The sequence below is a fragment of the Odocoileus virginianus genome, chromosome 3 (genome assembly GCF_023699985.2).
Source record: "Odocoileus virginianus isolate 20LAN1187 ecotype Illinois chromosome 3, Ovbor_1.2, whole genome shotgun sequence".
Lineage (NCBI taxonomy): Eukaryota > Metazoa > Chordata > Mammalia > Artiodactyla > Cervidae > Odocoileus > Odocoileus virginianus.
In genome coordinates this window covers 14,878,983-15,157,242 of record NC_069676.1, presented here as the reverse complement: position 1 = coordinate 15,157,242, position 278,260 = coordinate 14,878,983, and the positions used below count along the sequence as shown (strand labels likewise).

The following is a 278,260-nucleotide window of genomic DNA, read 5'->3' as shown; positions in this document are numbered from 1 at the left end:
AGAATCTGAATGTCAGAAGAGGAATAGCCAGTATTGGCCATGGGATGCTGGTCTCTGAGCCTCTGATTCTTCATCCATAAAATGGGTTCACTTTGCCGACAAAGATCCATCTAATCAAAGCTATGATTTTTCCAGTGGTCACGTACGGATGTGGGAGTTGGACCATAAAGAAAGCTGATCACCAAAGCATTGATTCTTTCAAATTGTGGTGCTGTGCTCACTTCGGCAGCACATATACTAAAATTGGAACGATACAGGGAAGATTAGCATGGCCCCTGCGCAAGGATGACACGCAAATTCGTGAAGCGTTCCATATTTTTAAGACAGCCCTCAGATTGGGAGAAAATAATAGCAAATGAAGCAACAGACAAAGGATTAATCTCAAAAATATACAAGCAACTCCTCCAGCTCAACTCCAGAAAAATAAATGAGCCAATCAAAAAATGGGCCAAAGAACTCAACAGACATTTCTCCAAGGAAGACATACAGATGGCAAAAAAACACATGAAAAGATGCTCAACATCACTCATTATCAGAGAAATGCAAATCAAAACCACAATGAGGTACCATTACACACCAGTCAGGATGGCTGCTATCCAAAAGTCTACAAGCAATAAATGCTGGAGAGGGTGTGGAGAAAAGGGAACCCTCTTACACTGTTGGTGGGAATGCAAATTAGTACAGCCACTATGGAAAATAGTGTGGAGATTTCTTAAAAAGCTGGAAATAGAACTGCCATATGACCCAGCAATACCACTTCTAGGCATACACACCGAGGAAACCAGATCTGAAAGAGACACGTGCACCCCAATGTTCATCGCAGCACTGTTTATAATAGCCAGGACATGGAAGCAACCTAGATGCCCATCAGCAGACAAATGGATGAGGAAACTGTGGTACATATACACCATGGAATATTACTCAGTCATTAAAAAGAATTCATTTGAATCAGTTCTAATAAGATGGATGAAACTGGAGCCCATTATACAGAGTGAAGTAAGCCAGAGAGATAAAGACCATTACAGTATACTAACACATATATATGGAATTTAGAAAGATGGTAATGATAACCCTATATGCAAAACAGAAAAAGAGACTCAGATGTATAGAACAGACTTGTGGACTCTGTGGGAGAAGGCGAGGGTGGGATGTTTCAAGAGAACAGCATCGAAACATGTATATCTAGGGTGAAACAGATCACCAGCCCAGGTTGGATGCATGAGACAAGTGCTCGGGCCTGGTGCACTGGGAAGACCCAGAGGGATGGGGTGGAGAGGGAGGTGGGAGGGGGGACCGGGATGGGGAATACATGTAAATCCATGGCTGATTCATTTCAATGTATGACAAAAACCACTGCAATGTTGTAAAGTAATTAGCCTCCAACTAATAAAAATAAATGGAAAAAAAAAAATTGTGGTACTGAAGAAGACTCTTGAGAGTCCCATGGACTGCAAGGAGATCAAACCAGTCAATCCTAAAGGAAATCAACCCTGAACATTCATTGGAAGGACTGATGCTGAAGCTAAAGCTCCAGTACTTTGGCTACCTGATGTGATGAGCTGACTCATTGGAAAAGACTCTGATGCTGGGAAAAACTGAGCACAGGAGGAGAAGAGGGTGACAGAGGATGAGATGGTTGGATGGTATCATTGACTCGATGGACATGAATTTGAGGAAACTCCAGGAGATGATGTAGGACAGGGAAGGCTGGCATCCTGCAGTCCTTGGGGTCTCAAAGAGTTGAACAGGACTTAGCAACTTAACAACAACAATAAAAATGGGTTCAAGGGACCCTATCACATGCAGATGTTTTGAGAATTGAATAGTAAGTTGTGTGTACAAGACACCTGGCATGTCCAGATGGTCTCACACAGACCACCTTCCTGAAACTGGGCAAACTCCTTCTTTGAGCCCAAAGACACCCCAGGTAAGAACAAACTGCAGTCACTTTGGGTCTCAACCACCAAGACAGAAGAGAGAAAAAAGTTTGAAAGGAAAATGTTAAAGGTGAGAAAAAAAAAAAAAAGATGAATCAAAGAAGAGAGAGTAAGCCCATAAATTCCCCACCCATGTGGCCAAAAGGAGCCCACAAGCTTTTCCCTTGTTCCGTGCTAAGTGGAGAGCTACAAATGACCACAAACTCTCTAGTGGGTATAAGACTTCTTAATACTTAATGGCAAGAGGTGGCATTCATGTGGGTGATGCATCTCCGGAAAAATGGTTTGCCCCCATCCCTTATAAGAGGAATACTCATTTGTTTTCATTTACACAATGAGATACTGTTTTTTTCCAACTGAAATTGGCAAAGATTTTAAAAAACGATAAAACCCAATGCTAGCAAGGATGCGGTGAGATAGGCACTTCTATATCTAGAAGGCGGAGGTGTCAATTGCTTCCTGGCAAAACAGTTAGGCAATATGAAACAGTTAGGCTTAAACCCTGCCTGAGGAGTAAAAGTGCCCCTTTCTTTCCACCTGGACCACTGCTTCAAGCATCTCCTTATTTTGCCCTCAGTAGCCCCAATATCCCTCCTCAAATACACCATTCCAGCCAGTTACAACCCCTTTTATTTACTGAAAAGATGTTCTCTCATCTCTACATGCTGTTCCTTCTGCCTGAAACATTCTTTCTCTTCCCTCACCAATTCCCTGGCCAAATCTTATTCATCCTTCAGAACTGAGCCTAGCTACCTCATACAGGAAGCCCACCAGACTGATCCCTCTATCTAGACCAGGAGCATCTTCTGGCTCCCCGTACCCAGGGGCTGTCACCATCACCTCCAGAGGGATCACTCTTGAGTCTGCCTCCCCATGTCCACAGATCTCCAGAATTTGTCGCCCTTCAGTTGCTAAGTTCTGTCTGACTCTTTTGTGAACCCATGGACTGTAGCCCACCAGGCTCTTCTGTCCATGGGATTTCCCAGACAAGAATACTGGAGTGGGTTGCCATTTCCCTTCTCCAGGGATCTTCCCTACCCAGGGATTGAACCTGTATCTCCTGCATTGGCAGGCGGATTCTTTATCACTGAGCCACCAGGGAAAACCCAATCTCCAGAACAGATGTTCAGTAAACGCAGGAGGAGTGAAATATTTGGAGAAGGGGTGTGCTCCGTGTAGTCCCAGATGGCAGAGAAAGGACCACAGAGAGGGAGAAATTTTTCTAAAAATTCCAGCAGAGGCTAACTCGAATGGTAATGAGCTGCCTGTCACAAGAGCTATGCAATGGGGGAGGGGGGGTGTGAAACTGCATCTCTCAGTCCCTCTCTCTGACTTCTCCACCCTTCCCTTCCCAGATTCAGGGCCCGGGGATGCCTTCCTCCCCAGGCTGTTCATGTGGCTCTCCTCTGACTCAGAAGGTGACCCAGGGAAGAGAGGATTCACAGGGGCTGTTCCCACGGCCCTAGCGCAGCCCAACCCATTCCACCCAAAGGGTCGCAAGAGGCTACATCCTCACAGGGTTCAAGGCGGCGAATGGCGCCTCCGGGCCGCGCACTCTCGCTCTGAGAGAACCCTACTTCACAGAAGCTCCAGCGAAACCTACCTCTAAAACCGAGAACCCTGTGCGGGAACTCAGATTTCAAGGTGAAACAAGCAAGGCACTCTGGTCTGCGGCCAGCCCTCCGCGCTCCCCTCCCGGGGCGCAGGGAGTGGCCGGAAGCCGTTGGTACCTCTGCGCCCAGCCCACAAGCCCAGCTGGAGTCCCGGAGCCAGGACCTGGCAGGAAAGGGGCGGGGAGGATGGGGGAGGGGCGTCAGGAGCCAGGCCACGGGTTCGATCCTTCAGGTGGCAAGGCACATATCCTGACTTGACACAAATTCCTGGTCTTCGCCAAGCCTGTCTTTTCACCTGTCAAATGGGTGCAAGGTTGGTGCCTGGGTTGGTAAATAACCCAGGTACACGCTTAGTCCCAAAAGGTAGTGGGTGTTGTTTGTCAACGCCAAGAGCTTCAAGGAGGCACCCAGGTCCCATGGAGGGGTGTGGGGAGGGCAGGGAGGGTGTCTGATCCAAGGGCAGGTTGGCTGCCTGTGAGTGACGGCCCAATGGAAATTCACCTCCTGTAAGTCACGTGGAAAAAATCCACCTCCGGTACCTAAAGCCTTCCACCCCTGGCCAGACAAATCCCTCAGGCTCTGCCTCCCCATCTGTCCAGCCCAAACCAGAGCAACCCCCAAAACAAGAGGAACCCCAGCTTCCCGGTGCCTGGCAGGCTGGGGTCTGGCTGCCGGGAAGAAGCTCCAGGCGCCCTCCCCAGCCCGGAGGTGGTGTCCCTGGGAGGGGCTGAAGGCACCTGGCCTCAGTCACCACTCACACCATGTCCAGCCAACACCAGGACCCAGCCAGCCCCTGTCCCACTCAGCCTCCTGCCAGGAGGGTCTCTCTTCCAGGCAGCCAAGTCTGCAAATGACTCTGCAGGTGGCCAGACCGCATCCAGGCCCACCGGGGCCGACACACATCTACACTGAGCCTAGTAGCTCTGACTCCCCTGGCTCACCCTGCTCTAGCCGCACAGGCCTCCTCACTTGTTCCCCCAACACACCAGGCCCGGTCCTGCCTCAGGGCCTTTGCACAGGCTGTTCCCTCTGTCTGAAATGCTGTTCCTCCAGATACACACGTGGCCCCTCTCTCACCTCCTAATAGTTCCTCAGTTCCTCAGCAAGATCTGCCCTGACCGCCCCCCCAACGTTAAACTGCCACGCACACCCGCATTCATTTTCTCTCTTGCTTTGCATTTATTGGATGAACTTATCACTCCTTTCGTTGTTGTTCAGTCACTCAGTCGTGTCCGACTCTTTGCGACCCCATGAACTGCAGCACACCAGGCTTCCCTGTCCTTCATCTCCCAGAGCTTGCTCAAACTCACGTCCGCTGAATCGGTGATGCCTTCCAACCATCTCGTCCTCTGTCATCCCCTTCGACTGCCTTCAATCTTTCCCAGCATCAGGGTCTTTTATCACTCCCTTATTATAACTTTTTTTTTTTGGCCATGCCATGCAGCATGTGAGATCTTACTTCCCCAACCAGGGATCAAACCTGTGCCCCCTGCATCTTGCCTTGGAAGCATGGAGTCTCAGCCACTGGATCACCCGGGAAGTATCTCCCTTACTTTTTCATTACTGACTGATTTGCTTAGTGTCTTTCGGTTTCTAGAGGCCAGCCCCTGGGCACACTTCTCTGTCCCCAGGGCCTACAACAGCACCTGGCATGCAGTATGTGCCGAGTAACTATTCATATAGCTATTTATTGAGTGAATGAACCAACGTGAACAATCTTGTTTCATTCTCATAGCTTCCCTGGAAATCAGGTTCTCCTGTTTTTTCCACAGAGGCTCAGAGAGGTACAGCGTCTTGCCCAGAGTCACAGAGCAAGTCATGGGTGATCTGGACCCTGGAGCCCACTCTCTGGAGCCTAAGAGACAGCTGGGGGTGGGGCATGGGAGGTCTCGAGACACCTTGAGGCTGTTACTCGGCTCCTGACTCAGGATTCAGTGTCTCTGGAGCCCCAGGGCCTCGGTCTCCCTACTGAGCCAGGCCCAGGAGCATAATGAGAGCAGCAGCTTTCGGCCCTGGGAGGCCTGCCCTCCAGGTCAGGGGTACCGCTCCTCCGCCATCTCTGCAAGTGCCCTCAAAGCAGAGACACCCCACTCTCCCAGCCCCCACCCAGAGCTGGATACTCTGTGGTTCCCAGGGACAGGCTGGAGCTGTCCCTGGGGACCTTGACACAAGCAGTGACTGGACCCTGTGACTTCTCTGGGTTCCCCAAACCCTCACTGGCATCATCGGGGGCCCTATTTGGGTGCCCAACCCTGCCTGTGCTAAGCATCTTACAGTCACTATCTGTTGGAGCAATCTCTTTCATCACACAAATCAGATTATGCCACTTTCCAGTGAAAAACCCTCAACGGATCAAGACCAAAGCTCCCACGCCCCACCCAGGGGACCCTGTGCAGTCCAGATGGAGCTGGTCCCCTCCAAGCTCCCACCACACTGGCCTTCTGACCTCTCCAACCCACCACGGGGTCTTTGCACATGCGGCCCTTCTGCCCAGACCACTCTTCCTCGGTTCCCCTGCTTGCCCTGTTCTCATCCTAGGATTGCAGCCTCTCTGAGAAGCCCTTGCTGACCTCCCAGGATAGGTCATGCACCCCTGCTCTGCACCTACTAAAACAAGGTGTTTCTGCCGCTTAGTATTTATCACATTCACTTGTATAATTCATTGGCTCACATCTCTCTCTCTCCTTTGAGACCAGGGCCTGGGTTTCTTCTCCCCAGTGTTTTCCCACCCCTGGGCCAGGCACGTAGTAGGCGCTTGATAAACAACTTGTCGAATGAATGAGTGTATGTACTGAATCCTGGCATCTCTCCCAGGCTCCCATTCTACCAAGGCCTGATCACCTGAGGCAGTACTAGGACTCCTGACTTCTCCTCTGCAAAGCCTGCCCCACCCCCACCCCGCAGCATCCTCTCACCTCCCACTCCTGCCTTAGGACAGTGCTTCTAAACCCATGGGATGTTTGTCAATGTCTGGAGACATTTGTGGTTGTCATCACAAGGGGAGGCTGTCTCTGGCATCTAACGGCAGAAGCCGGAGATGCTAAACATACTATAAAACACAGGACAGAAGACTGTCCGGCACCAATGTCAATAGTGTGTGTGGAGAAACCCTACTTTAAGGGAGGTGCCCACATCCAAGCCTGATTTATTAGGACCAGGTAGGTCCGGGACTTCCCCGGTGGTCCAGTGGTTGAGGATCCACCTGCCAACTCAGGGAACACAGGCTCCATTCCTGGTGTGAGAAGATCCCACGTGCATTAGAAGCCACAACTACTGAAGCCATGCATCTGGGGCCCGTGCTCTACACCCAGAGAAGCCAGCACGACGAGAAGTCTGTACACCACCGTGAAGAGCAGCCCCTGCTCGCCACAACTAGAGAAAGCCCGCACACAGCAACGAAGACCCAAGGCAACCAAAAGTTAATTAATTAACTAAAAAAAAACCCACCAGGTCTTGTCCCAGGGGCTACTTTATTGGATCAGAAGTGGCGCTGGTCTGGTTGGAACTCTGTGCTGTGCTAAGTCCCTTCAGTTGTGTCCGACTCTGCAACCCTATGGACTGTAGCCCACCAGGCTCCTCTGTCCATGGGATTCTCCAGGCAGGAATAATGGAGAGGGTTGCCATTTCCTTCTTCAGGGGATCTTCCTGACCCAGGGATCAAAACGCATGGTTCTTACTGTCTCCTGCATTAGCAGGTGGATTCTTTTCCACTAGCGCCACCTGGGAAGCCTAGGTCCCCAAGACAAAGCTCACCTGGACCCAGCATCCTAGGTGGCTCAAGTGATAAAGAATCCACCTGCCGATGCAGGAGACACGGCTTCGATCCCTGGGTCAGGAAGATCCCCTGGCGGAGGAAATGGCAACCCACTCCAGTATTCTCACCTGAAAAATCCCATGAACAGAGGAGCCTTGCAGGCTACAGTCCATGGGGTTGCAAACAGTTGGCTACAACTGAGCACATAACAGTGGTGCTAGTGATAAAAAACCCACCTGCTAATGCAGGTTAGATGTAAAAGACAAAGGTTCGATCCCTGGGTTGGGAAGATCCCCTGGAGGAGGAAATGGCAACCCACTCCAGTATTCTTGCCTGGAGAATCCCATGGACAGAGGAGCCTGACAGGCTGCAGTCCATAGGGTTGCACAGAGTCAGACACGACTAAAGTGACTTAGCATGAGCATACGACAGCAGGCACATGCACCCAGCTTTTGTGTATCAAAAGACACTATCCACAGAGTAAACAGGCGACTCACAAATGGGAAAAAACATTTGCAAATCATGTATCTGATGAAGGATTAATGTCCAGAATATATAGAGAACTATGATTCAGCAACAAAACTCGATTTTAAAAATGAACAAAGAGCTTGAAAAGAGATTTCTCCAAAGAAGATAAATAGTCAATAAACACAGGAAAAGATGGTCAACATCAATCACCATTAGGGAAATGCACAGTAAAACCACAATTAAGTCCTGAAACTAACACAACTTTGGAAATCAAGTATACACCAATAAAATTTAAAACAGAAAAAACCACAATGAGATACCACTTCATACCCATTAGACTTCTATCGAAAGACAGAAAATAATAAGTTGGCTAGGGTGTGGAGAAACTGGAACCTTTGTACCTTGTTGGTGGAAATGCAAAATGGCGCAGCCACTGTGGAAAACAGGCTGGCAGTTCCTCAAAAAATTAAGCATAGAATTACCATATGATCCAGCAATTCCACCTCTGGGTATATATCAAACAGAATAGAAAGCAGTGTCTGGAAGAGGTAGTCATACACCATGCCCTTAGCAGCATTATTCACGATATCTAAAAGGTATGAGCTACCCAGGTGTCTGTTGATAGATGAATGGAAGCGTGACATGGGATCCATACATACAATGGAATATTATTCAGCCTTGAAAAAGGAAGGAGATTCTGACAGTTACAAAACGTGGATAAACCTTGAGGACATGATGCTCAGTGAAAGAAGACAGACACAGAAGGACAAATAGTCTGATTCCAATTACAGGAGGTGCCTAAAAGAGTCAGATTCATAGATGCAGAAAGTAGAGCCCCTGTAGAGACAAGGGCTGGGAGAGGAGACCTTTTATAAGGTGAAAAGAGTTCTGAAGATGGATGAAGTTTATGGGACAAAGCTTGCCCCAGGGTGGGAGAAGTTCTCTGAGACACAAACCTCCAGCCCATTTGCTCCAAATGAACATGCGATTCCACACTCAGTGCCCACCATTAGCACCCGGGCACCTACTGTGGCCAGATGGTAGCCACATCGTCAAGCGTGTGGATCAGTGTGGACTACGGTGGGACAGAGAAAGAGGAGGAGAAAGAGATGGACACACGAGGCAGAGAGGGAAGGAGAGACAGGGGAAGTGAGAGAGCTGATGGCCACCAACCCACAAGCTGCAACCCCACACTCCACAGACCCCAGCAACCAGCCACCCATATCTGCAAGCCGCCCATATCCATCCTCCACGGCTGCTGGACCATCGCCAACACGCCAGAGCCCAGGGACCCTCAAATCCTTACAACAACTGGCTCCCCACAGTTATTACCTAGTCAGACCCCACAGCACACCAACCCTGAGCACAAATACGCACAGGTCTGCACTGCCTCTAGAGCCGCTTCACCACCAGATCCCAGAACACAGCTGGACCCCTGAGAAACAAACCTGACCCTCCCCTACAGCCAGACCCCTTACAAGACCACCCAACAGCAGACCCTCCCTGGTCCTTGAAGTAGCCTCTTCTGAGACCTCAACACCCCACCCAGTCTCCTGCCCGCCCACCCCCATCCCCAGGGGGCTGCAGTCTCCATTAAGGACCCACGTTCTTGGGTCCTTTATGGATATGCATGGAGCCTGTGTTTTTTCATCCCATTAGAGCTGACCAGGCTACAGCTAGCCAGACGTCAGGCATCAGCAGTTGCACCATGTGGGGGACAGAGACTGGGGTTTGGGGGGTCAGCAACACCCACAGAAGGAGCAGAGACACACAACGGGAGGCCAGGAGCCCTGTGATGGGAGAAGCGGCAAGAAGCGAGGAGAAAGGTGGGCTCCGGGAAGAAGATGGCTGCAAAATGGCCCCCAAAACTAATGTCAGCCTCATTCAGGGTCTGAAGCCTGATGGCCCCAGACCCGGCTCCGTGGGGCCTGGTCCTGGACGCCGCCTGCACCAGGCAGCCCTCCCGGCCCTTTCACCAGGACGACACCCTCCACCTTTGCCCTCATGGGCAACAGGGGCAGAGGAGGCAGAAACTAAGAAGGGAGAGGAAGGGGACCCTCGGATGGGGGGAAGCCTGTTCTTCCGCGCCCCCACCGGCCAGAGAATGGGGACTGGAGGGGACAGAAAGGACAGCAGCAGACAGAGACACCAGGGCAGGGTCACTCAGAGAAACCCGAGGAGCCACAGACCCCCAGATCCAGAGACTCAGAGAGAGAGAGGGCGTGCTAAGACAGGGGAAGAGACACATTAAGTGCCGGCTCCAGGTAGGAAAGCTGTCAGAGGGAGAAATCTCAGCCAGAAAGGACCTTGTCGAGAGAGGGGCTGAGATGCCAGGGGGAGGTGGTCCCGGTGTGGGTTCCCGAGCCCCCTCACCAACCCGGTCCCGGGACGTTCACCAGCCTGGCTGGGCCGCTACCTGCCTGCGAGGATCACCTCCGGGTCGCAGCATCCGCGGCGAGTCCCCCGTGAGCCACATCGGCCGCGCGGGGCCTCAGACTCCGCCGCGGAGGAGTCAGCCAGGGCTTCCGTCGAGGCGACACCCGGCCGCTGCCTGCAGTTAGTTCGTGGCTTTCCCTGCAGGGCTGTGCTCCCCCACACACCTGGTGTCTGCCCAGAGAGCAGGTGCTGGCGGCTGGCTCAGGCTGCGGTGGGGGGAGGGCTACCACCGGGGAGCAACAGCCCCACCCGGAGGGCACGCGGGGAGGGGGCACCCGCTGATCTAGCCACTGGGGACCAAGGTTGGAGAGAATATCAGGCTGGGCAAAGTTATGGCCTCTCATTCAGCCCCTGGAGACTCTTCTAAGATCAACGGGCACCCGCTCTACCCGCGAGGACACTCTCCTGCTCAAGCACCTTCTGTGGCTCCCCAGTGCCCTGCAGATCTTCTGACTCCTCCCTTTGGACGTAATTTCTCTATCCAGGCTTCCCATGAGAAGAAACTGGGGCACGGAACACCAGGAGAAAGTGGGTCTAGGGACTTCCCTGGCAGTCCAGTGGGTAACAATTTGCCTTCCAATGAAGGGGATGCAGGTTCGATCGCTGGGTGGGGAGCTAAGATCCCACATGACTCACGGCCAAAAAAGAGAGAGAGAGAGAGAGAGTAATATAAACAACAGAAGCAGTATTGTTCTGCATTGAAAACAGTCCACATTAAAAAAAAAAAAAAATTTTTTTTTTTTTTAAGGGAGTAGGAAGGGGCCTTCCCAGGTGGTAGTCCAGCAGTTAACAATCCACTTTGAAGTGCAGGGGATGTGGGTTCAATCCCTGGTCGGGGAACTACGATCCCACGTGCCACAGAACAGCTGACCTGGGGGCCACAACTAGGACCCGATGTAACCTAATTCATAATTGTGTGCTTAGTCACTCGGTCGTGCCCAACTCTTTGCGACCGCATGGACTGTAGCCCACCAGACTCCTCTCTCTATGGGATTCTCCAGGCAAGAATACTGCAATAGGGTCCCATTCCCTTCTCCAGGGGATCTTCCCGACCCAAGGATGGAACCTGGGTCTCCTGCATTGCAGGCAGATTCTTTACCATCTGAATCACCCTGGAAGCCCCCAATTAATTAATTAATTAATTTTTAAAAAGAGAGAAAGTAGGTCTAAATCTTTCCAGTATGAGTTTTCTGAGTGAGCATCAATAAACAAGAATAAAAAACATTCCAGGAAGGGGAAATAGCTGGGCAAAGGCTCAGAGGTAAGGCTCAGCAACTGTACATTCAGAGAGTTCTGCAAGGTGAAGGGACGTGGGCAGGCCTGCTTGTGGGGAACATCTCGTACGTGGCCTCTGGAGGGGAATGAACAGAGTGCAGAGACAGGATGGGGGCCTGGAGAGGGCGAAGCATCTGAGGCTCCCTCTGCATTCTGTGTGTGTACGTATGTTAGTCGCTCAGTCACGTCCGACTCTGACACCCCAAGGACTGTAGCCCGCCAGGTTTCTCTGTCCTTGGGTTCTCCAGGCAATAATACGGGAGTGGGTTGCCATGCCCTACTCCAGGGCAGCTTCCCTACCCAGGGATCGAACCCGGCTTTCTTATATTGCAGACAGATTATTTACCGGCTGAACTACCAGTGAAGCCCCTCTCCACCCTGTGTAGGAGCCCAAAACCTGGCCTGATTGAGGCAGAATCATTCCGCGGCGGAGTTGAGCAAGCCTTGATTTGGAAACAGCGGCACCTGGTGGGAGAAGTGTGAAACTGCACCCTTATTCATGGGTTCCTTCACAGACGTTTATTGCAAGCCTAGCTGCCTCGGAATGAAAACTGACATTTTCCAGTCCTGTGGCCACTGCTGATTTTCCCAAATTTGCTGGCATATTGAGTGTAGCACTTTAGCAGCAGCATCTTTTAGGATTTGAGAAAGCTCAGCTGAAATTCCACTAGCTTTGTTCAGAGTAATGCTTCCTAAGACCCACTTGGCTTTGCACTCCAGGATGTCTGGCTCTAGGTGAGTGACCACACCTTATCCAAGTCATTAAGATCTTTTTTGTACAGTTCTTCTGTGTATTCTTGCCACCTCTTCTTAATCTCTTCCACTTCTGTTAGGTCCTTTCTGTCCTTTATTGTGCCCATCTTTGCATGAAATGTTCTCTTGGTACCTCCAATTTTATTGAAGAGGTCTCTAGTCTTTCCCATTCTATTGTTTTCCTCTTTTTCTTTGCATTGGTCACTTAAGAAGGCTTTTTTATCTCTCCTTGCTATTCTCTGGAAATCTGCATTCAAATGGGTATATCTTTTCCTTTCTCCTTTGCCTTTCACTTCTCTTCTTTTCTCAGCTATTTTTAAGGCCTCCTCAGACAACCACTTTGCCTTCTTGCATTTCTTTTTCTTGGGGATGGTTTTGGTCACCACCTTCTGTAAATGTTATGAACCTCCATCCATAGTTCTTCAGGCACACTGTCTACCAGATCTAGTCCCTTGAATCTATTAGTCACTTCCACTGTATAAGCATAAGGGGTTTGATCTAGATTATACCTGAATGGCCTAGTAGTTTTCCCTACTTTCTTCAATTTAAGTCTGAACTTTGCAAAAACAAGCTGATGATCTGAGCAACAGTCAGCTTCAGGTCTTGTTTTTGCTGACTGTATAGAGCTTCTCCATCTTTGGCTGCAAAGAATATAATCAATCTTATTTCAGTATTGACCATCTGGTGATGTCCATGTGTAGAGTATTTCTTGTGTTGTTGGAAGAGGGTGTTTGCTATGACCACTATGTTCTCTGTTAGCCTTTGCCCTGTTTCATTTTGTACTCCAAGGCCAAACTTGCCTGTTACCCCAGGTAGCTCTTGACTTCCTACTTTTGAATTCCAGTCCCCTATGATGAAAGAGAAAGAAAGAAAGAAAGGAAGTGAAGTCGCTCAGTCATGTCTGACCCTTTGCAACCCTGTGGACTGTAGTCTACCAGGCTCCTCCATCCATGGGATTCTCCAGGCAAGAATACTGGAGTGGGTTGTCATTTCCTATGATGAAAAGGACATCTTTTATTTGGGTTATTAGTTCTAGGAGGTCTTGTAGGCCTTCACAGAATTGTTTAACTTCAGCTTCTTCAGCATTAGAGGTTGGGGCATAGACTAGGATTACTGTGATGTTGAATGGTTTGCCTTGCAAACGAACAGAGATCATTCTATTGTTTTTTTTTTTTTTCCATTTATTTTTATTAGTTGGAGGCTAATTACTTTACATCATTACAGTTGTTTTTGAGATTGCACCTAAGTACCGCACTTCAGACTCCTTTGTTGACTTTGAGGGCTGTTCCATTTCTTCTAAGGGATTCTTGCCCACAGTAGCAGATATAATGGTTGTCTGTATTAAATCTGCCTACTCCCATCCATTTCAGTTCATTGATTCCTAAAATGTTGATGTTCACTCTTGCCATCTTTTTTTTTACCACATCCAATATACCTTGATTCATGGACCTAACATTCCAGGTTCCTATGCAATATTGTTCTTTACAGCATCGGACTTTACTTTCACCAGACGTATCCATGGCTGGACATCGTCTCCACTTGGCTCAGGCTCTTCAGTCCTTCTGGAGCTGTTTCTTTGCTCTTCCCCAGCAGTGTATTGGACACCTACCAACCTAGTGGGTTTATCTTTCAGTGTCATATCTTCTTGCCTTTTCATACTGAAAAGAGATGGAAACACCAGACCACCTTACCTGTCTCCTGAGAAACCTATATACAGAACAAGAAGCAACACTCAAAACTGGAGATGAAACAAAAGACTGGTTCAAAACTGGGAAAGGAAACAAAACAAAACAAAACTGGGAAAGGAGTATATCAAGGGTGTATATTGTCACCTTGCGTATTTAACTTCTATGCAGAGTACATCATGCGAAATACCAGGCTGGATGAAGCACAAGCTGGAATCAAGATTGCCCGGGAGAAATATCAACAACCTCAGATATGCAGATGAAGTGAGAGTGAAAGTGAAGTCACTCAGTTGCGTCCAACTCTTTTCGACCCTAAGGACTGTAGCCCACCAGGCTCCTCCATCCATGGGATTCTCCAGGCAAGAATACTGGAGTGGATTGCCACTTCCTTCTGCAGGGGATCTTCCCAACTCAGGGATCAAACTCAGGTCTCCTACATTGTGGATAGACTCTTTACCATCTAAGCCACCGGGGAATCCCTCAGATATGCAGGTGATACCACTTTAATGGCAAAAAGTAAAGAACTAAAGAGCCTCCTGATAAGGGTGAAAAAGGAGAGTGGAAAAGCTGGCTTAAAACTCAACATTCAAAAAACGAATATCATGGCACCTGGTCCCATCACTTCATGGCAAATAGATTGGGGGAAACAGTGACAGATTTTATTTTCTCGGGCTCTAAAATTACTGTGGATGGTGACCACAACCATGAAATTAAAAGCTACTTGATCCTTGGAAGAAAACTGTGACAAAAGCAGAGACATCACTTTGCTGACAAAGGTCTGTATAGTCAAGCTATGGTTTTTCCAGTAGTCATGTACAGATGTGAGAATTCAACCATAAAGAAGGCTGAGCATCAAAGAATTGATGCTTTCAAATTGTGGTGCTGGAGAAGACTCTTGAGAGTCCCTTGAACAGCAAGGAGATCAAACCAGTCAATCCCAAAGGAAATCAAACCCGAACATTCATTGGAATGACTGTTGCTGAAGCTGAGGCTTCAATACTTTGGACACCTGATGCAAAGAACTGACTCATTGGAAAAAACCCTGATGCTGGGAAAGACTGAAGGCAGGAGGAGAAGGGGGCAACAGAGGATGAGATGGTTGGATGGCATCATTGGCTCGATGGACATGGGTTTGAGCAAACTCAGGGAGATAGTGAAGGACAGGTAAGTTTGGCATGCTGCAGTCCATGGGGTCGAAAAGAGTCAGACACAACTTAGCAATGAACAACAATAGCCGTCTTCCTTGTGTATGAAATTTTTTTTCAAAGTTATGAATTGTTATAAATATTGTTGTTCAGTAAATGAAGGCTAAATGATATAATGTTGAAACAGACTCTCTTTGGAAGGAGACACACAAGCTCCTGAAAATGCAGCCACTAACTGTCTTATAATAACCACACAAAGACATCAGTGTTGTCAACAGGTTATGTTTCAGTGCCAGATACTCTACTTCTTTCATCATATAACCACTCAGTTCAGTCACTTAGTTGTGTCTGACTCTCTGCAACCCAATGGACTGCAACATGTCAGGCCTCCCTGTCCATCACCAAATCCCGGAGTTTACTCAAACTCATATCCATTGAGTCAGTAATGCCATCCAACCATCTCATCCTCTGTCATCCCCTTCTCCTCCTGCCTTCAATCTTTCCCAGCATCAGGGTCTTTTCAAATGAATCAATTCTTCACATCAAGTGGCCAAAGTATTAGAGTTTCAGCTTCAACATCAGTCCTTTAAATGAATATTCAGGACTGATTTCCTTTAGGACGGATTGGTTGGATCTCCTTGCAGTCCAAGGGACTCTCAAGAGTCTCTCCAATACCACAGTTCAAAAGCATCAATTCTTCAGTGCTCAGCTTTCTTCATAGTCCAACTCTCACATCCATACATGACTAATGGAAAAAACCATAGCCTTGACTAGACAGACCTTTGTTGCCAAAGTAATGTCTCTGCTTTTTAATATGCTGTCTAGGATAGTCATAACTTTTCTTCCAAGGAATAAGTGTCTTTTAATTTCATGGCTGCAGTCACCATCCGCAGTGATTTTGGAGCCCCCAAAAATAAAGTCTGTCACTGTTTCCATTGTTTTCCCATCTATTTGCCATGAAGTGATGGGACCAGATACCATGATCTTAGTTTTCTGCATGATAAGTTTTAAGCCAACTTTTTCACGCTCCTCTTTCACCTTCATCAAGAGGCTCTTTAGTTCTTCACTTTCCGCCATAAGGGTGGTGTCATTTGCGTATCTGAAGTTATTGATATTTCTCCCAGCAATCTTGATCCCAGCTTGTGCTTCATCCAGCCAGGCATTTCACATGATATATTCTGCATATAAGTTAAATAAGCAGGGTGACAGTATACAGCCTTGACATACTCCTTTCCCAGTTTGGAACCAGTCTGTTGTCCCATGTCCAGTTCCTACTGTTGCTTCCTGATCTGCATACAGATTTCTCAGGAGGCAGGTCAAATGGTCTGATATTTCCATTTCTTTAAGAACTTTCCACAGTTTGTGGTGATCCACACAGTCAAAGGCTTTGGCATAGTCAATAAAGCAGAAATAGATGTTTTTCTGGAACTCACTTGCTTTTTTGATAATCCAGCAGATGTTGGCAATTTGATCTCTGGTTCCTCTGCCTTTTCAAAAACCAGCTTGTGTTAGTTCTTTAATGGGCCGGAACCTGGTGGTCCGGAGTTGACGATAAGAAAGTCAAAAAGAAAGAGGCTGACATTCCCTGGTTTAAAGCTCTTTCCAGAGAGCTTGCACTGCTTCATGTAGGCACCAGGCACCCTCTCGAGAGGGTCTTAGAAGCCCGGGCAAGAAAGTGAGCTCAGCAAGCCTCCGCGCTCCAAGGAATTAGCCTGAAAGAGAGAGGAAAGGAAAGAAAGACACGGGACCCAAGCTCTGATGGAGCAAAGGTGTTTTATTCAACATGGTGTGGGTATATATACTGTCTTACAAGGTAGCTATTCTCAGCAAAGATAAAGATTAAAATTCCAGACTTGCAAAACATAAGGCGATCCATATTAAAGAGAGAGAGTTATAAACAATCACTTTTACCGTAAGGTTCATAAAAAGGAAGAGGGTACTTATCACTGTATAGAAAAACTAAGGAAGGAAATGCATGGATTCCTCAGCCCCGGGAGAGGTTGCCTCTCCTCTTAATTCCTGAATATTCAGGAATTAATAAGGAACAGAGGATTCATGACAGATCCAAAACAGCACAGAGGAAGCCTCCTGTTAAATGCTTCCTGACAAGCTTGAACATCTGGAAGTTCACGATTCACGTACTGTTGAAGTCTGGCTTGAAGAATTTTGAGCATTACTTTACTAGCATATGAGATGAGTGCAATTGTGCAATAGTTTGAACATTCTTTGGCATTGCCTTTCTTTGGGATTGGAATGAAAACCGACCTTTTCCAGTCCTGTGGCCACTGCTGAGTTTTCCACATTTGCTGGCATATTGAGTGCAACACCTTCACAGCATCATCTTTTAGGATTTGAAAGAGCTCAACTGGAATTCCATCACATCCACTAGCTTTGTTTGTAATGATGCTTCCTAAGACCCACTTGACTTCGCATTCCAGGATGTCTGGCTCAAGGTGAGTGATCACACCATGTTGATTAGCTGGGTTATGAGTCTTTTTTGTATAGTTCTTCTGTGTATTCTTGCCACCTCTTCTTAATCTTCTGCTTCTGTTAAGTCTATACCATTTCTGTCCTTTATTGTGCCCATCTTTGCACGAAATGTTCCCTTGGTATCTCTAATTTTCTTGAAGGGATCTCTAGACTTTCCCATTCTATTGTTTTCCTCTCTTTCTTTGCACTGATCACTGAGGAAGACTTTCTTATCTCTCCTTGCTATTCTTTGGAACTCTCCATTCAAATGGATATACCTTGCCTTTTCTCCTTTGCCTTTCCCTTCTCTTCTAATCACAGCTATTTGTAAGGCCTCCTCAGACAGCCATTTTGCTTTTTGGCACTTCTTTTTCTTGGGGATGGTCTTCATCCCTGTCTCCTGTACAATGTCACAAACTTCTGTCCATAGTTCATCAGGCACTCTATCAGATCTAATCCCTTGAATCTATTTCTCACTTCCACTGTATAATCATAAGGGATTTGATTTAGGTCATACCTGAATGGTCTAGTGGTTTTCCCTACTTTCTTCAATTTAACCACTAGGTGGCAGGAATTCTTTATCTGCCAAACTTCACTTATGCTAGAAGTACAGGCTAAGGAATCAATTTGTACTTCTACTTAAAAAAAAAGCAAAACACTATTATCTTTATCTTGCAAATCATTATCTCAATTTTGCAGATGAGGAAACCAAGGCATAAGGAGATCACATCTCTTGCTGATAAGGGATGCAACCAGGGCTTGCATCCAGGCAGACTCTGCAATTAATAATTACATTGGACTGACACCCAGCTCCATCAGATTTTCTGGGTAACCCTGAGCAAGGGTGCTATGCTCTTGTGCTTCTGTTTCATTTCATGTAAAATGAGAGAAACAAACTAAAATCAATAGTTCCTAACCTGGAATGAACGATCATGATTACACATAACTGTCCAAGAGACACAGACGTAGACGCCAAGGGGGAGAGAAGAGGGTGGGATGAGTTGGAGACTGGGCTTGACATATATACACTATTGATACTATGTATAAAATAGATAACTAATGAGAAGCTACTGCATAGCTCAGGCAACTCTGTCCAGGGCTCTGCAGTAACCAAAATGGGAAGAGAATCCAAAAGCAAGGGGATATATGTATGCATGTAGCTGATTCACTTTGTTATACAGTGGGAACGAATATGGACTTCCCAGGTGGTGCTGCAGGTAAAGTACCTGCCTGCCAGTGCAGGAGACATAAGAGATGTGGGTTCCATCTCTGGGAGTAGCATGGCGACCCACTCCAATATTCTTGCCTGAAATCCCATGGACAAAGGAGGGCTGCAGTCCATCGAGTCGCAAAGAGTCGGACATGACTAAAGCAACTGAGCATGCACATACAGATGGAAACTAACACAACATTGAAAAGCAACTATATTCCATATACGTGTGGCCAAGTCTCTTCATCATTCACCTGAAATTATCACAGTATTGCTAATCAGTTGTACCCCAATACAAAATGGTTTTGGTGTTTAAAAAAAATATTTTAAAAACTAAAAAAAAGTAAAGCAACTATACTCCAATTAATTTTTTTTTAATTTGGGGGTAAATATATTTGGAGGTGGGGGGAGTTGGGGTCAATGGATTGGAGGTGATCTTTAAATTCAGCTAGATTTCCAAATATGTCTGTGATCCAGAGAGGGTTCAGAAACATTGCATGACATCCTCTTCAATTATTATTCCAGATGTAAGGTTCCTATTCGAATTGATACCAAATGCTACAATTACAACTGTGCGAAACCAAGCAAAACTTACAGAGAACAGTCTCAGTGACAATGTGGTGTGGTCCACGACACAGCAGTGCTGAGCTGTGGTCAAGGCCAAGCATGATCCTGGTCTTAATTTCAGGCTTGAGTAGAATGCTTCTTTCTAATACACCCTCTATTCCTATCTTGGAACTTAACCAGTCCTGGGCTCGTCCTCTGTGTCATGGTGGGGGGGCGGGGGGCGGGGTACAGCGAGGGGGATTGTTCTCGCCCCGCCCCATGCAAGGTTCTGTTGCTGCAGCTTTAACCTCTGAGCCCTACATCCGTACCCACACCCAGAACAAGCAGTTAGTGGCGATCATGTGCAGCATGCTGAGTCGATGTAGCCCACCAGGTTCCTTTGTCCATGGTATTTTCCAGGCAAGAAGACCAGAGTGGGTTGCCATGTCCTCCCCCAGGGGATCTTCCTGACCCAGGGATGGAATCCACGTCTCTTACATCTCCTGCATTGGCAGGCAGGTCCCTCACCACTAGCGCCATCCAGCAAGCCCCAGTGATGATCACAGGAACTACCCAAAAAAAGTCTACAGCAGATTCTGTCTGAAGCAGCCCTTGCCTAATTTTCCAGGAGTCTAAAGTGAAGCGAAGTGAAAGTCAGTCAGTCATGTCCGACTCTTTGCAACCCCATGGACTATACCATCCATGGAATTCTCCAGTCCAGAATACTGGAGTGGGTAGCCTATCCCTTCTCCAGCAGATCTTCCCGACCCAGGAATCGAACCTGCATTGCAGGTGGATTCTTTACCAACTGAGTTAGCAGTCCTGGAGCCTGACTCATCGTGGATGTTTCTGTGGCTTGATATTTCCCCAGAATAAGCTGCTGTCTCTCACAGCTCACCGCCCACCCCCCACCCCCACCAGCCTCCTCTCTGTTCTGTGCCTGCTCCTATCTGCTCCTGCCTTGACTTCAGACAGCCAACTTTGGTCTTCCTACCTGCCTCAGGATCTTCACACCAATCTGACATCAAAAGCACCTATAGCTGTTCACAGCCACTGGCCTTAGGTGTCCCCCTGTGAGATCCCCCTCTGCCGTGACAGCCCAGTTCACTGGAAGTTGCTCATAAACTCTGCCCTGTGGTGCAAGAAGCGTGCAGACTTTTCCTCTGGGCGGTGGAATTTTTGCCAAGCAGCGTCTTACCGGAAACTCAAACCCCGAAAGAAAGTCTTTGGGATGGCAGGATCTCAGGGAGAGCACCCCATCTTGCAGGGTAAGGGGTGGGGCACCCACAGGCAATCAGGTAAGTATGCAGAGATCCCACGTGGGTGGTCTGTGAGAAATCAAGAATACAGAACTGGTTCCCCTAAAGGGGTGGCCCCAGGGAAGGTGGGTTCCGCGGGGCAGAAACTCGGGCCAGAAACTCGGGCCAAAAAGCAAGCAGGAGAACACAGGCCCTGGGAATTTGCAGAAATCTACGGGGCGGGCTTGGGCTCCCCGCAGGTTGTGGAACTGAGGCAGGCACCAAATCTCTGAGGCCTGAGTAACCCTGGCTGACATCTGGGTAACAGCTGTTGTACAAAAGAGCCGGTCCCAGCCAGAGAGCAATAACCCCAGCAGGGCTTTCAAACACCCAGTGCGGTGTGTTTTTTTGGGTTTTTTTTGTTTTTTTGTTTTTAATAGGTTCAGAGAGATTCTTTCACAACAACAAACTCACTAGGAGCCACTCGGCTCAGCTGCAGGGCAGACACACCCCGAGACACAGAAGTCCACCACATATAACGATAACCTAATGTTTCACATGTGGGCAGCGTGCATCAGATTCTGCACTCTCTCTTTACACATAGTAATTTATGCAATTTTTTTTTTTTAAGGAACCATTTTTTAAAATATTTCTTTCTTTACTTGACTGAGCCGGGTCTTCGTTGCAGCACATGGGGTCTTCAGTCTTCACTGGGGCATGCAAAGTCTGAGTTACCGCATGTGGGATCCAGTTCCCTGACCAGCAATCAAATTCAGTGTCCCCTACATTGGGAGCATGGAGTCTTAGCCACCACTAGCTCATCAGGAAGTCCTTCATTCATATAATTCTTTTTTTAATATTTTGGGTTTTTCTTAATTTTATTATTTTGGGCTGTGCTGGATCTTCGTTGCTGGACACGGACTTTCTCTAGCTGGGGTGAGAGGTGGGGGGCTACTCTACATTGCGGTGCGCAGGCTTCACATTGCGGTGGCTTTTCCTGCTGTGGAGCATGTGCTCTGGGCTCCCCAGGTGGCTCAGTGGGTAAAGAATCTGGCTGCAATGCAGAAGACACGGGTTCAGTCCCTGGGTTGGGAAGATCCCCTGGAGAAGGGCACGGCAACCCACTTCAGTATTCTTGCCTGGAGAATCCCATAGACAGAGGAACCTGGTGGGCTACAGTCCATGGGGTCGCAAAAGAGTTGGACACAACTGACCACACACACAGGGCCTCTAGGTGCACGGGCTTTGGGAGTCGCAGCGCACAGGCCCACGGCTTGCTGGCTGAGTTGCTCCATGGCTTGTAGAATCCTCCCAGACCAGGGTTCAAACCCGTGTCCCCTGCAATGGCAGGAGATTCTTAGCCACTGAAACACCAGGGAAGATCCTAATTCATATAATTCTTATAACAACTCCTTGGAGTCAATGCTGTCATCATCCCCATGGCAGGCAGGGGACTTGCTTCAACACCCTCCCAGGGTGAAAGCCCAAGCCCCCCTTCCTTGCCCATAGAGACCTGCATGACCTACCATGTCCCCTCCCTGCCCTCACTTCCTCTCACTTCCCTCCTTGCTCATTCTATTTCACCCACGTGAACTCACAGAGCTAACTCCTGCCTCAGGGCCTTTACACATGCTTCACCCTCTGCCAGAGGGCTTCCCAGCCGGGAAAGAATTTATCTGCCAATGCAGGAGACATGAATTTGATCCCTGGGCTGGAAGATCCCCTGGAGGACAGAGGAGCACCTAGATGCCTCCACGGGTCCCCACACCCCAGTCCCTGGAGCCATTCATTCCTTGAATGAATGCGTGCTGAATGCTTTTTTTATTTTCTCTCTTTTAAAAATATCTTAATCGGTGGGTAATTACTTTATAATATTGTGATGCTTTTTGCATACATCAACATGAATCGACCATGGGCACACAAGTGTCCCCTCGCCTCTGAGCTGCCCTTCTACCCCCATTCCCCGCCCCACCCCTCCGCGTTGCTACAGAGCACCAGCTTTGAATGCCCTGGTCATACATCAAGCTATTGAGTTCTTACTGTGTTTTAGATCTGGTGTCAAGGATAGGGGATGAAGAAGCAATCATCCTGTCTCTGTCCTCTTGAAGATAACACTCCAGGGGAGAGACAGGAGCGCAATGTACATGGAAGAGACAAGAATCGTAATGACAGATTGAGGAAGGTTCCACCAAAGAAACAAACAAGGATCAGCACAAGGGAAGACAGGTGGTTGTAGCCCAGTGTCATCTTCTCTGAGAATGGTAGAGCTCACTGTTAAAAAAGCCAGAGGTGGGGAAAAAAAAAAAGCCAGAGGTGGAGCTTCCCTGGTGGCCCAGTGGTTAAGAATCCGCCTGCCAGTGCAGAGGACACAGGTTCAATCCCTGGTGGGGAAACTAAGATCCCACATGAAGGGGGCAGGAGGTTGCCAGGGGTTGAGGGGGCGTGGGAGGGTGGGGGCAACTAGGACCACACCCCACAACTACTGAGCACACATGCCCTGGAGCTCGCAGTCCACAACAAGAGAAACCACTGCAGTGAGAAGCCAGACCACCTCAACTAGGGAAAGCCAGCATGCAGCAATGAAGACCCAGTGCAACCAAAAGTAAATAATAGAAAAATAAATAAAGGAACTTCCTTTAAAATAAAATAAAAAGGAATGAAATGATGATACGCCAAGACCAGCAGTGAATCTCCAATGCATTCTGCTAAGGAAACAAGGCCAGACTCACAAGCCTATGTATTGTGTGATTCTGTGTGTACAATATTCTGGAAAAGGCAAACTGTATTAGCAGAGCTCAGACCAGCGGTTGCCAGAGGCTGTGTATGGGGCCATATTCTGTATCTTGACTGAGGTGGTGGTTTTACAACTGTTGTTGGTTCTGCTGCTAAGTCATGTCCAACTCTTTGCTACCGCATGGACTTCAGCACGCCAGGCTCCCCTATCCTTCACTATCTCCCAGAGCTTGCTTAAACTCATGTGCATTGAGTCAAGGATGCCATCCAACCATTTCATCCTCTGCCGCTCTCAATCTTTCCCAGCATCAGACTCTTTTTCCAATGAGTCGGCTCTTCGCATCAGGTGGCCAAAGTATTGGAGCTTCAGCTTCAGCAACAGTCCTTCCAGTGAATATACAGGGTTAATTTCTTTTGGGATTGACCAATTTGATTTCCTTGGTGTCCAAGGGACTTTCAAGAGTCTTTTCCAGCACCACAATTTGTTTTTTTGTTTGTTCTTTTTTTTCCCATTTATTTTTATTTGTTGGAGGCTAATTACCTTACAATACTGTAGTGGTTTTTGCCATACACTGACATGAATCAGCCATGGATTTACATGTGTTCCCCATCCCAATCCCCCGTCCCACCTCCCTCTCCATTCCCATCCCTCTGGGTCTTCCCAGTGCACCAGCTCCAAGCACTTGTCTCATGCATCCAACTTGGGCTGGTGATCTGTTTCACCCTTGATAGTATACTTATTTCAATGCTGTTCTCTCTGAACATCCCACCCTCGCCTTCTCCCAGAGTCCACAAGTCTGTTCTGTACATCTGTGTCTCTTTTTCTGTTTTGCATATAGGGTTATCATTACCATCTTTCTAAATTCCATATATATGCGTTAGTATACTGTATTGGTCTTTATCTTTCTGGCTTACTTCTCTCTGTATAATGGGCTCCAGTTTCATCCATCTCATTAGAACTGATTCAATTGAATTCTTTTAGTGGCTGAGTAATATTCCATTGTGTATATGTACCACAGCTTCCTTATCCATTCGTCTGCTGATGGGCATCTAGGTTGCTTCCATGTCCTGGCTATTATAAACAGTGATGCGATGAACATTGGGGTACACATGTCTCTTTCAGATCTGGTTTCCTCGGTGTGTATGCCCAGGAGTGGGATTGCTGGGTCATATGGCAGTTCTATTTCCAGCTTTTTAAGAAATCTCCACACTGTTCTCCATAGCGGCTGTACTAGTTTGCATTCCCACCAACAGTGTAAGAGGGTTCCCTTTTCTCCACACCCTCTCCAGCATTTATTGCTTGTAGACTTTTGGATAGCAGCCATTCTGACTGGTGTGTAATGGTACCTCATTGAGGTTTTGATTTGCATTTCTCTGATAACGAGTGATGTTGAGCATCTTTTCATGTGTTTGTTAGCCATCTGCATGTCTTCTTTGGAGAAATGTCTGTTTAGATCTATGGCCCATTTTTTGATTGGGTCATTTATTTTTCTGGAATTGAGCTGCAGGAGTTGCTTGTATATTTTTGAGATTAATCCTTTGTCTGTTTCTTCATTTGCTATTATTTTCTCCCATTCTGAAGGCTGTTCTTTTCACCTTGCTTATAGCTTCCCTTGTCAGCACCACAATTTGAAAGCATAAATTCTTTGGCGCTCAGCCTTCTTTTATGGTCCAAATCTCACATCCGTACAAGACTACAGGGAAAATCGTAGCTTTGACTATATGAACCTTTGTCAGCAAAGTGATGTCTCTGCTTTTTAATACACTATCTAGTTTTGTCATAGCTTTTCTTCCAAGGAGCAAGTGCCTTTTAATTTCATGGCTGTAGTCACCATCTGCAGTGATTTTGGGGCCCAGGAATATAGAATCTGCCACTATTTCCACTTTTTCCCCATCTATTTGCCATTGTACAACTATATGTATTTGCCAAATATCAGAAATGTATACTAAAATGGATGGATTTTACTGTGTATAAGTTATTCTTAATTTTTTTTTTCATGAAAGGGGGGGAAAGAGCCAGTAGGAAAGACAGTCTCCAGTGAAAATAACGGCTGAACAGGAAAAGAAAGGCTCTGTGTACTCCACAGACCCACTCCCTCTCCCCCATCCCCTGGTCCAGGCTCATAGTCTGTTCAGACCCTGTTACCTTGTCTGGTTGTGCTTATGCTGAGTCGCTCATCATGTCTGACTCTTTGTGACCCCATGGACTGTAACCCACCAAGATCCTCTGTCCATGGGATTTTTCAAGCAGGAATGCAGGAGTGGGTTGCCATTTTCCTCCTCTAGGGGATCTTCCCGACCCAGGGATCGAACCTGCGTTTCCTGTGTCTCCTGCATTGCAAGTGGATTCTTTACCCGCTGAGCCATCGGGAAAGCCCTCCAGCTAAAAGGTAGGGCCATCCTCTTGTCCTGCTCGTTCTCCTTGCCCTTCTTGTTGCTAAGGCCCATGGATGCTGGTGAATACTCTCTCCTGCTTGAGACTCAAAGCTCTCCAGGGTCCTTACGCAACTTCTCCAGCTTGCCTCCTCCATCAGCAACAGCTCCGGTTCTGTCTCCTCCCCCAGCTCCTCACCGCCCACCCCACCCCACCAGCCTGGGCCATCCTGTTTGTGGCTTCACAAATTACCAATATACCAACACCCAGTTCCTCCACACCCCATCCTGGTGTCTCTTGAGTTTAATTTGTACTGACATCACCTCCTTAGTTGTCCATGACATATTTCTATTAATATGACCTGGGATCCAGATTTGACTCACATTGTGCCTTGTGGTTGGCCGAACTCCAAGTCTGTTCCCCACATGATCTGTGCTTTGAAGTTTCAAGATAATGTTTGCCAAGTCTTTCCTGAACTTTCCTTGCTCAAAAACCTCTCATGGGATTAAAGACCTAGAATTAAGAGTTAAAACTATAAAACTCTTAGAAGAAAACATTGGGGGGGATTCTTAGTAACACTGTGAGAAATCATGATATTGAATTCGGCAAATATTTCACCTATCAATGTGCCTGCTCAGTTTCTGGGTCCTGTCCAACTCTTTGTGATCCCCATGTACTGTAGCCCATCAGATTCTTCTGCCTATGGGATTTTCCAGGCAAGAATACTGGAGTGGGTTGCCATGCTCTCCTCCAGAGAATCTTCCCAAGCCAGGGATCGAACCCTGGTCTCCTGCATCTCCTGCATTGACAGGTGAATTCTTCACCACTGAGCCACCTGGGAAACCCAGTGTATCAAAATATAACATTAAAAGCATGGTAACAAAAGGCAAAATTAGAAAACTTGAACTTCACCAAAACTGAGAACTTTTGTGCATCAAGAAACACAAGAAAGCAAAAAGACAACCTATAAAATGTGAGAAAATATTTGCAAATCATATACCTGATAAGGCATTAACATCCAAGATATATAATGAACTCTTACAACTTGACAACAATAACAAGAATTCAAAACTGGTCAAAGAACTTGAACATCGCTTCTCGGCCTTTTGGCTAAGATCAAGTGTAAAGAACTTGAACAAACATTTCTCCAAAGATGGGCAGTAAGCACATGAAGAGATGTGCAACAGCATTAGTCATTAGGGAAATGCAAATCAAAACCACAATAGGATACAACCGCACATCTACTAGGACGGCAGTTTCTAAAAAAGCAAGTATTGATGATAATGTGAAAGAGGAGAGTGAAAAAGCTGGCTTAAAACTCAACTAAGATCATGGCATCCGGTCCCATCACTTCATGGCAAATAGATGGGGAAACAATGGAATCAGTGACAGACTTTATTTTGGGGGTTCCAAAATCACTGAAGATAGTGATCGCAGCTATGAAGTCAAAAGACGCTTGCTCCTTGGAAGAAAAGCTATGACCAACCTAGACAGCATATTAAAAAGCAGAGACATTACTTTGCCGACAAAAGGTCTGTCTAGTCAAAACTATGGTTTTTCCAGTAGTCATGTATGGATGTGAGAGTTGGACCATAAAGAAAGCTGAACGCCAAAGAATTGATGCTTTTGAACTGTGGTGCTGGAGAAGACTCTTGAGAGTCCCTTGGACTGCAAGGAGATCAAACTAGTCAATCTGAAAGGAAATAAGTCCTGAATATTCATTGGAAGGACTGATGCTATAGCTGAAGCGCCAATACTTTGGCCACCTGATGCAAAGAACTGACTCCTTAGAAAAGACCATGATGCTGGGAAAGATTGAAGGCAGGAGAAGGGGATGACAGAGGATGAGATGGTTGGATGGCATCACCAGCTCTATGGACATGAGTTTGAGCAAGCTCTGGGAGTTGGTGATGGACAAGGAAGCCAGAGTCAGACACGACTGAGTGACTGAACTGACTGACTGATGTGAATGTGGAGAAACTAAAACCTTCACACATTGCTGGTGAGAATGGAAAATGGAAAACGATGGAACACAGTTTGGTGGTTCTTCAAAGAATTAAACTGAGAGTTACCCTATGACCCAGTAATTCTACTCTCAAGTATATACCTGAAGGAATAGAAAGCAGGAACTCCAAAAAAAAAAAAAAAAAAATCTGGGGACTTGCCTGGTGTTCCAATGATTAAGATGTTATCACTGCAGGGAGTACAGGTTTGATCCCTGGTCAGGGAACTGAGATCCCTCATGCTGTGCATGACTGTTCATAGCAGCATAACTCACAGTAATCAAAAGGTGGAAACAACCCAAGTGTCCTTCAACAAATGACTGGGTAAATAAAGTGTGGTCCATCCTTACAATGGAATAGTATTCATCTTCCAGAAAGAATGAAATTCTGACACATACTACATCATGGTTAAATGCTGTAAACATGTAAAGTGGAAGAAGCCAGACATAAAGGACAAATACTGTATGATTCCTGGTGCTAGTGGTAAAGAATCTGCCAGTGCAGGAGATGCAAGAGATAAAGATTTGATCCCTGGGTCAGGAAGATCCCTTGGAGTATTCTGGGCTTTCCTAGTGGCTCAGATGGTAAAGTATCTGCTTGCAATGCAGGAGACCTGGGTTCGATCCCTGGGTCGGGAAGATCCCTTGGAGAAGGAAACAGCAACCCACTCCAGTATTCTTGACTGAGAAATCCCATGGACAGAGGAGCCTGGCAGGCTACAGTCCATAGGGTTGCAAAGAGGCAGACACAACTGAGTGGCTAACACACACTCACCACTTACATGAGGTCCCTAGAAGTGTCAGATTCACAAAGATAGAAAGTAGGGTGGGGGGACCAGGGGTGGGGGAGGGGACGAGCCATCAGTGTTTAATGGAGACAGTTGGAGTTTGGGAAGATGAGAAAGCCCTGGAACTGTACAGTGGGGATGGTTGCCTGGCACTGAGAATGTACATAACACCAGTGACTTGCACACTTAAAATAGTTATGATGGTAAATGTTAAGTTAAAATTGTTAAATGCAATTTTACCACAATTTAAAATTTTTCTGATTTCCTGGAGGTTCAGTGATGGAGACTCTGCCTTCTAAGGCAAAGGGCACTGGTTCAACTCCTGGTTGGGGAACTAAGGTCCCACCTACCTCAGTGTGCAACCAAAAATAAAAGTTTTTTAAGAGCCTGCCGTGACTCCCTCTTATCACTCCATTGACTCTTAAACACCTCAACCCTCTGCTCCAGCCAGCTCTTCGCCTTCCCTCTAACACCCGCTCCCCACACCTTTGTCCACGCGGTGCCCTCCCTGCCCTCCTCTCTCTCTTCCCAGATCAACCAGCCCTGCCTTGCAAACCCACAGACCTGCTCCCTCCTGGAGAACGAGGGCAAGGCAGCGAGGTAGGGGCTTGTCCTAGGATCTGAGAGCACGGGGTAGTAGCGACACTGGTGTCGGGGCAGGAAGTTGAAGCAGGAAACCATCTGGAATGTATAGTTAGAGACGCTGCTCCCCAAGACGGCCACAGATGCAACTTGAGAAGCCAGAGGTGCAGAAGGCAGAGACAGGGGCAGGGGCGGACCCCCGAGCCCTGGCAAGGGCCCCCAGGTCAAGGCATCCCGGAAACCATGTATTCTCTCTGCATCCGGAACTGTGTCCCAGCATCTCTGTCTCACTGGCAATAACAGCGACGACAGTAATCATAATAACAGCCCTGGGGCAGCCAGCTCTGCATCTGCCTCCGCTCCCCTGTGCCTTCCTGGACGGCGCTCCTCAGGGCCACCCCGGGGTTCCCGGGGTCCCCACAGCCAGAGATGGTGGGAGAGGCCAAAGTGGGTGGGCAGAAGGAGGTGGAAGGTGAAAGGCCGGGGGTGGGGGGCTGACCTGCTGGAAGGGCCGCAGAAGGGGGCCGGGCCCAGGTCTAGCGGCTGGACCGAGGGGGGAACCAGGCCAGCAGGGCGTGTTTATTTTCTGTGGCCTCCCACTGCGACCCGGGACTGGGGGCCCGCGGGGGACCAGATGTTTCTCTCCTGAGCTAATCTCTGGGCTTCATCCCAGGGGACTCTGCCGGTTTCCCAGAAGACACGCCCACCTGGAGAACCCTCTGACACCCAGAGCCACGAGCCGGTTCGCAATCGTGCCTCTCCGCCCGCCCCGCCAGGAGCCCGATCCGCCCCAAGTCCAGCCCCCAGTCCCGCCTGGGCTGACCCCGTCCAGCCTCGTCCTGAGCTCCTAATTTGGCTGCCCAGAGTTTGCAACCCCGCCGGGCCACCCCAGAGAGAGCCGCGGGATGCCAGCCTTGTTCTCAGGTCCTGGGAAGAAGAGGAAAACTCTGATGCTCGGCCAGAGCCTGTGCCTGAAATTCTGCCATTCAAGTTTCCCCTTTGGGTTAAAGCAGTTGTTTCCTTTACCTATTTCAGGAAAAAACCCTCCAGTCCCCCCCCAAAAAAAAAATGCTTCCGAGGGGAAAAAAAAATGCCAAGGGGGCACATAGGTTGTGGAAAGCTGTGAGCAAATGAAAAGCTCTGAGAAGACCTGTGTGGAATGGCCCCATTTAGCTCTGCTAATCACCACACTTGGCTCCAGTTCTACAAAACATGTTCTGGACGTCCACAGCCCCAATTAAATGCCCACTGTGAGAGCCTAGAGGGGTGGGGAGCCATCAGACTGCAGAGAGGAGGTCAGTCTGACTGGACCTGGAAGAAGGGAATGTGGGGAACAAAAGCCCAGAGTGCCACCCTCAGTGAGAGACCAGAAACGACCCCAGAGCACAGGAGAGAGGGCTCGGCCCTCCTGGGTCCTCGCTCCAGTCCCTGGCTCTCTGATCAAACCCTCAGTCCTGCCCCCGACATCTGAGATTCCCCCAGTGCCTCCTGCTGTCCCTACACCCACGTGGCCATGGCGGGGGCCACGCTGCCTATCCAAGGCATGGCAGGCGTCGTCAGCACCCAAACTCCATGAGGGCACATCATAAAGAACTGTGACAGCAGTTAGACTTTAACAGACACCCTCATCTCATTCCTGACACCAGCACAGACAGGTGTGGATTTGAATTGTGGATGGAACATGATCGATCAGGGAAGAGTTAGCAGCTGTGTGATCCTGGGGCCGCAAGTTAAATCAGTTGTCAGGCCTCATCTGGAAAATGGGGCCAGCAAGTGAGTCCACCACTGGATGAGGACGAGGGCTCTGTGAGATACGGAATCTGCTCTTGTGCTATTTCAGCCTTGTGTGGAGTCTCCTGTCCCTTCTCTACCCATAGCCCTCCAGGGCTCCCCCCTCCCTTGGGGTAAAAGCCCAAGTCTTTTCCCTCCTTCCTCTCCCCACCTCACTCACTCATGCTCTAGACACCTGTGTTCATCGTTCAGTCATGTCCAACTCTTTGTGATCCCATGAACTCTAGCCTGCCAGGTTCCTCTGCCCATGGATTTTGCAGGCAAGAATACTGGAGTGGGTGGCCATTCCCTTTTCCAAGGGATATTCCCGACCCAGAAATAGAACCCCAGTCTCCTGCATTGCAGGCAGATTCTTTACCATCTGAGCCACACATTGGCCTCTTAATGATCCCAGAACAAGTAAGTCACATAGTCCAACCTCAGGGCATTTGCACCAGCTGTTACCTCTGCCTGGAACACTCTTGCCCCAGATCTCCCACACTTCCATCAGGTCCTGTTCAAATGTCACCTCCTCCAGGAAGCCATCCATGATGTCCCACACTGAAATAGCCCCTGGATTAGGTTGGATAGTTATTGTTGTTGTTATTGTTTAATTGCTCAATTGTGTCTGACTCTTTACTACCCCCGTGGACTGCAGCACACCAGGCTTCCCTGTCCTTCACTGTCTCCGGAAGTTTGCTCAAACTCATGTCCATTGAGTCGATGATGCCATCCAACCATCTCATCCTCTGTCGCTCCCTTCTCCTTTTAAATGCGTGGCTTCTAATATAGGCCTGGAGGAGGCCAGACTCCCACTGATGGCCAAGACAGGAGGTTTTGCCAAGAGAAAGAGGTAGTAGATGGCCAGCCTGGCTGGATGAGGGACAGGCAGGCCAGAGGGTGATCAGGCATGTGGTTCTAGGAGTCTAGACAGACTCCTAAATAAGCAGGAAGGCCATCTCAGCCATTCAAGACACTCACACTGTCACACACTAGCCTTTCTGAGCCTCCAGGTCCCTGTCTGATAATGGTTGTTGATGGAAGTGCCAGTGGGGCAGGATTTTAAATGTTCACTAATGGTTGTCTGATGCTAGGGGTTTTCCATTTATCAAGGCTCTTCCTTCATTTCAGTAACAGCTAGGAAGATACCTTGGAGAAGGAAATGGCAACCCACTCCAGTATTCTTTCCTGGGAAATTCCATGGACAGAGAAGCCTGGTGGGCTACATTCTGTAGGGTTGCAGAGTCGGACATGACTGAGTGATTTAATCACCACCACCACTACTGGGTTCTGTTCTAAGTGGTAGAGGATGGCCAGTCACCTGGATAAGCCAGGGGGCAGGATGGAAGTCCAGGACAAGAAAGGAGGCTGCATTTGAAGTTGACATCAAAGTGACAGAGTGCTTGAGTAGGATCGCCCCCCCCCCCACCGGCTCTGAGGGTGGCAGAGGAGGACAGCTGAGACTGCTGTGTCCCAGGAGCAGAGGGGAAACTGAGGCCAGCCCTCAAATCCACACTCTAGGATCAAGAGTGGTGTCCCCCACATGCACGCACACTAAGTTGCTTCAGTCGTGTCCAACTCTTTGCGACCCCATGGACTGTGGCCCACCAGGCTCCTCTGTCCATGAGATTTTCTAAGCAAGAATACTGCAGTGGGTTGTCATTTCCTTCTCCAGGGGATCTTCCCAATCCAGGGATTGAACTGGCGATTCTTACATCTCCTGTATTGGCAGGTGGATTCTTTGCTCCTAGCAGAGGGGCAAGGGACCTGTGTTGGGGGTGACTGGGGAGGAGGGGGCACTGGGGAGGCAGTGGGAGGGAAATCCCCCAGAGCTCATTGGAAACTGAAGGGGAAGGTGGGAGGGGTGTGTCACCTTTACAGGGCAGACTTTGGGGGTTTGGAGTTGTTTTTTTTTCCTGCAGCTTTTTAAAAGTATGACAGTGCTTTTTTAAAAATAATTTTATTTATTTATCTATTTCTTTTTGGCTGTGCTGGGTCTTCACTGCTGTGCAGGCTTCTCTCCAGCTATAGACAGCAGGGGCTACTCCGCATCTGTGCTAGTTGTGGTCCTCAGGCTTCTCTTGTTTCGGAGCGCAGGCCCCAGGGTGCGCGGACTTCAGTAGCGGTGACTCTGGGGATCCAGGACACAGGCTCAATAGTGGTGGTGCTGTGTGGCATGTGGGATCTTCCCACCAGGGATCGAACCTATGTCCCCTGCATTGGCAAGCGGATTCCTTACCACTGAGCCCCCAGGGAATCCCTCCCCCAGCTTTGCTGAGATATAACTGACATGTAACATTATGTGAGTTTAAGGTGTACAACGGCAATAATGTGATACAATTCTATGACATTAGCTAACACTTCCACCACAACACATGATTACCATTTCTTTCTTGCAGTGAGAACACTGATGGTCTACTCTCTTAGCAACTTTCAACTACTCAGTACAGAGTTACCTGCAGTCATCACGCTGTCCATTACATCCCCAGGGCTTATTCATCTTCTAATCAGAAGTTACCCCCTATGACCAACATCTCCCCCTTCCCCCAAGCCCCAGCCCCTGGCAACCACTATTCTAGTTCAAATTCACACAGAACTGAGATTGTACAGTATTTGTCTTTCTCTATCTGACTTTCGGGGAGGAGTTTGAGTAAATATTCGCTCCAGACACAGGAGGGATCCAACATGACCTTCCCTCTCCCACCCGAGGCTCTGCGCTTGCTGTGTCCTCAGCCTGAACTCTCTTCTCTCTTCGATTGCCTAGTCATTCTACAGATCTCTTATTGAATGTGGTCTCCAGAACTTCCCAGTGGTCAAGAATCAGCCTTCCAATGCGGGGGACATAGGGTCAATCCCCAGTAGGGGAACTAAGATCCCACATGCTGTGGAGCAATTAGAAAGAAGCCCGAATGCTGCAGAGAAGATCCTGCATGTCATAATTAACACCTGACACAGCCAAATAGATCCTTTAAAAAAGAAGAAGAAAAAAAATCAACTTTCAATGATAAATATATATGAATATGTATGACTGAGTCCCTTTGCTGTTCAGCTGAAACTGTCATAACGTTGTTTGTTAATTGGCTATACCTCAATACAAAATAAAAAGGTTAAAAAAGTAAATCTGTATTTTTAAAAATTGTGGTTTCCTCTGGAAAGCCTTTCGTGACCCTCCAACTTATGAGCAGATGGTCCTTTTGTCAGTTTCAGCTGACCTTGTGCAGGTTTGATTTGTCTCAACACTTAAGGGGATACCAACCACGTGGCTGGGAAAAATATATGGCAGGCGAGCTACAGATGGGGGCTCCAGCCCCCATGATCCCACTTTTCCACCTGGAAGCTCACCTGCCTTCCCGCTAGATTGTCAGGTGATTTGTTCCTTGGTTCTGTTCTGGTTCTGCCACTCCTCGGCGAGCAACCTTGAGCAAGATACTCATCCTCTCCGTGGCTCAGTTTTCTCCGTTGCGAAATGGCTAAGATAATAGTGCCCACTCCCCTGGGCTGATGTGAAGTTAAAACGATGCTTCAGCATCGCGGGCCTCGTCATTATTTTCCTCTCCCTCATCTTCCCGGTTCCTACAGTCCAACGGCAACAATGAGGATCCACTGCGCCCTCCTGTGGCAGCATTTGAGTACTGCATCCCTCCAGGCCCAACTCATTACATCACTCCGGATTCTAAAGGTTGCAAGTTACCAAAAAAAAAAAAAAAATCTTTCAAATCAGTCCAAGCTGGTTTAAATCAAAAGATGATGTACTGGCCATAACAACCCCTGCACTTGCTGTGCCCTCTTCCAAGAATGCCCTCACTCCCCGCCCCCACTTCCTCCTCTTGAACATTCAAACCACAAAGTCAATGCCACCCCCCACAGGGAGCCTTTTGCCAGCTCCCTGTTTAGTCAGTACTGAGCACCAACTCTGGGCCAGATCCTGTTCCAGGCATGAGGGATACTGCTGTGGGCCACACAGATGAAGATTCCGTCCTCAGAGCTGACATTCTGATGAGAAAGATTGAAAATCAACAAATACAAGTATTCCATAGAGTATGTCAGGCGGTGACTCAACGCTGAGAGTGAAATGTCAGGAAACGGGAGAGGAGGAGTCGGGGGAGGGTGTAATCTTGAAGTGAGAGGGGGCACAGTGCAGGTCTCACTGAGGGGGCTATACTTGAGATTAGACTTGAAGAATAAGATGCAATGGGCCTTCCAAGCACGTGGTGGTTGTCCAGTCAAAGTCCTGTCTGACTCTTTGCAGTTCCGTGAACTGCAGCATGCCAGAGCTTCTCTGTCCTTCACTATCTTCCAGAGTTTGTTCCAGGCATAGAGAACAGTAAGTGCAAAGGCCCTGAGGCAGATCAGTTACCTCTGGGGGATGGAGATTGTCATTGCTCCTGGCTGTGTCCCCAGTACCTGGAACAGCACCTAGCACAAAATAGTACTTAATAAAGATTCCACGAATGGAAGCCCAGCTATGCGTTTCAGGAACAGCTGTTTCAGAGCTGAAATGAGGGCCCTAAGGCTATTACCCCCTCTGCCTGGTGGCTCTAGCCGTGGTTTGTTTGTTTTTTTAGTTGAAGCATAGTTGATTTAGGCTTCCCTGGTGGCTCAGGGGTAAGGAATCTGCCTGCCAGTGCAGGAGATGCGGGTTCAATCCCAGGGTCTGGAAGACCCCCTGGAGAAGGAAATGGCAACCCACTCCAGTATTCTTGCTGGGAAATCCCATAGTCAGAGAAGACTGGTGGGCTGCAGTCCATGGGGTTGCAAAGAGTCAGACATGATTCAGTGACTCAGTAACAACAACATAGTCGATTTACAGTGTTGTGTTAATTTCTGCTATTCAGCAAAGCAATTCAAGTATACATACATACATTCTTTTTCATATTCTTTCCCATTATGGTTTATCACAGGATATTGAGTATAGTTTCCTGTGCCGTACAGTAGGACCTTGTTGTTTATCAGTCCTATACAAAACAGTTTGAATCTACTAATCCCAAACCCCAATCCCTCCCTCCCCCATCCTTCTCCCTTGGCAGCCATAAGTCTGTTGGCTTCAGTCTTTGAAGACGTCTCTCCCATTGTATACGATGGGGTTGTTGTTCAGTCGCCAAGTCATGTCCGATTCTTTGCAACCCCATGGACTGCAATGCCCCAGGCCTCCCCGTCCCTCACAGTCTCTCGGAGTTTGCCCAAGTTCATGTCCACTGAGTTCATGTTCCCTAAGATGGGGACTCAGTCTCAAATGCTACAGAAGTCTGTTTCCCAGGATTCCACACAAAAGCCCTGACATAGCTTATTAAGGGTGGTTTGCAAGCCCATCCTTCCGTCAGTCCAGGAACCCAGGAGATGGGATGTGGGTGTGGCTTACAGCCAAGTTACCTGCTCTGCTCAGACCACACCTAGTGGGCAGAGGGAGCACCCAGAGGACATGTGGGCCTGTGGCATGGATGCAAAGAGCCCGTTTCCCAGATAATTATGAGGTTTTACAGCTAGTAAGTGGCCCAGCCTGGGAGCTCTCCCGGCTGAAAGCAACTCAAGAAATTCTCCATGCTGTCTGATGGCCACCCATCAGCAGACGAAGGGCCTGTGGCTGGACCAGACTGGGCTGAAAGGAGGAGCTTTTAGCATCAGTGAAACAGAGAAAACAAAGGCAGCCGCCCCCCAACTCGGATGGAGAAAGAGGTAAACAGAAGGCGGCGCAGGGCGGGCTCCCAACAGGCCCACGAGGGGAACAGAGGGTCAGGCTGGCAGAGGCAGAGAGGGCTCATTTAGACTTGCTCCTCCCTCCTGGGAGTGGGCAGCAAACAGGAGGATGGGCTGCCCCCCCATCTGGCGGGATGGGCGGTGGGGCAGGGGGGACAGGATGGGATGGAGGTGAAGGGTCAACTTGGTGGGAGCTCCAGGAGGACTGTGGTATTCACAGAGCACCTACAGTATGCAGGAGCCCTGAGAAGTCATTCCAAGTTCAAGGCAAAAACAAGTTTGCTATGGAGAGAACCCCTCCCCCAGCGGCCCTGTAAAGGTTACTACCGGCCCCCTCAGCCACCCAGGGATGAGGAAGCTGAGAAGGCCAAGGGCAAGGCCAGCCCAGCCTCTGCATAGCTCCCTGGGGGCCAGGCCTGGAAAATACCTGGAATGGTGAGGTCTAGGGGTCACCGCCTCATCCTGTCCAGGAGCTCCAGCCTCCTGGACGGGCGCCCAGAGGCCTGAGGGGGTGCCAGTCACATAGGGTTCAAATCCCAACCTTGCTCTGACCTTCCAGGTCACCCCTGTTCATGCATTAGCTCATCTATGGCGCACTGACCCAGGGCTGTCCAAAACCCACAGGACCCCTCCTCTCAGGGAGCGTTCACTCTCCCCCCACCGTCTGGCCTCAGTTTCCTCTTCTGTGAAATGGGCCCGGTCAGGCCACGCCCAGGCTCAGGGCTGCTCAAACTCCCAGAGGGGAGAGCTGAGAGGGCGGGAGCAGGTTGAGATGGATCCAGGCTCCCTGGGCACTGTGCCTGGCACACGGGAGGCGCCCAATAAATGCTTGCTTGAGCGAGGAGGAGCCTTCAATAAATAACAGCTGTTGTGGACGCTGTGGATGCTGGCGAGGGGGTGGGCCCTCCCCTCCCCCTCGCTGTTTCCCCCTTCCCTGCCTCTGATCCCCCCAGCCGGTGTGCCTCCTCCCCCTTGCCCCACCTCTTTCCTTTCCATCTCCCCCTCCCCCGACCACCCCCCCCCCCAGCTCCCATTCCCCCGTTCCCCTTACCCCTACCCAATTCTCCCTCCCTCCCGATACCCCGACCCTAGTCTTCCTCCCCTCCCCCACTCCCCCGCCCACTATCCCCGCCCCCACCGTGTCGCCCCCCGCCCTGCCCCCACCCCCGCCCCCACGGCGGGGCGCCGGTCCGGGCGGGGCCGCCCGAGCTCCCGGGGCCCTGGCTCGGGTCCAGCCCGCGGCCCAGGCCGGGCGGCGGCGGGCGGGGTCCTGGCGGCGCGCGGTTTGGGGGTTTTTTTATAACCCTGGCAGGCGGCTCAGGAAGTGCCGTCCCCGCGCCCCCTCCCCCGGCCACGCCGCCGCGCTCGCTCCCTCCCTTCCTGCGCGCGGGCCGGCGAGACCGCGGCGGGACTGCAGGCGGAGGCCCGGGCGGGCGGCCGGCCGCGGGTAACGGAGCGGGCGGGGCGCGGCGGGCCGGGGGGCTGCGGGCGACCCTGCGTGTCCGCAACGCAGCCCGGGGTTGGCCCCGGGCCGCGGGGCCGGGGACGTCGGGCCGTGGGGGCCGCGGCGGTGTGCGATGCCCCTGAGCTTGTGCGACACGCACCGCGCCCTTGGGGTCCTGGGAGCTCGGGTCTGGGTTTGTTTGCTCTGGGTGTGCGTGTGTGTGGATGTGGATATCCACGTCTGTGTAAATGCCGTGTGTCAGCGCCTGTGTGCCTACGTGAAAATCTGAATGTCTGGCTGTATTTGAACTTGTGTGTGATGTGTGATGTGGGTATTGTGTGTCTGCGGAAGTGTGAGTGTAAGCCAGTGTGTGCACGGGGTTCAGTGTCTCCTGGGTAAGTGTCCGGATGAGTGTGTGTTTGCACGCATCTGCCGGCGTGTCTCCCTGTGTGTGTCAGGGTGTAAGGAGTGTGTAAACGCCTGTGGGTACAGACATCTGGTGGGTCTCAAGGTTTGCAGGACTGTGTGTGTTCTGGTCTGTTCTGAGTGTGTACGTGTCTGTGCACGTAGGCCCGGGTGTGTGTGTCTGTCTGTGGGGTATGTGTGTGAATGAGTGTGTGTGCATGTAGGTCTGGGAAGTGTGTGGTTGTGTCTCGGGTGTTGGGAGGTGTGAGTGTGTACTGAGTGGGGGGGTGTCTTGTGGGTCTGGGGGTGTCTGGTTGTTGGTTCCCCAGCTGCACAGGTATGGTCACCCTCAAGTCTCTGTATGCGTGTGTGTGTGTCTGGGTGTGGGAGGGGCGCCGCCCACTTCCCCTGAGTTGGTCACTGGGGCCTCGGAGGTCTGTCTCCGGCGTCTCCAGCCAGGGGCTCAGGGCCTTTAATTAGCGGCTGGCTGCCTACCCAGCGGGTGCCTGGGTGCCGGCCTCCTCCCGGGCTGGGCCTTTGTCTGCTCTCCTCTCCAGGCTGGGAGTCCTGCCCCGGGGCAGCCTCCATCTCGGCCTTGGCCTCCACAGGGAGACTCTGTGGCCCTGGCCCCCAGCACAGCCCTGGAGTCTGGGTGTAGAGCAGCGGGGGTCCCCCCAGGATCCCCAGGGTGGGATGGAGTCTCTGTAGTAGCGGCGGTTTCCGTCCGGCATTTCCTCCCCCAGCCTCCAGCGAGCTGGCACCCTCCCCCACGCCGGCCACCTCCCTCCTGCCTTCCAGGAGGAGGAGCTGGGGGGAAGGCCAGGCCTGGGTACACACACACACACACACACAAACACACTCCTGCAGCCGCGCGCAGGGTCACATGGGCAGACACACACAGTCACGTGGGCAGACACCACACAAAGTCACACACTCACAGACGTGTGATCGCCCCCCACACGCAGCCTGGGGGAGACCCCCTGCTGACATCCTGTTGCCCCCACCCCTAGAGGTCAGGCCCGGAATCCTCTACCTGTCCCCAAGCCTCCTCTCTTCCCTGCTCCAGAGTCACCAAGCTGTTCATGCCCCCCCACCAACACAGGATGTCCCCCTGTTACAGATGCTGGCCTCCCCCTGGTAGACACCTCGTACCTGACCCCCACTCCAGGCTCCTCCGACCCCACCCCACCCATCACCTGCGCTGGGTCCTCCACCCTCTCCACGACACCCCCTTGAGCTGGAAGCACCAGAGGCGGGTGAGGTTGTTGGGGGAAGGGGCCCAGCTTCAGAGGAAGGAGGTGAGGACTGTACCAGGCCTGGCAGGGGCAGGAGGAGAGAGACCGGACTTGGGGAGGCCCGGGGGCTCCAGCCTCGTTTGCAGGGAGAATGCTGCCTCCTGGACATGGGGAGGTGCTTAAGGCAGGAAGGGACTCAAGGGACCCCACGCAGGGAGGGCTTTAATCCCAGAGCTAGTCAGGGATGGAATGGGAGAGGAGATGGGAGTGGGGTGGGAGAGGGGGACAGAAGTGGGGGAGGAGGGAACTTTGGGGGATTGGAGACTAGGAACCAAGGGAGGATAAAAGCCAAAAGGAGGTTGACCAGGGCAGGGGAGAAGGTGTCCTCAGTGACCCCTGAACTCCAGCCCCAGCTCCGCTCTCCTCACTGCCCCTTCCCACCCTGTCCAGGCTCCCAGAAGAAGCACTGAGGCCCAGAGGGACCCGCACACAAGGGTTCAACACCGCGCCACCAACTGAAGCCCCCAAAAGGTAAACAGGAGGGGGAGAAAGAAACCCCCAGGGTGAACATCAGCCTGTCTGAAAAGAGGAACAGTCAGAGTGAGAGTGAGCTCCCCATCACTGGGGCGGGGGGGTGGGGGACTCCAATCAGAAGAAGGGGAGAGGTCAGCTTCTAAGTCAGCATCTATCTGGCTTCACCCCTCAGAAGCTGAACTGCCCTGTTTGGGGATCAACTCTCAGACTTGGCCAGGCTGCAAAGAAAACAAGACAGTGTGTGATTAAGGGGGAAATTGCACAGAGGAGGAGGAGGAGGGCGGAGACAGGAGGGGGTGGAGGGCTTGGCACGGGGTGGTGGCCCAGAGCGGTGTCTGTGGCAGGCTGGCCCAGGGTAGAGGCTGGAGAAACAGACCTGCCCCGCAGGCCTGAAGCTTCGAGGAAGAATCGGAAATGAGAGGAAGCGGGACTAAGGGCCAGGCTGGAAGGCTAGGGTGAAGAGAGGTCACGGGGACAGAGACCAGGATGCAGGGTGGGGTGAGTGGTTCTACCCATGGCAGAGAATCCCAGGGCGGGACCCCTCACCCAGGGTGGGAGGGGTGCCAAGCACTGGCCTTGGGTTTCATCTGGGTTGAAAATTCTCGCTGGCCGACCTTCACATGTGTCCCAGGCCAGTCTCCCTCTCCCCGTGTGGTCCTCCTGCACTGGCCCTCGGGGTCATGGGTCCACACCAAGCTCCTCCCTGCCCCCGGGACCTTTGCTCCTGCTGGTCCTCCCCCTGGCACACCCTCTCCTGTCTTCATCCTCCCACCTCCACTTTCAAGCCTCTCGGTTACTTCTCATAAAGAACATGTCTTGATCTGAATCATGTGTCTCTTCATTTACTGGTCTGTCCTCTTGCTCCTGGGAGACTTGAGTCCCATGGGTTGAGTGGGGAGTGGGGCAGGGACTATATTCATATTATCCATGGACTGTACCCCGACAGGCTCTTCTGTCCATGAGATCCTCCAGGCAAGAATACTGGAGTGGGTTGCCATGCCCTTCTCCAGGGGATCTCCCCAACCCAGGATGGAACCTGAGTTTCCTGCATTGCAGGCAGATTCTTTACTACCTGAGCTACCAGGGAAGCCTATCTTATGTACAGTCACCACCTGATGAGTGAATCCTAAGGGTTATCGTGGAGATGAAATCAGATGGCATGAATGTGCTTGGCCAGTAGCCGGCACGTAGTAGGTGCTCATGGAGTCAAGATCCTCAGCTGTCCTAAGAGGATAAGGAGGATGCTGGGGGCGTGGGGGGCGGGCAGGAGGAGGGAGTTTACTGAACTAGAGATGGGTTCAGTCTTCAAACCTGGAGTGGGGAGAGGGTTGGCTGCAGGTGCCCTTATCCACCTGGCAAGGGACCTTGGCACTGCTCCAGCCGGCAGTAGGTCCAGGCCCCCCCTGACCCAGCTTCCCACCCTTCCACCTCCCAGGAGCCCGGTGATGCTGCCCAGGCTGTGAACAGGGAAGGCAGCGCTGCGTGGGCTGCCAGCAGCCGGGGCTGGGGAGAGACATGTGGACACGTGGCCTCTATGGCTCCCGCCTGCCAGATCCTCCACTGGGCCCTCGCCCTGGGGCTGGGCCTCGCATTCGAGGTCACACACGCCTTCCGGTCTCAAGGTAGGCCCAACCCAGGATGGGGGGTGGCAGTGGGAACTGAACGGGGATCGTGGCGGGGGGAGGCCTTGGGGTCGGTGAGGCCAGAGTCTTGCGGCCAGTGACCCAGATTCAGGGGCCACTGGAGCCAGCCTCACTCACCCAGCAGCCAAGCAGGCAGCACACAGGGCTCCTTCCCGGGGCCCACCCCAGGCCTCTGACCCTCACCCGCAGATGAGTTCCTGTCCAGTCTAGACAGCTATGAGATCGCCTTCCCCACCCGAGTGGACCACAACGGGGCACTGCTGGCCTTCTCGCCCCCGGCTCCCCGGAGGCAGCGTCGGGGCACGGGACCTCAAGCAGAGTCCCGTCTCTTCTACAAGGTGGCCGCACCCAGCACCCACTTCCTGCTAAACCTGACACACAGCCCTCGCCTCCTGGCGGGGCACGTGTCTGTGGAGTACTGGACTCGAGAAGGCCTGGCCTGGCAGAGGGCCGCCCGGCCCCACTGCCTCTACGCGGGCCACCTGCAGGGCCAGGCCAGCAGCTCCCACGTGGCCATCAGCACCTGCGGGGGCCTGGTGAGTGGAGGGTTCTGGGAGAAAGGGTGGAATGCCTACGAGCTTGGGAGTTAAGAACACTTATATAGGTCACAGAAGAAATCACAACAGCAGGGTTTTTTATCATTCCAATTTTTCCCCCCTCTCTTTCTTCCTTTCTGTCTTTATTCGGCTGCACCGGGTCTTAGTTGCAGCACACGGGATGTTCAGTCTTCCGTCGTGCATGCCGCATCTCTGGTGGCAGCATGCAAACTCTTAGTTGTTCTGTGTGGGATCTAGTTCCCTGAGCAGGGATCGAACCCGGGTCCCCTGCCTTGGAAGTGCAGAGTCTTAGCCACTGGACCACCAGGGAAGTCCCCCTCAGTGGGAGATTTTGAAACATTTTGAGCTCATCAAGAGGATTAGCTATTTTAAGATGCAGCTAAAGCAGTGCTTAGAAGAAAATGTGTAGCCTTAGGTCAGGCTGAAAATTAATGAGCTGAACACCCATCTGAAGAAACTGAAAAGGCAGTAGTAACGTAAACCAAGTGAAACAGAAGGAATGAAATCAGAACGACAGAGATAGGGTCCTGGGGTCCTGGGAACCAGAACCTGACCGAACCTTCTGTCCCACTTCCCAACCCCCAGCATGGCCTGATTGTGGCAGATGAAGAAGAATACTTAATCGAGCCCCTGCAAGGGGGGCCCAAGGGGCACCGGGGACCGGAGGAGAGTGGCCCCCACGTGGTGTATAAGCGTTCCTCTCTGCGTCACCCTCACCTGGACACAGCCTGTGGAGTGAGAGGTACAACTGGCTGTCTGGGGCTGGGCAGAGGGACTGCACAATACCTGTGCCTCGAGATAGAGGTACATGCCGGTGTCCCTCCATCTGGAGGTCAGCTGCATGCAGGGAGCAATGCAGACAGTCAGCAGGGCAGTAGGCAGTGGAACAGCCCACCTGTCACTTCCAGAGTCCAATGGCCCAACAGTGAATGAGACAGGCAGCCAGATAGCCAGCCAGGTGCTGTAAAACCATCCATCTCTGGGATTATCATCTGATCAGACAATTAAGCAGTGGGATAGTGGTAGCAGATACTGGAGCAGTTGCACAATGGAAAATGTCAGGAGAAATTAGCCACCATTCAGAAGATCAGATTTACAACCAGATGTGCAGGGGGACGGTTATAACATCAGATATTTAGGGGATAGGAAAGGAAGTAAAGTGTTAGTTGCTCAGTCGTGTCCAGCTCATTGCAACCCTTTGGACTATTGCCTGCCAAGCTGCTCAATCCATGGAATTCTCCAGGCAAGAATACTGGAGTGGGTAGCTTTTCCCATCTCCAGGGGAATCTTCCCGAACCAGAGATTGAATCCAAGTCTCCCACATTGCAGGCAGATTGTTTACTGTCTTGAGCCACTGGGGGAGCCAGCTGGACAACAGGGATTCACCAGGATAGTCATAGAGCTAAAAAAAATAATCTCTGTCCAGTGAAAATGCAGAACCACTGGAATGTTGTTAGTTGCATATCTGACAGTCTCAAAGTAGCATATCATAGCAGACACACAACCACAGTGAGTTGTCCTAACAGAAAAGTGGTGTCACAGTTGGATGGTCAGTGAGACAGCTGGTCAGAAAAGACTGTCAGGCAGGGGGATTATTCTACAGCCAGACAGTTGGGCTGCAGGGTGAGTAAAAAGTTGCCCAGTCAGAAGGCCAGAGAGTCATACCAACACACAGTTCTGGCAGTGTAGCAGGCTGCTACACACCTCGATTCTGGCAGTAGAATTGTCGGGAAGTTGCATGGTCGTGTTGATTGTCATGGGATGCTGGGAGGCTGTTCGACCAGTGAGTTTGGCAGTGGGGCAGCCTCACCATTGTAGAACCAAGAGCCAGAGCATGAGGTGTTTGACAGCCAGATGAACCATCAGACAGGGACTCGGACAGCTCGAGCAGCAGAATGACCAGAAATTGTCCATCCAGATGAGAAACCGTGGAAGGGGCGGCCGTGGTGGCTGCGCACCCTGAAACCGCCACCTGCCCGGCCCCTCGGCAATGAAACAGAGCGTGGCCAACCAGGCCTGAAGCGCTCCGTCAGCCGAGAGCGCTACGTGGAGACCCTAGTGGTGGCTGACAAGATGATGGTGGCCTACCACGGGCGCCGGGATGTGGAACAGTACGTGCTGGCCATCATGAACATTGTAAGTGCCTCCCCCTCCCTGGGCATGGACCCCCCAAAATGTGGAGCCCACCTCCAGAGTCAGGAAAAGGGCTGTCACCATCCCCCCATCGCTGATCAAATGCCAGTGAAACAGAATGGGAAGGGGACAGGGTGCGTTAGAAACAAAGCCTGTTAGTGACAAGTAGCCTAGCACGGTGGCTAGGAGCATGAACTCAGGAGCTAACCAACCTGGGCTTAAATCTCAGCTTTGCCAATCTTTGACTGTGTGCCCTTGAGCAAGCTACTTTGCCTCTCTGCCTTGGTTTACCCACCTGTAAAATGGGTTTAATAATAGTACCAACTTCATAAGGCTAAGTGGATGCAGTGAATTGCTAAAGTGCTCACAGATGCACCTAACTCACAGTACTTACCCTATAATTGTTTGCTGTATAAAATTAAACAGGCAACTTGCAGGTACTTGTTGAGGTTAGCAGTACACTTATGGGCGTGCATCTGTCTGCATGCAAAGCTTACCCAAGCGCCTTCCTATAAATTTATACAAGATGAGCTGGCTGACTCAGAGTCAGCACCCATCTTGGATCTTGATTAAGACTCTGGACCTCTCTGAGCCTCAGTTCCTGCCTCTGTAAAATGGGATTATAATAGTACCTGTCACAAAACTGTGGTGGGAGGGAAGACAGCTAGACAACTTGGCACGTAGTCAGGGCTTGGTGAGTGATGCTGTTGTTCCACTGAAGCAAAAAGGGAAGAGAGAAAGTTTAGCACAGACAGATGACCTATTATGTAGACATAATATCATGCCTAACCCCACTGTTTTCTGCCCAGGCTCTGCCTCCCTTCCTTGGGCTTCCAAGTTTCCTCTAACCTGCCAGGGTTTCTGGGGAGTTTCCACATGGGATGGTGATGGCTCAGGGCTTCAAGGTCATTGCACAGAGTGGCCTCCGTCATCCACCTCTCCTCTGACCACTTCCTCCTTCTCTCTGACCACTGTCTCCAGAGCTTCCTGCCTCCACACCTCCACTTTCCAGTGGTGATGCTTAAAATAGTGCCTTAAAGACAGTATGGAATGAGGCCAGATGTGCACATCTTTCAGGCTGCCTCTGGGCAGAGGCAGCTGTTGGGTGGGCATCGAGGATGGAGGACAAGTAGACAGGCTGAGCTGGAAAGACAAACGCTAGCAGGCAGGCTTAGCCAGACTCGAGTTCCACTTTCGGCACCTACCAGCTGTGTGTCCTGACCTCTCTGAGCATTGGGTGGCTTATCTGTAAAATGGGAATACTAATACCTATTTCTGTGAAGATCTGGGCAGCAGACATAGCCTGAGCCCCAGCACACAGTAGGCACTTGATTGATACAGTTGTTGTCCTCGTTTCTCTTAAAGTTTCCTATTCTGGGCCCCTCTTAAGACTCGGTCTCTCTTGTTTCTTGGAGGTCAGGTTGCCAAACTTTTCCAGGACTCGAGTCTGGGAAACATCGTTAATATCCTGGTAACACGCCTCATCCTGCTCACGGAGGACCAGGTGCGGGGGAGGGGGGAGGTTCCCCCACCTTCCACCACCACAGAATTCAGCACTGCCTGCATTGCCCCCTGGGTGGCTGGTACCCGTGTACCTCACTCTGTCCATCCTCAGCCCACCCTGGAGATTACCCACCACGCTGGCAAGTCCCTGGACAGCTTTTGTAAGTGGCAGAAGTCCATCGTGAACCGCAGCGGCCATGGCAATGCCATCCCAGAGAATGGCGTGGCCAACCATGACACGGCAGTGCTCATCACGCGGTGAGGGGCAGGGGAAGGCTCCTGGGGGGCCTTCTGTGCGGGAGGGGGCCAGGGGGAGGAGCGAATGGTCCAGGGGATTGCCCAAGTCCCAGCAGAGGTCACTTGTGCTGGGAGGTGGGAGAGACCAGGACTGTCCAGTTGCCCTGTCGGGGAGCCAGGGAGGGGGAGAAGCTGCTGGGAGCCTGAGAATGTGGGGAGGCAGGTGGGGGTCTATTTGGGCACTGACGCATCCTTCACTCTGTCGTTTGTTCAGTTGGCCACTCATGCACCCCAGCATCTCCAAGGCTGGCTGGGGGAAGAGCATGAGGTTTTGGTTCAGGGGTGGGACTCGACCGTGAGAGGGGCGGGGTGGGGGAGGGGTGGCCCTTAGGGGGGCGGCCCAGCCTCCTGACCCCCGCCTCCTCCCACAGCTATGACATCTGCATCTACAAGAACAAACCCTGCGGCACACTAGGTACCCGGGTCCCCTGGGTTTCAGGCACCTCTGAAGGCGGTGGGCTGGGTGACACTGGCCCCAGTGGGGGTGGGGACCTGGCAGAGTGGGCAGAACCGACGGACACAGCCCTGAGCCCCCAGCCCCACCCCACCCCCATGCCCATTCCCCAGGCCTGGCCCCTGTGGGCGGGATGTGCGAGCGAGAGAGAAGCTGTAGCATTAACGAGGATATCGGCCTGGCCACGGCGTTCACCATCGCCCACGAGATCGGACACACGTGAGGCCAGGGACAGGGGAGGCGGCAGGCAGGCAGAGCGGGGAAGTGTCGCCCGACACCTGGTGGAGCTGCTTGCTGCTCCTGTCCCCAGGTTTGGCATGAACCACGACGGCGTGGGCAACAGCTGCGGGGCCCGTGGCCAGGACCCAGCGAAGCTCATGGCGGCTCACATCACCATGAAGACCAACCCATTTGTGTGGTCCTCCTGTAGCCGCGACTACATCACCAGCTTTCTGGAGTGAGGATTTGCCTGCCCAGGGTCTCACACTCATGTTGGGGGAAAAGGGGGTGCCTCCAAGGAGGGTGATCTGCTCAGGGCTGCTCCCCAGGGTCCCGCACCCAACTGGGGCCCCTGTGCTCTTGGCCTGCAGCCCTCCAGTGTGACAGCGCTCTCTTCTCTCCACAGTTCAGGCCTGGGGCTCTGCCTGAACAACCGGCCCCCCAGACAGGACTTCGTGTACCCAACCGTGGCCCCTGGCCAGGCCTACGACGCGGATGAGCAGTGCCGCTTCCAGCATGGAGTCAAATCGCGTCAGTGTAAATACGGGGTAGAGAGAGCCTTCCTGCTTTCCTTCCTGGGAGGGGAGGGGGCCCGCCACCACCAGGGTCAGGGGTGGGGTGGGGACAGGGGGTGGGGATGAGAGAGCTGGGAAGGGATGTGAGCCTCAGTGGCGGGTTCGGGCACAGAGATGGATGGGAGGGTTATACAAATGTCACACGCAATCTCGGTGCTCAAGGACAAGAATGGGATCCCCTTGCTTCTCCAGACCCCTGTTTTTGGGGCTGAGCTGGGGAGAACCTGGGGGTACCCCTTCTGTTACAGCAGGACCAAAGCCCCAAGAGCCCTAACGGGGCCATTTTTAACCAAACATTCCAGACTTGGTGGAAATAGTTTCCCAGGGGATGAACCATCTTCCCCACTTGGCAAAAAAATAGGACGGAGGCTTCCAGGGACACCCTGTCTTCATTCCCTGCAACCCCCGCTGACTGGTTCACAAGATAAGATCTCTTGGCCCCAGTTCTTAGCTGGACAACCTCTGAGCCTCCTGGTCATGCCCCACTCTTTCTTGAGGCTTTAGGCTCAGCTCCCGAAGCCCCATCCACCCAAGGAGGAGTGAGCTGAGGGTGCCCTCCCAGCTCCTCCCAGGAAACTGGTGCCCCACTTGCTTCCCTCTCCAGCCACCAAGGACCCCTGGCTCATCTAGGGCCTGCCCCTCCCCTGCCCACCTTCCCCAGTTCCCTGAACATGCTCCCCAACTCGTTACAGCCTCACCCCAAATAGCCCAGCCGCAGCCCTTCACATCTTCAAGACTCAAAAAGATCAGTTTGAATGTCCAAGCCGAGGCTGTGTTAACTCAAAACAAGGAGCAGGGAGGTGTTAAAAGCCCTCACTTTATTCCAGTGCAAGACAGGGAAAGAAACCCTCAATCCATTAAATCTTTTTAAAGATTTATTTTATTTACTTATTTAGTTATTTTTGGCCATGCCGGATCTTCGTTGCTGCGCACAAGCTTTAGTTGCAGAAAGCGGGGGCTACTCTTCGTTGCAGAGCACAGGCTCTAGGCACATAGGCTTCAGTAGCTGTGGTTCCCAGGCTCTAGAATGGTGGCTCAGTAGTTGTTGCTCACAGGCTTAGCTGCCACATGGCGTGTGGGATCTTTCCGGACCAGAAATCAAATCCATGTCTCCTGCATTGGCAGGCAGATTCTCAACCACTGTACCACCAGGGAAGCCCCTTGATCCATTTATATTTAACCAACTCTTGCCACCCCACTCTACCCAACTTGGCTCCCTCTAGTGAATTCCTAAAGAATTCAGAAGCCACTTGAGCCTCTGCCATGTCCCAGATGTCCTAACTGTGACAGTGATGGCAGACACTTACTGAATGCTCACTACAGGTCCAGCATGCCATACCTATCATCTCAGTTAAACTCCAGACAATCCTAACAGCCACACATTGCAGGGGGAAGGACTGAGGCATAGGACGAATGCCAAAGTCACAGTTAGAGAACATGGTGGAGCTAGGATTTGACTCTAGGTTTTTTTATGAATCCAAATTTTATAATGAGGTAGGGAGGTGGAGGAAGTGCCAGATTATTAAGCACGGACCACTGCTGGTTGTATGTTGAATAGACTTTTCCTTTTATTTTTCCAAGGAACATCTTCTGGGCCCTCCTGGCAAAGGGATAAATAATTGACTACATGTAACTCAGTTAATATGTGTAAAGAGCTGGGTCTGATGCATGGTCTGAAGGTAGTTGTGGCCTTTATTACTCCGTAACAAGGTGTTTGTGCAAGCCCTCTCGTATTGACTCTGTTGTCATACACCTCTCAGCCATATGTAGGCAAGGTCCATCTTACAGACAAGGCCTGGGGAGGGGGAATGTGTTGTAAATCAGTGCTGGAGTTAAAGTCTCCCAGAATTAAATGAGACCCAGGACTCATTTCTTACAGACCGTGGAACCTCCTTGTGGAAAGGAGCATGATCAGGGCTGGACTAGGCAGTTCTCTTTAAGAGGTGTCAGAAGTGGGATCTGTCGTATTTTAACAAATGGCCAGGAGGATATAACCCAAGTGAAGCCAGAGAACCAGGATGAAGTTTTTTGTGTGTTTTTTTTTTAATAATTTTATTTATTTATTTATTTATTTATTTTTGGCTGTGCTGGGTCTTCATTGTTGTGTGGGCTTTTCTGTAGTTGCAGTGAGCGGGAGCTACTCTTTGTTGCAATGCCCAGGATTCTCATTGAAGGCGCTTCTCTTGTTGTAGAGCACAGGCTGTAGGGTGAATGGGCTTCAGTGATTGCTGCACATGGGCTCAGAAGTTGTGGCTCCTGGGAACAATAGTTGTGGCCCACTGGCTTAGTTGTCCCAAGGCATGTGGGATCTTCCCAGACTAGGGATCGAACCCATGACTTCTGCACTGGCAGGCAGACTCTTTGCCACTGAGCCACCAAAGGAGCCACAGGCTGAGCTTTTAGATGAGAAGTGTCCTCTGAGGAAGCAAGTTTTGAGGACCACCTTGTAAGCTTCTCACATGTGTGCAGTTGTCTCTCAGAGGCTGACACGGGAAACGTCCCTTCCTGCAGCCATTGATGGGTCCAATCCCAAATCTTCAAAGCTTGGGAGGATCGGGTTCAAAGAGAAGAGTACATGTTATTGTAAAATGAGGCGAGAAGGATTTCTGCATTTCAGAGGCAAGACTCTGGGAAATGAACAGGATGTAGGCTAGAGGGTCAGATTTGGCCACACCTGAACCCAGGAAGGCTTGTCCAGGGATATTAATTAACCTGGACCTAAAGAGTCAGAATGGCTCCCTGGGACTGATCCAGCTTCCTGCCATGGACAGGACCTGCTGCCAGAGTCTTTGTCTTATGTGTTTAGTTGCTCAGTTGTGTCCAACTCTTTGTGACCCTTTGGACTGTAGCCCACCAGGCTCCTCTGTTGATGGGATTTTTCAGGCAAGAGTGGGTTGCCAGAGTCTGAGCCAGCCCAAGTAAGACTCAGGAAGAAGATGGGCTGATTTTTCACTGGGAGAACTAGAGCAGCTTTCCACACAGACCCAGCCTGACCTTATCCTCTCTCAACCTTTCACAGATTAAAACTTTGGGGAACTTCCCCAGTTTAGGTTGGGGAAACAATAAGAACCACCTGCTGGGGGAATAAATAAAAAGTTAAAGATGGGGCCCTTGACCTGAGCCATCATCAAGCCTGGATTTTTCAGAACCACAGCTCTTGAGATGGCCTGCTTTGCCCACTCTAAAAAGAAATCCAGCATCCTTCCTCCTTATTCCTCAGCCGGTCCCAAGTTTCCTTCTAAAAACTTGGGAGGTGCCAGGGGTTGAACTCCCAGGAAGATCCCCTGGGGAAGGAAATGGCAACCCATTCCAGTATTCTTGCCCTGAAATCCCATGGATAGAAGGGCCTGTGTGCTAAGTCACTTTAGTTGTGTCCAACTATTTGTGAACCCGTGGACTGCAGCCTGCCAGGCTCCTCTGCCCATGGGATTCTCCAGGCAAGAATACTGGAGTGGATTGCCATGTGCTCCTCCAGGGGATCTTACCAACCCAGGGATCGAACCTGTGGCTCTCACATCTAACCTGCATTGGCAGGCAGGTTTTTTACCATTAGCACCACCTGGGAAGCCCAATCCATGGGTTTGGGCTACAATCCATGGGGTCAGACAGACTTAGCTTCTAAAGAAGGGGCTGAACTACAGAGAGATTAGATCGTAGACCCTGCGATCGATTGAAGTTCTGGGATAGAATCCAGATTGCCTCCTTAGTAGCTGTGTGACCTCTAGCAAGTGACCCTACCTCTCTGATCCTTGGTTTTACCACAGGAAAATGGAAAGTATAGTGCCTAAGGGAGTTTGAGGCTCTCCTAGGTGTTTGATAGGACTTCCCTTGTAGCTCAGCTGGTGAAGAATCTGCCTGCAATGTGGGAGACCTGGGTTTGATCCCTGGGTTGAGAAGATCCCGTGGAGAAGGAAAAGGCTACCCGTTCCAATATTCTTGCCTGGAGAATTCCATGGACTGTATGTATAGTCCGTGGGATCGTGGAGAGTTGGACCGAACTGAGCGACTTTCACTTTCACTAGATGTTTGATAAGTGCTGCTTATAGCCCGAGAAGAGGTCCCCTCCTATACCCTGCAAGTGGTTGCAAAAAGAAACCCAGAAAGGAAGGCTGGAGCCCCACTGAGCGGGTCGCCTGGGTTCTCCCAAGGAAGGTGGGAGGGAGGGTCCGAGCCTGAGCGGGCACCTTGGCCCGCAGGAGGTCTGCAGCGAGTTGTGGTGTCTGAGCAAGAGCAACCGGTGCATCACCAACAGCATCCCGGCCGCCGAGGGCACGTTGTGCCAAACACACACCATCGACAAGGGGGTGAGCCTCGACCAGCCTGGGCCACCGCCGGGGCCCTCCATCGGCTTTGGCCACGCCCACTGCCTGCAGGTCCCGCCCCCTGCCCGAGGCCACACCCCTCCCAGGCTACGCCCTGCATGCTTTGCCCAATACTAGCTCCGCCCACTGCTGGGGACTGTGTGCTTAGGCCACGCCCCCACATTACCCTATACTATCCCGGTCTCCGGGCCCCACCTCCATCCTCCCCCCCTTTCGCCCCACCCCCGGAGGGCTTAAAGCTGTGGGGCTGGGGAGGAGGTGGGAATGATCGCCAAGGCCTCGAGACTGCAGAGTCCGACTCACCCCTGCTTCATCCCACCCGCAGTGGTGCTACAAGCGGGTCTGCGTCCCCTTCGGGTCGCGGCCGGAAGGCGTGGACGGCGCCTGGGGCCCGTGGACCCCGTGGGGCGACTGCAGCCGGACGTGCGGCGGCGGCGTGTCCTCCTCCAGCCGACACTGCGACAGCCCCAGGTCAGCCCTCAGGCCCTTCTGCCAGTAGAGGCGGGAGGCCCCTGCCCGCTATTCCCCTTGCCCCATTTCTCTCCTGTCGCCCCCCCGCTTCCAGGCCGACCATCGGGGGCAAGTACTGCCTGGGCGAGAGACGGAGGCACCGCTCCTGCAACACCGAGGTGAGTTCCCCAGGACCTCAAGCCGGGTAACCGAGGTCCCTCTGACACGAGGAAAGAAAGGCATAAGTCAGTTTCCAATGAGCTCTGACCGGGTGGCCACCATCTCCTTTGGAACCTGCAGCGGCCACCCGCTACTTTCCCAGCCCTCCCCACACCTGTCCTGGGTCCCAGCTCCTTCCAGCTCACACATTGGCAGTAGATGCGTCTCCCACCTGGAGATAATTGTTTGGCCCTGACAACCCTCTCTGGCCACAAGGGGCCCCTTCCTCTACTGCCCAATTCTGCTCCCCCACAAAGCCCCACCCCTGCCCCAAAGCTGACCCTGTGCTCCTTGCCAATCCAGTGGCCAAGTTTTCATTGCACTCCTTTCTGACCAGGGACCACCGTCTCCTGTCCAAAACTCCCAGCCACAAGTCCCACACACTCATGAAGAGGGTGCTTGACTCCTTTCTAGGCCCACTCTCTCAAGAAAGGCCCCATGGTCTGAAACCAGAAACCCAGGTGTCATTCTTAGCTTGCCCACAAACTCGAATGAGTCACCTACTCCCATTGCAGAGGCACCTGTCCCTCTGACCTCCTCCCTGGCCTCCTTGCCTCCAGTCTCCAGAGCATAAGTTCTCCAACCCTGGGGCCTCTGCCCTAACTACATCCCCCCCACACTCTGTACCTGGCCTCCTGACTTCTCCCTTCTGGTGCCCGCCCCCCGCCCCCAGGACTGTCCCCCAGGCTCCCAGGACTTCAGGGAAATGCAGTGCTCTGAATTTGACAGCGTCCCCTTTCGTGGAAAGTTCTACACATGGAAGACATACCGGGGAGGTGAGCAGGGGACTGAGATGGTCGTGGGGCTGTGGGGGTGGGGGGGTGGGCAGCCGCAGGTGGAGACAGGATCATGGGTTTTGTCTTGAGCAGCCCCTCTCCCAAGGAACCAGAGTGCCTATGAGTGCCTGGACTAAACAGCGGGGACCCCCACTTCCTCTGCCCAGCCTGCCCATCCTCGCTGGGTCTGGGGTCCGGCCTTTGGTCTGACGGGGCTGTGCCCCCCAGGGGGCGTGAAGGCCTGCTCGCTCACCTGCCTAGCAGAGGGCTTCAACTTCTACACCGAGAGGGCCGCGGCCGTGGTGGACGGGACGCCCTGCCGCCCGGACACGGTGGACATCTGTGTCAGCGGCGAGTGCAAGGTGCAGGGGCCTCCCGGAGATGGCAGGGGAGGCGGGTGGCTGCAGGTGGGAGGCGGCTCCCCGACACCCCCTCCCCCACCACTGCCCTCCCCAGCACGTGGGCTGCGACCGCGTCCTGGGCTCCGACCTGCGGGAGGACAAGTGCCGCGTGTGCGGAGGTGACGGGAGTGCCTGCGAGACCATCGAGGGGGTCTTCCGCCCAGCCTTGCTTGGGACTGGTGAGAGACCCCAGCTTCCCTCCCACACTCCCCCATTTGGCAGCTGGGGGCACAGCTCACCCCAGAACATCCAGGAGTGGTGCCCCGGGTCACAGCCAGGAACTAGCTTGGGCTCTGGTGCCTAAACCTTCGCAGTGAAAGCATCCCAGGGGGGTACCTAAATCTCTCCCATGCCCCACCCTGAGGGTCTCATGCCATCTTGAGGAGCCAGGAGCGTGACTCTCCAAGGGGGCTGAGGTGATCTCTGTGCTAAACCACAAAGCTTACTAGGGGCAAGGGTAGCGGCAGGGTGTGGTGAACTCGAGGACTTCCCAACCTTGGGCTGAAGGAAAGAGACCCCAGGGAGTGTTTGGGGGGCAGTGAGAGCTGGAAACTGTTAAGGGCCCAAACAGGCACTGAAGGCCAAGTGTGGTTTCCAGGGGACAATGTGGGGGTCCAGGCAGATAAACCAGTATGCATGGGGGATGCAGGTGGGCAAGGACAGAGGGTCCACAGGGGCCCAAGATCATCCAGGTCATAAGTGATGGAGCGCATGGCAACCTGACTCTGACTGCTAAAACCATCAAGTCACCATATGTGGCTCAGGAACCCCATGGTACCCCCTTCCCTCTGCCCAAAGCTCAGTCCTGCTGCTTGTCTTAGGGTAGGGTGGGTTGAACCATTTTAGTGGTTGGAGAGGTAAGAAAGTTGGAGTTCAAATCCCAGTTGAACCACTTCCTAGCTATAAAACCTGGGCAAGCTGTTTCATCTCTTTGAGCCTCAGTTTTGTCATCTGTAAAGTGGGTATAATGATGCATCTACTTCACAGAGCCAGAGACACAGCGGGCGTCTCTGTAAGCGCTTGGCACAGTAATGGTTAACTGCTGTCATCAGGGACCAGGCGTGGAGGGTGGGGTGGGCAGGCAGGTACAGGGCCAGACCAAGCCAGTGACACCTGAGCTCCCCCGTCCAGGGTACGAGGAAGTCGTCTGGATCCCCAAAGGCTCCGTCCACATTTTCATCCAGGACTTGAACCTCTCCCTCAGTCACCTGGGTGAGCCAGAGGTGGGGGAATGAGGACTGGGGGTTAGCGGGGGTATCAGCGTGGCTGGGGTTCTGACCTTTCTGCTGTCCCCCAGCCCTGAAGGGAGACCAGGAGTCCCTGCTGCTGGAGGGGCTACCTGGGACCCCCCAGCCCCACCGCCTGCCCCTGGCTGGAACCACCTTTCAGCTCCGACAAGGGCCGATCAGACCCAGAGCCTAGAAGCCCTGGGACCCATTAACGCATCTCTCATCGTCATGGTAACAGCAGGGCTGGGAGCACGGTGCAGGAGGACGTTAGCATCCTTTTGGGACCTCGAACTTGGCTTCTATTTGATCCTCCCCCGCCCCCCACCCCCCGCCGCTGCGACCCCAGGTACTGACCCGAACTGAACTGCCCGCCCTCCGCTACCGCTTCAATGCACCCATCGCCCGTGATGCACTGCCTCCCTACTCCTGGCACTACGCGCCCTGGACCAAGTGTTCAGCCCAGTGTGCAGGCGGTGAGACCCAGGACTGGGATGGGATGGGGCAGGTTCTGGTCACCAGGCTGACCTTCTGGGCCAGGCAGGGCTGAGCGGGCCTGTCACCCGCCCCCAGGCAGCCAGGTGCAGGCCGTAGAGTGCCGAAATCAGCTGGACAGCTCCGCCGTGGCCCCCCACCACTGCAGCGCCCACAGCAAGCTGCCCAAGAGGCAGCGTGCCTGCAACACGGAGCCCTGCCCACCTGAGTGAGTGCCGGCGGAGATGCAGGGTCGGGGTGACAAGCTCCTGGGATCAGAGGAGTCCAGGCTCCCTAAGGTGCAGTCAGGGGCGTCCCAGAGTCAGACTCAGAGCAGTGGTGCTCCCTGGTCAAGTCCAGGTCATTGTCTGCCCTTGGGGTGATGTGCCTCCCTGCCCCCAGTGTGGGTCCAGAGTAAAGATGTTCTGAGTTTGGGCTCTAGGGTGGCGGGAGCAGCAGGCATTCCGGTGCCAGCTTCCATAAGGATTCTGGTTGTCAGGCAGGAGGACCTGCTGGTGCCCCGAGGTCAGGGTGCTGCCCGGCCTACTGTCTCAGACCGCCCCCTCCCCCCGCAGCTGGGTGGTAGGGAACTGGTCTCGCTGCAGCCGCAGTTGTGATGCAGGCGTGCGCAGCCGCTCTGTCGTGTGCCAGCGCCGCGTGTCTGCGGCCGAGGAGAAGGCGCTGGACGACAGCGCTTGCCCGCAGCCGCGCCCCCCAGTACTGGAAGCCTGCCACGGCCCCGCCTGCCCTCCGGAGTGGGCCGCCCTCGACTGGTCGGAGGTCAGCCGCCCCTTCCCGCCCGCTGCCCACCCACCACTCCCTAGGCAGAACAGGGAGGGGCCGGGGTGGCCCCACATCGGGCGCCACTCCCCCTCCAGGCGCCCACCCACTCCCGCTGGCCCTAGTGGGCGCCCCGTGATTGGTCCAAAGTTAGCTATACCGTCCTCCGTTCCCACTGAATCAGCATCTACCCCCGTCCTTGTTCAAGCGGGAAGTGGGGCGCCCACTGAGCATGAAACGCCCCCTCCCAACTGCAGTGCACTCCCAGCTGCGGGCCGGGCCTCCGCCACCGCGTGGTCCTCTGTAAGAGCGCAGATCACCGCGCCACTCTGCCCCCCGCGCATTGCCAGCCCGCGGCCAAGCCACCAGCCACCATGCGCTGCAACCTGCGCCGCTGCCCTCCGGCCCGCTGGGTGGCGGGGGAGTGGGGCGAGGTAGGCGCGCGCCCCCTGCCGAGCGGGGACCCAGGGCAGGGGTGGCGGGGTGGGCGGCGGTGCCAGGCTTCCGCTCATCGGCGACTCCTCACAGTGCTCCGCGCAGTGCGGCTTCGGGCAGCAGCAGCGCCCCGTGCGCTGTTCCAGCCACACCGGGCAGCCGTCGCGCGAGTGCGCCGAGGCCCTGCGGCCACCCGCCACGCAGCAGTGCGAGGCCAAGTGTGACAGCGCGCCCCCGGGGGACGGCTTGGAAGGTTTGTGGGGCTGGGGGGCCGAGCGGGACCGGGAGGGCCCTGTCCAGAGGATGCCATAGATAGGAGAGCTGAGGGTCCTGACCCTTGTCCCGAGAGTGCCTCCAAACACTGACATCCCTTTCTCTGCCACCTCCAGAGATCTTTCATCATCTCCTGCCCGCCAGCATGTATTGGGTACCCCTGTGTGCTAGGCGTTGTAGGAACCCGATTTTTCTGGGGGCCCAAACTCAGGTCATCCCTTCAATCACCTCCTTGACTCTGACCCTCCCTGTTCATCTCCATCTATGACATTAGCTGTCATTCACTCGCTAGGTTGTGTCTGACTCTGCGACCCCATGGAAAACTTGCCCTCCACTCTTCCCCAGTGTGAGCTTCTCTGGTGGTTCAGACTAGTAAAGAATCCACCTGGTTGAGAAGGGAATGGCAACCTACTCCAGTATTCTTGCCCAGAAAACTCCATGGACAGAGGAGCCTGGCAGGCTGCAGTCCACAGGGTCACAAAGAGTTGGACAACACTGAGCGACTAACACTTTCACTTTCACTTCCCCAGTAGCATATTGATCTGGGGGGCTCATTTCCCGTGTTCTCTTTTTGCCTTTTCAAACTGTTCATGGGGTTCTCACGACAAGAATACTGGAGTGGGTTGCCATTTTCTTCTCTAATGGACCACGTTTTGTCAGAACTCTTCACTATGACATGTCCGTCTTGGGTGGCCCTGCAGGCATAGCTCATAACTCCATTGTTATGCAAACCCCTTCACCATGACAAGGCTGTGATCCATGAAAGGGAGCTACTACAGTATCTGCCTGATGTTTTTCTTTGCATCAGTTTCTCAGCCTCAGGCACTATTGATGTTTGGGGCCAGATGGTTCCTTGTCTCGGGGGCTGCCCTGTGCTTTGTCAATGGTTCGGCATCCCTGACCTTGCTAGATGCCAATGGTACCCCTCCTCCCAGTGGTGAAAACCGAAAAATGCCTCCAGACATCTCCAAATATCCCCTGGGAGGCAAAACCACCTCCCTTGGAAACCACTGCTCTAAATATGCCCATCTCTTTCTACCTAAGTAAATGTATATTTCATAGAGAGCTATAGGTTACTTACTCTAGGCACTGGAACCAAACTGCCTGGATTCATCTTCCATCTCTGTGTCTTGGTTTTCTTATCTGTCAAGAGGCGGAGGAGTGGTGGTATGTGTTAATATATTCACTGGAGGTAATACCACCTTAAGCTGCTGCTGCTGCTAAGTCCCATCAGTCGTGTCTGACTCTGTGCGACCCCATAGACGGCAGCCCACCAGGCTCCTCCGTCCCTGGGATTCTCCAGGCAACAGTACCGGAGTAGGTCGCCAGTGCCTTCTCCGTACCACCTTAAGGAGAAAGACTAAATCCACGTGTAGCCCAGGCTCAGTCATACATCAGTGACTACTAAGTGGGAACCCTGGTCCATTATCAGGAACAGACTGTCAGTTACCCTTGAACACAGAATACACATATACCCTGAGAGGAAGGACCACACTGGAGTTCAAAGTCCCTAGTCTGTTACAAAGGGAAACGAGCAAGGGTTATATACGCCAAACGGGTAATTGGGAAAGGAACACTTTTCTCGTGATTTTAACACGGTATCCAAGTCCCAGACCTGCACTCTCTTTCAAAATTCTCCAAAAAGCCTAGTGACATGGTTACTGTTGGAAGCCCCCCTTTGAGAGCTGAGAAGTCAAGGCACAGAGAAGCTAGGAAGCGGTGTGCAGCCATTGGTCGCAAGGCTACGGGTTGGGGGGAAGGGGGGAGGCGCTGAGACCAGATTCCCCTCCCCTTCCTCTTCTCCCGCCCCTTTCAGAGTGCAAGGATGTGAACAAGGTCGCCTACTGCCCCCTGGTGCTGAAATTTCAGTTCTGCAGCAGAGCCTACTTCCGCCAGATGTGCTGCAAAACCTGCCAGGGTCGCTAGAGGGCGCTCGGCCTTCGGAGCGAGTCCTGGATGTGCGCGGGCTGGGGGTGGGGGGAACCAGACCTGCAGCCGACCAGCCTGAAGGAGCCCGAGGGGGCAGGAACTGGGAGTGAATGGTGAGATGGAGCTGGAAGTTATTTATTGGGAACTCCTGCAGGGCTCCTGACTGGGGGCGGGAGGGGGGTGAGGGAATGGAGAGGGGCTGGCCAAGCCCACGGCCCCTCCTCTGCGCACCTCTCAGTTCACAGAGAGACCCCCCCCCCCCCCCAGGGTGAGCTTGAGTTGGGAACAGTTGCTCTCTCTAGAACTCTTGCCACCCACCTTTAGGGAGCCCCCCTACACAACACCCGCCTTTGATAGGAATATGTACTGTGAAGAGTGGGGGTGGGGAGGGGGTCAGCCGGTGCCCTGCCCCCCCAAGCACTGCCCTGCCCCTCCACTCTGAGCTGGGGGGGGGGGGGGGAATCTATGTCCGCTATGGGGGAGGGGATTAGCACCACCTCCCTGACACCCTGCCCCCAACCAGACCAGCTAGAGGGGGGAGGCAGAGCTGGGAAGACCCACCCCATTCTCTGCCTTGCCTGCCCCAGGGGGACCCCGTCATCCAGGCCACCCCCATGATGGTGCTACAGGCCCTGCCCTGGGGCCCACACACCCCCTCACCAGGAAGCCCTACATCAATAAAGTTCTGTCTTGTGTAGATTTCCGTGCCAGGCTGTGTGTGTGCGCTAATGGGTCCCACTCAGCTATCCCCCCGCCCTGGAAGGGGCCACAGCCCCTCACAGGTCGGCCCCAACAGCCCAAAGGGGACTTATACCAACATAGACTAGAACCCGGTAACTAGGTCAAAAACACAGTTGCTTCTTGGACTTCCTTGGTGGTCCAGTGGTTGAGCATCCGCCTGCCAATGCAGGGGACACAGGTTGGACCCCTGGGCCGGGAAGATGCCACATGCCCGTGGGCCAACTAACCCCGAGTACCACGACTCCTAAGCCCGTGCTGGAGTCTGCGTGCTGAAACTACAGAAGCGGAGCAGCCCCTTACTCCGCAAGAGACGCCACCGCAATGAGAGGCCCACACACAGTAAGGAAGGGCAGCCCCCACTCGCGGCAGCTGGAGGAAGCCGGGTGCAGCCAGGAAGACCCAACAGAACCTAAAATAATTTTTTTTTTTTTTTTTAAGAATACAGCTTCTCACAGAGACTCCCAAAACAACGCAATCTGGCACCTGTTACCCCAGCCACCACACTCCCTGTCACTCTGCCGTCTCCAGCCGCACTGGACTCCTGAAATTTCCTCAAAATACCCACCATCTTCCCATCTTAGGGCCTTTGCTAGAGCTGTTTTCCTCTGCCAGGTTTACCCTCCCCTTCCCCCTTCACCTGGTTAACTCCAGCTCACTTCGCAGTCTCAGCAAAAAAAAGTCGCCTCCTCCCAGAAGCCTCCCCTGACGCCCTCAATAAGGCTGGGGGCGGGGGTGTCGTCCTGACTGTTCACGTCTAGTGCCCTGGAGACATTGCTGAGGTTTGCAGGCACCAAGCCCGTCGGTTGAGAAACGGGCTGCTCCCCAGATGTGGCCACTGGGGGCGCCGCGGCACGCCAGTCTCGGCGCCGGATGCGGTGTGCCTCCTGGAGCGCGGGGATACCCGGGTGTGCAGGCCTTCCTGCCAGGCTCTCCCAAGGTCGGTTTCTGCCTCCGCCACTTCCCCACTGTGTGGCAGACGACAGCCTCTCGGAACTGCCATTTCCTCAAACGTCAGGAGGAGACCAGCCTGCTGGTCTCCCAAACATCAGGAGATGGGCCAACATTTGATGAATGCCATGTGCTTCCCTGGGGGCTCAGACGGTCAAGAATCTGACGGCAATGCTGGAGACCCGGGTTCCATCCCTGGGTTGGGAAGATCCCCTGGAGGAGGGCATGGCAACCCACTCCAGTATTCTTGCCTGGGAATCCCATGGACAGAGAGGGCTGGCGGGCTACAGTCCATGGGGTCACAGAGTCAGACACGACTGAGCGACTAATACGGATGTGCGCGCCAGGCGCCCCCGGCAGGATCCCCAGCCCCACCGCCGCCGTTTTGGGATGAGAAAATGAAGAGAGCTGGGACGAGGGGGGGGGGGGGGGGGGGGCAGTCATTAATTCTAGACGTAACATCCAAAGTCTGGGACCTTCCAAATGCCCCTGGCTCTCGGGACCCCCCACTCCCACTGCTCTCTCCCTGGCAGAAACGCACCTGATTCCCAAGGTCCCTCCTGGAAGAAAGACCAGCGGAAGTGGCTTAGGAAGTGGGAGTTTGCCCCGGGATGCCCAGAGCAGATACACATCTCAAGTGGGTCTGGAAGACTCCCGAGCAGCCCAGGACAGAACCATCAGTCTGCAGCCAGCTGACCCTCGTCCCTCTTGCTGTAGCCGGGTCCCCGGGTGACGGGGGGCGGGCGCGAGGGGGCTGGAGACGCGGTTTCCTGGGGTCTGGCAGCTGCTGCCTTCCGTCCTTAACCTCTCCCTTCAGGCTCCGGGCCCCAGACCCGCAGCTCCCTCGGGCCCGTCTGGGCGCTCTCCCCGCCCCCAGGCTCAGCTTCCCTCCCCGGTAGCCGCGGGCCCCTCCCGCCAAAGGAAGTGAGAAGGGGGCTGTTGTAAGAGGAACTGGGGCCTGGAGTCTGCCGGAGGAGCAGGAGCAGGGCCATGCCCGAGCCGCCCCCAGGAGCCTCCTGAGCCTGCGCCCCTCCCGCGACCCCTCCAGGCACCTCCTCGGGGACCCAGACACCAGCCCCCACCATGGTAAGTCATCAGGGTGGGCCCCGAAGTGCCGCAGTCGGGGGCACCAGGCAGATGGAAGTGTCTAGAGGCCGCCACCAGAACGTGGGACCATGGGAATGGGCACAGCAGACCCTCTGGGATTCTGCCGTACAACTCAGGTGCTCCAAGCATCCCACACCGGGCACCAAGCTCCCATTGGGTGGTGGACACGATGCCAGGGTGGGCTTGGGGCACCAAGGATGGAGGAGTAACCGGAGGACAGAAGATGGTTTTGAAGGCTCACACAGCGCCTGCAGGTGCAGGGACAAACCCCTTTCCTGGGGTGTGGGGAACCCAGTTCCCAGCCAAGTTTGGTGCCTCATCTCCCTGTGTGGCTTTGGGCCAGTCACTTCCCCCTCTGCAGGCCTCAGTTCCCACGCATGTCATATTTGGAAGTCTCTCAGGATGTGGAAGGTGTTTGGGGGAACCTTCAGAGGGTCTTGGGATCCAGCCTCTCTGAGCCCACCACAGTTGGGAGAGAAAGCTGGGTCAAGTGGGTGGTGGGTTGTCATGACGGTGGCATGCCGGCGTCCCAGTGTGGGTGACAGGGTGGTCTGGCGTAGTCATCACAGAAGCGAGAGTGGGTGAGATGAAACTTGTCCATACCACCACGCTACCTTCTGCTGGAGGGTGGCAGGGAAAAAAACACTGCACCCAGAAGCATCACCGCCTGGTGAGACTGAGGTCTGATGATGACTGTGGTGATAAGGTTGTAGAGACAGTCATGGTCCTCGGTCTAGATCCAGTAGCATCATGTCACACTCATGAAGAGGAGACTTGGCTGGCTATAAATGTCACACCTCTGTCCCCCGCAGCTAAAGTTCCATGGTTCTGCAAGCCACTTCAGCTTTCATTTTTTGTCAACCTGTCCATTAGGGCGTGTGGCTGGGGACAGTCACAGAGCTAAGGGTGACAACTGCAGGGTTCCTGGCAGTTGCTGCAATGTAGAGGCAGGGATTGCGAGATCACCCTATTTCAGAAAGCCAGTGATAAATGGGGCATCACGGGCCACGGACCCCTCTGGTTAACCCACAAGCAAACCATCAGCTAGAGCTCTGGGCTTGAGATGGAAGCCCTTCCAAGACTGAGCCGGCCGGGAAGACTCCTTGATCAAAGAAACACAGGAAATAACTTGCTACTTGTGAGAAAAGCAACCCCTCCCAAGGAAACCGTGTGAAATGCTGAGTCAATGATTTGCTTGGCCAACCAGGTCTGGGAAGGGAGAAACTCACCCAAGAGGATCACAAATTAAAAAAAAAAAAAAAGAGTGTAATTTATCCATGAAGTTAATACCTCTGTCTAGGGGTGCTGATATCTTCCTGGAGGGGTGCTGGATGCCAGAAAGAGTGTTGAAAGAGTCAGTGAAATGATGTTTGTCAAGTGCTTCACAGAGCACACAATATGCTCCATACACAGCCGCAGCCATCGTGGGTGATGCATATTCATGGTGGGAGTTAGCCATGGTGATGGATGGATGTGGCTTCATTCTTGGTTCCTGTGGAAGAGTTGGGTTGTTGATGTCATTGTTCATGACGGTGGTCATTGCTGTCTGCTGTCCCATGTCGGTGGTGTGGTGGTGGCAGGGATGGCTGCTTTTAGTGCCTGCTAGTGTTGAATATTGGTGGCTGGCGGCTGCTTGCTTTCCTCTGGAGGGTTGATCTCTAGAATAATGGCAGCTGGTCATCGTTTGAAGTTGGGTGGTGACAGTGATGTTCATTTGCTCTTGGTCATTCATTGATGATTTGGGTGACTGTCTTGGGACTGGTGGTGATGTACTGTTGGTCTGGAAAGGGGTATGATTGAATGCTGAACTTCCTAGGTGGCTCAGTGCTAAAGAATCTGTTTGCCAACACAGGACACTGCGTTCGATCCCTGGGTCGGGGAGATCCCCTGGAGAAGGAAATAGCAACCCATTCCAGTATTCTTGCCTGGAAAATCCCGTTTACAGAGAAGCCTGGCAGGCTACAGTCCACAGCGTCGCAGAAGAGTCTGTGACTGCTAGTTACGATTTAGTGACTAGAGAACAACTGACCGCTGCTTCAGTGGTGGTAGGTTACATGTGCTTGTTGACGGCTACTATTGTGATTGTGGTTGTTACTGTCGATGGTGATTGGTTATTATGGGTTGTTGGTGCCGGTGGTAATGAGTGCTGATGGTGGTGAGTGATGGTAAGGAAATGGGTAGTGGAATCCTTCGTTCTTCTGTTTGATGTTAGCTGGCATTAAGGTTATCAGCAGTTTCTGTTCGACTTCGGCTCAGGGGCAGGTAAAGGCAGCAATTGGTTGTCCTCAGTTGATAATGGTGGTGACATGAGAGTAATGGTGGTTGTTTTGAAAGTACAGACGTGAAGCCGGGAGACCAGTAATGTGGCTGCTTGAGCCAGGGGCGGCAGTCACGGGGATGGACAGAAAAGGCTGGAGGCCAAGAGAGGGTGAAGGAAAAAGATTCTAGAAGGACAAGGATCCTCAGATGTTGGAGAATGGCCTCTGGTTAGGGCCAAAGAAGCCTGAGACACCCCTCCCAAGGGAGGGGGAGACCTGAGAGCCGTTGGAGGTGAGAATGTTGGTTGCGTGGGGTAGAGATACAGGGTGTGTCCCCAGAGCCCCACAGAGCAGGACCCAGGCGCCAAGGGCACAGCAGGGGCCAGGGTGGGGCCAGGGGCTGAGGGCGGCTCCTGCAGCCCCTGCCACAGCAGCTTCACCTCACCACCGGCTGGCAACCACAGCACGCAGGACCCCGGCGAGGAAGGAAGTGGCTGCTTCGTTGTTCTCTCCAGTCTGAGGCTCTGCTCATCACCACCCAGGAGCAGGGAGGCCAGAGCAGTTGGTGCAGATTGCAAAAGCTCGCTCCTCCAGCCCTTCTCCTCCTGACTCTGTGTCCTGAGCCTGTGGGATTGGCCAGCTTAAGGTTGCTGCTGCTGCTGCTGCCACTGGCGATGGGGAGAGAGGCTAGTGTTTCCTCTTGACAAGCTTTGCCTTGTTGAATCTGCACAGCTGCCCACGAGGCCCATAGTCCTCAATATTCCCATTTGCCCAATGAGAAAACAGAGGCAGGGAGATTCGGCAAGTGGCCAGAAACCCCAAGATAGTAGAGGATTTCAACCAGTGATCCCCAAGGTCACACTTTGTACGGCCACCTTGATCGACAACCTCTTCCTCCTCCGTCCAGGTGAGAGGCCACCTGAGGGTGTGGGCTGACTCCTATAGTCTAGTTTTTAATTCAAGCAACTAGAATCCTAGTGCGTGTCCCACACGCACCCAAGGCCTTCTGGCCCATTGCTCCTGCTGCCACCACTGACAACATTCTGAAACATTCACATTTCAAGGTCTGTCTCCTACAGGAAGCCTGCTCTGATTGCCTCAGCCTCCTACAGGAAGCCCTCTCTGATTGCCTCAGTTCTTCTTCGTGCAGTCTGATTGGGATCAGTCTCCCCTGGACAACTCGTTTCTGAGCTACTCAAGAGCAGAGTCTAGTCCTGGTCCCCACAGACCTCCATGCATAGTAGGAGTTCAGAAAGTGTTTTTACTACAGGGCTCCAATGCCCCAGCCCTGGGTTCTCCCTTCTTTGGCACCAGGGAAGCTGCAACCCCATGCCTCTGCTGTAAGTTGCGGGGGAGCCTCTCTGAAGAGCTGAAGTTAGAAAATATGTTCTCTTTTCTGTCCCAGTCACCTCACGCCCCTGACTATCTTTCACAAGAACTCCAGCCTGTTGAGTCATATCTGACTTGTGGTCAACTGTGACCACAAGCTCTCTGTTACACCCTCACCCCCAAGGGCGGAACAAACAGCTTCAACTTGACCCTCAGAGACTTGGGGGACACAAAGAGATGGATACCAATGGCACAGGATAGGAGGCAGTCTTATCGCAATGACACTTCATTCATTTATTCATTCAACAAGTCTATGTTGACCAGCTCCTCTATATTATCAAACACTGACCACTTTCACTAAATGCTCTTGGGGACACTGGCTGCCATTTCCTGAGGCAACCCAGTGGATCTTTTCTCAGCACTGGCTTGTTTATTTTCTCCAGCAAGCCCATGGAGGAGATTTATTATGGCACCCGTTCTACAGATGGGGCAACTGAGGCTTGGAGATATGAAGTGGCCTCCCTGGGGTCCCATAGCCAAGTGTCAAGCCAGGCCTCACACCTAGTTCATCCCTTGCCAAAATTCTCAACTCTCCTCCCTCACACTGTACCCCCTTGAGAAAAACCTCTCTCTCCGTCACAAATAACCCATGGGTTTTTTGTGTGATCGTGTAGAACTCAGCTGGACCCGGGGGTTCCAGCTTCCTGGGGCTGAACACAGAAGGAGGGGCTGCTAGAGGCAGAGGTCCACTCCACTGGGTGGGGAAAGGAGGGAGGGACAGGAAGAGGAACCAAGTTCTAGGGGCCAGGAGAGCCAGCCAGACACAGCTGGCCTCGGGGCCTCTGACCTCAGAGAAAGGAAGTGGCCTGTAGTCTCAGCTGAGCCCAAGGGGGTCCCAAGAGTATGGAGATCAGGATGACCCCAAAAAGGAAACCCTGGACAGGACCATACGTGTCTCCTCCCCATCCTCATCTGACCTATATAGCACTAACCCTGGCCAATCCCGACACAGACCCAGCTTCCCTTTCAGCTGTGTGACCTTAGGAAGGACACTTAACCTCTCTCCCAGGCCATAGTTTTCTCTTTCGCAAGATGGACCTAATCAAAGTACTGACCCAGGCGTGTGCCCAGAGGATACGATGAGATAATTCACGGAAAAAGCTTAGACCAGTGTCTGGCACAAAATAAGTGCCAGTGGGGTGTGAACTTTTGTTACGTATTGTTGTTCCTGGTTACCATAGTTACCACCCACGCCCCACCCTTTGAGGTCTTCAGAGAGAGAATCCACTTCCAGTTCACCTACCCAACCTCTCCACTCCGACTCAGGGAAACTGCAGCCCCACCAGGCCCCTGAATAACATCACTTCATCCCCTGTATTTAAAATTTCATTTAAAATTTTGCTCTTCTCACCAACACACCAGCTGGTCTCCTTATTTTAAAAACAGAAAATACACTCCCCTGACCCCTCCTTCCCCACAAAGCCTCTTTCCCTCTTCCCGTTCTTGGCCAGACTGTCCAAAAGCAGTCCTCTCTCCCTGTCTATGCCTCCTGACCTCCCAAGTTGACTCCTGACCCTGAGGTGTCCATGGGGAGACCCTCTGAGCCTCCAGTGAGCATGAAGTTCTTTAGCAGCTGGGGGTCCAGTCGACAGAACCCTGCTTCTCCCAACCGGCCACCCCAGGTCCTGGCTGCCTCCAAACTCAGCCTCTGCCCTGGGATGCTTGCTAACCCCTCCACACTGCTGTTCCCAAAACCTTGTCTTCCCCCACCTACCCTTCCTGCTGTATCCCAGGGCTCTCAGAGCATCACACCCAGTTGTTGCTGTTGCTCAGTCACTGCCTTGTCCATCTCTTTGTGACCCCATGGACTGTAGCCCACTAGGCTCCTCTGTCCATGGGGTTTTCCAGGCAAGAATACTGGAGTGAGTTGCCATCTCCTTCTCCAGGGGATCTTCCCAACCCAGAGAGAGAACCCACATCTCCTGTATCAGCAGGCGGATTCTTTACCACTGAGCCACCTAGGAAGCCCATCACATCCAGCACCTGCTTCTTGTACCAAACATCTCAGCAGGCCCCCTTGAAACACTGAAATGAAATTCACATGCAACAAATCACACTAACTTCCATCTTTCAGAAACATTGAATGTGGTCCCCTGCAAGGCCAGGAGAGAGTCATTTAGAATAAAATGTGCATGGAAAGATGAAAGTGCTCAGGCCAGTGGCCCAAGAACTCTCACTGGAGTGGCTAACACCTCAACACAGGTGTGTCTCAGCCAGCGAGACAGCCCCAACCCCCCACCCCAAGTAGGACACATTAACATCACGAGCAACGTAAGCTTCTAAATACTGGATGCTTCTTTCTTTTTCTTAAATTAATTAATCTACCTATTTATGGCTACGCTGGGTCTTTGTTGCGGCTTGTGGGCTTTCTCCAGTTGCAGTGAGCAGGGGCTAATCTTCGCTGAGGTGCACAGGATTCCCATTGTGGCGGCTTCTCTTGTTGCAGAGCACAGGCTCTAGGGTGTGCAGACTTTACTAGTTGTAGAGCGAGCTTAGTTGCCCCACCGCAAGTGTGATCTTAGTTCCCAGATCAGGAATCAAACCTGTGTCCTCTGGATTGGCAAGCAGATTCTTAACCGCTGAACAACCAAGGAAGTCCTCCCACAATTCTTAAAGCACCCTCAGGAGCAGTATACCCCCAGATAGCACTCACAACGTCCAGATCGGGGATGGGGTTATGGAGAGGGATGCCCAGAGAGTTGGCAGATCTAGAGGGAGCACTTGACCTGGCCTGGAATCAGGGAGGTCTTCTTGGAGGAGGTGTCACCTGAGCCACGTCTAAAGGCAAAGATTGGCTTTTTTTTTTTGGCTGCACTGAGTCTTTGCTGCTGCATGTATGCTTTCTCTAGTTGCCACGAGTGGGGGCTACTCACTAGTTGAGGTGCAAGGCCTTCTCATTGTGGTGGCTTCTCTTGTTGCAGAGCACAGGCTCTAGGCACGCAGGCTTCAGTAGTTGCAGCAAGCAGACTCAGGAGTTGCGGCGCATAGGCTGAGTTGCTCTGCAGCATGTGGGATCTTCCCAGACCAGGGATTGAACCTGTGTCCCCCACATTGGTTGGCGGGTTATTAACCACTGGACCAGTAGGAAAGTCCCTAGATTGGCATTGTTAACCAGGCAGGAAGGATGTTCTGGGCAGAGGGCTCAACATCTGCAAAGGCTTAGAGGCAAGGGAGTGAGGAACTGAAAGAGTTCTTCCTGAAGTCCTAGGTTACTGGCACAGACTAGGTGCTCAAGAAATCTCAGTGGAGTGGCTGCATGGGGACGGCAGTGATGGGAAGCTGCCCACAGAGAGATGGGGTCGTAATTGCTGTTGGAAAATTTCACACTTGGGACTTCCCTGGTGGTCCAGTGGTTAAGACTGCACTTCCAATGCAGGGGGCATGGGTTAAATCCCTAGTCAGGGAACCGAGGTCGCAAATCTGCATGGCACAGCCGATAAATAAACTAAATAACAGTAAGAATAATAAAATAGTGTTCTTTTTTTTCAAAAAAAGAAGAACTCACTCTCAATAATCAGGCTAGAAGCAGTCTCAGGGGCTCCAGCCCTGCCCCTTCCTCCCCCCTACCCTCCCCGAAACACTCCCTCCTCTTGCTTTCTCTTCCTGCTTCAGTCACACCTCTGTACTTGCCCTGGCAGTTCACTCTGTCTGCTGAACTTTTTCTCTCTGTACTTGATCAAAACCCTTCTCAGCTTTCACACACCATCCCCAAAGCCCCCTGGAGCCCAGCCACTCACGAATGTAGATGCAAACACCTGGCCTTTGCTGTCAGATGACCCCAGATTTGAACCCCACGTCCTTGGAACCAGGTTAGCTGCATCCTTAGTCAAGGGTCAAATCCCTCTCAGGCCCCAATCTCCTTCCCAGACTTTACCACACTGAGCTATGACGATTGCCAATAATATGGGTGACACCTTGCATGGCTGAGTCCCTTCACTGCTCACCTGAAACTATCACAACATTGTTTGTTAATCAGCTATACCCCAATGCAAAATAAGTTTTTTAAAAAAAATTGGCAACACCATGTCATAGATGCTTGGTGAATGTTAATTCTGTCAAGTGTCCCTCTTCTGGGAACCCTTCCCCTTCCCCACTTTGTTCCCCCAAAGCAGTTAATCTCTCTTTTCAACCCTGGGAAGTAAGGCTGCTCCCATTTTATAGATGAAGTCACTGAGGCTCAGAGCAATGTTAGGTCACACAGCCAGGATCAGAACCCAGATCTAACCCACACCCAAAACTGGGCTGATTTAATGTCTCTGGATATTCTTCCATGAATCCCTGCCCCACGCCCCCACCTCAGAGACTGTCAGCACGACCAGATTCTGAGCCAGCACCTCCCCTGCTCAGGAACCTTCTATGGCTCCCCAGTGCCCCCTGGGGAGCACTGGGGAGAGACTGGATTCTCATCTGCCTCTGCCCTGGAGTTGCCCACGATGACCCTCCCACTTGATCTCTGCCTGAATCCCCTCCCAGGTGGGCCCAGCACACGATCTCCACTCCCCTGGCAAGTCCTGGTCATCTTTGAAAAACTGACTTTGGTTCCCAGTATCTTTGCTCTTGAGTTTCCCAAGTGGTGCTAGTGGTAAAGAACCTGCCTACCAATACAAGGGACATAAGGACTGCAGGTTCGATCCCTGGGTCAGGGCGATCCCCTGGAGGAGGGCTTGGGAACCCACTCGAATATTCTTGTCTGGAGAATCCCATAGACAGAGGACCTGGTGAGCTACAGTCCATAGAGTTGCAAAGAGTCAGACGTGACTGAAACGTCTTATCACATATGCATCTTTATACTTGGGGGCTTCCTCTGAAGCTGGGTTTCTTTCTTTGCCCTTGTCCTTTGCCAGGTCCTCCCTGCAGGGGCTGAGAAAGGACTTAGTCCAAATCCCTGCCCTCCAGGGGCTCCAGGTCTGGTGGGTGTGGGGATTCCTGCAGGAGGGACACCTTGTCTGAGCATGAGTTACCAGCTAGGAGAGCTCCACCATTCTGTGCCCGATCCCTCTGTGACAGGGTATATTGAACAGAGGCAGAGAGTGCCTGAGAGAGCCAGTGTGCTGAAGTGTTTAAGGAGCTGGATGACCTCAGCTGGTCTCAGAGGAGAGAGCACTCCTGGCAGGCTTCCTGGAGGAGCCTTCCTGGAGGAGGAGTTTAAATGGGGAACTTGTGTCTGAGTCTCCTCCTTGCCTTGAGACCAAAGAAAGGTGTCAGCTGATGAAAAGCTGAGGGAGAAAATTAAAAGGGAAAGTGGGAGCTTGGAATGTGCCGGAACTGACTCTCTAAGGGTGGAGACCACGGCAGGGGTGGTGGGAAGCCTGGGGGAGCTGAGGGTCAAGGTCACAGCAGGGCACTGAGGCAGAGATCACAGACACATGGTGACTGAGAGAATCTCAGGGGGACGGGCTCAGAGGACCCCAAGGTAGGAGGAAGCAAGTGGGGGGAAGAAGGTCACCTTGAGGTGGAAACGTTGCTGTTCAGTCACTCAGTCATGTCCGATTTCTTTGTGACCCCATGGACTGCAGCTTGCCAGGCTTTCCTGTCCTTCACTATCCCCCAGAGTTTGTTCAAACTCATGTCTGTTGAGTCGGTGATGCCATCCAACCATCTCATCCTCTGCCGCCCCCTTCTCCTTTTGCTTTCAATCTTTCTTAGATCAGTCTTTTCCAATGAGTCAGTTCTTCACATCAGGTGGCCAAAGTGTTGAAGCTTCAGTTTCAGCATCAGTCCTTCCAATGAATATTCAGGGTTGATGTCCTTTAGGATTGACTAATTTGATCTCCTTGCTGTCCAAAGGATTCTCAAGAGTCTTCTCCAGCAGCACAGTTCGAAAGCATCAACTCTTCAGGACTCACCCTTCTTTATGGTCCAATTCTCACATCCATACATGACTATTGGAAAAACCATAGCTTTGACTATATGGAAATTTTCCAGCAAAGTGATGTCTCTACTTTTTAATATACTGTTCGTCATAGCTTTTCTTCCAAGGAGCAAGCGTCTTGGGTCAAATGCCAGGGAAAAGTCAGGAACTCAGCCTGGGCCAAGGGAGGGAGAGATGGGCTGGGGATGTGAGAGAGAGGGTGGGTGAGCTCCCCCATCAAGCCTTCCCTGATGCCCTCCTCCCCTCCCACAGTTGCCAGATCCCCAAGCACACTCTGCCCCACTGGGCCAGGCATCACCCTCTGCTCCATGGAAACGGGATACAAAGTGGAGGGATGCTGGTACCAAACGAGAGAGGGCTGAGGGATATATCCAAGCTGTCATTCTGTCTGTCCTCCTCTTTTGGGACTAGACCTTGTCTCCCTCTCCTGTCTTCCCTGAGATGGGGAAGGAGGGAGGGAGGTGGCAGGTGGGCAAGGGGACAGCATCAGAAGCTGATGATGTAGGTGAGCCAGGTGGGAAGGGGAGGAGTGCTGAGGCACCAGCCCCTGCCACGCCCCCTGCAGGGGCTCACCGGCACCCCACCTCCCCCACCCCCAGGGTAGCAAGGAGCGCTTCCACTGGCAGAGCCACAATGTGAAGCAGAGCGGCGTGGACGACATGGTGCTTCTACCCCAGATCACTGAGGACGCCATCGTGGGCAACCTCCGCAAGCGCTTCATGGATGACTACATCTTTGTACCCTGGGCCGGGGGCGGGGTGGGCAGATGCAGGACTGAGGGACAGGAGGATGACTGACCAGTGCTTGGAGGGATGGTGGGTGGATGAGGGCAGGGGAGGATGAAAGAGAGGCTGTAGGCCGGAAGGGACACGCCTACCTGACCACAGGAAGAGTGGGGATGGGCGGCAAGAGTGCGGGGAGTTAGGACCCGGGTATAGCGGAGTGGCAGGGGGGCTCCCGTTGGGAGTGGCCGTGGCTCTCACTGCTCCCTCTGCTCTGGGGCAACTCAGGCACAGCACCCGCTGTTCCCCTCTTTCTGGATCCAGCTCAGGTTTTTCCTAAGACAACTGGAGTATCTCCATCTCTTCCTCCAAGTCACGGGGCTCTAGGAGGCCCCAAGGGAGCAGGAGGAGGGGACAGGGCCCCTTGAGGGACACAGCTTGCCAGGTCACTGCATGGCCCTTAACCACGTCCACCCCAGACCTACATTGGCTCCGTGCTCATCTCCGTAAACCCCTTCAAGCAGATGCCCTACTTCACAGACCGCGAGATCGACCTCTACCAGGGCGCGGTGAGGCGGGGACCGGGAGGGAGCCACAGCCCCAAGGCTTCCCCCTGACCTTAGCCCCAGGCTGAGCCCTGGTCTCTCCCGCCAGGCCCAGTATGAGAACCCCCCGCACATCTACGCCCTCACTGACAACATGTACCGGAACATGCTTATAGACTGTGAGAACCAATGTGTCATCATCAGGTAGACTGGGAACCCCGGACCCTCCTCCCCAAAGCCCCCAAACAGCATCACCACCCCAGGGAGGTTTAATTGGAGCTCCTGATCCAAACAGAGCCTCGCTGTCCCTCTCCACCCCCAGCCCCACTCTACTTAACTTCTCACCGTCTGATCCATGAAGTATTTTAGGCATTCATTCTGATATTGCCCACCTGTTCCATCTAAGTGTCAGGAGGATAGAGTTTTAGATCCATCTTGTTGGCTATGGTATCCCCAATAGCCTGGGCTATTGCTTGGCACCCAATAGGCATCAGTGAATGAACGATCAGAGCCCCAGCTAGAAAGGGCACTTCCTCCACCCCTGGTCATTCATCATCCTTTCTCTCCCCCATCCTCAGTGGAGAGAGTGGAGCTGGGAAGACAGTGGCAGCCAAATATATCATGGGCTACATCTCCAAAGTGTCGGGTGGAGGCGAGAAGGTCCAGGTAAGGCAAAACAGGGAGAGTGGCTGAGTCTCCCCACCTGGAATTTCATCCCCTCACCTCCAAACTCCCACACCCCACCTCAGTCTGACCTCTTCCCACCCCCACCTGCCTCTTTCCCCAGCACGTGAAAGATATCATCCTTCAATCAAACCCACTGCTGGAAGCCTTTGGCAATGCCAAGACAGTGCGCAACAATAACTCCAGTCGCTTTGTGAGTCTTGTGGCCTCTATACTGCTTGTCTCTGTCTCTTTCCTTTACCTGTACATTCAAGAGTACGGGAAATACCTGCTCCTCAATGGGAGACTGGCTTCCTGTTCATGATCCCTCTGAAAAAAAAAGTTCCCCATCAGCAGCTCTGTGGAGGCCAAGACATGTTCGCGTACCATTCTTGAATACTCCTCCCCTGGCTGCAGCTAGGCTGTGTCTGTTCCTATTTGCATTTCAGGTCCCATTTATTCCCTCATTCATTCTTCCTTTCATCAAATGCTTCTTGGAGTCCTTCTTTGTGTCAGGTGCTATGCTGAGCCTAATGAAAGGCAGAATAGGTAAACGGATTTGGGTTTGTCATCATTTTCTCTCACTGTTTGGATGTGTGGCTTGGACAAAAAAAAACCCAATGTAACCTTGTGGGTCTCCTCTGTTGGAATGGGATGGTGTGGTGGCTCAGATGCTAAAGAATCTCCCTGCACTTCAGGAAACCCAAGTTTGATCCCTTAATCGGGAAGATTCCCTGAAGGAGGGAATGGTTACCCACTCCAGTATTTTTGCCTGGAGAATCCCATGGACAGACGAGCCTGGAGGCTACAGTCTATGAGGTTGCAAAGAGTCAGACACGACTGAGTGACTAACACTTTCACTTTCATAGACTTCAATAATTTCAGTAAATGCTTGAACATGGAAATGGCTTAATGAATTCTGACACTAATGAGATTTTTCCCTAGATATCATCTATAATAATAATTATATTTTATTTTCTAATATATTTCAATATAATTATATTTAACGTATTTTCTCCAACATTTTATTTTAAAAATTTTCATATACATGGAAAAGCTAAACACTACAGTGAACACCTGTATGCTCATCTCCCAGATTCTACCATTAATATTTTACTATTCTTGTTGATCATATGTGCCTCGATCATACCTTTCCCTCAAACACTTGCATCTCTCTTTCATTTCTTTTAAAGTTAAATTTGCGAGCCCGCCTCCCACCTCGGAGGTGCCTGGTGAAGTCTTGGCTTGTGCAGCCAGGGTTGCAGGGGGTTAGGGGCCCAGGAAGTCGGGGACACCGAGCTGTGCTGCTGTGTACGCACCCTCATCTGTCAACAGCAAGACTGCTCGAGACAAGGGTGTCCTTTTTCCTTTCCCTTGTCATCTCCCTGTCCCTGGCCCAACATGATACTGACCAAAGCCCAGTATGACGAGATAGCCCAGTGCCTAGTGTCTGTACCACCTACCAGGCAGAGCCTGAGGAAGCTGAAGCAGAAGTTCCCCAGTCAATCACAGGCCACTCTGCTGAGCATCTTCTCCCGGGAGTACCAGAAACATATTAAGAAACATATTGACATGCCAAACATCATACTTCAGAAGCGATTGAAAGTTATTACCAGAGGTATCTGAATGCAGTGGGGGGAAATGGAGCTGCCCCAGTGCTCCTGGAGCTAGCCAATGAGGTGGAATATGCACCCTCATTAATGGCTCGGATCATACTGGAAAGGTTTCTACAGGAGCATGAGGAAGCTCCACCCTCCAAGTCTGTTATAAACAGTATGCTACGGGACCCTTCTCAGATTCCAGATGGAGTTCTAGCAAATCAGGTCTATCAGTGCATCGTGAATGACTGCTGTTATGGACCACTGGTGGACTGCATCAAACAGTCCACCCACATGTTATTTTCCTGCCACAAGTTATGTTCACAGACACAAAAGGTGTGAGAAACCAGCCACCTCAACTTTCCAAAGTGTGACTCCAGGACAGAACTGTTAGACAAAGACCTAAACTGTGGAACAAGGAAAGATAATGATACAGGAAGCTTGAAGTGCTGTGGTTTTCACTCCTGTATCATCAGTTTCATGATTCAACATTTTAGATGTAAATAATTCACAGCAATAAAAGTGAGAGCACAAAAAAATTTAAAAAAATAAAAAAATAAAGTTAAATTTGCATACAGCAAAATATGTAAATCTAAAGGGGACTATTCATTAATTTAGACAACTGCATATACCCATGCAACCAACACTGCTATCAGTATACAGAATATCACCATCTCTGCAGAAAGTCTCCTCTTGTCTCTTTCTAATCAACCTCTACTTCTACCTTACCCAAGAAGAAGTCACTCTAATTTTTTTTTGGCACCATAGATTAGTTTCAGCAGTTTTAGAATTTCATATAAATAGAATCACACAGTCTGTGTTTTCAGACTACCAATATACAGAAAAACATGAATGAACCACAAGAACATTTAATTCTATTTTATTTTATTTTATTCTATCCTATTGCTGTTGCTGTGTTCAGCGGTGTCCAACTCTTTTGTGACCCCATGGACTGTAGCCTGCCAGGCTCCTCTGTCCATGGGATTTCCCAGGCAAGAATACTGGAGTGGGTTGCCACTTCCTTCTCCAGGGGATCTTTCCAATCCAGGGGTCAAACCTGAGGTACTTATGTCTCCTGCATTGGCAGGCAGATTCTTTACCACTGGTGCTACCTGGGAAGCCCCTTATTTTATATAATTTTGGTTCAGACGGTAAAGAATCCACCTGCAGTGCAGGAGACCCACGTTCGACTCTTGGGTTGGGAAGATCCCCTGGAGGAGGGAATGGCAACAGGGCTAGAGGTCCCAGGTTAGGGCTTCAATCATCAGGGAGGGAGGAAAAGGCATTCCTGGCCCAGGACCCAGCTTAAGCAAAGGCTGGAGGGAAAGAGCTGGTGAGAAGAACAGTAAGTGGGAGTTGGGAAGAGAAGAGCTACTTGAGGTCACTTAGGGAAGAAGGTTCATAAGACCCATCCCCAGTCCTTCCTCACCTGTAGCCCTAGGACTCTGGGCAGCGACTGATGTGGCTTTCTCGGGTTCAGGGCAAGTACTTTGAGATCCAGTTCAGCCGAGGTGGGGAGCCGGATGGGGGCAAGATCTCCAACTTCCTGCTGGAGAAATCCCGTGTGGTCATGCAGAATGAAAACGAGAGGAATTTCCACATCTACTACCAGGTGCAAGGAAGGTGGCCATGCGGCTGGGGCAGAGGGAACCCCACTAGAGCCCAGGGGGGGATACCACGGGAGGGTCAGTGTTTGGGAGCCCGTGATGGCGAGGACTGGGGGGTTACAAGGGCTGCCCCCATCCACCACCACGTGAATGAGCTTCACTTGCCCTGCAGCTGCTGGAAGGGGCCTCTCAGGAGCAGCGGCAGAACCTAGGACTCATGACTCCTGACTACTATTACTACCTCAACCAGTCAGACACCTACAAGGTGGACGGCACCGATGACCGGAGCGACTTCAGTGAGACTCTGGTGAGCACCTGTTGCCACTTCAGCCCCCGGAAACCTTCTTGTGTTACAAATCGGGAAACCAAGGCCCGGAGAGGGACAGGGACTTGCCCAAGGTCACACAGCAAAAAAAAAAAAAAAAGCCAGGAGAGGGGTCCAGGTGTCCTGACCGTCCCCCCACCCCTGCCCCCTGCCCCGCACATCTGTGCTGTGGCCGCTGAAGCCTAACCCGCGGGTCGGCTGGAGGTCGGGCTTTGCACCAGAGGCTCTGCGCCCCACGTGCTTACAGAGCGCCATGCAAGTCATCGGGATCCCGGCCAACGTCCAAGAGCTGGTCCTGCAGCTCGTGGCGGGCATCTTGCATTTGGGAAACATCAGCTTCTGCGAAGACGGGAATTACGCCCGGGTGGAGAGTGCAGACCGTGAGTGTGGGTGCTGCGGAGGGTGTGGTGGAGGCGTGTGTGTGTGTGTGTGTGTGTGTGTGTGTTTGTTTGTGTGAACTGCTTCCTCCCAGTTGTGGCCCCTGGCGTCTGAGGACCTAAGCGAACAAGATCGATGTCACGGGGCAAAAATGGAGAGAGATGGGAGCCCCTGTGTGAGGCCCAAGAACCTGACGGGCTGTTCCCTTTCTCCCCACCCCACCGCTTGGCAGTCCTGGCCTTCCCCGCCTACCTCCTGGGCATTGACAGCGGGCGGCTGCAGGAGAAACTGACCAGCCGCAAGATGGACAGCCGTTGGGGCGGACGCAGCGAGTCCATTGACGTGACCCTGAACGTGGAGCAGGCAGCCTACACACGGGATGCTCTGGCCAAGGGGCTCTACTCCCGTCTCTTTGACTTCCTTGTGGAGGCAAGTGGGGCTCTGGGGACAGGGGTGGGGGAAGAGGGGCTCTGGGGCAGCAGGCCCAGGGCTTGGACCAACCAAGAGGGGGAGGGGGAGCATCTTGACTGTCATGACCTCGCTAATGCCCAGCTGTGGGAGGTACCACACCGAGCAGGAGTGATTGATGGGAGATTTAAGGTCTATCTTAAAGACTTCAGGTCTTCCTTAAAAACTAATCTGTGGGCTTCCCTCGAGGCTCAGACAGAAAAGAATCTGCCTGCAAAGGAGTGAGACTCGGGTTCGATCCCTGGGTAGGAAAGATCCCCTGGAGAAAGGAATGGCAACACACTCCAGTATTCTTGCCTAGAGAATCCCATGGACAGAGGAGCGTGGAGGACTACAGTCCAGAGGGTCACAAAGAGTTGGACCCAACTGAGCAACTAATACTTTCACTTTCACTTTGGCTGTTGCATGGAGCCCAAGCAGGAGGGGGCCTATGGGAAATGTCCAGGCCTGAATCAAGATGGGGGCTGCTGGAATGGAGAGGGGTGGGTGCCTTAGAGAGAGCCATGAAGGCGGCTGTCAAAAGGACAAAGTGATGGACCAGGTGATGGTGGACGAGAACAGGATGTGACAAGGTCAAGAACGGTGACTAAACATGCAATGGTTGCAAACAGCAGCCTCCCTTGGCCTGTTGCCTAAGGGATCTTGGAGACAGTCCTTTCCAGGGGACATTCATGATGGACAAGCTGCCCCTCCCCCAGTCTCGGCTCCATACAGGTGAGCAAGGTGCCTTTGGAAAGCCCCAGGGCCCAGTGGCCAGGGTCCACCCTGGCCAAGTCATAATGTCTACCCGCACCAAGGAGCATATGTTTGAGGCCCTCCAGAGGGTCAAGTTCAAGTTCCCTGGCTGCCAGAAGATCCATATCTCCTAGAATCGAGGATTTACTAAGTTTAATGTGGATGGATTTGGAAACATGGTGGCAGAAAAGCAGCTCATTCCAGATGGCTGTGGTGTCAAATACAGCCCTAATCACTGCCCCCTGGACAAATGGTGGGCCCTGTGCTCATGAGAGCCTGGGCACTGTCCCATCCTTACTTGGGTGTGCTAAGTCGCCTCAGTCATGCCTGATTCTTTGCAACCCTATGGACTGTAGCCCACCAGGTTCCTCTGTCCATGGGATTCTCCAGGCAAGAATACTGGAGTGAGTTGCCAGTTCCTCCTCCAGAAGGTCTTCCCAACACAGGGATCAAACCTGTCTCTTGCACTGATAGGCAGATTCTAGCGCCACCTGGGAAGCCCGCTCTTTACTCATGCCCACCAATAAATCCCACTTTCCTGTCATAAAAAAGATAAAAAGGATTGTGACTGTAGTAGCCAACGCTCCATAGCAATTAATACATGCCAGCTATGCTTCTGTCTTCAAGCATTGATTTATTTAATTCTTAAGAAAAAGCCCTCTAAGAGAGATGCTACTGTGAACTCATTTTAAAGATGAGCAAATAGAGGTGCAAAGTGGTTAAAGGGCAGAGCCAGCTCCCAAGGCAGGAACCCTAATATCCTAACACCTGGTTTCTTGTAGGAATGATGGACAGGGGTGAGGGTAGGCACAGCAATGGAGAAGGCAGGAGAGACACTGGTGGGAGGGGACAAGAGCATCTCAAGACAGTGGGAGGCCTGTGTAGTCACTCACCTAGTGTCCCTCTGCATCACAGGCCATCAACCGTGCCATGCAGAAGCCCCAGGAGGAGTACAGTATCGGCGTGCTTGACATCTACGGCTTTGAGATCTTCCAGGTATGACCCTGCGGCCAACCCATGCCCACCCTGGGGGAGGGGGACCTCCAGCATCAGCCCGCTGAGGGAGGCATGCTTTTCCTCCCTTGGCAGAAAAATGGCTTTGAGCAGTTCTGCATCAACTTTGTCAACGAGAAACTGCAGCAGATCTTTATTGAACTCACTCTGAAGGCTGAACAGGTGGGCAGGGGAAGACAACTGGCCAGGGCCAGGGGTCACTGGGGAGGAGGTGTGGGGCCATGAAGGTTGCCAAGCAACCAGGGACACCCCAGCCCCACATGGGCACTTCTCTCTGCTGACATGTCCAAGTTCCTTCTTCACAAGAGGTTTTCTACTTCTAAAGCTCTGATGAGGGCTGGAGCATTGCCTCTTTGTTCAGACCTTCAATGGGCTTCCTGGTGACTCAAGACAGTAAAGAATCTGCCTGCCAATAACAGGCACTGCTTGCGGTGCTGAGAAGACCCCCATGAGTGGGATGGACAAAATCCTGCTGTTTTCATTCTACCCATCCTGCAGAGGCAGAGCCTGAGACTAGGATTCAGGGAAAATACCAGGAGATGACTGAAGAAGTGAGAAAGGGATTTTTTTAAAAATTATTTATTTATTTTTGGCTACACCACACTGCATGTGAGATCTTAGACTCCCACCTGGGATTGAACCCATACCCCCTGCAGTGGAAGAGCAGAATCTTAACCACTGGCCTTTCAGGCTCTGAAAGGGATTTTTAAGAGCCAAATGGGATGTATTCATGAAAAGGTCACACTTCAGGCAACTGGGGCTCAATTCTGGGGCCCCAGGGGGAAGGTCTGACCTCCAGGGAAATGAGATTTGTTATGGGAGACAGTCCTAAGTGATGAGATGGGAGAGACAAGTTATGGGGGGGGGGGGGACATCTGTCACATCTCCTCCACCCATGCTTATGAAGCTAACATTCTAGAAACACTCACATCTTTGCGCCCGGTCTCATCCCTGCCCCCTTTGCCACCCCTAGGAGGAGTACGTACAGGAGGGTATCCGCTGGACCCCCATCCAGTACTTCAACAACAAAATCGTCTGTGACCTCATCGAAAACAAGCTGGTGAGGCCTGAGCCAGATTTAGGGGTTCTCGCTGGGCCCCAGTCAGAACTAGGCTTGGGAAATCACTGTGCTCCTGAGCTGGGCTTGGAAAAGCTGGGAGAACCCTGGAGGTTCTGGGCCCCCATAGACCCTTCTGACCCACGCTCCCCCTTAGGTAGTTGGAGCCCCACAGACATACCCATCAGCCAGCACTTCCATTCACTCTGCTCATCTGTCACTTACTCACTCCACAAACATTGCCCCCAAGGCAGGCTGCGGGAGAGAGAGGGCTCAAAGTTGACAGGTCCCCTACATCTCCATCTGGGGAAAAGGATAGAGGCACGGATCCCTTATGGGCTTCCCCACCCCGTCCTGTACCAGCCAGCTTCCACAGCATCTCCACACATCGGAGCTTCCCATCACGTCCGCTCCCTCCCAGGAGCGGCAAGGGGTTGGGGCCGGGCCGGGCTGAGCCCTTCCCCACCTCCTCACCCCCGCCCCCACAGAGCCCCCCAGGCATCATGAGCGTCCTGGACGACGTGTGCGCCACCATGCACGCCACCGGCGGCGGCGCCGACCAGACGCTGCTGCAGAAGCTGCAGGCGGCCGTGGGCAACCACGAGCACTTCAACAGCTGGAGCGCGGGCTTCGTCATCCACCACTACGCGGGCAAGGTGCGCCCCGCCCCTCGGACCCTCAGACCCCGCCCCTCAGGCCCGACCCCCCCCAGACCCCGCCCATCGGACCCTCAGACCCCGCCCCCCAGGCACGACCCCACCCATCAGACCCCGTCCCTCGGACCCTCAGACCCCGCCCCTCGGACCCGACCCCACCCATCAGACCCCGCCCCTCGAACCCTCAGGCCCGACCCACCCATCAGACCCCGCCCATCGGGCCCTCAGACCCCGCCCCTCAGGCCCGACCCCATCAGACTCCGCCCCTCGGACCCTAAGGCTCCGCCCCTCAGGCCCGACCGCCGCCCCTCGGACCCTCAGACCCCGCCCTCAGGTCCGACCCACCCATCAGACCCCGCCCCTCGGACGCGCCCCCTCAGACCTGACCCGGCCCCTCAGACTCCTCCCCTCGGTCTCCGTCCCCTAAGACCCATCCCCGCCCATCAGATCCCGCCCCACTCTGGCCCCGTCCCCACTCCTCAGACCCTGTGCCTCGAACCCCGCCCGTCAGGCACCGCCCCTCAGACACCCCCGCACACACCTCCAGAGGCTCCCCGCTGCAGCCTCCCAATCTCCCAACAGAAGGAATCTACCCAGACACCAGCCAGTACTAAAGAACACTGATCCTCTTCTCGAGCCCTTCCCCTACTGACCAGAAACACGATCCCCCTCTCCCACTGACCCCCAGGAATTGGCCTAGCCCTCCCCCCCACTATCACGGCCTTTCAGCAGGGCAGGTAAACCTAGTGTCCACTCCCCCATCAAGGCCACAGCACTCCCAACTAATAGGACAGCAACCCCTACCCCTTACAGACTCCTTGGGTGGCTCAGTGGTAAAGAATCTGCCTGCCATTGCGGGAGATGCAGGTTTCATCCCCGCGTCGGGAAGATACCCTGGAGAAGGGGATGGCAACCCACTCTAGTATTGCCTGCAGATTCTCACGGACAAAGGAGCCTGGTGGGCTACAGTCCAAAATGACTGAGCACCCCCCCACACACCTTACAGGACACAAACTCCCTCCCATCAACCCCAAATTAGGCAGCAGAGCCCCCTAAGCCCCAATCTGAGCTATAAGCCCCAGTGTCCCCCTGACCCAGAACATGGCCCCGCTTCTTCTGATCCCAACTTGGAGACGCCTGGATCATGCTGCAACCTACCGCCTCAGACAGACCCCCTACAGACAGACCCCCTACCCAAAGTTTCAGAAACCCACTGTCCTCCCACCCTGGCCAAGGTCCTCCTCCCCAGTTTACAAGACTGCACACTCTCTCTTTGACCTTATCATGGGCAGTAAACAGCCCCAGTGGTTCCCTGACTGTGCTGCAGCCCACCATTCCTAAAGTGGGCTTGGGCTCTGTGCTTCTCATCCTGAGAGTAGCCTGACCAGAACTATAGGGAGCCTGCACCTTGGATAGCAGACCCAGTCTACAAGCCAGGCTGAAACCCACCCACCCACCAAACTCCAGCCAGTGCTATAACCCTCCTGACACATCCCCCAGGCCCCCAGTTGACCAGAACACAGAGGCTCAATGTGACCTTTTGATTCCAAATTAATTAGCAGACACCCAGGAACTGCTCTTCCCTGCCCAGATTACAGCCCCTTACTCCCCAAGCTGGGATATGTCATCTCCTCCTTCCTCTGATCCAGTCTGCAGCTCCTTCCCCCAATCTGGACTGTAACCCTCCATCTTCTCTCCCCTCTGACCCAGACTGCAGTCCTAACCCTCCAATCTAACCTTGAACATTAGACCTCCAGCCCCACCCCCCTCAACCAGGTCCATGCTGCTCCTGACTGCCTAATATGAACCATAGATACTGCCCAGTCTTCTCACCCCAGGGTGGGCCCCCATGGGATCCCCAATCCCTCACTTCAGATTCTCATTCCCCACCCCATGCCACTTTCCTCCAGGTCTCCTATGACGTCAGCGGCTTCTGCGAGAGGAACCGTGATGTCCTCTTCTCTGACCTCATAGAGTTGATGCAGACCAGTGAGCAGTGAGTGGTCTCAGGCGTGGAGGTCTCTGGGCAACTCCCTGTGGGGATGGGGGAGGCCCAGGAACCACCTAACCTTCCCCAGAGCTCCCATCACTCCATAGAGTTTGTGGGGGCAGCTGTTTCTAGTGAATTTTGCTGTTCAGTGGCTCAGTCATTTCTGATTCATGACTCCAGGGACTGCATGCCAGGATCCTGGCAGTCACTGTCTTCCAGAGTTTGTTCTAATTCATGTCCTTTGAGTCGGTGCCATCCAACCGTCTCATCCTCTGCCACCCCCCTCTCCTGCCCTCAATCTTTCCCAGCGTCAGGATATCTTCCAATGAGTCGGCTCTTTGCATCAAGTGGCCGAAGTATTAGAGCTTCAGCTTCAGCTTCAGTCCTAATGAGTGCTTAGGGTTGATTTTCTTTAGGATTGACTGGTTTATCTCCTTGCAGTCCAAGGAACTCTCAGGAGACTTCCCCAGCACCACAATTTGAAAGCAAATGGAACATAGCACAGGGTGAATGTTCTAAGACAGTGGTTCCTAAAGTGCTGATAGTGTGGTTTCTAGAATTGTAACATGAGCATCTTCTGATACAAGAAGAATCTCAGGCTCCACCATAAACTGAATGACTCAGAGTCTGCATTTTAACAAAATCCCAGGAGCCATGTGTACATTCGAGTTTGGGAACCACTGATTTAGAGCAACTCTGCCCAATATTATTCCACATCCAATAAAACTGAATCTACACATATACTTATTTTTAAATGGTCCGATTCAGGTCTAAATTGCATACCATTAAATGCATCCATTTTTAGAAATGATTTTTAATAAATGTACAGAATTGTACAGCCATCACCACAATTCACTTTGAAACATGTGCATTACCCACAAAGATCCCTCATGCAAAACTGCAGTCAAATCCCCATTCCTATCACTTGTGTGGGCTTCCCTGGTGGTTCAGCAGTAAAGGAACCCGCCTGCAATGCAGGAGACACAGGGGTTTGATCCCTGGGTTGGGGGGAGAAGATCCCCTGAAGGCGGAAATGGCAACCCACTCCAGTATTCTTGCCTGGAGAGTCCCATGGAGAGAGGAGCCTGGTCCATAGGGTCGCAAAGAGTTGGACATGTGAGCACACATATGTGCAAACACATCAGTTCAGTTCAGTTCAGTCGTTCAGTTGTGTCCGACTCTTTGCGACTCCATGAATCGCAGCACACCAGGCCTCCCTGTCCATCACCAGCTCCCGAAGTTTACTCAAACTCATGCCCATTGAGTCGGTGATGCCATCCAGCCATCTCATCCTCTGTCATCCCCATCTCCTCCTGCCCCCAATCCCTCCAAGCATCAGGGTCTTTTCCAATGTGTCAACTCTTCACATGAGGTGGCCAAAGTACTGGAGTTTCAGCTTCAACATCAGTCCTTCCAATGAACACCCAGGACTGATCTCCTTCAGGATGGACTGGTTGGATCTCCTTGCAGTCCAAGGGACTCTCAAGAGTCTTCTCCAACACCACAGTTCAAAAGCATCAATTCTTCGGCGCTCAGCTTTCTTTATAGTCCAACTCTCACATCCATACATGACTACTGGAAAAACCATAGCCTTGACCAGACGGACCTTTGCTGGCAAAGTAATGTCTCTGCTTTTTAATATGCTATCTAGGTTGGTCATAACTTTCCTTCCAAGGAGTAAGTGTCTTTTAATTTCATGGCTGCAGTCACCATCTGCAGTGATTTTGGAGCCCAAAATTATGAAGTCTGACACTGTTTCCACTGTCTCCCCATCTATTTCCCATGAGGTGATGGGACCAGATGCGATAATCTTAGTTTTCTGAATGTTGAGCTTTAAGCCAACTTTTTCACTCTCCTCTTTCACTTTCATCAAGAGGCTTTTTAGTTCCTCTTCACTCTCAGCCATAACGGTGGTATCATCTGCATATCTGAGGTTATTGATATTTCTTCCGGCAATCTTGATTCCAGCTTGTGCTTCTTCCAGCCCGGGGTTTCTCATGATGTACTCTGCATATAAGTTAAATAAGCAGGGTGACAATATACAGCCTTGACGTACTCCTTTTCCTATTTGGAACCAGTCTGTTGTTCCATGCCCAGTTCTAACTGTTGCTTCCTGACCTGCATACAGGGTTCTCAAGAGGCAGGTCAGGTGGTCTGGTATATAGTCTGCATCTACTAAGCAGTCCACTCATTCTAGATTATAGCCCTCGGGGAAGATCTCATCAAAGAGGAATGTAACAATGAACATAACAATGTTGCCAAACCAAACTCAAGCCTGCCCACCTGACTCACTGCAAAGTCAACCTCCCAACACTACCAGGCGGTAAAGGAAAGTACAGCATTAATTGCAGGTCCAAGCAAGGAGAACAGGTAGCTCTACTCAAAAGACCCCAAACTCCCCGAGGGCTTTCAGGGAAGGATCTTTACAGACTGTGTGAGAGAAAGGGTCACATGGTGTGATCCTTTCACAATTTTTTGGTCAGTTGATGGTGAAGTAACAGGGTGATGTTTCAAGAATCTTAATCATCAACTTTCTGGTTCCAGCTGGTCTGGGGTCTACATGCTGGTGGTCAGAATTTATTTAACTTCTTCTACCTGGCAGGGGTTTTAGTATCTGCAAAACAGCTTAAGGATTTGGCTCAGGATATTATCTATAGCCCTTTGTTGTTAGTTGCCAAGTCATGTCCAACTCTTTGCAACCCCATGGAACTGTAACCCCCGAGCCTCCTCTGTCCATGGGATTTCCCAGGCAAGAATATTGGAGTGGGTTGTCATTTTTTTCTCTCCAGGGAATCTTCCCAATCCAGAGATTGAACCCTTGAACCTCATCTCCTGCATTGGCAGGAGGATTCTTTACCAGTGAGCCACCAAGGAAGCCCTCTACACCCACTGAGGAAGAATTGAAAGTCTTTAACTTTCTTTTACAGCTAAACTATCATTACTGTGTCCTGCTTGACTGCTTTCCTTTGTTTCTGTATTTTCCCACTTTTCTGATTAAATTTGCCCTTTGGAATTCAGAGAAGGCCTAGGAGGCTAAAGCTTTCCAACAGCAAATGGGGGGTGGGGGTGGACATGGGAAGGAGGAGGAATTGTCTGTCTTTGGGAAGTTCCCCTCAAGGGTCCTGCTCAGTTTCACCAAAGTGAATTTAACCAATGCCCTGTTGATAGACACAGAGATTGTGCCCATCTGTGGCTACCACCCATGGGGCCGCAACAGCAAGGTCTTTGTCTGTATTTCCCTGCACGCGTGTGCAAGCCTCTGCCTCCAAGGGGACCTACCTGTGATGCCAGAGATGCCACATCACTTAGTCGAACTGTTTTATTTTACTTGCTACCCAAGTCATGCACAGTCACAGAGGAAAAAGTAACAATACAAATAAATCAAGGAACCAAAAGGATGAAACCCACCCTCTGGTTCGCATCATCACACCTGCCGACATTCAGGGAGAACCACACATGTACAGCATGATCTCTGGGTCCCAGACACCTCAACAGCTCCACCTCCAGGAAGGCACCCGACGTTCGCCTGCACCTCCAAACTCCTTCTCTTCCCCCACCCAGGGCCTTCCTCCGGATGCTCTTTCCTGAGAAGCTGGATGTGGAAAAGAAGGGCCGCCCCAGCACTGCTGGTTCCAAGATCAAGGTGGGCATGGGGAGGGATGCGTCCAGTTCTTTCATTCCTATGTCCATCTCTCCCCATCACAGAGCCTCTGCCCCTCCCTCTGGCATCTTCTATGCAACAAGGGCTTCTTCCAGCGCTGGGGTTGGGGAGCTTGGACCAGCTTCCTTAATATCCTCCTAATCGCCTAAATAAAGACATGAGCCATCATCCTAATGATTTTTTTTTTTTTCTTTTGGTCTTTTGGTCATTTGTCACTTTCTTCTTCATTATGGTAAAATATACATAAAGTGAAAGTGTTAGTTGCTCAGTTGTGTTCAGTCCTTTGGGATCCCATGGACTGTCATCAGCCAGGTTCCCCTGTCCATGGGATTCTTCTACAGGCAAGAATACTGGAGTGGGTCACCATTCCCTTCTCCAGGCTATCTTCCTGACCCAGGGATTGAACCCACACCTCCTACATTGTCAGGAGGATTCTTTACCATCTGAGCCTTAACCATTTTTAAGTGTACATCTCAGCAGCATGAAGGACATTCACATTGTTGTGCATTGTTGTTGTGCAACCATCCCCACCATTGATCTCCAGAACTGTCTCACCTCCCCAAACTGAAATTTTGTCCCCATTAATCACTAACTCTCCATCCTCTCGCCCAGCCCCTGGCACCTGCCATCCTGCTTTCTGTCTCTATGGGTGTAACTCTTCTGGGGACTTCCTATAAGTGGAATTGGACACTTATGTGGCTGGTTTATTTCACTGAGCATAATATCTTCCAAGTTCATGCATAGGCCAGAATTTCCTCCCTTTTTAAGGCTGAATAATATGCCATGGATATAATGGATATTTTCTTATCCATTCCTCCACTGATGGACACTTGGGCTGTTTTTGCCTTTTGGCTATTGTGAAGAGTGCTTTTATGAACATGGGTGTACCATCATAATAATACTTTAATAACAGTATATTGAGCACTTCTCAGTGCTGGCAGCAAACACGAGACACTTTACAGACAGGAGATTAGTCCCACCTGGCAGATGGGAGGCCAAGGCACAGAGAAGTGCAGTCACTGGCCCAGATCACACAGCAGAACTGTGATCCATGCCAGGGTCTCTCCTTCCACTCCTCTAGTCTTCCCCCTTGGAACGATTTCCTTTCTAGTCTCCCCTGCAGGACTAAATGCACCACCCTGGCCTCTCAGGCACACACGTGTGATTCTCTGCTTTTAAAACACCTGTGCCCCAAAGGACAGGCAGTGTGTGCCCCCACATGCTCAGCTATTCCATCAACAAACCTTCGCTGAGCACTCACTCTGCGCCTGGCTAAGCGGTGAGTGCAGCAGGCATGAGAGCTCCTAGTTTGGAGTTCAAGGGTCAGGTACACACACAGGATATCAACCCCATGTGGTACATGCTAACAGAGCCACATAGGGACCAGGGATACCTGAGTCCATCAGGTGCCACCCCCACGTTCCCGTGCCACGTGTCTCAGTCTTTTGGGGCTGTATTCAGAATGGGAAGAGAGAGGGGCCAGAGGGTCCCATCTGTGCCCCCCTATCCCCATCTTCTCTCCCCCCTTAGAAACAAGCCAATGACCTGGTGTCCACGCTGAAGAGATGCACACCCCACTACATCCGATGCATCAAGCCCAACGAGACCAAGAGGCCCCGTGACTGGGAAGAGAACAGGTAACCACCCCCGCCCCCGCCCCACCTAAGCCAGTCCACACTGTCTGTCCCCGAGACTGACCCTCCCTCGCAAACCTCCGCCACCACCCACCCAGGGTCATGGAATTCATCATAGGTCTCACCCAGGCTAACCCCTAGGACCAGCGCAAAACCTCTCAGGGCCCCGGGGTTACACCTAGCACTGAACGAGGTCCCCAGGGAGAATCCCAGACTGTCTGTGGAACTAACAATACAGTCCCTCTCATTCCCCAGACCCCTGGACCCACCCCTAGAATTGACTCTAGAACTGACCACGCAGCAAACACCGACCCCTCCCCCTAGAACCCAGGCCCCCAGTGCACAGAACTAACTCCCAAGTGGACCCCTGGACCAGCAATGAACCCCCTCCCCAGACCTCAGAACTCACCCCCTAAACTGCTCCCAGCATGAATCCAGAGAGCCCCGGAGCGGGGAGGCCGCCACCAGGGGACTCAGGCTGCCCTCTCCGCAGGGTCAAGCACCAGGTGGAGTACCTGGGCCTGAAGGAGAACATCAGGGTGCGCCGCGCGGGCTTTGCCTACCGCCGCCAGTTCGCCAAGTTCCTGCAGAGGTGAGGCATCCCTGCCACACTCACCCACCGCGCGCCCCGCCCACCACCCGCCCACTCCAGTCGGCCCACCCTCCCCGCAGCCCCACCAGCCGCTCACACCCTCCCCCGCCCCGGCCTCAGGTACGCCATTCTGACCCCCGAGACCTGGCCGTATTGGCGCGGGGACGAGCGTCAGGGGGTCCAGCACTTGCTGCGGGCAGTCAACATGGAGCCTGACCAGTACCAGATGGGGAGCACCAAGGTCTTCGTCAAGAACCCCGAGTCCGTAAGTGTGTGGGAGAGACACAGACACCAGCATCACTTGCACGGTCCCGTTCTTCAGGCGCCTGGGTGACCGTGGGCACGTTTCCTCCCTGCCACCCTCAAGCCTCGGTTTCTCCATTTGGAAACTGGGGAGAGTCCTAGTCACCCTGCAGAATCAACGTGAGAATTAGAAAACATGGGAAGTCCGAGGCACGGTGCCTGGCCTCTAGTAGGTGCTCAGGAAAGGTATGTTAGTGGGACTTCACTGGTGGTTCAGTGGTTAAGATGCTGAGCTTCCAATGCAGGGGTTGCAGGTTTGATCCCTAGTGGAGGAACTAGGATCCTTCATGCCATTGGGCATGGCAAAAAAAAAAAAAAAAAAATTAGCTAGAGGGTCCTTGGTGGCCAGGAGGCAGGTAGAGAAACACATAGCCACCTGCAGTGACAGCCCCTTGGAAGAGACCTTCCTTTCTTTATTTTTCCTCCATCTCCTTCTTCTATCATCCTCATTCCTTCCTTTGCCTTTCTTCCTCTTGTCCTGTTTTCTCTCTCTTTTCTTATTTCATTCCTTCCTTCATGAGTACCTGGACCAGAGATTCAGGTCAAAGTGGCAATTTTCTTAGTTTATTTTTATGTCTTCTTTGGCTACTCCGCACAGCTTGCAGAATCTTAGTGCCCTGATCAGGGATCAAGCCCATGCACCCTGCAATGGAAGTGCAGATTCTTAACCACTGGCCTGCCAGGGAAGTCCTAAAGTGGCAATTTTCTTGTTATCAGACAAACCTCATTTCACATCCTCCAATGTAGAAATAATCCTTCTAGCACACTGTCATCAGCTCCTAGCCTTTTATCAAAAGGCTGGAAGCACCCCAAACTTTATGCTGCCTCTACTTTCAGGAGCAAAAGCAACAATGACAATAAGTTCCAGGGATCTAAGGTACAGGGCGGTGTGGTCATCAAGGCTGGCAGTACTGTATTATATACTGGGGGCTTCCCTGGTGGCTCAGATGGTAAAGAATCCGTTTGCAATGTGAGACCTGGGTTCGATCCCTGGGTTGGGAAGATCCCCTGGAAGAGGTCATGGCAACCCACTCCAGTATTCTTGCCTGGAGAATCCCCAGGGACAGAGGAGCCTGGCAGGCTACAGTCCACGGCATTGCAAAGAGTTGGACATGACTGAGTGACTAAGCACAGCACATTATATACTGGAAATTTGCTTAGGGAGTAGATCTTCAATGTTCTTGCCACAAGAAAAGACATGGTAATTATGTGACAGGACAGAAGGGTTAGCTAACCTATAGTGGTAATCATTTTGCAACATAATACATGTATCAGATCAACATATATGTGTACACTTTAAACTTACACAGTGCTGTATGTCAGTTGTAGCTCAATAAAGCTGGGAGGGGGCAAGTTTTTAAAAAAGCAACAGTGACAAGAATGACAAAAAGAAAGCAAGGCGAAGAAGGCCCTAAAGGCATGTCTGGCCACCTGCTTTGGTGTGAGGACTGGAAAGTACAGAGAGATGACCATCTCAGTGAACTGTGCTGGTTCACCAGACTTCCAAGGGAATCTTAGGTTCCAGAGAAGCTGAAGGATGGGAGCAAGGTGTGCTGGGGGTGTGGGCCAGGCCCAGCTGGGTGCCCGTCACGTGCATAATCATGTCACCTGCTCCATAGCCTCTCAAGGACTTTATGAAGACAACCAGGGGATTGTCTGCATGATTCCCTAGATGTTACTGTAACTCACAAGTAACTGTTCTCTCATCAAAGCAAAAACATAACACAGTGGGGTGGAGGCTCTAAAGAGTCCATAGCTACAAAAACAGTCTCTTTCTTGGGAGGTCCAGATTTTCATCTCCCAGATACATTGGTATCTACCTCCTAGAGCTTTTTGCTATGGATGTACTTTGCTCCAAAGAATAAAAATAGTGTAGAATCACATTCAAAATAGATATTGTTAGTGATAGAAACTTGGGCTGCTCTGGTGCCTCTGATGTTAAAGAATCTGCCTGCAAAGCAGTGAGACCTGACTTTGATCTCTGGTTCGAAGGGAATGGCTACCCACTCCAGTAAACAGTACAAACCAAAACTGTCTGAGGCTAAAACCACACCTGGAAGAATTTAAGTGGTAACATATAAGAAAGAGAAGAGAGAGGGAGGGGTAGAAAAAAAGAGGAAAATGGGAGGGTGAGAGAGAGAAAGAGAATCCATCTTGCTGGTTACTGGCAAATTGGAACATATGACTCTGAAAGGAAAAGACAAAAATTCACACACACACACACACACACACACACACAGAATGCTCAGTTCAGTGCAGCTGCGTCTGACTCTTTGTGACCCCATGAACTGCAGCACGCCAGGCCTCCCTGTCCATCACCAACTCCCAGAGTTTGCTCAAACTCATGTCCATAGAGTCAGTGATGCCATCAGCTATCTCCTCCTCTGTCATCCCCTTCTCCTCCTGCCTTCAATCTTTCCCAGCATCAGGGTCTTTTCCAATGAGTCAGCTTTTCCCATCAGGTGACCAGAATATTGGAGCTTCAGTTTCAGCATCAGTTCTTCCAATGAATATTCAGAGTTGATTTCCTTTAGTATTGACTGGTTTGATCTCCTTGCTGTCCAAGGGACTCTCAAGAGTCTGCTCCAACACCACAGTTCAAAAGCATCAATTCTTCAGCATTCAGCCTTCTTTATGGTCCAACTCTCACATCCGTACGTGACTACTGGAAGAACCATAGCCTTGACTATATGGACCTTTGCGGCAAAGTAATGTCTCTGATTTTTAATATGCTGTCTAGGTTTGTCATATCTTTTCTTCCAAGGAGCAAGTGTCTTTTAACTTAATGGCTGCAGTATGAAAATAATGCTAGCACTGGCTAAGACAATAAAACTTAAAATCAAATTTTGACCAAAATTGCGCTCTGCACATTTTGAGGGGGTAAATGTGAACTAGATGAAATAATGAAGCTCATAAAAGTAAAAGCTTGGTGGGAAAGTTTTTAAAATTTAGTTTATTTAATTTTTGGCCCCACCCTGCAGCATGTTGGATCCTAGTTCCCCAACCAGGGATCAAACCCACACCCCCTGCATTGACAAGTAGAGTCTTAACCACTAGACCACTGGGGAGGTCGCTGGTGGGAAAGTCTCATAAGGAAGAAAAACAGAGACTAAAAATTTGCACAGGAAAAAAAAACAACAACCTAATTTTAGTGAAAACAATTTTAGTAAAATGGAAACAGTTTAACTGTGGTTTCTCAAAAATTGATCAAAGAATTAATTAATGGAGTTGGAGCTTTTCTCAACTACAGATGCACTTATTTAGATTTGGGTCTTGTTTCTTGTAATCATGAATTCGAAATGCCTCAAGTGTTTTATACACCTATTGGCAACCCACCATCCCAAGCTTCCCAGGGCTGCTGTAAGACAGTACCACAAACTGGCTGGCTTAACCTAGTAAAAATTTATTTTCTCACATTTCTGGAGGCTTGTGCTTATACTCAGTCATGTCCAACTCTTTGCAACCCCATGGACTGTAGCCCACCAGGCTCCTCTGTCCAAGGGATTCTCCAGGCAAGAATACCAGAGTGGGTTGCCATTTTCTCCTCCAGAGGATCTTCCCAACCCAGGGATCAAAGCCGAGTCTCCTGCATTGCAGGCAGATTCTTTACCTTTGAGCCACCTGGGAAGCCCATTTCTAGAAGCTAGAAATTCAAAATAAAAAAAAAAAAGAAAGAAAAGAAATTCAAAATCAAGGGCTATGAGCCCTCTGAAAGTGCCAGGGAAGAATCTTTCTTTACTTCTCCCTGAATTCTGGTGGTTATCAGCAATCCTTGCCATTTCTTGTTATACAGATGTATCATACCTATATTGTTGGTGTATAATCTCTGCCTCTGGCATCACATGGCCTTCTTCTCTGTGTATCTGGGTCCAAATTTCCCTCTTTTTTATATTTTGACACACCATGGAGCATGTGGGATCACAGTTCCCTGGCTAGGGATCAAACCCATACCCCTTGCATTGGAAGTGTGGATTCTTAACCACTGGACCACCAGGGAAGTCCCTCCTTCTTCTTATGAGAACACTAGTTACATTGGATTTTAGATTCACCCTACTCCAGTCTAACCTCATGTTAACTTGATTACCTCTGCAAAGACCCTCTTTCCAGATAAAGTCACATTCACAAGTGCCCGCCAAGTGCACATAAGTTTGGGGAGAACACTATTCAGTGCACTACACCAGGTCAAGCTCAGATCTGGGGTGTGTGTGTCATCCACCTTGAGCACATCCACCCCTGCCCTTAGCAGCACGAAAAGAGATGCCTTTAACACTGTGGGAAAAGGAAGATTTATTTCCCAAGCTGAAACCAAACCCTCTTCCCTGGGCAGAAATAACAAGGTTGGAAGACACTTGTCCTGGTTGACTGGTCTGCCCCTAGTTCTGCAGGGCTGGTATCCCTTTACTCAGACCTGCCGTTCCCTCAGCAAACCACAGAATGCATGTACACGCCCTCCAGGCACGCTGGACAGGCATCACTTCACAAGATTTGCACGCGAACTCCAGGATCCACAGAGTACCGGTCTGAGAAACAAAAGAATATGTAAATGCCACTCATTGAAAAAGACCCTGATGCTGGAAAAGATTGAGGGCAGGAGGAAGAGGGGATGACAGAGGATGAGATGCTTCGGTAGGCATGAATTTGAGTACTCTCTGGGAGACAGTGGAGAACAGAGGCGCCTGGTGTGCTGCAGTGCATGGGGTCACAAAGCATCAAACAGGACTTAGCGACTGAACAACAACAAAATACCCTTCAATGCCTGCAACCTGTTGGCCTGAGATGTTGTTTTTTCTCTCTGGTGAGAAAGAAGACCCACTTTTTAAGATCAGTTATAAACACTGTTGACTTAATAGTCACAACCTAAATGTTGAGAGTTATGTTTTATTCGGTGGGAATTTTTAGGACTTAAGCCTGGGAGACAGCATCTCAAGTGACCCTTAGAGAACTGCTCCAAGGAGTTAGGGGGAGGAGTCAGGTTACATAGAAGTGTGTAACAAAGGGCAGGTAGTCTGAACATCAAAAGGATTTTGTGAATTAAAGAAAACCAGACACCCCAAGTGAAGGAATTTAGCGCTTTTCTATGTATGGGAAGATGCCAGAGTCTGGGCTCACTGAAATCACTCCTTTCATATGCATCTCAGCTATCTGGGGCCAATATCCAGTGTTTTCATATCCAGAGTCCCTCAGTGCTCACTGTAGGGAACACTACAGCCTGCTGACTCTCAGGTCACACAGGTATTCTCCTAACTGAGTGCCCTTAGGGCTCAGATATTCACATTTGGACAGCCAGAATCACTGATGACTGTAATCCTTGTTTATTGACAAGGCAGGAAATACTCCAGTTCTCAACACTCACAGATCTACAAGCCCTCCAAGATATTATGTATTTTTAAAGTGAGCTTGAACCAAGTACCTGCAGAATTCTTTTAGTCCTGCCAGGGAAGTCTGGGGTTTCTAGGAGACTTTAGCCATCATTGTCATCAAAATGGCATTCAGGCTTTTAGCAGTGAAGTGATGTTTGTGTATTTGAGAAAACCCTCTGGCTGAAATGCTAATTGTTTTTTTTCTAAATAAAGCCCAACTTTATTTTCAATTATTCTCCCATCATCACTGATTGACCATGCTGTCCTTTTTGTCACTAAATTTCCATTTGAACTACAGTGTTTCCCAGCCATCTGTCGTGGTCCAAGTTTGTTCTATTCTTTGACCAACACAATTGTTTTTATTACTGTTATTGTTGTTCAATGTCTGACTCTTTGTGACCCCATGGACTACAGCATGCCAGGCTCCCGTCCTCCACTATCTCCCAGAGTTTGTTCAAATTCATGTGCATTGAGGCAGTGATGCTATCTAACCATCTCATCCTTTGCCTCCCCCTTCTTCTGCCTTTGTCTTCGATCTTTCCCAGCATCAGGGTCTTTTCCAATGACGCTTTGCAGCTGGTGGCCAGAGTATTGGAGGTTCAGCTTCAGCATCAGTCCTTCCAATGAATGTTCAGGGTTCATTTCCTTTAGGATTGACTGGCTTGATCTCCTTGCTGTCCAAGGGACCCTCAGTCTTCTCCAGCACAATTTGAAGACATCAGTTCTTTAGCGCTTAGCCTTCTTTATGGTCCAACTCTCACATCCATACATGACTATGGGAAAAACCATAGCTGTGACTATATGGGCCTTTGTCGGCAAAGTGATGTCTCTGCTTTTTAATATGCTGTCAAGATTTGTCATAGCTTTCCGTCAAGGAGCAAGCATCTTTTAATTTTATTACTGTAGATTTGTAATAGTTTATCCCATAGGTTCCTTCTCTGATATAGTCACTGGTTATTATTCCAGGTGACTTGCTCTAATAATTTATTCTCTATATCCCATCTGGGTGGAGACTCTTAAAATTCAAATTTTCTCTGCTTTTCTATCAAAGCTTCCTTTCAGGGGCTGCTATGGATGGGTGTGCAGGTTGTATACTGTACAACCACGTGGTCACTAGTCACATCAATAGGCCTGTCTGTCCAATTTTCATATCTAAAGTACTTTTATTGGTTTTCCAAGATGCACATTGGTTCACATTTCTAACATCTCTGAAGCAGATATGGACCTCCCACGGATGGTAGGCCATAGCTTAATAAGGGTGAAAAGTCATCATGTTATAACATTTCTGGCAAGACCACATCGGTGGTAAGTGGCAGAGCAGGGGTTTAAACCCAGCAAGACAAATCTAGAGTTGTAATTTAATGCAGAAGCTATGCTCCAAATTGGGAGGGATTTCTGGGTCTGGTCATCTGGAAGAAGACAAAATTTTGTGTCCATAACGTAAAAGCATGTGTGCAGGTGCCTGTCAGCAAAAGTACATGGGTGGGGTGGAAACTCAGAGGAAACTGGAAACTGTGCTCCCCGGGGAGATGCCAGGACCCACCAGCCCTCCTTCTTGTCCAGCTCTTCCTTCTAGAGGAGATGCGAGAGCGCAAGTTCGATGGCTTTGCCCGCACCATCCAGAAGGCCTGGCGGCGCCATGTGGCAGTCCGGAAGTACGAGGAGATGCGGGAGGAAGGTGAGAGGCTGCAGGTGGGAAGCTGGGGCTGAGGACGGATTGGCTTGGGGGAGCCAAACCATGACCTCTGCCCCTCCCCCGACCCTGTGCCCCCACAGCTTCCAACATCCTGCTGAACAAGAAGGAGCGGAGACGCAACAGCATCAATAGGAACTTCGTTGGGGACTACCTGGGGCTGGAGGAGCGGCCGGAGCTGCGTCAGTTCCTAGGCAAGAGAGAGCGCGTGGACTTTGCTGACTCAGTCAACAAGTATGACCGACGCTTCAAGGTGAGGCACTAGCAGGCAGCCATATCTGGGACCCTGCCCATGCCCCACCAAAGGTACTCTTGCACCTTGCCCAAACACATCTGCCCATGGATATAGGCTCAACTAATGTAGGCACGGCTGTCCACCATATATATCCTTGTATATAGCCCAGACACACTTGTCTATATATCTGATATATATATATCAGATGATATACATATGATATACATATACATACATATATGATATACATATATCTGATGATATATCCTCACCGGATCAAACACATCTGTCCAGATCATCTGTCCAGGGCATCTGGGTTGATGCCCTGAGGCCAGGCTGCCCATGCCCAGGGCTCCTGGCACCAGCCTCTCTGGTCTTGTATCCTCATAGCCCATCAAGAGGGACTTGATCCTGACACCCAAGTGTGTGTATGTGATCGGGCGGGAGAAGGTGAAGAAGGGGCCTGAGAAGGGCCAGGTGCGTGAAGTCCTGAAAAAGAAGCTGGAGATCCAGGCGCTCCGGGGAGTTTCTCTCAGGTGAGTCCCCTCACTAGCACCCTTCATCATCAGCTGCCCTCCTGTCACCCCATCTGTCACCCTGAACATGTTAACCTTCTATACCTGCAACTTTCTCTTGGTCCTGTCACCTTTACTTGCCCTCCGATTCATGGTCACTTGCCAACAGCACCCATCCCCTCTCCTGACTCTTCTCTATTACCACCTTTTCCAGCTCCTTGCCACCTCTCCCATTTGCCCCCACCTGTGTCACCCCTCATTTGCCCCTCCCCTGTTGCATCTCAAATATCAGCCCTTCTGCCAGCCTCACCTGTCACTCTCACATGCTCTTCCTCCCGCCCCTCTCCCAGCACGCGGCAGGATGACTTCTTCATCCTCCAAGAAGACGCGGCCGACAGTTTCCTGGAGAGCATCTTCAAGACTGAGTTCGTCAGTCTCCTGTGCAAGCGCTTTGAGGAGGCGGTGCGGAGGCCCCTGGCCCTCACCTTCAGCGACACGTACGACCCCCCACCTCCCGCACCATCCTTGGGCTGGGCTTGGCACAGAGCCCCCTCCCCTGCCTCACAGACTGACCGAAATTCGCCCTTGCCTTGCCCCCTCCCATCTCAGCCCCGGTCAGCAAGGAGGGGATGAGGAGGTGACCCCTGCTTGGCGGGTGGGGACAACCACAGCTTCCTCCTCTCCTCACAGACTACAGTTCCGGGTGAAGAAGGAGGGCTGGGGCGGAGGTGGCACCCGAAGCGTCACTTTCTCGCGTGGTTCCGGCGACGTGGCGGTGCTCAAGGCTAGCGGCAAGGCCCTGACAGTCAGCGTGGGTGACGGACTGCCCAAAAGCTCCAGTGAGTCTGCGCAGAACCAGGAGATTGGAGCACAAGAGGCTGGCCCCTGTAGGGGGTGGGATCAGAGACAGGGACCAATGAAGACCGTGGGGCGGAGCCAGTGAGGGAGGTCAAGAGTGGGTAATGGACGAGGCCACGAAGAGGGCAGGGCTAGAGAGGTGACCAATAAATGAGCGAGAAATATGGAGGGGCGTGGCCATAGAGTAGACCCGATGGGAAGATCTTTGGAGAAGGCGGGCCCCAAAGTCAATAAGGGGTGGGTCCTGGAGAGGCGGGGCCAATTATTGGGTGGAACCAATCAGTGTTCCAGTAACTAAGAGGCTCTGTCCTGATGAGAGAGCCAGTGAGTTAGGGGGCGTGGCCCAGAGTAAACCGGCCTTGGGGGTGGGGCCAAGAATCTAGTGCGGCCACCACTCAAATCCCTATATCTTTTCCCCTTTCCCTTTCAGAGCCCACACGGAAGGGGATGGCCCATGGAAAATCTAGAAGGCCGGGCCAGACCACTACCCGGGCAGCTCCCGGGCCCCCCAGAGGTGAAGAGACACCTGACACTAAATGTCTTCCTTGCCTCTTGTGGGCTCCAAGGCCTAAGACAGACCTCCTGTCAACGGGATCTTACGAAAAGTGGACCACTCTCTTCTTTTTTGTCCAGAATTCTCTATAGCTCCCCATCTCCCATAGAATAAAAGCTAAGCTTAGTTTGATATTCAAAAACCCTTCAGATTCTGACCCCAGCTAACCAGTGACCTCTCCTCCCATCTTAAACTCCTGTCATGCAAGGTACATCCTATTTTGCCAATTTACCAAATTTTGTCTTCCCTCCAGGCCTTTGCTTGAGCTGTTTGCTCTGCCTGTCTCCCAAACTCCTATTCCATATGAACTCCTATTCATCCTCTAAGACCCACCCACAAAAGCCCTCCAGACCTAGGTCAGGGAAAATCTTACCCCTAGCAGAGTCTCAATCTATGCCTTCATAACCCCAGGGTCTCTTTCTCCAGGCCAGTCCTTATCATACAGGGTTGAGAGTAGCTGCCTCTTCCCTCAGGGAACTTGGAGCTAAGTCCTCCTCAAATCTTGCTGGCATCACCCTGACAAATGCTCCCATCCTTACTCTTGCTGCAGGCCTGGACCGCAATGGGGTACCTCCGTCTGCCAGAAGGGGCCCCCTGCCCATGGAGATCACATCTGGAGGGGGCTCCCAGAGGCCACCACGGGGCCCTCCGTCCTCAGCCTTGGGGGCCAGCAGACGCCCACGGGCACGGCCCCCCTCAGAGCACAACACAGAATTCCTCAATGTGCCTGACCAAGGCGTGGCTGGGTAGGTGGTGTGGGAGGGCAGCCCCAGGAATGGGATGGGGAGTGTCTGGGGCTGTGACAAGCGCCCTCATGTGCCCACAGCATGCAGAGGAAGCGCAGCGTGGGACAGCGACCTGTGCCTGGTGTAGGCCGACCTAAGCCCCAGCCACGGGTGCATGGCCCCAGGTGCCGGGCACTGTACCAGTATGTCGGCCAAGACGTGGATGAGCTGAGCTTCAATGTGAACGAGGTCATCGAGATCCTTATGGAAGGTGTGTGTGCCAGGGCAGAAACAGAAGGACACCTCCAAGGTCTGGAGGTCACCTCCTAAGCAACCCTGGGAGCCTGGCCTCACTGCATCACACCCAATACCCCAGCCTCATTTTTCCCACCTGTCAAGCACTAGGGCCAATAGCAGCCCTACCTTGTGAGTTGGAAATGGGCCTTGTCTGCATGGCCCAGGCCACCTCCCTACTTTGCCCCTGGGTTGCACCTAGAGGAGCTTCAACAGCACCCTCTGCAGGTGGGTGGGGGAACATCTTAGGAGTTATTCCTGGGTCTCCCGTGGGGATCATGGGGAGGGACCTATGTAAGAAGGATGAGGGAATAGCAGGAGTGGATGGTCTAGAAAATGAAAGTGTGAGCCAGGGGCAAGGCAAATGCACATGCAGCTCCATCCCTTCTTTCTGTCTTAGAGAAGACAGTCTCTGCCCTATGCCGGGCCCGTGGAGACAAGACAGACAGATACAGAGCCAGCATGAAGGCTTTCTCTAGGGCGAGCTGGGCATGGGATCATATCTTCTCCTCTCCCACAGATTCGTCAGGCTGGTGGAAAGGCCGGCTGCATGGCCAGGAGGGCCTCTTCCCCGGAAACTATGTGGAGAAGATCTGAGTGGGGCAGGGGTCTGGGACCCTGCTCTCCCACCTGCCTGCCTGGATCCTGCAACATGGGTTTCATTTCCCTCGGCTGCATTGGCCAGAAGGTCCAGTTCTGTGACCTCCAGCCCGGCCTAACTCAGGCCCTGGGTCTAGGGGTCACCACTGGAGCCCCTGTCCCCCGCCCTGGACCCTGGCCTCCCGCAAGTCATACCTGTTTCCTCCTGTGTCAAACAGGGCTAACAGGACCTACCTCACAGCTGCCTTGTGAGTAGGATATGAGCTGTGTCCCAGGGGCAAAGAGCCAAGCACATTTTGGGGGATCTTGACAAGCTTGACTTCCCTCCTCTCATAAACAAGGCAATAAATGTTTGCCGAGTGAAAATATGAATTAACTTACTGAGCACCGACAAGGATTGCCTTCTCATAACCCTGTGAGGTAGGATCAGCAAACAACCCCATTTTACAGATGGAAAAATGGAGGCTCAGGGAGGTTTAGTCACTCACCCAAGATTCCACAGAGCCAAGTTTTGAACTCGGATACACTCCCGTCCCTCACAAAGCTTGAGTTTGTCTCACTTGCTGGCTTCCAGAAGCTACATGCCAGCTCTCCCACAGAAAATGTTCTGGTGGGCCCTGTCAGCTTTTGAATCTACACACCTCCCTAATACCAAACCCAGCTGGGACCCTGAGGAAGGAGGCAGGTCCCACATGTCCCCCCATAATCCACTCAGAGTCATCCCTGGACCCTGCCCCCACCCCATATCTCTTTCCTTAGCTCTCACTCACCTGGAGTATGGACCGGTTCTGACATTTGAGTGCTTTCTGCACTTATGTCATGGTGAAGGAGGGATCAACCTGGCTACCTGTCCACCCCTTCCAGCTGTCCCGAAACCAGTGCTGGAATCTGAGCCTTTCAAACCTCCCCACATGTGCAGGTGAATCCTTGGATCTGAGCCTAAGCATTTTGACTTTCTAAATGAACACCCACTCTGTGCTCAGCCCCCAAAAGAGCAGTCCCTCTGGGAGAGAGAACCAGATAAGTGAGGTCAGGACTGAGCCAGAGAAGGGACTGGGGCTAGAGCAGGGGACAGGGGTGCAGAGAGTGTAGGCGTTGCTGGAGGAGCCAAGAAGGATGAAAGGGTCAGCAGATCTTGATGGCAAATACTACACAGAGTGATCTACGCTGTGATGGAAGGACTCCAGATGGAAGACACCTACCCGGTACCTGGAGGATGGGAGATAGGTATTGAAGAAAAACTGGTCAGAAGAGCCTTCTTCAGGATCCACACCTACCTGGAAAGCTGAGCATGGCTGGAGAAAAAAAAAAAAAATCCCAGTTGTGCAACTGTGCCTCAGCAGCCCTGTCATTAGTCAACCATTACACAAACATTTAACCTGTCTCTTGAATTGGGGGCTTCCCTGGTGCTCAGACAGTAAAGAATCTGCTTGCCATGCAGGAGACCCAGGTTTGATCCCTGGGTCAGGAAGATCCCCTGTAGAAAGGGAATGGCAACCCACTCCAGTATTCTCGCCTGGAGAATCCCATGGACAGAGGAGCCTGATGGGCTATAGTCCACGGGGTCGCAGAGTCTGACACAACTGACTTTCGCTTTCACACTTCACAATCTCTTGAATGTCCCTGGTTCCCTCCATCTATGATTTTTGTCCCTCCATTGCCCGGCTTCCACTGTGCATGTCTCTCAGCAACACTTAGATTGGGGGACAGACTGCAGGAGGACTGTGTGAGCCACAACATCATTAGCTGGGCATTTCCTGGTGTTGAAGGGGAATAAAGGCTTCTGTCTCCTTTCTCTATCTTAGAACTCACCACGCAGGCTGTCCCTCTTCCAAGTAAGGGGTATAGCCCTGAGGCCCCACTGCAATAGCCATCACCACGTTTGCAGGAAGTAGGGCTATTCACTGGGGATGAAGAAGAGAGTAGGTTTGACATCTTCTAGCACACAGCATCTCACATCTAGGTTATAGCATCTTTGGACTGCAAACCTCAGTCATCTTAGTCCCACCCATTCAGCAACATCCTGTTGACTCTGTTACAAAGTTTCTTAAATCGGGCCCCTCCTCTCCCTTTCTTGGTTCTCTGTCCTTTCTGAGACCTCACTCCACCCTTCCCCAGATTACACCAACCTCCCCTGTGTGCACGCACACGCACACACACTCCACCCTTCCTAAAAAGGATTTTTTTAATGAGTTTTTAACCATATTAATAATAATCAAAATAAAATTATTTTTTAAAATTCAGACAGCCCCAAAGTGTGAAAAATCTGTCTTCCCTCTCACTGCAGAATTCTGTCCATTCCCCCTCCACCCCAGTTTGTTGATGTCTCCTCCCAATGATATTCCTGGCATATAAAAGCAGAAAAGTACATATTATCAGAGTAGAAAATGGCTCACGCACATCTTATGCACACAGACGGAAATACATTGTATATAAACCCAACACTTGCCTAGAACTCTCAAATGCTTAAATAATGTATTCCAGAGATCTTAGATCAAAGATCTACTTTACTGCCCCAACAATGATGCATCCTCCAAAGGACACCAAGCAATCAGATGGTGTACCTCCCCCTGCTAAAAATTCATCAGCTAGAATAGAGACCACACACATCTCTTTCCACGGTTCACTAGGTCCCTCAATGACCTTTCTTGAACCCTGTCTATGTTCTGATCTTCACTCCTTGCCTCCACCTGGCTCCAGCAGTGAGCTGATCACCTCATTGTTTCTTGAAAAAGATAAGCTTGTCCCTCCCCAGCTCAGGCCACTTGCACCAGCTATTCTTTCTTCCCACAGGCACATGGCCTCCTGAACTTCTATTGGATAACTCCCTCCTGACAATCAGGCAACAGCTCAGAAGTCAAAACTTCCCTGGCCCGGGACCATCACATCCTTCTGGGCTTTTCCCCCCATTTATTGTGCTCAGCCACTCAGTCACCACTGACTCTTTGCAACCCCATGGACTGTAGCCTGCTAGGCTCCTCTGTCCATGGGATTCTCCCCAGCAAGAATACTGGAGCAGGTTGCCATTTCCTCCTCCAGGGGATCTCCCTGACCCAGGGATCGAACAGGTGTCTGTTACATTTCCAGCATTGACAGTCGGGTTCTTTACCACTAGCGCCACCTGGGAAGCCCTTTTTCCTTTATGGCACTTAATATAACCATAAGGTCATTTCCCGCATTTGTTGATTCATTGTCTGTTTCCCCATTTTAAAACGTGAGTGCCCCCTGAGAGCAGGAATGTTGGCCTGTCCTGTTCATCTCTGTGTCCCCAGAGCCTAGCACAAAGTAGGCACTCAAGGAACGTAAGTTGGATAGGTGACACAATTCACGCCAGGGCTCTCCATCTATCCTCCTGAAAACACACACCACTCCATCTTTAGGCTACACATGTTCCGGGTGTCCTAAGGACGGATAGTGAACTTGTTTCCCGCCCTTGGCTATCTCAACAGATCCATTCCAACTTGTGGACTAAGTGCATTGAAAATGTTAACGTCCGTGGCAATTTCTCTCCAAAGAGGCAGTTCTCTAAACACGACCTTCTCAAAACTGAGAACTGCTGTTTATCCCCCTTCGAGATATGGTGACGGGACAGGAGGAAATGAAGATGCTCATTTTGCACAGGAGGACACAAAGGCCCAGGAAAATTTTAATCCTAGATCTCTGCACACATTTTCTGGGCATAGCTGCTGCTGCTGCTAAGTCGCTTCAGTCGTGTCCGACTCTGTGCGACCCCGGATAGACGGCAGCCCACCAGGCTCTCCTGTCCCTGGGATTCTCCAGGCAAGAACACTGGAGTGGGTTGCCATTTCCTTCTCCAATGCATGAAAGTGAAAAGTGAAACTGAAGTCGCTCAGTCGTGTCCGACTCTTCGAGACCCCATGAACTGCAGCCTACCAAGCTCCTCCGTCCATGGGATTTTCCAGGCAAGGGTACCGGAGTCGGGTGCCATTGCCTTCTCCCTCTGAGCATAGCAGTTCGGGAGAATCCTGGATCTCCGGCCCCGCCTCCTCGCCGAGTACCGTGTGCGCACCCCGCCCCCGTTCTCGCGAGAGCTAGGAGCCGAAAAATGGCGCCGACGTGAGCGAGCCCACGGCCACCGAAGGAGTCGCCGCAGTCTTAGCTGGAGCCGCCGGAGCCGCGGGAACAAGAGGCTGAACCAGGCTGAGGATGGTGAGCGCGGCACCGGGGACGCGGACGCGGCGAACAAGCAGGGACTGGCGGGGAGCGGCATTCTAAGCCTCCGGCCGACCCCGCCCCCACATCCGGGCAGTCTCCCTCCGCTGTCACTCAGGGAGCACCCTACCCCCTACTTCCGGTTCTGGCTTCGAGTGGGCCACGCCTACAGGGCTCAGGCACCGCCCCCTGATCTTTATATGTTGGGGTCCCTCCAGTTCGCCTGCACAGCTCGAACCCCTCTAGTAGGGTATATCTCCGTTCTCAAACACCCACTTGGCCACTTCTAGCCCTCCAGAATCTTCCTAGCCGCGCCCTGTTCAGAGCCCCGCCTTTGCCCCGCCCACTCCCTCTGGGCCACGCCCCTGCCTTGTAGTAGGGGCCCCCAGCTTTCCAAGTTAGGATCAGAGCATGCTTCTTTCATATAGGGCCTTCCTGTAAAGGTACCCCCTTCTACATTTGGCACACCTCCCAACTCTCTTCCGAAGGACGGGGACACTGGAGGCAGACGTTCAACCCCCTCACCCACTGCCTCTCCTTAGGATGGGGGCCGACTGGGTGACGTCTCCGGGGCATTCGCTGTTTCAGAAACACCCAGTGGTTATGGCGGGGTGAAGGGGTTCCCCTAGCTGGCGCAGGCAGACCCTGGGCCCAGGGGGTTCTCCCCACCTCTTCCTTCCACCAGGATGAGGAACCCTCGGGGCCCAGCCCGGACATGCCGGCTACTGCAGAGCCCAGCTCCAGTGAAACCGACAAGGGGATGTCCCCAGTTGTGGCTGCTATAGCCAAGTCCTCTTCCATGGAGGAGGAGCCGGGCCCTGGCCGGGCAACCACACCCCCAGTGTGGGAACGTGGAGGGTCCACCGGAGGGACCCAGCAGGGTGCCTCCCCAGCCCCAGACAGTGGCCATCCTGGACCTGGACACAGCCTTGGCCCAACCAGCACTGTCTCCGGGACCAGTGAGGACCTGCGGCCTCCCAGACGACGCCCACCACCAGGTGACCTGTGATGGGACCTTATGGGGGATCACAGGCCTGGAACAATAGAATTGCAGACTACTGAGTATCTCCAGACTGGGGGCCCACCTAGAGGGAATCACCACTTACTGAGCCCCATTGTGTGCCAGGCTGTGGCTCCGAGGAGCCAGGGAAACTCAGCCGCTACTTTCTGGTGGGGGAGGCAGAGGGTAAAGGCCCCAATAAGAAACCATAGTTAGTAGCAGGGTAGTTGCTGCCCCAATGCCCCTCTGAGGCAGAGCCCTGGACAGCGTGGATGACGAAGGGACGGTGACCCTCTCCCCGCTTCTATGCATCCTTCAGGGAAGCAGATACCATGCTCCAGCCCAGGCTGCTGCCTCAGTTTCCCCAGCGTTCGAGACCTGGCACAGCATCTGCGTACCCACTGCCCACCCACACAGTCCCTGGAAGGTAGGGCCAGGGTAGATGGTGGGGAGGTAGGTTAGGGCGGGAGGTGGGCGGAGCCTTCGGGCCAGTCCAGGCCACCCCACTCCACTCCTCTGTTTTTCATCCCTGCGCCGCCAGGCAAGCTCTTCCGCTGTTCTGCCCTGAGCTGCACCGAGACCTTCCCCAACATGCAGGAACTGGTGGCCCACGGCAAGCTGCACTACAAACCCAACCGCTACTTCAAGTGAGACCTGGTCCACCGTGACCTCTGCTGGTGTGGGGGACCAGGCAGCTCCCCCTCGATTTTGACAGCTACTACCTGGGGTCCTGGCTTTTCTCCCTTCCTTTTCCGAGGGGGTTGGGTCGGGAAGTGGATGTGATCTAGGGCCAGCCTTGCCCTTACCTGCCCGGAAGAGACTGGTCCCTAGAGCCAATTCCAGGGACCCCGAGGGCGGGGCTTGGGAGGGAGTGTGTGTGTAGGGGGGGACATACTTGGCACGACTCCGCCCAGTCCTCTACCTCCCAAGAGGGCACCTGAGACTTCCTTCCTCATCTTCCCAGGGTTCCGACCTGGAGAAGTCCGGAAGGGTCGCGATCACTGTGGGCGGCCGCTTAGGGCAAACTCCTCCCCCGCAGATGGGGGAGTGAGGTTATTTGGGCCCGGGGTCCTTGAGCACCCTGGAGCGGCGGTCTCCAGGTTACCGCGGATAGGCCCCTCCCTGGGTCCCCTGGGAGACCCAGCCCGGCCCTGTGCTGCCCCCCAGGTGTGAGAACTGCCTGCTGCGCTTCCGCACGCACCGCTCGCTCTTCAAGCATCTGCATGTTTGCGCCGAGCATGCGCAGAGCCCAGCCCCGCCGCCGCCACCCCCGGCCCTGGACAGGGAGTCGCCGGCGTCCGAGCGCCCCGCGGAGTCCGACCCTGTGCCGGCGCCTGGCCTGCCGTACCCGCTGCTCGAGCCGTTCACGACCCCTGCCCCTGCCCCCACCGGGCCCTTTCTGCCCTACCTGAACCCCGCGCCTTTTGGCCTAAGTCCCCCACGCCTGCGCCCCTTTCTGGCCGCTGCTCCCGGGCCTCCTGCCTCCAGCGCCGCCGTCTGGAAAAAGAGCCAAGGTGAGTGTGGGCTATCGGGGACGCCTTCAGGGTGGGCTGGGCTCCCTCTGACTTCTGACCTTGACCCGCCCGTTGACCGCAGGTGCAGGCGGCAGCCCGCGAAGACCCCAGGGCGGCTCGGACGCGCCTTCAGGTGCGTGCAGGTGACCGGGGACGGTGGAGGGGATTTCTTTCCTGCGCCGGGCGGAACCTGGGGGATACCCACCCCCTTTCCAGGTGCCCAGAAATGTCTCCCCCGAAATACAGGATTTTGCCTTAAAAATTGCGGCCCCTGCTCCTTCATCTGCGCCGACGTTTCCGTGTAAATCTTGCGCTCAGATCCGGAGCCCTTACCCCCTACATGGGTTCAGAGGATGGGAGGAGGGGACTCGGATAAGTCAAGTTTAGTGCCCCCAGACACTTGGGGAAACGTTCGGGAGAAACGGATCGGCCAGGCCAGCGCCCCCCGCCCCACGCCCCGACTCCCGGGAGCTGATGGGGAGGCTGGGAAAGGTCCGACCCGCCCTCGCCCAGGGCCCGGCCTGACCGGGTCCTGCCTGCCCGCAGGGCACGCGGCTCCCAGCCGCATCGTGTGGGAGCACACACGCGGCCGCTACTCGTGCATGCAGTGCGCCTTCTCCACGGCCTCGCGGCCCGCCATGACCCTACACCTGGAGGACCACCGCCCCGGCGGCCCCGCGGCCCCGGCTCCCGGGCAGCCGCGCCCCGACGCGCCGGCGGGTAAGGCCGGGGGGAGCGCGCGGGTGGGAAGGGCAGGGGGCCCTGAGGCGAGGAGCGGGGCTGAGGCTCAGGCGCCCCCTCCTCTGCCCCACCCAGACCCGGCCCCGCTGGCACCCAAGGTATCGCCGCTGCTGTCTGAGGGGGAGTGTCCGGTTTTCTCGCCGCTCTGAAGGCCGCCGCGTAGGGAGCGGGCTGTGGGTAATGGTGTCCTTTTAGGGAAAGCCTGAGATGGCAGGGGTGGGGGGACAATAAAAGGCAGATGAGCCAGCTGTAGATGAGATGTGCCGTGTGTCTGGGTCCCTTGCTGCTCCACTGCAGTCCTGGGGCACCGCCACCTCAGGAGGAGGCAGGTCCCCCCTCATCGCCCGCCTGTGTCCCACCTCCCCTGTCACCTTAACCCTGGAACAGCTGTTGGTGACTTTCTCTTTTGTCCCACCACTTCCAGAAAGCAGATGAGATGGCACTTGCCAGTTTTATTTGAAACATCCCAGGAACACCCAGCTGGAACCCCCCCAGATCCTGAGGCCTGTGCCAACTCTCAGGGAGGTGACAGAGCAGTCCTGGCAGAAGTAGGGTGGTGCCAGGCCCTCCAGGGCTGGGCTCTGTGTGGCAGGCTGGGGCTTAGGCCTCATAGCCGTTCTCCTCCTCCCTGTCCTCTGGACTCTCACTGTGGGCTGTCCAGCTCCTCTTTTCTCTCCAGCCCTGAGGATGAGGGTGCGTGTCGGCCAGTCCTGCAGAGCCTGGCTGCCTCCCTTGTCCTCTCCCCTGTATAGATTCTCTCCTTCCTTTTCTTCCTGGGAGTCAGGTGGGGGCCAGGGTTCAAAATCTGGTCCCACAGCTGCTGTCGCCAGAACCCTGAAGGTCGAACCTTCCTCTGGGCCTGGCTCTACCTCCTGCATCTTTCTCCCTTCCAGCCCTGTGGCCCCCTCGCCCAGACCTCAACCCTTGCCTCATCCTGGGCACCAGAAGCAATCCCCCACCCCCTGCCCCCGCTTCCATCCAGTCTGAAGACCCCTGGAAACAAGTCTCTTCCAATCGTGCCCCTTCCCCTGCCTAGTACCCCTGTGACTCCTCTCAGCTCTCTGGATGAAGACCCTGCCCTCCTAGTAGCCCACAAGGCCCCGTCTTGCACATCTTCCACTCCTCCTATCAGGGCCACACTCACCATCACCCTCCTCTTTCTCCTGGGGAACCTAGACATCCTGTGAGCAAGAACCCAGCGACTCCAACCCCACCCCCACCCTGTTTCATTCCTTATCTCCTCCATCTTCCAAGTCATCAGGGTAGTCCTCTCTCTGCTACCAACAAGACACTGGTCACCCCCTGGGGGGTAAGTCCCCAGGCCCCACCCCTCACCCAGCAGCCTCCTGTCTTCCCCTTGACCCTTTTCCCATCCTCCCCTGGTCCTCCTCAGAATCTTCATCTCTGTCTCAGAGCCAAGTAAGGTCCCCAGCATGGAAGCCATCCAGGTAAAGCCTAGCTGGGGTATCGGCTCAAACACCTGCTCCCGTTAGTGTGGCCGCTGTGTCTTCTCGAAATTGAACACTTGCAGGTTCAGAAGGCCCTGCTGCTTCTCCTGGGAAGGGCAGTAGGGAGATCTGGTGCCCTTAGGACCCATCCCACCTGGACACCCAGGAGCCAGACTGCCTTCCCCTCCGTCCTTGGCCTCACAAGGGGCTTCAGGCCTCCAGTGTTCTTGATGGGGTTGCAGCTGAGGCCCAGGTAACTCAGGCCACGTGACCACGCTGCCACCATCTCCAGGCCCCCAGGCCCCACTGAGGCAGCCGACATTCAACATGAGCTGTGGGACCATTAGGGAACCCTGGGGGCCCCAGACCCCCACAAGCTCCCCCCACACACACTTCTCAGCCAGAAGCCTTGGACCCACAGCTGGGTGACCCTGGGGAAGATTCAACCTCTCTGTTTTGGGGAGTCTTTTGGGTATGACATACAACATATGGGACCTTAGTTCCCTTACCAGGGATCAAACAAACCCATGCCCCCTGCACTGGGAGCACAGTCCTAACCGCCGGACTGCCAAGGAAGCCCCAAGACTGAACCTCTCAGTATCTCACTTTTCTAGTCCTTAAAATGGGTGTCATGACAGTCAGCCTTTGGAGTTCTTGTGAGAATTCCCAGAGGGGTGGGGAGAGGGGGAAGGGGCTTGAGAAACGTTGGCCAGCAGTTCACATCCCTCCAGCCACCAAGCCTGTGGCCGGCTGCCAGGGGCCCTCTCAAGAACCTGAGGGGGAGGTGGGTCAAGGGCCCACTGTACAGCTAGAGAAGGTGAGGCTAGGTTGGTAAGCTGACGGAGCCCGACTCTAGCCAGGCCCGCTTCCAAAGTCACACTGATCTCTACATGACCCCAGAAGTGGGACAGTTACCACTGATGAGAAAACCTAGGCACTCTCACTTTTTCCTGCACCTCCAAGGCCCTAGGCTCACCCTTTCCTGCATCTTCAGGGCTCGGTGTCACATCGCCAGGGGACCAGAGTCCCCCAGCCCCTAGAAGTTTTCCCCATGAGGCCCTCATTCAGCCACCGCTGAATCCAGGCAGTGCTACTTCCCAGTGTGGCAGGACCTTTCCAGAGAGACTCAGAGCCAACATCATGACCCAGGTACCTGCCTTCCAACCCCATCACCCGTGTAGATGCAACAGCCCCTCCCACGGGTACAGTGGGTCCACGGTTCCCATGCTCCCCGGGCCCCTCACTGACCTCTGGAGCAAGCTGAAAGCGCTCTGAGGCCTGGGGAGCTGGGTCACTGAAAACTGCCGCCTACCCTTGTGCATGTGTATTCAGTTGCTCAGTGGTGTCCGACTCTTTGTAACCAGTACTCCTGCCATTCTCCTCTCTCCATGGAATTCTCCAGGCAAGAATACTGGCATGGGTTACCATTTCCTTCTCCAGGGGATCATCCCAACCCAGGGATCGAACCCACGTCTCCTGTGTCTCCCACGTTGGCAGGCAGATTCTTTACTACTGTGCCACCTGGAAGCCCCGCCTCCTACCCTCATCCCCTCCCAACTCACGTCCAATCTTTGTCTGCTCGCTTGGGAAGTCTTACTCCTCCCCTTGTCCCTTATGGGCCTCTGCAACCCCTGACCTCTCTCTGGCCAACCTCTCTCTGTGACCTCAAAGAGGGTTCCTCCCCGCCCCCACCACCTCAACTCCAAGATGCCCAAAAGCAGAGTCCCTCTGAGGGCTCTGGCTCCGCCCAGCAGAGGGTGCTCAGGAGCGTCTGTCTGAAGGGAGGATGAATGAGGGGCCCGCGGGTCCAGGCAGGCATCCGCCTTGTGCAGCTACCCCATGGGGAACAGGTTGGCCAGAGACTGCAGGTTCCCAGGCTGAGCAGCTCCGGGACACAGACCTCTTCATCCTCACCCTCAGCCTCCTACTCGGAGGGGGACCCACACCCAGGAATGTGACCCAGAGTGCATGTCGGTCTGTGCAAGGACACACAGGGGTCCAAAATCCCCAAGCTCTGCTCTTAGAGCGGACACACAGGCATAGTCACTGCCAACTGCTGTCTATAGCCTTCTGGAAACTTCAAACATCCCTGCTAATCTAGGTGTGATCCTTGGACCACAGTATGGGCATCACCTGAGATGCTTCAGACTCTGACCTGAGGCACAGCCCACACCTTATCAGGGTGCCAGGATGACTAGCAGACCAGTTCTTTCCCAGCTTCACATTAGAATCACCCTGAGGGTGTGTGAGAAATCCCCAGGCTCAGGCCACAACCCGGACCAATTAAGTCAGAATCTCCAGGAGCAGACTTCCCTGATGGCTCAGTGGTAAAGAATCCACCTTCCAGTGTAGGAGACATGGGTTCGATCCCTGGTCCAGGAGGATCGTTGAGGAGCAGCTAAGCCCCGGCACCACAACTATTGAGCCTGTGCTCTAGAGCCTGGGACCTGCAACTACTGAAGCCCCGGCCCGGCTCCCTAGAGCCTGTGCTCTGTAACAAGAGAAGTCACCACAATGAGAAGCCTGCACGTTGCAACTAGAGAGTATCCCTCCTCTCTGCAACTTGAGAAAGCCTGCTCGCAGCAGCAAAGACCCAGTGTAGCCGAAAAGTTTTAAATTAAAAGGATCTCCAGGAGCTTCTGTTCACCTCTGTGAACTCTTGAAGGGACCCCGATGGTGTGGCCAAGCTGAGAATCAGGGCTCTGCTGTCTTCCACTGGGTGTTTTCTCCTTTCTCTATGAGCCCCACGGTCACTGACCTCCTGGGGACGAAGCCAAGCCATCAGGGTTTCCCTCCGGACAGCGCTGGTCTTGTGCCCCACCTTCACCCCCTCTTCGCTGGCCTCCCGGCCACCCCCATTTTCCTCCTTCCCTAGTCCTCTGGGAACCTGGACACTGCCCACCCACCCGCCCATCACCAAACCTGCCACCCCACCTGGGCCGTTGGCCTGTGTGACAGATGTCCCCCGCAACAGGAAGTCCTGAGTCCTGCTCAGAGCTGGAAATCGGGACTGCAGGGAAGTGTTGAAATGAGGAAGGCGTGTTGAGGCAACAAGGGCCAGCAGGAGGGCCTCACCCACCCAGCTCACTACTGAGTAAGCGTGAAGCTTACCATGCCCCTTCCCTACTGAGAACTACGCCTCCCCTCCCATGGAGGCCCTGGCTGGAGGTGGCCTTGCCCCGCCTCTGTTGCCAGGAGGCCCTCCTGGCCTGGCACAAGTCCTCCCTGGAGTCCGAAGGCCAGAACATGGCAGGACTGGGGTGGCGGTGAGGGGGCAGTAGAATCTAGAAGTGAGTGACTGTTGGGAGGGATTCTGCTGACACGATGCCCAAAGCTTGCAGGGCAGGACAGGAATTCAAAGAAGCACTGACAGGATCTGAGACCAGGCTGGGGCTGTCCCCGCCTCTGCCCCTTCCTCCCCTCCCCTCCCCGCCTGGCCAGCAGACCCCACCCCGTGGAGCAGAAGCCACAGTCACTTCCTGAAGGCAGCGGTCCTGACCTGGGTCCCACTCGCCTTGTGGCCCGTCGCCCTCCTGCAGCCATGGTGAGTGAGTCTCCAGGGCCTGGGAGAGCCCCACACTGGCTGGAGGTGAGGGATGTCACGGGTGGAAACCAGAGGGGCATATTCCAAAAGTAGAGCGGCAGAGGGGCAGGAAAGCTGTTGGGGACATGAGATGCCACAAATGCCCAGAGGTAAGAAGTGGCCGGGACCCACTTCTGGGACAGCTCAGGCTCCGAGGGCCAGGGCTGTGACTAGAAGGGGAATGGGTGGGCCTGCCGGGGTGACTCCCCTCCCCCCAGGTCAGCATGAACAGCCACCGGCTAACAGGCAGCCAGGGTGAGTGGCAGGGGCTTCCTGTGGGTGACAAAGTAGGTCAGGTACCTGCTGCCCACCCCAGCAGTCCTCCAGGGCCTGACCTGCTGACCTGACTTCTCCGGCCCCCGGGGTCACCTGGGAGCCTTGTCCCAGCCCAGCTGGTGGGGGGTGCTTTCACAGAGGTATCTCAGGCCCCAGGCAGGAACTGCCACCCTTCCTTGTTCTCTGGGTCAGGAGAGAGTGAAGCTCAGACAGGGCAGATGAGTGAGGTCCTGCCCTTCCCCTCCCCAATATCCTAGACCCCAGGTGAAGCCAGGCCCAGGGGCCTGTGGCAGGGCCACTTCTGGGGTCATTTGTTGGTCAGAGCAGTCCTGGCCTACTTGTGTGGCTCCTGTGTCTATGACCGAGGGTGTGGGTCCTGTCGAGATGGGATCCGGGACGGACTTCACGTGCCAGGGCTGGTGCACGTCAGACTGGACGTGGGAGAGTATATGCTGCATGTCTTGGTGTCCAGTATATATATATATATATATATATATATATATATATATATCTTTTGCCATGCCGCATGGCCTGCGGGATCTTAGTTCCCCAACCAGGGATCAACGCCCGCACCTCCTGCATTAGAAGCACGAAGTCTCAACCACTGAGCCACTAGGGAAGTCCCTAGTAGATTCTTTATTTCAACGAACAGCTACTGAGCGTCTTACTGAGTGCCAGGCACTGGGAGGACAGCAGTGCTGCGGCCCTCATGGGATGCTTCACGGGGGCTGGGGGAGACGGAGTCGACACACACTCACACACACACAAGCCCTGAATAGTCAAGACAATAGTCAATGCTGTTTAAAAAACAGCATTGGGTGGCAGGTTAATAAGACTCCTTGCTTCCAATGCAAGGGGCACTGGTTCAATTCCTAGTTGGGGAACTAGGATACCATGTGCTACGTGGCATGCCAATAAATAGTAAAAGAAAAAAATAAGTAAAAATAAACAGGATGATATAAAATGGTAGACACTAAGAGAAATATCAGGCAGGTTGGGGAGATCGAAGAGTCCTAGGGGGATCCTTTTTTTTTTTTTAATCAGGGTGGTCCAGGAAAAGAGGCCTTTATCATATGGAATAAAGGAGTAGAAACCTGGAAGAGGAGAGGTGCAGGAGCCAAGCAGGAGAGGGAGGCCAAGAGGTGTTGGAGGGGAGGTCAGATGTACCGTTCAGGGGGTTCGTGAGCTCTGGAGCTGTTACTGTGGGGAAATGACAGAGCACCCCCAGATTCGAGCAGAGGAGCACAAACAGACTCAGGCCTCCTCTGGCTGCCATGGGCGCAGCGACCAGGAATGGGGGCGAGGGGCGTTGGGGGCAGGAGAAACAAGGAGGAGCCTCTTACAATAATGCTGTTGCAGGGGAGGCCGCCTCCCCTGGGTGGATTCTTCACGGCCCGGACAGGGGTGTGGGTGGTCCAAAGTTTTTCAGTTCCAGATATACTACCATACATTTATTGCTTTTGGCTGCACCGGGTCTTAGTGGTAGCACGCGGAATCTTCAGTTGAGGCATGTAAACTCTTCTTTGTGGCATGTGGGATCTACTTCCCCAAACAGGAGCTAGGAGACTTAGCCACCTGACTGCCAGGGAAATCCCTCCAGATACATTTTGATATAAGAAAAGAAAGGTCTGGGGACATGCAGGAGGGGAGGAGGAGCTTGAGGATGCTCCATGGAGTTGGGGTGGGGGTGGGTATGGGAGCAGAAAGCCATAGGGGGCCCCAGGAGCTCAGGTCCAGAGTGGGGTAAGGTTGGGTGCATATTCCAGGCTTAAGGTCAGAGGGTGTGTGGTAGTTCAGGAAGAAAGCCTGGCACTCTCGCGGCGAGGCTGGAGACAAAAACATGGGAGTCTGGTCAAAATAAGAGTCAATGGCAGAAGGCGGGGAAGAGGTCGACAAGGGTGTGTGTCTGTGATCAGTCCGCTTGTCCCCATGTCCATCTCTCCATGGCCCCCATGTGTATGAGTCCCTTGCCTGCCTGTGTCCCCTAGGGGAGTCATCAGGACTTCCGGAGCCTTCAAGCAAAGTTCCAGGCCTCTCAGCTGGAGACTGGCGACCTCCCCAAAAAGCCCCCGAAGCCTGAGTTCCACAAACTCCTCAGAAAGTTTCCACAGCCTGAGCTAGGCGAGCACCCCAAGAAGCCCCCATCGCCTGAGTTCACTGACCTGCCCAAAAAGCCCCCCAAACTTGAGTTCAGTGAACTCTCCAAGAAGTCCCTGCAGCCCGAGGCCACACCACTTCCCAGGAAGCCTGAGGTCCCTGAGGGCCCCCCTCAGAAGCCCCCACAGCAGCCTGAGCTCAGCAACACCCCCAGGCCCCCTGTGGAGCCCAAGTTCAGTACCCTTCTTCAGAAGCCCCCGCAGCCTGAGTTCTCTGGGCTCCCCAGAAAGCCCCCGCAGCCTCAGGTCGGTGGCCTCCCTAAGAAGCCCCTGCCACAGCCCGAGTCCACTGAGGTCCCTCCAGTGCCCCTCTTAAAGCCTGAATTTGGTGAGCCCCACCCCCACTCCTCAGAGCCTAACTTCAGTACTCTTCCCAAGAAGCCTCCGCAACCTGAGTTCTGTGGGCTCCCCAGAAAGCCCCCGCAGCCTCAGGGCGGTGGCCTCCCTAAGAAGTTCCTGCCACAGCCTGAGTCCAGTGAGGTCCCTCCAGTGCCCCTTTCAAAGCCTGAATCTGGTGAGCCCCACTGCCACTCCTCGCAGCCCGACTTCAGTACATTTCCCAGAAAGATCACCCGGCCTCAGATGAATGACCCCCCCAAGAAGCCCCTGCCACCTAAGTTTGGTGACCTCACCAGGACGTCCTCGGAGCCAGAGGTCAGTGTGGTTCCCAAGAAGCCACGCCAGTGTGAGTTCAAGGCGCTCTCCAAGAAGCCCCCGCAGCCTGAGCCCGCCAGCCTCTCGAGGACGTCCTCGGAGCCCGAGTTCAGCGTGCTCCCCTCCAAGTTTCTGCAGCCCGAGTGTCGGGGCCCCCCCCGCAAGTTCTCGCAGCCAGAGCCCAGTTCTCTGCCCAGGAACCTCCCGAGAAAACCCCTGCTCCCTGGCTCCTTTTCAGAGAGCTCGCTGCCCTCTGCCGTGGCGGGCTCCAGCCCCCGGGTCCCTCTCAGCCCAGGGTTTGGGGCACGGCAGCAGAGATCAGGAGCCCTCGCTCGGAATCCTGGCTCCAGGCTAGGTCTCAGACCTGGTCACCTGCCCCGGCGGAGGCCTCTACCCCCGGCCAGCAGCCTGGGCCCTCCCCCAGCCAAGCCCCCACTGCCCCCAGGCCCCAGGGATATCCAGAGTTTCCGGAGAGCTGCAGACACAGGTGGGTGTGGATGGCCCAGGTAGAAAGCAGGGGCGGGCGGGTCGACGCTCCCTGGCTTACCCGCGTCCCCACCTCCTATCTCATCTCTCCACAGCTCTGCCCAGGACCTCCTCTTCTGCTGGCCTCCACTGCATCCCACAGTGAGCATGGGGAGTCAGGGGGCACAGGCATGGGTCACGGGGCTGAAACAGGCCCTCACTCACGTCAGGTATCCCTGCAGGGACCCGGACGAGGTGTACGATGATGTCGAGCCCACGGACCACTCTGGACCTGGCCCCAGGAGCAGAGGTGACAGAGCAGGACACTCGGCCAGACCAGTCTGCTGAGGCATCGGAGGAAGGGGAACAGTCATCACAGGGGTCTTTTCTGTCTGTGTTGCTAGTACCAGGCCCCGTGAGAACCCATATGCCTGAGGGATTGAAAGCAGAGAAGCTAGGGGAGAAAAAAAGAGAGAAAGGGGTCAGAGAGGTCATGGCGGCTCCTGGTGGAGGAACAGGAAGGACAGCCAGAGGCCAGCAGCCTGACCACGGTGCGGCCAAGCCAAGGGTTGCATCCCAAGGTGGTGGCCACAGACATGCAGAACAGGGGAAGAATCCGATAGAGGGGCACTTCCCTGGTCTAGTGCTTAAGACCCTGAACTCCCAACACAGGGGGCACAGGTTTCATCCCTGTTCCAGGAATAAGATCCTGCAAGCACCGTGGCCAAAAAACAAAACAAAACAAAATTGGCAAGAGGACGTAATGGTGTATCACCGGGGACGACAGCAAGCAAGCTCAGGATAGGGATGAGGCTTAAATGTTGAGCCTGCACCTGGGTGTCAAGTGGAGGTGACCCTGAGTAAGGAAGAGGTATCAGGAGAACCACAGTATTGGAGGTGCTTGAGGGGAACTCAGTATTGGGGAACTCCAGTATTGGAGGGGCCTGAACTCAAGAGGGAGGGAGCTGGAGCCAGGGTGTGGCCGACCCTCCAGGCCCATGTGCTCTGGGTGTCCAAGGCCCCTTCTGCCTCTGCTCCTGGAGAGCAGGCGGAAGGCCAGGCAGGCCCAGCTCAGGGAAAAGGCATTCACCGACCTCACGTGAGAAATTCACCCCATCTCCCCACCAGCACTTTATGTAATGTGCACTGTGCCCCCCCACCATTTTATATAAGTGGAAGCTTGAGACAAGACTTGCCCCAGCTCACAGCCACCACATGGGAGCCTCTGCCCCCAGGCTGCTTCCTGCCCTTATCTCCAGAGGGTCTCCTGCCAGGGAACCTCGTCAGAGGTGCCTGAAGGGTCCCCAGCTGCTGCCCCCTCCTCACCAGTCCAGCCCCCAAAGCCTGCTGCCTCTATGGCTGTGGCTCCTTCCTGGGCCCGCTTTCCCCAGGGGCTGCTTGCAACACCCCTGTGAGCACAGAAGCTTCCTGACAGGGCCCCTCTTGCTTCCGCTCCAGTGAGGCTCTGTGGCTCAGGTCTCGGGGGGGTGGGGGGCCGCCACTCCTGGGGACGTGGACGTGGGGAGCGAGCACCTCTGGCCACTCCATCACCAGCAACTCTGTAGGCACAAGCCCACCCTTTACTGTTTCCCCAACCCCAAGTAGACCAGATGCATCCTTAGCGTAGCTCACTGTCCCCCATCCTGTGCCGGTCATTCTCCAAGACTCTGACCCACCACCACACGCTTGCCTAGATCTCTCCCTCTGGGGGGCGGGGGGAATGCATGTAGGCGGGTAGGGTGGTTACAGCAGTGCAGACTGTCCCAAAGGCTGCTCTGCCCCTTTCCAGTCTGTCCCTGACCTGAGGGGCTCTTGGCACCTCCCTCCCACTCTCTGCCTCACTCGGAGCAGTGGCAGCCCGCTGCACAGACAGGGAGCTCCTCAAAGGCCAGGAGCTGAGGGCAGCCTGCTCAGGATCTCACTGCCCAGGGTAGAGACAGGGCACCAGGGTCTGCCCTTCTTGGCTGCACCCAAGGCTGTGTGCTTAGGCTGCGGGAGGTGTATAGGGGCCCTGGGGTGAAGTCAGGACTGCTTCCATCTGGGTGACCATCTCCAGCCCAGGTGGCCTCTGGGTGTGACTGTCACTTCAGCACCAGGCTGAGGCTGGAGGCAAAAAAGTGTCTGAGGAGGGAAGAGTGCACCATGCAGATATGCAGCCCCCTCCCCACCCCCCAGCACTTGATGGGGAGGGGGGCCTGGTGGTCTGGAATGCCCAGGGCGGCACTTCAAGTCATCCAGAGAGGACTGCAAAAAAGCTGGGGGCTGCAGGTTCTGATCCTTCACTCACCCGGTGTTCATGAGGCTTTCACTGTAAGCAGACCCTTGGCCAGCAGTGCCCTCACCTAAAAAGCTGGTCATCTGCCAGGTAGTGAGTCAGCTGTTACCTGGGAGACTCCTTCCAGTCCAGTCTTATTAGCCAGACCAGGCAAGAACCCCAGCCCATCCCAGAGGCAGACTGCTTGCTTTGAGGAAACTTTTCTTGGCCTTATTTTTTGACCCATATCTCATTAGAATTCCCAAAACCTACTTGCTGTAGGAGGGAGGGGTGAAACCACCTCAAAAGCTGACACAGAAGCCCTGCCTCTACCATTTAATACCTTGGTGGCCTTGGGCAGGCTGCCTTACCTCTCTGACCCTTGCTACCTCCTCAGCAGGCAACTTGGGATGACAGCCATCAAGAAGGGACTTCCCTGTTGGTTCAGTGGCTAAGACTTCACATTCCCAATGTAGGGGGCATGGGTTTGATCCCTGCTCAGGCAATTAGATCCCACATGCTGCAACTAAGACCCAGAGCAGCCAAATAAATATTTTTTTAAAGAAAAGAAAGTTGAAAGAAATGGCTAACGGTTTCTGCCGTGCCTGGCCTGTGGCAGGAGTTAGGAAAATGGAAGGCAATCTACCATGAGAGGCCTGGGCAGCAGAGGGTGAGGAGGAGACCCAAGTCCTAAAAACTGACCAGGGGAACATCAGGCCACCAGAGCCAGAGGCCCACACAATGGCCCTGCCCTAACTTGGCACTCTGACTGTCCCAGATGAAGTGCTGTCGGCTCAGCAGTACCTGTGGAGGCCACTGCAAGACCCAGAGCTCAGGTACCAGAGGGAGGTGGGCAGGGCGGGGCTGAGCTGGGGACAAAAGTAAAAGGGGGTCCTTGAGAAGCATGAGCACCTAATTCCTTGTGGCGGGGGGGGGGCGGGGCACGCTCAGGAAGGAGAAGGCGCCCCTCCAGCCACCACAGATGCCACCCATGGACCCGAAGTCCCTGAAGCAGCTCCGGAAGGCAGAGAAAGCGGAGCGGGAGTTTCGGAAGAAGTTCAAGGTGTGAATGAAGAATCCTGGGAGGGCTGGGCTCGGCCCCAGGTGGCCACCGCCCCGCACAGGGTTCTCAGGGCGGCAGGGCAAGCGGCAGCTCTTGTGTCCCCTTTCCCAGTTCGAGGGGGAGATTGTGGTTCAGACAAGGATGATGATCGACCCCAATGCCAAGACCCGCCGTGGGGGCGGCAAGCACCTGGGGATCCGGCGTGGGGAGATCCTGGAGGTGATCGAGTTCACCAGCAAGGAGGAGATGCTGTGCCGGGACACCAAGGGCAAGTGTGAGTGAGTCACCAGTGGAGGGCAGCCTGGGAAGGCAGGCAGCCCCAAGGAGGGAGGAGACCTCACCCGCCCACCCCTGCTCTCTTCACAGATGGCTATGTGCCAAGAACAGCTCTACTGCCCCTGTGAGTGCCAGCACTGATTGGGGGCAGGGGGTGGGGTGTGTGACAATGGGGCAGGGTGACCCTGGCTGACCCAACTGTGCTCTCCACCAGGGAAACGGAGGTGTACGACGACGTCGCTGCCTGGGGTATGTAAATGCTCTGGGTGGGTGGGAAAGGTGGGTGAGGTCCTCTGCCACCTCTCCAGGGATCGCTGGCTACCCACTCACAGGGAGGGTCACCGAAAGGCACCTTTCTTGGCAGATCCTTTGGACAGCCAACCATTGCCCTAGGGACAGTAAGGCCCGCAGGTGTGGAGATGAAGGACAGCCCACCAGTCCAGTCACCCGCTAATAAGGAGCCCTGGACCCTAGCGGGGCCATCACAGAACCGCCTGGGCTCCTGTCTGACCACGTCCACAGACCACATAAAGCCCTCTTTTAAAGTGACTACTGTGTCTTGTCTTTTCTTTCCCTCCTAATGAGCACCAACAGTGGAGCCAAGATCAAATACTTGGGGGAAATCTGTGAGGTCCAGGTCTCCTCACCCCTCAAGGACAAAGGCCAGCAGAGAAAAAGGGGGGCAGGAGAAGGTGGCAAGGGAGCGGGCCCCTTGCTAGAAGCTGAGTTGAGGGCCCCTCTGATGGCACCAGGTCAGCTGTGGTCAGCAAGGAACGGGAGATGCTTGGGGGCCCTCCACGTCCAGCACGACAAGCAGCTGCTGCAGCTCCTCACGGGCAATAGCCCAAGTGGCTGTCACATTGTGGAGAGAATGTGACCCAGTTCTGACCGAGTACAGGTATCAAGTTCAGCCTAAACCTCTGACAGGGCAGAATATGCTCAGAAACCTACACCCTCCTTGGTCTGTTTTAGCAAAGAAAAGCTGCTATGGACTGAAGTTTGTGTCCTGGCTATCAAAACCAAAGTCCTAAACTGAAAACCTACCCCTCTAGGTGACAGCATGAGAAAGCATCAGGTCCAGAGGCAGAGCTCTCATGGATGGGATTTGTGCCCTATGAAAGAGGTTTGGGGACTTCCCTGGTTGTCCAATGATTAGGACAATGCACTTCCATGGCCACGGGCCTGGGTTCAGCCCCCATCCCGTTCGGGGAACTGAAGTCCCACAAGCCACATGGCACAGCCAAGTAAACTAAAAAATAGTTTTAAATAAGTCTGAGAAAGTTCCCTAGACAACTCCTGCCACGTGAAGTTACAGCTAGAAACTATCATCCATGAACTAGGACTAGGCCCTCACCAGGCCCTGGATCTGCCAGCACCTTGACAGGACCGCCCACCCTCCAGGACTGAGAGAAACAAATGCTCCTTTCAGCAGCCGGGGCAGACTGGGACAGAAGTCAAACTGAAAATGGGCCCCTCGCAGTATCTGCCCCGTAGAATCACTGCCCTGGGGAGACAGGATTGGTTCTGACAGCCAAGCACACCATCAGTATGCACAGGCACTGGGAGACTCAGACCCACTCAGGACTCGGTTTCCATAAAGAGACTTTTCTCAAGAGGCTGCAGCCAGTGGCCTCTCACCTCAAGGGTCCACAGAGTTCCAAGGGCAGAAAGGAGACTGAGCAGCTTTGGTCCCTCAATCTCGGGTGGTTACCCCACAACACACACGCAAAAGCAGGCAGCTTTCAGGAACTGGTATTTATTATCAAAGTCATATTCGATGTCAACAAGATGCCACAACTACAAAAAAAATTGCGCACATTGCAATCTCAATGCAAACAGTCAAATGGAACCCCAGTCATTAAAAAAGTAATTCAAATTACCCCAAAAAGCAACTGAATTTTTTAAACATCTTTATACATCCAGCCAACAAATTAAAATGGTTAACAAGAAAAAATACAAATTCAGAGGTCTGGTATCGATGTTTAAAAAAGGCAACTGCTTAAGCATTTCTATCGATTCGAACATCAATCTCTCGGCCACTCAGCTTCATCCCATTCATCATCCGGCAGGCTCTCTCAGCCACCTCTGGCGACTCAAACTTAACCACACCGCACCCCTTGGACTTCCCATTCTCCATCTTGATGTCGGCATACAGCACGTGGCCTGGGCACAGGGAGGGAAGAAGAGACCACAACTCATCAGGCAAACCCAGAGCTCAGGCTCAGTCTGGGCTCCACTCAGTCCAGATCACCTGTTGGATTTCGGTTGACAGAGTCAAAAGGGAGAGCGGCCCTTGCGCCTGACGCAAGAATGCTCAGAACACAGCGGCTGGAACCCAGCTACCATGGCCCTCTACCACACTGCCATTCTTCTGCCCATGGGACAACAATCTGACTCATGATAAGCAGTCCTGGTGGCTTCCAAAGGTACACCTTCATGCTCAAGAGTTGTTAAAAAAAAAACACACTGTGCGAAGCCAACTTTATAGGCAAATTTTACAGAGGCTTCACTTTTAATATACTGCTCCTCTGTGTTTACACGGCCATCGCCAATACCATGGACACTTCTGTACTGTCCAAATACCAGCTTTGTAATCATTGACAAGCAGGTTACACATATTCCTTCAAGCTCTGGTTAAGCATCCTGGTTATGTGTCAAGCACTGTGGAAAGCAATCTACAAGGGAAGAGCTAGAGAAACGCAGGGCCAAGAACACAAGCGTAGCGGGGCTGGCCCACACAACACTAGGGCCATGAACTCTGCTGAGAGAAGGTCAAGCCCTGGAGGGCTTCTCACAGGCAAGTTCTACAACAGCCTGGGCAGACACTAAGTGGTACAGGGCTTGTAGTTTTGGACTTCTCTTGCCAACAGAGGGACAGACACCTCCAGGCCTGGGAGGGGAAGTGGCATGATCCACTTGACTTTCCCACTACAATCTGTGAACTAAGGAGTAGGGAGAGAGGGCAAGAAGGGGGCAAGAAGGCAGGCTATGGCTCAATAACTGACCCAAGAGAAGAACTAGGAAGGGCTGCAACAGTGGTGAAATCTGAGTTACTGTGGCAAAAGGAAATGAGAAAACACTGAGGAAGCCTTGATTCAGAGTCAGCCAGGCCTCTGGCTTAAGGCTGGGGCTCCCAACTTGCCATGGTTCAAAGAACAGAAGTGGTGGGGGGTGAGGGGCAGGGCCTCACCCAGAGACAACCGAACTTCCTTTTGGCCACAAAGCAAGCCTTCCAGAGTGGCTGCCCAGTTTGCCAGGAAACCACGCTACCCACAAAAACCTGCCCTGGGCCTGTGAATCCTCACCAGTGCCTGCTGGGTGAGTGCTCTTTGAGACACAAACCCATGGTGCAGTTGTGGAAGGCACCCTTGTCTCACAATGTACTTATTTTATTGAGCTTTGTCACTTAGAAGCCATGTGATCTTGGCAATGTGACTTTGCCTGACTCTGTAAAATGGGGACAATGCTGCCTCTTTTCAAAAACCGGAAAAGGCAAACAGCAAAGACTGAATTGAGGACAGGGGTGAAAAAGTGTCTGACACATAACAGGAAGCTCAACAATCGGCTTGAGTGTTCGCACAGGCAGAAAAATGGCAAGTCCCATAAGGATGGGAGCCTTGACACAAGCCACAACACAAGGAAGCATTTAGGAAGTCTCTCTCAAACACTTACCGCATTCGTTGAACTTGTCTTTTAGCATCTTCCATGTAAAATCAAATGGGAGCTGAGGGGGGAGAAAAGGGGAACTGGTGAGTGATGCAACCAAATCCTAATGCAGAAACCTAAACTGTCTTGGGATGCCTTTAAAACCTCTCATTACAGATACTGGCTGACCTTCACACTGCAATGATCAGTAGAGAAAGTCTGTCTGGGTGAGGTCCTAACCTAGCACAGCAAGTTCATTCCCTGTTATCTGCAGCAACTTCACACAGGGAACAGGATGCACAGCTGCCCGTAGTGAACAGCCCACAGATCCGCTGCACAGTGGCTAAAAGTTGTCCATCCGGTGAAGATAATTCAGATACAGCCCTCTCCCCACTCTGAACTGTCAGGCCATGTATTTAGCAGCTCATCAAGCTGAGAGTTAAAAGAAAAAAAACCCTCAAGTTCTCCAGATCTTGGTCTTCTCTACCTAGCAGTCAGAGAAGCCTAGGATTTCAGAAAACCCACTATTTTTGCTGCACAAGTGTCGTGAGATCCCATGTTCCCACCTCATTCTACTGACACCAAACCGTGGGGACAAAGACAAGCAAGGTGGCCTTACATGCTCCTCAGCTCTCCTTCTGAGGCCATCTCCTCTCACTGCACCTTCCACCCTCGGTCCTGCTGACCTCTGCCTCCCTCTTCCCCATGTGCATAGGGCCGAGAAGTTCCTGAAGAGCCACTTACATTTCTCACAAATATCTGGCAGGCCTTCCTGGCCACCCCAGGGGCATGGCCTCCAGCTCCACCAAAGGAACCCGCGAAACTTCCTCCAAAGTTGCCACGCTCCATCTCGATGGCACGGTCAAAGCTGGCACCGCCACCGCCACCCATGGCCAGGCCCATGCGCTCAATGCCAGCGCCCAGGGCTGGGCCCATGGCAGGACCCATGCGCTCTAGGCTGTTGGCGCCCATGCGCTCCAGGCCCATACGCTCGAGACTGTTGGCGCCCATACGCTCCAGGCCCATGCGCTCCAGGTTGTTGGCGCCCATGCGCTCCAGGCCGGTGGCCATGCGATCCATCACGGGGCCCATGCGCTCCAGGCCTGCCCCCATGCCTGCGGGCACCATGCGCTCCATGCCCAGGCCCATGCGCTCGATGGCAGGGCCCATGCGCTCCACACCAGAGCCCATGCGCTCGATGGTCTGGCCCACACGGTCAATGGGCGCGGCCATTCGCTCGAGGCCAAAGCCCATGCCGGCACCCATGCGCTCCACGCCAGAGCCGATGCGCTCCATGGTCTGGCCCATGCGCTCGATGCTGGAGGCCATGTGGTCGAGGCCCAGGGGGCCCATGCGCTCGATGCCAGAGCCCATGCGCTCGACGGAGCCCATGCGGTCCATGACCAGGCCCATGCGCTCAATCTCGGAGCCCACACGATCCATGCCGTGGCCCAGGCCTGCGCCCATGCGTTCCATGCCGGCCCCCCCGATGCGGTCAATGCCGGGGCCCATCCTCTCAATTCCAGGGACACTGCCTCCACCTCCACCTAAAACGGAGACACAGAATAGGTGTATATCAGGGGCTTGAGGACCTGTGTGTACATTGTGCCTGGAGGGCTCCCTAGGTGCAGAGGCCTGGGCACTTTACAAGCTCAACCACAGTTCAGCAATAATTTATCATAGATAACCCTCAAATGTTGGCAACTGCTAAAGCTGAGTAGTGAGTACATCATTCTTCCTACTTCAGTGCCACAGTTAATTTCCATAGAAAAATTAAAAAGAGGGGAAAACCCACCCGAGGACTTTTATCAACAATGTCCTTCACATCACTCTCAGGGTGCTGATACCTGGGACAAGCTTTGTGAGCAACAGCCATCAATTCCTGAGAACTCTGCAGTCTCCCCACCACCAGACATTATAGGGGTGGGGGACAGAAGCCCCACACTCAGCTGGTCACCCAACCAGCTTACATGGAGTATAAATAGTGACAATTAGGATTGCTCACAAGCTCTATCATCCCTCAACCTGTCCTCTACAATGCCCTGCTGGTAACCAGTTTGGCTGCACGTCCTTAGCACCTCCACGGCATAGAGAAGTTATTACAAAGCCATGTGATCAGGAAGAGACAGAGAAAACCAAAGTCAACACTAATACAGACCCTTATGTATGAACGAACACAGCCAGCCACTTCCGATGAGCCTCACTCTGTCAGGGAAACTGTCACCCGACTATGCCATGTGTAACTCTGCCAGCTTTGAAGGAAAAAGCTGACGGGACTGCACAGAAGATTCTGGAAGTGGCCTGGGATCAGTCCCTCAATGCCATGGTTCATGGTTCAGCTGGACATTGAACCATGGCAGGTCAGCAGGGCACAGGGACTCTGTGATACCTGCAGTTTTAGAGAGGGGGTCTGCTCCATCACCAAGGCACCACCCACCAAGTTTTTCCACATGCAAAGCCCAAGGGTTCCTCTCATCCAAGTCTCACCACCACCACCACCAGCCTCTGAAAAATGAGGTGAGCACTCAGCCTGCCATTACTGAATCAAGCAGCCAAGGCCAGGATGCAAATCAAGAAGAGGAAACATTCTTTGATTCTCTAACTGACCAAGGCCACGACCTTGCACAAGTCATGCCACTTCTCGGTGACTCTTTCCTTCGCTGAGTAACAACACACCAAGTGGCAAAATATAAACATAATTTTAAGTATATTAAACTTTCAGAGCCAAAATATCTCAGAAACTATAAAAATGTAACAAGTCTAGAGAAGGTGGATGGCACACCCAAAAGATTATTAAAAATGAGTGTGACACTCCAGATGCCAAGAGCGGCTGAGAACTAGGAAGAAACAGTACCCACATGGAATTCTAGAATTGGCACACCACAGAGTAACTCCAACAAGTGGAGTTAGCAAGGACATGCCAAGATGCTCAGAGCCATAAGAAAAAAACAAACTTTTTTTCTGTTCTGAAATAAGTGCATTTAGTTTTAGGTACCCGTCAAAAAAGGTGTACTAATGGAAGAATGTATTTCAATTATAGCATTCATCACTGGGCAGTGAGAGTTCAGGTATTTACATTCTTCATAATTTTCTGAATTTGAGTACGTGTATACAGTCCATTTGTTATGATTAGGTGGTGTACACTTTTATAATCAGGTAAGATATTTACTTTTAGCAATTTGCAATTTTACACCACTAGAAACAAGAAAGCCCCCAAATCACATGGACATTCTGACAATGGCTAATCTGTACGCATTAACTCATTTACTTTACAGACCACCAACCCTATGAGGTAGGTACCATGATAGCCCCATTTTACAGCATGAAAAACAGAGAAGTTCAGTAACTTGCCAAGTGTCACACAGCTAAGAGAAGGCAGAGCTGGTTCCCCACCCCAGGCAGTCTATTTCGAGCCCATGCTTTCAGCACTACACTCTACTACCCCCAGTAACACAAGCCTATTCTAAACATCAAAACATCAAAACTAAGCGTTTCCTACCTCCTCCCTGCTTTGCAATGATCTCTCCTCTCTTCAGGGCATTACTTAGGATTTCTAAGGAAATCAGGAAGAAAAAAAAATTAGCCAAATTCCTCTATGGAAATAGAAATTTATCACAGATTCCAGAGCAGGACTACTACTAATTAAAAAAGGAAAGGGGGAGGGGTTGAGAAACACACACACAGACAAGGTCATTTTACTGGGAAGCTGTTAAGAGTCCTGACGATGGGTCATGATGGCAGGGCCCATGGAGCTCCAGGCCCAGGCCCGGTCAGGATGGCCTCTGGAAAGGCACCCGTGAACTGAACTTGCAAAGTCACAGCAGAAATGGGGGTGCCAACAGCCCAGTTTTCTAAAGCCGGTCCAGACCCTCAGTACTTGAAAACTGAAGAGCGCATTCACCCGCCCATTTCCAGTCAACCCCTCACAGGTACCCTTCAACAAACTGCTGAGTCCAAACCATAAAAACCAGCAGTAACCATGTGCAGCGCTGGAAGTTCGTGTCCCAGTCCACAAGCCAGGCCAGGCAAGGCGGTAGCCAACTGAACCCACCAGCCCTGTGTGGAGGGAGCATGTGATGGTGACCAAGTGATGGACGCCGCCGCAGGCGAACAAACCCCAATACGCTCAGCTGTCCAAAACAGCAATACAGCTGCTTGCTTGCTGGCGGTTCAGAAAAACCTATTTTAAGCTAGTTAGCGTTTCAGTTTCTTCTGGGTCTTTCATTATATAAGAGAGACCTGTCCCCACCCTCTCGCTGGTCTTGAAGAGTGCTAAGCAACATGGACAACAGCCACAGAGCATATCTCATACTGTGACCATGACCATGAGGAGACTGAACCCTTGCCCTGCAGCTGTTTCAAGTGTTACAATTACCTGCTAAAGGAAGGGGGTGGGAAGGTACACCAAGAAACCGGACCTCCCACCTGCGAGCAAGACCGGGGATTACGCTTGCATGATGCCTGGGAGCCTGCTCTGCATGCCCAGGCCTGTGGTATAGTTCCTATAACAGCACATGGAGCAAACCATTCCCTGCAAAAGAGTTCGCAATCGGCCCACTACTGATTAGAAGAGAAAGACCAAATTATTTTCACAAAGGGCATTCACAGGCCTCTCTGCTTTGACTCTCAATTTTAATCTGTTCTTCCCATACAGGGTAGACCAATACCTCCAAGCCTCTGCAACTGAAGCTGTCAGCCCTCTCTGTGGGCATGGACCCCTCTACCATGCTGAAACCCAACCCTCCAGCATGCCCTGCAGTTCCTGCACCCCGACCACTTCTACCAGTCAACTAGAGTGGTGCTTTTACAAATCCTAATACAGAGAAAACAAGAGCCTTTGTGTGATGCTCACACGGTTGCCAAGAGCCCAAGAAGCCAGCATCTCCACGGCTCCCTCAATTAGGTCACTTCTCCGAGCTGACCTGTGGCACTGCCCCAAGCCACTCTCAGCATTACTCCTAGGTGACAGCATACCCTTCAAGGTCAAGGATCCATCTATGTCCCTGTAGTACCAAGTACAGCTGTCTGTACAGAGAGGTAGAGGATCTACTGCCTTGACAGGAAGGAAGGGACACCAAATGGCACACCAAAATGACCTGTCGAGTAAGCCACACAGAAATAAAAGGTCAGGAACTGAATCTGAAAAACAACCCAGGCAACTCCTCTGAAACCTGACTTCAGAATTTGATTTGTTACAAAGACCGTTTTGCTAACTTGGGTCTGATCCTAAGAAGTAAGAGAACAAAAGCGCTTTACTGTTGCCATGGCCACTGTGGGAAGCCTCAGGACAAACAAGACATGGTCTCAATCAGAGAGTAGGCCCAGACAAGCAGGAGAGAACGAGGCCGGCAGTGGCCATTCTGTGTTCCGGTTGGGAGATAACAAGTTTCCTGGCACCACACCAGACGACCTCAGCAGGCCACCTTCTTCCTGGGCCACCACAAGACCTGGGGCAAAGCTGACAGCCTCGTCAGAGCTGAGAGGTACCCAGAGCAACAAAGGATCAAGGCTCAAGAGGAGAAAGTGCCTGAGGGAGCAAAGTCATGTGCCATTTTATTCTCATCTACAAATTAGTATTTGCAGTCAAACGACAATAACTTATTTTTTTAATATCCCACCATTCCAAGACACAAAAACAAAGACAGTTATGGCAACAACAAACTTGTAACTGACCTAATCACATATGCCCAAATTCTAAAGCTCTGGGATAATCTAAAATAAAGCAAGTCATAACAAGCAAGCCAGGAAAAAATCTTGATTACCAGTCAGTGTCGACGCAAGAAAAGCCACTCAACTTTCCTAACCACCAACAGGAGGGTAATGAACCAAAGGTCAACGGGCTACTCTGAAAGAAACAGTTTTTAATAATTTCTGATTTTCAAGAAGTAAACACAGAGGACTGGGTTCCTGGAGATAAGCTTCAGAATGCTGAACCCTGTCTCACTGATGACAAATTTTCTAGGGCCTTCATAAAATCTAAGAATACAGCTTAGCTCACACAAACTAGACATAAAGAGCTTACAATTCTCACACCTAGCCCCAGGTGTCCCACAGAGACAGAGGCTGAGCACTCTTTGAGGCTAGCACCTAGCAGCCGCCTATCTGCTCAGGAAGAGATGCCACCGAAGATGGAAGGGGTCATGTGTGTGGGGGGAGAGTTATCCACGCTCTAAATCTCCTCTGAGAGAAACAAACTCTAGAGCCCATGAAGAGCCAATCTCTTTGTTCCACACTAATTAACAGAGGAGAATTAGGCTGACAGATTCTCAGAAACATCTAAACTCAAAACAGGGGAAGCCAACTATGGAAAAGTAAAGAATATACTGCTCTGCAAACCAACCAAAACTACATTTAGATGAACCCAATACGCAAAGCCCTCCAACATTAGGAAACTTCCCTGGTTCACCAAGGGCTGTTTCACATGCAAGAGCAAGCACACCCTCATTCAACTGGAACCTTATAGGCCACTGGACTAAAGAGACTCATTACCCCGCTGAGCCTTGACAATCTTCCCCATGACTAGAGAGCCACAACCTCACATAAACGCAGCAGTCTTAAATCCACAGCAAGAAAACACCTTATACCAATATGAAAAAAGCAGCCATTGAAAAGACTAAAAGAATAGTGTTGCTGCTGCTATCAATAAAAAATTCAAAGACCAAAAGTTTGTATCAGGTCTAGAAAACATACAATTTTTTTAAAGCCTTCAGAAAAATAGCTGACTTTGCCTAAGAACCTCCCAACATCAGGGTGAGCCTGCACCCCTGGGGGGTTGACCCTGACCACATGGGGTCCATGGGGTCTTCTTACCCATTCCTCTGCCAAGGGGCTCTCCAAAGCTTCGAGACACTCCCATCTGCTTTCTGGCAAAGTCTCTCTCAAATCCTCCACCCATGCCACGCTCCATCTCTGTGGAAAAAAACATTACCCTCGGCCTTTCCAGGAATGCCATTATGTTTTAGACATTAAACCCAAAAACTACAGATACACAACAACTACCAGCAAGTCAGCACGTTTAGTTTTCTACAGGAAACCAGTATTCATCCTCTATTCCTTAAAAAAGCAAGTCACCACAAATGAATCCCTGAAAATACCCTACCTTTAGTCCACTGAGAAGGACTAACTTCCGCTTACATCACAATCACACAGAGGGTGCACCTAGCACCCGCTCCTGCAGTAGCTGGTGTGGGAAGGCTGCAGGAGAGCCTGCCCAGGTCACACACAGCAGCAGCAGCAGCTACCAGCTCTGGGGCACCCCCTCGTGCCTGCCTGGCCCAGGGTCTTTACATGTGCTATGATTTCATGGACTCCTCACAATCAGCCTGCACACCTGCATCAACCTCCACCACTAGTGGCCCCAAACTGAGGCTCAATGACTGAGAAACTCGACTGATGTCACATGCTCCATAAGGAGGGAGGCAAAGGCTGGAACCTAAATCCAACACAGAAGTCCACAGTCCAGTCACCAGCACAACCACCAGAACAGAAAGATGCCTGTGGACAGACAACACAACTGCTCTTCCAATAACTGGAGCAGTTTCATCTATATAATGGGGTTTGGGAACTTCATTCTTCTACACTGACTGCAGGAATACTTATTATTTTTTCCACAATGTCTTCTAGAAACAAAGGTCTTAGCTCCTGTGCGGGAAAAGCCCTGCCACAGCTGTCACATGTTTGAGAAACCCTTTCAGGATTCCTGTCACTGGCTACTTCTTCCCTTGTATATTCCTCTAAAGGAAGACAGAGTGTCATCACACTGTCTCCTTTCCATATTGACAGGTCCTTGGAAAATCTGGTTTATTAATTTGCTCCTGAGAAACATCAGGTGTACAGGTGCTATATAATGGATGCTTGTTATTGCACAATTACCAAAAATGCAGCTGGAGCCCCTATACTGTCAATGAAGCTAATGAATGCATTACGAATTTACAAACATGGAAGCAGGCCAGCATCATTAATTAGTAAGATGCAGCAGATAACAGCAGTGGACTTCAGTCACAATTTGAATCCACCCCACTAAGTGTTACAGGTTGGTGGCTCGCTATCTGCTGGAAATACATCTAACTCAGGCAAGCCTGGGTATGGTAAGCAGAAGAGAAACCCCAGAGTGGTAACGGATGGGAGCTCTGCCGTGCACCTTTAATCCTCATCATGAGCCCGTGAAGAAGGCAACATCCCCCAACAAAGAAGTCATATGCAGGCGTTAACGTGTTGGCGAAGGCCTCAGAACTTATCTTCCCGACCGCCAGCAGACTGCAGAGCACAGGGAGCACTACAAACACGGCCATGTACGCTCCCCGATACAGAAAGGGGAGCAGGAGTCAGAGCAAGGACTTTCACTGCCGAACACTGCATCAAACCAATCATCGCTTGATAGGTCATGACCTTCCCATTTAAAAATTTTTGTATGTATCCTAAGATTTGACCTTCACTGGTTTGTTGACTGGCCCTGAGAATCTGATCTCTAACAGTATAATGTTGTCAGCACCCATGACTATAATGGGACGGCATCATGATCATAAACTAAACATTAAATTAAATCTGACACATCTTTATCAACTTCTCCAGTGACTGAAACCTTCCTTGGACCCAGTGCCCAAGGACTCTGAAGCCAATTCAACCCAAATCTCAAAACAGCTCCAATGCAGGAAGCCTCCAACTCCCTGCTGCAGAGGATGGAGGAGGAGGGCTCTGAGGATCTGGATCTGGGAACACCCAAGAACACAAAAGCAACAACACATCCTCCACTATGGCTCTTCAAGACACTCAGCACTTGGAACCTTGAATCACCAGGCTCACAAGCGTAACTGCTGAATTCCATCGGCCAGGTTACCCAAGACTTTGTCCCCATGGCTCAGCATAGGCCAACCCTCGTTTCCATCAACTTCTAAATCGTATCACTCCACTCCTCAGAGCAACAACCCAAATCTCCTTTTTAATGGTTCATCTGCTCTAAGCAAATACTTATCAAGCCAGACTTCTCCAAGTCATACTTTTTATTAAAAATCCCATGCACACATGAGCTAAAGACAACCTATAGGTACACTGGAAACACAAACCTCTGTTCCTTCATTTCTTATTCTTCTTCTTAAATCTTTTCATCTAAAACAAGGTACTCCATGAAGAAGGGCAGCTTATTCAACAGGAATCTGTCTTTCCAGTTTGATAGTTACTATCTATCCTAGTGAGGTTCTCTCTTCCTCTATACAGTCTTCACATGGTATGTTAAAGATACACACAGACCAGCAAAGAAACATTTAAACCCAAATCCTTACATGTATACTAACTGAGTTACTTTGCTGTATAGGAGGAATTAACAAAACATTGTAAATCAACTATAGTTCAATTTTAAAAGTTAAAAAAAAAAAAAAAAAACCAACAAAAAAACCTCCAGCCTCAAATTATTAATAACTTCTCATTCCACAAAAGTTTGTAAAAGAGCAGCATTCCCACAGGTGTGGATCACAGAGGAGTTCAGAGAGACAGACTCTCAAAAGCAGCAAGATCTTCATGGCCCTCTATAGCCCTATTTGGGGGAAGGGGAGGGTGGGAGGGAGTGGTGTCTATGTTGGAGACAATTCTAAAAGGCAGGATCTCAGATTAAGAGCCAAGCTCTGGAGTCAGACAGCCTGGGTCCACATTCCACCATTACTAGCCATGTGACCTTAGGCAAGTCACTCTGGGCCTCAATTTCCAATGAAATGGGGATAATAGTACCTACACATCATATGGTTCTTGCAAGGACTAAATGAAATAACAGTGTTATCAATATACTTGACATAACTATGTCTCAATTATTAAGATGGGAGGCCTATGTGATTTAAACAGTAGTACACCAAACTTCACGATATAAATACAAAATTAAACAAATGCTGCATCCACTCCCAATTTGCAGACATCAGAGCAGATGATCACACCTCACCCAGTGTAGCACTCCAGGGGAGACAAGTGCTGGAGGCCACAGGAATGCTTTAAAGTTTTTAAAGTTTTATTGGACAATTACTGGGAAGATCTGAAACAGAAAACCTCAAGAGTTTAGTAACTAAGAGAATGAACACTTGCCTACCATTAAATCTAGCTTCTGGAAAACAAACTAAGACAATTCAAAGTTATCAGATTCAGTACAAAAGTGGGAGGGTGAAATCACTTATTAAAAATCGATCTGTTGCCTAAAGGTCACCTAGAGCCAACGGCCAACAAAGGGTAGGTAGTTACACAGCTCTTACCGTTTATTCTGCCCATGTTCATCCCAGATCCAAATCGACCCATGTTTTCCATACCACCACCAAAGGGTCCTTCCATGCCTGAAAGAGACATATCTGCATTTTAGCAGCAGCCCAACAAGACTCAAAGTGAACAGGAAACGAAAACGTTTTCACAAGTTTCACCTAGGGCATGTGCTGCCAGAAACTTACCAAGTCCTAAGGGCTTTTGGAGAAGAAAGGCTAGAGCCCTTACTTAAAAATCACTACCGTCAAAAGGCTGATCTGATCCAATCCAGTCAATGAACAGACAAGCAAAGAGAGACCCAGAGAGACGGAGTGACTTGCCCAAGGTCACAGAGCCAGTTAGTGAGAAAGCCAGAACCAAAAGCCAAGTCGCCCAATAGAAGGATCAACGGGTAAAAGTAATCTCTAGACTTAAACTGTTTGGAAACTGAAGTGAAAATTTCATGCAGGGCTTAAGAGAAAAGGAAAAGGGAAGAAAAGAGGGGGAACCATACCTAAAAGTAGTTACATTCATATTTCATTTGAGTTGTCTTACCTCCCATTTTATTTATTCCAAATCCTATGCCTTCCATTCCCATTCCTTAAAAAGAAAAAGTCAATGCAAACTAAAATTATGTCAAAGCCGTAATGTTTGAACTTAAAAAAGCACAAGAAATTCCAAACAGCAAAAAATATCCCTGACTCCAAATACATTTTAATTGTCAAGGGGGGAAAAAAAAAATGGGGTGGGGGCTCTTCCATTTCAACTGACTATAACTAGTACATTCCAAAAAAGCAACTTATGCCTTTAACTAAATAATCATCATGTGACTCAAAATTTGATAGTGTTCACAAATGACCAAATAGTGTTCATTAAATGACCAAATTAGACATGAAATGTTAAGTATTAGGAAGAGACTAAGGCACTCTTTTTATTTTTTATTTTATTTTATATTTAAGGCACTCTTTTTAGAAGCTTACTTCAGGGAATAAAAGTAGATTTAAAAATCTCCTTTAAAGGTAAAATTTTCTAAATAAAGAGCAGTTCCTAAAAACACTGAGGCTTCCCTCTCCTCAACCCCAGACTTTCCTCTGAGGTGTCAGGTCAGGGGATGTGGTGTTCAGATCGGTAGAGCCACACTTTCATCCGCCCCAGAGCTTAATCTAGGAGGGAGACAAAGGAAAAGCAGAACTGTCGATAGTAGGGTTGAGGGCATCCATCTTGCAATTCAAACTACTGCAAGCAAGACATAAGTCTGAGGCCATAAAAATGCAATATATTTAAATGATATATGAATGCCTCATTGCACAAAAACACCGAAAAGTGAAGTTCAAAGTTCATTCTACATGTCAAAGCTTTTATTCGTTAGCTACTGCTTTTCTTCTTAGACAGGCCTAGGAGAGCTATGTAATCATGTGACGAGGCCCTCCATGTCTTTCTGCATCCGCCAATGGCCCTGCCTCGAGAAGCCCTGTAAACACCAGGTGACAGCCCACAGGCGTCTGGGAGATAGACAGTGGCAGTGAGGTGGTCCCAAGATCAGGAATTTCTGTCACTAACTGATAGTGTGACCTTGAGCAAGACCATCTCTCTGGCTTGCCTCCTCTTTACCAAAGGCTCAACTGAGTATCTCAGCTCAGAAGGACTTGTGAGGATAAAATGCAAAGCATAATAGCTTTAGAAAGAAGTATTCACTTGGTAAAAACCCAAAATACTGCCTTAATCAAAACGTTAGTCACTCAGTCATGTCTGACTCCTTATGACCCTCCAGGCTCCTCTGTCCACGGAATTCTTTAGGCAAGAATACTGGAGTGGGTTGCCATTTCCTTCTCCAGGGATCTTCCCGACCCAAGGATTGAACCCATGTCTCCTGCATTGCAGGTGGATTCTTTACCATCTGAGTCACCAGAGAAGCCCAATTTAAATGAATCAAATAAGGAAGGAATTAATTTTATCCCAATATGAGCCTCATTCCACTTGAACTACTCAATCAATGTCCAATTATCCCAAAAATTAACTTAATAACTTTAACTTTCCCAGAAATCCCCAGTCAAGAGGCACACTGTACTTCTTACCTGCAGGTCCCAGGTTGCCCATTCCAATGCCTTTATTCAAATGGTTGGCATCAATAGGCTGCCCTCCTGGTCCTAACCCCATGCCAATACCACCAAGTCCATCTGAAAGGAAATGAGAAAGTCAGAGTATTGATTCTACTTCCTTAGGAAGCCCTGACCCTCAAATTTAAAAAGAGCCTTTGTTTACTGCGTAGTAGCTGTCACACTCGCCCCACCACCCATCTGTATCACCAAATCCAGAGCCTAATCCATGATGCAACATTGGTGTATTTGGGAGCTCTCCCTTTAAAGGCATAAGCTCTCATAAAACATCAGGGACTAGAATGTGTGATCTATATAAAATGAGCGCAGCTAAAAATCAGTTCACGTGAAAACTACAGCAAAGAACTGTGAACAACCCACAGAGTGACAAGTTGTGAGCACCTACTTGTTTCCCTGAATAGTGAAATGAGAAATGTTTAATCAGAAAAGGCAACTGGAGACCTCAGACGGCAAACAGCACAAATATGCCCAACCCTCATCTCTCAACCTGGTGACTTTTCTCCGGAAAAACAATGTTAAAAGCAGCCAATTAACACACTGGCCTTAGGCTATTCTCTGACTCTGCTGCAGGTGCTTTGGGTAATGAAGCTAGTGTATCCAAGGAACAAATCTACTACCCAGAAAGCTTCCTAAGCTAAGGATCGTACCCTACCCACAGAATACAGGCTGATCTCAAAACAGCCAACAAGGCCTGAGAGTGTACGATACTTGCAATGCTCTGGGTGATCATGGCTTGGAGGCTAAGACCAGGTGAGATTTTTTTAAATGGGAACAAAGTTCACTTAAAAAAAACACCTGACACCAGTTCTCCAGTTTTAATTTGATTAACATCCCTGTTCTGAAACTGCACATAAAACAGCAGCAACAGCTCACCAAGGTTACTTACTCCCCAAAGCACTGAAGTCAACCCTAAGATTTTCTGGGGAAACCAAAAGCCAGAGATAATGGGCTCCCTTGAGCCCAGGATGCCAGTCTGGCTGCCAAGCAGCCCTCACCCCCTCCTCCAGGCACAGAGTCAACAAGAGCCAGCACCCTGTTCCTGGTAATCACCGCAGGAGACCGCAGATGATGACAAGGACACGGGTCCATCTCAAAATAATGCTACCTTTCAACAGATAACCCATCTTATATTCGTGAAACCATGGACTTCCCCTCAAAAATCTGTCTCTACTATGCTTCTATAATCCTAAACTGCAAACAAGAATTAGTATGCTAGTCTAGGCTCCCACTCAATTCAACTCTGAAGGCTAAGCATTAGGCATGAGCCACTGCTCCATACAGGAGGCTGCCCTGGCTGGCCCTCCGAACACCTCCACCCCATAGCCTCACGTGAGGAAAAGTCCTGTCTCACAGACACCAGCTGGTCTTGCCCTCTCCCAACCCCCAGTCTGCCTCCCACAGGTCGTCCTGCCTGTACTGCTGACACACAGCCCCCCATGCTACCACAGTCCCTCCCCTCCACTGCCGGCTGTGCTCAGGCTCCCTGCCCTTCTGTGGGCCTGCCTGGGATGACTTCACTATTACCCGCTCTTCCCACCTATGCCTTCCCTGCTCCAGGATGGACTTTCACCTGGATGTCACAAATAACCCTATATAAAAATTCTGTTATACTTCACACACCATAAACTTCACCCTTTCTCCAGGCCCTGGCAATCATAACAATACACCTGTCTATGAACTCACCTATTTGAGACATTTCCAATTGACAGAATCAAAGTTCATCCATACTGTAGCACATTACCAGTACTTCATTTCTTTTTTATGGCTGACTAATAGTCCACTGTATAGATTTACCATGTTTTATTTACCCATTCATCAGCTGAAACCATGCAGTCATGAACATCTATGTACAGGTTTCTGTGTGGGTATAAGATTTCAGCTCTTTTGTAGTGTATACCTAAGAATGGGACTGCTGGGCCATATGGTAATAACCAATCTCTTGTGAACCCAAGCGCAAGCTGGCTTTCATTTTTTTTTTTTTTTTTGCAGTTTCTATCTTCCCAGCTACACCGTCTGTGTCCTGGGCAGCCTGCCCCACCGCAATGTAATCCTAACAACCCTTCCTACATTCTCTCTCTGCTCATTTTTTCACCCCGAAAAAATTTATAAGGAAAATAATCTTTTTGAATGTCTTGTTCAAGAACAGGCTAGATAACTGCAGACTGACAGCCCAAGTTCAAAGGTAATTTTTTGGTTAGAATATATCAAATTCAAAATCGTAGCCATAGTAATTGAGACACTTACGGGGAAGTTGTTGTGGACGCTCAGGAGGGAAAAAATCTCCCTTTGGTAAGGCCCTCTCATCCTGAAAGAGAGAGTGAATAAATCTCAGTATTCCCTGCAGCACTTCCAGCAACAGCAAAAGCTGAAAACAATTCCTATCAACAGAGGACGGATCAGAGACATGAAGATACACCCATGCCACGGAAGAACATGCCAAGTATAAATAAAACAATACGGGAAAAAAAAATAATATGGGAGAGTTGTGACCTTCGTGTTAAGGGGGAAAGATAAAAAACGTTCACATCACTGTGGGGGAAGAATGGGACCTGGACACAAAGTAAGAGAAAGACTCTCACACTCAACTTTTCATGTGTTCTGACTTTTCAATCATATGAAAGTTGCTTAGTCGTGTTTGACTCTTGGTGACCCCATGAACTGCCCATGGAATTCTCTAGGCCAGAATACTGGAGTGGGTAGCCTTTCCCTCCTCCAGGGGATCTTCCCAAGCCAGGGAACAAACCGAGGTCTCCTGCATTGCAGGCAGATTCTTTACCAGCTGAGCCACAGGGAAGCCCCGAGTGGGTAGCCTATCCCCTCTCCAGGGGATCTTCCTGACCCAGGAATCAAACCAGGGTCTCCTGCATTGCAGGTGGATTCTTTACCAACTGAGCTATCAGGCAAATCACGTGAAGCAATTATCTATTCAAAAAGCTAAAGTGAACGCTTAAAGGAACGAAATAAATCCTTAATAGTTTCTTCTATTTTCTTCCTGATCTTCAGTCCTAACTAGATGAACCTCGGCACGTTCCAGTCATGCCTGTATTAATCATTAATATTGTTATCTTTGGCACAGCCACAGCTGGGCTAAGGTTTATACTAAAATGCTCCAAAAGAACTTTAAAGGCTTTCTGAATCAGACTTCATTATGTTTACGACAGGATGCTAACCAAACATACTTCAATACTCTGAAAATTGGAAACTTATGTATATAACCATTCTCTGAAACCAACAACTACTTGCTCAAGCAGGATACTCCAGTGACTCCTGATCATGCAAAGGAAAAAATATCTGAAGAGCTGCATGAGCAAAAAGTTGTTATTTCTGTCATAAATTTGCTCAACATACTGCACACTTTGACTCAGAATGATCCATAAATAGAGCACAATGGCTATGTGCATGTACACTCTTAATAATCCCATGTTTTTGCTAACCTTGAGTATATTTAAGAGAAAAAGATGCTTGGAATTCCCTGGTGGTCCAGTAGTTAAGAATCCACCTGCCAATGCAGGGGACACAGATTCAATCCCTCGTCCAGGAAGATTCCACACGCCACAGAGCAACTCAGCCCATGAACCACAACTACTGAAGTCCATGTGCCCGAGAGCCTGTGCTACACAGTAAGAGAAGCCACTGCAATGAGAAGGCCTGTGCACCACAACTAGAGTAGCCCTCACTCCCAGCAACTAGAGAAAGTCAGAGTGCAGCAACAAAGATCCAGCACAACCAATAAATAAATAAAAGATCCTATTAACTTACCATTTTCACGTGCATTGGTCTGTCAAACAGCAGCTGGCCATTAAACATAGCTGATATTACAATTAAGGCTATTTCTTGCAATTCTAAAAACATGCATAGCAGGAGAGAAATACCCAAGAGAAAAATACTCCAACTGCTGCCACCAGTCCCTCTAGGTAGTAAATTTATGAGTAATTTTTGATTCCTGCTTTTACTTTCAAGTATTTGTTCCTACAGTAAGCATAAAAGCAGCAATAAACAAGGCTCAAGGGGGATAAAAGGAGACCTCTGCTTACTCCTTAGGTGTGGATCTTCACTCATAAAACCTTATACTTCTCACTAAACCATTCTCCTCTTAAAATGCACTCACATCAGGGACTCCCTTCACAGTCCAATGGTTCAACTTCATGCTTCCAATGAAAGGAAGCAGATTCGATCCCTGCTTAGCGAACTAAGATTCCATGTGCTACATGAACTCCCCCTCCCCCCACTGCCGCCCCGCAAAAAAAAAAAAAAAAAAAAAAAGAGAGAAAAGCACTGACATCAGTTTTCCCAGTGTGTCCAATAGGCCTGGTGTTCTAGCATGTTTTGAAGTACCGTGTTTTCTGGGTAATATACTCAGTGACAATCTTACCGGAGTTTAAGATCAGTGTTCATGTGTGGTATTCTGTGGTCACTCTAGAGTGAGCAGCCTAGGGTCAGAGAGATGCTTCTTCCAGAATGTCAATCCACTGGAGAAGACAGGCCCTGTAAGGATTTACCTCTCCCTTCAAATTAGACCCTCTAAAAAGAAAACCCTGGAGAAGACCACCCATTGACATGTGCCCATTTTCAAACCATCTCTTCTATCTACACAATATTGGACTCCCATAGTTAATATCCACAGTAATGTATTCTCTCTAGTCACGTGTGCATACACGTTCACTTACGTCTCTGCAACACCAAGGACTGTAGCCCTTTAGGCTCCCCTGTCCATGGGGTTTTCCAGGCAATACTGGAGTGGCTTGCTATTGCCTCCTCCAGGGGGTCTTCCTGACCCAAGATTCATACCCATATCTCTTGCATCTCCTGCATTGGCAGGTGATTCTTTACCCCTAAGGCCACCTGAGGATCCTCTAGTAACACAGAAAATGTTAATACACAAAATTACCACTTCTCCACACAAACCTGCATTACTAATACAACATTTAAGCCAAACTAAATTCACTAAGTTGAATTCCAAAAAAAAGGATACATATAGCTTGCACAGCTTCAATGGACTGTTCAAAAGTAACAGTGCCTATTCCGCGACTTTTTCCGTCTTTATCCTCAAGAATGTCTGCTCGGACCACCACACCAGCCATACTAAAAACTTCCTTCAGTTTCTTCCAGCCAACTTTATAATCCAGCTAATGGAGAGGAGAGAGGGAAATCTCACTGTAAACATCTTACTACATGACTGTGACATGCTCTGGGTAGAAAACAAGCATCAGAAAATGTTACAAAAATAATGCCATAAGCCTTAACTACTATTTACTGTCTCTTTTCTCTGAAGTAACAACTTAAGTCACCTCATTCCTTTCAAATTTAATGTTTATTTTGTGACTACTAAAAAACTTTGCTCCCCATTTAGGGTTACTATCATCCTCCCCAATTCACTTTTATTCTAAAAAAAAAAAAAAAAAAATTCCCTTTGCAAATGACAAAGGTTTATTACCATACACCCAGACATAACAAGAAAGGAACATCAATATACAACCTCTGTTCATATACTTCACCCCAAACATACTCTGACAAATACCAGCAAAACTCAGTAAACATGCCCCAACAGGACCATGGGTCAAGCCTGTGTGACTTTACCACTACTGTGGTCATTAGGGGACAAAGCCCATAACCCTCCTTTAGCTTTTTCTCCCCCCTCAATTGTCAGAGCTACCATTTTAACTCACTGACAAGACCATCTAAAGCAGTAAGTCAAACTTTATGAAACAATGTGTCCATTTACTTACATTTGCTACAAATACTGTGCTTCCAAGTCTTCCAGCCTGTAATGCATGGATAATCTCATTTGGGATGTTAGGATTATTTAGGATACTGGGTGGGATATTAATCATTCCTGGGCCACCTGGTCCCATACCCATCCCACCGGTCGTAGCCATCACCTTTTGCATTGCTCTCCTGGCATGTTCACCATCAGGATCCTAAAACAAGTACAAAAGGGTTACATTTAACTGACCCAGTGACAGTGAAAACCATGCTCCCACAGTTAAGTGATGGTCCTAAAATTTCAGAGATTGAGAGGCTGTTTAGAAACCATTTCTCAAAATCTGTAACAAGAAATCCAAATGAACTAAAACCAAACTGCCAGGCCAGGAACAATTCCAGCCAAAAGAATGAGGAAGAAAGGAAGGGTATAAAATTTAGCTCTCAATTTGAACTAAGAAAAAAAAACAAAAGGTAAAGCAGTGGATGAAATGATTAGTTAGAACTTCCAGGCTGAAATAAGATCTTCATGGGCTTGGTATAGTTGAATTCTCACTAATCCAATGGGGTTTCATAATTTGTGCAAACCCCATCGGTGATTTCCCAAAAGTTTGAAAACACAGCTCTAAATCACCAAGGTTACTTCATCCTTCAAGAATTCAGGCATCTGACCCGTGTGTCATGTGTGGAAAGGTTCATGACTTTCTGGTGTTTATTCTTGAATTCTGCCCCTCTGTGTGCCACCTTCACATGAGAGAGCACTTAGGTCCTACCACGCTTCCTCTCTGGGCTCGGTGCACTCACTGACCTTCCTTCAAGAGTAGGAGGTAAAAGTAAGTCAAGGAAGGATTGAATTAACAAAAAACCTCCCACTTCTGTTCAGGGACAGAAGACACCTGATTTGGATTAGCTACAAAAAAGAACTCAAACTCATTTAACAAAAAAAAGATGAGGATTCAGACTGAGTAAAACTGCAGATGTAGAATACCTTAAAAAAAACACACACACACAGTAGAAAACCATGGGCTCAGTCTGAGTGACCAAACCAAGGCAGTCTGGCCTAAGAAAAACCACAGGTGTCAGGAAGGCAGCAGGCAGTGGCTCAAGACGTGTTCAGCCACTATCCCAAAGTTCTTATGCAAAAGACTGCTGAAGCCTGCGACTGACCCTCCTCTTTAACAACAACAGGATGTTCTGCTCCGTAAAATGTCACCAAGGACTATGTCTGTCTTTTCCTATCTCCAAACAGGGACAACTCGACAACTACAGACGGTATCCACAGTGTTTCATGAGCTTACTTCTTTGACTTTCAGTGGTCTTCCACTCAGACTATGCTTGTTTAGAACTTCAGCAGCTTTTTTCATGCTCTCTTCCATCTTGAATTCAACAACACTATGAAGAGTCAAAAGGAAATGAGTGAAACCAGTCCTACAACTGAGAAGGTTCAATTGCCAATAAGTAATGAGACAATACTTACGCACATCCCTTTGGAAGAAGCCACAGACCAGCCAGAAGAGCAAGGGGGGAAAAAAGAAAAAAAAAAAGTAAATTTCAGTGACAGTTATAAATTAAAAATACGATTTCTGTTAACAGTTTTTAAATTAACCCTTCTAAGGGGAAGCTGACAGAGTGTCTTGCCTGGCCTTCCTTATTAAGAGCTCCACTCCTAGCATCTCCTCTTCACATTACCAGCTTTTGCACTAGTGCTGCTGAAGTTATAATGAGCAGACCTAAATTCAGGTTCTCCAAGAAATCACACAAACTTTAGATCTGCTTCCCTCAGTACTCAATCAATTCCTTGTCATACTCCTCCTTAAATCCATCCCTTCCATAAATTAAGCTCATCCTTTTGATTATTCTAAGCCATTCTATTGCACGACAGAAAATAGTTAATTTTCTCTTTAAACAAGGCCAATTTTAAACGTTCACGTTTTAGTGTTTGTTTTACAATTTACTGGCACAAAGGCAACTTTTCAGAATCTTTGGTTCACACAACTTTCAAATTCAGCAAACAACCAAAAGTAACATTTTCTAGACAAGAACACACGTTTTACATTAATATACCACCGCTAAAATTCCATGCATAATTCACACACAGCCAATTCCTCTGTTAACAAAGAGACAATGCTGCTCTTGGTCCCCAGTTATCCAAATTGGGCATCCAAACAGAATACCAAGAAGCTCATTGGCCAGCCATTTGGAAAAGCGGGACTTCAGTTGGCAAATCCCCTCCCACCCCACTCGGATGTTTGGCAAACCAAACATAGCTACTGTAACATGAGCACTCACTGCCTTCCTGATTTCATTCGATTCCACGCCACCATACAGTTACATTTTTCATGTAGTAAATCCACAGAAGAAATTCTCTCAGACACTTACCCTTGACTTTCCTTCAGCGTCCATTAAGAGCTCCACGTATGTTACCTCACCAACTACAAATCAGTTTCCAGACGACACATAAACCAAGGGAGAAAAGCCAAGAAAACAATGGGAATTTAGAACAATCATCAGCAACCTTGTATGGAGCCTCTGCCTTATAAGAAAGCCCAGAAACACTCCATGTTCTCTAAACCGCCACACTAGGCATTACAGGTGTGCAGTAAAAGTAGGTGAAACTTGTTAACAATATGTCCTTGATTTTCCTCCCACCTCAAACAAGCTATTTCCCTGTCTGAAATGCTCATTCATGACTAGAGGCAATCCAAATCTACAGGAAAGAAGTCTGCAAGATTCACTTTTGGGGGGAAGAGAGGAAGTTTTACACATACACTGACTGCTGAAAGCAGGTAAACAGCACACTAAATGCAATGCCACTGAACTGAGCTCAACTGTTCACTACAAAGATGTGTACATGAATATGCTCAAAAGGCGCACACACGGCATGGATGGCTACACGGGTGTGCAACCTGTCCAAGCGCATCGGCTCTGCTGAGGGCCATGCACTTGGTTAACACTCTGCTATCTTGAAATGCTCAGTCATTTTTAAATAAGGGGCCTGGTGCTTTCATGTTGCACTGGGCCCCACAAATTCTGTGGCTGATTTCTGCACACAGCACTAGGCTTCACAACTATCGCAAGCAGGATGTAACTATCCATCACAAAATCAGAGCAGTATCTGGATTCTTTTCAATGAATTAAGCCAGGCTTTATTTTTACTGCTCTCTCAACCTTCTCACTACAGCGCACAGATAAATGCAAACTTAGCGCTCAGCTGGCACCTCAAGAGGTACATAGACTCACTCAGGAGGCTAGTCGACACAAAGGGGAAAAAACAAACATTTCTAAAGAACCCACAGATTTTCCTCCAGGTTTGGATTGCCAATTCATGACCACCACAACCAGATGTTAGAACCCACCAAGACAACCACCAAAATGGCTGCTGAACTTGAAGATGGCACAAACACAGCAAAAAAGCCCAGAAATTTTAGTGTTAACTTGGAGGAAACAACAGCTAAGCAGACTCTCCGAAGTCAAGAAAAGGGTTTTTGTTCTAAGAAATGTTTTTTTCATTTTCAGGGTTATTCTTTATAATGATAAAGCCTCCTCTCATTCAGTTTTCAATTTGGTTTAGCAGTACAATTTGGTTTACCAGTACAAAAATAAACCTCTTAATGGCCCCAAGTCTTGCCTAGCCTATTCCTTTGTTCAAAGAATATTAAAATTATAAGGATTTTAAAATTAATATACCACAAAAAGACTGAAGTGCAAAGTAAGATTAATTTTTTTTTTAATTTGAAGAGCATACTTATTAGTAATATATTTGCATGGCAGTGGACAGGAAGAAGGTCAAGTATTCAAAGTTTAAATCTATAGCCTCACCTCCCTTGTCCTCTCCTGAAATATTACAGACTACACCAGCACTTTGCACAAAACAGGAAGGAAAATCGGTGCAAAGGAAAGAAATTAGGATTATTCCTAGAGAAAAAATTAGGAGGAACTAGTTTAGTTTAACTTTTGTAGTATGCACAACTGAAAAATGATCACAGCCAAGGAATAGTCATACAAACTGGCTTTCTGTCATCCTTACAAAAGTAAAGCAAGTCCAAAAATGCTGTGGTCATTCTTGAGGCCATGTTAAAAGCCATTTATTTCAACAGCAGCAGCCATTTGAGGACCAACAGCCCTTGACTCCACATTGATGAAAATGCCAAGTTGTATCAAGACAGTGAAGAGACCCCCCATCTCAAGTTAACCTCCTAGAGCTGAGACTACTACCTAATAACCTAATAAATTTAAAAATCACAGTATCTAACTCTGACTGTAACCAAGTTGTCAGAATTCAAATATTGTTGCATTTTTAGAAGTTTCTAGTTTGTGCCTATAAAGACACTGATTTATCAAAAAGTTGTCACTGGAACCCAGAAACCAAGCAAGTCTAAACCAAACCTTTTTCCATGATCATAAACATTTTAACCAAAAGCCAGGTTTAGAAATTAGGACTTTGTCTACTTAACATTCTAGAGACAGCACAAATCCAACTTCAATCCTCTCTACCAATAACTCTGCTTAAAGGGTTCTCTCTTCCCCAAAAGGTATAGTTGCTTATTAAAAATTATATTTAAAAGACCTCCATCCTCAGTTTAGCTATAGGTTAGGCAAGTCTTGCAGTTCTACCATGAGTAGTGCTGTTTCCGAGTATCGTCAATAATAACCATGCTCCTCATAAATTCGTAATTTTCTGATCTCTACCCTGAGAGACCACATCAATTTCGAGGCATAAGCAAACCACTGTTACAGAATCCGCAACAGTTGCCAATTCATACTTCTCTACAGGAAGATGGTAACAAAACCTTAAAGAAGGTCCCCTCTCCTTTAGTTTGACATGATTAAAGCAAAGACCTGCTAAGTAGTCAGTGCAACTATCAACACTCTGCCGGCAAAACGTGTCAGCTCTTCACAGTCTGGCCACACTCAGTGAGACGAAGTGTAAAACAACCAATCAACCCAAGCAGAGAAGTCAGGCCGTGAGGCAGAGTTAACAAACTAGCAGTTTCAAGTCTCGTAGACAGAGAACCTGCAGGTATTAACAGAAAAGACTGCTGCTCCTCTTGCTCCTGATCATGGATGGAACCCATGGAATCCCAAGAGCAGGCTGCTAAAACAAACTTTAAACATCAAAGTTTCTGAATGAAAAAACGAAGTCTTTGAAAAATTGAATGCCAAATGTTATTACCTACCTTTATTTTAAAATGCTCCAAGAATTCATTGTTAACCAACATTTAGGTGGATTATTAAAAATATTACCTCAAGAATAAAACACATCATGAGGATAAGAAAATTAGCAACTCCCAAAGAATTTAGGTAGTCCCTTGGAGCAACTCCGCTCTAAAACTCCTGAACATCTCTGTATCCAAGTACAGGGGCTACAGCTTCACTGAAGAGAACTTCTGTGCGAAAGGCCTAAAGCGGCTGGGGGAGGAGCTCAAAAGCATGTTATCAAACACTGTCACTCAGCCAATGCTCAGGGAGCAACTCTAATGGAGGGGTGCATGGAAAAAATGCATATTTTAACTTGGAAAGCGTGTTTCTTTGATATACAGCTAACTTGAAACATGGCAAAAAAAATTATTCGATACAATGAATACTCAATTCATGGACAAGTTAGAAAAAATTATTAAGCACATTCTTGCTGCTAATTCCATACAGCAGAACACTGCCTCTCTAACTTGACCAAAACCCAACAAATAAGACAGGCAGGCAGCACTGTTAAGGTTCGATCCAAGTACCCACAGATATGAATGCTGCAGCAGCAACAGACCTTTCCAAAACGCAGGCGGAATATCCAACAGAGGAAATCATAAAGGAGCCAAAGAGGCTTGGTAGGGATTGTTACTTAAATTGAAAATAAAGTTCTGCTCTGTAGACTCACAATGTAGATTATCACTGAGAGCCAACAGAGACTTACTACTGGACTATACTTGCCCTCTGGGCCTAAGTTTTCTGTCAGCTGGAATTTGAAATTTACTTAAAAGTGACGCATTCAATAAAAACAGAAGGATTAAGTGCTTAAGAAATCCTTGCTTAAACAAGTTAAACTGACTGCTGCTACCCTGGAGATTGACTGGGAGTAAGCTGCACCGCTGGCCTTCGGTCCTCCTCACACTGTGCTCCGGCTCAGTCCCGCCAGGGTGCAGCCGCCCCACCTCCAGGCTCAACCATGAGCTTTCCTCAGGCACACAGGACTTCTCTAAGACGGTGCACAACACTCTTCAAGTTTACAATTCCCAAGATCGATCAATCACCCTTTGCTCACAGAAGTCTTAATTTTTCACCCAGACCTTACGGTCAAACACTCTTGAGATGTTCATGTCTACCAACATTTGTCAAGTGATGAAAACCAGGCAGTTGTGAGACTGTTCAGTCACTTTCGAACCTCATCTGGCAGTCTCCAATTCAAATTTCCTCTTACACTGGCTCTCAGTTTTTGTTTCAATCCACTCTTCAGTGTTCACGAAGTCATCTGTTCCACATAATATCTCCATTAAAAATAAGCATGATCACAGGGACAAAGGAAAACATGAAGGAGCTAAACAGGCTGGGGAGTGACTTTTACTTAAATTGAAAATAAAGTTCTGCTCCTTAAACACAATGTAGATCTTCTCGAGCCAACCAAAAAACCTCTCCTCTGCGCCTTCGGGACATGCAGAGCAGGAACAGGGAAGCTCAAGGAAAGTGTGAGTTCAGTTCTGTGGGCTGTTGAATCCACCTCCCTGAATGGTATATGATGGGAGAGGGGGCAGCGGAAGCAGCCTGGCACAGAACAAAACAAAGCTCTCAATACCTCTTCTCTTTAAAACCAGCAATGCTGACTGCACGAAACTGCCACCAAACAAGCTCTGTGATCCCATCCAGGGGAAAAGGCACCAGTGGCCTGTTCACGTAAGACATGCATTATTAACAGGCGCTGTTTAAAGCTAACAGAGAAGATATACCTGGTGTCCGAGGAGCAGGAATTAGGGAGGGGTACATGATGCGTGATCATCCTTAGAAAAAAGCTCCTGTCTTGCCATCTCAAAGCTACTACCTGAGTTCTGAGATGCAGCTATTATAGGTAGTGCTGCAATGACAGAGCATTTTTCACATTTCTAAGCCAAGGACAACTAATTCTAGCCATCCAACTAGTTTCCTGATTTCATCAGGAACAGACCTTAAAATACAGACTGATAGAGTGGTTGGATCACAAGAGCCCACTATTGTGGTTTGCCCACTTCAGAGACTGTCCTGAGAATAATACGTTTAGACTGTAAGAGCCTCTATCCCCAACCTTTTTCTCCCCTGTGCAATAACAAGTCTTCTAAAACCTTAAAACATTGTGACAGATTTTAAGAAAATATTTCAGATTTCAAATAATCATTGAAACATATTTTTGGTATACCAAGACATGAATTAAAATAGTTTTAAAAACCTCAAAACGAAAATAAGAACATTTGTACTTACATAAATAGTAAGTTTCTTTTGACTTCACATACTGAATATAAGATTTACCATAAAAAGATTACCTTTCTCTTATGAATCCCTTTATCCACAATCCAATACTGCTAAAACTTAATTAAACAGAAAGGCAATTAATTTAACCTGTACAGGGGAGCACTAAACAAGAACATTTTAATGTTTATTAAAAATAACTGATTTACTGCACACCTGTAATTCTAAATTACACCACCAAAAATACACTGAAAGGGCTGAGCCAGGGCATTCATAGCAGTATGCCAGCGGAATATGAGAACCAGTTTGGAAGTATCCGAATAAACCACCAGGCTGGCTCCACACTTAATACAGTGCAAAATAGGAAGTTGAGGTGAACTGCTTCTACATCCAGAAACGCCATGGCTGCTGCTGCTGCTACCAGCTTTAAGGCTCCCAAAACTGAATTACTGAATGGTAAAGCAGTAAAAATGTCACCTACTTTATCCATCATGTCCCAAAACTGGTTCACACACTCCTAAAAGTGAAAAATAATTTGGCCTGCAATCTCTTACAAAGTTCTAACAATTGCATTTTCAAAGCCACATTCCTGGTTCTTGGAACTACTATACCTTATTATCAATGGAAGTATCCATTCAGCGGTTCAACCAAATCGCGAGAACACAAATTTGGAGGTTATTCCAAAAACTAATTCGAATGAGACCCAACTGTGCTGTACAGAAATTCTAAGCTTTATTGAAGCAGCAGTCCCAAAAACCAAGAACACTGCATCTGGGATGCCTCGTGACACGCTCTTCAGACAAAAAGAAGAAACTTCACTCGTGCCCTAGGAGCACTGGCAGGAATGATTTGGCTGATCAAGGCAGGAAAACAAACCTCACACCAGAACGTTTTTCCATCCATGTTACCTGGAGAAATACTACATGGGAGCAGCCTACATGACTGTACAAGAGGTTCACGGTGCCTAATGCTTCTGGCATGTCGTGGCTGAATTAAATGATGGGACCATGATGGCAGTGGGCCATTCATAATTTCAAAACCCAATGCTGGGAGCACCAGTACACATACCAAAATGGCCTATCCAAGTGGCATCTGTCTGTCACTGAAATGTTAATCATTTGACAAATCAAGCTCAAATCTCTTTACATTATGAATGCTCCAGAAAAACCAGTACCTTTCAGCCCTTCAAAAAGACTCCAGTTTAAGAATTATTTGATTCCAGGTTTCTCATGTGGGTAAGGGTGAGGGGAGACCTCCAGGCCTTTAGACAAATGGTTCTCTATCAAGTTTCATCTAAACCAGGGCTGAGCAATCTCTTTAGCCCTGTGTGCCACCAGCAGGGCCCAGAATCAGGAAAAGAAGACAAAAGCAGCCAAACAAGAGTGTAACGAGGAGGAGGACACACGTGGTGTGCACAGGAGGCAGAAGCAGAGGACCACGGGGCAACCAACCACTGAGGGCCTCCTGGTGGCAGCAGAGCTTCAGGAGCTTCCTCCGCCCTCACCCAGACTCTGGACACCAGGGTTGGGACTGGCGGGTGCCTGAAGGCACCGAATTACACAGCGGATGCTTTATTCTGAGCTACCCAACTGCCAATCGAGTCTGTGTTTTCCTCCCCTGGGTGTGGTTTTATAATTTAGAATCTGAGCAGCACGCATTCCAGCCACCAAATTTTGATCCCAGGAAGACAGCCGCAAAATTTAGACAAACTACTACCTTCCCGCCAGAATTTTAAAACAAAAAGGGAAAAGAAAAAAATTTCTCCCAAATAGGAAGAATTCAAAAATTTTCCTTAATTCCTTAACAAAGAGGCTCCCCTCAAGCTTAATTGAAGCCCTGTTAACCATACTAAGCCAGTGAAATCATTCGTAGGCCAAGGGATCATACAAATGCCCCCATTTAACACACAAGTGCATGACCACAAAAAAAAAAAAAAGAAAGAAAGAAAAAAGGTAGGGTGGATGGGAGGGGGCTTAACTCTCAAGCCTGGAAGAGAACACATGCTCTACTCAGAACAGCTTCCACTGACAAAAAATAACCAAGGAATTAGCCACAGAGAAGATGACACACCAACCTTCTGACCCTACTCAACCACCAGTACCATTACCTTTTTCTTTAACCAGGTCTTTAAGTGACTGCCATTTCACATCAAAAGGTATGTTTGTAATGAAGGCTCTGTATCTTTTAGTTGGATTGGCATATGGCTCAAAGCGATTGCCTCCTCTTTTTATGTTTTTCTCCTTCCTCTTCTCATTCTGAGCAGGTCGTTCTCCTTCACTGAATTCAAAAGAGAAAAAAAACATTCACAAGTTAGCACAACCCAAAAGACAATATTTGATTTTCCAGGCAAATTATCCTGGCAAATTTGCCTGATTATCCCAGGCAAAGTTACATATAACACAAGAATATTGATTGATTTGAGTCACTCAAACTAAAGTGGTCCATAGAGCTAAAAACTGCAGTACTACACTCCTGAAAACCCATCTATCAAAAAAACCATTTCCAAGACAAATGTGCTTTCCTAGGCCTTCACATACTCCTGTGGGGCTCTAACATGGGTGGCGGGGAGAGGCCATCTCCCTACCTGAGGTGCTTTAATTCCAAGACAGAAACAGGAAAACAGAAGGGAAGATTTATAAGATTTCATGGAACCCAAAAGAGGTGGTACACATAGGCCCAACAAACTTCAGCCCTACAAGTAAGTAACTTTCATTGTGGGGGGAAAAATTTTTTTCAGTGGGGATGTAAAATGGTGCAGTTACTACAAAACAGTTTGGCAATTACTCAAAAAGTTAAAACATAATTACCAGAGGACTGAGCAATTCCACTCCTAGGCAGTATTATTCACAGTAGCAAAAGGTGAAAACAACCCAAGCATACACCAAAAGATGAATGGAATAAAACAAAATGTGGTAGATCCAGGCAATGGAATATTACTCAGTCATTAAAAAATAAAAAGGAATGCCAAGTACTGATACATGTTGCAAAAGAGATGAACTTTGAAAACATTATGCTAAGTGAAATAAGTCAGGCATAGAGAAAAAAAGAAGAGGTTACCCAGGACTGGGGATAGGTGGGAATGGTGAGTTACGGTTTAATGGCTACAGTTTGTTTGGGATGATAAAAAAAAAGTTCTGGAAATGATGAGCGAGTAGGTACAACACTGTACCTAATGCCATTAAACTGTACATGTAATCATTTTAAGATGGCAGAATTTACATACATCTTGCCATGATTTTTTTTTCCAAGTTTTTTTTTTAAGGGAAAGAAACCTTTCTCTACTCAACACCATTACTTTGAGGCTAGGGAAACTGAAGTCAAGCAACTCTGGTAGGTAAAAAGCAGGCAAACAAGCCCGTCTTTGGCAGAGAAGGGTGGATTTTTTTTTTGGTGGGGACGTTCCTGCAATACTCTCTACCTTTGTGTGTGAGGTGCTCCCCCAGAGTAGCATTTCTAAACCCTACAGGTACAAATGTGGCTTAGTGTGAGCAGGAAAAAAGGTTCACAAGAAATGCAGGCTCCCAAAGGACAGAACCAGACAGGCCGGAAGCCCGGGCCAAAGCCCAGGAACTGGCCAGAGTGTGTGCACAGCCAGGGCAAGGCTGGGCTGGCTGAGCAAGACTGCTCCCTGAGCCCCCGTGATGACAGGTGGACATCAGTGAGAGCGGACCAGGAACTACCGGGGAGTCAGCAGCCACAGAGGTCCTCTTGTGCATCAAGTCCAGCACTGTCTGCTTCCCAAGCCCTCTGCTTTTCTACCAGTGAGAACTGAGGGACTCCCACAACTAGAGATTAAAGCAGAGACTTTGTGATCCACGACAAAAAAGCAAAGAAAACAAAAAACCAAGACTATGGTATTGATGATTTACAAGACCATCTTTTAAAAGTAAGGGTTGATCTTTACTCTAGGATATGTCTTCCCTGCAGTGGGGAATGGCAGCTGGAGGACTTTCAGTGTACCAGGAAAAATTAAAGTTAGCAACTTATTTTAGTCTCCAAGGTATTTTTTAAAAAACTGGTCCCTCATAGCCAAATACAAGTGTGCCAAGTGTTGAGGAAAGCAACTTCCTCCATGATCTGATCGATACCAGTATCAACATGCAATCAACAGACCTCCTTCACGAGGGCTGGCAGATGGCAGAAAGGGATAGGGTCACACAATCCCTGGATTCCTAAGAATTCTTTATTCTGTCTACCCAGGCTCATGACAGACTCTCCTTAGGCTGACTGCACACCACACACACAGTCCACCTGTCTACTCCATAGGAAAGCCCAGCACCAGGGCTGCCAAACAGCATGCATCCATGTGTCTTACCCTCAGCAGATGAGGAGGGTTAAGTGTTAACAATTAATAAAATGGAGATCAATTTTCATTTCATGGGCCTAACTACAGAGGGTCTATGGGTAGGAATACATCGTAACAGAATTGGTTTCTTTTGAAGCCCAAATATTCTATCAGCAACATTAAAAAACATTATTCTGACACAGGGTCCATGACACAGTTACAGTTCCAGCCAGTGTTTTTAACAGACTGTTATGTAAGTTACAAAATGTATAAACAACTCATTACAAGACAAAGGTAACAAAGTGTCTAGGCCATGCAAATTCTGCCATGCAGCATTACTGCTAAGAATAAACTGCCCAATCTAACCACAGAAGAGGGGGATTTGGTTTGGGGTTAATCCACACCACAAGGCTCACCATCCAGAAGGCAGCTCATGTGGATTACACCCAAGGTATGCCCACAGCACCACTATACCCAAATCCTTCTCCAGCTAATCATTTCCTGTCTCTGAGAAGTTTCCTCCTAAGTGAAACAGGTAAGAACTATCTCATCACTTGCAGTTTCTTAAAAAATTGACCTTCTCATAAATATAATAATCACTATCAGCTCTATTCTTTACAGAATAGTAGAGAACCATCCTCAAAAAACCCCACATGACACATATTCTAGTACAGATGGTATGATAACTGAACAAAATCCCATTTTTTAAAAACATGTTCAATTTTCTCATTTATCTTCTAGACAGAATTAGGGGAATATTCTTCTAGCCCTAAAATATATGCAACACAACTGTAAAAACCTTTCAGATGTACATTTTTACAGGTAGATTATCATTTAGCTACACTGATGAAAAACTTTTATCCTAAATACCCCAGATTTAGGATATTATAAATTCAAAATGTTAAAACACACCTACCATATGTTATCCACAACTAGATACTTACCCAGAAGAAAATGAATATATCCATGCAAAACCTTGTACCTGAACACTCACAGCAGCATTATTGACCCCAGTCTCCCCAAACTGGCAATCTAAATGCCCGCTTCCTAACAGCAGACATCAGGCTTCCCTGGTGGCTCACCAGACAGCAAAGTCTGCCTGCGAAGCAGGAGACCCGGGTCAAACCCTGGGCTGGGAAGATCCCCTAAAGGGAACTGCTACCCACTCCAGTATTCTTGTCTGGGAAATCCCATGGACAGACGAGCCTGGCAGGTTGTACAGTCCATGGGGTCACAAGAGTTGGACACAACTGAGCAACTAAACCACTACCCACTAACAGGTGAAAGAATCAACTAGTATATTCACACACTGAAATACTATTCAACAATAAGTAATGAATTACACACAACATGGATGAACCTCAAAATAATTACACTCAAAGAAGCCAGACAGAAGAAGCGTATATATAGTATGACTTCATTATGTAAAACTGTGTGAGAAAATGTTAATCCAGCAAACTAATTTACAGCAGGTTCTCTCAGCCTCAACAGTATGAACACTTTAAGCCAGAAAATTCTTTTGTTGTTTGAGCCTGCCCTATGTGCTGCAGGATCCCTGATCTCTCCCCCAAAGGAGGCCAGAAGCAGCCCCATTCCTCAGATCTGAAGATGAAGGGAAAAAAAAAATCCCCACAACACTTTCAAATGTCCCCTGAAGGGAAAGAAATCTCCCAATGAGAACCACTGATACATATTGATGTGGAGAGCAAACTAACAGCTGCCTGGAGGTGGGGGAAAGGAGGACTCAGAGATTACCAAGGGGCAGCAAAAACTTTTACAGGTTGTAACTATTATTTTCATTCAGTGATGGTATCACATTGCACGCTTCTAACCTGTGCAGCTTGTTGTGCCAATTGCACATTTTTTAAAGTTTCTGCTGGTTTCTCAAATTCCAAATCTTACTCCAACATAACTCGACTTGTAACTTCTACATAAAGTTAACAAATTTGCAATCTCTCAAAGAAACTGAAGTTACCTAAGACAACTAAATAAATGCCTTACCAATAGTCTCCTTGCTATCTTGCTTCCAATGGTCAGTAAACACCCCAGTTGATTCTGGCACCCAATTATCTATCTGAAGTTTAAAATAGACCCAGTATGTTAAAAACTTTTCCTGACATTCTATTAACTTAATTCCTAATACATCGATAAAGATAAGCCCAAAATACCTTAAGAAGCTTCTGAGTCAGTCAAGATTATGATTAATAGTTTTGGAACTGTTTTACTGACTGTACTCTTTGAAGATTGATAACTTACCATGTCACTGCTCCATTGTACTGGAATTATACTTTACATAAAGATCACAACTAAAAAAACAAAATACTGAGTGCCTAATCCACAAAGAGCTGCTACATTCACTATGTAAAACAGCAAATCCCTATTCTCTCTTATGCCTCCACAGCATTCCCATGTATAATGCTCTCATAACTCCTGGAGTTTTTCAATCAGGAGTGTAGTCTGAAACAGCAACTCCAATATCTTGAAATCCTCACTACATCTCTTGAGGGAAAAGACCCCCCCCTCAACCTCCATATTCCCTTTAGAACTGTCCCTTATGTAAAATGATTCTTCACAAAAATTGTTTCAATCCTGAACTCCACTAATGTATTTAACATGTAGAGAGCACTATTCTAGCTCCAGGTCTACCACGTAACTACCCACGTGACTCCAGTTCTTTATCTCTATAGTTCTTCACCAGCAAAACCAGCATAACCTGTATTCATGCAGCTCACAGGGGTGTTGTGAGAATCAACAATCAGCCTAACAAAAAGCAGCTTGGTAAATGTTCAGCGCAGTTATCTAAGACGGTAGTAGTACAACAGGTGACTAAGAGGTACAGTCATCTAAGTCTGAACCCCAATGTCACCGGCTCTTTGCCAGGCCTCAGTTCCTTCATCTGCAAAAGGAGGTTACTATCCACAATCACAAGTTTAAAGGAGAGGCTGGCACACTGTGACAATGATGTATTTTTGTACCAAAAACTTTCTGTAGAATGATTCACTCCTTGTATTCTACCACTGCACATACTGATTAGATTTTAAGCCCACTGGGGCCGTGGCTAAGGAAACCTAAACACTGTACTTGCTGTTTAGCGCAAGTGTTTGACTAGGTGTAGCATCTGACTCTTTGTGACCCCAAGGACTGTAGCCCACCAGTCTCCTCTGTCCAAGGGATTTCCCAGGCAAGAATACTGGAGTGGGTTGCTGTTTCCTTCTCTGGGGGATCTTCTTGACCCAGAGATCATTCTCCTGTCTCCTGTATGCAGATTCTTTACCACTGAGCCACCAGGGAAGCCCCCACTGTACTCATCACAGACTATCAAAACAGTAATTCAAATTTCACCTCACTGACTGCAAAACAAGGTAATGGGAGAGTCTATCTGAGAAATCCTAAATGAAATAAGCAACCTAATCTCTGCAGACTAGTATTCCCCCAGCGTAGCCTTGAATAAGATCAAAAAAGCCAAGAGCTAGCAGCATGCATTTCAACAACCAGAGCCCCATTCTAATCCTGAGCTCACCATCAAATGTGTCTCAAGATTATCAACCATACAAGCACTTCTTAAAGTACAGCAAACACTCAAGTCACCCCAAAGCACAAAGAATCTGGTTTAAAATTAAAAAAAAAAAAAAAAAAAACCCACTTCAAATGTCTGTTTACTGAGAGGTTACCAGGGTGGTGCTGTGGAAACAGCAAAAGCCTTAGAGTCAAGATGGCCTCCCCCAGATTCTTACGATCAATTTCTTTAATCTGAATTTTCTCGATTAAAAAAAAAACCCAAACCTTTTATTGACTGTAAAATAGTGTAAACACTAACTCTGCATCCCCAGAAATTTATACTAAATGCTAATTTTTATTTTTAAAATAGCCCATCTCTCACCTTTCCGATTCAGCCACAGGTTAATCTGGAAGTGGAGTAGGTTAACTCACTGATTTTAAATGTATGGTGTAGCCTCTATTTTTAAATTAAAAACAAAACAAAACAAAACAAAACTAACTCTATGTGTCCCTCTAAAATGAACATTTTTACCCCCAATACACTCTAACTCTGAGTCTTGACTGTCCTTAGACGGAATATATTTCTCATCAATATAAAAAAAAACAGCCGGCTTACAGCTGGGAGAGAAAAGGAATTGCAAAACAGGTTGTGCTTTCCATGGTCCTCATGAAGCTTGCAGTCTCAGTGCCTTTTCAACTTACAGCACACACACTCCACTCCTGGTGGAGACGAGGTGAGAAGAATCCAGTCTCACTCATTTCCCAGCCCGCAAAAGTGGCTCAGCTGTTAAAGAATCCACTTGCAATGCAGGAAACCTGGGTTCGATTCCTGGGTTGGGAAGATCCCCTGGAGAAGGGTAAGGCTCCCCACTCCAGTATTCTGGCCTAGAGAATTCCATAGACTGTATGCAGTTAAGAGTCGGACACGACTGAGCACTTTCACAAAATCACAAAAAAAACCTCTCAAGATAAAAATCTGAACTCCTTAGTCTGGAATTCACTGCCCACCAGCTGGCCCCCAGTGCTCCAGCAGTTTCAGTTCTTTATAAAGTGAAAGGAACATGAAGTTCTTCACAAATATATATCAAATATGTCAAAATCCTAGTCTTTGAACACTCCTCTCCAAAGATCACCTGCTTCTCTCCAATGATCACCTTTCATCCTCATTCTCCTAGGGAAACACCTGGTCGCCCCCAGCCACTTAGGGTTGGGGGAGGGGAGTCCCTCCAAGCTCCGGACCCCTGGTAACTCCTTTCACCCACTAACACAAAAATATCCATTGGCCCTTCCCTATGAGCAGGGGGACTGTTTTCTAAAAAGCTCTGCTTTAAAATCTTCCCAATGCAAAACACACACACACAAAAACACCCAAAATATAAACTTTTCCAATGGCCCTACAAAGTAGATCAAAGTGTTCCTAACTGCCTAAAATATTGTCTATTTAAACAGTCTCAGAATGAGGTTCTTCCAACAAAGACTTTTTTTTAATCTCTGAAACCTTCAGATTCTTTCTGAAGGCCATGTTTTATGTTTGTTTGTCAAATAAATCAGTCACAAAATGACTATTTGGAAATGGACTGTGGAAAATGGGAAATTTGGAAAATGTACCCCAGATGCTATAATCTGTAACTAATAACTTCTCACCTAGCACGATTCTAGCAGCACTCCATCCTGTGATAACTGCTTTGAAAGAAAAAAGAAATAAAGGACATAAATGTATATCTTAAAGGCCTCCAAACATGGTCCTCAAAAATCCTACCAGGGTTCCTTAAACAAGTTATTAAAAAAAAAAGTCTAAATATGAACATGTCCCTTTCCAGAGTTTTCAATAACAAGAGTTGGGAATACTCCTAGGATGCCTTTCTCTCGATTTCCAAGGACCAGTAACCACGGTATTCCCCACCTCAGAAGAGTATATATAGCTAGTATTTAGTGAGTGTTCATTAGCAAACTAACTACATTCACTTTTAATCCCCATGAACTCTAATTATACACATTAAAAATTCGTGGGAAGGCAAATCCATAGGAGACAGAACGCATAGCACAGGTATCCAGAAGAGGAGGTGAATGGTTAAGTTACTGTTTAATGGTTACAGTTTCTATTTAGGGTGAGGAAAAAGTTTTCAGCGTGGATACTGGTGATGTTGCACAAAACCGCGAATGCACTCGATGCCACGGAATCGTCCACCTGAAAATGGCTGAAACTGTAAATTTCACCAGATTTTTTTTTTTAATGTATGTGGGAAATCAAGGCCCAAGCCTTCCCCTCACCTCCCCCTACAGTTGGCGGGCGAAGGCAAAATGTCTTTCCGCACCTCTCAGGCGATTGTAATCAGAATGAGTGCGGTTCACCGGGGACACAAGACGATGCTTTAAAGCTTTAAGAAAACTTTCAAAATCGAGGACCTGAGAAAGAGACCCCAATAGGACTCGAAAGGGTGGCTGAGTTTGGAAATGAGTGAACCCGCCTAATGATGCAAAATCTTCCTCCAGAACACGGAATGTTTCCCTTTTTCTTTCTTTCCTCTTTGTTTCTCCGGCTGAACACTGAACAGCAGGTCCGATGGCTCCACAAATACCTACTGCGCACCTGGGGAGGAGCTGAGGGACTAACTCTTGGTCGGGGCTTGGGGCAAGGGGAGGTTCCGACCGAGGCACTTCCCGCGGGGCCGGGAGGGGGGAGGGGAACCGCGCGCGCGGGGCGGGGGAGGGGGAATCCGGGGCCGTCTTCGAGGTCCTTCCCGATACCTACCCGTCTCAACTACCGTTTACCGGGACCGACCGCGCGCGAGGTCCTGCGTGCGCACTCCCTTCCCCTATCCCCCACTTTGGGGATCGGGAAACTGAGGCCCCGGACGACGGCGAAGAGCCGTGAAGCCACGCGCCCAACCAAGGTCACCCGACAGGCCAGCAGGTCGCGGACTCCGGGGCTCATCGGCTCATCGGCCCGCGCGCCATTATCCCTGCGCGCAGAGGCCGGGCCTGAGGCCTCAGCGTCGGACCCGGTCTGGAGAGACCAAAGGAGCTAAGGCCCGATGCCTGGGAGAGAGCGGTCCTACAGGCGCTCACAGGGCCAACGGGCTTCACCCCTCACGGCCTGGGCCGCCTCCCCCCTCGGCAGACCCTAAGAAAGCCCAGCCGAGACCGCGCCGGGAGGAGGCCCCAACAGATCTAACGGAGCCGCCGCCAGCCACAGCGAAAGCGCCCAGCCTGAGACAAGGAGCCGTGAAATACTCACCCTTTCGGGCCCGGAGCTCCGTTGCCGCTTGGCACGCCAGGCGCGCCGCTTTCCTCCTCCATTTTGGGCTCCGTCGCCGCCACCTCGGCCGCCGCTTCGACCCCTGCCGCCATTTTCTCCGCGTCTGGGCTTTGTGTGAGCGAGAGGGCTGCGCGGCGCTGCGCCTGCGTGCTCACGTGACTCGGCGCGACCAGTAACGCCTGCGCGCGCCGCGGCAGCCTCCAGTCTCCTTCCCTCCCGACCCGGGCCACGCCCCTGCTCCGGGCCACGCCCCCGCCGCGCGCACGCGCGCACCGTCAGCTGTTATTGATTCATTCTTGCAACAAACTTGCGTTTGGCGCCTACTGGATACAGTATCCGCTTTCCAGGTGTAATTGTTATTGCGGCTCACTCGTGTCCGATTTTTTGCGACTCCATGAACTGCAGCATGCCAGACTTCCCTGTCCTTCGTTATATCCCGGAGTTTGCTCAAACTCATGTCCATTGAGGGGGTGATGCCATCCAATCATCTCATCCTCTGCCAGATCTAATGAGGGAGGCATCTCTCCACCCGCCACACCCGGACCTCGTCACTCCCAGCTTTCTGTAATCACAGCTGGGGTAGAATGACAGCTAAAGTTCTGTTTCCTAGGCTATAAAGGAGTTAGCCAGGCAAGGGTAGGACACCGAAGGGCCAAGCAGTAGGACAAATATGCAAAATGTTAACAATGTCTGGTTAAGAAAGTATATCACCCTACACCAGGAATACCTGGGCTCAGTTCGGCCTGAGAGCTCCTCTGAGTGCAGAGCCCATGGCCCAAATCTCTCACTAAACAGCCATCAACTAATAAACAAGATGTCTAGCTGGGGACTTCCTTTGTGCTTGTGAATATTTGTTAAGCGAGTGCACAAGCCAGAAGCCAAACCTGTTGATAGAAATCACATGATGAAAGAAACGCTTGGACTCCTTCCTGCCTGACCCTGGGTCCTTCTGTTCGGAGAGCTTGGCCCTGTCCTCAGATGGGTTTCAGGGCTGATACAGGGCTGTGTCCTGGGGCAGCCACAGTGGCCTGGGAAGAGTCCAGAGCCCCCAGCATTGAGGCCTCGGGCTCCCCTTCCCAGCAGCCACCTCTCTCTCTGGTGTCTCTGGTACATTGAAATGTTTCACTGGAACTTGCAGACATTTCCATCTAACCCCCAAACTCTCTCTAAACTCACAAAGGGACAGAGTTCTGTTGGTTTGTTCTTGTTCTTGTTGTTGTCATTTTACCCTCTCTCACTGAGTAACTACATTTCATCAGCCTCTGGGAAACTCCCTCACTTGCTACACCTTCCACCAAATTAAATACTTAATCCAGGCTGGTGATTCTGACCCTGGCTGAGAACTGCAGGCCCAGAGAATAAATTCAGTAAACCCAGCATGAGGCAGAGGCTAAGCCCCACTCTCTGCTATGGGGGTTTGGGGGCTTCCAGGTGGAGCTAGAGCTTCCCAGATAGCTCAGTTGCTAAAGAATCTGCCTGCAATGCAGGAGACCCCTGTTCGATTCCTGGGTTGGGAAGATCTGCTGGAGAAGGGATAGGCTACCCACTCCAGTATTCTGGCCTGGAGAACTCCATGAACTGTATAGTCCATGGGGTCGCAAAGCTAGTGGTAAAGAATCCACCTGCCAATGCAGGTAGACCTAAGAGACCCAGGTTCGATTCCTACATTGGGAAGATCCCCTGGAGAAGGAAATGGGAACCCACTCCAGTATTCTTGCCTGGAGAATCCCTTGGACAGAGGCAGGCTACAGTCCATGCACTTGAAAACAGTTGGACACGACTGAAACGACTTAGCATGCACCATCAAGGTGAAGGCTAGGCCCCACTCTCTCTTTCCTGCTCCCAATCCCAGTTCAGTTCAGTCGCTCAGTTATGTTCGACTCTTTGTGATCCCATGGGCTGCAGCACAGCAGGCTTCCCTGTCCATCACCAACGCCCAGAGCTTGCTCAAACTCACGTCAGTTGAGTCGGTAATACCATCCAACCATCTCATCTTCTGTCCCCTTCTCTTCCTGCCTTCAGTCTTTCCCAACATCAGGGTCTTTTCTAAGGAGTCATTTCTTTACAGCGAGTAGCCAAAGTATTGTAGTTTCAGCTTCAGCATTAGTCATTCCAATGAATATTCAGGACTGATTTCCTTTTGGATTGACTGGTTTGATCTCCTTGCAGTCCAAGGGATTCTCAAGAGTCTTCTCCAGCACCACAGTTCAAAAGCATCAATTCTACATTGCTCAGCTTTCTTTATAGTCCAACTCTCACATCCATACATGACTACTGGAAAAACCATAGCTTTGACTAGATGGACCTTTGTTGGCAAAGTAATGTCTCTGTTTTTTAATATGCTATCTAGGTTGGCCATAACTTTTCTCTCAAGGAGCAAGTGTCTTTTAATTTCATGGCTGCAATCACCATCTGCAGTGATTTTGGAGCCCAAGAAAATAAAATGTTATTGATTCCATTGTTTCCCCATCTATTTGCCATGAAGTGATGGGCCCAGATGCTGTGATTTTAGTTTTTTAAGCTCAGTTTTAAGCCAACTTTTTCACTCTCCTCTTTCACTTTCATCAAGAGGCTCTTTAATTCTCCTTTGCTTTCTGCCATAAGGTTTCTGTGTATCTGAGGTTATTGATATTTCTCCTGGCAATCTTGATGCTAGCTTCTGCTTCATCCAGCCTGGCTTTTCACATGATGTACTTTGCATAGAAGTTAAATAAGCAGGGTGACAATATACAGCCTTGACGTACTACTTTCCTGATTTGGAACCAGTCTGTTGTTCCATGTTCAGTTCTTTTTTTTTTTTCCATGTCCAGTTCTAACTGTTGCTTCTTGACATGCATACAGATTTCTCAGGAGGCAGATAAGGTGGTCTGGTATTCCCATTACTTTAAGAATTTTCCACAGTTTGTTGTGATCCACACTGTCAAAGTCTTTGGCATAGTCAATAAAGCAGAAGTAGATGTTTTTCTGGAATTCTCTTGCTTTTTCTATGATCCAGCAGATGTTGGCAACTTGATCTCTGGTTCCTCTGCCTTTTCTAAATCCAGCTTGAACATCTGGAAGTTCTCAGTTCATGTACTGTTGAAGCCTAGCTTGGAGAATTTTGGGCATCACTTTGCTAGTGTGTGTGAGATGAGTGCAATTGTCCCAATCCCAAGTACTTCTCAAACTTCTTGTCTCAGAACTCCTTTCTCTCCCCCATCTGCAAGCCCCTCCTCCTCTCATCTTGGCCCCTCACCCTTAACCTTGCTCCTCCCACTCAGAAATCTCTGATCTACTAAAATCCACCCTGCATACCAACCCTTCTCTGCTGGCCCCACTGGAATCTATCTCAGTTTAACATCTTTTCCCTTAGACCTCTCTAGACTGGAGGGGCCCTTGGATTAGAGGAAGCCTCACAAATCTCTGAATTCCCTTGTCCAGCAGGGCTCAGAGATGGCAGAGGAGGTGACAACAATCTGTCAAAATCATGGAGAGGAGTTCGAACACAAAGCACTGGGGACAAGAAGCCACTTCTCTGATCCCTTCTCCCAAAGTGGGTGTGACTGGAGATCAGCCACAAGCCAGACCCAGGGAGAAGACAAACTCTCCACTAGGCTGTGCTCCTATAGGCTGGTGGATGTAACCCCACCCTGACCAAGTTCCTGGGTTTTGTCATCGCCTGGGCTATTAATTCTTTCACTCTTTGCTGTAACTCACACTTTACTGTCTTTAAAAGAAGGATGTTTGAGGAATTCCCTGGCAGTCTGGTGGTTAGGACTTGGCGCTTTCACTGCCAGGGCCTGGGTTCAATCCCTGGTCAAGGGACTAAGATCCTGCAAGCCTCACAGCTTGGCCAAAAAAACAAAAAGGATGAAAAAAAGGATGTTTTAAAATGTTGCTTAAAAAAAAAAAAGATGTTGCTTTACCTCACAGCCCATATGTGGGAGACCTGGATTCAATCTCTGGGTTGGGAAGATCCCCTGGAGGAGGGCATAGCAACCCACTCCAGTATTCTTGCCTGGAGAATCCCCACGGACAGAGGCACCTGGTGGGTTCCAGTCCATGGGGTCACAAAGAATCGGGCACGACTGAGTGATTAAGCACAGCACAGCACACAGCCCCTACTGAAAGCTTGCTATAAATAGTTTATTGTAAAGAATAAGAGATGATGCTATTAAAGTACACATGCAGTCGTAGGCTCTGCCAAAGGCTCTTAAGACTTGCTCTCTCTTTGCTAGAGTTAAGAGTCATGAAAGACAGCCTAGCAGCAAACTACAATTTTCTCCTCGATGTCATGAAAAGTATTGGAAGAGGTCTGCAAGGGAAACAGCTTTCTCTCTTCACAATAGCATACCCCGGGGCCTCTTCACATCATCCAAAGGGGCACCACACTCTAAAGCTGGCCTGAGGGGGTGGGTGCCAGTCCTGTATAGAGGGAGATGCTACAGAAGCAAGAAAGGCCCCCAAATGATGACGGTTAATGCCTAAGGGTGACCCTGTGTTTCTGCAGATGCCTCCAAGTGATGCTCGTCTTTCTAACTGCCTCTCTCCTACCCCTCTGCCCCTCAGTCATAGGGCTCCAAGCCCATCTGCCATGCTGCTCCTCCTACATCCCTCTCAGGTGCCAGCTTCCAAGCCTCCACCCCTGCATCCCAGCTGGCCTCCCCTGGGGCAGAGAGAACTTTTACTTTTTGTATGGGTGACCCACATACCAGACAGGGTATGCGTGCTCACTCACAGTCATGTCCAACTCTGGGACCCCGTGAACAGTACCATGCTAGGCTTCCCTGTTCTTCATTATCTCCCAGAGTTTGCTCAAACTCATGTCCATCAAGTCGGTGATGCCAACCACCTCATCCTCTGTTACCCTCTTCTCCTGCCCTCAATCTTTCCCAGCATCAGGGGCTTTTCCAATATTCGTGCCCAAAACAACAGAACAGCCAGATGCTGCGCTAGGCCCACTGGGGATGTGCAACCTCAGGTGAAGGATCCTATGGTGGTTCTGAGCCTCAGTCTGCCCATCTGTAAAAGGGGACTCATAAGGGACCCTCAGAACCCACTTTCAGAGGGGTTCTCTGAGTATTCAGTGTGGCCTGAAGCAAAGAACTTTCAAGTGTAAAAAGCTCAGAAGTTTGCTCAGGAAGCAGGTGCTGTAGTTAGCATGACCATGTTCAGCTTCTCTACCTGGGTCCTCCTAAAGCAGCAGCACTGAGGCCAGCACTGGGGCCATGCAAACCCCAGGGTCAACCCGCAATTCCACTTCCTGGAGTTGTTATAGTGGAATTCTAAGGAATTCCACTTCCTTAGACAAAGGCTGCCTTGCTCTGGGCCTCAGTCCTCTTGTCTGTAAAATGGGATTAATAGCCATTCCTCTTGCTGAGAATGGTAGAGGGGGTTAAAGGGCAGATGTCTGTTGAGGTTTAGAACTGGGCTCCATTCAGGGTGACCCTCCATAAGTGTGGATGTTACATTAGTGAGTGCGAAGGGCCCAGCATGGTATCTAACCCACAGGAAATACACAGGAAGTGAAACCTATTCTTCTCATGTATATTTATTTTAAATCATTTAATACGTAGCCCTCCCACCTGCTTGTCCCTGGAAAACTCAGACACTGCTTCTAGCCCTGCATTTCACAATGGATGCCTCAAATCAGTCGGGAGCATCTGCTGTTGCCACTGTTACCTCTGGGTACTCCCTGAGCCACCTCGGTCCCAGGCCCCTCCCTTTGAGGCCTCAGAAATGTGACAAGTCCGTTTTGTCCAGCAAGGGGCTCCTTTTATTCATTTGGCTGGGGGGTGTTCTGAAATGCGGTGCAATGTTATAAAGTCAAGGGTGCCTGGAAAGTGAGCCTGCCAGGTACAGGAAAGTGCAAGAAGCCTGCAGAGCCTCCCGGCCCGATGGGCATCCAAGACTTGCCTTTGGTCGCAACTGGTGGCCCAGGAGGGGCCAGGGAGACTTCGGAATGAGATCAGAATGCCTGCTCCATCTGAAGCTTGGGACCACATCTGTCCATTCATCATCTCCCTGTGTACGAGAGTGTGCAAAATCAATCTGAAAACAGCTTTACTCAGGAATCACAGAATCGGCTCCTCCGCTCAGTGCCTCTTGGACTGAGAAGCACTCTGGCCGTGCGGGAAGGGTCAGGCAGTTTCTGTCCTTCTGAACACCAGGGCACTGCCAGCTGCCTCTGGCCCAGCCAGCAAGGCTAGCCTGGCCTTCACACGGGCGTCTCTTCAGCCACCTTCTTCAGGAGTCCGGCCGCCAGCGGGCAGTGCTGGCTGCCCTCGGAACCATCAGCTTGCATCTTCAGGCGCACTTTCTGGTTGGTCCTTCTCCATTCGGAGTACAGCTGGCAATGGTAGCGGAATGAGACCTGCAGGGCAGGGTGGACATGAGCGGGAGGGCCAGTGGCTGGAAAACTAGCGCCCCTGGGGCCTCTGCCCTGACCCAGATCAGCACCAGGCCCCTGCTGCCAGAGGCAGCGGCAGCATCAAAGCAGTTCGCACATGGACAGAGGACGCTCACCCACTCACTCGCCCAGGGACCCTTCCCACCAGCACTGAGGGGCCCTGCCAAGGGTGTGTGTTTGTGTGCATGTGTGTGTAGAGGGGGGTGGTCCCTTTCTGTCTCTCAGAAGGTGGCAGTGAAGTGATACAGCCTCTTGCATGCATGCGTGCTAAGTCACTTCAGCCATGTCTGACTCTGCGACCCTATGGATGGTAGCCTGCCAGGCTCCTCTGTCCATGGGATTCTCCAGGCAATAATACTGGAGCGGGTTGTCATGCCCTCCTCCAGGGGATCTTTCCGACTCAGGGATCGAACCTGTGTCTCTTGAGTCTCCTGCATTTGCAGGTGGATTCTTTACCACTAAGCACCACCTGGGAAGCCCATTAGAATATTAGTCAGCTCTAAAAAGAAATGAGCTATCAAGCTGTGAAAAGACACGGAGGAATCTTAAATGCACACGACTGGATGAAAGAAGCCAATCTGGAGAGGCTGCAGGGAATTCCCTGGTGGTCCAGCGGTTAGTTAGGACTCGGCACTTGCATGTTTAAAAAGACCACTTACTGCGAGACTCCATCTCTATGACATTTTTGAGGAAAGGCAAAACTATGGAGACAGTAACAAGATCAGCGGTTTTCCAGGGATCAGAGGGGGAGGAGGGATGAATAAACAGAACACAGCATTTTTAGGGCAGTGAAAATACTCTGTATGATACCACAGTGGGAGATACATGTCTTTATACGGTGGTCTAAATCCACAAATTGTTCCACACCAAGGCTGAACCCCTAACGTAAATTGTGGCCTTGGGTGATGATGCGTCAGTGTAGTGCCGCTCTGGTGCCATGTTGAGAGTTGGGGAGGCTGGGCAGGTGTCGGGGAGGATTTTGGAGAACTCTGTACTTTCTGCTCCATTTTGCTGTTAAACCTTGAACTGCTCTAATGAATCAAAACTGTTAAAAAAAAAAAAAATTTTTTTCCCCAGTAAATGTCAGTGGTTCCTACTCTTTGACCAAGGAAGTTCCAAGAAACATTTGCATAGGTGGCACCCAAAGCACTGTTTATAACAGCAAATAAAGGAGAAGGAAAAAAAATTGGAATAATCCCTGTGTCCATCAAAAGAGATTAGTTAAATAAATATAGCACACCCACATAATGAAGGACTGTTGGGTGACTGCCTTTTTTTTTAAAGGACATTAGCAAAGTGAAAGCAAGCAGACTGCAAAGCAGGACCTATGATGCATCCCACTTGTATTAAGAAATCTGCTAAAAAAAAAAAAAAGAAATCTGCTTGGTGGGTGCACTGGCAAATAACTCTTGAGAAGGGGGCACCCCCATAGCTGGATGACTGTGGTTCTATCTGTGGGACCAGATGTTGGGGACCTTCTCTCCCTGACTGAGGGTTCTCATGCCTGCCAGAACCTGGGTACAACACCCCCACCACACTCACTCTCTCCCAACGCCAGTCACCTTTTCTCTCAGTCTCTTTATTTTTTATTTTTTGGCTGCACCACATGGCCTGTGGGACCTCAGTTCCCTGACCAGGGATCAACCCAAGTCCCCTGCACTGGCAGCCTTAACCACTGGACCACCAGGGAAGTCTCTCTCAGTCTCTCGAGCATCCTCTCTGTCTCTCTCATTCTCCTGCCTTTTCTCCCACAGTCTTTCCAGTGGCTCTCTGCCTCTCTCCCTTCCCTTGCCCCCCAAACCCAGACAGTCCAGTCTTCATGGGGCTCGTGGCTGGCGAGGCCTGCACTCAGCTGAAATGATCCCATGACCTTGCATTCCTGGGGTAGAAGCCTTACGCTTGGCTCCCTGGACCTTGCACCGGCCTGCAATCTGGAGCTCCATGAGATGCTGGGAGTTGCTTCTACCCCAGGGGCCAGCCACAAGTCCAGGCAGTCAGAGTGCTGCCCCAACCCCCACCCCAGCTCCATCCAAGCCACTGCCCAAGCCCCTGACCTGTCTGCTCCCAGATGTCTGCTGTCTGGCTGGCAGCCACTCACCAGCGTCCAGAGGACATAGATGGTGAAGAGGGCGATGGTGAGGGCGATCAGCCCCAAGGCCTCCAGATGGCTGTGGAGCCGGAGGTGGTCCTGGGCTCCCCGCAGGCACAGCCAGCCTGAGATAGCGGCCAGTGGGGTGATGAACAGGAAGCACACCACGTCACAGCACAGCGTCCGCTTCTCTGTCCGAGGCCCTGGGTCCTTCAGCCACTGTGGGGAAGGAGGGAGGGGGAGCCGGTGAGAGGAACCACCACACACCACCCTGCTATGAGCCCACGCCAGGGGATGGGGCATCAGGGGCCCCTCTGCAGACACCCATCTTCACTGCTGTTCCTGCAGGGCCCTACTCCCGCCTTGCCTCCTGCAATCCTTTCTTTCTTTCAGATACTTACTGAGATGATGACAGGACAGGCCTGGGTAGGTGAGGGGCATTTCTGCCCCTGGTTTTGTTTTTTGTTTTTTTTTTGCCACATCATGAGGCTTGCAGGATCTCAGTTCCCCGACCAGGGATAGAACCTGCACCTCCTGCAGTGGAAGCTCAGTTGTGTCTTCCTCTCTGTGATCCTAAGGACTGTAGACTGCCAGGCTTCTCTGTCCATGGGATTCACCAGGCAAGAACACTGGAGCAGATTGCTGTTTCCTCCTCCAGGGGATTTTCCCAACCCAGGGATTGAACTTGCATCTCTTGCATCTCCTGCATTGGCAGACTGATTTTTTTTTTTTTTTAACCACTGAGCCACCTGGGAGGCCCTAGTTGAAGTGCGGAGTTTAACCACTGGACCGCCAGGGAAGTCCCATTCCTATTTTACAGATGGGGGAAACAGAGGGCATAGAGGGGCTGACCCCTTTGTGCAAACTCACATGGCTAGTGGTCTACAAAGCCAGAACTGGAGCTCAGGAAGTCTTGCCCCAGGGTCTGTGCGTCCTTGGCTGCTATGCTACACTGCCTGCTACAGATGATGGGTGGTAGGAATCCCCACCTGGAGCTCCCCTGCTGGTTGGGGGGGAGATGAAATGACTGAACGATCAGGGTGAGGACTGCTATGCTGAAGAGGTAATGCTGCAGAGACCCAGTTGAGCAGAAGGCACCTCATGAGGCATGGGGGAGACGTGCTCCAGGCTGCAGAAACAGCACATGCAAAGGCACAGGGGGAGCACGTGGTCCACACAACGGGCAGTGGGGAGAGGGTGAGGTGTGTGGACCGGCCGGCTTTGCCCTCCCACTTTGCCCTCCCACTGTTCCCTTAAGAGTAGGTCCCATGTGGGCCAGGGGCTCTTCCAGGAGCCCCCACCTCAGCCCAGTGACATCACCCCTCGTAGTTCTCAGATGCCCTATGCCAAGCCAGGCCGGGCAGGGAGGAGTCTGGAGGGCACCCTGGTGAGCAGCAACTGCTCTGGGAAGCCGTGTGGCCCCCACTACACTTGGAAGTACCCTGTCTCGACCCCAACCCACTGCACTCAAGCTGAGCTCTAGGGATTGGCCCACAAAGTCCCCCGGCCAGGTCACCACCCCTCCTTCAGGGCCACTGTCCTCCTTCTTTAACTCCCTTCTCTCCACCCATGTGAGCTTAGCCAAGGACACCAAGCTCCTCCTTGAAGGAGGCCTCAGGGCCTTTGCACCTGCTGTGCCCCCTGCCAGGACTGTCCTTCCCCAGGTTGGGGCTCCTCGTTCCTCAGGTCTCAACTCTAGGGCCACCTGAAGTGACCAAGCGGGGAAGATGCACAGGAGCTGTCAGATCTGGAACCGCAGGCCCGGTCCCACCCCCATCAGCAGAAGTGGCCCCGGGGAGGGGAGAGAGGGTCCTCCCCTTAGAAAAGCTGATTCCCCAGCCCACTAGGATCCTCCAAGGCCATTTCCTCCTTCGGCCCCATGTCTGCCTTCCTCCCTTCTCCCAACTCCAGCCTCCGGCTCCCAAGCATACCTCTGTGAGAGATCGGGACCGCTTCTCCACCGCAAACTCCGTATGGCACAGCTCGCAGTAGCTGGTGTTGGACGAGGAAAGCCACCTCTCCAGACAGCTCTTGTGCACGGCGCCCAGCGTGCCAGTGCACCCACATGGAGACAGCAGGCTTTCCCCATTTGCCCCCTCGTGGCAGATCCGGCAGAAGGGGCCATCACTAGCACAGAGATGGGACACATGAGTAACGGTCGCGCCTCCTGCCTGCTCCTGCTTCACTCTGCCCTGAATCGCAAGCTCAGTGCTGCCCCATATATACTACTATTTGGCAAACTCTTATTCATCCCTCAATGCCCAGCTCCAAATGTCCTTTTCTTGTGGAAAGCCTTCCCAGACTCCCACAGGGGGAGTGCTATGCTCCCGCCCCAGGGTTCCTGCAGCATCGTTTGAGGCCCAGGGGGGCATCACTAGTACCTGCTGGCCCAGTGTCTGCTCCTCCTTCTATACCACCACCCTGACTGTGCTGGGCAACTGCCCCAATCTCAAGAGGACAACCCTGATGACCCCAGGCCTGACCAATCAAAACACCACACATCTGTGGTCACAGAGGCTGACTCAGGGAAGTGACATGTGATGCAGAGCCACTGGAATTGACTCCTGAAATTCTTCTTTTTTTTCTTCTAAATTCCAGAACTACAGGAAGCATGGCTGATGTAAGTCTGGAGCTGCTGGCAGCAGCTTGGTCTCCACCTGGAGTCTGCAAATGATGCTAAAACAGAGGATCATGGAGCCAAAAGATAGGGAGAGGCAGATTCTCAAGAACATCATCAGAAGCACCAGATCCAGCCACAGCTGAAGGCCATGCCACCTGAGAAACCTGTGTGTCCCAGGAGAAGAGCTCCTAGGCTCCTCCACTCTACTGAGGCTGGGAAAACAGACATAAAAAGGCATCTACAGGAAGCCATTTCCCATTTCAGGGAAGTCTCTGCCCCAGTCTGGTCTCAGGGGATTCTGGGTCCTTCCTGGGGCAGTTCAAGAGACCAGGGGAGTGGCCGTGGTGGGCCCTGAGGCTATCCAGCACATGAGTCATTGTTTTCCAGACATTTCTGCCCAGAAAGCGGATTGCAGGAACACATGAAGGAGGTGGAGCAGGAGAGTTTTTTTCCAGATAACACTGCAAGTTTCCCCTAGGAAACTTTCTCTCCTTTTCTCCGTGTCTCTACTGTGGGGCTGGAGCCCAGCTGCTTCGCAACCCAGGAGCTGAGAGCTGACACCTCAGGTCTGCTTTCTGGCCCTTGGTGCTATGTGTGGGGTGATTCTTTCTCCTCCGACATCAAAAGGGCCTGCCCAGCTCCCCTGTGCTCCCACACCCTGGTCCCATGTTCCCAACACACAATGAGTGAACAGCAAAGACATCCCTGCTCCAGGAGCCAAGCCAGGAAGTGGAAGTAACGAGGACCAGGAGGGAGAGTCACGTTGGTTTGGGGGGTATGTCCCGGGGAACCCTACTTAGGAGGTTGAAGTTCAGAGAAAATGAAATATGGGTAAACAAAGCCCACACTGACTATGATGGAGTGCTGATCAGGTCCCACGAACCATTCAAAGGGCAACATCGAGGTTAATCTGTCTCGTTCTCACAGGGAGCCTGGGAGGAAGGTGCTGTTATTGCCCCCATTCCACAGATGTGGAAACTGAGGCATTGAGAGGTTGACTTCATTGTGCCAGGTCACACTGGATTTGAACCCAGAAAGTCGCTCCAAGGCCTGTGAACCCGGAGCCACTAGGTTGTCTGCCCCCAGAAGTAGGGCAAGAGAAGTGAGCTCTACTGTTTGAAATTCAGGCAGGAAAATCATGCAGAGGAAACAGGACAGGAGAAAATGGGATGGGGGAGTGGGTGAGACATCCACAGGCCCCAGTCGGGCTGCCGAGTGCAGGCTCCACAGAAGAGAGACGTGAACAAAAATGGAAATGGAAGCCATGCTCAGTGACACTGGCAAGTATCCAGTTACCTCCAGGCCTTGGTTTCTGCAGGTGTCAAAAGGGAGGGTGGGGTGAGGTGCCCCACGGGAACCCCACAGAGGGAGAAGCCCTCCCCACCCCCCATGCTGGCAGCTCTGGCTGGGAACCCCCTAGGCCTGCCATGGGTCCCCTCACTCCCAGGCTGGGTCATGCAGCACAGACACCTTCCTGACTCAAGGGGTCTGATGGAGATGCAGACAGAAAAACCGAGACCCTGGAGGAAGCCCAGAAGGAGCCCTCCAGTCTCATCTGGGCTCAGGCAAGGCAAAGACCTATAGGGTCGCCAGCACTGGGCTCCCTCCACAACACAGCAAGTCTTCCATCTGCTTCCTTGTGTGTTTGAATGAAAAGTTTATGAATTAATTCTGACACCTGCTACCCATGTGGATGAACCTTGAGGGCGTGACACTCAGTGAAATAAGCCGGTCACAAAAGGACAAAGACTGGCGAATTCCACTTCTATGAGTTTTCTAGGGGAGTCAGATCCAGAGACAGAAAGTAGGAATGGTGTGGGGCCCTGGGGCTGAGGAAGGGGGAGGGGGAGAGAGTGTTTAGTGAAGACAGAGTGCAAGATCAAAAGAGCTATGGGGCGGGGGGCTGGGGGGGGACTTCCCTGGTGGTCCAGTGGTTAAGAAACTGCCTTGCAATGCAGAGGACATGGGTTCGATTCTCAGTCAGGAAACTAAAATTTCACATGCTTCAGGGCAATTAAGCCAGTGTGCTGCAACTACTGAGCCTGTGTGCTCCAGAGCCCGCACACTACAACTAGAGAGTCTGTGACCCACAGTGAAGATCCCAAGTGCTGCAATGAAGACCTGAGATGGCCAAATAAATATTAAAAAAAAAAAAACCAAAAAAACAGTCATGGGGCTGAATGATGGTGATGGTTACACAACACCATGAGTGTACTTAAAGCCACTGAACAGTACACTTTCAAGTGGCCGAAAAGGTAAATTGTACGTTATATCTTAACCATAAAAAAATTGGAAGGAAAAGTTTATGAATTTGATGATCTCAAGGAAACATCACGGTAATACGTTAAACTTGAAAAACTGTTGGCTAGAAGGCAGATTTAAGTTGGTGTGGGGTTTACTTGGGCTTCCCAGGTGGTGCTAGTGGTAAAGAACCCACCTGCAGACGCAGGAGACATAAGAGACCAGGGTTCCATCCCTGGGTTGGGAAGAATCCTTGGAGGAGGGCACGCCAACCCACTCCAGTATTCTTGCCTAGAGAATCCCATGGACAAAGGAGCCTGGCGGGCTACAGTCCATGGAGTTGCAAAGAGTCAGACACGAATAAAGCTCCTTAGCATGCACACATGGGGTTTCCTTAAATCTCTTTCCCTTGATGACAAGTCGGTGAACCAAGCAGAGTCGGCTCACACATGTGTCTGGAGGATTGGCACCGAGGTTTAAATACATTAATCGAAAACTTTGCATGCTCAGTCACTTCAGTTGTGTCCGACTCTTTTGCGATCCCATGGATTGGAGCCCACCAGGCTCCTCTGGAGTGGGGTGCCATTTTCTCCTCCAGGGGAACTTCCCAACCCAGGGATCAAACCTGTGGCTCCTGATTCTTTACCACTGAGCCACCAGGGAAGCATTATGAGGTGGCAAAGCCCCTTGTGAGCAATATATAGGGATCATGGCCATGCACTTTCAGAACCACCCAGCGAGAAGGTGCCCCAGTTTAGAGACACAGGGGAGCAGCAACTTTTCCCAGTCCTATACCAAGAGAGGCTCCCACTTGGGCCCTGAGCCCAGGTACCCTGAGGCTACAACCAGCACTACCAGCTACTTCCTTGTGAAGCCTCCCCAAGATGTGAGCTACTCCCCAACATCAGATCTCCAAACTTCACCCAGTAATCTGGAGTTTCAGCTTTTCCTGAAGAATCTGACCTGTCTACCCAGTTTCCATGTGGTGATTACTCACTGGGCCCCTTTCGCTGATTTATTTGCCTATCTGGGCCCTCTGCTGCTGCTGCTGTTGCTGCTAAGTCGCTTCAGTCATGTCGCCGACTCTGTGCGACCCCATAGATGGCAGCCCACCAGGCTCCTCCGTCCATGGGATTCTCCAGGCAAGAGTACTGGAGTGGGGTGCCATTGCCTTCTCCACCTGGCCCCTCTAGGTGGTGAATTATTCTTTTCTGTTGTTTGGCTGCACCACTCAGCATGTGGGATTTTAGTTCCCCAACCATGGATGGAACCCACGACCCCTGTGGTGAAAGCGTGGGAGTCTTAACCATTGGACTGCCAGGGATGTCCCAGGCGGTTGGATTTCTGACTGCGGGCGGGGCTGGGAGTAAACTGTTGGGGCTGGAGAGTGAAGCAAGTGAAAGCATCAATTCCTGCTCAGTCACAACTCACCTTGGTGTGTCCAAGGCCCGGATGACAGTCGAGAGGAGCCGGCCATCCCTTGAAGTCACCTGGGCCACATACTGGGGTGGCCCGAGGCCCGTGGCCTCCACGACCTTGGAGAAGGCAGGGCTGTCGGAGCAGTCACACAGGGAGCCGGGGAGGTGACAACAGTCACCCGTCGTCATGGCCACAGGGAGCCCCGTGTCCTCAGGGCCCAAGGCCCATGGTCCCAGGAGCCTGGGGAGAGGCGGGCAGGAGAATCAAGAGCAAGGTTAGCAAGCCACACACAGCCCAGAGCCAGCTCTCTGAGCTGCAGCTGTCCAATCTGTAAGATGGGGCTTTGGAGGGGGGCTATGAGGATTCAGTCAGGTCACACATGCAACTCAGGCCAGGCCTGGCGCATCTCAGGGGCCTGGCTATATTCTCTCTGACTCTCCTAAGAAAGGTCAGCCTGGTCTGGCCTGCAAAGCATGCAGGACATCACCTTTCCAGCCTGGACAGCAGCAGCTAAGAGTGACTGAATACCTTCTGTGTGGCAGGCCCAGGGCTCGGTGCTCTCCAGGACTAGAACCATCCCTGCCAAAACCATGGAGAGACTGTTCTCCATGGACTGGATTCCCAGGGTTGGACTCAGAGAGGATAAGCCCGCCAGGGAGTGGGCTGGAACTGAGCTACAAACTGGGCCCAAATGACCAGGACAGTGAGTCATTTTGACCGTGCTGGTTCATGGCTTCTTGTCAGCTCTGAGTTTCTTGATAATTCAGGCTATCAAGGAAGTGGTAGTCCAGAATGGGGTAGTGTCTGTCCCCATCCAGAAGAGCAACCACTCGGAGCGGTGCCTCTGTCCCCAAGGAAAGGCCATGGGAGACAACCAGAGCCTCAGACAGCAATCTGAAGTCTGCTCTGGTGGTGCGGGTGGGGACTGACTTCAGCAGGATTCCATCCTCCTACCTCCCCACCCCAGGGTCTGACCTGCAGGAACCCTTGGCAAGCTCCTCTTCCATCCCAGAACCAACCAGCAAGGCTTGTGTGTTTCCCTGTAAGAATTTCATGAAAGGGACTGAGGCCTCTGGAAGCCAGTACAGGTGTCCCAGAGCTTAGGATCTCTGTCCCAAACTTATCTCACCCTCCACCGTCTGTCCCCAGGAACTGTGGTCCAGAGACCCCAGAAACACTCACCGAGGTAATCCCCCCCCCACACACACACGTGGTTTTTACCCACTCTTGCTAGTCAAACTCTGAGATCCAAAGAGGGGCGGAGGGAAGCAGTACAAGTCACTGGCTAACTTTTTGCACCAGGACAGTCTCCTGCCAGATCAACAATCTCTGAACAGCTCAACCAGAAGTGCTCTGGGCCCAACAGGCCCTTCTGAGCCTCCTAAGTGGGGCCACACAGTCAGCCAGATAAGCAAGTGTCAGCCCAGAGGCAGGAGGAGCCTGGGAGGAAGGCTGCATGACCGAGATAACAGCCACAGGGCAGTGGCCAGGCTGCCACGTCATGTACACTGCTGTCCTTCCCAAGTGAGGCCAGCAGGGGAGTTGCTGGGCTACCCAAGTGAAAGGCTGCAGAGGGGACTCCACGCCTCTTGCCCCTCCAAGGATTGGTTGGGTGTCCCAAGACACATCACAGCTCCTATGCATTAAGTTTTACCATTTCTTTTATTGTCAGGGAAAAGCAATAACAGAACCAAAACAACACTGGTAAAATCTGCTCCTGCAAATCAACCAAATGATGCTAGCAGCTACTGCAATATAAACTCATGGTTGCCGGGGGAAGGGATAGTTAGGGATATTGGGAAGGTCATGTACACACTGCTATATTTAAAATGGGTAACCCACAGGGACATTTTGTAGAGCACAGGGAACTCTGCTCATATTATGTGCAGTGCTGGATGAGAGAAACTCTGTTACTTTCATGTAATTCTCAGAGGGAAACACACAAGCCTTGTTGGCAGGTTCTGGGATGGGAGGGGGGTGGGTGTTGGAATGGATACATGTATATGTGTGGCTGAGTCCCTTCCCTGTTCACCTGGAACTACCACAACATTGTTAATCGGCTATACCTTAGTACAAAATAAAAAATTTGAAAAAAAGATAATAGTGGCTACTGTAAATTAAGTAACTGCTGGGACTTCCCTGGTGGTCTAGTGGCTGAGACTCTGTACTCCCAATGCTGGGGGACCAGGCTGGATCCCTGGTCAGGGAACTAGATCCCACAAGCCTTGACTAGAGATCCTACATGCTGCAACGAAGACCCAGCTCAGTGACCGCATGGACTGTAGCCTGCCAGGCTCCTCTGTCCATAGAATTCTCCAAGCAAGAAAACTAGAATGGGTTGCCATTCCCTTTTCAGAGGATCCTCCCTATCCAGAGATCGAACCCAGGTCTCCTGCATTGCAGGCAGATTCTCTACCATCTGAGCCACCAGGAAAGCCTATTATATAAATAAAAACATATATATATATATATATATATATATATATATATATTAAAAGGTACCTAACCTTAGTGTTATATTTAAAATGGATAACCAACAAAGGCCTATTATATTGCACATAGAACTCTACTTGGTGTTAAGTGCCAGCTTGGATGGGAGGGGGGTTTGAGGGGAGAATGTATACATGTGTATATACCACTGAGTCCCTTTGCTGTTTACCTGAAACTATCACAATGTTGTTAATTGGCTATACCCCAATACAAAATGGTGTTAAGAAACAACAAATATTTAAAAAAAGAAAAGGTACCTGCTGCAAGCCAGGCACTGTGCTAAGTTTATTGAACTCCAATAGTTATGTTTCCTTCAAAGGTCACCTCCCCAGAGAGGCCTTCCCTGATCACTCTGGTCAAAGTGCTACTCATGTCCACATTATTGTCCTCACAGATGTGTCCCTCTCTGAAATGCTCTTATTTCTTTCTCTTTTTTTTTTTTTTTTGCCACATAGTGAGGTTTGTAGGATCTTAGTTCCTTGACGAGGGATTGAACTGAGGCCCTCAGCAATGAGAACACAGAGTCCCAACCACTGGACCACCAGGGAGGTCCCATTAATGTTCTTATTTCTTCATCTGCTGGTTAAACGACATCTGTCTTCCACCATCAGTCATCTCCAGCACCTGATCCAACGTCCGGTACACAGTTCCTGCGTTAATTCCTCAGCCCCTCTTCTGTGTAAGAGTAGGGTGGGAGAGGCAAGTCCCTTGACCCCCTAGACCCTGGTCTGCCAGCACCCAAGATGGGAACCAGTAATCTTCAGAGGCTAGAGACCTGTGCAAAGCACAGAGGCTTGGGCTCAGGAGAGGGCAGTCTCAAGCCTGGATGCAAGGGTAAGGTGGCTGCAGGCTGGACTCAGCTCTGGGGCTGCTGGGAGGGGTGACTAAGCCAATGCCTCCAGCAAACTTGGCCCAATGCCTACGAGATGGATTTCACTGAATCTTCACAACAAACCTATGATGGAAGTCCAATAACTACCCCCATTTGACAGGTGAGGAGGCTCAGAGAGGGGCAGTTACTTGCCCAAGATCACACAGCTAAGTTGGGACAGTGCAGGATTTGAATTTAGTCCAGTGAGTGCATCTGGGACCCAAGAAATCTGGGTTCTTTTAAGTCCTGACTCTGGTGCTCATGCTATGTATCCTGAGACACTTGGCTTCTCTAGGCCTCATTCTCCTCTTTTGGCAAATAAGTTGATGAAGCTAGTGGACCGTGTCTGCTGAAGGGCTTCATAAGAAGAAGCCCCCAGGTTCAATTCCTCCAGCGAAGCTCATCTTGGGCTAGGCTTATCTGGGGTTGCACAGGGGCACCACAACCTTTTGAAGAGCTTCTTTTTTCTGAGGGCAGCAAACTAAGGGAAGAAGAGTCGGATGGCCCTAACTCCCCCACAGTGTCATCTCAGTTCAGTTGCTTCACTTCTGGGCCTCAGTTTTCTCTTTTGTATAACGGGGGTTGCAATGAGACCCAGCTCACATATGCATAAGCATGAATAAGTTGATAAATTTTAGCTCTTATGATAATTATCGGCCTCAGCTTACATACAGCTGTTGGGAGGGTCTGATGACACAAGGCACAGTCAGTGCCTGGCACACAGTAAGCACTCAACAAATGCTCACAGTTATTATTTTTTTAGGATAAATGTGTAGCCTGTGAAATGCATTCATTCCTCTTCACTCGGCAAAGAGAAGCTCCTGTGTGCCCTTCAGCATTTGCACAGCCCTGCACTGGAGGCCAGACTCAATCCCAGCTGTGATCTTTACTCACTGTGTAGCCCTGGTTGAAAGGCTGGCCCTCTCTGGGCCGTGACCTCCTCAGCTGTATAGCAGAGAAGGGGCTTCCCTGGTGGCTCAGTAGAAAAGAATCCACCTGCCAATGCAGGAGATGTGGGTTCGATTCCTAGGTCAGGAAGACCCCCTGGAGAAGGAAATGGCAACCCACTCCAGTATTCTTGCCTGGGAAATCCCATGGACAGAGGAACCTGGTGGGCTACACTCCATGGGGTCGCAAAAGAGTCAGACACGACTTGGCCACTAAACAAACAACACAGCAGGGAACATTTCTAGTACTTCCACTTGATATTGTCACTAGAGGACTAAATGGACTAAACCTATAAATTCTGGCTGTCCTGTTTTGAGCACCCACTAACAGCCACGCTCTCTGCTAAGCAAATGCCTGGGTCATCATCTTGACTATTTTCCTGGCAGAGCCCTTCTGAGGAGGAGGCTGGGGAAGGTGACTGGTCACTTATTGACCGCCTACTATACGCAGGGCGCTTTCTTCATTTGCACCTCCTTAATCTTCACAACAGCCCCGTTAGGTTGGTCCTGGGATGACCTAGTTTCACAGATGGGGAAACTGAGGCTCAGAGAGGCACCTACTCTGCGCCAGCCCCCCGGAGACCTCCTGCCTTCCACAAAGACGGAAATTGAGACCACCAAGTCGCTGGGAAGGCTGAGGCCGACGGTCCGAGCCTGGCCGTCCTTCAGGGAGCCGGGCTCGGGCCTCGAACTCTGGGCCATCTCGCAGAACGGCACCCCTTCCCCCCCATCCTCCCGCCTGTGCCCACCTGATCCGCGGCCGGGCCGGGCGGCCGCGCAGGCCCCTCCGCTCGCCCGGGCCCTGGTCCCGGCCCGGCCGGTCCCGTCAGCGCCGCTAGCTCCGCTCTGGCCGGTATCTGCGTCCGGACACCGCCCGCCGAGCAGACGGTGTCATGAGCCAATGGCGACCACCTCTCGCCTACACTGGCCAATCGTCGTGGATTTCCCGCCCTGAAAGGCGGGGCCAGAGGCGACGGGGACATTCTGGGCCGCACAGGCCCCGCGGCGCCGCAGCTGCTGACTCCGCCCCTGCCGCGTCCTGGCTCCGCCCCATCCCCGACCCCGCCCCCCATCCCCGACCCCGCCCTATCTCGGCTCTGGGCACTAGCGGGGCCGGTGGCGCCACCTGCAGACAACCAGTTAATAAATCAAACCGTTACAGAATTCAACGTGACACCAGCAGAGGGATTTGTGTTCCTCACCTCCTTTAAGCGTCTCATCAATTCTGGCGGCGGGATGAACCATCTGATCACATTTCACAGAGAGGAAACAGAAACCTAGAGAGGTTAGGGGGCCGTGGAAGAGCCTAAAGCCATCATTTATTCATCATTCATTTTCATTCATATATACAACAAATTCATTGATTAGATGTACTAAACATCAATAAGAGGGTCTACTATGAGCCAAGCACTGTGCTAGGCGCTGTGGACACAATGGCAGATATGGCAAATAGTGCTGCCCTCACGGATCTCAGTGTAGGGAGCGAAGTAGATGTTAAACAGCCAGTAATGTAATTATTAATTGCAAAGGTGATAAATTGTAGCGAGCGAGGGAGGCATATCACGGAATATTTGGAAAGTTCAAAAGTAATTCCCTAAAGAAGCAATTGAACTGACAATGTCACGTGCAAAGTGTCTGAGGTGGGATGGAAAATTTCATTAATACTCCTTTCTTCCCCTGCCTTTATTAAGTATGTAGATCCAGCTTAGTTACTTTAGTCAAATTCTTCCATGTTGTACTGGCTTATATTTTTCAAAAATGGAATTATAAATCATATAGGTTACCTATAGAGAAAAGTAGAATAGAAAGGACAAAATAAAGCTACAGTGTTTAAATTTTTTTTTTTTTTTTTTTTTACTTTTTGGCTGGACTGATTCCACACCGGGAATCTGAGCTTGTGACCTGCATTAGAAGTGTGGTGCCTTTACCACTGGACACCAGGGAGGTCCCAGAAGCTAGGCTTTTAAAACTGTCCCTTAAAAAAATTTTTTTTTTTAATTAAACTGTACCTTGTTTTATACATTCAACTTTACAACCACGTAGATATTTTATATAATTTTAAAACAAAATTTTAAATGTGCAAGATATCTAAAATACAAAACTGAAATAAAATGAATTAACCTGTATATCCAGTTGGTGACAAAATAACCTAGAGATGAACTCCTAGTGACTTTATTTTTTTTTTAATTTTTTTGTTTTTGTTGTTTTTTGCCTAGTGACTTTAAAACACCAGAATTTGATTGTCCATACTCAATATAGTGGTGGTGGTGGTGATAAAATTGTTACTCTGAGCTTGTTGCACACAGTCTGGGATAAAGCAAAAGAGTGATTATGTCAGTGTCAAGAACTGGGTTTTTCATAGGAAGTGATGGAGGCACAGATGTAAGATTGATCACATTAAAGAAAAGAAAAATCCTGTGGTCTTGAATTTGAATTGGGAGTATCACGATACATTTCATCTTTATGAAAAGCAAACACTTGCTGCCTCTGTCCACTGAAAAGTCTGCAACAAGCACTGCACAGTCCCAGTTGTGCTCAGTTGTGTCCAACTCTTTTGCAACTCCACGGACCGTAGCCCACCAGTCTCCTCTGTCCATGGAATTTTCCAGGTAAGAATGCTGGAGTGGGTTGCCATTTCCTTCTCCAGGGGATCTTCCTGACCCAGGGATCAAACCCGTGTCTCCTGCATTGGCAGGTGGATTTTTTTTTTTTTTTCTTTTTACCACTGAACCACTTGGCCCATGAGCCCAGACAGTGGTCCTAAATACCATTTCCATTTGAAAGAGGCTAGGAATATCAAAGAAAAACCAGACTGAGTCAAGGGCAGGAAATGTACAGGTGAACATGGCACATCTTTAAATACCAGAAAGGGAGTTATCGAAGACATTACCATTGACATAATGTCAATGGGAACCAATGAGAAGCTTCCACTGGCCACAAATTAGACAATTTCACCCTCAATAAAGATAATGATTACAGATCAAAACGAAGCAAATGTTCGACTTCACGCACTTGGGTTTCTAATTTTTTTGTTTTTTTAATTTTTTTGTTTTAAAATAATGTCAAATCGATGAAAAAGTTGCAGAAATAATAATGCACAGAGCTCCCATAAAACTTTTGCCCAGATTCCCCAATTGTTAACGTTTCTGAATCCTCTGAGTGTAAAATAGATGTATGGTGTCTCATTAGCCCTTAATGCTTCAGTGTTTATTTCTTTTTTTAAGATTAATTATTTGGGGCCATGCTCTGTCTCTGTAGCTGTACTCAAGCTTTCTCTGGCTGGGGCAAGCAGGAGCTATTTGCTAGTTGTCGTGCACCAGCTTCTCACGGCAGTGGCTTCTTTTGTCGTGGAGCACAGGCTCTGGACTCATGGGCTTCAATAAGTGCAGCACATAGGCACAGCAGTTGTGGCGCGCAGGTTTAGTTGTCCCTTCGAGAGTGGCATCTTCCCAGACCGGGGATGGAACTCATGTCCCTGCATTGGCAGGTGGACTCTTCACCGCTGGACCACCAGGGAAGTCCCAGGGCTTATTTCTTAAGTAAAGTACATTCTTCTCCATAATTATAGTGTTATCTTCAAAATCAGAAAATTAATATTGATCCAGTATCACCAGGTAGTTCCCGAATCCCATTCAAAGTTTCGATAACATTCTTTAAAGCTCCAGACTCCATTCTAGGATCACCTGTTATATTTTGCTGTATAATTCAGTCTCCTGCAGCCTGGCACAATTCCTCATTCTTTCCTTGTCTTTCATGACCTTGATTTTTTTTTAAGGTGTGTCCATTTATTGATTGCCAGGAATACAGCTTATTGAGAATATATTGACATGTATTTGAGGGTAGAAATTAACCAAACCTGAAAGGAAGCCACTCAATAAGCCTGAGAGTTAATAAGTTAGGAGAGATCAGATCTGAAGACACAGTGTGTGGGGTGACTCCAACAACCATGGAGGCTTGTCCTTAAGATGCCAGCTGCAAATACTTTGGGAACTTCTCTGTTCTGAATTACTTTGGAACTACCAGGAAAGACAGAAGATCACCCTGCCTCTTTAAACTGATGCAAGAAAGCAAGCTCTTCACTGATGTGCCAAAAAACAAAAAACTTGCTGTAACTTTGAACTGTTTAAGGCATTCCATTTTCACGAATTCTTCCATACCAATTTGTATGCTTTAGAGTTAATAAGCAACTATGAGATTTAGGAAAGATTCACAACTGATGCAAAAGACTGTAGTCATATCATTCCTGTATCTGCTGATTTATGCTCTGTTTTAATACTAGCAGATTTTTACAGCATACTGTCAATTTTTCCCCAAAGTGTTGAACTCATCGATATGATAAAGTGATATAAATTAAAAGAATTCCAGTTAACTTAAAAGGACAGACAAATTAAATTACTGGACTGTCTCAGATCATAATTTAAAATTATTTAGTGATATATGTGGTATATATGACAAAGATTGTAATCTAAAGGTGGATTAAAAAACTGAGACATACTCCTAACTTCAGAGCTACTTGCCACAGAGTTTCTCCCAAACTTTTTAATGGGTATTTTTTTTCTTAAAATGATAACATCAATGTTACTTGATATTCCAAATGGTTTGAACTGCTTTCCGTGGTAGCAGGAATGGAAAAGAAAAAACAGAAATGGACATATGCCAGTGGAATAAAAAAAAAAAAGGCGGGGGGGTAGATTTTGGCTTTTTTTTTTTTTTTTTTTGAAGAGACAGTCTGTTCCTTCCACAAACCGTGTTCTTTTTCCTTAAAGCTCTGGGGGTGGCGGGGAGAACCGGTCATGGCTTGCAGCACTGAACTACCCGAGGGTACAGGCACACATTTCGGATGTGGTTTCTGTCCAGAATCCAATGACCTTGATATTGTTCAAGATTACTGGCTAGTTATTTTGTAGAAAGCCTCTCAACTTGCATTTCTCTAATATTTCCTCATGACTCACACATTAGGGACAGAAACCACCAAAGTGATGCTGTGATCCCTGTGCATGTATCAGGAGGCAGAGAATGTTGCATACACACAGAGACATATATAAATTCTTTTTCATATTCTTTTCCCTTATAGGTTATTACAAAATATTGAGTAGATCTCCCTGTACTACACAGTAAACTCTCCTTTATCTATTTTATATATGAAGTGGAGTGAGTGAAGTATAAATCGCTCAGTCGTGTCTGACTCTTTTCAATCCCATGAACTATACAGTCCATGGAATTCTCCAGGCCAGAATACTGGAGTGGGTAGCTGTTCCCTTCCCCAGGGGATCTTCCCAACCCAGGGATTGAATCCAGGTCTCCTGCACTGCAGGCAGATTCCTTACCAGCTGAGCCACCAGGGAAGCCTAGTAGTGTGTATATGTTAATTGCAACCTTTCAATTTATCCCTCCCCTCAACCTACCAGTCACTTTTGAAGGCTATTTAGGAACGAACTCAAAATCTTACAAATTATGAAACTTGAAAATTGACAAGCAAATAGAGAATTGATTATTTACACTGGCTTATACCATCTGTGGGGTTTCCCAAGTGGCACTAGTGGTAAAGAACCTGCCTGCCTTTGATGCCTGGGTCGGGAAGATGCCCTGGAGGGGGAAATGGTAACCCACTCCAGTATCCTTGCTGAAGAATTCCATGGACAGAGGGCTACTGTCCATAAGGTCACAAAGAGTCAGACACAACTGAAGCATCTTAGCACAAACACACACATACCATCTGTACCTCCAGGTAACCACATAGATGAAGGGAAATTTCTCTTTACATATGTATTTCAAAAGTAAATGAAGAATAGGAAGAGGATATATGTAACCCCTTATAGCTTATTCACATTGTTGAACAGAAGAAACTTTACAAACAGCATTGTCAAGCATTAAGAATAAGAATAATTTTTCTCCAATAAGAAAAGTAAATAAAAATGAAAAAGGAAATATTTTTAGAAAAGAAAAAAGAGTAAATGAAAAAGGGTAGGATTTGAAAATATACAATAGTATCAGTTTGTAACTCTTAACAGATTATGAATCTAGGTGATGCTTCTCAGCAGCTGCTATCTCCATGAATGAGAAACGCCCTGACATTACCTGCCTCCTCGGGTTATGTACACAATATTACCTATGAAGTGTCCACTCTTAAATCCGATCACCCTCTAGATCTAACTATTCATCTACATCGTTGGAAGGACTGATGCTGAAGCTGAAGCTCTAATACTTTGGCTACCTGATGGGAAGGGTCGACTTATTGGAAAAGACCCTGATATTGGGAAAGACTGAAGACAGGAGGAGAAGGGGGCGACAGAGGGCGAGCTGGCTAGATAGCACAATTGACCCAATGGACATGAATGTGAGCAAACTGCAGGAAATGGTGGAGGACAGAGAAACCTGGCAAGTTGCAGTCCACGGAGTCACAAAGAGCCAGACACCACTTGCCACTGAACATTCATCTACAGGAAATTTGGGGCACAATGGGACACATCAAATGCCACCCTGTGTCCATAGAGACAGAAAGCAGGTTAATGATTGCCCGGGGCTGAGGGATGGAGATAGGAGGAGGGAGTAACTGCTTAATGGGTTCTGGGTTTCTTTTCTGGATTAAATAGTGGTGAAGGTTGCACAAATTGTGAATATCCTAAAAACCACCAAATGTACTTTTTGAAACAGTTCTTAAGTGGCGAATTTTATGTCATGAGAATTTTGCCTAGAATTTTTAAAAAGCAAAAAGAAAGACACTCCAGGGATGCCATAAACAAAATTCAGACTAAGAAACTATAATACAAATGACCCATTTATTTAACAGAAAAAAAGGGGGGATAAATCGGGAGATTTGGATTGACATACAGTACTATACATAAAACAGGTAATAAGAACCTACTGTATAGTGCAGGAAACTCTACTGAATGCTCTATAATGACCTAGATGGGAGAAGAATGTAAAACAGGGTGGATATATGTTGTATGTGTGTAATAACTGGCTCACCTTACTGTACAGCAAAAACTGACAAAATATTATAAACCAACTGTACTCCAATAAAAATTTTAAAAATAGGAACTTCCCTGGTGGTCCAGTGCAGAGGATACAGGTTTGATCCCTGGTCCGGGAAGATCCCAGGTGCCCTGGAGCAACTAAGCCTATGCGCCACAACTTCTGGGCTGCAACTACTGAAGCCCACTAACTTAGAGCCTGGGCTCCACAACAAGAGAAACCCCTGATCACTACAACTAGAGAAAAATCTGTGCACAGCAACAAAGACCCAGTGCAGACCAAAATAAATACATAAAATTTAAAAATTAAAAAAAAATAGAAAATAAAAATTTTAAAGGCAAAAAAAAAAAAAAAAGGCAAGAAAACAGAGGGATCAGAGGGGGAGAATGTGTACATTAAAAGAGATCAAAGAGAAGTGTCAACCAATTGGAGCCAGTGGACTGTGAGTCAAATAAATCATCAACAAATTATAAGACAATCAGGAAAAGTAAACACTAGCTCTTTGATGATATTAGGGAATTACTGCTCATTTCTTTAGGTGGGATGATGGTATTGAGGTGATGTGTTTAAAAGCCTGTATTTTAGATAAACATACAGAAGTATTGATAGCTAGAGCATGTTGGGGATTTGCAAACAGGAGATTAGGCTGAAATTAGATGGGTTGAAGTTGGGTGATGGGCTGATGGGGATTCATTAAACTAGTCTGTCCACTTTTGCGTGTTAAATTTTCCCATAGATTTTTAAAAAAAATTTGGTATGCTTCTTCCCAGCCTTTAATCTGGGTATCTTCTCCACTTATTAGGGCTTTCTGGCTTATGGTAGACACTCACTAAACATTGGGTAAAGCCCCACAGCTTGGTGGCTACAACCCCAGCTTCAAAGTTGAAATCTGCTCACTTCTTACTAATCCTGGGACCCTTGGGGTGTCACTCACTTCTGTTCCCCATCTCTAAATCGTGGCTATTAAGTTATGCCTAGGGCTCCTAGGGCTGCTGTAAATAGTATATAAATGACATGTAAAAGACTTACTTTGTGTGTGGTATCATGTTCTTTTACATATCAGTTTATTTAGGTTAACACAATCCCACAAAAAATTAAACAGAATTACCATGTGATTCAGCAATTTCACTTCCGGGTGTGTGTGTGTGTGTCTGTGTGTGTGTGTCTGCATGTGTGAGTCACTCAGTCATGCTTGACTCTTTGCAACCCCATGGACTGTACCCACCAGGCTGCTCTGTCCCTGAGATTTTTCAGGCAAGAATACTGGAGTGGGTAGCCATTTCCTTCTTCAGGGGATCTTCCCAACCCAGGTCTCCCACACTGCGGACAGATTCTTTACCATCTGAACCACCAGGGAACTTCTCTGGATATGTATTCAAAAGAAATGAAAGCTGGAACTGAGATATTTGTACCATCGTGTTCATAGCAGCATGATCCACAAGTGCCAAAAGATGGAAGCAACCCAAGTGCCCATCCACAGATGAATGGATGCACAAGAAATGGAATATCCATACAATGGAATGTCATTCAGCTTTAAACAGGAAGCAGAGTCTGACACCTGCTACAATGTGGATGAGCCTTGAGGATGTGATGCTCACTGAAAAGAGCCCTTCACAAATATGAATTCCACTTATAGGAGGTCCCTAGAGGAGTTAATTTCACAGAGACAGAAAGTTGAATGGTGGCTGACAGGGGCTGGAGGAGGGAGAATGAGGAGTTAGTGTTTAGTGGAGACAGAGTTAGTTTTGTAGGGTGAAGAGTTCTGGAGATGGATGGTGGTGATGGTTGGACAATATGATACTTAATGTCACTGAACCATATACTTAAATGGTTAAGATGGTTATTTTTTTTTAGGATGGCATGCTTTATGATATGTGTATTTTATGGTAATTATGTGTATTTTGCCATAAAAAAAAAAACTTAAGAACAGTGCCTGGCACAGAGACAAAACACTGTGCTTATTAAATCACTGAAGAGTAATCAAAACAGCATTGCAGGACTGTGACCCCCCAAGGGCACAGGGACACATATTCTTGTTCTCAGGTATGTGCCCCAGGCCTGGGTAATCACAGAGGCTCCAGAAAGACTTGATTTTTGGGGGGTGGGGTGGGGACACTGCGTGCGAGGGCAGTATCTTAGTTCCATGACTAGGGATCGAACCTGTGCCCCCCTGCAGTGGAAGCAAGGAATCTTAACCACTGTACTGCCAGGAAATTCCCAGATTTCATCTTCTGACCACCTGACACCCTTCTGGTGCCTCATCACTACCTGGCCCTCCTGAGCCCTCTTTACACCATCCATCTTCTCCATGCCCTGCCCTGTCCAAATCCAGGGGAGTCAGCACCCCCCAGGGGCTGTGTGTTCAGCCCTGGAGTGTGCAGTCCCACAGGACCCCCAGTTCTCTCACTGGCCTTGGCCCCCTGGACCACACGCCCTGACTCCACCTGTCCTGTCAGAACGCCCCTGCGGCTCTGGGCTCTGAGCTCTCCCAGGAGAGATGTGTCAGGGTCTGTCTGTATCTCCTGGCAGGGCAGCCAGAGCCTGGAGGGCATGCCACCCCCCCACCCCCACTCAGGTGGCTCTCCTAGGGCTCAAGGGCACATCTGGCTTCTGCCAGAGGCTGGAGCTTCTAGAACAGCTGCCGGCACTCAGGTGATGGGGTGGGGGACACAGACATACACACAGACACACACAGTCTCGTGATCAGGGCGGGCGGGGCACTGCTCTGCCCCCTTCACAGTGAGAAGTGCCCCTCAGGCCAGTCCTGCCCACACCGGCCAAGGGCAGAAGCTGCGTCCTGAGGAGACCCAGAGGAACTGTTAGCGCCCCCCGCCCCCCCTCTGTCAGGGGTGTCCCCCCAGTGGTCACTCCTCAGAGGTTGGTCTAGGATGGAGTGAGCTGGGGTGGAGCTGACATCGAGCAAGGTGGCAGCTGAGGAGGCCAGGTGGACGGTAGAATGTCAGCAATGAACCCCAACCTGGGGGCTGAGAACGCGGAGCAGTGGACACAGCCCACTCCTTCACACCCTCAGGTCTTAGGGCTGGCAGTCCTAGTGCCGGGGAGTCTAACTGCACAACCCCCAGCCCCTCCTCCCTCCCTCGGGGCGGCAGGAAGAGGGTCCACCCAAACCACACCCTCACCCACCCCAGGACCACCGTGGGCTCTGCTCTGCCGTGGGCGGGGGCTGAGCCACGGCGGTGGGCGCCTTGCAGGGCGATCTCAGCTCAGGAGCGCCGCCTGGCGGAGAAAAAGAAGACAAAGGCGCAGCGGCAGGTTTCTGTACAGGAAGTTCGAATTACACATTTTAGTAACCGGGCGAGAGAAACGAGGCATCCGGGCAACAGTGCAGGGGCCACAGGGAGAATAAGAGATCGAGAGCTAGGGTTTGGCGTAAATCTTACAAAGTGTATAAAGAATCTGTGTTTCTCTACAATAACAAAAAACCAAAGGCTACAAGAGCGGTTGTATATACAAAACACGGAGATATTGCTTCACTTGCAAACAGGTTCCTGACCAGACGGGGAGACAAGACAGAGAGGGGGGCACGGGATGGGGTGAAGGCTGGAGAGCGCGCCGCGTGCAAAAAGGAGGGGGAGGTGGGGAGAGGGTCTTCTCCCAGCATAAATCTACAGGCAGGAGCTTGAGTCGCGCACGCGCGGGAGAGGTTGAAGGCGTGCGCGGTGCCGGCTGTGCGTGGGCGAGCAGGAGGTTGAGAGCCAAGAATGTCCGCCTGCCCGGCCCCCGGCGCCTTGCTCGTCCGGCTGAATCAGCCGGGAGTGGGGTTCTGGGTGGGAACCCGCCAGAGAGGGAGGGCGGCGATCGCTCCCCCGAGGCAGCCGTGGAAAACTGGAGGAGCCTGCTGCTCATCCTCCTGGCCTCTGGCCCGCGCCCTTCCTCCTACCACCCTCCCCGCCCCGCAGAGATGAGAGGCCCACTGGAACCCAAGGAGAGCAGGTGCGGCAGCCAGGGGCTCCAGGGGCTCCTAGCTTTCCTTGGTTTGGTTCTTCGTGCGGAGCTCGAGGAGAGGGCGGGAGCCAGTCACAGAGGGGCGGGAGGGTGGGGGCGGGGCAGTGAGGGGGGCGGAGGGCCGGGACGGGCACGCGCGCTGGGAACAGGCGCGGGGCGGTCACAGGTTCTGGCAGCACTGCAGCTTGTTGGGTTTCTGTCCGTCGGTGGTGGGCGGCACGCTGATGTCCACAACGTTGTTTCCGGGGGACTCGTCGTGTGCTGCGCGGTCCGCAATCTGCTTCTGGGACACGATGCGATAGATCTCTACGGGATGGGGGAGGGAAGCACCGGGTGAGGCCGCAGCACTCTTCTGGATGTCACTTCCTCCAGGCAGCCCTCCGGCTGCTGAGTTGAAATCCCTCCCAAAGGCTCCCACTGTGCCCTGGGCGCCCCCTAATGGGCTCCCGGAGGTTCCCCCAATCCCCAAGGCTAGCTGTGTACCCGGGAACAGAAGGACCCACACCTGTCTGCAAATGTACCTCCCAGCCAGGGCCACTCAGTTCTGTAAGATCAGAGGCCTTCTTTTCCAAAGGAGAAATTTCCAGAAGCCTGGGAGCTCCGAGTCCCTGAGGCCACATGCCTCCCCAACTGCCCCTGCAGGCTGTTCTCTAGTGAAGATACCCAGGGCCCACCTGCAGGAGGGTCCCTGCGTTCTGAGTGACACACGGGTGGGACCTGGCCTCATGCTGTGGAGCAGGCCCTGTCTGTCCCCATGTCCAGACTGAACAGTGGTTTTCACGAAAGAAGGTTTGGGGGCTGTGCTCTGGAGCATGTGACCAGGGAGGCTGGGGCCCTGCCCAGGCCCACCCTCTGCGACCCCAGCTGGGCCTGTGACCACCTGTGAGGATGTTCTTGAACGCTTCCTCCACGTTGGTGGAATCCAGGGCTGAGGTCTCAATGAAGGACAAGTTGTTCTTTTCTGGAAGAGAGGATATGGCCCAGGTGAGTCAGCTGGTGGGGGTGGGGTTCCCCCTACCCTCTCCTGGGGACCCTGCCTGCCTGCCCACTCACCTGGCCCAGGAGATGAAGGTCGGGGGCCAAAGGGGTAGGACAGGATACTTACTCTCAGGGAGGGGAGGCTGGCTCTGTGACCACAGGCACAGAAGAGGCACCCAGTGTGGGCCAACTGCCTTGCCTGCCTTCCAGATGCTTCTCTGACGCCTCAGTCAGAGTTCGGCCCTCAGGAACATGAACATGGCCCCTTGAGGCCCCGGCCGGAGTGGATGACCCAGAGTGACCCCCCAGCCGCCATCTGGCCACCCCTTCAGGTCTGGCGGGCACTCACCTGCGAAGGCGCGGGCCTCGTCAGTGGGCACAGCCCGCAGGTGGCGCAGGTCGCTCTTGTTGCCCACCAGCATGATGACGATGTTGCTGTCAGCGTGGTCCCGCAACTCCTTCAGCCAGCGCTCCACGTTCTCGTACGTGAGGTGCTTGGCGATGTCATATACCAGCAGGGCGCCCACTGCGCCACGGTAGTACCTGTGAGGATGGAGGGGCGCGGCCAGGCGTGAGCTGAGCCAGTGCCTGAGGGGGCTTCCCAGGCTCCGTGGGCAGCGGCTTCTTAGCCTGAGGGGTGACCAACACGGCCTCGAGAGAGAGGTGCATGTCCTGAGGCCCCAGCTCCACCCCCAAGATTCAGCTTAGGAATGGGGAGGCCTGAGGAGTGAGTTGGGGGTCTGGGGTCAGAAGACACTGCTGGGGTCAGCCACTAAAAGGAGAAGACCACCACACAGGGGAAGGGAAGAAGCTCTAGTGTCTGCTGTGGCCTGTCCTGTCTAGGGCACCAAGGAGATGGATGGACAGGCATTCAGTCTGAGAGATCAAGGAGCAGAAGAGGGGGACCCAGCCTCAGTGAAAGGAATCCAGGAGGCAGCAAGTGGCTGATGGGAGTTGGAAGGGTCAGGGAAGAGGGAGCCTGAGGGGGTCATGATGGCTGGGTGGCCACCAGGAGGCCAGGATGGAGTGGGGCCTGGTGTGAGCACTGATGGCGGGCTGAGCAGATAGGCTGGGGAGCAGGCAGAGGAGAGTGGCCCAGGCCAAGACCGACGATGACAGCCTTCACCATGCAGCCAGTGCCCAGAGACACGGCAATACCTCAACAGGACCCGGGGTGAGAGGGGCTGTGGGGCGTGCCCACCTGGGGGTCACAGCATGGCCAAGACTGGGCACCAGCCTTCTAGCAGGTCCCACAGCTCCCAGGGATCTTGCCCCTCCACCCTGCGCCTCCTGCTCTCGGGGTTGTGTTCACGATCCCCCTCTCCCCTGGCCCCACTGCTCACGCTGAGGTGATGGCGCGGTAGCGCTCCTGGCCAGCGGTGTCCCAGATCTGCGCCTTGATGGTCTTGCCGTCCACCTGGATGCTGCGGGTGGCGAATTCCACGCCGATGGTGCTCTTGCTCTCCAGGTTGAACTCGTTGCGGGTGAAGCGGGACAGCAGGTTGCTCTTCCCCACGCCCGAGTCCCCGATGAGCACCACTGGGGGAGGGGTGGGGAGGGGCATGAGTGAGGCTCCCTGGGCCAGAAGTGGGCAGTGCCCCAGAGCCAAGACTCCACATGCCGCCCACGTCCACCCACAGGGCCTGCACAGCGGCCCCCAGGGTGCTGCAGACCCATGGCGATCAGACGGAGGAGAGTCAGTGCTGTCCTGGGCCCCTCGCCCAAGGTACGACATGAAGAGGGTCCTTCAGAACAGGGCTGCCCCAGAGGGGACCCAGGCACTGGGCGGAAGGCAGCCTGGGGAGTCGCAAACCTCAACGGTCCCAAACCCCAAGCTTCCCTGGTGACACGGGAAGTCAGGACATGCCTGAGAAAGCCTCAGGACTGGTGACCTCGGCAGGTCACTTAACCTCTCTGGGCTGCCTTTTCCACAGGAAGACAGTAACAGGAGCGCCTCAGGGAGAGGGTCACGGGAATGCCTGGGATCAGAACTCAGCCAACGTTTCGTACCCTAGGACAGGCTGGCGGGGGAGGGGGGGCCACAGCATCCTGCAGGCACGCTGGAACAAGAGCCTGCCTGAGCTGCGAGGGCAGAGCAGGGCAGAAATCGCGCGAGTCTCTCTCCACTCTTCCCTTTATCGTGCTTCCTGTCCCCACCTGTGAAGGCACTGCCTCTGGGGGCCCAGTCGCTCCAGGCTCTGGGGTGGAAAGGCCAGGAGGGGCTGCGCTCAGACCCAGAATATAGTCCCGGGGACTCGTGTCAGTGAGTTCACAGTGTGTGTGCAGTGCAGAAGAAACAGCGTCTCTTTCTAGATGCTCCAGTTGGAAACCACAGGGACGCCCAAGCGTTGGTCTTAGGCTCTGGCACCCCAGGGGCTGCGGACATGGTCGCTCAAGAGCCCAGCGAAAAGTTTTTCCTTGATGAGAAATTTTATGTGTGTGTGCCCTGATTCCTGCTGCTGCTTACCGCTTCGCTGCTCCCCGACCTCAGACAGGCGCTCCTATGTTTAGTCTCAGCTTCGACGAACTGGCTGTTTTCCTCTAAGCCGCCAGAGGGCGCCGGTGAGCACCCGGAGTGGGTTCCCCCAGCCTCCACCCGCTCACAGGGTTCCCACCTCCGAAGTCCGGAGCCCACAGGGCCCTGCGAGACCTGCCCCGGCCCCTCCCTGCCCTCACCGCCCCTCTTTTTCCCCCTCACTCACTCTGTTCCAGACACGTGGGCCTCCTCATGATACCACCCTTTACCTGGAAGGTTCTTCCCCAGGTACCCACCTGGTTCCTGCTCATTTCCTCTGTGTGGCCCCTCAGGTGGCACTTGATCAAGGAGGCCAACCCCTGCCATTCTCTTAGAACGTCACTCCCCAGTCCCCTTCCCTGCCTTTCCTCCATAGCTTCCACCCCAGCACACTCGCCAGCTTTCACTTAATGATTTTTTTTGTCACTGCCTCGAGGATGGCCATCTTGGACAATCTGGTTTCCTGTTGTATCCCCAGGACCTGGTGTGGTGCCGGGGTACAGGACACACCTGATTAATACCTATTGGATGAACAAATGCCAAAGGGGCTGGCAGAGCTTCCCAGGCCCACCTCTCCCCCACTGGGAAATGCCCAGGTCACCATCCTTGGGCTGTAAGTAAGGAGGGTTAGGCCAGGCAGCTCTCAGGTCTCAGTACCCTCTCTGGACTGGCCACATCAGAGCCAAGAATAACAAGAACAAGAAGAATGTTCTGTGCTAAGAAAGCTCTTGATATGCCATCACCTCATAGATACATCACATGACCCATTTTACAGATGAGAAACTGAGGTACAGATAGGGGCAGCCATTTGCATGGGGCCATCCAGTTGAAGAGTGGTTCAGCAGGATGTGAACCCAGGCTTCCCAAGGGGCTGAGCTCAGGGGTCTGGGTTTAGCCTTCTCCTCTCCCACCATCTGGGGTATCCTGACCCCCTAGCATAGCTGGCGAACTCCTATTCATCCTTCAAAACCCCTGGGTTCAGGCACCTCCTCTCCTCTCAAACTACCACGTGGCCAAGCCACTGATGACAATGCCAGTGTCCTCTCCTCACACCGTGGGCACCGGACACAAGAATGTCAAGCTGACTTCAGAGAATGGTGGAAGGTCAGTGACCATGGGCCTGAGGGCCAAGGGCTCCTAGCCAGGCCAGGGGGGGGCCACTGTCCACACCCCCAACCCCTGACCTCCTTCCCAAAGCCAGGAAGGTTTGCACACAGTTCTCATGTCCTCAGGAACAGAACAGGAAATGAGGAGGAAGAAGGTCCCTTTGGGTCCGGCCCTGTATTCCCCCTACCCTCTCTCTGTCTTCCCAGCCCTGTCCATCTGTCCAGCCTGGGGGCCCCATTCGCCACATGGGGTCTGCTCTGTCCCAGCCAACAATCTCTGGAGCCCCCAGGCCAGGCCCAGCCCTAAGGGCCTTGTTATGGAGTTCGCAGGGCCACCCCAGGGACAGATGCTCACATGATCATGTACAGCTGGGGACGCTTAACCCAGAGTGACCAAGTCCCCTGGACCAAGGTCATGCAGTGAGAACAGTGGAGGCCAGAGCCACACAAGGGCCACCAGCCACAGCCCAGACAAATGGCGGGAAGGCAAGGCTGCCCCCTAGGTCCCTGGCACGCAGTGCCCAGTGCAGAACTGGCTGGTGGGGCAGTGGCCAGGCCAGTCCTGTGTGCAGGCTGTGGAATGAGGATGGCATTGTCCAAAATACAAGTCATCTGTTGTCTCAGGGGAAGAAAGAGCCCTTGAGGACATGGCCCCCAGCATTTCCCCAGAAGTTGGTGGCATCACTGGCCGGGACATGGGCCCCTGGGGCACACCACTTGGCTGGCCAAGCAGGCAAGCACCGCTGGCAAAAACAAAGAGCTGGCACCTCTTGGAAACCCTTGGTCCCCTGCCCTGGCCCAGGACAATGCAGCACATCTAGAGTCCAGCTTCTGACACTCAGGCCATTGAATGGCCATCAGGGGCGCTGCCCCCACCCCCCGCCTGCTCCAGGCCGATCAGGGGTCACAGATGGACCTCACTGTGGACCTCACCGCCTGGTCCATCGAGGAGAGGTCGGGGCACCCGTGGGGGACTGACGGGCAGGCTGGGGAAATAGCCCTTGGCTGAAAAGGATAAAATGTTAGCAGGATAAAAGTGAGGATCTATAATTAGATACAAATAAACAAACTCATTTCTGGGGGTGGGAGGGATGAGCCTAGAGGAAAAGGAGAAGCATGTGGGAAAATCCCCAGGGGGATCTGCTGGCCTTGACCAGGAGGTCAGGGGAGCCAACCTGTGATGTGGCTGCCAGAAAACCACACTGGTGCTGGGAGGGCTGGGCAGAGGGCAGCCAGTGTCCCGAGTGAGCGGTGTGGCCCCTCCATGCCCAGGGCAGGGCCAGGGAAAGGTGACTGAAGCCTGGGGGAGGCTGAGCACAGGATGGGGGATACGATCACAAACCCCTCCACTCGGGAAGGGCTCCCCCTACCAGGTGGCAGGGCCGGGGAGCTGTGTGGTGAGAAAGTGGATCCTTGTTAACCCCTCCAGCACAGCTGTGTCCTGGACGGCTCTCTACTGCCCAGGCCCGACCCTCTGCAGGAGGGCCTGTGGGGCGCAGTGTGTTCATGTTTCTGTCCACTCGCCATATTTATGGCCAGTGATGCGATGGTGACAGCTCGCCTGCCTGCTGTCTTCCTTCCTTATTTCCCAGAGTCAGAATTTCCTTTTCCTATTTAACTGAGTGGATTTAAAGGCAAATATTAAAAGTTAATTGGTTGGGGGCGGGGGGGGGGGGGCTCTTCCCTGGTGTCTCAGTGGTAAAGAATCGCCTGCCAGTGCAGGAGACAAGAGGTTCGATCCCTGGTCCAGGATGATCCCTCATGAAACAGGGCAGCCAAGCCTGTGTGCCACAATGATTGAGCCTGGGAGCTGAAACTACTGAAGCACGCATACCCTAGAGTCTGTGCTCTGCAACGAGAGAAGCCATGGCAATGAGAAGCCCACACCACTGCATAGAAAGTAGCCCCTGCTTGCTGCAACAAGAGAAAAGCCCGCACAGCAACGAAGACCTAGCACAGCCAAAAATAAAGAATAGTTAAAAAAAAATAGAGGGATCTTCTGACAAGGCATTAAGTGTGAAGGTGAGGTTGCAGATGACCAGGCTGGGAACCACTGACCTTGTGGGTTAGACTGTCACTTCTGACCCGGCTCAAGGTCAGCAGGGCACCTGCTGGAGCACAGGGGGAGAGGGCAGTGGGGCAGGCGGGCACTGCCCCCTGGGGCCAGTTGTCCCTGAAGTATCTCCAGAAAGAGGACTCAGGAGATGGGTCCTGGGAAGCGCACAGCCCAGTTCCAGTGCCCCTGACCCAGTAACTGTACTTCTGGGAACAGACTTCAAGGAAATAAACCAAAGGACAAAAGATGACTCGTGCAAACACTTGGAGCTAGATTATTTACAACAGCAAACGGTTGTGTTCCGAGTGGGCCTGGAGTTAGCTCTCAAGGGTGGCCAATGTCAGCCGGGGAGACCAGCTCAGCAGCACAGGACCTGGTCAAAGCATAGGTTGGCACAGAAGGCCCTGGAAAGTCAGTGACCCCTAAACCAGCCCTGCAAATAACAAGTGAGGAAGGACCACAGAAACACTGGGAGAGGGAATTTCCCTGGTGGTCCAGTGGCTAAGACTCCATGCTCCCAATGCAAGGGGGCTAAGGTTCAATCCTTGGTCAGGGAACTAGATCCCACATGCCGCAACTAAGTCCCGATGCAGCCAAATAAATATTTAAAAAAGAAGAGACTCTGGGAGGAATGCCGCCTGCCCCAGCAGTAACACATGCAGGTGGGGGCCAGTTAGCACCTGGGGAGCAGCCCCCTGGGGTAGGCTGGGTAGACATAGGCACCATCTGCTGCAGGACTGGCATCTAGGCCACCCGTCACCCACCCTCAAAGCCCTGACAGAGTGTCCATTCTCCACCTCTAAAGTGAGACACTCCCCCCCCCCCAGGGCTCAGTCAGCACCTGAGCCAGATGCCTGCTGACCACAGAGCCTCACCTGCTGGCAACCTATGAGCTTGCTGGCAAACTTTGAGCTTGCAAGCAGCTCCTGGAGCCCACAATGCTGTGTGACAGAGTGGCACAGGCACTTCCTCTGCCCAGAAGCCATTCACCATGTGGAGATCCCACTTTCTATATCCCCAAGGTCCCCAGAACCCCAGACTCAACCGGGGATGATACCACAGACACATAGTGATGGACACACTACATACACTCCCAGCCATGGTCAAGCTCCTCCAACGAGGCAAAGATGCCAAAGGCTGGCATGGGAAGTCGCATGGCAAGGGTGTCCCGGAGTGGGCCTGGAGTTAGCTCTCAAGGATGGCCAGTGTCAGCCGGGGAGCACAGCTCAGCAGCACAGGACCTGGCCAAAGCCTAGGTTGGCACAGAAGGCTCTGGAAAGTCAGTGACCCCTAAGCCAGCCCAGCAATGGCTGCCTGACCTGCCCACGTCTTACTTGAGGCTCCTAGAGCCCTCTGTTTCCTGGCCAAGGAAGATCCTTCGGTAGGTTGGAGGAGGAGGTCTGACAACCCCACTCAGATCTGACAAACCCAGATACACTGCTTAAATGGTCTAGGTTCAAATCCTGCTCCAGCAAGTAAATTGTGCCTGTTTCCAGGTTCGTAAAGAAAAAGGCTGGATAATACAACACCAACTTCACAGGGTTGTGGCGAGGGCTTCAATGAATTCACGTGTGTAAAGTGCTTAGAAAAGTGCAGGTACTTGGATAGCGCTCTTAAGAGTTCCAACAGTTAACCATCAGGTCTGGGTTTAGCACACAGACACCCCCACTCCAGGTGCCCCTCAACGCATTTCCGACTCCACTTCCCAATCCAGGGTCCACTGGCCCCCCCCACACACACCTTGACCTCCATTGTTCACCCCTACCTTCCCAGACACCCTACAGAGGCACTGCCACCAATCAAAACAGGCCCCTCCCACTAGGTGAGAGCACCGCCCCCATTCGCCCAGCCCATTCATTGGACACGCCCACCACGTCCTAGCACCGCCTCTAACGGCCCCGCCCCCACACGAAAGGAGCTTTCCACCCAGCCCTGCCCGCCAAATGCTGGGGCGGCCCCGCCCCCTGAAGGCCCCGCCCCTAACGGCCTCTCCCACTGCCCGGGGCCCCACCCCCTCTGGGCCCTGGCCCCGCCTCGGCGCATCCCGGGCCCCCAAGCCTCTCTGGGCAGCCGGCCTCGCATGGCCGCGCACCCTGGCCCGAACTTGACCAAGACCGGCCTGCACTGGCCTTCCCGGCTGCCTAGCCTGCCGGGCCCCAAGCTTCGGGCTCCGGCCTAGGCCCAGAGGCCTGAAGCGCAGCCTCGGCTCCTGCCTGCCGCCGCCCGCTTGCCCGTCTGTGCCCCACCGACCGCACCTTTGAATAGGTAGTCGTACTCGTCGTCCCGGGTCCCCATTGTCCTGGCGCTTCCGGCGGGATCGGCGACTCCGCAGCCCCACCACAAACACCCGACGGGGGCGGAGCCGGCGCCGCGCAGAGCGGCGGCCGAATGGCCAATCAGCGGTGGGTGGTATAGAGACCGGCACCCAGGAGAGCCAATAAGAGGCGGAAGCAGAGCCTCCGGGGTGGGCGCCTCCGGAGATCCACCTTCTTCGCCCTCGGTCTCCTGGAGAAAGGCGGAAGGAATGCGGACCTTTCCAAAATGACAGCCTCACCAGCCTATCAGAAGCGAGTTCTGGAAGGCGGGGCGGAAGACTGGAAGAATGGAACGGATTGACGAGACGAGTAGCCAATGAGAGGTTTGATTCTGATAGTACCGGGCCACCAGAGGACCTGTCCGGGAAGGGAAATGGGGCTACGTCCAGGTAGTGTTACGCTAGTTAACGTTCCGATGACGTCATAGGTCAATGCGCGCTGCTCTGCGGTACGCCCACTCCCACCCTAGATGCCCCAGTAAATGACAGCTCCTGGCGGGCATCTTCGTGTGGACCTTTTCTGTTTAGAGGTCACCTTTCTGGGTTGCAGTTTCCATCCCTACATTGGCCTCAGTTTCCTCACTCTGTTTAACAGGGAAGAAACCTTAGGGAATCTTGGAGTATAACTAGATCATTGACCTAAACAGATACTTAATCTACCACCTACCGTCAGTCATTGAATCTTTGTTTAACAAATATTTATAAATCCTTACTGGATGTCAGAATCCCTCTGCCAAGCAGGAGATGCAGGTTTGAATCTGGATAAGGAAATGGCAACCCACTCTAGTATTCTTGCCTGAAGAATCCCATGAACAGAGAAACCTGGTAGGCTACAGTTCATGGGGTCTGAGCGACTAAACAACAACATCTGGGATGTCAGACATTTTCCCCCTGCCTGTCTCTTTATCCTGCTTTATTCCACATCATCTCCCCCATAAGGACGATTTATTTATCTTCCCTTGACACTAAAGTATGTATTAACATCTCAATCCTGTTAGTAAACAAAATTCAACTGAGTAAATGTGAAGATCGTATTGCTCTTATTAAAAGATTCATGAATCAAGCAGCATCTCATCTGTCAAGCAGAGATAATTCCCAGCTGTTGTTGTTCAGTAACTCAGTTGTGTCCAACTTTTTGTGACCCCATGGGCTGCAGCACCCCAGGCTTCCCTGTCCTTCACCATCTTCCAGAGTTTGCTCAAAATCATGTCCATTGAGTCAGTGATGCCATCCAACCATTGCATCCTCTGTTTCCCTCTTCTCTTGCCTTCAATCTTTCCCCACATCAGTGTCTTTTTCAATGAGCTGACTCTTCGAATCAGGTGGCCAAAGTATTGGAGATTCAGCTTCAGCATCAGTCCTTCCAATGAATATTGAGGGTTGATTTCCTTTAGGATTGTATAAAATGGAAGACTTTTATAGAAAAGAGGGTGGAACAAAGAAGTCACACACAACAGAAAAATGAAAGCCTTCAGGTAAGGCCAGCTTTTGATTGGCTGAGTTGTGTTTCCATTGGCTGGGCAGGAAGAAAGTCTTCTTCTCTCCCACTTTGGTAAAGTAGTAGCAGTTTCTGTTTGGGAGCATAAGGTGCGTCTCTTCTGGTTCGTGTCTGTAACTGGTGTCTTCCTGTTTGGGGTAATTGAAGAGTGACAGATCATAAGAGCTCCCTCTGCAAGCCTTTTTAACTCCATTTTTTTTTTTTTTTTTTAATTTGTCTGCACTGGGTCTCAGTTGCCGCATGCAGGATCTTTTAGTTGAGTCATGGAGGCTCTTAGTTGCATCATGTGGAATCTAGTTTCCTGACCAGGGATAGAACCTGGGCCTCCTGCATTGGGAGTGTGGGGTCTTAACCACTGGACCACCAGGGAAGTCCCTCTGATGCCAATTTTAGTTGAGGTTTCCTGTTTTTAATTTTCACAGATCTATGAACATATTTAGTTTCTGCCTCCCTCCAACAGAGCATCAACCCTGTGAGGGCAGAGACTGTGTCTGTGGCCATCACTGCTTTGTCACAGCTCGTGCACAATAAATGGTTGATTAATGACAGTATAAGTATAGGAGCTTCCCAGGTGGCACAGTGGTAAAGAATTTGCCTACAATGCAGGAGACGCAGGAGACTCAGGTTTGATCCCTGGGTCAGGAAGATCCCTGGAGGAGGAAATGGCAACCCAATCCAGTATTCTTGCCTGGAAAATTTTATAGACAGAGGAGCCTGGTGGGCAGGCTACAGTCCATGGGGTTGCAACGAGTCAGACATACTGAGCATGCAGGCACCAGTGTAAACATAGAGCTCATGTGCTAATTATAGTAATCATTATAATTGCCTCCTGGACCTCATCCTTGGGGTGTTCACCAGGCATCCCAAACACAAATTTGACCTCTTTTCTCATACTCTCTCCTCCTCCTGTGACTCCATCCCCCCACTCCCATCATCAAAGCCAGAGGTTGTGGACTCCTCTCTTTTTCTCATCCTTTATTCCCCTGCCCCTCTCTCCCATCCCGTCCCTCAATTGCCTTACTCTGTCCCTCCTCCCTCCTAAATGTCTGACCACTTGTCACCCTCTCCTCTGCTGCTGCCCCATCAGGGCCCCATCCGGGCCCTGTCATCACTCCCTGGACCTGTGTAGTTTCCTGCTCCCCAAATTCCCTGCTCTGTGCTCACCTCACTCAGTCTGTTCTATGCATAGGAGTCAGACAGAGTCTTTCTTTCTTTCTTTCTTTTCAAATTGAATTATAGTTGATTTACAGTGGGATTCCCTGGTGGCTCAGATGGTAAAGAATCCGCCTGCAATGCCAGAGACCCAGGTTTGATCCCTGGGTCGAGAAGATCCCCTGGAGAAGGAAATGGTAATCCACTCCAGTATTCTTGCCTGGGAAATCCCTGTGGATGGAGGAGACCGGTGGGCTACAGTCCATGGTGTTGCAGAGTCAGACACGATTGAACTGACTAACACTTTCACTTTCATTTGATTTACAGTGTTCTGTTACTTTCAGGTATATAGCAAAGTGATTCACATAAATATATATGAATATATATTCATATAAATATATATATCTCAGATTATTTTCCATTATAGGCTATTGCAAAATATTGAATATAGTTCCCTGTAGTGTACAATAGGCCCTTGTTGGTTACCTATTTTATGTTTAGTAGTGTGTATATTGGAGCAGGAAATGGCAACCCACTCCAGTGCTCTTGCCTGGAGAATCCCATGGACGGAGGAGCCTGGTAGTCTACAGTCCATGAGGTCCAGAAGAGTCGGACACAACTGAGCAACTTCACTTTCACTTTTTACTTTCACTCATTGAAGAAGGAAATGGCAACCCACTCCTCTGTTCTTGCCTGGCGAATCCCAGGGACGGAGGAGCCTGGTGGGCTGCTGTCTATGGGGTCTCGCAGAGTCGGACACGGCTGAAGCGACTTGGCAGCAGATGCAGCAGCAGCAGTGTGTATATGGGGCTTCCCAGGTGGCACTAATGGTAAAGAACCCACATGCCCACGCAGGAGATGCAAGAGACATAGGCTTGATCCCCAGGTTTGGTTCGTGGGTCAGAAAGATACCCTGGAGGACGAAATGGCAACCCACTCCAGTCTCTTGTGTGGTGAATGAATCCCATGGACAGAAGAGCCTACTGGGCTACAGTCCATGGGGTCACAGAGAGTCAGACAGGAACTGAAGCAGCTTAACACATGCACACACATACTGAGAAAGTTGTACCTTTTTTTTTCAGTTCTTTTTTTAAGTTAATTCTTTATTGAAGTATAGTTGATTTACAGTGTTGTGTTAATTTCGGGTGTATAGTAGAGTGATTCATATATATATATATATATATATATATAATATATATTCAATTATATAGACATTTTTCAGAAATTTGAAAATATCTATTTTTATTTATTCGGTTGTGCCAGGTCTTGCCAGGTCTTAGTTGCGGCAGAAGTGATCTTCAGTCTCCTTTGTGGCATCTTTAGTTGTGGCGTGTGCAATCTAGTTCCCTGACCAGGGGTTGAACCTGAGCCCAGAACACTGAGAGCTCAGAGTCTATTTATTTAATTTTGGCCGATCCATGAAGCTTGCAGGATCTTAGTTCTCTGAAACCAGAAATTTAATCCGAACCCTTGGGAGTGAAAGCAGAGTCCTAACTGCTGCACTGTCAGGGAACTCCCTCTAACTGGAATCGGCATTGTTTTTTCACTGACTTTAGTTTTCCTAACCTATTTGTGTGTTTCCTAACCTATTTATGCAAGTGATATGGGTTTCCACATGCTGTAGAGATATGCCTCTACTTTTTTACAAAACTGGGTCAATAATTCCCCGTATGCCTGGGAGTGTGTCGTCTGGCTTAATTATTAACAACACACCCCCCTTTCACTCTCAACAGTGTCTCTTGGACCATCAATTATAACAGTGTCTTCGTTTAGACCCTTATCTGTAATGGGAATACACGCATGGTGCTGAGACAAATCTTTTTAAAATGTATTTATTTATTTTAAAAATTAATTTTATTCATTTGGCCAAGCCAGGTCTTAGTTGCGGCAATGGGGGATCTCTGATCTTTTGCTGTGGCATATAGGGTCTTTTGTTGTGGCATGTGACGTCTGGCTCTCTGACCAGGGTGGAACCTGTGTCCCCTGCATTGGGAGGGTGGAGTCTTAGCCACCGGACCGCCAGGGAAGTCCCCAGACGGGAATCTTTGTATTGACTAGAGTGTCCCAAGCACTTGGGACAGGGCTTGGCCTTTAGTAGGTGCTTAAGAAATATTAGTTGAATTTATATGCGTGGGTGTGCGCACACACGCCGTCAATTTAGTTATGCCTGCCTCTTTTGTGACTGCATGGACTGTAGCCCGCCAGGCTTCTCTCTCCCTGGGGATTCTCCAGGCAAGAATACTGGAGTGGGTTGCCATGCTCTCCTCCAGGGGATCTTCCCGACCCAGGGATCGAAGAACCTGTGTCTCTTACGTCTCCTGCACTGGCAGGCATGTTCTTTACCCCTAGTGCCACCTGTGAAGCCTATATATATATATACACACACATATATACTACATACACACACACATATGTATTTTCTTTTTATTCACCCCTCCTCACCCCCCTATATGTATATATTTTAAAGCTAATTTAAAGGAAAACTTTTGCAAACATAGCCAAAAGTGGGAAGAGTTTACACAAAACTCTGCGTTAATGTAACAGAATAGAGGGAATTCCCTGGCAGTTCAGTGGTTAGAACTCTGAGCTCTCACTGCCGAGGTTGTGGGGTTCAATCCCTGGTAGGAGAACTAAGATCCTGCAAGTTGCAAGGCAAGGCAAAAAAAAAAAAAAGTAACACAGTAGAGCTGGGTTGTGCAAGATGGTGGCCATTGGCCACTGTGGCTGCTGAACCCTTAGATATGGTCGGTCCAAATGGAAATGTGCCATAAATGTGAAATCTATACTGGATTCAGAAGACTCAGTACAAGAAGCCATGTCAAGTATCTCAGTAACTTTTATATTGACCACATGTTTAAACTGCAATATTTTGGATATATTGGGTTCAATCAAGTACATTCCTAAATAATTTTTTTTTTACTTTCTTTCTTATATATGTATATATATATTTTTTGCCCATGCTCTTTATTTCCAGACCATGGATCAAACCTGTACCCCCTATGGTGGAAGCTCAGAGTCTTAACCCCTGGACCACCAGGGGAGTCCCTACTTTGTTTCTTTTTAAACTTTAGCTGTTTTTATTTCCTTTTTCTTTGTTTTGCTTTTTTAAAAATGTGACCACTAAAAAAAAATAATAATAATAACATTAAATATGCAGCTCACATCCCTATTTCTCTCATGTGGCCAGACATTAAAAGGTTATCAAGATTCATGTGCATAAATATGGTCAGGAAGAGCATCTAACTTTCTCTATTACCTGCTTCCAGAAGGACCAAATGAGGGTTTTGCCTTGTACCTCTGCAAATGAACATGAGATGTCCATCATGAAACCATAAGTGAAGGAAGTTGAAAGCAGATGTTGGAGATGGTGGGGTAACTAGCATTGTCCTCAAGAGCCCTGGAGTGTTCACCCTCCACCCTGCGAGCCTGTTTATGTGGGCTCTGAAAACTGTCCACTTTGACAAACAAACCAAAGGACATAAAAGAAAAAAATGTTTTGAACTTGCTTTTATTCCGAGAAGTCTGTGGGCTCCACCCAGACGCCGTTGGCGCCAGCTGACTCACAGCACCCAGGCACCACAATACGGTGAGGGCGCCCAGGCCTACGGGAAGCCCTGGTCCTCCAACCAGTCAATGTGACTGAATCCGCCTGCCATCGAGGGCTGGCCTGGCTGCCCCACCCCCGAGTGGTCCCCTCTGCATCCCCCGCTTCTTGGGCGGGTGAAGAGCGGGCTTCAATGCCCCTCCGTCCCACGCTTCCGGGGTCTGTGCCCGGCAGCCCTACAGCCCTGTTCTCCTCAGAGGGCATTTCCTGCAGCCTCCCCTACTCATCAAGGGGATCTCTTCAGTCATGGGCATCTTCTCTGTCCTCTAGGCTCCAGACAGCCCATGCCCAGAGCCCCTGCCCAGGCAGGGAGTGGCCACACATGGACCAGAGTCACTGTCCTCCGGGGACCTGAGACCAGGCCCCAGAGAGGAGGCTAGGAGGCCGCTTGGGCCGCTGTGGGCTGTACCAGGATGGTGGTGGCCTGCAGTGGGTAGTAGCGGCCCCGCCAGGTCTTCCAGAAGATGCCCTTCTTACGCTGCTGCCGCTGCCTCGGGATGGAGTGGAAATACTGGCCGTTCAGGTTGGAGTGACTGCAGGTGCCGAACCACCAGCCGCCTGCCGGGGTCAGAGAAAAGGGGACACGGTCAAGCCCATGGGTCTCCAGTGGGGCCAAGGCGGGGAGGGGGCTGGGTGTTGGCCATCACCCGCTTTAGACAAGAGAACTTTGGCAGTGGTTGTCAGACTGTGTTCTGAGGAACCCCAGCTTGTGACAAAGCCATCTTGGGGGCTCAGGGCACCTCCCCTCCCCATTCTGGTAAATGCAGCTTTTATATCCCTGACCCTGGCGAGTTACTTCTCCACACTTGCCACGTGGTGAGCATTTATTAAAGCCTTTCTATGACTGTCCTCTGTTTCACTAGTTTGTATCACACTGAACCACGTGAAATTAATCACTCTTTCCATCCTTCTTCCCAAGAAGGAAATGGCAACCCACTCCAGTGTTCCTGCCTGGGAAACCCCATGGACAGAGGAGCCTTGCGGGCTACAGTCCTCGGGCTCACAAAGAGTCAGACACGACTCGGTGACTGAACAACAGACAACCATCCTTCGACACCACAAGGCAGTTTCATCTGTTTCACTTCACGGGGCGTGGGCTCTGCTTTCAGTTTGTCTTGGCTAGCCTGTGGCAGTCATCTCACTGTATTATCCTGTAGCAGTCCTGTGGTGTGGGCAGGATGGTTATACCCCTTCTTTTCTTCTGGCCTCACCATGAAGGATCCTGGTTCCTTGACCAAGGATTGAACCCATGTCCCCTACAGTGGAAGCTCAGATTCCCCAACCACTGGACCACCAGGGAAGTCCCTATACCCATTTTAAAGATGTGGAAAATGTAGGTGGGGGGCATCGTCAGTTGCCTAAGAGTCCACAGCAAGTAAGGAGAAGGGGGGCATGGAAATAAGGACTTCCCTGGTGGTCCAGTGGTTAAGATTCTACGCTCCCAATGCAGGGGGCATGGGTTTGATTTCTGGTCAGGGAACTGGATCCTACATGCCTCAACTAAGACCCGGCGCAGCCAAAAAAACAGTGGCGTGGAAATAGATGGGGTTGAAGACGGGGCAGGGATGCAGAAAAGCTGTGTGGCGAAGGGCAAGATGGGGAGGGACAGGGCTTGCTTACCAGAGAGGCTCCTGGCGCAGTTCTTGTCTCTGCGGAGGTCGTGGTCCTGGTCCCAAGTGGAGAAGGGCAGGGAGAGGCCACTGGGCGAGAAGGTGGTGGCGCCCAGTTTGCTGGCCACCGGTGGTGTGAGCTTCAGGCTGTAGGCGGTGTCTTCACCGCCAAGGTGGACGGGGAACTGCAAGGACTCAGCGTTGCCCTCCCAGTCCTGCAGCTGCACAGCCAAGCGGCTGCCACGGTCCCCGAGGATGCGATGTACCTTCTCCAGGCCCAGCCAGAACTCACCTGCCAAGGGAGAGGCCAATCCATGAAGAGGACCCCCAGATCTGTAGCCCCCTCCTCCCCACTGTGCCTCCGGCCTGCAGGAAACACCTACCGTGGGGGTCTCCAAAGCCATCTTTGTAGGCTTCCCAGGGCTGGTTAAAGTCCACGGAACCATCCTGACGCCTCTGAATTACTGTCCAGCCTCCGTCTGCCCAGAAAAGTGCGAGGTCATCAGGAGGATTCTTCTTACGAGGGATCCTGCCTCCCCTATTTGGCTCCCTAAACCCCAAAGCACCTCTAAACCCAGGGAGAGTGGTTCCTCTCACCCACCCCAGCAGGATGGGAGGAAGACCGGCAAAGAAAGAAAGTGAGCTGGCCAGTAAGCTAGGGGTTCTGCCTAGATCTTTGTCCCAGGACCCAGCAGAGAAGGAGGAAGTGGGGAATAAGAAGTGGCTGCACTTGATGGAAAGACAACCAGGCCCGTGATATTTGGGGTACCTGGGGGCCAGCCCAGCCCTACCTGAGGTCATCTTGCAGTTAACCAAGAAAGGCGGGGATCCCTGGGGCTGGATCTGGAACAATCCACTTTCCCTCTCTCCATCTTCAAACAGCTCCTGGCAGTCCCTGGGCAGTCCTGAAGGACAGACAAAGATAGGGGGGATTGAAAGGGGCGTCTCAGGAAACAGGCATGTCTGGGGGCTAGGCAGCGGGTGACAGGGGCAGGAGGGGCACTCCTCAGCTCATCGTGCCCCCTTCCACTTGCCTAAAGTTGTCCATGACTCCCCAGGACCAGCCAGACCCACTCCCCCCTCCTCCCACCCTGAACACCCATCCTCTGGCCACACAGCCTTCCTGGTAGCACACACACTCTGACCACAGGGCCTTTGAACATGCTAGTGTTCTGCCTGGGGCCTCTTCCCTCAGGCAGGTCTCTGCCTCATATTAAAGGTCCCAGCTTCTGGAAGGGATGACATCTCTGACACCCATCCCTCCCCTCTCTCCCCATATCCCGTTGCAATAAAAAGGGGAAAAAGCGGAATGAGTTTTTTTTTCTTTCCCTTTCTTGAGAACAAAGAAGATAAAGAGAACACTCATCAGGCCTGAACATTCCTAGTTGTTTCCTTTTTCTTACTTTAACTGCTCCTAACTCTGCATGTCTGTAACGAAGCTTGCTCTTCTGCCTTTCTGGGGTTTACCCTTACAACACCCTTCCCCTTGTGGTTACACATTGGAAAGAAGACCACAGAGCCGCCGAACGGCCAGACTCAATTACTGAGTTACTGACACCAGTCTATGACTGTCTTAGAAACAATGCAAGAGGAAGAAATCAAGATCCTATCAACTTTGTTCCTTGTCACCGACTCCTGACTATGAGCCTTTGCCTTATATAAGGCCCGAGACTCCTCATGGGGGTGGAGTGGGGCACAGTTCTTGAGGCATGAGCCTACTGTGTTTCCCTCTTCTTTGGCTGAGAATTAAAGCCACCTTTCTATTTCCTCCAAACTCTGTCTCCGTATTTTTTTCTTCGGCTTTAGTGGGCAGAGAAGGCCAAGATTTTGGCCATCAACAGCCGGAGACCAGGCTAAGGGCCCCTGAGGACTTCCTATTCCCCAACACTGGGGCCATCTGTCATCTCTCCCCAACTTCCCATACTGTATGAGGTCCCTGAAGTCAGGGACGAGGAATGGCTCCCTGCCCACCATCTGGCACCGGCTGATGCCAGCCCACAGCAGATGTTTAATAAAGATGCCATCAAGGAATGATGGAAGGAGCTGGACCAGAGTGGGGGTGGGGCCAGAACAGAGAGAAACAGGAAGGGGCTCTGCTTCGTCCAGCCGCGGGTGAGCATCAGGCCTGGATAGGGTTTGGGGGGCACCACAGAGGCCCCACCCTGGGTCCCGGGCATCTGAGAGGGAGAAGGAAGGATTGAAGAGTGAAGGAGGGAGGGACTGAGGGATGGCTTGGGCATGTCTGCAGACTGGGGAAGTGTCTGGCCCCCACCCCAGCAGGAAAAGTAGAGGAAAGGTTGAAGGGGGAAGGGAAGGCTCAGGTTGTGGGGTGAACATGTTGGGACTGTGGGGGTTGGGGCGGACCCAGAGTGACTGGTGACATTTTCCGGCCCCTCAGGCAGCTCCCCTTTCGCCTACTTTCCTCTCTTCCAATCACAACAGGCAGCCGGCCAAACCACCAATGTGGCTTCCATTAGCACCAGCTGTTTGTCTCCCCAGCTCTGACCTTTCTCCGGCTTGGCAGGGCTGAGCCTGGAGTCCCCCAACCTACACATGACCCCCCCTCCCCCATCACATTCCTGAGGTGGGACCTTTGCCTGCTGGCCCCTCCCAGAAGCCCCTCATGGCAGGGCTACCATCTGGGAGGGGTAGCGGACCCTTCCCCTTCCCAGTGGGGGGGTGCTGGGACCGAGAGGTGGGAGAGTCCTCAAGACCAGAGGGCTGGAAGCCAGCAACCAGCCTGAGGGCGGGTGTGAAGCGGGGGATTCAAACTTTCACCCAGTTGGCTGCAGACTGCCACAGATGCCAGTGCGGGGGATGGGATAGGAGGACCACACCGAAGCCAGCCAGGTCTGGAGCTGTGAACTTAGGGTGGGACAGAGACACTGGGGAGCTGGGAGCCAGGGTTAGACAGCTACAGACATGCTGGTTTGGAGATCTAGGGTGCTCTGGGGCACACACAATAAAGGATCTAGAACTTGTAGGAATCGGGGCAGGGTGAGAAGGGGCGATCAGCGACTTCTAGGTCAATAGAGGGGTGAGAGCCAGGCAAAGTACGTGGATCAAGGGCCCCAGACTTGTTAAGAGATGCAAGAGTGAGTGGTGTGACTGGCTGGGGAGATGGGGGTTCCCTGCCTTAGTCTCCCTTCCCAGATCCACACTCTAAAATGAGGGGCCAGACTTTCCTGGCTGTCCTGTGGTGAAGACTCTGCTTCCAATGCATGGGGTGTGAGTTCAATCCCTGGTCAGGGAACTAGGATCCCACATGCCAAGTGACTCAGAAAAAAAAAACCCAACAATAAACACCTGGTGGCCCCAAACATCAGGACATCCCCTCCCAGGCAGCCGATCTCTTTTAACCCAAGGCGGGGTCCAGTCTCCCAAACTGGCACCGTTTTGTTCACCATCGTGTCCTCCTGGAAGGGTCCAACCCCCAGGAAGGTGTTCCTGAGCCATACCACCCCTTTCCCCACACCCTTGCAGCTCAACCCCCTCTTGGACCCGAATTCCCAACCCCTGCTCCAGTTAGTGGTTCTTGAGGCTTTGGAAAAATCCCACTGACTTTCTGTAAAGAAGGGTTGGGGTGGGGAGCCCAGAGAGGAAGGGGAAGGGCTGAAGAGGGGGATGTCCTGGTCACCCCTTCACCAGAGACCTGTCCTCCCACGAGGACGCACAGCCCGGGCCTCACTTTCTCAGTAAGGTGGACCCGACAAGGAGAGGGGAAAGAATGGTAAGTCAGGGGGTAGGGTTGGGGGGAGTGTGCTAGAGACCAGCAAAGAGTTGGACACTCACTGTGCAGATGGCTGATATTGTGAGCTGGGCCAGCAAGCTGGGCCATCTTGGGCAGCCTCTTCTTCCTGGTGGGCTTGGCCATCTCGTGGCCCAGGTGCCTGGGGGCCAGGTGATCCATCTGGGACAGGACCGGGAGGAGAATGTCAAGTCTGGCTGGCTCAGGCTGCTCAACCTGCCTGGCTCCACAGCCAGACCCACAGGGTCCACCTTGAACCTCCCTCCCCATCTGGGGCAAGCACTGGCACCTGGCTCTGTAGATTCTGGATTCGCAGGTGCTGCTTCTCCAAGTGCCGCTGCTGCTGGGCCACCTTCTGAAAGAGTTGCTGGATCCTGCTGTTCTGAGCCTCCAGTTGAGTCTGGGGAGAGTGTAAAAGTCTGGTGAGGATCCGGTCTTCTGCCACCACCTTCTCCATTCATCTGCTGGTCCTGTTTCCAACTCTCCATCCTTTGAGGCCGGGGCAGAAGAGCCCAGGCTTCCCTGGTGGCTCAGTGGTAAAGAATTCGCCTGTCCGTGCAGGAGATGCAGGAGAAGCGGGTTCAGTCCCTGGAGATCGGGAAGATATCTTGGAGGAGGAAATGGCAACCCACTCCAGTGTTCTTGCTTGGAGAATCCTATGGACAGAGGAGCCTGGCGGGCTACAGTCCTGTGCTGTGCATAGTCGCTCACTCGTGTCCGACTCTTCGCGACCCCATGGACTGTAGCCTGCCAGGCTTCTCTGACCACGGGGATTCTCCAGGCAAGAATAATGGAGTGGGTTGTCATGCCCTCCTCCAAGGTATCTTCCCAATCCAGGGATCGAACTCAGGGTCTCCTGCATTGAGGCGGATTCTTTACCGTCTGAACCACCAGGGAAGCTCGTTACAGTCCACGGGGTCGCAAAAGAGCCGGATATCACGGAACGACTGAGCACGCAGGCAAAAGGGAGAGACCAGGGTATTCGGGATGCGCCCTTTCCTGTTCACTCACTTCCAGGGCAGTAGAGTATGTACCTGCAAGCTGCGGAGGGTTTCCGGGGAGGCGTCGCCGCCGCCGGGAGTGACCAGATTGGTCTGGGCGCGCGGAGGCGCGGCGGACCCCTCAGGGTCCTTGCAGGCGGCCCCGCACGCGCCCAGACGCCGTTCCAGCTCGCCCAGCTGCCCACGGGTGCGCTCCACGTGTTCGCGCAGTCCGTGGCCGAGCTGCAGGAGCCCGTGCGCCAGCACGTTCACCTCGTCCCAGGAGGCAAAGCGCGGCGCCTCGGGAGGCTCCGGGCGGCCCTGCGCGCTCAGCAGCCCGGCGGTGGCGGCGCACAGCATCAGGGCTGCTCCGGCTGTCGGCGCACAGCGCATCCTTCCTGGTGGTCCAGGCTTCGGAACGCGGAGATTCGGGGAGGCAGGAGTGAGGGGGCGCCAGAGAGACTCTGGGGTCGAGATGCGAGGGCTGGAGACCCGAGGGCCCTGGCGGAGGGCTAGCTTCGGTGCAGAAGCCAGACGAAAGACTCGAATCACAGCCACTGGCCCTCGGCTTGGTGTCTCGGCGCGCGACGCCCTCTGTTATAAGCGCTGCGCGAGGAAGGCGGAGCCTGGAAGGCGGGGCGCGTGAAGTTCCGGGGGTGGGGCGTGGGGGCCGGGGTTGGGGTTCAGTACGCTGGAAGCAGGGTAGTTATGCGGGGTCTGGGGCGCTGTGGGAGGTGCAAAAGTCAGGCTTCTCTCACCAGGCCCTGATGTGCGTTTTCAGTCGTGCCTTCTCTGCTGACCATGGGAGACGTGACTTCCTCTCCCCGCGGTCCCCTTCCAGGCACCGGAATTCCGAGGCCCCCCAACTCCACCCCAGCCACGTTCAGTGGGGAAACGGCGCCGGCAGGATCGGCATGCCCGTCAGCATTCCTGACGCCCACTCTCCAAGTCAAGAGCTAGAGAAGAGGGTTCTGGTATGTTGAGTCCAGCAGGACCAGGCAGGAGGCCTGGAGGCGAGCGAACATCCCCTCCTCCGGGAGAGCATATCAAGACCAGGCTGGACCCCCTGAGGAGGCACCTCTCAGGCTCCCGCTCTCCTTCCTGCTCAAGACTTCGTCATTGCAGATGTGTTTGTGGGATTCTTTTCTTTTTCTCTTTTGTATTTGGGTGTGCTGGGTCTTAGTTGAGGCAGGCAGGGTCTTTAGTTCCCTGACCAGGAATCAAACCTGGGTCCCCTGCATTGCGAGCTCGGAGTCGCAACCACTGCACCACCAAGGAAGTCCATTTGCCTGATTCTTAAACATCCCTCATCCCACTCCTCACAATTTAGTGCCCTGGTGGCAGGGCCCAGATCTGTCTTGTTCAGTCTCCAGCTGGGGCCTGTCTCCCCACTGCCCACTCACCCTCAGGGTCTTCAGAGTCTTGAATGTTTGCCTGCACCGAAGCAGGAAACTCAGAAGGGAAGAGGGACTGCCTGGGAGAATGTTCTTCCATGTTCAGTCTCCCTCTCCTCCCGTATTCACTAATTCAAAAAAAGGGCCCTCTGCTCTCCTACATGGAGCCCCCAGGCTGGTGGAAGAACCCCAACATCTGAGCCTGGGGTAGGGGCAGAGCTGAGACAGAGGAAGAATTGAATTGAGGCCATGATTTGGGCCACGTTCATGATTTGGTCTGCTACTGTTAAGTTGCTCAGTATTGGCCGACTCTTTGGGACGCCATGGACCATAGGGAAGTCCTCTGTAATCACATCTTGCATGCATGCTAAGTCGCTTCAGTTATGTCTGACTCTGCGACCCTATGGACTGTAGGTCTCCAGGCTCCTCTGTCCATGCGATTTCTCGGCAAACATATTGGAGTGGGTTACCATTTCCTTCTCCAGGCTTAGCACTTATTTAACAAACTTTTACTGAAGCCCTCCCCCTCCAGCCCCACCAACTTCCCTATACCTTGTACAAAAATTGAGGCTGGCATAGAAAACCTACCTGCCAGGAAAAACCCAGGGCACATTGGCACAGACAGAGCACACGCAAGAAGAACAGAGTTGACTCAGCGGGGCTCGGAGCCAGCTGGGCCTCTGGAATCCGAAACTCCCCGCCCCGGGGCTGACGTGCAGGACACCACTCATACACTTGGCTGAGCCAGACTTCAGCATGGCAGATCCCGGCAGCTGTGACAGGCAGATGGGAAGGGCGGGGAGCAAAACCTTGGCAAGGAGTAGATCTAAGCCACCATCTCTGCCCAGGCAGCCAGCTGGTTCAGCTGCCAGGTCTTGGCCTCTTTCTGAGTGAGGGTCACTGGTCTCCCAGAATGGGCTCTTCTCTCTGGCTTCTTCTTCTTTTGTCAAAGATATATTTATTTAATTAATTTTTGGCTGTGCTGGGTCTTCATGGGCCTTTTCCAGTTGCGGTGCACAGGCTTCTTACTGCAGTGGTTTCTCTTGTTGGGGAGCATGGGTTGCAGTAGTTGTGGCACATGAGCTTAGTTGCTCTCGGCATGTGGGATCTTCCCGGACCAGGGATGGAACCCGGGTCCCCTGCATTAGCAGGTGGATTCCTTACCACTGCACCACAAGGGAAGCCCACCTCCCTGGCTTCTTGCACTGAGAAATATGATCAGTTACTTTCTCAACCTGATGGCCGTTTCCTGATCCACTTCTCAGGGGCTTCTATCTCTGTGCTGTGTTTCAGAGGGCACAGAATACTCCCAAGGCTCTTAGAGACACCTGTAGTGAACAAGCTACAAAAGAGTTTCTCCAGGGGCCTGGAACTGACCTTGGGCTATATCCTAAAAACTGCTCTGTGGAATATGCTTTTGTTCCAGCAACAATTTATCACCATGATGAACTGTTTCTTTGACACCTGTTTTGTTCTGGCTGGGGCTTCCCTCATTCAAATGGTAAAGAATCTACCTGAAATGCAAGAGACCAGGTTCTATCCTAGGTCGGAAAGATCCCCTAGAGAAGGGAGTGGCTATTTACTCCAGTATTCTTGCCTGGAGAATCCCACAGACAGAGGAGCCTGGCAGGTTATAGTCCATCGGATCACAAAGAGTTGGACACCACTGAGCATACACTATGAGGATCTTTTAAAAAAGGTAATTTTGAGGCTTCCTTGGTGGCCCAGTGGTTAAAATTCCACCTTGCAATGCAAGAGACAGTGGTCTGATCCCTGATCTGGGAAGATCCCACATACCATGGGGCAACTGACACTTGTGCCACAACTACTAAGCCTGTGCACCCTGGAGATAATGAGAAGCTCTCACTCACCATGGAGCAACAAAGAACCAGCACAGCCAAAAATGAAGAAATAAAAAAACTGAAGCAACTAGCAGCAGCAGCAAATCAGTTCAGTTAAGTTGCTCAGTTGTGTCCGACTCTTTGCGACCCCAGGGACTGCAGCATGCCAGGCTTCCCTGTCCTTCACCATCTCCCAGAGTTTGCTCAAACTCATGTCCATCGAGTCAGTGATGCCATCCAACCATCTCACCCTCTGTCGTCCCATTCTGCCTTTAATCTTTCCCAGCATCAGGGTCTTTTCAAATGAGTCAGTTCTTTGCATCAGGTGGCCAAAGTATTGGAGTTTCAGCTTCAGCATCAGTCCTTCCAATAACTATTCGGGACTGATTTCCTTTTGGATGGACTGGTTTGACCTCCTTGCAGTCCAAGAGACTCTCAAGAGTCTTCTCCAACACCACAGTTCAAAAGCAGCAATTCTTCGGTGCTCAGCTTTCTTTATGGTCCAACTCTTACATCCATACATGACTGCTGGAAAAACCATAGCTTTGACCAAGCAAACCTTTGTCAGCAAAGTAATGTCTCTGCTTTTTAATATGCTGTCTAGGTTGGTCATAGTTTTTCTTAAAAGGAGCAAGCATCTTTTAATTTCATTCCTGTAGTCACCATCTGCAGTGATTTTGGAGCCCAGAAAAATAAAGTCAGTCACTGTTTCCATTGTCTCCTCATCTATTTGCCATGAAGTGATGTGACCAGATGCCATAATCATTGTTTTTTGAATGTTGAGTTTTAAACCAGCTTTTTCACTCTCCTCTTTCACTTTTATCAAGAGGCTCTTTAGTTCTTCTTTGCTTTCTGCCATAAAGGTGGTGTCATCTGCATATCTGAGCTTACTGATATTTCTCCTGGCAATCTTGATTCCAGGTTGTGCTTCATCACTCCCAGCATTTCACATGATGTCTCTGCATATAAGTCAAATAAGCAAGGTGACAACCTACATTCTTGACATACTCCTTTCCCAATTTGGAACCAGTCTGTTGTTCCATGTCCAGTTCTAACAGTTGCTTCTTGACCTGCATACAGATTTCTCAGGAGGCAGGAGAGGTGGTCTGGTATTCCCATCTCTTGAAGAATTTTTCAGTTTGTTGTGATCTACACAGTGTATAAAATACACACAGAGGAAAAAAAAGATAATCATGCAATTTTTTTTTCGGAACCATTTCAGGATATGTTGCAGACTTGATTCTGTTACAGGTTCGATTAGTGCTTTTACTAAGAACAAGGACATCTGCTTATGTAATTGCAGCACAGATAGCAACTGGAGGAAGTTTGACCCTGACCTAATGCTGTTATCTAATCTATGGTCCAGATTCCAGTTTCATCAACTGTGCCCATCATGTCCTTTACAGAAATGCTTTCTCTCTGGAGTTCCATCCAGTATCACATGGTGAATTTCCTTGGTGTTTCCTTAAGGATTAGTCACCTCTGTCGTGTCTGATTTTGTGCGACCCCATGGACTGTAGCCCACTAGGCTCCTCTGTCCATGGGATTCTGCAGGCAAGAATACTGGAGTGGGTAGCCATTCCCTTCTCCAGGGGATCTCCAGGGATTGAACCCGAGTTTCCTGCATTGCAGATGAAATCTTTACCATCTGAGCCACCAAGGAAGCCCCAAGAATACTAGAGTAGGTAGCCATTTCCTTCTCCAAAGGATCTTTGCAACCCAGGGATTGAACCCAGGTCTCTTGCACTGCAGGTGGGTTCTTTATCATCTGAGCCACCAAGGGACCCGAAAGTAGGATCTTGTTTATCTATCCTATATATACTGGTTTGCATCTGCCCAGTTCACCCCTCTCCCACATCACTCCCCCTTGACATCCACAAATCTGTTATCTTTGCTCTATGTTTAACCACTTAACTTTTTTTTTTTCTTGTCATGCAGCATGTGAGATCTTAGTTTCCGGACCAGGGATCAAACCCAGGCCACCTGAATGGAAGCTCGGAGTCTTAACCACTGGCCTGCCAGGCAGCCCCTAACCACTTGAATTTAGTGTTGGGTGACTGGTGTTGTAATGGGAAACACAGAAGATGGCAGAGAAGAGGCCGCCCCCAGCAGGAAAGGCTTTTGGTGGGGGGTGGGGGGGTGCGCCTGAGACTGAAGAGTCATAAGATTATCCAGACGAAAAGTGTCTGGAGTGAGTGACCCAGATTGGGGAAGACAGTGAATAACGCATATAGCCTGGGATATGTGTCTGTTTTTTCCCGGACCAGGCCAGAGGGGCATTGCGGCTTTGTGTGTAGGCGTCCTAAGAGAAGTTGCAGAGCCTCTGTCCAGGAATGGCCTCCTCACCACATTTCCTGTGAGACTCTGGTCACATCCAGGTCACCAGGAAGGTCGGCTTTAGGGCAGGAGACTCAGACCAGAAAGGATGACTCAGATTCTGGGCTGAGCCTCCAGAAAGAAGTGGGGCGGACTCTGCCCAAGTCATTCTTCCCACCTCCTCTTGCCTCCCACCCGGTCCTGCTAGCCGGGGTGCTTGCGTGCGTGTAAACCTGCAACCTTTGGACCCCAGGGCACACAGCCCTGAACTCCCTCAGGAAAGAATAAGTGCAACAGGGCACATGAACTTAGCATTCGCCTTGATCCCGTTAGGGACATGCATAGTCCAGCCTTTTGTCACTCTCAAATCAGCCCTGAAAATGAAAGTGTTCCTTTCCCTTTTGGACTGACCGGAAAGTTGTGAGGTTCTGAAATGTTCACATACTTGACTGAAGACAGTCAGCTTGGAAAGGCCAAGGTTTGAAACTTGTTCTCTCAAGTTCCTAACTAATGAATCTTTATTTTTAAAAAAATCTTGCCTGTTTTTGTAAGTTAACGGGTTTCCCTGGTAGCTCAGCTGGTAAAGAACCCGCCTCCAATGCTGGAGGCCCCGGTTCGATTCCTGGGTTGGGAAGATCCGCTGAGAAGGGATAGGCTATCCCCTCCAGTATTCTTGGGCTTTCCTGGTGGCTCAGCTGGTCAAGAATCCACCTGCAATGCGGGAGACCTGGGTTCGATCCCTGGGTGGGGAAGATGCCCTGGAGAAGGGCAAGGCTATTCACTCCAGTATTCTGGTCTGGAGAATTCCATGGACTGTATAGTCCATGGGGTCACAAAGAGTTGGACATGACTTTCACTTTCAGGTTGTAAGTTACAGTTTTGAATGGGTGAGGCATCAGCATCGTGCCAAGCCCCAAAAGTCTAAAAACCATAGCCAGAAGGACTTCTCTGGTGGCCCGGTGGCCAAGACTTGGTGCTCCCAATACAGGGGGCCGGGGTTCAAGCCCCGGTCAGAGAATTAGACCCCACATGCTGCAGCTAAGAGCCCGCATCATGCCTCAGCTAAAAGACCCCACCTGCCACAACCATAATAAAAAGATCCTGAGTGTCACGTGCCGCAACTGAGACCTAGTACAGCCAAATAAATATTTTTTAAAATAAAAAATAAAAACCCATAGCTGGAAAATCTCCCTTTCCCTAATCATGTGTTCACCTGAAACTTTGTTCAAGAGTGTTTATTCAGGTTTATTCATAATCATTTTTGAAGTTCTTTGGGGGTCTAAACATATTCCTTTACAAAACTTCAAAATTGTTATGGACTGAATGTTTGGATTCTCTTAAAATTCATATGTTGAATGCAATGAGCGACCAAGGTTTACTGTATAGCACAGGGAACTATAGTCAATAGTTATCTTGTAACAAACTATAATGAAAGATAATTTCAAAAATAATATGTGTATATGTATAACTGAATCCCCTTACTGTGTACCTGAAACATTGTAAGTCAACTATACTTCAATAAAATATAAATATTTAAAAAATTTAATTCATATATTGAAGCCCTAAAACCCCAATCTAATGGTAATTGGAGGTGGGGCCTTTGGGAGGTGATTAGGTCATGATGGGGCTTCCCAGGTGGCTCAATGGGTAAAAGAATCTTCTTGCAGTGCAAGAGACACAGGCAGACCCAGGTTCGATCCCTGGGTGGGGAAGATCCCCTGGAGAAGGGCATGGCTACTCACTCCAGTATTCTTGCCTGGAGAATTCCATGGACAGAGGAACCTGGCGGGCTACAGTCCATGGAGTCGCAAAGAGTCAGATATGACTTAGCATAGCACAGCAATCTGTACATACTTCAGGTGCACGATCTAATCAACTTTGACCTCTGTAAACACCTGTGACTCTGTCAGCATAATGAAGGTAATAGAAATCTCTATCACACCCCAAAGCTTCCTTATCCCTCTTAGGAAGCTCTGACTGGCTCCTCCCATCTTCCCCAGATAACCACGTCCTGCTTTCCATCACTGCAGATAAGTTTGCATTTCCTAGAATTTTATATAAACGGAATCACATAGAATGAACTCTTCTTTTTTGTCCACTTTTTTTCTTCACTTAGCACGATTATTTTGACAGTCATCCCTGTTGCAGTGTGTATCAATATTTATTTTTAATGTCGATATGGACAAACCAACAAATGAAATCCATTCATCTGTTGAAGGACATTTGAGTTGTTTCCGGTCTTTGCTTATTAAAATAAAGGCTTCTGGGACTCCCCTGGTGGTTCAGTGGTTCAGTGGTTCAGTGGCTTCACCTTCCAATGCAGACAGTGTGAGTTCAATCCCTGGTTGGGGAGCTAAGATCCCACATGCTTCATGGCCAAAAACCAAAACATAAAATAGAAATTGTAATAACTTATATTGTAAAACATTGTAACAAATCCAGTAGAGACTTTAAAAATTGTCCACAACAACAACAAAAATTTTTTTAAAATACAGCTCCTATGGACAATTCACATACAACTTTTGAGAAGTTTTTTTTTAATTGAAGTATATTTTATTTACAATGTGTTAATTTCTGCTGAGCAGCAAAGTGATTCAGATATATATGTATATATATACATATGTATATATATAAAATCATTCTTCTTTATATTCTTTTCCATTATGGTTTATCATAGAACACTGAATATAGTCCCCTGTGCTATGCAATAGGACCTTGTTCTTTAGCCATCCTATATATCATAGTTTGCATCTGCTGATCCCAAACTCCCAATCCTTTCTACCCACTTGGCAACCTCAAGTCTGTTCCCTATGTCTGTGAGTCTGTTTCAGTTTCATAGATAAGTTCATTTGGATCTAATTTTAGCTTCCACATAAAAATGATATCATATGGTATTTGCCTTGATTTTGGATTTGCTTCACTTAGTATGTGCATCCAAAGTCAGGTACAAGTTTTTGATGGAATAGTGCTTTCATTACTCTTGGAGAAAAAAATTTTATTAAAAATTTTAATTTCAATTTCCCTAGTACTCCTGTCCCCTATCCATCTAGTTTCCCTCATACGTATCCACAATCACTGTCAATAGTATGTGCATATATATATCACTGACTCACCTTTCTGTAACCTGAAACTAACACTATATTGTAAATCAACTATAATTCACTTTAAATAATAAAGACTAAAAAAACTTCTTCTAGGTTTAAGTCACAGTAAATCTTTATTGCACGGTAAGATTTTCCCTTTCTACTCCCTTGCAGAACATTTATGGTTTTATTTTCATGCTTAGTTATTTGATGCAGATTACAACATCTTACAGCCCTGAAATTAAAACATGCTTACTTCTTGGAAGGAAAGCTATGACAAACCTTAACAGCATATTCAAAAGCAGAGACATCACTTTGCCAACAAAGGTCCATATAGCCTCAGCTATGGTTTTTCCAGTAGTCATGTATGGATGTGAGAGCTGGACCATAAAGTAGGCTGAGCACCGAAAAATTGATGCTTTCAAATTGTGTTGCTGGAGAAGACTCTTGAGAGTCCCTTGGACTGCAAGGAGATCAAACTGGTCAATCCTAAAGGAAATCAACCCTGAACATTAATTGGAAGGACTGATGCTGAAGCTCCAGTACTTTGGCCATCTGAAGCTAAGAGCTAACTCACTGGAAAAGACCCTGATGCTGGGCAAGAATGAAGGCAGGAGGAAAAGGGGATGACAGAGGATGAGATAGCTGGATGGCATCATCAACTCAATGGACATGAGTTTGAGCAAACTCTAGGAGATGGTGAAGAGCAGAGGAGCCTGGCGTACTGCAGGCCATGGGGTCGCAAAGAGCGAGACAAGACTTAGTGACTGAACAACAATATCTTAATGGATCAGTTACATCACTTCCCTAACCAATGATTTATTGTAAGTGACTGGCTTACAGTCTGGAAACAACCTAAGTGTTCCAGCATGAGAGTATGGCTATCCAGTGTGACGTGCCAAACACACTTTCAAATTGCAAATTATTTCGAGGAAGTACTTAGTGACCTCTGAGAAATATAGAGTGTGTTAAGTAAGAAATTCAAACAGTGTATCCAGTAACATTCCAATGTTTCTTTCTTTTTTTAAAGTTAAAGTACAGGTAATTTACAGTGTTATGTTACTTTTATACATACAGTGTACAGCAAAGTGATTCGGTTCCAATGTTTCCTTTTAAACATGTTTATGAGAAAAGAGGCTGGTGAGAAATGCAGAAATGGATTAACAACCTCAGGCAGGATGTCTGTGGACCCGTTCATTTATTCATGAAGATATTTGTTCGTGCTCAGATTACAAAAGGAGGCAGTTCGGCATCTCCGCCTGACAGTGCCCATCACCACTGATGAAGTAACCTTGCTGAAAAATCAAACTTGAATCTAAAAAAAAATCTCTAGAATGTCCAAAATCCAAAATAGTAGCAATGAGTCACCTGTGGCTGTCAAGCACTTGAAAGGTGGCCATTCCAAGTTGTCATGTGATGTGTTCTAAGTATAAACAACACGCCACATTAGGAAGACTTGGTAAAAAAAAAAAAGTAAAATATCTAAGTTTTTAATATGTATTGCATATTGAAATTATCAAATTTGGGGTGTGTTAGATTGAAATTAATGATTAAACTAAAGAGAGAAAATGAAGAGAAAGACAAATAACATGTGATATCATTTATATGTGGAATCTAAAATATGACACAAGCATATCTATGAAACAGAAATAGATTCACAGACATAGAGAACAGACGTGTGGTTGCCAAGGGGAGGGGTGGGGGAGGGATGGATTGGGAGTTTGGGATTAGCAGATGCAAACTCTTATATATAGGCTGGATATGCTACTGTATAGCACCAAGAACTGTATTCAATATCCCATGATAAACCACAATGGAAAAGAATATGAAAAAGAACATATATGTACGTATAACTGAATCACTTTGCTGTAGAGTAGGAATTAACACATCATAAATCAATTATATTTCAATAAAATTAATTATTAAAAATGATTAAAACTGGGACTTCTCTGGTGGTGCAGCAGTTGGGAATCTGCCTGCAGTGCAGGGAACACGGGTTCGAGCCCTGGTCCTGGAAGATCCCACATGGAGCTGAGCCACTAAGCCTGCTGGCCACAACTACTGAGCCCATGTGCTACAGCGGCTGAAGTCGGAGTGCCTGGAGCCTGTGCTCGGAAACTAGCCACTGCAGTGAGCTCTGTGATGGAGAGGGAAACTACAGAAAGCCCAGGCAAAAGTAAGGAAGACCCAGTACAGACAAAATAAATAAATAGTTACAAATGATTAAAACAAATTTTGTCTTTTTTAATTTAGTTTTTAGAGTGGCTACTAGAAAAATTTAAATTAAACTTGTGATTCATACTTGTGGCTCACGTTATATTTTTATTACACGGCATTGGTCTAGATCTAGACCTAGACCCAGCTGCCAATTTTTACAAAATAAAGAATACAGGGGAACATCTTAAAGGACACTATACGAGTGGGGTCAGCCCAATCCAAACTGTGAGAGATACTAGTGAGCAAATCTTTCTTTTTTTTTTTAAGCAAAAAACTGAAAACAACAACAAAAAGATGGTGAGAGAATTTTTAGTTTCAGTCAAGGTACACTTCATCAGTCCGTGAACCAAGAACTTCTAGATATTCAAGTTGGATTTAGAAAAGGTAGATGAACCAGAGATCAAATTGCCAACATTCATTGGATCATCGAAAAAGCAAGAGAGTTCCAGAAAAACATCTACTTCTGCTTTATTGACTATGCTAAAGACTTCCTGGTGGCTCAGACGGTAAAGCGTCTGCCTACACTGCAGGAGACCTGCGTTCGATCCCTGGGTGGGGAAGATCCTCTGGAGAAGGAAATGGCAACCCACTCCAGTACTCTTGCCTGGAAAATCCCACCGACTGAGGAGCCTGGTAGGCTACAGTCCATGAGGTCGCAAAGAGTCGGACACGACTGAGCGACTTCACTTCAAAGCCATTGACTGTGTGAATTACAACAAACTAAAGATGGGAATATCAGACCACCTTACCTGCCTCCTGAGAAATCTGTATGCAGGTCAAGAAGCAACAGTTAGAAGTGGACATGAAACAATGGACTGCCTCCAACCTGGGAAAGGAGTTCGTCAAGGAATTTTTAGCTTAAAAGAGATTTAATGGCAATTTTTAAAAATACTTATTTATTTGCCTGCACCAAGTCTTAGTTGAGGTATACAGGAGATTTAGCTGTGGCATATGGGATCTAGTTCCCTGAATAGAGATCAAACCCTCACCCCCTGCACTAGGAGCACAGAGTCTTAACCACTGAACCAACAAGAAAGTCCCCAAAAGAGATTTAAAAACATTTCAACCAAATGCAATGTATGTACATTTGAGAAACTTGATTCAAACTATCCCTAAAATAATAAAAGGATAACAACAAATTATAAAATTTATAGACATTAAATTACTGGACATTGGATGATGTTGAAATTTAAAAGTATGATAATGTTACATGGGTATTTTTGTTTTTAAAATTTAATTTAATTAAAAAATTTATTTGCATGCACTGGGTCTTAGTTGTGGCATGTGTGATCTAGCTCTCTGACCAGGGACGAAGCCCAGTATTGGGAGCCCAGAGTCTTAGCCATTGGACCACCAGGGAAGGCCTAACACATGGGTATGATTTTTTTTTAAAGAAATGTCCAAAAAAAAATGATTTGTGTCTCCTAGAATGCATACTCAAATATCTACCTATAATGAAATGGCTTGGATTTTCTTCAAAATAATCCAACTGGGAGGAAGTGGGGACCCAGGGGGGAGATGAAACAAAACTGACTTGATAACTGGTGTTCAGATTATACAATCTTTTTTTTTTTCATTTTGGGAAAATATGTTGTTGTTGTTCAGTTGCTCAGTCATGTCCAACTCTTTGGGACCCCATGGACTGCAGCATGCCCCGCCTCCCTGTCTTTCACCATCTCCAGGAGTTTGCCCAAATTCATGTTTATTGCATCAGTGATACCATCCAGCCATTTCATCCTCTGATGCCCTCTTCTTCTGCCCTTGATCTTTCCCAGCATCAGGGACCTTTCCAATGAGTTGTCTGTCCGAGTCAGATGACCAAAATACTGGAGTTTCAGCTTCGGCATCAATCCTTCCAGTGAATATTCAGGGTTGATTTCCCTAAAGATTGACTGGTTCAATCTCCTTGATGTCCAAGGGACTTTCAAGAGTCTTCTCCAGCACCACAGTTCGAAGACATCAATTCTTTGTTTTTCTGCCTTCTTTATGGTCCAGTTCTCACAACCATTCGTGACCACTGGGAAGACCAGCGGGAAAAGATACATCATACAAAATTTACCACATTCACCAATTTTAGGTGTACAGTTGAGTAGCATCTCCCTACTTCTTGGTTAACAATTCTCCAAGTTAAAAGGCAAAAATAAAATTTTTGAAGAAGTAAAACATTCAAGTAAAAATATGTTGGTAGATTCAATATTGATGGGCTGGTGCTCCAAGTTTTATTTCTCTCTTTAGCTTCTTAATTTTCTATGATAAACACGCTAATTAAAATTTTTTTGTAACAGTAAGAAAAAGCTAAATACGACTTTTTGTTTCTTTTTTCTGAAGAGAAATTACTTCCCAAGTAATACCTGGACCAGTCTTGTACCCCGGGATTTGGCCAGTGAGAGGCGCCCCCTGGTGGCGAATCAGAGAGCGGCTCCCAGGAGGAAAGGATGGTGTCCCCGACTGCTGAGTCCCCTTGCCTTGTGAAACTTGAAGTCTGAGAGGTTCCCTGGGGGTGTCCTCGAGGTTTTGTCCTGGAGGATGAGCGATTCAAAGGCGGAGTCAAAGGGAGATGTGGACGTGATGAGCAGCAACTTTCCTTTTCCTCCCCGCCCCCCACACTCTCTTCCCTGTAGACCATCTCATTTACTGAAGAGCAATTCATCTCTTCGTCAATGAATTGAGCACCTGCTGGGTGCCTGGCCCCGTTCCCAGCACTTGGGACAAATGTCTTTTGCCCTAATGGAGCTGGCACAGTGTCTGTGAGAGAGACACAGTAAACAAAGAAAATGTATAGCATGTTACATGGTGGTATTAAGAAGAAAAGTAAATTGAAGAAAGGAGGTATGGAATGAGGGGATGATGGAAATTTTATTTATTTATTTATTTTAAAAAGCTTTGCCATGTCATGTGGCAGGTGGGATCCTAGTTCCCCAACCAGTGATCAAACCGAACTGCTGTTGTTGTTCAGTTGCTCAGTTGTGTCCGATTCTTTCCATGGACTGCAGCGCGCATAGGACAGGCTTCCCTGTCCTTCACTATCTCCCGGAGTTTGCTCAGACTCAAGTCCATTGAGTTGGTGATGCCATCCAACCATCTCATCCTCTGTCGTCCACTTCTCCTCCTTCCTTCAATCTTTCCCAGCATTAGAGTCTTTTCCAGTCAGTCAGCTCTTCGCATCAGGTGGCCAAAATATTGGAGCTTCAGCTTCAGCATCAGTCTTTCTAATGAATATTCAGGGTTGATTTCCTTTAGGATTGATTTGTTTGATCTCATTGCAGTTGAAGAGATTCTCAAGAGTCTTTTCCAGCACCCCAGTTCAAAAGTGTCAATTCTGCAGTGCTCAAACTACTGAACAGCCAAAGAAGTCCCTGGCTTTTTGAAATAGAGTAGTCTGGACCTGACTGCAGCCATGAAATTAAAAGACACTTGCTCCTTGGAAGAAAATCTGTGACAAACCTAGACAGCATATTAAAAAGCAGAGACATTACTTTGCTGACAAAGTTTATAGTCAAAGCTATGGTTTTTCCAGCAGTCATGTATGGATATGAGATTTGGACCATAAAGAAGGCTGAGCACCAAAGAATTGATGTGACTGAACAACAACAAGAAGTCTGGACCCAAATCATGGAGAAGGGGCTTTGTGAGTAGTGAGGCAAAGGAGGTAAAGAGGTAAGTCAGGCAGATATCTGGGGGAAGGATATTCTAGGAAGAAGGAATAGCCAGTGCAAAGGGCCTGAGGTTTCTGATGTGTTTGAGGAACACTAAGAAGTTCCTGCAGGGTGAAACAGGGGTGGGGGTCGGGGGGAGAGAGACAGACAGAAAAAAGAATAATACCCAAACATGGCAACAGGTTACCATTTGAGGAATCTGATTAAGGAACACACACACACACAGGAGTGTATATATGTTAGCAAAAGAGTGTGTGTGGGGTCTGGCTGCTCACCACCCAAAAGCCAATAAAAAGGCCAGGCTGGTGGAAAGGAAAATTTGTTTTCTTTCAGATGCTAGCAACTGGGGGTGGGGGACATGCAGATGTCTGTCCAAAGACCCACTCCTTCCACACCAGCAACCAGTGGGGCAAGGACTTTTATAGACAGAAGGAGGAGGCCTCATGCAGAAAACAGAACAGTCATTCCTGACAGTCATCTTCAAATTGATCATCGGTGGTCTGACCAGTGTCATCTTGGTTGCTTTGGGTACAGTTAATCTTCAGTTCCAGGGTCTGTTTGTTCCCATTTCTCTGAGGCCAGCTCTCAAAATTGTGGCAACTTATATCATGGGTATGGTGGTCATCATGCAGTAACTTCTCCACCTGGGGTTTTAGTGTCTGTAAGACAGCTCCGTGGATGTGGCTCAGAAGATTATCTACAGCCCTTGTGAAAGAAATAATGGTCCTTGACTCTGCTTCACATTATTATTATTTTACCTCCTTTGACTGTTTTCTTTTGTTTCCGCATTTCACTGATTAAACTTATTCTTTGACTAAAGTTTTCCATAGACTAAAGGCAGGCAGAGGACATGGGGTGGGGGGCTTGGGGGGGCAAGGACCATAGAGTCATCCTGCTCTGTTTCATATGGAGAAGTATAGATATAGATACACGTTTTTCTGAACCTTTTGCAAACCAGTCACAGACATGACTCCTCCTTACTCCTACATACTTCAGTTTATATTTCCTGAGAAAAAGGACCTTCTCTTGCAGAGGGTTTCCCTACCTTGCTGACCCTGATGGCAGATAATTCTTTGCTGTGGAGGGCTGTCCTGTACACTGTAAGATTTTTAACATCCCCGGCCCCCACCCGCTAGGTGTCAGTAGCACGCATGCCCCCACCTCCCTGGTTAAGACAGCCAGAAATGCCTTCACACGTTTGTTACTGTCCCCTGGATGACAGAAGAGTGCCCCACCCCAGCCCTCTCCCCTAGTGGAGAACCATTGCTTCTGTAACTACAATGCAATGGTCACAAGCAGGAAATTGAATATTGATCAAATATTGCTAACTGAACTACAGACATTCAACATTGTCAATGATTCAATAATGTCTTTCTTGGTAATTTTTACTTTCTGGCCTCTGGTCCAGTCCGGGATCATGCATTGCTGACAGATGTCATGCCTAGAATGTCCTGTCTCGTTTCCTTGTCTTTCATGACATTTACAAAAAAAAAATTATCAAAGAAGGAAAAGAATCCAAATTTTTAAAAACATTTATTGAAGTATAGTTGATTGACAACGTTGTGTCAATTTCTGCTGCACAGGAAAGTGATGATGAAAGTGTAACTGAAGTACTTATCTATAACTGGAGAATATATATGTTCTTCTTAAATATTATTTTTCATATTCTTTTCCATTGTGGTTTATCATAGGATATTGAATACATTTCTTTGTGCAATGGTGTAGCATGTTGCTTATCCAGCCTGTATATAACAGTTTGCATCTGCTAATCCCAAACTCCCAATCCATCCCTCCCCCACCTACCTCCATCTTGGCAACCACAAGTCTGTTCTCTGTGTCTGTGAGTTTGTTTCTATCTCATAGAAATGTTCACTTATGTTGCGCTGTTCGTTTGTTTGTCCCACTCCATGGCTTGCAGGGTCTTAGTTCCCTGACCAGGGATGGAATCCAGGCCCTTGGCAGTGAAAGCACAGAGTCCTAATCACTGGACCACCAGGGAATTCCCTGTGTTGTATTTTAGATTCCACATATAGGTGATGTCATATGGTATTTGTTATCCTTTTTCTGATTTGCTTCGTTTGGCGTGATAAACCCTAGGTCCATCCATGTTGTTGTAAATGGCACGATTTCATTATTTTTCATGGCTGAGTGGTATTCCCTTGTGTTTATGTACCACATATTCTCGATCCATTCCTCTGTCGATGGACGTTTAGATTGTTTCCATGTCTTGAATATTATAAATAGTCCTGCTATGAACATTGACATGCTTGTATCTTTATGAAATGTAGTTTTGTTTGGGTATATGCCCAGGAGTGGGATTGCTGGATAATATGGCAACTCTAGGTTTTTGAGGAACCTTCATACTGTTTTCCATAGTGGCTGCACCAATTTACATTCCCACCAACAGTATGGAAGAGTTCTCTTTTCTTTACCCCCTGTCCAACATTTGTTATTTGTAGACTTCTTGACATTGACATTTTTGAAGGTCATAGGTCAGTGTTTTTGTAGAATGTTCTTGCCTGGGACATTGCATTTGTCTGATTTTCCTTGTGATTAGATTCAGGTTAAGCATCTTTGGAAGAAATACCACAGAAGTGATCATGTATCCCTTTCTATGCAGTGTATCAGGATTCGATTTGTCCATTTGCTCCATTACTGGCCATTTAAACTATGGTCCCTCGATTAAGACATTGTCTGTCTGTTTCTCCTCTGTGAAATGAACAGTTTTTTCCTTTGTCATAAATATGTATTTTATGGGCAGAAACAGAGAAGCTATGCAAATACCTTGTTTCTCGTGAAACTTTAACTCACCAGTTTCAGCATCCATTGACGATTCTTGCCTGAATCAATTGTCCTGATTGGTTGCTTTTAATAACTGTTCTACATAAACACTGAATACACTCAAAAGGCTGCTTTTAACCTATGTGTGAAATGGAAAGAGTAGCAATGAAATGGGACTTCCCTGGAAGCCCAGTGATTAAGACTCTGTGCTTCCAAGACAGGGGTGCAGGTTTGATTCCTGGTCATCAGGGAACTAAGATCCTTCATGCTGCATGGCTCAAAAAGAAAAGAAAATACAGGGACGTCCCTGGTAGTCCAATGATTAAAACCCTGCACTCCTGATGCAGAGGGCCCGGGTTTGATCCCTGGTGAGGGAACTAGATCCCACATGCTGCAACTAAGGCCTGATGCAGCCAAAGAAATAAATACAAAAAGGAAAAACAAACAAACAAAAAGCCCCAAAAGGGTTGAAATGCACATCCATGTGACTTTCAACCAGGATCAGAAACGGATTCGTCAGGACATGAGTGCCTGCTCAGTAGCCTCAGTCATGTCCAATTCTTGGTGACCCTATGGACCATAGCCCACCAGGCTCCTCTGTCCATGGGATTTCCCAGGCAAGAATACTGGAGTGGGTTGCCATGCCCTCCTCCAAGGGATCTTCCCGACCCAAGGATTAAACCCGCATCTCCTGTGTCTCTTGCATTGCAGGCGGTTTCTTTACCACTGGACCACCCGGTAAGCCCTGCATCAGGACATGTGAAACCCCAAAACATTCCTGCCTGGAGATAAATATAAATTGTTCAAAGTTTCGAATATGTGTTGGGCGGTGAGGGCAGGAGGGCAAAAGACAGGCCTGGGATGGTGGGATCTTTGATTCAGTAGATGGGGAAATGGGGATGAATTCCAGAACTTACTCAGGTGGTGAAACTTACAGGATGTGGACCTTAGATTTTGGACCCAGGGAGGAGGATGGAGGGCAAGGCCAGGAACGAGACAGGAGAGACTGCCCTCCACGACCCTCACCTGGGGCTGGTGAGCCCTCAGGGCTGGGGATGTGAGTGTTGAGGGACAGCTCAGCCTCTCTGGGGCAGCCGGGCATTCCAGACCTGGGCAGGGACTGCTCTGGCATTTTCAAGGCCCTTGAACTGGCAAAGGGGCTGACGGTGGCTTCCAAGAGGCTCATGTGTGTCCTGGAGTGGCCAGGAGCCTGGCTCTCCTCTTCTCTTGTTCCAGCTTCAGCCCGGGACAGAGAAAGGTCACATGTTCTACCTTGAATGCTGTTAGGAGTCTGATGGGTGGGGCAGTTACTTGAGAAATCTAAGGGAAATTCCCTGGCAGTCCAGTAGTTAGTAGGTTTCACTGCCAGGGGGACCCAGGTTCAATTCCTGGTGGGGAAGCTACGATCCTACAAACCTGCTGTGCGGCCAAAAAACAAAAAACTAATTGCATCTTTCTCCCTCACCCACCCAATCAAAGTGCTTTCTCGCTGTTACATATCTCCATGCTGCCTGGCAAGGCTAGGATGCTTATCCAGCCCCTGTCGGAAATCCTTGGTCCACATGGTGTTCAAGCTCACCTTCTGTTCCCTTCATTCAGCGAACAAGTATTTATAGAGCACCTCTGTGTGCCAAGCATTGTTTGAGGCTCTGGGGACCAGGCAAAAAATTTCCTGCTCACGTGGGGTTGACATTCCAGTGAGGAACAGACATGGTATAAGAATGTTATAAGTGCTAGGGGAAAAAAATTTAATGCAGGCTAAAGAGGTGTGTTGAGTGGAGAATTCAGGGAAGGCAGCCAAGGGAGTCTCATGGGGACATTTGAGCAAAGATCAGAAGGTGTGAGGCAGAGATGGAGCAGGAGGCGCAAATGCCCTGAGGCAGAACTGTGCCTAGTGAAACAGAAGGAGCAAGGGAGAGAGTAAGAGGGAGGGGAGAAGAAGTCAACAGGTGGCAGGAGGGACTTCCCTGGCTGTCCATGGTTGGGAATCCACACTGCCAACGCAGCAGGCATGGGTTCGATCCTTGGTCAGGGAACTAGTATCCCATATGCCATGCAGTGTGGTCAAAAGATGAATAATAATAATAAATAAAAATAAAATTTTAAAAAGAAGTGACAGGAGCAGATCATGAAGGACATTGTGGGCTACTCTAAGGATTTTAGTTTATTTATTTTTGGATGCTCTGGGTCTTCACTGCTTTCTCTGCTGTAGTGAGTGGAGGCTACTCTCTAGTTGCCGTGTGCTGGTTTCTCTTGTTCCAGAGCACAGGTTCTAGGCATGCAGACTTCAGTAGTTGCAGCCCAAGGGCTCAGTAGTGGTGGCACAGGGACTTAGTTGCACCATGCCGTGTGGGACTTTCCTGGACCAGGGATTGACCAGTCTCCTGCATTGGCAGGCAGATTCTTAACAACCGGACCACCAGAGAAGTCAGTTTTAGGAAGGATAATGACTTTGCCCCTAAACTGGTCGCTCTTTCATCTTTCAACCTGGTGATAGTTCCACTCTGCCTGAAGCCCTGTCTTTATCACCTCGCAAGTCTCACCTCCATCTGCCCACCCTTCACCTCCAGCTCCATCTCTTTTTCACCTCCCCAGCTTTGTCTCATCTGGTGTTTCTAAGAAAGGTGGTTGTTGTTCAGTTGCTCAGTTGTGTCCGACTCTTTGTGACCCCATGAACTGCAGCACGCCAGGCTTCCCTGTCCTTCACCATCTCCCAGAGTTTGCTCAAACTCATATCCATTGAGTCAGTGATGCCACCCAACCATCTCACCCTCTGTCACCCCCTTCTCCTCCTGCCTTCAGTCTTTCCCAGCACCAGGGTCTTTTCCAAAGAGTCTGCCCTTTGCATCAGGTGGCCAAAGTACTGGGGCTTCAGCGTCAGCATCGGTCCTTCCAATGAATATTCAGGGTCGATTTCCCTTAGGATTGACTGGTTTGATCTCCTTGCTGTCTAAGGAAAGGCAGGACACAACAAAGGAACACAAATACACAATCCCAATAGCACTCTAACATGTTAGAGGCAGCTAGTTAGGAAAATATAAGAAACAGACTCATAGACATAGAAACAAACTTATGGAGGGAGTTTTCTGGAGGCCCAGTGCTTAAGACTCAGTGCTTTGACTGCTGTGCCCCAGATTCAATCCCGGGTTGGGGAAATGAGATTCCACAAGCAATATGGTGCAGCCAATTAAAAAAAAAATGGAGAGAAACAAATTTATGGTTACCAAAGGGAAATAGGGGTGAATGAATTAGGACTTTGAGTTTAGAAGATATACACCCCCCCACACACACTACATACAAAGTAGATAAATAAGAAGGACTTACTATATAATACATGGAACTATATTCAATGTCATGTAATAACCTGTAACGGAAAAGAATTACTTTTCTGTCCATCTGAACTAATGCATGCATGCTCAGTCACTCAGTCATGTCCAACTCTTTGCAACCCCAAGGACTATAGCCTGCGAGCCTCCTCTGTCCAAGGGGTTTTCCAGGCAAGAGTACTGGATTGGGTTGCCATTTTTAAATTAACATCAATAAAAAAAAAGATTGTCACTTTCAGAGGTTTATGGGGAATTAATTCACTATTTAAAAAAGTAATCTCTAAATGGAAAGAATCAAGCACTTTTACATGAAAAGTGTAACCAAATGGAATTTAAGAGGAAGCATCTGCAGGGGAAGAAGTTTAGCTAATAAAGGAGGACAAAATGCAAAGAGGAAGATATCACTACTTTGAAACCTCCAACAAGTTTGTCATCAATTGCTGCTAACCTCATGGAAGGAGAGACAAGGAGTGTGAGCCTGATGCTGAAGCAACCAACAACACTCGCTGTCAGGTCAAAGGCATTAAACCCTAGTCTAATCCTGGTTCTGGAAACAACTGCCAATTTGCATGAAAGATGAAGGGCAAAGGACCACGCCGGCGTGCACCATGAGGATGGGATCAGCACCACCCGGACCGTGGGAAATAGCCTGAGTTGTGCAACCGATTCAATTGTAACGGAGAAAAGGGATGGAGGGGGAACCCATGAATTAAAAGAAACTTAGAAGACATATCATTTTCTTTTTTCGTGTGGGCAAGACAAAACCACAGTATCTAGAGATTCAAACTTGCATGATAAACTACTCAGAAATACTAGGCAGTGATTGTTACACAAGTCACAACAGTGGCTGCTTTTCAGAGTGAAGCACTGTGATTGAGACGCAGCCTGTTGGAAGGGCGTCTGGGGTTGCTGGTGGTATGCTCTTTGTGGACCTGGGTGGGGATTAGAATGATGTCTGTCTTCCAGCTGAGTTTCCCAGATTCAGCACTATCAACATTCAGGTCAGATAACATTTGGTTGTGTGGGATTTTCATGTACATCATAAGATGTTTAGCAGCATCCCTGGGCTCCACCCAGTAGAGGTCAAGAACAGCCCTCCCCGACTCCATCCTGGCAGTCAGCAAGAGCTCCACTTAATGCTGAATGTTCCCCAGAGGGCATAATCACTCCTGGTTGAGAACTGTCTCTCAGGAGTGTCTTAAGTTATGCATCTATTTTGTATGCTTTCTTGGATCTCACTCTGTGTGTGCATGCATTTTATTTACTTTTTACTTTTTATATTGGAGTACAGTTGATTTAGGGCTTCCCTAGTGGCCCAGATGGTAAAGACTTCGTCTGCAATGCAGGAGACTCAAGTTCAGTCCCTGAGTCGGGAAGATCCCCCGGAGAAGGGAATGGTTAACCACTCCAGTATTCTTGCCAGGAGAACTCCATGGACAGAGGAGCCTGGCAGGCTATAGTTCATAGGATTATGAAGAGTCAGACACCACTGAGTGACTTTGAGAGAGAGAGCGCTACAGTTGATTTATAATGTGTTAGTTTCTGGTGTATAGCAGAATGATTCAGTTATACATGTATCTATTCTTTTTCAGATTCTTTTCCTGTACAGGTCATTACAGAATACTGAGGAGAGCTCTCTGTGCTATATAGTAGGTCCTTGTTGATCTATTACTGTAGCCCACCAGCCTCCTCTGTCCATGGAATTTTTCCAGGCAAGATTATTAGAGCAGGTTGCCATATCCTACTCCATGGGCTCTTCCTGTCCCAGGGATTGAACCTGAGTCACCTGCGTCTCCTGCATTGGCAGGTGGATTCTTTACCACTAGCGCCACCTAGGAAGCCCCATTTTATATATTGTAGTATGTGTATGTTAATCCTAATTATCCCTCCCCCTTTACCCCTCCCCCATAACCTTTCCCATTTGGTAATCATAGATTTGTTTTTGAAGTCTGTCACTCTGTTTCTGTTTTGTAATATCTATCTATCTATTCCAGTATAGTTTTTATGGGGGAAACAGTAGTATTCTATGGCTTATCTGGAAGAAGAAAAAAGACAATGGAAACAGCCCAGGAATTTTGCAAAAAGTGGAGAATTAGATGTTAAAATATATTCTAAAGATACTGTAGTTAAAACAGAGTGGCACTGGGACAAACGGATGAATCTCTGAAATAAAGTAATCTACCTCCAATGGGCCCCATTTTAGCAGATTAAGTCTGAGCTGCTTCAGACATACCCTTCTCCCTGTCCCTCCAGCTCCCCTCCCACCAACATCATGACTTGGTCAAATTTCATCATATCACCCTTTGCATGTGCAATTTCTCCTATCTAGAGCACCTTTCCTTAAGTGTCATCCTTGCAGGTTGCCTACCCAGACACTCTAGGTCAATGATGTGCCCCCCATTTCTGTTCCCATAGACTCCAGCTCCCACACCTCTCGCCCCTTCAGCATAAACCATAACTTGAAATTCTATCTCCTCCTCTCAGGTTTGAGGCCCAGGATGGCGAGGACTATGTTCCCCTCAAGGACTTGCACAGTGCCTGGAACACTGTAGGTGCTCAATAAATGCTAAATTAATTGAGGAAAAGATCTGTAGGGTCACTTTAGATCATACTACATTCCAACTGGGTTACATAGTTCAATGTAATGTGAAATCATTCTCTGAACAAATATTTATAAACTTTTTATTGAAGTATAGTTGATTTACAATTTTGTGTTAATTTCTGCTCTACAGCAAAATGACTCAGTTATACATATATATATATGCATTCTTTTTCATATTCTTTTCCATTATGGATGATCACAGGGTATTGAATATAGTGGGGGCTTCGCAGGTGGCACTAGTGGTAAAGACCCTGCCTGCTGATGCAGGATACACGGGTTCAATCCCTGAGTCGGGAAGATCCCCTGGAAGCGGGCATGGCAACCCACTCCAGTATTCTTGCCTGGAGAACCCCATGGACAGAGAAACCTGAAGGGCTATAGTCCATGGAGTCGCAAAAGAGTCCGACACTCAGTCGGACTGAAGTGACTTAGCACATTGAATATAGTTCCCTGTGCTATACAGTAGGATGTTGTCGTTTATCTTATTCTCCATATAATATTTCTCCCAACCCCTCCTTAGCAACCAACATCTATTCTCTGTGCCTGTGAGTCTTCAATCAACATTTATTAAGTGCCTAGTGTGTGATCGGGGCACTGGATAAAGCAGTGACCAAAATCAATCAATTCCCTGTCCTTATTGGGAGACAGATGGCAAACAAGTAAACAAATAAATAATATATATATATATTTCCAGATAGTGAAAGTAGCTATCAGGTTCACAACTGGAGAAGGTCCACGTTAGGTCTTTAGAGGACAGAAACACACAGGTTGAGCCCCCAAATGTAGGAGAAGGTGGCCAAGTGAACAGGTGCAGGGAAGAACACTTCAGGAAGATGGAAGAGCATGCACAAAGACCCTGAGGTCGGAAAGATCCAGGGTCCGGATCCCTCACCCAGACACTGGGAAAGGAACATCAGTCCTTCCAGCTTCCACCCAAGGGATCTTCCATATATGCAAGTCCCACCAGGTAACTTTCCTACTTAGAGTCTTCCCATGGCTCCCCGTCCCCGGTGGATCAGATCCAAGCCCTTTCGCCCTGAGCCGGGCAGCACTCAGCTGCCGAGCCCCAACCCTGGACAGAACGCCCTCAAAGACCGTCACTCCAGGCTCCGCCCCTAGCCCCGCCCCCAAACCCTCGGCGCGGGCCAGCGCGGCCCACCCCGCCTCACCATTGGACAGCTCGGAGAGCATAGGACCCTGGTTGGCTGACGTGGTTGTCAGTTAGGGTCCAGGCCTTGATAACCCGTCCCCGAACTTCGAGGGGGCGGGCTCGGGTGCGGGCGCGGCTGGGGCTGCGGCTTCAGGTAAAGCACCAGCTTTCTGGGCACCGATGGGGAATCTGGGGCGCGGGGATCAGGGGTACGCACCGGGACGGGGTGCTGAGCTTTCAGCCCCTCTGCGGGCTCAGCGCGCAGCGACGGGGAGGGCGCAGTGTTCTCTGCCTGGGACCCCTCCACTCCCACACTGGGAGCCCCAGGTGGGGAGCGAGCAGAGTTGGGGCCCTCTGGATTCGTGAGGTCTCCTTTCTCCCGCCCTTCAGGAGCGAAGTGGGGGGGGGGGTTTGTTCGCCCCCTGTGCTCCCACGACTTGGGGATCCTTTCCCGGAGTCGCTCCGGGACAGTTTGGGGACCCGAACCATCCCCTCGCTCTGGACCTGAGTGTGTGTGTAGGGTGATTCGGAAACCGTGTTGGGGGGAGGGACGGATGGCCCCCGGGGCCGGCAGACAATGGGCAGCGGATGGAACCGCCCGGCAGCGTTTCCTGCAGGAAACTGCTCTGTCTCTGTGAGGCCGTCCTGAGGCGACATGGGGGTGACGGGGTGCTGACCTCAGCACCTCCCCCCTTGCACTATCATCAGCCACCACCCCCACTTCAGGGGTCTGAGAGTCCCGTCCCAACATTAGGAGGGGTGCCTCCACCCAAAGCCTCAATCTGGGAAGACGCCCCCCTCTCCAAGACCGGGATCTGAACTGCCTTCCGCATTCCCCTACCCCTCAGGTTTTGTGATCGCAGCTCTGAGTCCCAAAATAATCCCTGGGGCGGGAGTGGGGGCGTGTGGCATCGACTCTGACGGGCTAATGAGGGGTCTCAGGCAGAGGATGTGGATATAGCCGTGACAGCTCCTCGGGCAGGGAGCAGAGGACAGGGGAGAACAGTTGCACGCCCCCCGCCCCCGCTCCAGCGAGGATATAACCCCTGGAGTCACCAGACTTTGGCCCTGCTCTTCCCATTAGGGACACATGCAGGAGACAGGAGGGAATGCAAGCTGGGAGGGCCGACCTCCTCTGGCTCTGTGCCCCTCTTGGTGAGTGGAGGGCTGTTTATAGAAAGCCATCAAGTGGAGTGGGCAATGCAGTGGGCGTGTGTGTTAAGTGGCTTCAGTCCTGTCCGACTCTTTGCCACCCTATGGACTGTAGCCCGCCAGGCTCCTCTAGCAATGGGATTCTCCAGGCAAGAATGAAATACTGGCAAAGCTGCTGGGTTCAAAAAGCTGCTTCTGCCCATGTACGACCTTGGCTGGGTCACTTCATCTCTGAGTCTGAGTTTCTCCATCTGCACAATGGGGAAGAGGGGGAAAGAATAATGCTAAGAAAATCTACTTCAAAGGGCCTAGGAGGTTTTTTTGTTTGTTTGTTTGTTTTTACTAAACACCCATAAATTGCTTAGAATCAAGGCTACCCCCATAGCAAAAGCAAAGGGTTTTGTTATATTGCTATTTACTCTTCCTGGGGCTGCTGATGCTGCTGCTTAGTCACTTCAGTCGTGTCCGACTCTGTGCGATCCCATGGACTGTAATCCAGCAGGCTCCTCTGTCCACAGGCATTCTCCAGGGAAGAATACTGGAAAGGGCTGCCATGCCCTTCTCCAGGAGATATTCCCGACCCAGGGATCGAACCCAAGTCTTCTGCATTGCAGGTGGATTCTTTACCATCTGAGCCACCAGGAAAGCCCCTTCTTGGGGCATCCACCCATTTTTCAGGCCAACTTCTGGGTCTGGCTGCTCCAGCTGGTTTGGGTCTTAGGAATGGCCCAGAGCTGTTTTTTTGTTTGTTTGTTTGTTTTAATTCCCAGGGTCTTGGATTTGGGTGTGGCCAGGTCCCTGAAGGAAGGGGCTGATCCCACTGAGGTAGTTGGCCAGCGGTGTGTGAGGCTGGCCCAGACCCCTAAGCCCCAGTCCAGGTTTTTTCCATGACCCAGCTCTTCCCAGAGAGCTTCCTGAAAACAAGTCCTGAGAGGCACTGACTGTCCTCTGTGCTGCCCCGCTGGCCGGCCCCTTATAGCCAGTGTGAGGGACGGGAAACAGCTGCTTCAGGACGGTAAGTTCCCTACCACTCCCTTCTCCCTTGGGGAGTGAGGGTGGGGGAGATGTCAGGAACCCAGGTTGGACAGAGGTGGTGAGTGGGCCCGTCTCCCCAGTCGCGGAGCAAAATGAGTCAGGTGGGCCAACGGGTGGGTGTTAGGTATGCAGGTGGTCATCAGCAGTGCAGGAGACCTGAAGAGGTGATGAGGAAATTTGCCAGGTGGTTAGTGCAGATGGGCAGTAGGTCAGGAAGAGTACAGATTGGGGCTGCCGGGCACCTGCTGGTGGAGGGCTGGGCAGACAAGAGTTCCCCAGAAGATGAGCAGAACCCAGTCTGAGGACATTTCCTATAGGTAATAGACTTAATTGCTTTATGCCTTAGCTTCCCCATCTGGAAAAAGGGGAACCATCCTACCTTGCAGGTTTATACTGGGGGAGGTACATTAAATGAGACCAGGCACAGTGTAGGCACTCAATACAAGCTGTTTACACATCTCTGAGGGTTTTTCATGTGGGTTCTTCAAAGCCCCATCTTTCCTGCCCTGTGCTTTCTGAAACAAGATTGTGGACTCAATAACAAAGTTCTGGAAAAATCCCTGTTAAATATCACATTATTAGATGTGACCCAATCTTCAGTTTCTTTTTTAGATTTACTTATTTTTATTTGTTTGTTTTTGGCTGCGCTGTGTCTTTGTTGTTGCGGCTTTCTCTAATTCAGGCAAACCCAGGCTGCTCTTCATTGCATCGCTGCAGTGCATAGGCTTCCCACTGTGGTCGCTTCTCTTATTGTGGAGTGTGGGCTGTAGGCATGTGGGCTTCAGTAGTTGCGGCACACAGGGCTTAGTTGCTCCACTGCATGTGGGATCTTTCCGGACCAAGGATCGAACTCATGTCCCCTGCATTGGCAGGTGGATTTTTAACCACTGGATCACCAGGGAAGCCCCTCCCTCAGTTTCTTAGAGCCTCCATCACATCACCTGAAGAGTCTTTCTCCCTTTAGCCCCAAACATAGCCACAGCTCTCACAATCTGGGTGCTCATGGTTCCACTACAATTTCTCACAAACTAAAGGCAGAGCCCTGTGGCACCCCAGTAGAGACATCACAAGGAGACTTTGCATCCTTGGTGCCTCTGATCCACAGCTCTTCATCATTCCTAAAGGATCTCACAAGTGACCCTGATGTAAATTTGGATATGCAATTATATTTTGTTTGCACTCTAAGAAAAAAAATGTAAGAATTCTGTTTTCTGTTTGTTTCTTTTCAGTATGCAGAATCTGACCAGATGAGTTTTTAATGAGCCCAAGAAGGGCTTCCAACTCTCGCCTTCCTCTTCTGAATGTGCACACTCCACCACTTTGAGCGTCAGTTTCTAATTTCTTCCAGGGACTGACATAAACCTCCTCAGGTCTGGAAAGCACCGGCCCCTGCCCCGCCCCCAGATGCTCTGGTTCCCTCATCACCATCCCCTCTTCTTTTGATGCCCTTCCCGCCCAGCAGGCTGAGGAGGCCTGGCACAGGAGGGCCCCCACAGTCATTCATTCCAAATTTTCAAGGCCACTTGAGGGAGGAGGGAGGAGAGGACCTGTGTGTGTGGCGGGGAGAAGGGGGAGGTTGGGGGATGGAGATGAGCAATTGGGTTTGTTTACTCATGCAGAGTCCAGATACACCCTAGAGGCACAGCCAGAGGGGCAGGTTCAGTCCTACCCACCCTCACCCCTCTGGGGGCCTTTTTCAGGGTGTGAAAAAGGTGGCGGCTACTCCGGGAAACATGGCCAAGTTTGCCCTGAATCAGAACCTGCCGGGTAAGTGTGCAAAATGGTATTTGTGTGTGTAGAGATCCACACCTGGCGCCCAGGTGCCCACACAGCCCTGCAGTTCCCTCCTCTGCCGAGTGGTCAGAGGGCCCTTTATAAAGGTGGATAATGTCCTGACTCTGCTTAAAATCTGCCTCTGGTGCCCTATTACAGGTGGAATAAAACTCCAGCTCCTCACGGTGGCCCAGAAGGTTCCTCAGTCTGGCCCAAGTCCACCTCTTCTAGTCCTCTCCCCCCTCCCTTCTTTCACTCTGCTCTGCACATCCTCACCTCCATCCCACTTTTACTCAGGTCTACCCTGCTCATTCCACCCCAGAGCCTTTGCCCGCGCTGTTTTCTTTTAGGAACCTTCCATCCCAGCTGCTTTCCCTTTCTCATTCAGGGCTCAACTTCTGAGTTCCCTCCGCAGGAAATCTGCTGGGACAGCCAAAGCCAAAACCTCTCAGTTACTGTTTCATCTTGGAATTTTTATTTTTGCCCTAAGGACCTTTTTTGAACGTTTGCGTTTAATTATCTGTCTACTACAAGTGGGCAAGAATGCTTTTCTTGTTCATTGCTATGTTCTCAGTACCTAGAAGAGTGTTTGGTACACAGTAGGTGCTCAACACGTGAATGCACAAACTTTTGGGGGTGCAGATAGGTGTTTAAACTTCGGTGTGCAACCGCAGGTGTGCAGGGTTTGGAGCAGGTGGCATCGTGAAAGCATGTCGTGGGGCGGTGGGGAGGCGCTCCTTTTGTTAGCCTCTCTGCGTCTCCCAGGCCTGACGTCCCTCCACGCCCCTGTCATGTCCGCAGACCTGGGCGGCCCTCGCCTGTGCCCCAGCGCGACTGGGGGCGCCCGCAGCCCGAGCTCGCCCTATTCGGTGGAGACCCCCTACGGCTTCCACCTGGACTTGGACTTCCTCAAGTATGTGGAGGAGCTGGAGCGCGGCCCCGCCGCCCGCCGCGCTGCGGGGCCCCCGCCCGCGCGCCGTCCCCGCGCGCCCCGGGCCGGTCTCGCAGGCGCGCGCAGCCCAGGTGCCTGGACCTCCAACGAGTCCCTGGCTAGTGACGACGGCGCAGTGCCGGGCGCACTCTCCCCCGGTGCGCCGTCCGCGCTGATGCTGCCGCCGCTCTCCCCGCGCGCACCCGTGCGCAACCCGCGCGTCGAGCGCACGCTCCTGGAGACCAGCCGGCGGTTGGAGCTAGCGCAGGCACAAGAGGGCGCGCCCAGCCCGGCCCGCGCGGCCCCGCGCAGCCCGCGCGGGTCTGGCCACAGCAGCCCCGCCCCCAACCCGGCCCTGGCCTCGCCGGGCCCCGCGCAGCTGCAGCTGGTGCGCGAGCAGATGGCCGCGGCTCTGCGGCGCCTGCGCGAGCTCGAGGAACAAGCGCGCGCGCTGCCGGAGCTGCAGGAGCAGGTTCGCGCGCTGCGCGCCGAGAAGGCGCGGTTGCTGGCCGCGCGCCGGCAGCCGGAGTCCGACGGGGAGGCCGAGGCGCGCCCGGACAAGCTTGCTCAGCTGCGGCGGCTCACCGAGCGCCTGGCCACCTCTGAGCGCGGCGTTCGCACCAGGGCCAGCCCCGGGGCTGACGGCCCGGACGGGTCGGCTTCTAGCCACAGCGAGGGTGCGCCACCGGTCCTCGACCGGGCGCCCCAGACACGGGAGGCAGGTACCCAGATCGTGCCGGAGACCCAAAAGGTGGGAGTCCAGGCGGTGCCGGAGACCCAGGAGGCCGGCGTGGGGGCAGCTCCTGAGACCCTCGAGGCGGAGGCGTGGGTGACGGAGGCTCTGCTGGGGCTGCCCGCGGCCGCCGAGCGCGAGCTGGAGCTGCTTCGCGCCAGCCTGGAGCATCAGCGCGGGGTGAGCGAGCTCCTGCGGGGCCGGCTGTGCGAGCTGGAGGAAGCCCGCGAGGCTGCTGAGGAGGCCAAGGCCGAGGCCGCGGCGTCCCGGCCCCAGCCGTGCGAGGCTACCACCCAGACCCCATGGGATTATGTGGAGAAGACCACACAGACCGATGCTCCATTGGAGGCCCCGGCCCCGATGCCGGAGAACCCGCCCGGATCCACGGATGGGGATAGGGCCGTGGCACCCGCGGGTGAGTCCCCATCCCTCGCTGAGCCCTGGCTTACTGGCCGCTGAATTCGAACTCAGTGTCCTCATCTGATCTCCGCCAGGCACCCTCAAATCCATCATGAAGAGGAAAGATGGTACACCTGGTGGCCAAACCAGCCCCGGACCAAAGAGCCTGCAGTTTGTTGGGGTCCTCAATGGAGAGTGAGCACTTTCCCCCTCCCCATGGCAGCATCTGCTGGGACATAGACTGGAGTTTTGAATCCCAGCTCTACCCCTCGCTTGCAGCGTGGTCTTGGCAGGCCTCAGTGTCCACATCTGTAAAATGGGGACAGTCACTTCCCACCTCGCAGGACACCAGACTGAGCTCACAGGGGAGGCTCAGCATCAGGCTCCCACTCTGCCCCCAGGTACGAGAGCTCATCCAGCGAGGGCGACAGCGAGGATGGCGCTGCCGAGCCCACGAGGAGCAGTTCCTCGGGCGACGACAGCGGCGCGGCATCCGACTCTGAGACCCCTGGCGCTCCCAGCGGCAAGGAGGACCGGGGCGCCGAGCCGGAGGCAGAGCAGGAACCTCAGCCGGGTGCCCAGGGGAGGTGAGCCGCGCGGGGGACACGGAATGGGGACGGCTGCTCTTTCCCCGTCTTCCCACTCTCCATCCCGACCCCTCCTGGAGCCTCTCCGTCTCCTAGGTGCGAGCTGAGCCCGCGTTTGAGGGAGGCGTGTGCAGCGCTGCAGCGGCAGCTGAGCCGGCCCCGCGGGGTCCCCCGCGACAGTGTGAGTGAATAGAGAGCCCTTCAGAGTCAGAGGCCCGCCGGGGGCCCCGTCTGACGCCCGCCTAGGGAAGAGCATCTTCTTCTTTAGAGTTAAGGGGGCCCCAAGTTCTGTCACCTCGCGCCAGGGCCCTCCATGGATACCAAGGTCTCCAAAGGGGTCTCCGCCCCAGAACTGGGCTGATCTCTCTGATTCCCCAGCAGGGTCCACCCCAAGCCCCATCCCCTTCCCGGACTCCCCCAAAACAAGCGCTCACCGTCTTCCTCCACTCCTGCTTCTCCCGAAGGCTCTTCTCGGGAAGAGGAGCATCCTTGCCCCCTGGGGCCGTGTACCCACACTGACACTACTCCCTCCTCCAAAGGGGTGCGGCCCCACGAGTCCACGCCCCTCAAATACGGAGGGACCACCCTCCCCTGCCTGGCCTCCACACCTGCCCTGGACTCTCGCTGTCTCTCTCCTGTCCTGGCAGGGCGCGGCGCGCCTGGTGGCCCAGGAGTGGTTTCGGGTGTCGAGCCAGCGGCGCTCTCAAGCGGAGCCCGTGGCCGGGGTGCTGGGCGCGGTGGCGCGCCTGGGGCGGGAGCTGCTGGAGCACGTGGTGAACCTGGCGGATGGCAACGGGAACACAGCGCTGCACTACAGCGTGTCCCACGGGAACCTGGCCATCGCGAGCTTGCTGCTGGATACGGGTCAGCATTGAGGAGGGGCGGCGAGGGCATTAGGGAATAGGGACCCACGGAAGGGGGAATCTGGGTAGTACTGGGCTGGCTCTACCATCCTGCACCTGCCAAGGATGCAGAGAAGGACTGGCATTCTCGCCTAAACTCTCACCTCCCATCATCTCAGGTCACTGTCTCCAGTTGTCCGACTCCCACAGTCCTTGGGCCTCATGGGACCAGTAGCCATTGCTCCCATCCAGTTTCAGGGCACTGTCTCCTTGCTCACCCTCTGGGCTATTAACTCCTCCTTTATGTACTCTTTCAAACTCCTGCTGCCCTTCCCTCACTTCATCCTGCTTGCTTATCAGACTTCATTGAGGCACAGTAGACCCTCTGATGTTTGTTGAATGAATGAGTTTTCATGAATGGGAGCTCTGGGTGTGTGTGTGTAGGGAGTGGAGAGAATGATCAGTTTTACTTGATAAGTATTAAACATAATTTCCCACAGAGGTAAGGGCCATGACAAGATAAAATCAGGGGAGGGAATCAAGAAATAGGGTAATCCTTTAGGTTAGGATCCTTCCTTAGCAAGGCCTCAGAGGAGGGAAAAGCAGGGGAGGATAGGTGGGGCGCCTGGTGGGCTGCAGTCCCGCCACTGTGGCTACTTGAGCCCCTTCTGCGCCTAACATCCTCCACCAGGGTCACAGAAGCTTGTGGGAGGAATGGACACCCAGACCACCACACAACTGGGGAATGCCCTTAGTCCTGACTTAACCACCCCACCTTTTAAAAAAATTTATTTGCTTGTACCAGGTCTTGGTTATCTCATGCAGGATCTTTGTTGTGGAATGCGAAATCTTAGTTGTAGCATGTGGGATCTAGTTCCCTGAACAGGGATGGACCCTCAGGCCCCCTGCATTGGCAGCGCAGAGTCTTAACCACTGTACCACCAAGGAAGCCCAGTGACTTAACCTTTTTACTTCTCAGCCCACTGTCTCAGATCGCCTCTGACTAGGACATCTACTCCAATACCCTGATCCCTTCCTTTCCCCAAACCTCCTCTCCCACCATTCATCTCCCCAAACTGCACCTAGCCTTGAGCTTTCAGAATGGTGGGGTCCACAAGCATTAAACACCCTGGGGAATGAGATCCAGAGGTAGGTGCTATGATGTGTGGGAGGCGGCCAAGATGGCAACAGAACTGACCCCAGAGGAAATGGAGCTGACATTTGTGTTCACCTGTCAAGGACAGGCAGCAACAACCAAGCTGTTTCCCAGGGCTGCTGTGACAAAGAACCACAAAGTGCCACAACATGGGAGGTTTAGAACAAATTCATTGTGTTGCAGTTCAGGAGGCCATTAAGTTCACAGGATTGGTTCATTCTTAGGGGCTCAGAGTGACTGTTGCGTGCCTTTCTCCTAGTTTCTGATGGCAGCTTATCTCTGCCTTCAGCATCACATGGAGATCTCTGTGTCTGTTTCTTCTGAGGATACCAGTCATATGGAATTGTTCAGTTGCTTAGTTGTGTCTGATTCTTTGTGACCCCATAGATGGCAGCATGCCAGGCTCCTCTGCCCTCCTCTATCTCCTGGAGTTTGCTCAAATTCATGTCTATAAGTGATGGGGCCAAATTCCCATTGATCTGTTCTGGCCACTGTGTGGAAACTGGAGTAAACTTGGGACACCGGGGGGTGGGGCTAGCTGACAGTTCTCTGGGGGAACAACAATGGTGGCTTTGTGGGCAGTAGTCCTTTTATTGATGCTTTCCAACTGGTGTTGAAGACTCTTGAGAGTCCCTTGGACTGCAAGGAGATTGAGTCAATCCTAAAGGAAATCAACCTTGAATATTTATTGGAAGGACTAATGCTGAAGCTGAAGCGCCAGTATTCTGGCCACCTGATGTGAAGAGCTGACTCATTGGAAAAGACCCTGATGCTGGGAAAGATCGAAGGTGGAAGAGGGCAACAGAGGATGAGATGGTTGGATGGCATCACCGATTCAATGGACATGAACTTGGGCAAACTTCAGAAAATAGTGGACAGGGAGGCATGGCATGCTGCAGTCAGACACGACTGAGTGAACAATTAGTGGGAGATATTGCTCTAGGTACTGGGGGATACAGTGGTAGACAGAACCAAGTCTCCAAACCAGTTTGTAATAGGGAGGTGAGGAAACCTTTCAGTGAGATCGAAACGTAACTCTGAAGGTAAGAGCAGGGCCACATGGCTCTTGGAGAGGGAAGAGCCTTGTAAGGCAGAGGAACAGTAAAATCATGCATGACCTTCAGTGACCAAGCTGCTAAACAGATGGTGAACTTGATGCTTGGAGGGAAGTGAGTGGACCAAGAAGTGTCGGCTTCTTGAACTGAGCCCTCTTCTGTCTCCCAGGGGTCTGCAAGATTGACCACCAGAATCGAGCTGGCTACTCCGCCCTCATGTTGGCGGCACTCACCTCTGTGGGGCGAGAGGAGGACATGGCTGTGGTCCAGAGACTCTTCCACATGGGCAACGTTAACGCCAAGGCCAGCCAGGTGCATAGATGCCTCCTCCCTGGCTGAGTCCAGGGGACACTTTCACTTTCCAAGCCAAGTGTCTGGGACCCTCCTCCCTTTTCTAAAGAGCCCACACCAGCCCTGTCCCCTCCTTTCCCTCTTCCCAGACGGGACAGACAGCCCTCATGCTGGCCATCAGCCACGGCCGTCAGGACATGGTAGCTGCCCTGCTGGCGTGCGGGGCGGACGTGAATGTGCAAGATGCAGATGGGGCCACGGCGCTGATGTGCGCCAGCGAGTATGGGCGCCTGGACACTGTGCGGTTGCTTCTGGCCCAGCCAGGCTGCGACCCTGCCCTCCTGGACAACGTGAGCCACCGTGGGGCTGGTGTGGGGTAGTGGTGCCTTGATTCAGGGACCTGACTGTCTCTATGATCCCTCAGGAGGGCACCAGTGCCCTGGCCATTGCCCTGGAGGCTGAGCAGGACGAGGTGGCCGCTCTGCTGCACACCCACCTGAGCTCAGGCCAGCCTGGCCCCCAGGTGAGTGTGACCCCATCCTGCAGAAAGGGAGTTGCCCAGCGGCACAGCTCAAGGAGATCAAGTGTGACCCCAGGAAAGTGGTTCTCTGTGTATCCGCTAGGGAGCACCGGGTGGCGGGAACCTGGGTCTGATGTTCAACCTTCAGAACACTCCCAGGGTTAGACACACCTTCACATGTAAAGTGAAGGTCATGAGACTGAGGCCTCAAGAGGGGCTTGCCCTAAGGTCAGACAAGAGCTGTTAGACATAGCTCAGACTATCATGTCTGTCGACTCCCATTACAGGCCCAGAGCAAAGGAATAAAAGCATCTTTTGGAGCTAGTCCTCTTGCTTGGAGATCCCATAGACCAAAAAAAAAAAAAAAAGCCTGGCAGGCTACAGTCAATGGGGTTGCAGAGAGCTGGAGATGACTGAGGGAGCAAGTGACTAACACTTTCGCTTTGGAGTTAGGGAGCAGGGCAAGAGGATTCAGTCTGTCCCCAAGGGGGAGGGGCTTATACACTAAAGTTTCCTAATTAAACTTGCCCTGCCAGCCTCCCCTTCCTGCACTCTCCTGTACATGTGTGGGGAAAAACCAGAGGTCAAGTGCCTCTTCCAGGTCAGATGGGACAGAGACTGGACTCAAATCCTGGCAGCCTGGCTCTGCTGTGCAAGGTGGAGACCTCCAGTAGTTTAAGCATCTCTGAATGTTAAGGGGGGCTAAAACCGAGTGTCCTGTCTACAGGAGACTGACAGGACTCCCCCCCCCCACAACCTCTCTCACCAGCTATCCCCCGATTCATCCACGGCCACGCCTGGTGAAGGAGGCTGCAGTGACAGTGGAGAGGACACCCTGCCCCTGTGACTGGCCTAGCACACTGGACCCAGATAGGGGGTGGGGGTTCCTGATCCCTGGGCAGAGGTCTGTAGCCAGAGGCTCAGCTTGAACTGCAAAGGGTGAGCATGCAGCTGAGGGAGTGACGCAGCCCCTGTCTACCCACTCCTCTAGCTTTCTTCCCTAATAAAACCTTCCTAACTCATCTTGTCCTGTTTTGGAGGTGTACATAAAACACATGGTTCTCCCTCCTCACAAAGAAAATACCTTGTTGGGGAACACCCCCTACTTCCAGAGTACAGTGGGTCAGTGACCACCTGGGGGCCCCACAGAAGAACTTTGGAAATCTAATGACAACCTAGACAAAACCTCAAGTTTACATACGATATAAACGCTTTATTAACAGCAGATCATCCTGGTGGGCTACGGCGTCAACCCAGACATCCAGCACCCTGTAAACAAACCCAAGCGTTGAGATGCTGAAAGGTGTCCCCACCCCAAACAGGGAAACTCCCTCCCCCATCTTGCTAACTTCAGCAGACCCCAAGCAAGAACCCTTGATCCACGGTCTTGGCAAAATCTCCCTACCCCCAGGCAAGGGTCTAACAAGGAGATGCTCTATTTCCCACTCCATTTGTGCACTCACCAGTCACAAGTTCAGCGCAGCCTCCGAGCCTCTCGCTCTGACTCCAACAGGGTGAGCACGTCGCCCTCGCGCACGGGGCCTTTCACGTTTCGGATGATGGAGCGGCTCGTGTCGTCCATGAATTCTACGCGCACCTACGGGGCCCACAGGAGGGATGGAAGAAGTCAGAGTCGGTTGAGAATAGGATCCGTGGGATAAGCGGCTGATGTCGATCCAGAGAACGTTTCTGCCTAGAGACACTTAAAAGGGGCTAAGGCTGGGAAAGCATGACTAGGATAGGAGACAAGCCGGAGAGGGGCCGAGGCGTGGAGAACAAAGCTCCAGAAGATGCCACCAAAGGAGACAACTGGGGGTTGTGAGGGCATGGAGCCACAGTGGTCATTGGCAGAGCCTGAACCAGGACAACGAACTATGTCAGAACTCGGGGAATGAGATCGACAGAGCCCAGATCCGGTGGGCAGGGCCTTGGCTAAAGTTCCGACCCTCGACCCTCTGTAAGCTCTGGGAAATAGGGAGCTTATTGGTTCCCAGATAGCAGGGAACAATACCCAGGGCACAGAAATTATCTTCGAGATTCAGACTTTAGAAGCCCCCCGCAAACATCCCCCACTCCCCGCCTTCCCCGCTCACCTGCGTGCACTGTCCCTGCGAACCGGTCCTGCCCAACACCTTGGTGACCTGGGGGAAAGACGTTGGGATCAGATCTAGCCCACCCGGTTCCCTTACTCCATCCTCCCTCATCTGGGCCCTCAAAACCGTGCCTCAGCCTCACCCTGGCAAGCTTGATGGGTTGCACACGGCTCGTGTCCATGATGGCGGCGCGGCGGCGGTCGGGGGGAGAGGAGTCACGTGTTTTGGAGAGACTATTTATATGACTCCCTAGCCCCGCCCATTCCCGCTCTCGCGAGACCCTACGCCATGTTCCCAGCAGTCCCTGCAGTAGAAACGTCACCGGCGCCCTTCAGCGCCGGTGAAAAGATGGCGTCCGCTACCCGTTTCATCCAGCGGCTGAGGAACTGGGCATCTGGGGTGCGCGGGGCGGGGCGGGGCGGGAAGGGGCTGTGGATGCTGGAGGCCCTGTGCACCCTGACCCGCTCCCACTACTCACCTGCTTCTTGCATCTCTGGGGCTGAGGCCATTAGTGTCGAGATGCCCCTAAGCAGGGAATTCTCCTCAGCTCAGAACCCCGAACTCGTGACCCCTTCAACCCAGGACAACTTCCCCAGCCCTTGGCTGTGGTACCACTCAGGCCTGGGGTCTCCCTAGGCCCGTACCTTCTTAGCTTTGGGATCTTGTTCCAGCCCTCAGCTCCGCTGTTCACTTCCAGGGCCCGTTCACTTCCAGGGCCCGTATCCTGTCTTCAAAGACCCATCTCCCACCTTTCTCTTAATTTGTCCTGTGCGGGACTGCCCCTTAGCTGGTTTTCTCTTTGGGGATGCCCTGGGGACTGACCTCCATCCTTTCTCCCACAGCGAGACTTGCAGGCGAAACTGCAGCTGCGCTACCAGGAGATCTCCAAACGGTGAGCAAACCCCGCTCGCTGCCCAAACTCCGATCCTGCCCTCCGTCTATCAGAAAAAAAAAAACAAAACAAAACAAAATCCCTGTTCTTTTAGACCCCTGAAACACTGGGCCGAAATCCTGCCTCCAGTCCCTTAGCTGGCTGTGAAGACAGAGGTCTGCCTTTCATCTTGCTGCAGTGTCTCAGACATTGTGATTCTAATGCAACAACCAGATGGGGCGTAAATTCTGAGTGGGAATTTTCCGTGATTTGCAGCCAGCAGTGTGGTCCTGACAGTATTGTCATCCCCAAGCTATGTATGAAAATATTTGAGGCTCAGAGAAACTAAATCATTTGCTTAAAATGACTCAGAAGCCAGAAATTGACAGCCGGGATTTGAACCCAGAAGTGTCTTTGATTTCTAACTTGAGTCGGAAAATTAGCTGACATTTACAAGCCCGGGCTCTGTCCTCAGCCCTTTGGAATCCCAGGGGAAGAGAAAAGTTCTTCTCATTCCTTTCTTGGAGCTTATATCCGAGGGAGGAGGTAGAGACATAACATTCAGTTCAGTTCAGTTCAGTCGTGTCCAACTCTTTGCGACCCCATGAATCACAGCATGCCAGGCCTCCCTGTCCATCACCAACTCCTGGAGTCTACCCAAACCCATGTCCATCGAGTCGGTGATGCCATCCAGCCATCTCATCCTCTGTCGTCCCCTTCTCCTCCTGCCCCCAATCCTTCCCAGCATTAGGGTCTTTTCCAATGAGTCAACTCTTCGCATGAGGTGGCCAAAGTATTGGAGTTTCAGCTTCAGCATCAGTCCTTCCAATGAACACCCAGGACTGATCTCATTTAGGATGGACTATTTGGATCTTCTTGCAGTCCAAGGGACTCTCCAAGAGCCTTCTCCAGCACTACAGTTCAAAAGCATCAATTCTTCGGCACTCAGCTTTCTTCACCGTCCAACTCTCATCCATACATGACTACTGGAAAGACCGTAGCCTTGACCAGACAGACTTTTGTTGGCAAAGTAATGTCTCTGCTTCTAAATATGCTTTCTAGGTTGGTCATAACTTTCCTTCCAAGGAGTAAGCATCTTTTAATTTCATGGCTGCAATCACGATCTGCAGTGATTTTGGAGCCCCCCAAAATAAAGTCTGACACTGTTTCCACTGTTTCCCCATCTATTTCCCATGAGGTGATGGGACCAGATGCCATGATCTTAGTTTTCTGAATGTTGAGCTTTAAGCCAGGGAAATAAACACAGCAAGTAAAAAACACTGTTTTAGAATTCTCTGAAGAGAAAACAAAATGAACCAGATGGCGAGTGGCTACCTCAGGTTAAGTGATCAGGAAAGGTCTCAGGGATTGGTTTGGAGTCAGCTGAAATGCCAAAGGATAATGATTAAAACAACATTCCGGACAGAGGGAGCAGTAAGTGTCAGGCTGTGCAGCCTGACAGAGCCAGACATAGGAGGAAGACTAGTGTGGCTGAAACACTTTGCAGAATGGGGAATAGTGGTATATATGTGTGTGTGTGTATGCTGCAGGCAAAGGTAAGGCAGCCAGGGACTATTAGCAGGAAAGGAAAAACAATAGCATTAAAATAACAAAATCTATGTGAATATCTCTATGTTGTGACTGATTCCAGATATCAAAAGTTTTAAAGTAATTTTGCATGCTAGGTAGTTGGTGGCCCAGTTGAGGAAACAGTTTTGTAAAATTTTCAACTTTTTTAAAGGACAGTGGCGCCCCCTGGTGATTCCTCTGGGCCTTGTCAGTTGGTCTCGGTTCTTTTTACTCTTTCTGTACTTATTTTCTGGGGCTTCCCCGGTGGCCCAGCGGTAAAGAGTCTGCATGCCAGTGCGGGAGATGTAGGAGACTCGGGTTCCATTCTTGGGTCAGGAAGATCCCCGGAGAAGGAAATGGTAACCCGCTTTAATATTCTTACCTGGAAAATTGCGTGGACAGAGGAGCCTGGTGGGCTGCAGTCCACGGGGTCCTGAAGAGTCAGACACGCCTGAGCACACCGCTCGTGCTTGTTTCCTATAGATCGGTGCCCAGCAGAGGGTCTTCTTGGCACTCTAGGGATTTGGCAGACTCTAACTTTAACACAGGATGTTGTTTCTTTTTTTTTCTTTTAAATATTTATTTGGCCGCACCAGGTCTTTGTTGCGGCATGCAGGATCTTTGGTTGCAGAGTGTGGGATCTAGTTCTCGATGAGGGATTGAACCTGGGCCCCTGCATTGGGAGCAAGGAGTCTTAGCCACTGGACCACCAAGGAAGTCCTTTAATATTAAGTTTTAAAACTTTGTTTTTTCTGTGTTTTTTTCCCACTTGATACATAACTATCACTTGTTTTAAGAAAAACTTCAATACTGGGGTTTTCAGAAAAAAGTTGGTAAAACCCCAGTGAATGAAAACCTCATCCTTTTATGATTTTTCTTTCTTTTCTGCCCTCCCTCTCGGCAGCAGTTTCTAAAGCTCATCTTTTGTTAGTGACTTTTGTTTTCTTGTTAACGTCTTTTGTTAGTGAGGTTAGAGATTCCTTTTCAGGCCTGTATATTTCTTTAACCCAAATGAGGAGAGAGCTCTGTTCACCCTTCCTCTGGGGGCAGCAGCCACAAGGTGGCAGCAGAAACCTCAGGACAAATTGCTCTGAGTAATAAGCCCTGATCCCCTGGGCTTCCCTGGTGGCTCAGATGTTAAAGAATCTGCCTGCCATTCAGGAGACCCAGGTTTGGTTTTACCCACTTCAGTGTATTGCCTGGAGAATTCCTTTCACTTCTGTAGAGTTCTTCAGAGAGCTGAAAGAACTGGAAGCCCAGAGGTTCTACAGGCTGGCCCTTGGGGACAAGGCCCCTCAGAATGAGCTGAGTCTGGGGCTGTTGCCCCAGTGTTGGTTTGCTGACCATGCCTTCTTGATAGGTAGCAGGCAGAGTCTTTTCATTTCCTGAGAACCTGCAGGTGGACACTAAGCCTGCTGCCAAGCTCTGGCCAAGCTCAGGGGTGGGAACAGGCCTCCGTCACAAAAGGCTTCTCTGCCTTCCACTTCTGGGGCAGATGTGGGACCGATGGTGGGGCAGACCCACGCCTCGCCTCCCAGCACCTTCACATCCAGTGCCGGGGCTTCCACCAGCTTCTGGGCCCTGGTCCTTCCCCAGGCCTGTGCCACTGGCAGTGTATCAAGGGATGCCCCTGGCCCCCAGCACATCCCAGTGGCTGCCCACGCCAGGCCTTGTGACTGAGGTGATGGGCCCATGCTGCAACCCAGCCGTGTGGAGAGAACAATTGTCACTTTGCTTCAGTGCCCATGTTTTTTCTTTTCAGAACTCAGCCTCCTCCCAAGCTCCCCGTGGGCCCCAGCCACAAACTCTCCAACAATTACTACTGTACTCGCGATGGCCGCCGGGAAGCCATGCCACCCTCGATTGTCATGTCTTCACAGAAGGTGCTGGTGGCAGGCAAGCCCACAGAGAGGTGAGGAATCCTCAGTGCCCCTCCTGAGACCAGCCCTCTATCCTGCTTGTGCTTTTCAAGATCCCAAGTCTGTCTAGCGGTAGCTGTGGCAGGAAATGTCCTACCGGGGGCCTTTCATCTGAGGAGCAAATGAATCCCCACCCAACCTGGGGTGGGTTTCCTGCAAAGCAGAGGAAGCTTCATGGGACCTTCAAGGGCTTTGGAAGAAGCCCAGGCATTGTTGTTTTTGTGATTTTATCTCCTTTTAGAGAGAGAATTATGTAAACCTCAGGCCTCTCAAAACCCACTTTGGTCCTTGGCCTCAGGCAGTGTCTCTTAATTAAATAGGAGGAGTAGTGGTGTTTACTTTGAGATTTCTGCTAGGACAGGATCCCACAGACCGGGTGGCTTGTAAACAACAGAAAACTGGTTCTCATGGTTCTGGAAGCTAGAAAGTCCAAGTAAAAGGCCCCTGCAGCTTCAGTGTCTGGTGAGGACGCTTTCCTGGGTTCTAGATGATATCTTTTTGCCATGTCCTCACATGGGGGAAGGGGTGAGGGGTCTGAAGTGTCTCTTACAAGGGCTGCACCTTCATGAGCTAGTCATCAGCCAAAGGCTCCACCTCCTAACGCCGTCATACTGGGGTATAGGATTTCAACATATGGATTTTGTACGGAAACAAACATTCTGTCTATAGCAGAGTTGTTATGAGGCTTAATTCACGTAATGAACTATTTGTAAGCTCTTAGAATTGAGTCAGTGGCACATCTGCCTCTTAATAATTCCACGAGTTAGGCAGTGATGACCTCTGTTGGAGAAAAAGAAACAGGCCAGGTGCTCTGCGTAGGTCACACAGATTGTGGGCGGCAGAAGCACAATTTCACAGCATTTTGTCCAGTCCCTCCCAGTGGTATCTGGGCTCTACAGCTGATTCACCTTGTGGTCCTGGACCGGTCTTTTGGCCTTCTTGAGCCTCAGCTGCTGCTTTTGTCAGATGGGGTTGGTAGACTTGCAGTGTGATGAGATTGGTAAGTGATGCAGCTGGGCCTGCCAAGTGGGTTAGAACTCAGTGAGTGAATGGCCCATTTTGCGATCTTCAGATTCACCAGAGCCCAGCCCCAGACTGTGGCAGGCTGCCCCACTCCCCCTTACCTCTTCACCTGCCCCCAGGATGTCTGCATTTCCCAGGGAGGCTGCCTTCTACCTCTTCCACTTCCTTCAGGTGGAGGAAGGGAGGAGGGGAGGCTCTGGAACCCCTGCTGATGGGTGGGCCCACCTGCCAGCTGCTTCTGTCTTGCTTGCAGTGCGTGCAGACCCCAGGGGCTCAGTGGGGTGGGGGCAGGGTGGGTCCCTGCCTTGGGTGTGCTGGCAGTGTCTCCTTAGGCCTTACCCTGGTCCAAAAGGTCTTATTTTTGATTTCGTATTAACTCAGCTCAATTAGACTGTGACTGGCCCTTGTCTCATTAGCGCTTCCTGCATATAGTGCCTGCCATGTAGCAGGTGCTCAGAATCCAAGGGAAGGAGTTGCTGCGGACATGGGTCATCTGATTGCTTGGCCCTTCTGGAGCCAGTGTCCTGCCCTGGGGTAGTGGGAGTCAGCGGCCAGTGGGAAGGGGTGCTGGAGGAAGAGTCCAGCATTTCACACTATTCCTGAGACCAGGAGCCAGGACAGGCTTACTGCTCGGGGGCAGAAAGTGGTCAGCTGACCCTTCGGGGGACCCCACTGGAGAGGCCTGTGCATTCTGAAACACCCTGCAGTCTGGCCTCCACATCTCCGGTTTCAGCAGATACGTTGCTGCCTGGGCAGGGGTGCTCCCTCAGCTTCCTCCCCACTGCTCTCTGGACATCTGGGGCTGACTCAAGTCTCTCTTCACTTTCCAGCTCAGCTGTAGCAGCCTCTGAGAAGAAGGCTGTGTCGCCGGCTCCTCCCATAAAGAGGTGGGAGCTGTCCCAGGATGAGCCTTACCTGTGACTTTGGCTGGGGGCGCCAGGCTGAGCCCTCAAGGCCACCAGAGTGCTGCTTCCTCCTTGGACTCCTTGATTCCCTCCGGGCAGAACGTGACCTCGTTTATAAAAACTATATATTGTGCTCCCGAGAATTGCTTCTGTTTTTACTTTTGAAAGGACATACGGGCTTACTTAGACTTCAGGGTGAAGTTGGTGCCAAATCTCTTTTTTTTTCTTTTCTGGCCACACCACACATCTTGTGGAATCTTAGTTTCCCTGACTAGAGGTTGCATCCAGACCTCAGCAGTGAAAACGCCAGGTTCTAACCACTGGACTGCCAGGGCATTCCTGGTGCTGTATCCTGAATCTCTGAACCCTGTGAGCATGCCGGAACAGAGCTGGAGAGTGGCTCTGGATTTCTAGGGTGACGTGCTCTCACTGGGCACAGAGATGTCACCGTCCCTTCCTTGAGGGCCTGGCTCCACCCCTCAGAGCGGTGGAACGGGTTCCAGGGTGTTGTAGGGGGTACTGACTGTAAATGGTGGAAAGGGAAACAAAACCTCACTTCCCTCTCCTGAGAGGTGACTCCCCCTCTACCCCCTCCAGCTATTGCTAGTGTGGATGTTCACCAGAACCCTCCCACTGCGGCCCCCACCTGTCCTTGACCAGCAGGGACCCCGGGGGACAGTGAGGTGGCTCACAAGGAAGTTTCACCCAGGGCCCTTGCGGAAAGGCCTCACTGAGCCAGAAACTTGACTGCGCAGGCCTGGGGGTACGGGGCGGAGTCAGCCCAGCAAAGGAAAGGGCTGCTTCTCACAGAGGAATGACCAGGGGGTGAAAGCCGAAAAGGAAGTGACCGTCTTCTGGTCACAGGTGCGAAGAGGGACCACACAGTGCCCTCCAGAGTGGCAGGGTGGTGACTGCCATGGAAGAACCCCCAAAACCTGTCAGTAGGTGAAGTCCTGCTGTGTGCCAGGAGAATGCTGTGGCTTCTTCGCCCTCTGGAAGCTTGGAGCAAGGAGGGAAAAGGTCACAGTCACAGAAGAAGGTATAAATGCTCCAAGAGTGAGTGGTACAAATGCTAAATGATTATCAGGAGGAGAAAACCCTTGGGAAGGCTTCCTGAAGAGGTGGGATTCTGGTTGGAGCAAAGGATGAAATTGAATTTAGAAAGATCAGGAGGGAGAAGACTGGGCAGAGTGTGCAGAGGTAATGAGGAGGTAACACCAGAGAGCTTCTAATGACCCCGGTGAGATGTGCCGTTGAAGGTTTCTGAATAATGCTAATGCCCCAGCCTCCTGCCAAGTGAGGTTGCAGTGAAAAGATGGTTATCAATGAGGGTGATGAATCTACTGGCACCATGATCTTGAACTTCTCAGAATTGTGAGAAAACAAATTGTTTGTAAGCCAAGAAGGAAAAAAAAAATGTGTTATAACCTAGACTTGAAATTTGGCAAGGGAATGCAGTAGGGAAGAGGTCTGAAATCTCGAGCTCATCCTGTGTGCAAGATATGTGTTGTGTGTGCAAGTCAGGAAGCAACAGTTAGAACTGGACATGGAACAACAGACTGGTTCCAAATAGGAAAAGGAGTACGTCAAGGCTGTATATTGACACTCTGCTTATTTAACTTAAATGCAGAGTACAAATGAGAGACGCTGGGCTGGATGAAGCCCAAGCTGGAATCAAGATTGCTGGTAAAAATATCAATAACCTCAGATACGCAGGTGACCACCCTTGTGGTAGACACCACCTTTATGGCAGAAAGTGAAGAAGAACTAAAGAGCCTCTTGATGAAAGTGAAAGAGGAGAGTGAAAAAGTTGGCTTAAAGCTCAACATTCAGAAAACTTAAGATCATGGCATCAGGTCCCATCACTTCATGGTAAATAGATGGAGAAACAGTGTCAGACTTTATTCTTGGGGGCTCCAAAATCACAGCAGATGGTGACCACAGCCATGAAATAAAAAGTCGTTTACTCCTTGGAAGGAAAGTTATGACCAACCTAGACAGCACATTAAAAAGCAGAGACATTACTTTGCCAACAAAGTTCCATCTAGTCAAGGCTATGGTTTTTTTCCATGCAAGAATACTGGTGTGGGTTGCCTTCTTGTCTCTAGGGGATCTTCCCAACCCAGTGGGAGGTGGGTCCTTTACCACTAGCGCCACCTGGAGTCCCTGTGAGGTCATAGTGAAAGAAGAACAGGTGTGGTGAGACCAAGAACTCTCAGGCTCCCTGAGAGCTGACCCTGAACCCAGCTGCTGAGGAGTCTGCGTTCAATGACTACACATTGTCAGCTGGGTAACCCACAGCTTCTTCAGCACTTTTCCCTAGGTCCCAGATGCCAACCTCACCAGGATGCCAAGCCCCACAGGTGGTGCTGCGGGACACTTCCTTCTCCCCTCCCCTTCCCATCTGCCTTTGCATCACTGCATCTTTGTCTCTTACCCAGCTTCTCCTGGGAACTGGAGATTATTCTGAACACACACACACACTCTCACGTGGCTATAATCTCCAACTTTTTTTTAAGTCACCATTTTATATGACACATTAATTTTAATTTTTGTTTGTCCTGGGTCTTTGTTGCTAGGAGGGCTTTTCTCCAGTTGGGGGTGCATGGCTTCTCATTGGGGTAATCGCTCCTGTTGTGGAGCCAGGGCTCTAGAGCACAGGCTCAGTAGTTGTGGCACATGGGATCTTCTCAGATCAGGGATGGAATCTGTGTCTCCTGAATTGGTAGGTGGATTCTTTACCATTAAGCCACCAGGAAAGCCCATGGCCAACGTTTTCAATAGTCAGCATGTCATCAACCTGCAGGTAGAGCCCGTGCTGTGAAAATCTGGACGCCTTGGTGTTGCTTCACAGGAAACTTGTACAGCTGAGGACAGCGACTTGTCTGGGGGCCTGCTGTGCAGTCGTCCTGCTTCTCCTGAGGACAGAGCTGCGGATAAAACCTTTTATTGTCAAGAAGAAAACACAGCAGCTGGGTAGAAAACCTGTAAGTTTGCGTTTTGTATGCCTAAGGGGTGTGCGTGAGAAGAGAAAGCTGAGGCTACTTTCGCTTGTTTTGCTTCTGAAGTAAAGTATAAGACCCGCCCTGTGAAGTCTATGAGGATTAGGAGGTAGTGAGAACATCCTGGGACTAGGGACAGAGGACCCAGGATGGAAGTCAAGAACTGACATTTCGTTGATTTATCAGGCTCTGTTCCAGGCGTTGGGGATACAAGGAGCAACACAGCATTCCTGCCAAAGTACTTTAGTAAATATATAATAAGCTCGGGCGCATGAAAGAAGCAGGAGCAGGGACAGGATGAGGCATTCCTAAAATAATTAGGCAGAACATTTGGTGCATGTAGAACGTTAAATATCGTAAGATGACAATACTTGTCAGTACGAGTTCATTTGTATCTCCAGAGGTTTCTAATTTCAAATAGGACCCGTACCTTTCAATATGCCTGTCACTGGGAAAAGAAGGGAAGACCCTGAGACCGGGGAACCCGGGTATTCAGACACTTACGGTACTCAAAGCCCGGGGCTGCCGCGGGATCTCTGGCCGTGGCCCCGCCCCGGGTGTGGGCCCCGCCCCCCGGGTATGTGCGCAGGCGTGCGCGAGGATAAGAGAGAGGCCGGGAGTGCGCGTGGACCCAGCCGGCGCGGGGCGGGGGTGGTACGATGAACGGTTGGGTGGCTCGGAGTCTAGCGCGGCGTGCTGCGGCCCTAGGCCTGGGGCTGCGGGTACTGCTCGGCTTCGGGCTGTGCCTGGAGACCGCCTCGACTCCGATCCAGACCTGGTCCTCGACCCAGGCCCCAGGTGAGTGAACTTGCTGCCCGCGAGCCCTCTACCCCTGCAGTCTAGCTCCGCCCTCGCCCGCCAGCAGCGCCTCACCATTGGCTACGCCGCAAGTCTGTCCAGGACACTCCCCCCGCACATGGTTCTAGGGGAGCCTAGCCCCTGAAAGAGCCTTCCCTAGTGGTGGACCCTGCGCCCGGGTTGCTGTGCCTGCCTTTAACTGCCCTGCTTTGGCCCTCGCACACCCAGCACCTGCTCTGCTTTGTCGTGCCCCATTGTCACCTCCAAGCTGCCCTTCACCCCAGCACAGGCAGTAAAGTTCCTTAGAGACTCTGGTTGTCCGACCTCCAGCCTTAACGCGGCTGGTCATCTGGCGCCTGCTGCCCATCTCCCGCCCTCTCAACCTCTGCACCTTCTTTCTCTGGCCTTAGAGAAAGAAAGATCTCCTTCCCTGGCACCCCAGGCCCTAGGACATGTTTGCCCTGGCCTCAGTAATGGTGGCCCTCTTAGAGGTTCCCAGAGGCGGTGGTGCAGGTTAGAATGACCTCCCTGTGCACACAGTGCCCCTGACTGTCAGCTGTAGACTCAGATTCACACACCCGCGGGTCCTGGCTTATCTGGTTCCCCTTCTCACTCCTGCCTTTTCAAGCAAAGTGTTCCTCCTTCCTTCAAGGATCAGGACATTACCCAAGCTCAGGCTCTTTACACCCAAGCAGTCGCTTCCCTTCAGCACCTTGGGGTAGGGACTCCTAGCGAGGCCCTTTCCCAGGTGGGGAAGCAGGCTGGGAGGGGCAGTCACTGATCTCCCCAAGGCCCGGTTGGCTCTGCTCTGCTGCCCACTCTAGAGAACACACACACACACTCCCTGACTCCAGGGAGGGAGGCCAGAGGTTGCTATGGAGGGGCAAGACTTGGGGAGGGAGCCGTAGGCTTTCGGATCCCCACGGCAGGGAAGGAAGTGGGTTCTAGGCCATTCCACAGAGCGCCGGGACTGTGGGGCTCACAGGTACATTGGCCTGGGGGCCAGCTTGCAGACCGGCTGGCTGTGGAGGGTGGGGGCCTGGAGTGGGGCTTTACTCAGCCTTGCCCCTGTGAGCAGAGGTGGAAGAGGCAAAAGGACCAGAATCAAATGGAACAGAGCTAGGCTGGGGCCAAGCCAGGTATTTGCCACCCGCCCTGCTGCACCCAGGAGGAAGCCATAAAGGCCACTCCCTTCCTCCGTCCCTCAGACTCCAGTCTGCTGGCCCAGCTTCTAGGCCCTTCTATGTCCCTCCTGCTCAGGGTCCCGGAAGGCTCATATCTCAGCTGGACTCAGCCCAGACCCTTGTGTGAGCTGTGTCCATTTATTATCAGGCACGACCCTGGGTTTACAGTCGAAAGGTCACGGCCTTGACCATCGCTAAGTGTCCACTTTACACAGGTACCAGTTCAAGGGCCATTGTTCTAAGACGCTGGGCTTCAGGGGTCTCTGAGAGGGACCTGAGACCCCTCCCAGGAAATAAGCTGGAGACGTGAAGTCTGAGGAGGAAATCATGGAAGTGCAGAGAGGAGGGAGGAGAGGGAGTACTGGGCCCGGGAATGGCATGGGCAAAAGCTCTGAGGTGGAAATGGGCCAGGCCTCTTGCTGCACAGCATGGTGGCCAGGCCAGAGGGAGCTTGATGAAGAGGAGGAAAGTGGGAGGAGGCAAGTTCCAGGAAGGGTTCAGGGCTGGTCAGGACTTGCTGGCCACACACAGGATATAGGCTGTGAGAGGGTCAAGGGAACAAGGGATGGTTTTGAGCAAAGGGGAGGCAAGGGAGGGCGGCCTAATGGTGTGACTCTGAGAGGTCTCTGGTGTCTGAGGGAGATGGGGTTGGGGAACCAGGAGAAGAGGTGGCACAGTCAGGATGGAGAAAGTGGTCAGAAGTTCTGGGAGGAATTCAGTGGGTGGGTCAACAAGCCAAGCAGGTCCTTTATCCAAGGCCTCAGTTTCCCCTTTGCTAAGTTGCTGTTGTTGAGTCACTCAGTCCGATTCTTTGTAGCATCATGGACTGCAGCACGCCAGGCTTCTCTGTCCATCATCTCTTGGAGGTTGCTCAAACCCGTATCCATTGAATCAATGATGCCATTCAACCATCTCATCCTCTGTCATCTCCTTCTCCTCCTGCCCTCAATCTTTCCCAGTATTAGGGTCTTTTCCAGTGAGCTGACTCTTCACATCAGGTGGCCAAAGGATTGAAGCTTCAGCTTCAGCATCAGTCCTTCCAATGAATATTCAGGGTTGATTTCCTTTAGGATTGACTGGTTTGATCTCCTTGCTGCCCAAAGGACTCTCAGGATTCTTCTCCTTTGCTAAGGATAGCTGGGACATAACAGGCCCTGTTGACCCTGATGGTGGGCCTGAGCCAGGCCAGGTTCAGAGATGGCCTCTCTCCTAGTCTGTTTAACCACAAGCTTGGGGAGACCCTTGGGGAGACCATCTGGCCATTTGGAGCCTGGTAAAGACCCCAGGATCAGTGAGACCTGGGTCTGAACCCTGACTCTGCCACTAGCTTGTAGCCTCGGGCCTTTCCTCTCCTATGTGTCTTCTGTAAAGTGGGCATGGCTGTAGAATCTGATCAGTAGGGCTCTTGGTGAGGCTGTGAACTGCTGGGCTCCAAGCCCCCCACACAGTGCATCCTTAGCAAAGGTGGTGACCACCAGTGTAGTTCCTGGGACCTGGCTTTCTCCTGGTGGTTGCAGCTTGTGACACTGTCCTCCTAGCTGAGGGTCCAGACCTCCCACTTGTATGTGTCCCTCAGGCCCTAGCGCAGGCTCGTGCCCGCCCACCAACTTCCAGTGCCGGAGCGATGGCCGTTGCGTGCCCCTCATCTGGCGTTGTGATGTTGACCAGGACTGCCTTGATGGCAGTGATGAAGAAGAGTGTGGTGAGTGGCCATGCCCTGGGGGTGGGGCTTTTCAGGGCCATGGGAGGAGGTGCTTGTGGAAGGGGTGTGGGTTTCAGGCCGGGAACTCTGGGGTGGGCAGGGCCTTGAGGGCGGGCTGGATCTTTGGGTTAAAAGATGGGTTTGCAGGGCAGCAAGTTAGTGGGGTCTTGGTTGGAAGGTGGGGGGAACAGAAGCAGGGGGCAGAGCCCTTGGGATGGGTGGACCTTATAGGGTCAGTCATTCTCAGGAAGGTGGGGCTCGCAGCAGGGTGGGTGGTCGGCAGTACCCATGCCCTCTTGGGTGGGTGTTTGGAACCTGACTCACCCTGTATCCCCAGGTACTGAGGTACCCATTGGCAGCCGCTCCCCTTGTGACATCATGGATGACTGCCCTGACCGCAACAAGAATCGTCTCAACTGTGGGCCCCAGCCCTGCCCTGAAGGCGAGCTGTGCTGCACGCTGGACGGTCTGTGTATCCCAAGCACGTGGCTGTGCGATGGCCACCCGGACTGTTCCGACCACAGCGACGAGCTTGGCTGCGGTGTGTGCCTGTGGGGGCAGGGAGGCTGGGCCAGCAGACCAGGACACCTGACACCTTCCAGTGTGTGACGAGGCTGGGAGCGTGCACATGTGTGTCTGCCTGAGCCCGCATACCCACGGGAATGCGGGAGGGCACTCGGGCAGCAGTGCTCACCAGCTTTGCTCACTCAGTCTGGGGCCGGAGGGTGAGCCCCAGGGTCCCCCACCCCGGGGCACTGGGACACCCATTCATCCCTCTAGCCCCAGGGTTCCCTGCCCAGCTGCTGAATGCCTGGACTTGTTGCAGGAACCAAGACCCACCAGGAGGGGAGCGCCACATCCATGGGGACGCCTGTGACCCTGGAGAGTGTCACTTATCCCAGGAATGCCACAGTCACTGCCATCGAGGACCAGAACTCCGTTCAGTCTGGAAACCGAAGTGCCTATGGGATTATCGCAGCTGTAGGTAATATGAACAGCTTCGGCCCCCACGCCCATGCCCGCACCTGGAAGCTGCCCTGGAGAGCAGACATGCCACATACTCCCCTTTCCGGTGTGCTAGGAGCTGGGTGGGTGTGGGAGCCTCCACCACCCCTCACCCACGCCCCTCGCTCTTTCCCCGCAGCGGTACTCAGTGTCAGTCTGGCTGCTGGCATCCTCTTCGCATTGTCACGGCTCTGTGCCCAGGGATGCCTGGTCCCGCTGCGGCTGCTGGTGTCCATGAAGGGGTCACTGCAGCCAGAGAGGAAGACCTCGGTGCTCTGAGCAGGCGCTCTCACCCCCACATCACACATCCCCCGAGTATGGCAGGTAGAGGGGACCCACACGTGGCTGCTAGCACATCAGCCCCCAGACCTGGCTGCTTCTGTCCTCACAGCGCCAAGCACCCGTGCTCCTGCATATGTGACCCTGGAGGCTGAGGTTGCCCAGACCCTCCCCTGGACACGAGGAGCCTGGATGGGGAACATGCCACAGCCGGAGCTGAGGGGCTGGCCCTGGATCACTCCTGGGGCGGGCCCCTTACTCAAATACTATTGCTACCTCTGTTTGAGAGTGGTGATTAAAGCTAGTTCACATCCTCTGCCTGCCTTTGGGCCTCTGTCTCCCTCTGCCTGGGTGGCCTGGGGGCTCTGTGCAGCCCCTTCTCTGTGGGGGAGCGCCTGCCTATCGAGGGTGGGAATCAGGGACCCAGCCCTGGGCACCCACTTGGCCACTCTGCCTCCTGGAATCAGAACAGAGGACTGTGGGGATGGGAACAGTTTGCATTCCCAGAGAGGAGCAGATCTTGGGCAGTGCCTCCTGGAGTGCTGGCTGGGAGGGCCTCCATCCGTTTTGGTTTCCTCTCTTTGAGATAGAAGCTGGATGTCCCCCAGTTGGCCTCCACCTTGTTTCAAAATGTAGGTTTTATTATTATTCAGGCATGCTAAGGCCTGAAAAGACTGATACTGAAGCTAAAGCTTCAATCTTTTGGCCACCTGGCACGAAGAGCCGACTCATTGGGAAAGACACTGATGCTGGGAAAGGCTGAGGGCAAAGGGAGAAGGAGGCAGCAGAGGATGAGATGGTTAGAGAGCATCAGCGACTCAGTGGACGTGAATTCGAGCAAGCTCTAGAGACAGTGGAGGACAGGGAAGCCTGGTGGGCTGCAGTCCACGGGGTCGCAGAGTCGGACACGACTGAGCACCTGAACGACAGGCGCAGCTGGGGTGTCAGCACTGACTGTTACAAATGTCTCAGCCTGTCAACAGCGAGGCTGTCCGAGAACAGCACCCAGGGCACCTGCTGGGTCCCTGTTACAGCAAGACCCCGACGGATGCTCCCCAACCAGAGCCAGTGTGGTGGCTGGACCAGTGCAGGACATACTTCAGCAAAAACCATCTGGCTGCACTGTGCATGATGCAGAACTTCCCCGACAAGGAATCGAACGCATGACCCCTGGACTAGAAGCACAGAATCTTAAGTACTGGACCACTGGGGAAGTCCTGGCCATCAAGGAACTTTGAGGAACAAGATTTGTCCTGCAGGTCCTGGAGGGTACACGGCAGGCCCCCCACTGAGAGAGATCAACGTGGAGAGGACTTCCCTGGTGGTCCAGTGGTTAGGAATCTGCCTGCCAGTATAGGGGACATGGGTTCGATCCAGGCTCTGGGAAGATTCCACATGCTTTGGTACAGCTGAGCCCAGGCACTACAACTACTGAGCCCATGTCCTAGAGCCTGTGCTCCGCAACAAGATAAGCCACCTCAATGAGAAGCCCTCACATAGCAACTAGAGAGTAGCTCCCGCTTACCGCAACTAGAGAAAGCTGGCGCGCAGCAGTGAAGACCCAAAGCAGCCAAATTAAATAAAATTAATGGAAGCACTGACACTGAAGCTGAAGCTCTAATCCTTTGGCCACCTGATGTGAAGAGATGACTCACTGGAAAAGACCCTAATGCTAGGAAAGATTGCGGGCAGGAGGAGAGGGGGATGACAGAGGGCAAGATGGTTGGATGGCATCACTGACTCAATGGACACAAGTTTGAGCAAACTCTGGCAGATGATGGACAGGGAAGCCTGGTGTGCTGCCGTCCATGGGATTGCAAAGAGTTGGACACAATTGAGCAACTGAACAACAGCAACAAATAAAAAAATTTTTTTTAAAAAGATCCTTGGTGGGGAGAGAGAGGGAAAGCAGACCTAAGGCTCTGCCTGTATTAGGGTCTGAGGATCAGGAGTCTCAAGTTCACTCTTGATTAGAACACAAGAGCTGGAATTAGTGTCCCAGAAGGAAATCAGGTGATAACTGATCACCTAAGTTATCAGTTACCCAGGTTCCCCAGGGTTTCTAAAATGGGCACCTTCATGGCTGCAGGTAGGTTGTATTGATAGTAGCTGTGTTGTGCAGCTGGTGATGCGTTTGTTCACAACATTCACAATGGACGTCAGCAATCAAAAGCTTAATGTCAGGGACCTCCAGTGGTTAAGGCTCCAGGCTTCCAATACAGGGGCATGGGTTCGATCCCTGGTTGGGAAACTAAGATCCTGCATGCTGAGTGGCGTGGCCAAAAGAGAAAAGCTTACTGTCAGGCAGTCACACTGCACTGACCCTAGGGATGAGCAGGGCAGGGGGATGGTGGCTCTGGGTTGGTTGGTATGCACATGAGAGGCACAAGTCACTGGTGACTTGTTAGTTATCTCCAATAACTCGCTTACTCCTTGAGGGACAGTCTGTTCCTGGGCAGTGAGGCCCCAGCTGCCAGGGTGTTGAGACTATAGAAAGGGGGAATTCCCTGGCAATCCAGTGGTTACAACTCTGAGCTTTCATTGCTGGGGCTGTGGGTTCAAATCCTAGTCAGGGAACTAATCCCTCAGGCTGTGTGGTGCAGCCAAAAAAAAAAAGAATACAGAAAATATGGTTAATATACCCTAGCTGTGGGGTGATGAGGACAGACCTCATCTGGTTCTCATTTTCATCTCCTAATGGGGTTGCTGGGGCCCTGGTAGCCTGGGGAAGCACCCAGGTACCCACACAGTGTCTTGGGTCTCGGACATCCAGCAGGCGGAGAGCTGGCCCCTGATGACAAGATGCTGGGAGAGCACAGAGTTTCCTGGGGGTATGAAAGTTCAGCTTTGGGACCCTGCTCCCATAGGAGATGGGTTGTTTTTGTTTGGTTTTGTCTGTGGGTGAGGGTTGGGGGAACTTAGTTCCCTGACCAGGGATTGAACCTGCACCCTTGGCAGTGAAAGTGTGGAGTCTTAACCACTAGACCACTGGGCAGTTGCCCATGGGATTTGAAGTCTGGGCTTCAGGCAGCGTGTTGTGGGCTCGAGTTCTCTGTCGGGCAACTGTGGGGGCTTGGTAGGTGGGCTGCAGCCAGGATAGGGGGCCTTGACCAACAGTGGAGCAGAGGGTGCCCAGCCTCCTGGGGTACAAGGCCTTCCCTTGGTGCCCGCTGGGCACCCCCAGCCCCCAAGCTGGGCCCAAGTTTCATGCTTTCGAACTGGTTCCAGTTGATGGGCCTCTGGTTGTCAGGAAGGAGTTATGCCAGAGAGTAGCATTTTCTTTTTTTAAGATTTTTTTTCCAACCTTCATTTTTGTTCAGGTGTGGCCAGCCAGAGTGGGCCACAGAGGCAGGTCAGGGGATGCAAGGCTAGTGTCAGATGCCACCTGAGCTGATGAGGTCTAAGGTCAGGATCTTCCTCGGGTGTCAGCTGGGTTTTCAGTGAACAGTGGCACAAACAAGTCTGTACCCACTGGCCCCAAACTCCCACTGGTATACTCTCACCTGGCTGGTGTGTCCATTTTCCCATGAGTGGTGGCTGCTGGCATCTTGGGGCTGGAGTGGCTGGATGTCATGTCTGGTGCACACGTGGGTGGGGCTGCCTGGGGCAGCTGGGCCTCTCCCTCTGCGTGGCTTCTCCAGTTGGCCCTTCTGTGTGGTCACCCAAGGAGGATGAGCGAAGTCCTTTTCTGACAACTTGGGGTTCCCCCAAAGTAGAGAGCTGAAGCCCCCAGACCTTCTAACACTCAGACCTAGACCTGGGCCAGCATCACTTCCTCCCTGTTCTGCTGATTCAGTGGAGTTTCAGGTCAGCCTAGATGTGTGTCAGGGGCAGAGGTGGTGACCCCCCAAGGGCATGAACGCCACGGAGGCCTGGTTCATCAGGGCCACCAAGGGAACGGAGGGCCGGGAATGGGCAGGCTGTGGTGGGTGACTCCTGGCCACCGGAGCCTGCTGAGTGACTGTGGGCAAGTGGCTTTGCTGTCCAAGGGCCAGCTTTGTCACTGGGACACTGGGGCGGCCATGGTTACAAACACCTGTCTCGCATGAGCAGGCCGGGATTTCAGCAGCCTTTGTTCTCTTGAGCAGGGTCACCATGTGCTGCCAGTTACCCATCCAGTCCTGTGGGCAACAAGCCCAGCGAGTCACTTTCAGGATACTCTAGGGAGGGTCCAGGTTGAAAAGGGAGGAGGGATGTTGAGGGCGGACCCACAAGGAGGAGAACATGGTCAGTGGGCCTGGGTCCTGGCACTTGGGGAATTCTGATGGGCCTGAGAAGCAAGGGATGGAGTGGGATGGAGGCTGCAGTGGTGAAGATAGAGGAGGGGTCCAGGGTGTGTGTGTGCGCATCTGTATATATCTCTCCAGCTCTCACTATTTCTTTTTTTTGCTGAGGGAAACTCACATAGCGTTAAATTAGCCATTAGCTATTTTAAAGTCTGGGCTTCTCTGGTGGCTCAGCGATAAAAGAATCCATCTGTCAATTCAGGAGACCCAGGTTTGACCCCTGGGTCAGGAAGATCCCCTGGAGAAGGAAATGGCAACCCACTCCACTGTTCTTGCCTGGGAAATTCCATGGACAGAGGAACCTGGCGGGCTACAGTGCATAGGGTCACAAAGAGTCAGACACAACTTAGTGACTAAACAACAATTTTAAAGTCTATCATGCATTTAGTACACTTGCAGTGTTGTGTGACCCTCAACTCTATCTAGCTGCAAAACATTTTTATCTCCCAAAAGGGAAACTCCCTCCCCATTTGGGTCATTCCTTCCCCCATCTCCTAAGCCTAGGTACTCTAGAGCCCCCGCTCCACAATTAAGAGCCTTCTTGCTGCAACTAAGACTGATGCAATTTAAAAAAAAAAAGATATTTGTTGGGGACTTCCCTGGTGGTCCACTGGTAAGGACTCCATGCTTCCACTGCAGGGGGCTGGGGTAGGATCCTTGGTTGGGGAACTAAGATCCCAAAAGTCAAGCCCCCCCCACCGAAAAAAAAGATAGCTGAATGGTATTACACAAGGTATTAGGCACTGTTCTAGGTGTGCAGGATATAGCAATAAAGGAAAAGGATCCCCTAAAAGTGGGGAGGGTGTTTCTGATGATAATGGAGGGGGGACTCTGTTACGGTGAATGGGCACTAAAGTGGGAGCCTGGAGGCGGTCATATTGGTCCAGGAAGGGCATCATGGCGCTGGTGCAGGGTGGGACCATGCAGGTGGTGAGAAGTGGTCGGATTCTCTATTTGTTTTGAGGGGAAAGTCGCTCTCCTGTGGCCGTGAGAAAGAGGAAGCAAGAGCGCCTCCAAGGTACCTGGGGTGAACTGCGGAAGGATGGAGCCCGCCATGCTGGGGAGGAAGAGGGGGAAGTGGGGGTGGAGGGAGGGGGACCCTTGGGAGTAGAGCTCTGGACCTGCGAGGCCGCCGCGTGGAGAGATCAGGAAGGCACTCGGACTGTGGGTTGGAGAGAGGTTTAGTTGTCTCAGTGGGTGTCCCTGGATTGGAGAGGAGGAGGGAGTGTCCCCATAACTAGCAGTTTCTGGGGGTGAGGAAGAATCGAGGAAAGAAGGAGCAACGGTAGGGATGGGAAGGAAACCCGGAGAGTTCAGGCCGGAGTGAATCAAATCAAAGAGCACCATCTGGGTCCCAGGCTGCCACACCATCCGGGTCCCAGGCTGCCACACCATCCGGGTCCCAGGCTGCCACGCTTCCTGTAAAACCGGGAGAGAGGGAGATCTGGGGTTTAATACCGTGGAGGTCATTGGTGATGAAGGCAAAAGCAGTTCCACAGGTTGAAGATAAAGTAGGAAGGAGAAAGGGTGTGTGGGTGACTTTTACTACAGTTTTTCTTGGGGTGAGGCAGAGTGTAGGCTGATACTAGGGCAGAGGCTAGACAGGGAGGGCGTTCAGTCTTTTTTTTTTTTTTTTTCCTTAAAGTGGAAGATGCCCAGGAGAACGGCTCTAATTGGGGGAGGGGAGCAAAAACAGAAGATAAGTGATGGTGGGGGTTACCGCAGATTTGGAACCCCGGTAAATTGCTGGTGGCAGTGTGAAGTGATGCAGCCGCTGGGGAAGAGTTGGCGCTTTCTCAAAAGTTAAACATGGAATTACCACATCACCAGAAATTCCGCTCCTAGGAATGTATCCCAAGTAACTGAAATCAGCTATTCAGGCAAATACGTGTACCTGCTTGTTCCTAGCAACGTTATTCACATTGCTTAAAAGACGGGCACAATCCATGTGTCCCACCGTGGATGAATGGACACATAGAATGTGGTCTGACCAGAATGGAATACTATCCAGTCGTGACAACAAAGGAAGTTCTGACACACACTTCAATGTGACTGAACCTTGAATACATGCACAGAGCAAAAGCAGCTAGAGGCAAAAAGTCAGGGTGTCTGAGTCCATCAAGCCTGTGACATGTCCAGAGTAGGTAAATGCACGGAGACTGAAAGTAGATCAGGGGTTGCCAGGGGCTGGTGGGGAGCAGGTAAGGGGAAACAACTGCTTCCTAAGTAAGTGGTGGGATTCCCTGGTGGTTCGGTGGGTTAAGAATCTGCCTCACAATGCAAAGGCCACCGGTTCAATCGCTGCTCTGGGAAGATCCCACATGCTATACGGACAACTAAGCCTGTGCGCCACGACTACTGAGCCCGGTTGCTGCAACTACTGAAGCCCGTGAGCCTACAGCCTGTGCTTGACAGCAAGAGAAGCCACCTCAATGAGAAGGCCCTGCACCACAACGAGGAGTGGCCCCTGCTTGAGACAACTGGAGAAAACCCTCATGCAGCAAGAAGACCCACCACAGCCAGAAGATAAATAAAGAAAACTAAAATAAATAAGTGGTGGTAAAAAACATGTGAAAAACTTTGTACTTAGATCAGTTTTAGGTTCACAGGAAAGTGAGGAATGTAGGTACAGATACTTCCCCTATATTCCATGCCCCCACACATGCATAGCCTCCCCCATTATGAGTACCAGAGTGGTACCTTTCTTACAATCCATAAACCTACTGTGACATGTCATTATCACCCAAAATCTGTCATTTGTCTTCGAGTTCATTCTTGGTTCTGTACATTCTATGGGTGTGGACAAATGTATAATGACATATAGGTCCATATAGTCAAAGCTATGGTATTTCCAGTAGTCATGTATGGGTATAAGAGTTGAACCGTAAGGAAGGCTGAGCACCAAAGGATTGACACTTTCGAACTGTGGCGCTGGAGAAGACTCTCGAGAGTCCCTGGGACAGCAAGGAGATCAAAGCAGTCAATCCTAAAGGAAATCAACCCTGAATATTCACTGGAAGGACTGATGCTGAAGCTGAAGCTCCAATACTTTGGCCACCTGATGTGAAGAGCCGACTCATCGGAAAAGACCCTGATACTGGGAAAGACTGAGGGCAGGAGGAGAAGAGGGTGACAGAGGATGAGATGGTTGGATGGCATCACCAACACAATGGACATGATTTTGAGCAAACTCTGGGAAATGGTGAAGGACAGGGAAGCCTGGCGTGCTGCAGTCCATGGGTGGCAAAGACACACCTTAGAGACTAAACAACAATAATGATGTGTATCCACCGTTACAGCATCATACAGGGTATTTTCACTGCCCTAAAAATCCTCTGTGCTCCACCTATTCGTCTCTCCCTGCCCTCTAATTCCTGGAAACCACTGATCTTGTTACTGTCTCCATAGTTCTGCCTTTCCTCAAAATGCCATAGGGATCGAATCATGCAGTATGTAGCCTTTTCAGGTTGGCTTATTTCACTTAGTCATATGCATTTAAGTTTCCTCCATGTCTTTTCATGGCCCCATAGCTCATTTCTTTTTAGCTCTGAATAACATTTATTGTTTGGATGTACTACAGTTTATCCACTCACCTGCTGAAAGATGTCTTGGTTGTGTCCAACTCTTGGTAATTATGAATAAGGCTTCTATAAACGGCTGTGTGCAGGTTTTTGTGTGCGCATAAGTTTTCAGCTGTGCTGAGTAAGTACCAAGGAGTGCTATTGCTGGATCATATGGTAAGAGTATGTTTAGTTTTGTAAGAAATTGCCAAATTGCCTTCCAGAGTGACTGGACCATTTTGCATTCCACCAGTAATGAGCCAGAGTTCCTATTGCTCCAGTCCCTCACCAGCATTGGTGTGGTCTGTTTTCTGGATTTTGGCCATTCTCATAGGTGTGTACTGGTTTCTTGTTGTCTTAGTTTGCAATTCCCTGGTGATATATGTGGAGCATCTTTTCATGTGCTCATTTGCACTATGAACATGTTTGGAAGTCTGTGTTGGTGACAGTCGCACAGTTTTATGAATATACTAAATGCACTGAAGTTTCCCTTATTTTTAATAATTATTTCTATTTTTTGGACAGGCGTGGCTTTTCTCTAGTTGTGGTGCACTGGCTTCTCACTGTGGTGGCTTCTCTTGTTGCAGAGCACCGGCTCTAGGGCGTGTGGGCTTCAGGAGTTGCAGCACGTGGGCCCGATAGTCGTGGCTCCTGGGCTCCAGGGCACAAGCTCAGTAGTTGTGGTGCACGGGCTTAGCGGCTCTGAGGCACCTGGGATCTTCCCAGACCAGGGATCGAAACTGTGTCTCCTGCATTGGCAGGTGAATTCTTTACCGCTGAGCCACAAAGGAAGCCCCTGAAGTTTATTTTAAATGGTCAATTTTGTTATGTCAATTTCATTTCAATAATGAAACAACAAGGTGAAAAATGAATCAGCATACCTGTATGCTGGTGGGAATAATCTAATGGAGAAAGAGGACTGATGGGGTGACTCCTTAAACAGTCGGGTGGGAGCTGGTGGAGGTGGCCTGGATTTGTTGGATCAGGGCAAATTGTTTCCTCATAGAAGCAGGAAGGGGGGCTGGGCTGGTGCATGGTTCTGGATGCAGGTTGGCAGGTTGGCGGGGCGGGAGGTGGCGGCGATAGAAGTTTTCTTCCCTACTGGTTTTTGTTTTCTCAGTGATGCTGTCTGTTCTGCCACAGTGGTCGGTAAACAGGGGAATGATGTTGGTATAAAGAGGAAATGGCAGTGCATTCTAAGCTTGTTTTTTCAGCCCCTTGACGAACACAGGAAGTCACCAGTAGGAGGCGCTCTCTGCGTGCGATTGACGTCCATCCAGCCATGCATTTCTTTTTGCCCACGTGCTTATTTTTCAGCTCCTACCCCGCGGGGCGTTTGTTCATTCGCCTTTGCCTGCATCCTTCCTCACTCTATTTTTCATCAAGCCATATTCACCTTTGGGTTTTTATCTTTATTAAAAATTCTTTTTTGTTGTTGATTTGGTTTTGCACCTTTGTATTTTTCATTGTAAATTATACGTAACACGAAATTTACCGTTTTAACCAGTGTAAATTCACAGTTCAGTGGCACTGAGTACATTCATCTTCTGCAACCATCACTGTCATCCATCTCCAGAACTCCTTTCATCTTGCAAAACTGAAACTCTGTCCTCATTAAATACTAACTCCCCATTCCCCCCTTCCCCAGCCCCTGGTAACCGTTTTTCTAACTTTCTGTCTGTATGAATTTGACTACTCTGGGGACCTCACTTTAATGGAGTCATACAGTGTTTATCCTTTTGTGACTGGTTCTTTCATTCAGCATAATGTCTTCAGGGTTCATCCATGTTGTAGCATATGTCAGAATTTCTGAATCACCTTATTTTATTTATAATTTATTTAACTTTTATTCATATTTATGTATTTGCCCCCTACAGTGGAAGCACAGTCTTAAACACAGGACCGCCAGAGAAGCCCTCTGAATTTTTTAAAAAGATGAGTTCCTATATTCCTTGATGCCTATTTGAAATGTAACAGTTAAAAATTCAACTTTTAAACTCTACTGGTGTTCCCCTTAAGCTCCGTTCTGCTCTTGTTAGGGCTCTGTCTTCAGGCTTGCCAGGATGTTGAGAGGGCACCGCCTCCACCCCTGCTTCCTGCACCAGTCCTAACCCTCTCAGGTCCCCAGATCCTGGAACACACACGTGCTGCTGGGGCAAAAATTAAGCATCTATGTTAGAAGCAAGTCCTTTTGCTGACAGAGATCAATCAGCCTTGGATTTCCGAGGCTGACTCCTCCATGTTCTTCTGGCCAAGTTGTCCTTGGCCATGATGTAATTTTCCTCCCCACACTGTGAGATTTGAATAGCAGTATTTTTAAAATGTCTTTATTGAAGTATAGTTGATTTACAATTTTGTGTTAGTTTCAGGGGTACAGCAAAGTGGTTTGTTTTGTTTTTCAGATTCTTTTGGCTTAGTGGTTAAAAACCTTCCTGCCAATGCAGGAGCTGCAGGAAACACTGGTTCAATCGCTGGGTAGGGAAGATTTCCCTGGAGGAGGAAATGGCAGCCCACTCCAGTATTCTTGCCTGGAGCCTGGCGGACTACAGTCGATAGGGTTGCAAAGACTTGGACAAGACTGAGTCACTGAGCATGCGTGCACACAATTACAAGCTATTGAGTATATTTCCCTTTGTATACAGTAGGTCTTTGTTAGTTACCTATTTTATATATGTGTATATGTTAATCCCAAATTACTAATTTATCCCTTCTCCCTCCCTTTCTTCTTTGGTAACCATAAATTTGTTTTCTGTGTCTGTGAAGTCTATTTCTGTTTTGAAATAAATTCATTTGTATCATTTTTTTTTTTTTTTAGATTCCACATATAAATGATATCATGTGATATTTGACTTTCTCTTTCTGATTTACTTTGCTTAGTGTGATAATCCCTAGGTCTATCCATGTTGCTGCAAATGACATTATTTCATTATTTTTTAAAATAACTCAGTAATATTCCATTGTATTTATAATTTATATGTATCACATCTTTTTTTTACCGATTCATCTGTCAATGGACATTTAGGTTGCTTCCATATCTGTGGGTAGTATTTTATCTAAGATTTTTGCTTCTATGGACATCATTGAAAACTGGTGTGAATTTTCCTACCTTACTCCATATTCTTAATTCTCTTCATTGAGATGAAATTCAATGAACAAAATCAACCTTTTGAAAGCAAACAATTCAGGGACTAATTTAGGCCACTCTCAATGTTGAGCAACCATCACCTCTGTCTCGTTCCAAAACATTTCCATTGTCCCAAAAGGAAACCCCTGTACTCATTAAACAGATGTCCCATTCCTTCTCCTCCCCTCCCCCTAGTAACCACCAATTTGCTTTGTCTCTGTAGATTTACCTATTCTGGATATTTCATATAAACAGAATTATACAATATGTAACCTTTTAAGTCTGGCTTCGTTCACTTAGCATACTGGGTTTTCAAGCTTCGTCCATGTTGTAGCCCTATTTGGTTATGGTTTGTAGTCTTTATCATCCTCTTAAAAGAAGTTGGGTATTCTACCCTACCTCTACTTTAAAATATTTTCTTATGTATTTAGGCTGGGCTGGGTCTCTGTTGCCGCACAAGCTTTCCCTGGTTGTGTCGAGTGAGGGGTACTCTAGTTGCAGCTCCTGGGCTTCTGTCTGCGGTGCCTTCTCTTGCTGCAGAACACGGACTCAAGTGCGCTGGCTCAGCAGATGTGGTGCCCAGGCTCTGTTGCTCCGTGGGAACTTCCTGGACCAGGGATCGAACCCATGTTCCCTGATGGCCAGGTAGATTCTTATCCACTGGACCACAAGGAAAGTCCTGCACCCTACTTTCTTCTTTTTTAAAAAATCTTGGTATCAATTTGAATAAGATGGGAATTATGTGCTACTTGTAATGGCAATAAAACTTGATTGTAAAATCCTCTAGGTTTTGTGCTTTAAGGAGAGGTAGGTTTTTGTTTTCTACCATTATTCCAAGTTCATTAACATTTATGAGTCTAGTTAAGTGTACTGATTCTTCATGATACAATTTTTGCATTTTATATTTCCCCATAAATGAATTCATTTCATCTTGCTTTTCAAATTTATTAGCATATAGTTTATATAGTTTTTAAAAATTGCCTTCACCCATTTTGCCTGTCCCATTCCCTCCCCTGCCTCTGGTACCTACCAATCTGTTCTTTGTATCTATGAGCTTTTTTTTTCCTTTTTTTTTTTTTAAGATTCCACATGTAAGTGAGTTCATACATTTGTCTTTCTCTTTCTGATTTATTTCATTTAGCATAATGCCTTTAAGATCCATCCATGTGGTTGCAAATGGCAGGATTTCCTTTTTGTGGCTGAATAATATTACATTGTATATACACCACATCTTCTTTATCCATTCATCTGTCAGTGGACACTTAAGATTGTTTCCATATCTTGGCTATTATAAATAGTGTTGCTGTGAAAATGGGGGGCGATGCATTTATCTTTTTAAGACAGTGATTTTGTTTCCTTCAGATAAAAACCCATAAGTGGAGTTGCTAGATCAGATGATAATTGTATTTTGGTCACCTGATGTGAATAGCCGATTCAGCAGAGAAGTCCCTAATGTTGGAAAAGATTGAGGCAAGAAGGTGAAGAGGGCGTCAGAGGATGAGATGGCTGGATGGCATCACCAATGTAATGGGCATGAACTTGGGCAAACTTCAGGAGATGGTGAGGGACAGGGAGGCCTGGGGGCCACAAAGAGTCGGACACAGCTGAGTGACTGAACAGCAACAACAAATGGTATTGTATTTTTAATTTGGGGGAGAATCTCTGTCGTGTTTTCCATCGTGGCTGCATTGATTACATTCCCACCACCAGTGCGCTATGTTTCCCTTTTTCTCTACATCCTCACCAACATTTGTTATCTCTTGTCTTTTTGATACATAATTAGTCTTCCCGTATATATTTTAAAAATTCTCCTCATTTCCTTCTTGTTCATTCTCTTCAGGGGTTTATCTTATTAATGCTCCCAAAGAGTCAGAATTTTTATTCTTGCCATGTTTTGTTCCTTTGCCCTCTGTTTTGCTGATTTCTTTAATCTGTGTTAGTTCCTTATTTTCTTGTGTCATTGGGTTTTCTCAACTGTGCACTTCCTCATCTGGTGCCAGGTCACCTCTCTGGCTGCGTGCAGCCTCCCTCCCTGGCCAGGTGCCTGTTGTCCAGCCAGGAGGTCCTGGTCAAGCGGATGGGCTCTCAGTCCTGAATTGTGAATCTAGGATCTGCACAGGTGAGGCCAAGTGGGGCCAGGCTTTGCAGGGCCAAGTGCAGGGGAGGGGGCCTGGGGGCTTGAAGGCATAGGCAGTGGATGTCGCATCCCCCCCTCCCCAGTTGAAGAGGAGGTGGGGCCAATCCAAGAAGTCTTCCTGGAGGAGTAACTCAGTTGGGAGGCTGAGTGGATGTGGGTCTTGAATGGTGAGCTTTCAGCACCTTGGAGAAGACTCGTGGGCCTTCCATATCGGCCCCCTATAAAGATGCACACACACATTCTCTGTAGAATAAAGCATATCCTCTGTGGGGAAAGCATGCAACAAGCATGTGATAATAGGCACAAGCCCACAGGACCCATGAGAATACACACAGAGGAACAAACATGAGCAGGTGCAGGGTGTAAGCGGCAGTGAATGAAAATTACCAGAATTCCTAATTCATCCTGAGGGCCTAGTGGACCAAGGGCACCTGGCACTAGATGGACAGGACAGCCTCAGGTCAGGCAAGATCCAGGAGTGCTGTCTCGTATCAGAGGCAGGTGAACAGACGAAAGACCTGATGCCCTAATCTTGCTTCTCTCTGGGAGGCAGGCTGGAATTCTACCATCCCCTTTCAGGAAGCAGAGGTGCTTACTGCCTGGGTTGAGGTGGGTGAGGCTGAAGGCACTGGTGGTGTCTGCATGTCCGAGAGAAAGGGCAAGCCTGTAGGCATAGGAAGGAGGACTGGCCGGAGGCAGGGGGCAGCACTAGAAGCAGGATTCCTTGTTAGGGGGCAGGGGGCGTCTGCATGTGTGAGAAGGCCCGGATCCCTGTTTGCCAGCTGGCCCTGGGGGTCCAGACTGGTCCTTCCCCTTCGTTCCCGCACCTGCAACTCTGCTCCCATTCCTGTTTCCCCTTGGATGTCCCTGAATTCCTCTTAGTGGCTTTTAGGTTTCTATGGAGGCTCTCAGAGACCTCAGCTCCACCCAGCAGGCTCCACACAGTCTTGCCTTCCACCGATGAGCCACAACCTCTCCTGGGACACAGGAGGCCTGATTGAGTCCCGTGTTTGGGACATCATGTATTCACCTAGGACGTGATAAGAGCGTGTATCCAAAGAGAGCGGACTTCTGTTGATCAGGACGCAAAGTTACTCAAGACATAGAACCTGAGGAATTCTTCCAGATTAGATGAAATTAAAAAAGATAATTGATGAGACAAAGGATAACTAAATGCAGCATGTGACCCTGGGTTGCATCCTATATAGCATATAAGGGGGACAATTGGAAAACTCTGATGGTCTGTAGTTTGGATAATACTATTGTATCAGTTGGACTTTCTTGGTGGCTCAGCAGAAGAATCCTCCTGCCAATGGAGAAGATGCAGGAGAGGCAGGTTTGGTCCCTGAATTAGGAAGATCCCCTGGAGCAGGAAATGGCAACCAACTCCAAGAGGAAAGTCAACTGAAGTCCTTTGCTCATCTTTAAAATGTTTGGTTGTTGTTGAGTTGTGAGTGTTCTTTATATATGCTATGTACTAGACTCTTTTCAGGTATATGATTTGTGAATATTTTCTCCTATCCTGCTGGTTGTCTTTTTGCATGTCCCTTTTAAGTTGTATTTATTAATAATAGAATGAGTATCTGTCTGTACACTCCACTACTTCAAAAGCTACAACAGTGCTAGTACTTTAAATCTACCTGAATCCCATCCCCCTGCCTCCCAAGATCAAAAGCAACATGAATTTTCTGAATTTTGTGTTTGTTTTCTGTTTATTACAGAAATAATTCTACTAACAGATGTTCATGCCTAAACCATACATCATTTTGTTTGCGTTGTTTCTGAACTTTATAGATCCTGAGTGGTTGTGCCAATTTATAACCCCCATGTGAGGTTATTTAAATATTTTTTTTAATTTTTAAAAGTTTTTATTTTTGGCTGCACTGGGTCTTTGTTGCTACACGTGGACTTAGTTGTGGCGAGCAGGGGCTACTCCTTCCTGAGGTGCCCGGGGTTCCCACTGCCGTGGCTTCTCTCATTGCAGAGCACAGGCTCTAGGCACTCCAGCTCAGTACTTGTGGTGTGTGGGCTTAGCTGCCCTGTAGCATGTGTGATCTTTCCTGGACCCAGGATCAAACCCATGCCCCTGGCATTGGCAGGAAGATTTGTATCCACTAGACCACCAGAGAAAGCCCTATATGTGAGGTTATTGATTCCCATCTTCTCCAACATTTGCTTTGGCCCATTTATTTTTGACAACTGAATGGGTCTGAAATTGTATCGCACCATCTTGCTTTGCGTTTCCCTGATTAACACTGGGATTTGAGTATGTCTTCACATGCTTATTGGCTGTAAGTATCACAACCCACTCCAGTGTTCTTGCCTGGGAAATCCCATGGACAGATGAGCCTCTCGGGCTACAGTCCATGGGGTCGCAAAGAGTTGGGCATGACTTAACAACTAGACAACAACAGCAAGATCTCTACTGTAAATGCCCATTGTAGTTTTTGCTTCTGTTTTTTTTTAGGTCAGTTGTCCTTTTCTGACTGAGCTGTAGATGTAGGAAAAACTGGATGTATCTTTGGGGATAAAGAGGTAAGGCATTTGCCCTTCTGTTAATTGCCAAAACCCCCAGGGTGTGTGTGTGTGTGTGTGCACTCCACACACACAGGTGGAGTGGGTTGGGGTGGGGCATGGTCCAGGTCAGATCCTTTTTCCCTGCAAGTCTCACCCACAGAGGGTGCCATCACTGTTTTAGCTAGGACAGCAAGGAGAACCGGCATTCATCGTCGGTTTAATTTGCTCTCTGCTCAGATAAGGGAGCCTGCACATCTTTTTTTCTCCTCCCAGCTTATTCACA

At 50.7% G+C, this 278,260-nt stretch overlaps 12 protein-coding genes, 4 long non-coding RNA genes, 1 other non-coding gene and 1 pseudogene across 45 annotated transcripts; 10 read left to right on the top strand and 8 right to left on the bottom strand.

Moving 5' to 3' along the window:
- The first annotated feature begins 213 nt into the window (after positions 1-213).
- LOC139034604 (U6 spliceosomal RNA) lies at positions 214-320 on the top strand. Its single transcript, XR_011487127.1, has one exon. It is a non-coding gene; the product is annotated as a U6 spliceosomal RNA (small nuclear RNA).
- Positions 321-37,643: 37,323 nt separating this feature from the next.
- On the top strand, positions 37,644-59,453 carry ADAMTS10 (ADAM metallopeptidase with thrombospondin type 1 motif 10). Its single transcript, XM_070464825.1, is given in 28 exon segments — positions 37,644-37,919; positions 39,442-39,619; positions 40,007-40,087; positions 41,526-41,712; positions 41,923-42,269; positions 42,876-43,032; positions 44,209-44,426; positions 45,844-45,927; positions 46,039-46,184; positions 46,595-46,638; positions 46,791-46,896; positions 46,988-47,134; positions 47,303-47,444; positions 51,668-51,775; positions 52,119-52,264; positions 52,359-52,422; positions 53,136-53,238; positions 53,467-53,600; positions 53,695-53,818; positions 54,771-54,851; positions 54,937-55,041; positions 55,044-55,099; positions 55,215-55,341; positions 55,439-55,568; positions 55,915-56,119; positions 56,377-56,553; positions 56,648-56,807; positions 58,644-59,453. Coding segments are annotated over 25 exon segments (3,309 nt in total). The 5' UTR covers positions 37,644-37,919; positions 39,442-39,619; positions 40,007-40,087; positions 41,526-41,624; the 3' UTR covers positions 58,754-59,453.
- On the bottom strand, positions 48,341-61,307 carry LOC139034317 (uncharacterized). 5 transcript variants are annotated; one of them, XR_011486716.1, is made up of 5 exons: positions 60,987-61,307; positions 57,909-57,970; positions 53,492-55,633; positions 52,097-52,463; positions 48,341-50,014 (listed from the first exon to the last, which is right to left on the bottom strand). It is a non-coding gene; the product is annotated as an uncharacterized lncRNA (long non-coding RNA). The 5 variants fall into 5 exon arrangements; XR_011486715.1 differs by having other exon boundaries at positions 53,492-53,727; XR_011486718.1 differs by lacking the exon at positions 60,987-61,307 and adding an exon at positions 60,135-60,851.
- Positions 61,308-61,380: 73 nt separating this feature from the next.
- MYO1F (myosin IF) lies at positions 61,381-100,218 on the top strand. Its single transcript, XM_020898668.2, has 28 exons — positions 61,381-61,531; positions 71,671-71,808; positions 72,273-72,362; positions 72,448-72,542; positions 72,917-73,004; positions 73,126-73,215; positions 76,080-76,211; positions 76,379-76,513; positions 76,779-76,911; positions 77,142-77,338; positions 79,028-79,108; positions 79,202-79,288; positions 80,100-80,186; positions 80,672-80,839; positions 82,750-82,835; positions 86,391-86,472; positions 88,021-88,127; positions 88,618-88,716; positions 88,837-88,981; positions 95,943-96,057; positions 96,156-96,325; positions 96,698-96,843; positions 97,173-97,319; positions 97,513-97,661; positions 98,111-98,194; positions 98,784-98,979; positions 99,060-99,229; positions 99,773-100,218. The coding sequence occupies exons 1-28, from the start codon at positions 61,529-61,531 to the stop codon at positions 99,847-99,849; spliced, it is 3,297 nt and encodes a 1,098-aa protein (XP_020754327.2). The 5' UTR covers positions 61,381-61,528; the 3' UTR covers positions 99,850-100,218.
- LOC139034316 (CDAN1-interacting nuclease 1 pseudogene) lies at positions 73,222-76,068 on the top strand (annotated as a pseudogene).
- Positions 95,518-103,841, bottom strand: LOC110140291 (uncharacterized). 2 transcript variants are annotated; one of them, XR_011486714.1, is made up of 4 exons: positions 103,747-103,841; positions 101,055-101,147; positions 97,133-97,707; positions 95,518-96,262 (listed from the first exon to the last, which is right to left on the bottom strand). It is a non-coding gene; the product is annotated as an uncharacterized lncRNA (long non-coding RNA). The 2 variants fall into 2 exon arrangements; XR_002314705.2 differs by lacking the exon at positions 103,747-103,841 and adding an exon at positions 101,665-102,036.
- A 62-nt stretch (positions 103,842-103,903) lies between these two features.
- On the top strand, positions 103,904-107,537 carry ZNF414 (zinc finger protein 414). Its single transcript, XM_020898671.2, has 8 exons — positions 103,904-104,022; positions 104,711-105,023; positions 105,345-105,452; positions 105,567-105,672; positions 106,193-106,539; positions 106,622-106,672; positions 107,086-107,259; positions 107,356-107,537. The coding sequence occupies exons 1-8, from the start codon at positions 104,020-104,022 to the stop codon at positions 107,427-107,429; spliced, it is 1,176 nt and encodes a 391-aa protein (XP_020754330.2). The 5' UTR covers positions 103,904-104,019; the 3' UTR covers positions 107,430-107,537.
- Positions 107,538-107,629: 92 nt separating this feature from the next.
- Positions 107,630-120,004, top strand: PRAM1 (PML-RARA regulated adaptor molecule 1). Of its 2 annotated transcripts, XM_020898670.2 has the most exons (10): positions 107,630-112,272; positions 114,576-115,884; positions 115,979-116,024; positions 116,105-116,172; positions 118,895-118,952; positions 119,068-119,179; positions 119,291-119,453; positions 119,546-119,579; positions 119,670-119,704; positions 119,820-120,004. In XM_020898670.2, the coding sequence occupies exons 1-10, from the start codon at positions 112,270-112,272 to the stop codon at positions 119,846-119,848; spliced, it is 1,857 nt and encodes a 618-aa protein (XP_020754329.2). In that variant the 5' UTR covers positions 107,630-112,269; the 3' UTR covers positions 119,849-120,004. The 2 variants fall into 2 exon arrangements, 1 of the variants encoding a protein (XP_020754329.2); XR_002314706.2 differs by lacking the exons at positions 119,546-119,579; positions 119,670-119,704; positions 119,820-120,004 and having other exon boundaries at positions 119,090-119,179; positions 119,291-119,377.
- A 1,187-nt stretch (positions 120,005-121,191) lies between these two features.
- On the bottom strand, positions 121,192-159,791 carry HNRNPM (heterogeneous nuclear ribonucleoprotein M). 11 transcript variants are annotated; one of them, XM_020898684.2, is made up of 17 exons: positions 159,576-159,791; positions 150,662-150,831; positions 143,509-143,561; positions 142,607-142,614; positions 142,428-142,521; positions 141,309-141,347; positions 141,156-141,191; positions 140,402-140,555; positions 139,189-139,238; positions 137,674-137,734; positions 135,388-135,489; positions 133,868-133,912; positions 133,330-133,407; positions 126,600-126,653; positions 123,845-124,647; positions 123,128-123,179; positions 121,192-121,618 (listed from the first exon to the last, which is right to left on the bottom strand). In XM_020898684.2, the coding sequence occupies exons 1-17, from the start codon at positions 159,686-159,688 to the stop codon at positions 121,455-121,457; spliced, it is 2,076 nt and encodes a 691-aa protein (XP_020754343.1). In that variant the 5' UTR covers positions 159,689-159,791; the 3' UTR covers positions 121,192-121,454. The 11 variants fall into 11 exon arrangements, with proteins under 11 accessions (XP_020754343.1, XP_020754334.1, XP_070320917.1 ...); XM_020898675.2 differs by having other exon boundaries at positions 141,156-141,347; positions 159,576-159,774; XM_070464816.1 differs by lacking the exons at positions 143,509-143,561; positions 150,662-150,831; positions 159,576-159,791 and adding an exon at positions 129,911-130,009 and having other exon boundaries at positions 142,607-143,475.
- A 5,319-nt stretch (positions 159,792-165,110) lies between these two features.
- MARCHF2 (membrane associated ring-CH-type finger 2) lies at positions 165,111-179,550 on the bottom strand. Of its 4 annotated transcripts, none has more exons than XM_070464822.1 (6): positions 179,411-179,550; positions 175,329-175,393; positions 174,366-174,593; positions 170,005-170,200; positions 168,039-168,292; positions 165,111-165,948 (listed from the first exon to the last, which is right to left on the bottom strand). In XM_070464822.1, exons 2-6 carry the CDS (start codon positions 175,358-175,360, stop codon positions 165,882-165,884), a joined length of 777 nt encoding a protein of 258 aa, XP_070320923.1. In that variant the 5' UTR covers positions 175,361-175,393; positions 179,411-179,550; the 3' UTR covers positions 165,111-165,881. The 4 variants fall into 4 exon arrangements, with proteins under 4 accessions (XP_070320923.1, XP_070320922.1, XP_020754345.1 ...); XM_070464821.1 differs by having other exon boundaries at positions 168,083-168,292; positions 179,411-179,547; XM_070464824.1 differs by lacking the exon at positions 165,111-165,948 and adding an exon at positions 166,762-167,029 and having other exon boundaries at positions 168,083-168,292; positions 179,411-179,548.
- Positions 179,551-188,910: 9,360 nt separating this feature from the next.
- Positions 188,911-198,597, bottom strand: RAB11B (RAB11B, member RAS oncogene family). The gene is made up of 5 exons (XM_020898689.2): positions 198,513-198,597; positions 191,924-192,119; positions 190,930-191,123; positions 190,483-190,563; positions 188,911-189,908 (listed from the first exon to the last, which is right to left on the bottom strand). Exons 1-5 carry the CDS (start codon positions 198,550-198,552, stop codon positions 189,763-189,765), a joined length of 657 nt encoding a protein of 218 aa, XP_020754348.1. The 5' UTR covers positions 198,553-198,597; the 3' UTR covers positions 188,911-189,762.
- Positions 198,598-198,737: 140 nt separating this feature from the next.
- LOC110140299 (uncharacterized) lies at positions 198,738-208,209 on the top strand. 2 transcript variants are annotated; one of them, XR_011486713.1, is made up of 3 exons: positions 198,738-198,961; positions 199,861-200,046; positions 204,488-208,209. It is a non-coding gene; the product is annotated as an uncharacterized lncRNA (long non-coding RNA). The 2 variants fall into 2 exon arrangements; XR_002314707.2 differs by lacking the exon at positions 199,861-200,046.
- Positions 204,714-211,756, bottom strand: ANGPTL4 (angiopoietin like 4). Of its 2 annotated transcripts, none has more exons than XM_020898687.2 (7): positions 211,218-211,756; positions 210,473-210,583; positions 210,228-210,345; positions 207,227-207,340; positions 206,819-206,914; positions 206,446-206,727; positions 204,714-205,383 (listed from the first exon to the last, which is right to left on the bottom strand). In XM_020898687.2, exons 1-7 carry the CDS (start codon positions 211,554-211,556, stop codon positions 205,202-205,204), a joined length of 1,242 nt encoding a protein of 413 aa, XP_020754346.2. In that variant the 5' UTR covers positions 211,557-211,756; the 3' UTR covers positions 204,714-205,201. The 2 variants fall into 2 exon arrangements, with proteins under 2 accessions (XP_020754346.2, XP_020754347.2); XM_020898688.2 differs by having other exon boundaries at positions 210,473-210,634; positions 211,269-211,756.
- Positions 211,757-235,614: 23,858 nt separating this feature from the next.
- Positions 235,615-247,025, top strand: KANK3 (KN motif and ankyrin repeat domains 3). Of its 8 annotated transcripts, none has more exons than XM_070464812.1 (14): positions 235,659-235,683; positions 236,614-236,684; positions 237,578-237,696; positions 238,946-239,086; positions 239,417-239,483; positions 240,291-241,568; positions 241,648-241,747; positions 241,954-242,139; positions 242,236-242,320; positions 242,787-243,003; positions 245,362-245,504; positions 245,633-245,833; positions 245,908-246,006; positions 246,773-247,025. In XM_070464812.1, exons 5-14 carry the CDS (start codon positions 239,450-239,452, stop codon positions 246,848-246,850), a joined length of 2,421 nt encoding a protein of 806 aa, XP_070320913.1. In that variant the 5' UTR covers positions 235,659-235,683; positions 236,614-236,684; positions 237,578-237,696; positions 238,946-239,086; positions 239,417-239,449; the 3' UTR covers positions 246,851-247,025. The 8 variants fall into 8 exon arrangements, with proteins under 8 accessions (XP_070320914.1, XP_070320911.1, XP_070320910.1 ...); XM_070464808.1 differs by having other exon boundaries at positions 235,661-235,683; positions 237,452-237,696; XM_070464810.1 differs by lacking the exon at positions 236,614-236,684 and having other exon boundaries at positions 235,631-235,683.
- Positions 247,026-247,190: 165 nt separating this feature from the next.
- On the bottom strand, positions 247,191-248,343 carry RPS28 (ribosomal protein S28). The gene is made up of 4 exons (XM_020898693.2): positions 248,239-248,343; positions 248,097-248,144; positions 247,467-247,600; positions 247,191-247,272 (listed from the first exon to the last, which is right to left on the bottom strand). The coding sequence occupies exons 1-3, from the start codon at positions 248,275-248,277 to the stop codon at positions 247,478-247,480; spliced, it is 210 nt and encodes a 69-aa protein (XP_020754352.1). The 5' UTR covers positions 248,278-248,343; the 3' UTR covers positions 247,191-247,272; positions 247,467-247,477.
- A 40-nt stretch (positions 248,344-248,383) lies between these two features.
- NDUFA7 (NADH:ubiquinone oxidoreductase subunit A7) lies at positions 248,384-254,526 on the top strand. Its single transcript, XM_020898692.2, has 4 exons — positions 248,384-248,495; positions 248,939-248,988; positions 252,299-252,448; positions 254,309-254,526. Exons 1-4 carry the CDS (start codon positions 248,385-248,387, stop codon positions 254,397-254,399), a joined length of 402 nt encoding a protein of 133 aa, XP_020754351.2. The 5' UTR covers position 248,384; the 3' UTR covers positions 254,400-254,526.
- A 2,343-nt stretch (positions 254,527-256,869) lies between these two features.
- On the bottom strand, positions 256,870-257,948 carry LOC139034315 (uncharacterized). The gene is made up of 2 exons (XR_011486710.1): positions 257,890-257,948; positions 256,870-257,313 (listed from the first exon to the last, which is right to left on the bottom strand). It is a non-coding gene; the product is annotated as an uncharacterized lncRNA (long non-coding RNA).
- Positions 257,949-257,977: 29 nt separating this feature from the next.
- Positions 257,978-262,669, top strand: CD320 (CD320 molecule). The gene is made up of 5 exons (XM_020898691.2): positions 257,978-258,183; positions 260,944-261,069; positions 261,407-261,610; positions 261,896-262,054; positions 262,214-262,669. The coding sequence occupies exons 1-5, from the start codon at positions 258,045-258,047 to the stop codon at positions 262,351-262,353; spliced, it is 768 nt and encodes a 255-aa protein (XP_020754350.2). The 5' UTR covers positions 257,978-258,044; the 3' UTR covers positions 262,354-262,669.
- Positions 262,670-278,260: the final 15,591 nt, after the last annotated feature.

Coding starts and splice junctions, on each gene's coding strand:
- MYO1F (XM_020898668.2), top strand. Junction 80,840..82,749: donor TCCACCACTACGCGGGCAAG/GTGCGCCCCGCC, acceptor ACTTTCCTCCAG/GTCTCCTATGACGTCAGCGG. Junction 88,982..95,942: donor TCGTCAAGAACCCCGAGTCC/GTAAGTGTGTGG, acceptor CTTCTTGTCCAG/CTCTTCCTTCTAGAGGAGAT.
- ZNF414 (XM_020898671.2), top strand. Junction 105,453..105,566: donor ACCCACACAGTCCCTGGAAG/GTAGGGCCAGGG, acceptor CTGCGCCGCCAG/GCAAGCTCTTCCGCTGTTCT. Junction 107,260..107,355: donor GCGCCCCGACGCGCCGGCGG/GTAAGGCCGGGG, acceptor TGCCCCACCCAG/ACCCGGCCCCGCTGGCACCC.
- PRAM1 (XM_020898670.2), top strand. Junction 115,885..115,978: donor CCGGAGAGCTGCAGACACAG/GTGGGTGTGGAT, acceptor ATCTCTCCACAG/CTCTGCCCAGGACCTCCTCT. Junction 118,953..119,067: donor CTGCAAGACCCAGAGCTCAG/GTACCAGAGGGA, acceptor GGGCACGCTCAG/GAAGGAGAAGGCGCCCCTCC.
- HNRNPM (XM_020898675.2), bottom strand. CDS start 159,688: ATGGCGGCAGGGGTCGAAGCGGCGGCCGAGGTGGCGGCGACGGAGCCC. Junction 135,490..137,673: donor GCGTCCACAACAACTTCCCC/GTAAGTGTCTCA, acceptor ATTTCCTTTCAG/ATGGACTTGGTGGTATTGGC. Junction 123,180..123,844: donor GCCAGATATTTGTGAGAAAT/GTAAGTGGCTCT, acceptor CTCCCCCCTCAG/CTCCCATTTGATTTTACATG.
- MARCHF2 (XM_070464821.1), bottom strand. CDS start 175,360: ATGGAAGAGGAGCTTGCCAAGGGTTCCTGCAG. Junction 168,293..170,004: donor GGTCCCGATCTCTCACAGAG/GTATGCTTGGGA, acceptor CCTTCCCCACAG/TGGCTGAAGGACCCAGGGCC. Junction 165,949..168,082: donor TCTATGTCCTCTGGACGCTG/GTGAGTGGCTGC, acceptor CCTGCCCTGCAG/GTCTCATTCCGCTACCATTG.
- RAB11B (XM_020898689.2), bottom strand. CDS start 198,552: ATGGGGACCCGGGACGACGAGTACGACTACCTATTCAAAG. Junction 192,120..198,512: donor GTACGACTACCTATTCAAAG/GTGCGGTCGGTG, acceptor CCCCTCCCCCAG/TGGTGCTCATCGGGGACTCG. Junction 190,564..190,929: donor CGAGGCCCGCGCCTTCGCAG/GTGAGTGCCCGC, acceptor CCTCTCTTCCAG/AAAAGAACAACTTGTCCTTC.
- ANGPTL4 (XM_020898687.2), bottom strand. CDS start 211,556: ATGCGCTGTGCGCCGACAGCCGGAGCAGCCCTGATGCTGTGCGCCGCC. Junction 210,584..211,217: donor AAACCCTCCGCAGCTTGCAG/GTACATACTCTA, acceptor CACTCTCCCCAG/ACTCAACTGGAGGCTCAGAA. Junction 206,915..207,226: donor TAACTGCAAGATGACCTCAG/GTAGGGCTGGGC, acceptor TTTTCTGGGCAG/ACGGAGGCTGGACAGTAATT.
- KANK3 (XM_070464813.1), top strand. CDS start 239,450: ATGGCCAAGTTTGCCCTGAATCAGAACCTGCCGG. Junction 239,484..240,290: donor CCTGAATCAGAACCTGCCGG/GTAAGTGTGCAA, acceptor TCATGTCCGCAG/ACCTGGGCGGCCCTCGCCTG. Junction 242,140..242,235: donor CAGCCGGGTGCCCAGGGGAG/GTGAGCCGCGCG, acceptor TCCGTCTCCTAG/GTGCGAGCTGAGCCCGCGTT.
- RPS28 (XM_020898693.2), bottom strand. CDS start 248,277: ATGGACACGAGCCGTGTGCAACCCATCAAGCTTGCCAGG. Junction 248,145..248,238: donor AACCCATCAAGCTTGCCAGG/GTGAGGCTGAGG, acceptor TCTTTCCCCCAG/GTCACCAAGGTGTTGGGCAG. Junction 247,601..248,096: donor CGCAGGGACAGTGCACGCAG/GTGAGCGGGGAA, acceptor TGGGCCCCGTAG/GTGCGCGTAGAATTCATGGA.
- NDUFA7 (XM_020898692.2), top strand. CDS start 248,385: ATGTTCCCAGCAGTCCCTGCAGTAGAAACGTCACCGGCGCCCTTCAGC. Junction 248,496..248,938: donor TGAGGAACTGGGCATCTGGG/GTGCGCGGGGCG, acceptor TTTCTCCCACAG/CGAGACTTGCAGGCGAAACT. Junction 248,989..252,298: donor TACCAGGAGATCTCCAAACG/GTGAGCAAACCC, acceptor TTTTCTTTTCAG/AACTCAGCCTCCTCCCAAGC.
- CD320 (XM_020898691.2), top strand. CDS start 258,045: ATGAACGGTTGGGTGGCTCGGAGTCTAGCGCGGCGTGCTGCGGCCCTA. Junction 258,184..260,943: donor GTCCTCGACCCAGGCCCCAG/GTGAGTGAACTT, acceptor TGTGTCCCTCAG/GCCCTAGCGCAGGCTCGTGC. Junction 261,611..261,895: donor CAGCGACGAGCTTGGCTGCG/GTGTGTGCCTGT, acceptor GACTTGTTGCAG/GAACCAAGACCCACCAGGAG.